A 235,941-nucleotide genomic window follows, 5' to 3' on the forward strand; every position below is an offset into this window, starting at 1 on the left:
GTAAATATTTATTCCTGGTTATTGTTTTACAGAGTTTTACTGGTGAATAGCTCCTATCTCCTTTACGCTCCGTGGACCAAAGTGTGTTATTGTTGAGCTGCTGTTTTAAAACTACAATCAAAATAAAGGTGAAAAACAGTTCTCACGTGTGATGTTCTGTGTTATAGCAGACGATAAAAGGTTTGTTGTGTGTTTTTCCCGATAGACGTGATACGTCATGCTCTCCCCCGTCCAATCAGAGCCTTCCCAACCACCAGACCTAAAACGGAATTACCTAAAGCCGAATAAACCGGTTTTCCATGTAAACCTTAGTTCGGGAATTACTATTTCCATGTAAACACGAAGCAGAACACTTTAATTTTGAATGATTTAATTCGGAATGACTAATTCTGAATTAAAACACATCATGTAGCCGAGGCCAGTGTGTAGCACCTTTTGGCAAAATGAAGAAAAACTTTATATAAATAGGAAAGATGGTCTCTGCACTCAGTGATGATTCTATTTCTGTATCAGGTCACAGGATATCATCAGACACCCTGTAGAGATCACCACCACCAGTCTGTGGCCAGACAAACACTAATTTTGCTTCGTCAGTTTACCAGAGTCAACGAGTCAAAGACTCGAGTGACGGCAGCACCATTTCAACAACCTCTTATTTCAACACACTGAAATAGCAGGACTTAATTTCCTCATAGAAATAAACTTCCAGACTCACCCTTTATCACATGTGACCCTGATGATGTCTCCAAACAGGGTCCCTGCACTGATGTTGAAGCTCATGTGGGGCTGAGGTCGAGGAGGACCACAGTCCTTCTCTGAAACACACAAATCATAATCAATTTATTGGCAGCGGACCAAATGACAATCTTTTTAATTTTTTTTGTCTACTGTAAGGTTGTCAAGGGGCGGAACATTTCTACGAGAAATTAAACATTTTTAAATTACTAATGCTGATATTTTTGGATCAGTTTTTCTCAAATAGAGGTACGCGATGGTACGACAGGGGGTACTTGAGAGGGTAAAAAAATTAACAAATTATTATTTTAAATGTTGGGCACACGGTGGGTTAGTAGTAAGCACGTTCTCCGGCTTCCCCCCACAATCTAAAAACATGACTGTTAGGTCGATTGGAGTCTCTAAATGACCAGTAGGAGTGAATGTGAGTGATTGTCCAGGGTGTACCCGTCTAACGCCCAGAGTGAGCCGAAGAAAGGCACCGGCAGACCTGCGACCATAAAAGCGGGTCAGAAAATGGATGGATATAGTTTTTATAATGTAAATTTTTAGTACTGATAGACCGATACATTTATACGTTTTTTACGTGTATCAGCATCGGCCAATGCGGGCTGCTACGTTTCCCGATCCGCATTAATTACAGAGAGCAGAAATATTTTTGACTTGTTCTTGTTCTACATCACCTGTTTTTAATATTTGTTAAATTTTTTTTACTGGTTGTCGTTCTACCTCACCTTTGTTCATTTCAATAAATATTCCTTTTTTATAAAAAAAAAAATTCAGACTCGTACCATTTGTTATCATCATTGTGTAATTTTTATGATGTAAATTGAGGGAGCAAAAGTAGTATCGGTTCAAGAATATCGGCCGTCCATATCGGTCATCGGCTAAGGCTGATGGAAAAATGGGATGCTAATATTAATGTTTGGGATATGTTAGTTATTTTAAAATTACTCCCAATTTTAGGTTAAGTCTAATAAATAATTTTCATATTATTTAAAAAGTTCAAGAATTCACAAGCTTATGTTCATGTGGATATTTTAGGGTAAATCTTCCACCTTTTTCAACCTTATAATCTGACTTTCTTGTACACACACACACACACACACACGACTTACTTTTGCACTGTAGATCTGGATGAGTCCAATTGTCATCAGTGCAAGTTATGACTCCAGAGCCACTTTCCAATAAATACCCATTGGCACATTCTAGAATGACTATAGTTCCCTCTGGAAAATCATTCATTAGAAGAGCTTCATAGGTTAGGACAATGTTTTCTAGTCCCTGAGGTTTGGGGCAGTCCGCTGGGATGGAAACACACACATCAGCAGCTATTATACACTTTAAAATACACGAAAAATAAAAGTAAAATTTGTACTTTACAATTCTTATAATTACTTTAATAAAGAAAACAAAACATTTACAAGTTGGATAATGAATACTGAATTATTTTATTTAAAAGTTGGGAAAAAAAGACGTGAAAACATCTATTTATAGAGCACTTTTGGGTTGATAACAGTTATCTTTCAGTGCAGACTGAGGCTGGATAGTTACTGACCTGATGCCTTCAACACCCACAGGGTCAATAAAAAGAAGAACGAAGGCATACTCCGAGTCCGCGCTCCACATGTTTCCTGTGAAACGTCCATAGCGGCTTCTTGAAATAAACACACACGGAGTTAAAACAAGTCCTCATCGGCTTCTGGTCCACACTGAGCTGGACTGGTTCACATAAACTCACTCCAGGCTGTTCCTGAGTGACTGACAGCGAGTCTGAGCCGTCCGTAGTGTCCATCACCACTCAAGTCAAGTGACATACAACAGGACGGACTGCAGTCTTTCAAAATAAAAGCACGCATTTCCGGTGAAATGCGCCATGCGTTTCCGCTGGTTATCTCAGGAAATTATATTTTATTAACCCAACCAAAAAAATTGAAAATAATAATAATAAACTCCTCCCAGGCCCTGAAAAATATTAAGCAAGCAGGTCAGAAAATGGAAGTATGGGATAATAGTAAACTGACGCATGAGAGTAAATTCTTTCCTAAAAAAAAGTTTAATACATAAACTAATTTTGTATTACTAGTACAGTGCCCGTTGGAAGTATGTATTCATATCGTGGAAGCTTAAGTAGAGTTGTCAGTTATGGCCAAATGAGTATGTGTTTAAAGGTTGGATGTACAAAAAGGTGTACATACTCAGTAGTGTTATAAAGGGGTATATTTGCAGGTGCAAAATAAAATAGCGTGTGCGATTTCCCTGGTTTAATTCTATGGTACATGCGCATGATAAATGTGTTTGTTTTTGTTTTTTTGCAGATTTTTATATATTTTTTTATTTGGTGTATTTTTCTGCAATGTATGTTTTTCTGAGTCATTATGTGTATTTTTGTATCTTTCGGTTTTCTTTTTGTGCATTTCTTTGTGTAATTATTGTTTTTTGTTGCCATTGTAGTGTAATACTGGAGTCATTTTGTGTATTTTTGTATAAATATTTAGTTTTGTGTATTTTGGGTCATTTTCAAATTTTTGTTGTCATTTGGTGTATTTTTCTGTAATGTATGTTCTTTGGAGAAAAGTGCAGTTCAAGGAACAGTAAAGATACTGGGCAGAACCCTCAAGCTCCCAGGCCTCTGGTAGAGGACCCAAGCTTGGAGGAAAAAAGAGACCGCCCGCGGAGGGTGAGGAAAAGTTTTTTTTTTTTTTTTTTTTTTTACAGTATATTCAGTATATTCTTAGTTTCCTGTAGGCATTTGGCAACACCCTTCCTGGTGTCTTGCGTCCCCAAGGTTGAGATCCCCTGCTCTATAGGTCTGGATTTGACCCCTGGGCTTTGAATTTGACACGTGTGCTTTACAGCAGTGGTTCTCAAACAATTTCATTTTTTAAATAAGTTGAATGAAACAGTATTTAGATTTAGTTCTATCATTTACGGTATAATTCCTGCATGGTTTGGAACCAAAGCTGACCCTTGTATTTTCAGTTCATGTTCTAATCAAAATAATTTGTGTGTTTTGTTTTCGTTTGTCTCTTCTTTTTATTATTCAGTATATTTTTCTCTAATTTTGTGTTTTATTCATAATATTTTGTGAGATGTCTCACTATGGGATGAAACCTCTGTTTGCATTCCTTAGAAACATTTATTTCAAGCGCGTCCGTCCACTAGGGGGTCACCCTCTTCCTACAAAAGCAGAACACTGACAGACGTGCACCATTCAAACACCTCTTCTCCTCTCAGCTATCTTGCATTTTATTGCCAGCTTAATTCAATTAAACTTTATTTATATAGTGCAAAACACAACAAATTCCTCTCAAAGCGCTGAGCAAAATATAAAGTCCATAGTAACTGTCCAAAGGCGGTTTCTGTTTATTCCAGTCGACGAATGCTGGCAGAACTAGCGCCTGCTCTAGACCACAACAGGTCAAGAAGTAGGTAGAATACAGCTCTTACTTTGCTTGGTAGGTGCTGTCCTTCACTGCCGAAAGGTCGTGAAGGACAGCTTCGGCTGACGGCTCCTTCTCACGCTGTTGTTCTGGCACACGTTGGTCCCCAGCGGCTTATTCACTCCGGTATTAGCTCCGCTGCAAGCTCCTTGCCACAAGGCCGGTGCGTTGACCTCAGCACATCTCGCTGTCGTCTCGGTTCCACTGCCCTCGGCGTCTATGGGCCCGTGCGCACGTCGGTTCTCCCTCTGGGCTCTCACTAAAGCGTGTAGCTCGGCTCCAGCTACTACGGTATCCGAGCTTTGGAAGAAAGCAAAAGCTGCCGTCTCAAAAACTGTGCTCGACGTCTTAGACGGTCCAGCACACGTTGGCCTGTATCCCTGCTAGCACCTGTGCTAGCTGCCTCATGGCATCTTAACCTAGCCATCTGTTCTCCTAAGTGCATCACGTGGTGATGGAAGCTAAGGCCTCTCTCACTGAGGGAGCGGAATCCTCTGGGGCTGTCCATGTGGAGGTAAAATCTACACTAAGGGCGGGCACAAAGTCTGCCCCAGCCTGCGTGGCAGTCAAAACTCTAGGTTCGTGTAAGCACCACGCCGTGTTTAACACACGGAGCCTCCACAGGAGACTGGCACACCTGTCTGAGCAGGACTCCTTCACCCCTCACTTTGTCCCAGTAGAGGTGGGTGAAGTGGAGACTCCGCTGATGGAAACTGCGGCTGCTCAGGGTTCCAGCTGATTGACTGTGGAGAATTTGATGAAAACTCCTCTGACCCTCTCGGCTCGGGTGTGGACGAGGTGGACAGACCTTTCCTCACCCAGGCTCAGGGCAGGCTTCATGCTGCCTTTGTAGCTTCCAAGGAGGAATTGGAGGGCCCCTTGCTCGTCTCCTATCCTCCCACCTTGGACACGATGGAATTGTGTAAACGTGCTGCGACTCTGCTGGCCATTCAGTGGCCCACCGTAGTGACGGAAGCCACCAGGTCCCACTCCAAAAGGAAGAAGCTCCCCTTTTCAAAGGGCGCTGCGAGACAAATCCTTCCCATCTCTCCTGAGCTGCTTGTGGAAGTAGCTCGTCCCTGGAAGGACCGTCCATTCACCGGGAAAACCCCTGTGTCAGGTGCCTCAACCGTGAGGCGATGGAGAGCCTTGGACTGCTTTGTATGCCGGTGGAGCCTCTCATTGTGGCTCACCTGCTCCCGCGACAGCCCGCTGTGTCCCCTCGGAGACCCGTGTTATCATCCAGAGTGGACCGTCTGCAGTCGGACCTGTCCGCTAAGACGTATGCGGCCACTGCCCTCTCAGTCAGGGCGCTGAATGTCCTCTCTTTCCTTACTGCCTATCAGGCTGAAATCTGTGAGGATTGCGCACTGTCTCAGGACCCTGTGACAATAGAGGAAATATCCACGGTTACCGACGTGTGTCTCCGCACCCAACGCTGCTCCATGCAGGCTATGGAAAAGGTGATGAGCAACATGGTTGTTCAGGAGCAAGCCCGTTGGCTCGACCTAGCTAAACTGTCTGACGCAGAAAAGAGCGACATCCTGAGTGTTCTTGTTATTCCCCAGAGAATTTTCGACTCCGCTTTGTCCTCCATGCAGCGGTGCTGCAAGGAGAGACAATGAGGCTCTCCGCCTCTGTCGCCCCAGGAAACTCACGCGACCAAGGGCTTTTCCTCAGACTCCACCCCAGAGACTTTCCGTTCCACAGCCTCGACGAGGCACGCCTACTTGACTCGGTATCCCTGCAGCTCCGGCGCCTGCTGCTGCTCCAGCACAGCCTGCTCAGCACGCGCAGACGAGGAGGAAGAAATAGACAGCTTTCTTCTCCTCTGATGACGAAACTGACGTTCCCTTGTTTTCCAGCTTCGTCCCCTTTGCTTTCACCCGTGCATTCTCGGGCTATTCTGCTGCCTTCTGCTGTTCAGGAGAGATGGACTGGTTCAACAGGACGTTTGGCTGTTGCTCCCTCCTGCATGTCCACAAGCACGTATTCACACACGTGTTCAAAACAGAGTGATGTGTCATCGCTCGCACCCCTAGGTCAAAGGCTAGGGGCGCATCATGTGAAAGCAATGTCTGCCACTATAAGCAGAGAGTTGACGGGTCTCGTTATGCCCACTCGCATGAAGGTTCCGGCCCTCTCCTGGTTGGGAATGGCGGTTTCCCCATCATCACCCTGTCCCCTGGTGCAAGCAGTGTGTGCTCGCCCTGGGAGGTGCTGCCCTGTTCCACAGGCAGGGGGCTTCTCTGCTGTGCACAACATCCCTCTGTTGGTCGGGCGGCCGCCGGCAGGGGGCTCCACCGCGCTGCAGACGAACCCTATTGTGACATACTGATCGCTGACGCGGTTGCGCAGGTGGCCTCTGAAAGGGGGTTCCGTCACCCCACTTTTGGGCTCTCTGGTCGCTTACGGTCTACCTCTGTGAGAGGGCAACATCGCTCTGTGTATGGCTCCTCTCTCAGTGGGTACACCAGAGTGCTTGACCTCTCTCTCCCTGAGGATAGAGGGATGGAGAGCGCCCGCGGCTCGGCCTTGGGTGTTATGAACCATATCGGGTTACAGGCTGCAGTTTGCGACAGGGCGATTGGTTCACATCTGTCGACCTCAAAAACACATTTTCACGATCCAATATATCCCCCTCACAGAAAGTACCTACGGTTGTGCACTGGCTGGCTGAGGTTTACCCGCTGCTGTGTGCAAGTCCCTGGCAGCTCCTGCTGCTCCTCTGCCGCTGTGGGCTTGGCCCCTTATTGGCTCATTCTGTTAGCCGTGGGATTATCACAGAGTGGGATCTCCATACAGAGTGCTCATGTGATCTCCACCATACAGAGTGCTCGAGCCCCCTCCACTAGGTCTTTTTATGATTCTAGGTGGAGGCTGTTTGATCAGTTTTCAGTGCCCGGTGGGAGTGACTTTGTCATTTCTGCAGGACCTGATTGGCAAAAACAAAGTATTTTCCTCTCACGTTGGCTTTGGGGATAAGTCGGCCAGCCATCACCCGCTGATCAGCCGGTTTATGAAGGGAGCAGGTAGGCTCCTCCATGTGTCCAGACCACTGGTACCACCAGGTACTGAAAAGCCTGTTACTAAGCAATGCCTGTCACACTGGGTGCTGGAGGCTATTGCTTTGGCTTACGCTTGACAGGGTCTGCAGCCGGCCTATGGGTCTGCGTGCACACTCAACTCGGGGTCTTGCCACATCCTGGGCTTTGTTCAGGAGAGTGTCTCTACAGGACATCTGTGCGGTGGCGAGTTGGACCTCTCCCCTCACGTTTGTCCACTTTTACATGCTGGACGTTTCTGCCCCGTGTGTGCCACGGGCGGTTTTGCTGTCCTGATGTGATCAGACTTCTGCCCTGGAGGCTGGTACCGCTTGATAAGTATGTCTGCACTATGGGAGTTTCCATATGCAGTAGTGGGACATCTCACAAAATATTATGAAATGGAACTTTAGGTTATATACAGAACCCCGGTTCGATGAGTAATATGAGTGTGATGGCTCACCAGACAACCCTTTTTGCTCGAACGAGGAAAAGAGGTGCTTATTTTGAATGGTGCACGTCTGTCCGTGTCCTCCTTTTATAGGAGGTGGGTGACCCCCTAGCGGATGAACGCGTTTCATCGGCCAATCAGGATTGGCAGATTGAAATAAATGCTTCTGAGGAATGCAGACAGAGGTTGGATCCCATAGTGAGACATCTCACTCATACTACTCATAGAACCGGGGTTATATACATGACCTAAAGTTTTCGTGTGTTGTTGGTATTATTTACATTATTCTCTGTGTGTGTTTTTAGTGTAGTTGGTTGTTTCTATGTTGTTTTGTATGTTTCTCTGTTATTTTTCTGTATTTTGTAGGTATCTTGTGAGTGTTTCTGTCATTTGTTGTTTGTGTGTTTTTGGTAATAGTATTTTTCTCTCTAAGTCTCGTTTTTGGTGTCATTTTGTGTATTTTGTTGTTTGTCTGTTCTTTTTATTATTCAGTATATTTAACTTATTTTGTGTGTTTTAGTTGTCGTTTTGTGACTTGCTGGTATTATTTAGTATTATCATTTTAAACTAAAAATAAACATTGAAAAACCACATATTTTTAATGCTTTCATTTGTTAATTTTCCACTGTCGCTTTCTCTCAAGTACCCCCTGTAGTGCCATCACATATACATACCATCATTTGAGAAACACTGCTTTACAGGATAAGCAGGTATGGAAGACAATAGGACAGGTGTTTTATTGATGAGTTAAATGTGTCAAATATTGTTGTCCTAAAAGCAGATTATGCTGGATTGTGAGCCCTTATATCCACTAAAAGCTTTACAATGGTTGGCCAAATGCATGATGGGCGCGTCAGTGGAAACTCATTAAATAAATGCATGCTTTCCTTCTTTGAGGCCTCAGAGAGGGGAACCCCTGTTTTGTTGAGTCCTAAGGACTATGAAGTAATGTTGTACTCCTTACTTCACTGTTTTTTTTAAAGTTCATACATAAAGTAAAAGAAGAATACATACAATGTGACATAATATTGCTCATAGTTGAGGATTTCTTCACAATAGTTTGCATAACAAGGCTCTGAGTCACATTTTTTTTTGGGGTGGGGGGGGGGGGAGTTATTGTCATGGATACTTTCCTCAGTTTTTCTTCAAGAGAGGGGTTGTCCCTCTTTTCCCTCAAACACATGCTGGGATAAATTCCAAGGAGATCACCACCCATTTTCAAACACGAGTGTGTTGACAGAGACCATGTCTCTTTTCTCCACCCAGAGTTTCCTAAAAAACACCAAGAAGCTCAACATAGAAACAGGCAACCCAAACCTGGCAACATTGCCACAGATAACCATGTCGGAAATAAACTGAATAAATAAATAAATAAAATAAATTGTATCTCAAGGCGGGATTGCTTGTCAAGTGTCCAACAATATAGAGAATTATGGACTATGGACAAGTCAGCATAATTTAAAAACAACTTAAGTACAACTTAATAGAAGTAATTACATGCTAAGAATGATAGAGTCCTGTTATTTCTGTTGTTTCAAATGGGGATTATTTAAAAATAAACTTAATTCATATAGCACTTTAAGTCATCCAACCTTTTAAGTTCTGGAAAATTTTGACTATTAAGTTTAATCAACTTAAAAAAAAATTTGTGGAAATAGATTGCCTAAATTTTTTTGAGTTCTGGCAACTTATTCGAGTTTACAGTGAAGAGACGGGTTACAGTATTATAAAGTGCGTTTACAGTAACTGAAGCTTATGCTGGTTTGAGAGAGGAAAGTGCTCCAACACACTCAAAATAACGAAAAGCCAATAAAATGTGGCCCATAAAAGCTGTACGGTGCTTCCTTCCCTGTTAAGGAATTCAAAGAAAGTGCCCTTATGTGGGTAACTTATTGCATTTTTCCAAGTAACCTCTATTCTGAGCCGCTCCAACGCCTGCTTTGCTTATCTCTTCAAACACGCTGTTCAAGTGAAAGATTAAGAAAACCTCCCCTCTCAAAGAGCCAACCTAAAAGAATGCATCTGCTTCTCCTCTGGTGCCATAAGAAAAAAACATTCTTGCAAAAAGGTCAATATTGACCCAAGTCTGCATAATTCACCTGCGTCCTATTTCATGCTCAGGCAATAATTCAAGAACAGGGAGGACTATGACACATTCATTTTTCTACATTCAGCATGCAGTTAGTGGGGGAACATGTTGTCATGGACAGAGGTTAAAGTTCAGTGAATATAAAAAGTCTACACACCCCTGTTCAAATGCCAGGTTTTTGTGATGTAAAAAAATGACACCAAGATATATAATTTCACAACTTTTTCCACCTTTACTGTAACCTATAACCTGTACAATGCAATGTAAAACAAACTGAAACCTTTCAGGGAGGTTAAGTAAAAATATAAAACATAGAATGAGGTTGCAAGTGTGCACACCCGCTTATATCTGGGGACGGGGCTGTGTTCAGATTTAACCAATTACATTCAAAAGTCATGTTAAATTGGAGTCAGCACACACCTGTCACCATTTAAAGTCGCTCTGATTAACCCCAAATAAAGTTCAGATGTTCTAGGAGCTTTTCCTCACATTTTTGTAGCCACATCTTCCAGCACAAGCCATGGTCCACAGAGAGCTTCCAAAGCATCAGAGGGATCTCATTGTATACAGATATCAGTCAGGTGAAGGGTACAAAAGAATTTCCAAGGAAATAAACATAACATGGAACACAGTGTAGACAGTCATCATCAAGTGGAGAAACTATGGCACAACTGGTCAGGGAGGCTGCCAAGAGGCCGACAGCAACATTGTAGGAGCTGCAGCAATTTCTGTCAACTACAGGCTGTGTAGTACATGTGACAACAATGTCTTCTTCATATGTCTGGGCTATGGGGTAGGGTGGGAAGACGGAAGCCTTATTTTACAAAGAAAAACATCTAAGCCAGGCTTCATTTTGCAAAACCAGATTAGAAGTCTCTCAAACACATGGGGGAAATTGTGTAATGGTCCGATGAAACCAAGGTTGAACTTTTTGGCCATAATTCCAAAAAGTAAATTTGGCGCAAAAACAACACTGCTCATCACCAAAAGAGCACCATACCTACAGTGAAGCATGGTAGTGGCAGCATCATGCTTTGGGGCTGTTTTTCTTCAGCTGGAACTGGGGCCTTAGTCAGGGTGGAGGGAATTCTGAACAGTTCCAAATACCAGGCAGTGTTGGCACAATACCTTCAGACTTCTGTTAGAAAGCTGAAGATGATGAGGAACTTTATCTTTCAACACAATAATGACTCTAAGCACACAGTCACATCAACTAAAGAAAGGCTTCACCAGAATAAGACTGAGGTTTTAGAATGGCCCAGCCAGAGTCCTATTGAACATCTGTGTGGTGATCTGAAGAGGGCTGTGCACAGGAGATGCCCTCGTAATCTGTCAGATTTGGAGCGGTTTTGTAAAGAAGAGTGGGTAAATATTACCTCATCAAGATGTTCCACACTGATAGACCCTTATCTAAAAAGACTGAGTGCTGTAAAAAAAAAAGCCAAAGGTGCTGCAACAAAGTATTAGTTTAAGGGTGATAGTGCAACCAGGTTATCTTAAGTTATTTATTTTTCCACTTTAAATGTTTCAGTTTGTTTTACATTGCATTATACAGGTTAAAAATCACATTAAAGGTGGAAAAAGTTGTGAAATTATATATGATGGTGTCATTTTTTTACATCACAAAAACCTGGCATTTGAACAGGGGTGTGTAGACTTCTTATATCCACTGTAACTGACGTTACTGTAACTGAGTTGTATTTATGGGTACTTGTACTTTTTAAAGTATATTTCTAAATCAGTAATTTTACTTGTACTTAAGTACATTTTAAAAGAAGTAAAGTAATTTGTTATATTTCTACACCCAACTGTTAGAGTAAATTATTATTTTTTTCTTTTAAAATGATCAACGCACATTGTGAAACGACAAATAATGAAATGTCCAGTAAACATGGCTTTTGGTCAATGTACAAAAATAAAAAAAAATAATCTTTTAAATATTTTAAAATGTGATTAAGTAGAAGTAAAATTATGAATTTAGAAAAGTACCAAAAAAAAACAGTTATTTGAGTACTTTTAATTACTTTCACCTCTGGATATAATGTGCATACATTGTAATAGTGGTACTTTATTAGGTGTCACTTTTGAAGATGTCAGAATGTCAATTGCCGTGACAAAAACAGCATAATCATGCATTTTATACAATACATTAAATAATTCAACACACTTTAATAAAATATCCAATTATTACATTGACTCTATTGCTCTTTTGCTTTGGAATGCTTGGGTAAAAACAAGATTTTCCCAGAGTAAACCCAAACAATAGTTTAGGTGTATAAATATTAAATGCAACAAGGGTTAGAAAAGTGGGACTTGGTTAGAAGGCGGTTCCTATCTATCTAGAAAATGAAGTTGCCTCATTTAGTGAGCTATAATAACTCAGTTCAGGTTTATTTATTCAGCACAAATTAAAACAAATCTGTGCAGGTTGGGAGTGAAGCCCATATGGCAGACATAGGCAACTGGCAGCCCGGGGGCCACATGAGCGGCCCCCAAAACAAATCTCCAAAAATTGTATTTCAAGAAGTTGGAAGGAATTTAAAGCCCAACGTAATACACAAAATAACGACAGACACAACAACCACTTAAAACAAACAAAATGACTACAACAAAAACAACCACACATTACAGAATAGCTCCAAAGACACACAAACTGTCAACACAATTACACAAAATGACAGGAAAATACAGAAAACAACAACTAAAGTACAGAAAAAACACACAAATCGACAAATGCAGAAAATGACAGACAAATACACAAAATTGCAACAAAAATGCACAAATGACTAAAACCACAGACAAGGTTTTATTTAGTAAATTTTCCTTTGACTGCTTTTTGAAGGCAGTAGAAGAAGACATTGGCCTGAAAGATGGTGTAAATCATTCCAAAGCTTAGGGCCTCTGAGGGTGATGTTAAATTGGTGTCAAGTTGGTATATGTGAATGTCTGAGGTAGAGATAAAGAGGTTATGGATGGTGTCTGGAAGATATTGTTTCCTATATGAACTTATGATAGACTGAGCTTGGTTGAGACAGTGAAAACTTTTTTTTTTTAGTGAAAAAAAAATAGTGAAAACTTCTAACATTGTAAGTCTTTAACATATACTTTTATAACAACACTTGAGAAAGTGTGTTATTCCTGTATTTAATGATTAGATTTGTTAAAAACACATTTGTGTTTCATAAATGTGTTTTTAACAAATCTAATCATTAAATCATTTGGTCAATGTCATTTTAAATGTATTATTATTATTATTATTATTATTATTATTATTTTTTGAACCAATGCTAAACTGTAAATGATAGGGATATTGATTTTTATAGGAATTTTAAACTCAACATTTCCTCATTTTTTGTGTTTGTTGCCATTACAATTGCACTAAACTCATAAAATGGCAGATGTTAAGTGAAACCTTTAGATTGTTTAAAAAATAATTTCATTAACAGAACAAATGGCAAAGTTTTACGAAAAAAAAATCAGTCACTTACTGATGAGTTGAGCTTTGAATTCAGGTCATTTTGCTAACTTTAGTCAAAGCTGTGTAAATAATGTCCCCTGACAATCAAATAAACTAGAAATGATTTGGTTCTCATCGTATAATAATCGATCATCATGCAAACCGGTGACCAAATCAAACCAAACACCTGTTTTGAATTCCTTTGATTGATTTTCCCGGAAGCTGTTGTTGAAAATTGTTGCTCTCAGGCGCCTCACAGTGGACATTTAGTGACACGACAGATTTTATACTCTTTATTATTCAATAACTTTTCAATAAAGAAAATAAAAAATAAATATTTTAAATCAAAGAAAAAAAAAAATAAAAAAAAAATATATATATATGAGACCCATATAATTGCATTTGAACGCTTTTTTATTTGATTGAATTTTTTTTTTTTTCTTTTTTTTTTTTTTTTTTTTTATTGAGGTAAACCTTTTTTTTGATTGAAAATGTTTTTTTTTTTTTTTTTTTTTTTATTATTGAACTTATGTTTTTTGTATTTGGCCCAGTACATTTGTGTGCCACAAAAAATGCATTTGAACACTTTTTTCTTAGTTAAGGTGAAAAATGCATTAAAGTTTACATTAATGCATTTATGTGGGTCTCAAATATATATATATATATATATATATATATATATATACATATATATATGTTAAATTGAACATGTTTTTTCTTTGATTTAAAATATTAAATTTTGATTGAAGTTTTTTTTTCATTGAATAATAAAGACACATCTACCTCAATAAAATAAGCACTATTGCTAAAAAATAAAGGGTTAAAAACTTGAAGTGTTTCCATCAAATGAATACTTTTTACCCTTATCAATACAAGCTTTGGAAACACTTAAACATTGCGTTACATACACAGGAGATAAATAACATAGGCTACATTTGGGCTCAAAAGTGAGCTTTTCCTGACAGAATTTGTGAATTGTGAACATTTGAAGCGAGAGTAAGCTGACGAATCAATTTCAATTTGAGATTCAGATTAATCTTAACAGATCTACTATATTTATACAAATCAAATAAATGGGTCAATATTTTTACAATTTTGCAATATGCAAACATATTGAGAACAACTATATATTCTCTGATTCACATCCCTCACAGAGAAGGAATTTAAAGCAGGATTTGTAATATATTCAATACATTTACTTGGTCTTTGCTCAGATTTAGTTTTTTTATTGCAGGAAAAGCTTTTTACAACACCTATTTTTGAACAGAATGGACATTTATGACAGATCATTTGCATGTATAGGACTCCTGTGAGGTTTCTTGTGTAATTAGAAACGTTCAGAGCACTCGAGTATAAAAATAAGTTTGCTGTCATGACAACAGAAAACCTGGCACAGAAACAGCAGATTGATTTGCAGCTTTATATCATCATGTATTATTTGAACCAAACACACGACTTTGGAACAATATTAACTTGTGATGGCAGCATGTCGTATAGGCCCGGGGGGGGGGTAATCTGGCCCTTTAGACCATCCAATTTGGCCAGGAAAAGGTTAAAAAGACAGGAAAAACCTCAATTATTGCATAAATACTCTTCTACACACACAAATTAAAGGAAACTCCACAATATTTAGAGGAACACAATTTTCCAATGCTTTTATCACATGGCTGCAATCATTTTAACTCTTAAGCTCCAGCCACTTATCACCGAAAATCACATGGCCACAACAAATAACGTTTTTCTAAGCTTCTACATGACCTGCATGGCTAATTTTTGTTCAAACTAAAGTAGGACCCTTTAGTGGTTACAGGTGGTGTGAAATTTTGGAAATATATGCTACTGAGTGACAATAAATCATGTTTTAAATACAGAAATTTGTAGTCTGTTGAGATTTACATCTGAGATTAAACCAATTCTCAGTAGGGAAGGCTATAAAAGCAGAAATTATTGAACTAATGAATGGACAACTGCAGCAAGTTTGGTGATAATAATAAACAATAGGCCAAAGATACTCATGTTTTTGTACAAAAAAAACTCAGGCTGAAGCCCGTGTGTTAAAGTTTTCCACAAGTTTATTACTGTAATATGTCAGTCAAATTGATTCCAGATATTGTTAGTCTTATTTTTGACCACTAGTTGTGACAGTTTGGCTAGAAATAAACACATATCCATTTTTATTCAGGTTTGTGCCATGCCATTCGTAACGCTATTTCTGGTTCCACTCTTTGATGCTGTTACGAATGGGTGTTGTTCAGCAATGCTTTGCCCAATCATGTTTGTAAAGTTGAGAGCCTGTAGAAATGGATATCAAACACTATGGGACCGTTCTGAATGTGGGTTGGCTACAGTTTTAGCTGAGTTTCTTAGGATTGCGGAGAGATATAGAATGTGTGATTTCATTCATCAGACCCAGGAGTGTTAGAGAAACTGGAGAAGCCCCCACGGGCGGGTCCATTGGGGCTGAAGAGGTTTACCTCAAATTGTTCAGAGAACTCAATTTTACTGAAATTATTTCAGATTATTTCCCTAAATTAAATAAAGATTAGTCATAAAATCAATGAAATTTAAAAGAGAAAATCCTGCAGGGACTGGTATCTGTCACTTATTGCCTGAATATTGTCTGTGGCTTACATACTTTATGTATAATTTATATGTTGTGTAAAGCGCAAACTTGGAAACATTAATGTTGAAATTGCTCATTTTCCAGCCTAAAATCTGGGGCCCACTTTCGATAAAACTGCTTTGTATTTGGCCCCTGATCTAAAATAAGTTTGACACCCCTCGGCTAAAAAAGCACAAAACCTGATTTTCACATCACATTTAACAGTATATACTGTGTCGTAGAAAGAAATTCCAGGAAACATTTTCAGCAAAATTTATTTTTCAGTGCATGAATGAAATACCATGTCAGGGTCATAGCTTCACCTCTTATGTATTTTTTTTTTTTTTTTTAATTATTTCTCTCACTTTTATTTTTATTCATTTTTTTTTTTTTTGCATTTTTACATAGAAAAATAATGGACTGATTTATTATACCTCTGTTTTTTTTTGTTTTTAGTTTTTTTTTTTTTTGGTTTTTTCCATCCCCAAAAAGCACTCACTAGGTATTTATAAAGGTGCTGTACAATGTACAAACATTTACATCTACTGCTCCTACAGAATGTAAAAGATAACCACAAGGATTGAGTTTTCTCATGAAAGCAATGAAAGGCCACAACATGATGCAGAGAAAAGATAAAAAAAATTAAAATTAAAATTAAAAAATGGGCAAAAAGCATGAAATACTAGAGCAGTGCAGGGGATTACCACAAAAAAATGGGTATTTTGTTGATTGTGAACCAGAGTGAACTGTTTGTATAACAATCTCAGGTTTGGAGTCATTAAATCATCCAAACAAACTATTGCACGAAATCGCACCACTATCGGCATCTTTCCCCACCTTGGCACCGCTTTGCTACAATGCTGTGTTCCCTGAGCTAATCTAAACCATACCAATAAATCTAAAGCCGATTTTAAAGCAGAAATAATATATATCTTTTAACATCTCTATCGCCATAAGCTGTAAATGTCTTAGGGAAGTGAATTGTATGTAAGAACCTTAAGGGTCCGTGTATACTTTGGTCATTTCATTTTCCGTTCTGAAAAGAAAATTGAAAAACAAAATAAAGGAGTAAACAAACATTTAAAAATTATTTGATTTTCAATTTTTGTTTCTAAAAACCAAAAAAAAAAAAACTACCTGTTTTCATTATGGTGAGACCGGAAGTTGTTCTTTTTAAAATAAGAGCACATATGAGGACGCTGCTGTTCTTCTGGCCCCAAACTATATGAATTATTTGCATATTTTCCCTGCTGTTTAAATTGTCTATAGAAGCGTACTCCAAAGTAATTTCTGAAATGGCAAAACAAGACTTGTCATCTGCAGAAATCGCTGCAAATATATTGCACCATAGTGGGAAAATATAGAGGTAATTCATATATTTTGGTGGCAGAAAAACACCAGCATCCTCATATACGTGCTCTTATTTTGAAAAGAACAACTTCCGGTCCCACCATATTTTTTTTATGTCCTCTGGTATTTCAGTTTTTTGGGTTTTAGAAACAAAAATTGAAAATCAACTGATTTTTAAATGTTTGTTTATATTTTCTTGACCCTGATGAAAAAATATGCCTTGAATTTTAATTTGGAAATGAAAATCAAATCACCAATTTGTTTTTTGTTTTTCGATTTCCTTTTGTGAACGGAAAATTCAATGACCAAAACATACACTGACCCTTAAGCAGCATGTTCAACATCTCACTAAGCAGGTACATCACTCTACTGTCCTTCAACCACCCTGGCAAACAATCACACAGCAGGTCTGACAAATATATATATATATAATTATATACAATTAAATTACTTTGTTTTCCTTTTTTTTTTTTTAGTTGCGAGGCAATAGTTAAAACAACAGAGGGCATCACTCACAACTTGCACAACTTTCTCCATAACGGCCTTTAACAGCACACCCTTAGGAATAAAAAATAAAATTGCTTTATCAAAAGACTAGTAATAATAAGAAGAAATGCATTAGTACCAAGTCGATATTACAACTTAAATACAACTCATGGTCATTTTGCTACGAGGGCAGATGCAGTGCAATGGAGTTTCAATAGATAGAATCTGTAAAACATCACACATTCAAATATATATTTATAACATAATTTCACATTGAGACACGTTTTTGAGCGATTGCAAACATCGGGTACAGCAGTTTGCACGTCACATGTAAAGAGTTCATGAACTACAAAGATTAATGGCAAATTCCTACCACCAAATGCACGCTGGAAATGAGGTGTGAGCTCTGAGAACATGAGACAAATGTTTCAGGTCTATATCAAAATGTGGAATGGCTTGATACAGCTACATATACACATATCCATTGTTTGACCTAAAAAAAAAACCCTACTGGTTAGGTTATAATACACATGGTAAACAGGATCTCAAACCACAAGTTTCCGGTCTTTTTTTAGTTTTGTGACTTTCAACCTCAGATCGTTCTGAAGTACCCGAAGCAGGTGGGGTGGACTGGCCATCTGGCATACCGGGCATCATTCGCTACGTTTTTTTGTTTCTTTTTTAGATGAGCGAGTGGAGGCAGACATGGTAACAGGTGGCCAAAAATGGTCCAAAAGTGGCAAAAACGTGACAAGAAAAGAGTGAAAAGTGACTAAAATGGGCCAAAAGCAGTCAAGAGTGGGCAAAAAATGGGCAAAATAAAGAGGAACCAGGTGGTATGTAATAAAAAAGGGTAGCTATAATGGGAAAAATGTGGCAAACATTAGTGAAAAAGGGCAAAAATGTGGAACAAATTGAGGAGAAATGTGTGTGTGTGTGTGTGTGTGTTGGGGATGGTATTCTTTGGGAAAAAGGTAGCTTATTTGGATGAAAAGTGGCCTAAAATGATAAGTGTTGAAAAGAACTTGCAAAAATTGACAAAAAGGAAAAAAGGGATATTTTTTTGGCAAAAGGTAGTTAAAATCTGAAAAAATAACTTTTTGAAAAGTGACTAAAATGGGCCACAAGAGGTCAAGAGTGGCCCAAAAATGGGCAAATAAAGAGGAATCAAGTGGTACGTAATGAAAAGGGGTAGCTATAACGGGAAACGTGGAATGAAGAGAGGCAAAATGTAGGGAAAAAACCCCAAGTGGTATTCATTGGGCAACAGTTAGCTTATTTGGATGAAAAGTGGGCAAAAAAATTTAAAGAAAGAACACAATTTTGATAAAAGTGTTGGAAAGAAATGCAAAAATTAACAAAATATAGAAAAAAATTGATATTTATTGGCAAAAGGTGGTTAAAGTCTGAAAAAAGCGGAAAAATTGGGTAAATGAAGTTGCAAAATGGCCAAAGGAAATCGATAGACAGGGGTTAAAAAGGTTTTCCCTTTTTAAGGTTTTCTAATAAATAAAGTTAAGACATAAAGAGCCACATGTTGAGTATCACTGACTTAATAACGTTGGTAATGTAGTGGGCTGGTCTGGACACTGGTCCTAGTCCACCCCTGACCCAAAGTGAACTTTTGCTGCATTGTATAAAAAAACTGGTGTTGAGAACGTGACGAGATGTCCTCAGTGAAAGCGTGCAGGAAAACAAACAGCAGTGCATGCAGTTGAACCAACCGTTGAGGAGAACAAAAGGATTTCTAGATTTGGCTGAAGGACTAAAAATCCAACCCAAGATTGGAGTGGAACAGATAAGTTCTAGACGTTCTCTTTGCATATGGGTCATCATTGCATTGTGATGGGTGAAATGTTGTTGGTGTTGTTGGTGGTGGTCACTGCTCCACAGGAGGCCCTTCTGGATTGGCACGTATTCATAAATATCTGTCAAACAAGTCTGGTCCCCCAGCGCACATGGAGAGGTCCCACATCAGAAGATGCTGAAGCAGCAGAGAAGGCAGAGGGGAGCTGCTACACACAGGCTAATAAAGATCATCATAAAGCGTAGCCATGACGACACACTTCTCTGTTTCATGGAGGAAGAAACCCCCACTAAAGACATGGTTCTATATTGAATGGCACAACTGGAGTCCTGGTGGTTTTAATATGTTATAAATAACACAGGGTTGGGGTCAAATTTAATTGTAATCACATAAAGATAATTAATTACAATTTAGGTGTAATTATGACTGTAATAAAATTAATAAAAAAAAAATCTGTAATAATCGTAATTAAATTGGAATTGAATTTAGATAATTGACTTTGTAATTGTGAAAATTCTATAAAAAAAATGTCAATTATAATTAAACACAAAACTAGGGAACCATGTCAAGGTTCTATGGAGAGTTCTACACATACTGTATGTAGTTAACAATTATTAAAATATGTTTCATATCATGCTTTCAATGTAACTGAACTTTAGTAATTAGTAACATCATTGCAATTGACTTTTGGAGGAAAAAAACAATTGCAATTTAATTGTAATTGGAAAAAATGCTGGTCACTGTAATCGTCATCGAAATGTCTTTGAACGTGGGTAATTGAAGATGTAATTGTAACAGAAAAATCAAATTGTAATCATATAGTTGATTATTCATTACAATTATGGTGTAATAATAATTGTAATTATAAATAAATCTGTTGCTATCATAATCGTAATTGTGAAAATTTGATAAAAATTGTCAATTATAATTTGAGGCAAAACAGACGATTATTAAAATATGTATCATATCAAGCTTTCCCACATTATACCATTTAAAAAAAATTGAATGGGCTCAGATGCCCACATCAAATATATTGAAACCTATATTTTCATTGATTATTTAATTCAGGCTCAGTAAATGTGATTAAATGTAATTGAACTTTAGTAATTGAGAATGTAAGTATAATTGACTTTCTGAGGATAAAAAATATTTGTAATTTAATTGTAATTGGGAAAAAATGCTGGTCACCGTAATCGTAATTGAATTGTAAGTGAAAAATGTAATTGACCCCAACCCTGGCTATAACACAGGGTTGCGGAGGACCTCCTCCTGGGTAAGGATTCTGGCAGAGCAGGGCACTTTCCAAGGACCAGGACTAATGGCTCCCTCAGGGCTCCGTGGGGACCCTGATATATTGTTCACAGAGGCTACATTGTCTTTATCATTTCTGGGATTGTGAAAGGTGTTTCTTCGTCCCGTCGCTCCTATCGGGGAACCTGCAGAACTTGTAGAACTTTGAACAGATGGCAACAAATCTCCTTTCCTCATAGCTCGTTTGCTTGAAGTGTCTTTTTCCGCATTCTTGGCCTTTCCGTTGACATTTCGTGACCCTAAGTCTTTACCCAGGCCTTTCTCAGTCCCTCGCACTCTGTTGGCTTGTGTCCCATGGCTGTGAGACTCTCCCGTCACCAAACTTTTCCTTTCTCCCCTCCCTTGCGTTTCCTTTCCCTGGCTATATTGTCGAACTTCAGCGTTCTTTACCTCACCGTTTTTCTCTTTATGACTCGCGCTCTGTCTGTGGGGCGGGCTCTGTAATCTCCGTTGAGGGCCTTGCTGATGCTCTGTGCGCTGTAGGTTTGGCATTGTTCTCTGCCCAGTTTGAGGTGGCTTCTCGAGGCTTTCGGTTTGTGTGTTTTTCGGAGCTTGAGTAATCCTAATCCTGCTTGGATTGGCTTTCTGGGCCTGGCTCTCAGTCTTTTTGGAACCAGGGTGTTGCTCTGCTTTCGTAAACGTCTCTCCATTTTTCTTTGGGCTGGTTCTCTCCCTGGGATGTTTGACAGCCCTGGTCCTCTTACAGAACTTTACATGCTCCAGGGAGACAGGAGGGATTTGTTCCGTCTTTATGTCCATCCATTCACTCCCCTCCTTCACCGAGGTCAAAACCCTTCTGTGGATTGGGTGATGGCCCGTTGGAGATAAGGTGCCCCAGTTGTAAGAATGCTTCAGGTGAGAGGAAACAAAGTTGGAAGCCCTGGGAGAATATGGAGAGGACAGAGGTGATGACGATGTGGAGGAGAAAGTCATTTCTCCATGGAATCTTGCGGGTGAAATCGGTTGCTGTTCATGTTGATCTGTAAAAGAAAAGAACCCATCTTACAGAGTCAAACAATCAATGAAACTGACTAGAAATGCTGTACAGCAGTGGTTCTCAAGTACCTCCTTTCTCTTATTTTTATAGAACACAATGATGGAATGAACAAGTGATAACACACATTTTAAAGACTAATTTTGTAAATAAGTGGAAAGAAACAGTATTTAGTGCAGGGGTTCCCAACCTTTTGACCCCACGGGCGACTGTGGCTTAGTGGTAGAGTGGGTCGTCCAATAACTGAAGGGTTAGGGGTTCAAATCCCGCTCTATCTGAGTCATTGTCTTTGGGCAAGGCACTTTACCCACATTGCCCTCGTATGAATGGGTAGCAATTGTGCATGAATGTTGGTTGTGGTCAGAGGCGCGAAATGGAAGCCACGCTTCGATCAGTCTGCCCCAGGGCAGCTGTGGCTACATTGTAGCTTACCACCACATGTATGACTGATGTGAGTGACTGGCGTTAATGAATACTGGTTTCTGTGCTCGCTAGGAATCTTCTTGAAAAAAGCGCTAGATAAATCTAAGCCATTATTACTTATTATTATTTCTGGTGACCCCAAAGAATTAGTTTTTGATCATGTTTGATCTCAGATTTACAATTTCAGTTGAACTAGATTTATATTAGGGCTGGGCGATATATCGAATATACTCGATATATCGCAGCTTGTAGTCTGTGCGGTGTTGAAAATGACCATACCGTTAAACTCGCGGACTTTTTTTTGAATGTTTTAATGTAGACATATAGAATCATCATACTGGTGTGATTTTGTGCATCAAAGTGTTAATTCAAGGGTAATGCAAAATATCGAGATATATATCGTGTATCGTGACATGGCCTAAAAATATTGCGGTATTTATAAAAGGCCATATCGCCCAGCCCTAATTTATATTTCACAAAGGGAAAATATAGAAACACAGCTGATTAAGATTGTGTGTTGTTTTGATAAAAAAAAAAAAGAATAATAATTAAAAAAATCTATTTAAATTTGTCAGAATTTTCATGCGACCCCATTTTAACTCCAGGCGTCCCTACAGGGGGTCAGGACCACAAGGTTGGCTCCTGAATAGATTTAGTTCTATAGTTTTTATCATTCCCGGTCATCTCACGCCTGGGGTGGGACCAACACTGACAGTGATGTTAAATTTCCACCCTCTCTCTCTCTCTCTCTCTCTCTCTCTCTCTATTAAGTACCCCTTGTAGTGCCATCGCATACCCCCATTTGAGAACCCGTGCTGTACAGTATGGCACATGGAATAGCAATGATATTAGTGTAGAAGGTAAAGAGTTACCAAGGTTAAAGAGAAGTGGCCAGTAGAAGCAGTGAGCAGTGTTAGTGTTGGTGCTCAGTGTAGTAACACAGAGAAGAAGAAGCTGTACTACCTGCAGCAGAGAGCAAGAAAGAAAAAGTTAGAGATATAAGGAAGAAATCACAAAAGCCCCAAAGCCCAATGAAGAAGAAGAATAATTAAAAAAATTACCAATAAGAACAATAATGAACATTAATAAATAATAATAATAATAATAATAATAATAATAACAAGTTTAGTCGAGGATGACAAGGTTGCAATGCCAAAAATCAATTATTGAGGATTATTAGAGAATGTGTGTACACTGAAGACACTAATGGCTTTTTTTTTCATGCATATGATATATAGGTTATGATAATGTCATTATTATATTTACAGTTGGTTACACTAGTGCAGAGCAATCCTCAAGGTCTGCAGTCCTGCATGTTTTCCCATTTCGGACCATTTTTTTCTACAGTTCCCTTAACTTACACAGTCAGGCCTCAATTATTATTATTATTATTATTATTTCATGTTACCATGACCATAACCTATTTAAATCAGTAATGAAAAATAAATGATCAATATTAAATATATTAACATGCTTGTGATTTTAAAATCCTTAAAGAAAGATCAAAATTGATAATCGAATGTGGAAATGAAGCAGAAACTTTTGACAGCTAATGTGTGTTATTGCCAGTGTAAAAGAGGGTTGTGCTTTCTTTAATGGTTGTATACTTGTACTTACTGGTATCTTGAGTCAGAGTAGCCACAGGCCTCAGCAGCAGCACCACTTTGCTCCCTCCAGCCTGGATCAGTTCAATAGCACGTGTGTGGGAAATGCCACGAGCCGGCTCACCGTTAATCTCCACTATCTCATCTCCAACCTGTCAATGATGCCCAGAATGCAATTACCTAACGGCACAGCAGGCTCATGTACTGCGAGCTCACTCTGCCGTGCAATCACACACACACACACACACACACACACACACACACACTTTACACACAGGGTTTGAGCTCACACATGCAGTGTCTATAAAAAGCCCAGTGATGGCCTATGGGGTGCTTTGATTATTTGATTATTAGACAAAAATATCTGAGGATAAACCTTGTAAACACGTTGGCCTGTCATGTCTGGGTTTGACTTTGCCAATCCACCCTTAGATATACTGTATAAGCAAAGTCATGCTCAGAGATCACATTCAGGAAAGATTCATCCCATCTGATTTTTCCATGTCTTTGCTTAAAGACTCTCTAGACAATTAGATTAAAACGTATAAGGGTCAAATACTGCAGAGGTTTCCAGATGTGGGGAGGATACGGTACTCTTTAATGATGCTAAGGATGGACAGAATCCTGCTGATGTAAAAACTGACCAACACACAGACAGAAGCTCAAAAATAATAAATCTCTGAAGACCAATCTCACATACAGCAGGGGTTCTCAACCTTGGGCTCAGGACCCCATTTTGGGTCACGAGACACTGGGAAGGGGTCACCAGATGCCTTCAAGAAACTAAGAATATCTGTTTTTTAACAATTTGAGCCCATTTTGGCTAATTTTTCTGCAACTCCAATAAACTTGCTCTATTTTAACCTGTTTTTATCACTTTTTCTTGCCATATTTTTTTTTTTGCTACTTTTAATGCATTTTTGCCACATCACTCACATTTCTGCCACTTCTCCATCAAATTTCAATGCCTTTTCTGCACATTTTTTTCTTTTCACTTTTAAGACATTTTTGGCACTTATAAACCCTTTCCCTTTCAATATGTTGACCCATTATTGTCACTTTTAACCGGTTTTCACCATATTTCATGCTTATTTTTTTTTTTTTGCTTTTTGATGAAAAACTTCAAAAGCAAACTGCCTTCTTAATGAATGCATCAACATTTCATTACATCCCCATATACCTTTAATGAGCAAGTCTTATTCTTCATACTCTCCAAATGTATTCTCCATAATTTCAATGCAATGCATCCATCCATCCATCCATCCATCCATCCATCCAATAATCATTTACATATCTCATACCTCACTCATAGGTTTATTTGATATTGTAAGAATATTTAGTAATTCATTTTGTTTTTGTTTTTTTTAATATATTTATTTTTTGTATATTGTTAAATTGATTTTGTGTGTTCCTTTCTGCATAGGGTGAAAATATGTATTTCCTTATTTGTTTTACCTCTTCACTGCTACAACGAGATAATTTTGTAATGTAATACAAACCAGGATCACCATTTTCAGGACATTCGAAAGATATAATAGAGATATAATAATAAGATATATAAAACAAGGTCCTTGACCTTTAAAGAAAGATGGCTGCAGTTACCAACCAGACACTGGCTCACTGTGCACCCTCACAATAACTTTGTGCAATTTGCATTGAAAATGTAATGACATATGTAAAGAACAATTAATATGCATTGGAGTCACTGTTTTTGCCACTTGCGTCGATGTCAAACCAGCATTACCTCTGAAAATGATAAAAAGCCTCACCCACCTTGTTTGGTGACTAACCGCAGACTAGTATATGACACTGTAATGCTGGACATGTTTCTCACTGTGCTGACTCTGTGCTTTTAAAGTAGTGTCCTCTATGATGTTACAGCTTACGTGGATCCTCCCATCCAGCTGAGCCGGTCCGTCCTCAGCTAGCCTCAGGATATACAAGCCCATGTTGTACTCTGTTCCCCCTCGCAGGCTAAAGCCAAAGCCCCGTGGACTTCTCTCCAACTCCACTGTCAGACAGCCCTGCACGACACGAGCATGAAGACGACCCTCAGTAAGAGTGTGATTGCGAAACGTAATTCTACAAATTCTACGCATTAGTCATTCCATGTCATTTCAACAAACGGCCCATGCACTTTGGTCTCACACATTTTTAACAATTGTTCTGGGATTAATAAATAGGGAGACTGTAAATTTTTAGTTCGATAGGATAAATACTTTTTGAAATATGGCAAATTAAGTGACAGACATATGCATAGATTTTTTGCACGTCTTTATTTTTCTTCCATTTTAAGCTTCCAATAGCTCACGTCCACCAGCTAGATGTATAGCAGATCTTTTTGTATACTATGGAAGAGTAAGTGGAGCTGTGTTACTGAACCAACTTTCACTTTCCTATGTGATGTAGTTCCTGAGATATTGGAATGTGAAAATGGAAGAAAAATAAGGACGCGCAAAAATCAACACATACTCCCTACACTAAATTGGCCATATCTCAAAAAGTGTTCATCCGATCAAACTAAAAAATGACTGTGCTTATTGAATAATCACTGAACAACTGGTAAAAAAAAAAAATCAGAATTTGTTTGAGACCAAAGTGTGTGCGTGGGATGCCCTGAAAACATGTTGAAATGACACGGAATGAATGTGTTTTCCTGTTAAAAAAAAAAAAAGGAGCTTCATATTATTTGTACCTGGTTGGGTCCGGTCACACACAGAGTTCCCGAGTCCCCCAGAGAAAGACTTTTGTGGTCAGACCAGTTGAATGTGTCTACTTTGTCCTCCAGCTCCAAGTTGTAACTAAATAAAAAAAGCAGAAGAAGAATGTTTTGAGTTTTTTTTGTGTTGCACTAAGCTCAAGACTCAAGTATCTCTTTCCTTTAATTCTGAATCCAAGTCCTTTGTCCGACTAGAGCATTTTGCTTAGAATACTATGAAAAAACATCTGTAGAGCATAACGATGGAATGATCGAGTGATAACACACATTTTAAAGAATATAATGTTGTAAATAATTGGAAAGAAACTGTATTTAGTGCCTTGAATAGAATTATTTCTACAGTTTTTATCATTTCGGTCATCTCCCGCCTGGTGTGGAATCCAGACTGACTATTATTTTCAGTTCATGTTCTAATCAAGGTAAAATTCCAACATCATTATTATGATTATCTTTTTAACTAAAAATAAACATGATAAAACCCCATATTTTTAATACTTTCATTTGTACATTTTACACACTCTCTCTCTCTTAAGTACTCCCTGTAGTGCCATCGCTAGGGTGGTTCACAAAATTAATTTCCACCAAATTTTGCCAGATTGCTTTTCACCTTGTTCACATTGATATTGTAAATCACCTGTTACCAAAAATGGAGTCAATCACTGCACATTTAGGGGTGGCACACTTTTTCTACAATGTTGACGTTTCTTCTATCGTCAGGAATAGTGTTTGGACTTCTTACTCATTTACTATAAATACAGGGAGAGACTTTTAATGACCATTCTTACATTTATTTTGTTACAGTTTGCAATATCTGTGAAAGTTGTGCTTTCTCTGATTGAGCAATAAAAATTGTGAAAAAGTGTTCCACCCTTCACGGACATTATATTGGCCTAATGTTTGTTACAGAAATTCAAAATGTCAATAGGAACGAAGCAAAATGCGATCTGGCAAAATTTGGAAAACCACCCTAGCCATCGCGTACCCTGTTTGGGAAACATCGCACTAAGCAATAAAGCAGCAATTTGACTGAAAAACCTACATTGAACGAATGTATGATTCTGTCATCATTGTTATGAAAGTTTTCTTTTTTTTCATTTAACTTGTACATTTAAATGTAGTCTGCCAGCTCCCATGCATTAAACATGCACTGTTGGTGTTCCGCTAAATGCAGCGGAGACTACATTGCTGCACTGACACTAAAGCTGATGTTAATTGATGTTGGCAGCACATTTAAAAAAAAAAAGAAGCTTTGCCCAAACCAGCTGCTGTAGTACACAAGCACGCTGTGAAGATGTCACAGCCTTGTGATAATAATTCTAGAATTTCCAGCTCCTCGTCTAAAGTTTAAGGATGGAGAAGAGTTAATACGAAGACAATTATGCACATCTGGCCACATCATATCTTTGCACATGTTTATTAATCTTTCAGAATGTTATGGCACTGCTCATGAATTAGAACCTGTGGGGATATGCATTTTTCACCTTTGTGGTCCAATTTTTCACTTGATGCTACAAAAACAAAAAATACACGATAGGCGGAGTTTGAGATTTTTACCAGGGGGGGCAAAAGAAAAAAAGAAAATTAAATATATAGACCGTCTCGAGATTCACGCCAACCACAATTTGTGTAAAATACATAAAAATGCAAAAATGATTAGTAACATAAATGATAATGTGTGTTGACGCTTCGTTTAATGTTGTAAATTCATGATAAAACCAGGCCGGCGGCGGCTTTCCGCTTACTTTTTCTGCAGTACCATAAATAATAATAATAATAATAATAATAATAATAATAATAATAATAATACCATACATGAATTGCTTCACCATTTATATTGTGAAGAGGATTGCGCAACAGAAGAAGAACCAACCTAAAGTCTCAAAAGTTTGGGACCATTTCACTGAAAACTTATACTGCACACCTGAACTAACATCTGTGACATGAAACTAACAGCAATATGTTAGAATCAAAGCAGAAGAAAACAATTTTAGAGTTTTTTGAATGAATTTGGGAAAACTGTAATGAAAAACTTTGACCACTGCTGGGGGGGGGGCAATGCTCCTGCAAACTCTGCTTATGGAATACATGTGTAACATAACCGTCTTGGCATCTGTGCATTATAAGTCGTTTTGCAAATTTCTTTCAGTAAATCCAGTAAATCAGATTTTCGTTGCATCCCTGACCTTTGTCCGAGGACTTTATGCTGAAGAGCCGGACTCTGTTTGGCCGAACTGGCTCCAGACGGTGGGCCCTTGTACTCTGCAACACAATAATGAATTATTTTTAACAACAACTTTATATATTAAAAAATAAATCAATAAATAAATCAAATCTATATCAAATATCAAATAGTTTAAAAAGCAATAATAATTCCTACTTTACAAACAGGTTAAACATTTATCAGAAGGCAGACTATCTGTGATAGTAAATGCACATCTATGTACAAAGGTGTGTTCACCATCTTCAGGAACCACAGTGAGGGTGACAACCAAGCCGGCCTCCTTGATGAGCAGAACAATGTCACTGTGACAGAGTTCAATAATAGAGCGTCCGTTGACTGCAGAGATACGATCCCCAACGTGCAGCAGGCCACAGCGGTCAGTGGGGCTGCCCTCAATGATTCGCCCAATTTTATGCGGGATAACTGAAAGAGCAGGTGGAGCAGAGAAATATTACAATGACTAATCTGGGGACTAAAGAATACACTGCAGCAAAACTAGACAGAACAAGTTTAAACATTGGCATTTCTGGCTATAGATGGATGGAGAACTCAACCTCATCTGAGAAAAATAAAATGTCAATGCCTTTATCCCTAATTTACGTAAAAATAAAATTAAGATTCAAAATTAGATAATAAATAAATAAAATAAGAGTTTTTGAGGCATAATTAGGTCAAAATTGATGGACTCCAAAGTTAGTCAGTGTATAATGTTTAAATGACAGGTATTATGGAATTGATTGACAGGTAAACGATCCTTTATCATTTATCCTTTGTTTCATAAAAGCAGAAACAAAGCTGCACATTATCAAAACCAAGTTAAACATGATTTTAAAATGTTAAAGGGATCCTCCACTGTTTTTACACATTTTGCCTAAAGTCATTGAAAGGTACTTATTAGAAGATCTATGCCAAACAAAACATACTATTATGCACCATATTCATGTTATCAACTTTAAAAAAAAATGAGACTTCTGTACAGTTTTAGAGCTTGTGTTCCGCCATTTTGAAATAACATGATTGATGATGTCACACGGCCCCACTGCCTGCAAACAGCCCATTGTTTGCTATTGAAGTGAAACATTCAGTCAGCTATTTAGATGATTTAACTACTGTAGCTTAGTCAGTGATGCTCTGATGACTAATGTTAGCGAGTAACAATAAACTTTAGGGTGGAAGTCCTTCTATCCTCAGGGTTTGTGCATCTTCAACTGTCCTTGATTTACTTGCGAAGCCACCACAGTGTCAGCCGCACTCTGTTTAAGGCAGAGTATAGGTACCTTAGGAGAGCTCTTCTTCTCTGCTTTATAGTCTACTACAAAAGTTGGAACTGTCGCCCTCTGCAGTCACAGATTTTTATGTTGTTATCCTCTTTCAGTAAACAAAACAGGGTTGCAATCGGTGTCTTTAACTTTTCCTGTTTTTTTTTTCGATGCAACAAAAAGCAGCATAAGTTGTTATTTTGACCAAAAAAGCTGATTAAATGCTTTTTAAAAAGCAGGCTGAATGTTTCACTCTAATAGAAAACAATGGGATGTTTACAGTTTCTTAGGCATTTATCTTCTAAAAAGTAGATTTAAAAGATTTTAGGCCAAATTTGTAGAAACAGTGGAGGATCCTGAAGCTAAGCTACCATTAGCACACATAGCAAACACACAAACTCACCTGAAAATTAGTTATTAATTTATCTTGTATGGTTTTGCTCATCCTGCATTTGACAGTATCTTGTTTTCATCCGGTGAAAAAATATTCTTGAGCAAAACTAGGAAGAATGTACATATGATTTGATATTGTTATTAGTTGACACTGTTCAACAGGTATTAGGTGACGGGTGATGCTGCTGAGGTTTGTTATTTTGGAGAAAGTCGCAGATGCAAGCTAAATTTCACGGCTGAGTTTGTTTCCTTAACTGCCTCGACCTCCGACTAAAGGTACGTCCCCTTCACGCAAGGGATGTTGTCTGCAAGGCAGAGGAGTTATACTGTGTTTTTGCTCCTTCCTAATTAGATGACTGTAGGATTTAATTACACGAGTGCAGCTGCAGTTAGTTTAACTTTCGTCATTGGAATCCAAACACAACAACTTTAATGTGTTTTTCCCTCATGTTGTATAGTGCAGGGGCATCAAACTCATCTGAGTCCAGGGGCCAAACACGGAGCACTAATTTCAATTTTATGCTGGAAAACAAGTCATTTCAACATTATTGTGTCATAAATTACACTTCTACGTCTACATAAAATACAAAATATGAAAGAAAAAGACAACATCCAAGCAATAAGTGATAGATATCAGTTCCAACATCACTTCTCTTTAAATACCCCAGATTTTGTACCAAGTTCTATTTAATAAAGGGAAATATTATGTCATAATTTGAGGAAAATGTAAGAATTTTGTAAGAAATTTGTAAGAATTTTGAGGTTTTTCAACAGTTTAACATAAAAAATTACTATAATCATGCGAATATTGTTGAGTTTCATTTACACAATGATTTATGTTTCCAATGGGCCGGATTTGGCCCCCGGGCCATGAGTTTGACACATATGTTGTAGTGTAAAAAAAAGCCCTCACCTCCATACGGAGGTTTGCTCTTTGATGTGAGGATAACAAAGCCGAAGCCTTCCGTCTCTTTGCGGTGGAGAGTGATGTCGAAGGACTCATGGTCAAGCGCGCTGGGCATGGGTAGACGAGGAAGCTTTGGGGAACCGTTCACCAGCACCGGTGTCATGTCCAGAATGTCTTCATCTGTGGCTTCTAGCATGAAAAGAGATGCATCTTTAGGATTCCCTGAAACAGAATTTTAATAGAACAGCACATTCTTTAAAGTCTAAATGATGATGAAACACATTGGCAATGGCTGACAGTGGCTGAGAAACAGGGTAATCCCCCACCGACACTCCCCATGAACCTATTCATCTGTTTTTTAGTCTTTGTTTTGTGAATTCCCCCTAAAAGACATTTTCTAATTGTTTTCCACAACCAGCACTGACTTTAACCATGTCTCAAAAAAATACAAACAGCTTATTTTGATATGAAACTATAAGACAGACCCAATAAGACCCAGTAGCTGCCTTTGATTCACCTCTGTAGATGACTTTTCTCCGAACAGTCAGCATAACTTGACCATTTCGGGCAGCATTTGTCATCAGATCCAAGACCTGCTTGTGTGAACGTCCTTTTACGATCACTCCATCGATGCCAATGAGCTCGTCTCCTGCTCTGAGACGACCGTCCTTCTCTGCCGCCCCGTTGGGCACAATGGCTCCAATGTAAACCTGGGGAAACACATTCTGACAGGGGATTACTAACAGAGAACTGGCCTTTGAGATAATAGAATTAGAATAATAGAATAATATTTGTCCCTTTGTTCTTTGTTTATCCTGTTTTAAAACCAAATAAAAAAACCAAATACACAGTGTGGTTGTTTTGTTTTTCTGTTTTAAAACTAAAATATGAATGACGAAATCTTGGTCTGATTTGTGAGAGATTTGGATATTTAAGACAAAATTACAGCGAGAACTTAAGTATGTCACATACTGTCAGAGCGAACAGGACGGCCCAAATAGTATCCAAATAAAGTTGTCACTGACTATCGACTGTGAGGCTGGTGTGAGGAATAGATGCACAAATAATTACAAAGCTTTTTTGAGGGGAGGAAAAATATGTACAGTATTTTGCACGTTATAATACCGCAAGCCACAAACAGCAACCGTCAACACACGCGAAAGTTGATCACAGGAAACGAGGAGCACCAGTAGATTCATTACACCACCTCTGGTTCCTTTAATCTCATATCGTGTGTGCTCTTCACAACATCCATTTTTTGTCTTGATTTATTATTGTATTAATAACATTTCAATTTACCAGTTCATCAGTAATGTGACTTATGCGTTTCACCTTTATTTTGTATGGTAGAGCTTAAAACATGGAGCTCTCGTCCATAGTGTCCCAATAAATATCCAAATATCACACAAATATCAGAGCAAGATCTAATTTTAAAACAGAAAAATGCTGCTTGTTTGATATTTGATTTTTCTGTATTTATGTTTTGGTTTTGAGTCAGTAAAACAAAAATGAACCACACCGTTTATTTGTTAATTTGATTAGGTTTTAAAACGGCTTAACCAAAAAACCAAGGGTACATAGATTTAGAATGAGCACGGTATATGACTTCTAGGTTTAGATGTAGTGATATAAACTTACTGGCTGTTGTGGTCCCTCTCCCCCCAAAACACGGAAGCCAAAGCCAGTTTCAATGTCTCGCTTCAGAAAAACATCGATATCTTTGGTATGAGGCTCTGGAAGAAAAAAATATTTCACTATTATAGAAAGCAATATTATGACATGCAGGTTTGATGTTAAGTGCGGTCAGTCTTGACTTACGCCTGCTCTCCAGCAGGGCTTTGGACTTTAGATACAGCTCTTTGGCATCTCGTTTGGGGGAGTCCATAGAGCGAAGGGTGCTGGAGTTGGAGTGGTAAGGCAAAGCCTGTGGCACGGAGTCTGTAATGGCATCCAAAGTCTCTGTGCTGGCCGTCATCTCCCGTCTCTGCCAACATGTAGACGGACAACCAGATTCAGATGCATCTCATAAAAGTTCAACAAACACAAAACGATTCTTTCATAATAGTTGGAGCTCACATTCTACAACGTTCACCATGAAAAACATTTCCCAAACAAGCTTTAAAGGCTAATCATTTGGGGTCTACCAATACAACTTGTTCACTTCTTTCACTTCTGATACAATACCGATATTGGATCTTTGTGCGTTGGCCAATACCAATATCTATCCTATATTATACTTGTATTACTTATTTTGTTAAAGGGGCAGAATTATGAACAATTTACTTCATAATGGTTTTGCAACAATGATATACATTCTTTTAGACTTATTCAAAGAGCCAAAGTTGAAAAAGTTCTGTTTCCTCCCTCACTTGCTATTCCATATTTTGTAAAAAGTCAGGTCTTCGAAATCTAATGTTAGCATCGGTTCCCTGACCCTTGGCCTGTATGTTTCATGATCCACGATACTGTTTCATTGTTCTAGCTTTCTTTTTATTTTCTGTCCTTTTGTGTTTTCAATGACATATTTTCTCTCTCTGTAATTACTCCTACTGTTCATACTGGCCATGAAGGCAAACTGTTTTACTTGTTGTTTATTGATTTTATTATCTTATGTCGTTGACATCAACCTGCCGAAGGGACTGAAGATGAAAATTAGCCGTTGGCTATAATCTTGCATATTTACATGTATATCTTAGTTAATATGTATTGTCCCTGTATTAAATTAAAAAAAAAATTCAAACTGAAACGGGCGAGTTGGATTTTTAAAACTCCTCCTCCAGACAATCCTGGCTCCTCCTACCCTACATAGGAATGTAAACTCCTCCCTCTCAAACTACCTCACAGGTAAAACAGACATAGCAAAGGCAGGTTGATATCACAGTTAATATCTTTACGTTCAGTATATAGATAATCCGAAGCCAAGCATGAGCGCTCACAATTAGTTTCACTTTTAGCAGCTGTTACATTGCGTATAGCATCGTATCGCCTTTGACACGATCTGGCTTGTTTGTGACCCAATGCAACGCAGCAGTAGGACAAAACAATGGTCCATCATCTTAAATAGACTCTTCCTGTGGTCAGAAGAGTTGAGGAGGACACGAAAGTGACTGTTAAGGATTTACTCCTACTGCTGCTGCTGGGATAAACACACACGCTGAAGCAGCGTTTGTCGGACTCACAATCACAATAGCCACTTAAATACAAGTGTTTTACTGTCATGTGCAAGTTTTTGGCTGAAAACAATAACAAGAGTGTATGGATACATTGGATAGGAAAAGTCGAGGGCTATCGTAATAAAGCTGTGGCGTAGAGTCGGCGTCAACAGACACGCCCCAAAACAACCTGTTTTTAGGCCTTAAAAAGACTTTTCAGAGAACTAAAACTCAGAAAAACAGGTTAGTTTGGGAAATTAAACCTCAAATACTATGTTGTTGCGATTCTTGGAACAATTAGAGATGGGTGAAAAATAGCACAATGCTGTACCTTTAAGCAGAAAATTAGAAAAGGCTTGATCAAGTGTTTTTTTTTTTTTTTACTCAAACAGAGAACAATAGTTAGCAACAGTAAGTATGAGGAAAAAACTGATCCATTTATTATGAACCAAAACAGTTACATACATTTGAACCTTAAACACAAGATAATTCTACTATAACCCAATATAGCAAACGAATGAGAAGACCCTGAAAAATAACCTGAATAAATCCAATAAAAACAATATACAGTATATCATTCATTTTAGATACAGGCCGATTTAATCCAATATTTGGGTTTTTGGGTGGTTTTTTTTGACATTGTCGGACCAATATTTGATATCAATATCAAATCAGGACACCCTTACTAACAATTCTGTTTGTACTGAATACTCTCAATTTATATTCCATCTATTGCTTGAATATTGACAATGAGAGTTGAATACTAAAAATCCAGGCAAAAGCAATCATTTCCCAATGGGTGTCGCAGGCCCCCTTTTGAACCGAAAGACCAGCTTCGTTATCTAAAAACGGCTGGATTAATAATAGCACTATATCTATAGAGGCTCAGCCAGGCTTCATCATTACCATTTCAATCCCCAATGAATAGCCCAAAGAATAAGAATGCAGAGAGGAAGTAATTAAGATCATTTTTCACAGCAAACAGAAAGAGCCGCCCAGAAACATAATCAATATTCAAATTCACCGCTATCATTTAATGTGATGTATTAGAGTCTTAATTGTTAAGCTGAAGGACAAAAAAAACAACTTTGAAAATAAATGGAGGAATGTGGCCCATCAGGGTTATTAACACAGGCATAAATATAAAAAAGCATGCATTTGTTTGTACTTACGGGTTTGAGACTCTTCACTGGGGACGTTTGACCTACGATGAGACAATGACAACATCAATTCATAGTGGAAGAACCACTGGACACCAGGTGGCACTGTTCCTCCAGGGGAAAAATCAGCAGACAGAAACCAGTGAGCTGGTACTAACTTAAGTGGTGTGCTCTGTAAAGAATGCTCCATTAGAGAACATATGCATCCATGTGCAATTAGAGGTAGTAGTGTGCTACAGAGCTTACACACGGTGTGGAAAGAGTGCTTTAGAAACTCATGCATATCATTCAGTGACTGATAATTCTTCTCTCGCTGCTATTCTGCCCACCCACGTATTTCATGTCAAGCCTTCCTATGGTTCCCTGCAGAGCATCCGCTTCTTCAACTTGCTGCATTAGCTGAGTTAAGAAGCACTTTTTGAAAGCCTGCTGCTCAGGTCGGGCCAGACTTACACTGGGAATGAGGAGGGGTTAATGGCAGGGATGGGCAACTCTATCACAGCGGGGCCCACAAACATCTGATCCAAGGGCCACATGATGAATATTCATGTCAGCTTTTAGAATTATGATATCAGAGCATTAATAAAAAAAAAGGGTTTTTGTCTTTGTGGTTTGATGTTTTGAGTATTTCTGTTGTCATTGTGTGTGTTTTTAGAGTCATTGTGTGTGTTTTTGCTGTTTTTTGTGTTCTTTCTTGGTGTATAATTGTGTGCATTTTGTCAATTTGTGTGTTTTTGGGGTCACTTTCTGTATTTTTTTTGTGGTTTTCTGTACTTTCCTGTCATTTTGTGAACAGTTTGTGTGTCTTTGGAGCTACTCCGTAATGTATTTTTGTTTTGTGTGTTTTGGAGTAATTTTGTGTGTTTTTAGAGTCATTGTGTGTGTTTTTGTTGTTTTTTGTGTTCTTTCTTGGTGCAATTATGTGTATTTTTCTGTCATTTTTTGCATTGTTGTTGTCTATTTGTGTGTTATTTGGGTCACTTTCTGTATTTTTGTTGTTTTCTGTATTTTCCTGTCATTTTGTGTAATTCTGGTAACAGTTTGTGTGTCTTTGGAACTATTCAGTAATATGTTGTCATTTTGTGTATTTTGGGACTTTTTTGTGTGTTTTTGTGTATTATCTTGGGCTTTATATTTCTTCTTAAATTACAATTTTTGGGGACTTGCAATTTTTTGTATTTCGATGGGGCTGAGATATTTTTTTACTTTCTTAAGCAGGCTGAATTTGATGCTCTAAAGCGGTGGTTCTCAAACTTTTTTGGCTCCAGTACCTCTTTATCTTATTTCTGAATCCAAGTACCCCCCTTTGTCCGACAGCAACATTTTTCTCAGAAAACTATGAAAAAACAATTTGAATCTAGTTTTGTAAATAAGGAATGAAACAGTAATTAGCGCCTCCTAAATAGATTTATTTCTTCAGTTTTTAACTTTTAGGATCATCTCCTGCCTGGTGGGGGATGTTATAATCAAGATCATTTATGTCATCATTTTGTGTTTCTTGTGTAATTTTGTGTATTTTGTTGTTGTTTGTCTGTTCTTTTTAATATTATTGTTATTTATATTATTATTCGTATATTTTTCTCATATTTTGTGTGTTTTTGTTGTCGTTTTTGTGTGTTGTTGGTATTATTTAAATTATTCTCTCTCAGTGTGTGTGTTTTTGGTGTTGTTTCTTATGTCGTTTTGTATGTTTCTCTGTCATTTTTGTGTATTTTGGAGTGATTTTGTGTATTTTTCTCCCATTTAGTGTGTCTTTGTTGTCATTTTGTGTGTTGCTGGTAATGGTATGTTTTTTTCTCCCTTAGTGTGTGTTTTTGGAGTCATTTTCTGAACTTTGTTGTTCTTTGTTGTTGTTATTCAGTATATTTTTCTCCTATTTTGTGTGTTTTTGTTGTCGTTTTATGAATTGATAGTAATATTTAGTATGATTGTCATTTTTAACCATAAGTAAACATTATAAACCCCCATATTTTTAATGCTTTCCTATGTTAATTTGCTCTAAAGGGCCGGATTTGGCCCCCGGGCCTTGAGTTTGACACGTGGGCTATTGTGTAATGATGTTAAAGCTGGCTTTAGCTCTTTGCTTTGGCAGTAACTGTAGGAATAGCCTTGCCATGGTTTAGGTACGGCTAATGGAGAAGACCCTTTAAGACCTGACCTCTATGACCATTTACCCAGGGTTCGTTAACAGGCCAGGGATCCACAAACTCCCTTTGCTCCACTGATGATCAAAGACGATTCGGGGTTCATTGACTTGCGTAGAGTGACTCCCCCGGCAGCTGGAAATGGATGCAGGAGACATTTGAAAAGTGCTTAAACCCGCCTCCTCCCTCTGCTTCTTGGAATAAAGCACATTCCCACTCTTACATAACGCCCACTCTGATCTGTAAGAGTAGGCATAGCATTAATTTAGAGTTGCTCTAAACCAGAGGTGGGCAACTTTTATCAGGACAGGGGTCACAAAAATGTGTTTGTTTGATCGTAGAGCCACATTATTGTTTATGTCAGCATTCATAATAATAATAATAATAATAATAAAGAAAAAATGGATTTTTAATCATTTTGCGTGTTTTTTTTCCCGTTATTCTTTGTATGTTTTTTATCATGTGCATTTTTGTTGTCCTTTTGTGTTTTTATGTCTTTTGGAGTCATATTGTGTATTTGTGCTGTGATTTTGCATTTTTTTTGGAGTCATTTTTGTGTATGTGTTTTGTTAGTTTTGTTAGTTTTTAGTACTGTGGGTTTGCTGAGTCCTTTTTTGTGCGTTATTCTTGTCTTTTAGTGTACTTTTGTTGAAATTTTCTGTAATTTTGTATGTTTTTTGAGTCAGTTTGTGCATTTTTGTTGTCGTTTTGTGTTATTTGGAGTCTTTTTCGTAGTATTTTTCTGTGTTTCTGGAGTATTTTCTGTGTTTTTCCTGTCTTTTTCTGTATTTTTATGTAATGTAGTTTTTTTAGTATATTTTAGTGTATTCTTACTGTTGTTTTGTGTATTTTTTCTGTCGTTTTTGTGGGTTTACTTTTGGAGGGCGCACAAAATTAGACCGGTGGCCCCCGGGCCACCATTTGCCCATGCCTACTCTAAACAGACGGGGGTTATACACACATTTCATGAGTAAAGGAGCAGAATGGTGAGAGCTCCTGAATGGTAACAGTCTTTACATTGGTGACTGCAGATACAGTGGCATCACTCAAACCTCTACATAACAAGAGTGCATGGTGAGTCAGTGCCCTCCAGCGTGCCCTCGCACCCCCTCACCTCCTGCCAGTATCAGCACGCTGACATCACCTCCCATGGGTACTATGGAAGTTGCATTGGCAGCAATAGCAGTAGCACACGTTAAAAAAACAAACAAATATGGAAGTAAACAATCTCTTCATTGGTAAAAGAAAAACTGACATGATGAAGACACAACCAAACAATGCACATGTGTCTAACTCAAGGTCCAGGGGCCGAAATCGTCCCTTTAGAGCAGTGGTTTGCAAACTTCTTTGGCTCAAGTACCGTTTTTCTCTTACTTTTGAATGCATGTACCCCCTAATGTCTGACTATTACATTTTGCTCAGAATTCTGTGAAGAAACCACTATAGAACATAATGATGTAATCAATGAGTGATAACACACATTTTAAAGAATCTCATTTTGTAAATAGGTGGAATGAAACTCCTGAATAGAATTATTTATTTAGTTTTTTATGTTTACGATCATATTTGCTCCTGATGTGGGACCAAAAACGACCTTTGTGTATTTTCAGTTCATGTTCTAATCAAAATAAAGTTCTGTCATCAATTTGTGTGCTTTTAGTGTAATTTTGTGTTTTTGGTGTCATTTTGTTGTTGTTTGTCTGTTCCTTTTTATTATTCAGTATATTTTTGTTGGTTTTTGTTGTCGTTTCTGTGTGTTTTTGGTGTTGTTTGGTTATTTTTCATGTTGTTTTGTATGTTTCTCAGTTATTTTTGATTATTTTGAAGTGATATTGTGTATTTTTCTCTTATTTAGTGTGTCTATGTTGTCGTTTTGTGTGTTGCTGGTAATAGTAAGTATTTTTCTCTCTTCGTGTGTGCCTTTTTGGTGTCATTTTGTTGTTTTTTGTCTGTCTTTTTTTATCATTCAGTATATGATCTCCTATTTTGTGTGTTTTTGCTGTCGTTTTGTGAGTTGCTGGTAATATTTAGTATTAATTACATTTTTTAACTAAAAGTAAAAATTATAAAACCCCATATTTTTAATGCTTTCATTTGTTAATTTCTCTCTTTCTCTCTCAAGTACCCCCTGTAGTTCCATCACATACAGGAAAAAGTAAAAATTATAGAGAAAACATTAATCATTGTGTAAATTACCAAAAAAATTCACTTGTGTGTCTTACAGTTTTCCCAAGGATATATCACTTTTTTTAATCACAAATTTTACAAAATCGTTTTTAATAAAATTTCCACAAAATTCCCCAAAAGATTATGCAAAATAAAAAATGCATTATTTTACTTTTTGCAAGAATAAACCACAACATCAGTGGTTCCAAATTTTTTTTTGTTCCGTGAACCCCCTTTGCATTTTTGTACCCTCTCCATAATTTCATATGATTTTTCATCTGTTGAACAACGGCTTCTCCCAAACCCTTAACGGAACATTGGTTCCCTTAACGCTTAATCTACGAATTAGAAAATAAGTGTACTTTATTTAAACTACAACTTTTGTGTGATTACTTCAATAGTAAGTAGTAATTAATTTCAGTCTCTTTTGTAAAATGTAGCGTTTATTATTGTCTCCTATTGTCAGAAGTGTAATAAAATGGCCTCTACAGAATAAAATAATCCTGTTTCAATAAATTACAAGGAAATCTAGTATTTTATTGAGCGGCAGTGCTGTTAGTTTGTAGTGAATTTGTCCAAAAAAAATAGCCTAAAAAGGAACTAGGAAGATTTCCTGATTATTTTCAAATTAATTGTTAAATCTTTCCGAGTACACCCTACAATGTGCTCCTCCTGTACCCCTGTTTGGGAATCACTGCACTGCATGTAGCGTTAACCTTTGATGACATAATGTATGCAGACATGGTAAGATAAATGGATGAATACATTTAAAAACCTACACAAAAATTGGTCTAAAAATCAAGGACTTTAGAAGTGCAGGGACTCAAATATGTCATTTATTGCTTGGATGGAGATATAATTTATAGGTGGAAGTGCCAACAATAACGTTGAAATCGCTTTTTTTTTCCCGCCATCTAAAATCTGTGGCCTACTCGTATTTGGCCCCTGAGTGAAAATGAGTTTGACACCCCTGAACCAATCAAACAAGCAATAGAAAATGATTTTACCTCCTCGTAGAACCAGCACGTTGACCTCGCTACCCACTGGCAGATCCTTCAGGATATCCACAACCTGTGCGTGACTGAGTGTTTGGACGTTCTGTCTGTTGATCTCTTTGATCACGTCTCCTTTCTGGAGGCCACGGCACCACTGGGCGTCCAGGATCATCTTCACCTTTTGACCCAGGGGACAGTCGGCGATGGCGAACCCAAACCCCCCTGGTCCCTTGACCAGTGGCACACTGACCAGCTCTGGCTGCAACATTCCTGTGACCAGCTCCCCTCGCTCTGCCTGCCTACCGTTGGGCAAGGCAGCCACCACAGGCCGCCCGCTAGCATCGGTGGTCACGTAATGGAGTTCCTGCGTGGAGCTGTGGAGAACATCCCCCTTCACCAGCAGTGGTTGTCCATTAATGAGGGGAACGGCTGTCACTACCTCTCTGCCGTGCAGGGCCGGCTGTGGTTGGGTGGCCGGGGGCAGGGGGGGCGGGGGGAGAGGGTCATCGCTGTCTAAATCCACATCGGGAGGGAGCGAGTAACCATGGCAAAGCACCATGTCTACATACTGGTTGATGGCAATGGACTGGAACATCTGCACCACCTCTGGATGAGTCTTCCCCAGCACACACAACCCATTGATCTCAACAATAACATCCCCTGAGATAAACAGAAGAAAGAACGTGACAGTCAGGATTTCCTTCTTAGAATCTAATCTACAGATCACATCTACATCACTCATTAGCTTTTAACATGTTTAATTCATACAAGCTTTGTTCAGTGCGTGTTGGAAAAACTCCTTTGATTAGAGCGTCAAGGGAAGAGAAATGGTGCTCCAGGTGTGAAGCACAATAACGTGTCAGTGATTACAGACAAATGTAACATAATATGAAATGTATTCTTTTTATTCAGGTGAAAATGTAATGTTTCTTTTAATGTTTTCTTAGATCAAGGTTCATCAAAATTTACAATCAATAGTTAAACATCAAAAGAGAGCAATACGCTATGTACATAATGCCAGACATTTAGATCACACAAACCCATTAGGGGTGGTGAAAAAAATCAATTCACATAAGAATCATGATTCTTATCATTCACGATTCTGATTCAATTCATGATCTTCAAAAATATTTTTTTTTTTTTTTTTTTTTAGGCCTTAAAAAGTATTAAATTGTCTTAGATTTAATCAGATAGGCCTTAAATGTGCTTTACCAGTTACCAATAAACTGTTTTCTATCATGTCTTAAAAATATATATTTCTGGTTATTGTTTATTTTTGTTCACCTTTGATCTTGCTAATAATATGAATATACTAATATAAAAGGTAGCTTTAATGTAAGTGTAAAATAATCAACCTAAGGGAACAGACAGAGGAACTAAGACTTTACTACAGTGGTTCCCAAACATTACCTGTTGCGTTCCCTTATTAAGAAGGACACATTTCCAGGGCCCCCCAAACGCAACAAAATGTAAGCAAAGCAGGTGAAAAAATAAGGTTATCAATATTCTGACTATTCTTCTTTAAAGGTGCAGTCCGCAACTCTCAGATCCCTCTGTCCCCCTCCCTCCCACTGCTCTCTTGCCAAGCCTTCAAACTTTCCAAAGTCCCTCATAAATAAACATAAAATGTGTAATCACATATTTTAAAACAGTAATAAAAAAGCTCTACAGTTCTCTGTCAACAATTTCCTCTCACTCCCAAAAGTGATTCTGAGGTCAAATATCTTAACTTGCCTTTATAGTGATATGATAATAATATAACAGAATTATGGTGAGATTTGAACTTGTGATTCTTCCTGCCAACGTGATGAGTTTTTAATGTAAGTTTATACCAGTAGTGAGAGCCCAGATATAGACACAGTTCATCTTACCGGACGCCATCTTGTTGTCGTTGGCAGCGGGGCCGTCGCTAAGCACGTTTTTCACCTGCAGAAACTCATCCGTACGGTCTCCTCCAATGATGGTGAAACCAAAGCCCTGGGGGCTTTTCTTCAGCGCCGTGTGGTACATCTCTCCTTTCAGCTGACCGGGGTCTGCAGTGAACCCCGATGAGCTTCCTTTACCTGGAACACAACCAGGGTGGGGGTCAATGACATTTTTCAGTTACAATTACTTTCTCAATTACCCACGTTCATTTGCAATTCAATTACGATTACAGTGACCAGCCTTTTTTTTTCGTTTACAATTAAATTACAATTGTTTTTTATCCTTAGAAAGTCAATTACAATTATGTTCTCAATTACTGAAGTTTATTCACAATTATTGAGTCTGAAATAAATAACCTAATAAACGTGAACCTTCCTCTTGTGTTAGCGTCTCTAATGATAACTGGTCTTAAATCAGCTGTAAAATACACTAAAAACTAATATCTATCATCTAATTTATTTCATATTTATTGGTTACATTGTTAGGCTTCCTAATCAATGAAAATATAGGTTTTCATATTTTTAGTATGGGTGTCTGAGCCTTTTATTGTGTCAATAAATCCTTCGATTTTAATTTTTTTAAATGGTTAAACATGGGAAAGCTTGATATGAAACATATTTTAATAATTGTTACTACATACTGTATGTGTAGAACTGTAACATGGTTCCCCAGTTTTGCATTAAATTATATTTGACAGTTTTTGTAGAATTTTCACGAGAATTACAATTACAAAGTCAATTATCTGAGCTCCATTACAATTTCATTTCGATTAATTTGTATGATTTGTACAATTTGAATTTAAATTTGTCACCCTTCTACGTAACACTTTAGTTTAGGGAAAAGTTATTAAACATGAATTAGTTGCTTATTAGCATGCAAATTAGTAACATATTGACTCTTAATCAATAATTATTGATGCCTTATTCTGCATGGCTTTGTTATACAACCAGTAGACCATTAACCAAGTGTTGTCCCTCAATAACCTCAGAATTATTACTTATTAGTAGTTAATCAGGAAGTCAATATGCTAGTATTAGGCTAACGCTAACGCTAACCCTGTTTGGACTACGAGACAAAGGCATTAATAAGTACTTAATAATGACTAACTAATATGTTACTAATGCTAATAAGCAACTAATTCATGGTTAATATGTGTTCCCTAATATAAGGTGTTACCATTTTCTAATATTTTACACCATGCACTTTTATTCAGATTAACTTTCATACTGAACTTTATAATGAACCTTATGTTGTTTTTATGGTAACTGTATCTGTTTTGACTTGACTTGAATTTTGTGGGAGGGGCATGTGCAAGTCCGTTGTACTTTGTGCAATGACAATAAAAGGATTCTATTCCATTCTATTATGACAGAAACATATTTTTAAAATGACAGTTACAATCATACTCATCTTAATCTTTAAAATGCAGTTAAAAAAACATTTCATCCATTCAATATTACACCAATTTACTTCTTGTGTTTCCTTTTTGATCTTCAATTAATAATTTATTCAATATTTTCATTTGTCTTTTGGTATTACTAATTGCGAAGCATGTTTATATATTAGTTTCCACTTATATCAAAGATTTATTGTGCATTTATTTTCCCTCATGATCTTCTAAGTGTCTATTAGTCTTTATTGAAAGGGGAGGAGCTTCACTCCCTCCTTGCACCTTAAATGTTTGTTTGTTATGTGTACTAAATCAATACATTTAAAGAAAATGAATTAAAATGACACTATAAGTGTAATTGATTATCGATTACCTGATTGTAATTATAATTGACCCCAACCCTGAACACATCCCACTTCATTAAACACAGGTCAAATCCCCAACCCAGTGGAATAAAAGCAAAAAGAGTTAAATAAATGAATATCTTATCTGTCTACAAACAATATGTGCTTGGGTAGAAGTAGGTAATATGTCATGAGTTTTGTCTAATTATTAGGTGTGATATACTGTAGGCATAGAGACCTTTTTGTAAAAGCCAACGCAGGAACACACACAAAACGCCTGAAATTAGAAGAAACACTTTGAGCAAATAATGACACGTTTCCATCCTTTACTCAACCATAGAGCAGAGATGGGCGACTATTATCACAGCAGGGGCCACAAAAATGTGATTGTCTGACCAGAAGGTCACATTATTAACATTCATGCCAGCGTTTAGAATAATGACTCCGAGCATTAAAAACAGAAAGAATAAGGGTTTGTGTGTCTTTCTGTTGTTGCTTGTTTTTGGAGTCATTTTTGTGCATTCCTGTCATGGTTTAATCTACTTTTCTGTTATTTTGGGAATCCTCGTGTGTCTTTGCAGTAATTTTGTGTATTTTTGTTGTCATTTTGTAAATGTTTCTGCTATTTCTGTTGTGGTTTCATTTATTTTTCTGTTATTTTGGGAATTCTCGTTTGTTTTTGCAGTGATTTTGTGTATTTTAGTTGTCACTTTGTAAATGTTTCTGCTATTTTTGTGTATTTCTGTTGTGGTTTCATTTATTTTTCTGTTATTTTGGGAATCCTCGTGTGTTTTTGCAGTAATTTTCTGTATTTTAGTTGTAATTTTGTAAATGTTTCTGCTGTTTCTGTGTATTTGTGCTGTGGTTTAATTTTCTTTCTGTTATTTTGGGAATCCTCATGTGTTTTTGTAGTAATTTTGTGTATTTTTGTTGTAATTTTGTAAATGTTTCTGCTATTTTGGTGTATTTGTGTTGTGGTTTCATTTACTCTTCTTTTATTTTTGGAATTCTGTTGTGTTCTTTTTTGTACATTTTCCAGTTATTTTTTTAGCTGCGCAACTTTTGGTTAATTTTGTGTATTTGTGTTTCATACATTTTTTGTGTATTTTTTTTTTGTAATTTTGTAAGTTTGAGTAGTTTTTGTACTTGTGTTGCCATTTTGTAAATTTTCTGTTACTTTTGTGTCATTTTAGTCATCTTGCGCAACTTGGGGTTCACTTTGTGTATTTCTCTTTTATTCATATTTGTTATATTTGCTGTACTTTTGTGTATTTTTCTGTAATTTTGTATGCTTGAGTTATTTTTGTACTTGTTTTCATTTTGTGAATCTTTCTGTCATTTTTGTGTATTTTTTAGTTGTCTGTTTTTGGGTTAACTTTGGGGATTTCTGTTGTCATTTTGTGTATTTTTGTTGTCGTTCTTCATGTTACTGATTGTTTTTATTGAGTATATTTCTGTAATTTTATAATTTTTTGAGTCATGTTTACTTTGGGGTTATTGTGTATTTATGTTGTGGTTTAATGAACTTTTCTGTTATTTTTGGAGTCCTTTTGTGTGTTTTCATCATCTTGTGCAACTTTTGGTTCATTATGAGTATTTCTGTTTCATATATTTTTGTTTTTCTTTTGTGCATTTTTCTGTAAGTTTGTAAGTATGAGCTGTGTTTGTATTTGTGTTGTTATTTTGTAAAATGTTGCTGTTATTTTTGTGTATTTTTTAGTTGACAGTTTTTTGGTTAATTTTGCATTTTCCTGTTGTTCGTCTATATATTTCCGATTTTGTATATTTCTGTACTTTTGTATGTTTGAATAATTTTTGTATTTGTATTTTCATTTTGTAAATCTTTCTGTAATTTTTGTTAATTTTGCGTATTTCTGTTGTCATTTAGGTAGTTTTTTTTGTTGTCGTTGTATATGTTTCTGATTGTTTTTAATTGAGTATATTTCTGTAATTTTATATGTTTTTTGAGTCATTTTGTTCGTTTACTTTGGGGGCTGCACAAATATGGCCGAGGGCCGCATGTAGCCCCCGAGCCACATGTTGCAGATGCCTGCAATAGAGCATGAAAATGACACAGCACTTCAGACAGTGTCCGAAATTAGCCTGTCCTCCCACATAGAGCCCCCAGTAACATCAGCCACTCAGAAAAAAAACACTTTGCTGCTGTCATTATTTTTAGAATGAAACTAAAGGACGACTTAAGGTCAGTGGCAACATTAATATAGACCAGCAAATAACCAAACCAACCGTTATGATCAAAAACTCCTTTAGCCCTGCAGCTTTTCTATCAGACATTAATGTGTTATCAGCACTTTATTAAACATAAATAACTGCCTTGACTCAGAAATGATAAAGAGACAAATTATGCACATAAAAGAAAAATGGTAGTGAGAAAATTAGACGACGACATCAGTCATTCAATGCAAATTAGGAAATAGTCTGTCATCTCTAATTTTAAGCAATGTATTTTAAATTGGTCCAAAAAAACAAAAAATTAATCACTTGGAAGTGTTTTACGAGTCATTAACACACACTGCAAACACGATTTCACTGGAACATTTATTAGGGACTTTAAATTTCCCGCACCTTGTGTTTGAGCTCATTTACTCTTTTATTGACGTCACATTTAACATGAAAAACCACAAACCTTGTTTAAATGTTTTAAGTCCTGTAGGCAAAACCAAGCTAAAAAAATGATCCTAGATATGTTGCTTTTGATATTAACATTTTAAAATATGTAGAAACGTCAAGATGAAACAAAAATCATTTCTAAACATGTTTCATTTTAAATTATTTGCAAAAATCACTTCAACCAAGACCACAAAAGGCTACATCAGTTGTGCAAAGACACACATGCACTAACAGGAAATCATATAACATTATTTATTTGTCTTTTATTATGTGATGTGACCAAAAATGTGTTTTCCTAATACGACATCCAACCTGCAAGACTGAGCGCTACCGCAAGTCATTTATTCCAGTGATCCTCAACTGGTAGGTCGGGACCCAAAAGTGGGTCGCGGACCAGTGCTGGGTGGGTCGCAGACAGGTCAAAAATAAATAAATACTTAATGTCTGTCAAAACTTTTTTTTGAGAGACATTAAGCATTCTGTGAAATGCATGTTGCGCATGAAAATATATAGATTTATGTAAATAAAAAAAGATTCTGTATATGTGATTTCAACAGCTATTTTTGAAAATTTTTATTTCGTCTGAAGAATTCGAAAAAATAAAAATCGCGAATTAATGACCGTGGCAAAATGTGGGTCCCAGGGTGAAACCAGGTGAGAACCCCTGATTTATTCCATCTGCAGTCAGAGTGTTCAACAGCATCACTGCTAAATAATTATCATGATCTCAATAATGCTGCTCACTTTGTGTGTTTCTTTCTGATCTGTGTTGTGTACATAGTAGTGTTGTGTTCAAGACCACACTATCCCAGACCAAGACTTGCCCGAGACCAGAATGCATCGACACAGAGTCAAGACCAAGACCATAAACATTTTTTTTTAATTTAAAAATATATATATAAATAAATAAAATCATGACAAGGTTCGACGGTTAAAATGTATTTAAAATGATTTTAAATACATTTGAAATTTACCAAAATATTAAAACTACTACTGCTACTGATAAATTCACAATTATTCTACATATTTGAAAACAAGATTTTTATGTCAGCTGAATGTACAGCAAGTGTTGAAAATCATTTCTGCCAAGAAAGAACATGGCTGGTCACCTACACACCACAGTTGTTTCCTCTTTGCTGTGATTTTACAAATGTATTCTTTGTGGTTCGCGAAACCAAATTTCACAACCAACAAGTTAGCGGACATGTTTAGCTCCGCCTCTCTCTCCTGCTTGTGTGTGTGTGTGTGAGTGTGTCACACACGTCACTCAGTCACATTAAGGAATATTGCGGTCATTATATGGGGTGGATTAACGAATGAATAAAGGATCGTTTTATCCCGTTCTTCTCCTTGTTATGATCACATTATAAAAAAGTTTAAAAATAGCAGGAATTAGTGCGAGACTGAGACCTTTAAAATTTGGTCTCAAGACCGGTCTCGACTACTACACTAGTACATAGTGCTTATATTTATGTCTAGTATGTGTGTGATCTACAAGTGAAAGTGTACAAAGTGTACATACTGCCTATGTCTTGTATTATTTAATTCTATTGTATTTTTTCTTCCCTTATTTAGTTATTGTTTGATGCTGTTATATTTCATGTTTCCCTGTTTTTTTTAAGCTGCTGCAACATCTAAATTTCCCCCATTGGGGATCAATAAAGTTTTATTTATCTTATCTTATTCCATAAGAAATGATTATCATCATAAAAGAAATAAAAGTTGCCTGATATAGCTTTACAGACGGCCTACAGAATTCCAGGAATGATTCAACCACTCTTTTGAATAATAAGGTAATTATTCCCCCATGTATGATTTCAAGACAACAATAAAACAACATATACGTGTTATAGTATGGCACTAATAACAGCTCATTAGCTCCACAACACCTACTGGGATAATTGTGGCCTGGAAGCTGATTAGCTGGTGGCTACCAGATATAGAAGGTAAGAAGATTAAAATGATGACGTTACTGGCACATATGACTATAGTCGCTACACTAGCATTAATGTTAGTGTCAATACTAACGTTAGATCTATGATTTATAACAATTTATCACTCTAAATACATCTGGACCTTTGGAAATAACGTCACAGACACTGATTACGCTAATGTTGGGGTTAAGAATCCAAATCTAGAATGAGCACCAGCCATTTGCACGTTAAAAACTACATTTTCATACATGCAGGTGTTGGTAACCAAGCAACGTTTAAAATCTTGGTTTGATACCCCCAAAAAAATGGTTCAAGAAGTAAATTGACACCAATTTTTATTTATTTAAAAATTTTTTTTTAAATAAGCACAGCCTGGGGAAAAGGGCTTTATTATAGTGCTCATACAAGGCCTGTGTAGTATAATGTATATACATACATATGGCTTTTGATTTCATCGTTTATCCATTTCCACGTCATGTTACATTTTTCCGTTTACGTTCCCTGTTTAGATAAATTTACTGGCTATTAAACTTCTCAAAAGCATACCAAACACGCCAAATAGGGTTAACAGAGTCAATTAATGGTATTAATTTAACTGTTATATGCTTTAGATCAGGGGTTCTCAACTGGTCTCACCCTGGAACCCACATTTTGCCACGGTCATTAAATCGCGACCCACTTTGTTTAAGAATTAACCAACCAAATTTGTGAAAAATGTTGTTTTATCAGAAACACAACAATTCTAGTTTATGATCAAGTAATAAATGCCCATCCTTAACTTTCATACAACATTATGTTTCTTTCAAAAATCAGTGAAAGGACTTAAAATAGACGCACTCTTCCAAAATCAAATGAATCAGACAGAAACAAATATTCATCCATTAAGTGCATCAAACTTAATACAGTCAGGACTGACTTGAGATGTTCACACTGTAGAATAAAGTAATTTACATAATCACAGACAGTTCTACGAAAAATCATCAAACTCATTTTTCCCCCTCCTCATGTGACTGAAATGACTGCTTGATAGGACACACACATATATACACACACACACACACGCGCACACACGCACAGCAGATTGGATAAAGCAGCAGAGATGGTGAGCGTGGAGCAGTCTGATGAAAAGTTGTCATTTTTAAAGTGACGATACAAACACTACTTTAAATGAATTGTGGTCAAAGACAAGAACGTGTATGTGACGTGTTCATTATATCCAGGAGTGAAGACTTTGTCCACATCTGTTGTAAGCGACTCAAATTTAATGAAGCACCTCACAACAACACACGTATCTAAAAAAATCTGAATTATTTTACATATAGTAATTTTTTTTTTTTTTTTTTAACAGTAACGCAAATAGTTGCTTTTCTTGGTAATGAGTTACTTTTATTATAGAGTAATTCAGTTACTTACTCAGTTACTTTTTTGGAACAAGTAGCGAGTAACGATAACTAATTACTTTTTAGACCAACACTGGTCCACAGACACTCCATTGACTCGTATTGAAGAGGAGTTAGTGTGGATGCAAAACCTTGAACGAGAGTGGACGGTAAAGATTTTTGCACCCTACACAGGAAACACCAATCAGACACAGATGAACAAAACAACTTTTGTAGTATTTTTAATTCATTTTATTTTTTTATTATTTTTGTCTCACTCAAACATGGTAAGTGGTGGGCGGCGCCCTTGCGCCCTCTATTGGCCAGCCGCCACTGCTAATAAACTCTACTAGTCAGTATTAAACTCAACTTCCAGTCCAGATTTTGCTCCGCGTCTGTGTCTTCTATCTTCTGATAATATTCTTGAAGAACTCTTTTATCCTCTTCCATCCCTTCATCAGAAAGTTGATGAGACGCCTAAACACAGATTTTTTTGTTGGAGAATCCTTCTCAGATTCACTCCTGTTCGTGCTGAGTTCTGTTTCTACTGAAGCAAAGACATTCTCCTCACTCAGTTTTTTGAGTTCAAATTGAAGGTTCTCCTGATATTTTATGGCCTGAAGGCATTGTTCTTGAAGTTCTCCTTCCTTTATCTTCAGCTGGGACTGAAGAAGGTGGATCAGCTCCTTGTTCTGTTTTTGAACGTCGTTCAGCTGTTTGCATTCTTCTCTTGTTTCTTCAAGCTTTTCCTGTGTAGTGGTGATAGAAACATTCAAGGTGGAAATTATATTTCCATTTTCAGCCTCCAGATGAACTTTATTTTCCAGTTCCAGGGCTTGGATGGAGACCGTACGCTTAGCCGCTTCCCATAAAACGCTGAGGCGGGAGATTTCCTCTTCTTTGACTTTAATCCTCAGATTGTTTTGATGTTGTTGAGCATCTTTTTCTGTCACCAGCTGCTCCTTCAGCACCTTAACGTCTTCTGTTGATTTCTCCAGCGTCTGTTTGAGGTGGTCAATCCTCTCTCGTTGTTGCTCATAGGTGGTCTCAATCTCCTTCTGTCTGTCCAATAATCTGGCCTTTTCCTTCTCCCACTGCTTCTGTTGGGCCTCTGATGCTTGTTGGGCCTTGATCAGAAACAGTTTAAGGTTGGCATTTTCCTTCCCCAACTGGTCAACCACAGAAGTGTCATTTTGGACCTGAGAACGTTGGAGGATGACCATCTGCTGAGAGTCGAGGAGTGAAGTGTTCTCCTTTTCAGGACTAAAACCATTTATTTCCTGATCCTGTGGGGTCTGTGTGTCCTTCAGATCTTCTGTTTCCCCAACCACTGAAGAATCAAGCTGTGTGAGCTCGTTGTTTATCAGCTCCAGATCTTCTAGTGTCTCATTTTCCACCGTGGAAAGGGTTTTGTCGTCATGATCCAAGCACAGACTCTTTTTAACAGACTTTGGGTTGTGAACTTTCTTGTCTGCTACTGTTTCTTTAACAGGCCCCTGGTCTTGAGTGGATTCATCAGAACAGGATGTAGATGGTGTTTCGATGAGGGCAAAAAGCCTTGTCCAGTCGAAGTCTGCAGTGGGAGCCATCACTGGATCATCTTTCTTAGGTTTCTCAAACTGGCGTTTACCCTGTCTGCGTGTGTTCTTCTTAGGCATTTTATAAGTTGTCGTCTGAGGTTTAACAATGATAATGTTGCTTCTCAGAGTGGTGAAATGCTTTATGTGGTGATCAAAGACTAAATGAGTTCTATATTAAAGTTGGAAAAGAATCAACAAAAAAAGTTCCAAAATCACCATAGCAACGATTTTAGAATTTATGCTAATGCTAAGCTAATTTTTTTAGCATCTTTTGAGTCCCGTTTTATTTGAAATAAAGTGTCACAATAAAACACATAAATACTATTGAGTTTTGAAGACTCTTTGTTCATTTCAAAGAACACAGATCATTTAATTTAGGCCATGGCTATGGATACGTTAAACATATCCATAAACTGCCACTCTAAGCATACGAAGCGCCCCTCATTGGCCAGTTTAGGTCACGTGATAGGTGCACCACGTGACTTAAAGTTCAGAAAAGGTCCGTCAACGTCATCGGTCGTACCCATAGTCCCGAGGGCTACGTTTGACGTATCTCTAGACACTTTCTTTAGATTATTAATAAGTAGTACAGTGCCAGTCGAAAGTATTTATTCATATAGTGGGCGCTTAAGTAGAGTTGTTAATTATGGGCATAATAATAACATACATAGTAGCATTATAAAGGGGTATATTTGCAGGTGCAAAGTAAAATACCATGTGCATATTTCCTGGTTTAATTCTATGAGACATGCGCATGATGAATGTGTTGTTTTTTTTTACTCATTTTTATATTTTTTTTGTTTGATGTATTTTTATGTAATGTATGTTTTTGGAGTCATTGTGTGTATTTTTGTATCTTTCTGTTGTCTTTTTGTGCATTTTTTGTATAGTTATTGTTTTTATTTGCCATTGTCGTGGTTCTGGAGTCATTTTGTGTATTTTTGTATCTTTTTTAGTGTAGTTTTGTGCATTTCTATTTTTCTTTTTTGTATTAGCCGTGTGTGTGTCTACATCCATCTACTCCAGTTAGGTAAAGTTAGAAAGATATTCACAGATTCAGCTTTCCCGGACCAATAACTCATCAACGAAACATTGCTTTTACAAAACCGATATCTCGTTGCAATCACAGCAAGGTGGACTGCAAGCTACAACCGGATTTTCCTCAAAACATGTGCTTTAATAAAATTTTTGTGATTTTTTTTCATGAAATAATTATTAAAATATGCAATGACTGTACTATAACAAGTTGTCGTGTCATCAAACTCACAGCACACATAGATTAACTCTTCATGATTATACTACAACACTTAGTTTTAATAAATGTGCCGTGAACGCGCATCAAATAAATAAATACCTTGTGTGTGTGTGTTCCCGTGAATGTTTGAGACGCTGATAACAAAACTCCATAGACATTGTAGCGCCAATATGTACAATTCGGCTGTCTTTTAAAAAAAAAAAAAAACCATTTTTTTACCTTTGAACCGAGTGGTCAGAGCATAGCTTCCATGCACGGCACCAAACAGAATCCGCAGTTTTCCAGATGGAGAATTGAACGGGTTGTGAAAGTTGTCTCTAAAAGACTCACCAGTGGCTGAATGGTGAGTCTTTGATTTATTCGGAGAGCTCCGTGTCTCGGTCTAAACTGTCTTCTTCTCTATCGCTCGTGTGTTTACAGCTGCTTGGCTGTGTGCGCAGCCATTGGCTCTGGCCACACACGTGACTCTTGCTCTGGTGAGGAGCTGTGCAGTGAAATAGATATAGATGGTGCGCTAGCGCCCCCTCAAACCCTGAGGTCAAAAGTTGAATAGGTTTCATTTTGGGGCCGTCCAGAAGTGAAATAAAATTAAAATGAACATTTTGAAAGGACCGAATTACTCTAAAATAACAGATACACACACTCGGGGTATTTGGAACTTGTTGACCAAGATTCAGGTCGAACTCGCACCGAGTCGGGCAGATATTTGCTCCACACGCCCACACCCACACACACACACACACACACACACACACACAATCATATCAATAATGGCTTTTCTGTCATAATTCAGTTGATCACAAGCTGTGTAATAACATGAAGAGATATTTTAGGTATAATATAATAATAAGGCATCTTTCTTATTGCATGGAATTGCAGATGTGACAGATATCAGGTGAACAGAGAACAGAACAGAAAGTAAAATGATTTTAATTTTTTAAATTTGTGGAGTAAGAAGATATGAAATGCACACAAGAAATCTGCACGTTGTAATTGGTCGGTTGCTATGTAACTGCAGAACAGGGTTTGCAGCACAAGTATTGCATAGAGAGAATTTGGACACTGGTATGTATTTCAACACTGTAGGGCTTTTTTTAAACTTTACATCATTCTGTGCACCGCAGCAAAAGGTTTGAAATGAGAAAATGAAGATGCACGATCACTTTTGTTTGAAATTGTTGCTAGAAAAAAAGAAGCCAGACAAGCTTTACCCACAGATTAATCATTGACCAAACCAAGGGCCTGGTTCACTAGTTATGAACAAATGTGAGCATTATTATTGCTATTTTATTTAAATAACGGGAAGACAAGATGCAAATAAATACATTTATCACATTTACTAAGAATGGAACTGATTTGCAGGGACTATTTTGCACATGTACTGTATGTATACTGCACAGGCAAAAGAGACTTTGTTTGCTTAATCAACATTTTTTTTTAATAAATTAATATATATTATATTATAAACGTATTTTGAACTGTAGCATAACATTACACTCTCAGCACAACCAAAATAGTTGACTCTTAACCACCTCCTTTCAGTGTCCCACCCTAACTCCCTCTCCCCTCTTACTTTGATTTGATTTCGATTTTTTTTAAATTTATTTCAACCATGTAAATGACAACTTCAAAACAGTTGAAAACAAAATAAAAATAGATTAACATCAAGAAATAACAACAAAACAGTATTGTGCATCTTCAGATTCTTGGCATCAGTTTACATGAACCAAAAAGATTTGGCAGAAGTATAAACTTATCTAATCCTACCCCTTTCATTTTTTTAGATTTATTTACTCACACAGACACAATGCAATAATTAACTATACTCCCTTTGCAAATAATGTACCATATCCCACAACTTTTTACTCCACATTAGAAACGAGCACCTTGTGCTAATTATTCATCAACATATCTCTAAAGAATAATTTAGTTATGCTTCTTTTTAAACAGAATTACCCCCTCACCATGGTGTAACACTGTCCTCTCTTTTTACATCTTCCCTCTAATAAAGTTTTTCTTGCTCTTCCTTTCTTCTTGCTAGTGATGATCACAATTATGCAATGAAATAACAATAACAATAAAACATGCTTAAGGCAGACATACGCTGTGCGATCTTTGGCCCATTTTGAGCCGATTTTCGACTCGTGCGACTATTTTGTGGGATCGTGCAAGTCTCTGCTAGGTCGTGTGTTGTGTATTGTGTAGTGTACATGGGGTCAGCAATCGTAGGTCGTAAGGATTTCAAACGTGTTTGAAATCCAGTCGCTCCTCGTGAGGGTATCGCACATTTGACCGGCTTATTGTAAACGCTCACTGAGCGTGCGCGAACACCGTAGGACTGCTGTAAAATTGACGGACTGTCGTGCCCACGTCTGTCCAGTCAGCTCCTGGTCATCACATCGCCATCTTTTCTTTTTAAAGCTCTTTTTGCTGAGATTTACGAGTGTCTCTCCACTTCCAGGTTTTTCTTCTTCGTCTGTTTTAATGGCAACGCTTCAGCGTTCTTCTTCTTCTTCTAATTTGTACGTTGCATTTCCGGAAACAAGAACCCGACGTGTCGTGTATGGACGTACAGTGTGAGCAGTCAGATCGTGTCAGAGTGTCGGTTCGTACAGTGTGAGAACATGAACCGTGAGCTGCGTACATTCGAGCTCTGCATCTGAGTCGCACAGTTTGAGCTGGAGCTGAGTGCAACGATTGAAAAAAATCGCACAATGTATCCCGGCCTTTAGCCGTCGTAAAAACATTGTACTTCTCTTGACCTTGGACAGCATGTGCAGAAGTTTTTTTCAATATCTATCCATCTTTTCTTGACTTCATCTGCTTTTTCTTTTTGCTTTCTTCCTATGATTTTCTCAAAGACAGCCTCCGATATTGTGTTTCTCTTTTTTGTATTCAGATATTTGTTTATGTTAAATTTACAAGGCATCACCATCTGTTTTTCACACTTAGTTAGAAGGACTTCATAAACAAACTGACTGACGTCATTACTAACCTTTGTCTCAAACAGCGTAGAAATCTGAGCAAAACCCAAATATGATCAAAATAAGACATATTTTCCCTAGACCTACATTTACTTCAGGCAAGTAAAATCTAAAGTCTGAATAATAACATGATGTGAAGTCTTGGTAGCAGCATTTGCTGTAATTCATGAATAATTGTTCATTTACTGTGTGTAGGATTGGTTCTCAGAGTGTCACAAAATGTACCAAAATAAAGAAGTAACCTTTGATCTAACTGCAGTTTCTTCTTGACAATCACAAAGTCGATGAATGCACAAGTCAGAAAGCTTTGGTGCCTAAAAAGATGAAACTTTTTTTCCAACGTTATGGTTATTTTTCAAATGGATTGTAAAGTTGAAGTGGAAAAAATGTTGCGCGGTGTCATCATTGTTACCTTGGGAAGTGGCGGCTGCCGCTTGGATTGCCGCCGTCTCCTGGTTCAACCTCTTCTTTGCCTCCAGCACTGGGTTTTCAAACTGGGTTTTCTGGTTGATGTGACTAAAGAACAAACAACTTCAGGTTAAAAAAGGAAAATTCTTAGATACAACAACAGCTCATGCACACTAATACATAACACAAATATAGATTTTTCAACTTATTGTGTTTCGCAATCATTTCTGCATCTTTCAATTTACACACTGGGTCATTCCCTGTCATTTCAACACGTTTTCAGGACATCCCACGCACTTTGGTCTAAAGATTTTTAATCAATTGTTCCTTAATAATTCAATAGGCACACTTGAAATTCTTAGCTCGATCGGACGAATACTTTTTGAGATATGGCCAAACTAGTGAAGGTGGTATATGTTGATTTTTGTGCGTCCTTATTTTTCTTCCATTTTCACCTTCCAATATCTCAGGAACTACATCCCATAGAAAACCCAAATTTGGTCTAGTAATACAGCTCCACCAACTCTCTCAGAATATACAAAAGTATGTGCTATACATCCTATGTGGTGGACATGTTTGCTCTTCAAAAGTGGAAAAAATGTTTGTCGGGTTTTTGTATGTCTCAGCTCCCTGTAATTTGATCAGCTTTGAGCTATGTACATAGACTGTTCACATCACTAATGATCAGTCAGATATATGCATTGGTTCTTGGGTGACAGACTCTTGAAATCCAAAAAATACTTTTTTTCCAACTATTTCAATGACCTGGAAATGAGTTAGAATGAAGTAAAAACACTTCTGTGAATTAACTACAAGACTCCACATCCCACAATGCAATGCACAAAACTTTCCAACAATGTATCTATAAGAGAGCGTTTACAGTGGAGATCAAAACAAACTTTCGAGCGGCAATTTCAACCTTTTACATCTTTTTGTCAAGCAAATGATCTTTGATTTATGGACCTGTGAGGCCTAGACTATGACTTTATCTGATAGTAAAATGATCGCGTCCAGCAGCATCAAGGTAGAGATACTATCACTGAATTATCTGCTGATTGGTTGTGAAGAAACTGAATTATGGACGTAGGTAAACATTACTAAAATTAAAATAAGGCTTTTATAGGCAGGGAAAACCCTTCACCTGCATTGCCATCTATACTCTTTCTTTATTTTTATTCTTTGCCTCAAACTTCACAACAGACTCAACATCAAAACAATAAAAACTAAATATTGAATACATACGTTGTCAACTCAAAGTGGTCAACTCAGGTCCATTTCAGCCAAATTCAATCCAACACATGCAGTGAACAATATTGTTATTGGTAAGAATGAACAATGGTATGTTAAGTTGAGGTTGAGTTTAAATGTCAACTTAACATACTGTTCAAAAAGAAGACAAAATGAATCTCGCTGCAACCATTACATGAATAATGGTAGATTTCCAAAGGAGGTTTACTAAAGAAAAGGGGTGTCTGAGTTCTGGACCAACAAACCTGAAATAAATGAATGTGTTGTGATGAACTTTGCAACAAAAAACATGACCTGAGTGGGGTTTTGTAGAGAGCATTGAAAACATGTTTGTCAGACATAAAAACAGCACATACACTACATCAGTGGGAGGCAAGTTTTATCACAGCGGGGCCACAAAAATGTGTTTGTTTGATCAGAGGGCCACATGATCAACATTCATGTCAGCATTTAGAATAATGAGCGATCTGAGCATTAACACAGGAAAGAACTAAAAGTTTTTACAGCAATTTTGTGTGTTTTTCTCTCATTCTGTGTATGTTTGTTGTTGTCTTGCTCGTTGTGAGGCATTTTGTGCATTTCTGTTGTCCTTTTGTGTATTTTTTTAGTCATCATTTTGCATTTTTTGGGGTAATTATTGTGTGTTTCTGTTGTCGTTTTGCTTGTTTGTTAGTACTGTCAGTTTGCAAAATTATTTTTCATGTTTTTCTTGTCTTTTGGTGTAATTTTGTATATTTTTCTGAGTAATTTTGTGTATTACTGTTTTTGTTTTTTTTTCTTCATTTTTTAGTATAGTTTTGTGTGTTTTGGAGTATGTTCTGTGTTTTCCTCTTGTATTTTCCTGCAATGTTGTAATTCTTTGTGTTTTTTTTTTTTGTCATTTTGTACATTTACTTTGGGGGCCGCATAAAATACGACTGAGGGCCGAATGTGGCCCCAATTGCCTATGTCTGCACTACATGCTGGCGAGCCTCTTTCTGTTTCTATACAGGGATCTATAGAGAATCTTTAGGCAGATTAATATTGTAAAAAATGACCCTTCAACTGGCAGAAACACCCTGTTCCTTTCCAACATTAAGGTAAACAGTCTGTTGTCCCCTGGGATAAACACCACAGCCATTGTTCCACAAAATCCATCTACAGTATATACAGTATGTCATTTACTTTCATTCTACAGGCCCAAGTCTCTCTCAAACAGCACCTCCCTACACCTTGGGGCGAATTCTCCAGCATACTGAGCAATAAAATAGGAGCTCCATCTTCCCCTCATCACAGCAGATTGCTCTACGCCCCCTTCCACGTCCCACTTTATTTCTTCCATGCATTCTAGATATTCCTATTCTTATCGTTTGCTGTTTTGACGTCTTTTGCACAATTTCTGCTGCGTTTGTGGGTATAAAAATCCCATTGTGCACACAGACCGATTCACGAACATTAAGCAATGAAAAACACACATTTTGTTCATGCACACACACACACACACACACACACTTGTTTACACAAACACTGGCAGAAAGCAGCAATAGTAATCAGAAGTGTTTTCACATGCAGGTCATTGCAAAGTTACCCACAGAGCCTCATCCAAAAAAACACAGATTGAAATCTTTAAACTCCAGGTATATTATTCTTCCTGTCAGCACATTCTTTAACTTGCAGCTTAATCACTTAAAATGGACAAAATGTGCTGAATGGGTTTGTTTATTTTTAGACCGTATTGACTTATGCCAGTCCACTGCTGATGTACACAAAACAGAGCAATGAGCACTTCTGTGTCCTTCTGTGACAGATAATGGTGTGTGTGTGTGTGTGTGTGTGTGTTTGTGTGTGGGTGTGGATGCGAGGACGGCAACAAAAGTGACTGAAAATGGATCAGTGACACTTACTCCACGTAGTACGTGCCGTACTGAGGGTCATCGATTTCCTCCCAACCGTACGGCAGCTCTGCAGAAGAAAAAACAAACAAAAACATTCTGTGATCGTTGGCATGCAAATCAATCGGACTCAAATGACCAAATCTGCATGTGGGTCATTTCAACCAATTTTCGAGATATCCCATGCATGGAGAGAAATGTGGGCCTTTTTTCATGCAATCAAACAAAACTTAATTTGCAAACAAAGCTATCATTACACTTTTTCAAAAAAAATGCTGGTTTTGTTTACAAATCAAAAATTAGTTCTCATGAAACAATACTTTTTTTTGTAACCTTCCTTGAAGTTTTGTTTGCTAAGTTTTCAAAGTTTTTGTTTGTGTTTCAACTTCAAGCTTGTGGGCGGGGCTTCCTCCGAATGATGTTGATGATGTCCTTTTCACACCATCATTCGTAACCGACCGATAAAAAGACTGCCCCGCCCACAAGCTTGAAGTTGAAACGTAATCAAATCTTTTGTTAAGTTTTAAATCCATTTTTTGTTCGATTGCATAATCAATTAGTATTCAATAGACACACTGTACATTTTTAGTTTGATCAAATGAATAATTTTTGAGGTTATGGAAAATTTACTGACGGGTGTATGTGTCGATTCTTTCGCACGTACTAATTTTTCTTCCATTTCAGCTTCCAATATCTCAAGAACTACATCACATAGGAAACGGAAATTTGGTATCGTAATATAGCTTCCTCGACGGAATGCATATATGTGACTAATCATTATTGATGTGAACAGTTTATGTACATACAGTAGCTAAAAGCTGATAATATTAAAGGGAGCTGAGGCATATGCAAAGTTGTTTATTGAAGGCCTAAACATGTTCCAGCCGCAAACGCAGACAAACCTTTTTCCAATTTTGAGGGGCTAACATGTCCACCAGATAGGATGTAGCAGATATTTTTCGATATTCTGATAGAGTAGGTGGAGTTGTATTACTATACCAAATTTCAGTTTCCTATGTGATGTAGTTCCTGAGATACTGGAAGCTGAAAATGGAAGTAAAATAAGAAGGCGCGAAAATCAACACATAAACACCTCACTAAATTGGCCATATCTCAAAAAGTATTCATAGGATCAAACAAACATTTACAGTGTGCCTATTATATAACCACGGAACAATTGGTGAACGTTTCTGAATTTTCTGAAACCAAAGTGCATGGGCCATTTATGAAATAACATGGAATGACCCATGTAGAATAAACCGAAGACACCTGGGAATGGTAGCTTATGCGAGGCTACAGCAGTAGTTACAAGTGTATTTTTCCCCTTGGCATGCAGGGACATTTAGCTCTAGAAAAAAGCCAGCCAGAGAAATACAACAATATAGTTGTTAGTGGTATTTTCCAACAAGCAGGAAGTGCTGATGTAAGTTACGTCCTGATGAACATATCAGGCTGGAGAGGAGAAAAAGGGGGGGTGAAAAATGAGTTTTTAACACAGGCTTTCGTATGCTATTTAGCTGCAACAGACCAACTAGCTTTCTGTTAGCATGTAAAACAAGTTCAGATGAACTACGGCTGGGCCCACGAAACGTCTCCGCGCCGAATAGCACGTACCATGTTCCAGAGAATTCAGTTCTACCGAGTAAAACAAATTACATTGTCTGAGGCATAATAAGTAATGTACGTTGAATTGTCTTTGAAACGATATATATCACACGACTATGTTCCCATAAATTTGGAAATTATTGGAAATGGGGGGTAGCAAGAAATTGCTATATCTTGATTTTATTTGTAATTAATCATTATTAGCCTCTGTAAAAAAATACAGTTTATTTCAATAGTTTTTTTTAAGCTGTAGGGAGTCATTGCATAAGAGTCAAAGGGCCACATTAGGCCTCAGAGCCTCAGGTTGCAGACCACTGCCCTAGCTGAACATCTATCCTGGCATCATAGTCCATCAGTTCTGGACCCTCCATGCTGATTCTGATGAGCGTGTATCGCTGAGCAAGGGACGTTTTTCCTTTTTACTGCTGCTCTCAATGTGAGCACGCACTCAGTGTAGGGCTCGTTATGCCTGGCTCCGTTCAAGGACCGCGCGCACTCCAAAGGAGCACATTGATGCTATACTTTGCGCATTCAACATTCCATTACCCGCAGCCAAGTTGCGTGAGTGCGCACCGTCTCCTCAACCACAGTGCGGAGCAAGAGAGAGAGAAGTGCACTCTGTGGGACGCGACGGAGCGCATATGCGACCAATTTGGTTGCAGTCTCGAGCCCTGTGAAGGTAGTAGTATAGTGCTTTTTATTCATTTGTAATTTCCAACAGTTATTTTTCATCCTGGGGGGTGTTTGGAAGAATTGTTCAAAAAAAGCAGCAAAGGGATGGATTCTGTTAAGTAGGACACACACAATGGAGGTAAGGCTTGTGTATAATAGGTACAGTACTTATTAGAACGACTAAATGCTGGAGCAGAAAATCCCACATACCTCCATCCTCACACTTTTCAGGGGGCTTCGCTTTTTTCGCCAATCGGGGGTCCAACCAGGTGGTCGTCTTGGTGTTGTGACTAGAACAAACAAAAGAAAAGGTAAGCAGAAATTATCCTCAATGATTTATTTTGCCAACAACAGACTTAGAAAAGCAACAAAAAAAGGGCATATCACTGCTGAAAAGCAACATATTCGGTTTGTAATCCCTTTTCAACAAGGGGTTACTGGATTATTCAACAAGCCTCTGATCCATCAAAAGGCTTACAGCTGTCATATTACTGTATTTATGCATAGGTAGCGCTTTGGATGCTAGAAAGTAACCGTCTGAATGTGACAAACTCGTTTCGCATCAAAACGTGCACGGAGTATGTCATCGGCAGGAAAATCACACAATGCTCCTCTGATACGTTCACAGAAAAGTGGCTCAGAGCAAAAAAACAAGAATAGCACACACACACACACGGTGCATAAATACAGCAAGTAAAGTACACCCACACATACAATAGACTCTAAGATTTTCACAGGCTCATTTCTAAGACTGCCATCATATCAACAAATATTTGTTTGTTTGGCTAGAGTAGCAAACACGTTTTAAAATGCGTGGGATAAAAAGCTTAGAGCTCAACTTTAATCTTGAAACTTCACATTAAGATTTTGATGCAGAATTTTTTCTTTTCTTATTACTATGATTATTCTTAGTTATTAAGATGTTTTCACTAAATCTTTTATTGTCATCAAGCAGGGAATTTCCAACTCTTACTGTGGCCTCTCATTACTACAAGTCAATGTTTTAATTATGCAAGATAAATCAACTAATTCTGATGATATACAACTTTAAGTATTACTATGACTCTTTATCTCAGGGTAAACCAACATTACACAGATTGATCAACAATTTTAGCAAAATCAGTGATAACTTTTATAAAGTTTGGAAGACTTAAATGATTAAAAATACATTTTTTCTCTTTTAATGCTTTTTTATTTAAGGGTTCACAAAAACACTCGGAGTGAGCAAACATAGATAGTTCTGTGCATTCTGCATAAATAAATAAATCACATTATTTTGGAAGAATACAGACAGACCAAGTATTATTTTTTGAATTAGACAATTTTTAACAGCTTTGCCTAAGGAAAAAAAATAACATAATTGCAAAGAGGGAAGTCAGACTTGTTTGATAAAGTTTAGTGACCATTCTTCTTGTTTATAAAATACTCTAATTTAATGGAAAAAGAGAACAGAGTGTTAATTTATGTAACCTCTCACAGTGGCTAATATTACATATACAACACAGAACAGTGAAGGACTTTAAATTTACAATGATTCTAAAAAGTTTTTATTTTATTTTATTTTTGTCTGAGAGCTTATATATATATATATATATATATATATATAGTGTCTATAAGTCATTTTTCTTCTTTTTTTGTGTTTTTTTTGTTCTACCAGAGGATCCTGAAATCCTGTAGCTGTTGCACTGACGTAATGTTTTTGGACTTGAAATGCTGCACTGAATGATACTGGTGATGTATATGTGGAAAATTTCAATAAAAACAATATTAAAAAAAGAAAGTAAAGAAAAGACAACATTTTTTTTTTTTTGAAAGAAGCCACTTTGCTACATCTACCATTTAGATCAGTGTGGATACATGATTTCAACCTGCTAATGGAATTCATGGTATTTTTTTCACCCACATTTAACATTCTGTAACAATATGTTTCTGAAATTGTGAGAATTTTATGATCTCTAACCTGACAGCTTTGTATATATTTGTATATTTGCATTATTGTTATTATTATTTTATCTATTTTATTAAAACGTTTTCTACCGTAATGTGTGTACTTGTATTTAATTCTTATTTAATTAACAGACTTTTACCTATTTATATGAATTCTATCTATTTATTCTTTCTTTAGTGTTTATTCTTTTTATTTGTAATATTTCTCGAGCCTCTGTAACACAAGTAGTTTCCCCCTGGGATACATTATATATTTCAGATTCTGATCTGCAGCTCACTGTTTGTTAATATTTTACAGCAGATGAAGTTAACAATATATAAAAATAGAAAAAAACAATTATAATTCATCTTGATTGAAATATAAATCAATTATTTAAAGTGTTACATTTCCTCACTTACTCTATGAAGTAGACCATGCCAGTCTCAGTGTAAGCCATCTCCCAGTTGAGCGGTAGAGGTTCCAGGCTGTCGTCACGGGGAAGAGAGCTCCATGTACGGAAATCCATGCTGCTGCTGGACTGGTTATAGCTGGGCACCGCTTTTCTCCAATCTGCTCCCTCTTTGTGATCTAGAGAGATAAACACGAAGGACGGGAAGGTTAAACGGGCAAAACAGAGCATACTGTGGAACAGAGCGAGCGCTAAAGCCTGCAGGAACACCTCAAACAGTCCCTGCCTACAGGAGGAAGGTATAAAAAAAAAAAAAAAAACAGGAGAGTCAGCGTCACATCTTGACAGTAGCTGTGCATGTGTTTGCCAAAAGGCTGCTTCATATTTGAATGAGTACACAGGAAGAGAACGCAGGTCTGTGTACATTCCCCTTCAGTTACAATTATGGAAATAGAGTTTGATGTTGAAAGGACACCTTCTTTGTATGATACCAATTCATTGTTACATTTAAAGAGTAACTAAACTACAAAACCACTTTTTTTCCTGTTGAGAACACAAATATTTGGTACAAAGTAGAGTTGTTGATTGATTCTTGTCCAACTTTTAACATTTTAGTCAAAGCATTTTAATTTGGCGTGTTTTGTTGTAAAAATGTAAGAGTGACTGCCCAATCGGTTAAATATATTGTGACATTTTGGGGGCTTCTTACATCACGAACCAGTGCTGTCAGCCACGCCCCTTCTATAAAAACTAGCACCTTTCGCAAAAGACGTCCGTCATGTTCCTGAGTTGGTTTCCATTATGGTAGTTTCGTGTTTCGTGCCATGATAGTTCAGTTAAACGTGGATTCTTTAGTAAGGGAAGTCAGATCAGTAACTTTGGGATAAGGATTGGCTCTCAGGACTGGGTCGGTCGGTCTCGAGTGCGAAGCGGAGCTGGGCTCGCGCCGCAGCTGGAGGAGCAACCGCCCTCCTCTCTCCGCTGCTGGAGAGAAGAAGGCGGGACATTACAACTATCGAAGCGAAAGCATAACGGACCAGTCACGCTCCTCAAGTGCTGGACTGAATATCTTTCTAACTTCACCGAAGTCACTGCTGGGAAAGTTTTCTTACATTATGTTGTTAGTATCCTGCTCAAGCTATAGGAGTGTTACCACAGCTATTGGGGAGCTTAATAAAACAAACTGTTACATGAGCTAGCGAGCTGAACCTACAGGTGACCTCGGGCTAATAAGATAGCAGCTACTAACTCTGCTAAGTGCTAACAAAGCCTGTTAATATAGATTGGGAGACTTATATGCTTCAGGAGGATGTTGACTGAAATATTGATAGTAATATGGTAATGTGATAGTTGCTAATAACTGTATACCCCAGTCGTCACCGTCATCATCCCCCCCTCCTTTTCACTAGGTACAATAATATATATGTCAAGGCACTGTAATATCTTCCAACATCTTAATTAATCAAAATCAAATCAAATCAAGCATTATTGTCATTTTGCTTAACATACGCATTAGTGTAGACAAGATAACGTTAAAAACATACACATCTCCCATACTACACATACTGACACACACATCAGTGAGATGTTTTTATAGTTTTATAGTCCATTGTAGACATCGCTCCAGTTGTGTTTTCAGTGTTGGGAAGAGAAAGAATACGACTCCCTCTGCCAAACTCTTGGGGTACCTGGTATCCGTCATGCACAAGCCATGAGCACACCGCTTTACTATTGTGTCTGCTCTGACCATCTGCTTACACATAGTAACGGTTGCTTGAACGTATGATTGGACACTGACTGTTTGTGGGTGGGGTTTTGCAAAAGGTCCATTCTGCAATCTGTGGCGAGTAGGTTGGATTGAGAGAAATATGAATAGAGAACCATATTCAAAATGTCATAGTAACAGACTACTCGTACTAAGTTTGAGATCAAAATCAGTATGTAGAGCGTTCACATACGATAGTATGTAAAGATTGAGTATGTGAGAAATACCCTGATGTATACTATAGAGGGACATTTTTTTAGTATGCACGGTGGGCACACTGCTCATACCCATGATGCATTGCGAGTGGAATGTAAAATCAGCATAAACTATGGTTGCATTCAAAATCGTATAATAACGTTCTACTCACACACAGTTTGACATTGAAATGAGTATGTAGTAATGTTTACATTACATAGAATGGAAAGATTGAGTATGCAAAAGATATCCGGATGTATACTATATGGGGACATTTTCTAAGTATGCACGGTGGGTACACTAGTCATACTCAACCGCCCCATGATGCATTGATAGCAGAACGTAAAATCGTCCTGGGACCGGGTTCAAGCTAAAAATCAAACACTCCCTTTTCAAAATAAAAGCATCTCTTCTTGTCTTCCATTAGTTTTTTAATGCTTCCGTATATAGGGCTCTTGTTTTGAGGTTAACCAGAAGTTTTGTCAGTTGTAAATGGCGGACAATATCGAAATTCCGAAAATGTCGGAATAAAATGTGTATAGATGAGTTTTATGGATGAAATGACCACATGTTGATATTCTAGAGTGCCATTTCAAACACAGCCGAGAGGTATAGTGAGTGTTAGTAGCTAGTTAGCATAGCATGGATTGTACTTTGGAGATTTTATATTATAGACGGCGTGACTTAAAGGCAGGGTAGGTAATTTTCAAAAGCTAGCATGATTTTGAATGTAGCACTCACATGCACGCGTAGAGTCCTCCAATAGTGGACCTCAGTTAATTGCTTGTATTGTGTAGAAACTTTGTTGTCTCATGTCTCATTCAGCAGTAAGTAAACACTAAAGTTTATCATTATATATGTTAAAAAACGTGACCAAGAACTCCGTTTTAACTCTGTCACCGGTGACGCGCCTTGAGTGTGGGCTCGTGCACGCGAGGAGTCGAGAACAAGCAGAGACATGTTTTTTTTTAATTTCCAGCCAAAACCTCTGGGTTTAGTTACTATTTAAAATAAATTCAAGAGCATTTCCAAAGACTCATTTTAAATGAGAACTTGCTTCATGTTCTATGGGAAGCAATAAAGTATCTCCCAATTCACTTCCCCCTTCATGCCTGGACTTCAAAGATGTCTAGAAGTGTTTTCCCTTCGTTATATGATACTCAAAGATGTTGCACAACACACAAAGCATTTCCAGGGCACGATATAACAAAAATAATAATTCTTTTTTGTTTGTCTTGAAACTATACTCTACTACTTCATTGTTCCCAACTGATTCCTAAAAAAGCGATGTTGGATATTAGTTTAAAAAAGCATCTTTTCTCCAGTCTCATCCTCCCACAGGCTGGAGCTTTGTTAATAATGAACACATATAGGGAAAAATAAAAGGACTTTTAAATGTTTGCTCAGTGGACCGTGTGCTTGAACAAGCTTGAAAAGCCAGTTGGAGGGCAGGGACGTACCACGGAGAGAGTTGGAGGTCACGAGTGTGGTTCAAAGAGGGGTGAGGATTTACTTGACAGTCAGAGCAGGATGGCCTCCAAAATTACTGCTGGAGTAAGTACAGTTTGAGCTAAAGTGGAGGAAGCTGCCGGGCAGAGCTCAAATTTTCCATTAACCTCTTTTTCATTCAACTGTAACTCTCCATCTAAGGCCGGTCCCAGAATAATTTGCTCAGCTGTGGGTTGTATAGTGGACAAGTCATTCATGGCTGGTTTGCTTCCATATAAAGACATCCTGGATGTCTTGACATTGGCTTTGTGGTATGCTTCAATATGACACAGCAGTTGGATAAATGGATTCTGTGATACTTTTTTTGTACAGCTGAGCAAACAATATTTTACACTGTAAACAATATTTTCAGCTTGGACGTGGCGTAACAGAAAAATGGAAAAGCACACACAGGACAAAGATCTCTACACTGATTCAATAACAGGGATCAGTCCTTAAAAAGAGTAAGTCTATAGCTGCGTTTCCAAACTTAATAAAAACTGGTAATTGAAATGCCTGAATTTGGAAAAAAAAAAAAACACTCAAATATCGCTAAAAAGTTGTTACGCTTTCATGAGGAGGAATTTCGTTTCGATATTGAAATGTGTCGCAAAAGCACCATCGAAACACTTTATCTGCAAATACACGTCTGAGAATATGACGTATATGATCACAGGACCATTTCTCTCTGCGAAAACATGGCGTGGTACGTGTAAACAGAAGAGGAGACCGAGACATTTCTTGGCATTTATACTTAAAAATGATTATTGCCACATTAGACGTGAAACAACAAAATAACAGTGTTATAAGGAGGTTTGGAGCGTCCGTGTTCCTGCGGTGAAGTCTTGCAGAATGAGATTTCACAGAAGTTACGAGGCTCCAGCCAGAAGCAACGTTCAATGGAAACACGTTCAAAGCACAATTAGACTTTGTCAGCATTTAGAAATATTGCTATGTTTTTTGTAAAAATCTGTAATGGAAACCCAGCTAGTTGTACTTAACATATGGCTCTTTAATTAATTATTATTCCCCCAGAAAATCTTAAAATGGGGAACAATTCTAACAGTTTTTTCTTTTTTTTTGTGGCTATTTTGCAACTTTCTTTATCCAATTTTTGTTGATATAATATGCTTATCTTTAAGTTAAACTAGTGGTTATTTTGCACTTACAGTATATATACATGTATATATATAGAGAGAGAGAGACTGCCAGATTTAGCTTGTTAAAAAGTTTGTTAAACATCTTATATTATCATTTCTACAGGTATATATATATATATATATATATATATATATATATATATATATATATATAAATGATAATATAAGATGTTTAACAAACTTTTTATAATATTGGATTTGTTGAAGTTATTTTTCAGGGTCTTCTAATTAATTTTTTTTTTTTACATTTATTTTATTCAGTTGTGGAGAATTAAAATGAATGTAACCCGTTGGTTATTAATTGAAGAAAAGGTTCCCATTATGAAAAGCAAAGCCTCACAAGGTCATGAGCGCAGTTTTATTTAATCAGTAGCATAAACAAACCCACAGTCAGAGAAAATGAAGAATGAAGAAAAAAAAGAAGAACAAAAAAGAAAAGACAATGAAAGCAGAACAAAATTAAACCTTTGTTTTGTACTAAATCAGTCTACTTTTTTTGTCTTTATTGGCTGATGTTATTTTTCAGGGTATTCTAATTTATTTTTTGTAGATAAAGCATTGGTGTAATAATAAAAGGGTCAGTTTCACATACTTGATCAAGGCTTTTCTAATATTCCACACTACAAAATAAGTAATACAAGTGCGTATGATTTGTGCTGATTCAGTATCATATCGGCCAACACTCAAGGCTGCAACATTGGTATCATATCTAAGTAAAAAAGTTACATCGGTACAGGTACGCCCCAATCCAAACACAAATTAAATTAGTCATGAAAGATAGAAAATAGAAAGTTAATTTGCAAAGTGTCCTGAGGAAAAACAACAAACCTTTTAATAATTTACTTGTGTTAGTTTAAAGGTTTGTTTAAGATCAGGATGAAAAGAAGTCCATCAAACCTTATGGCTACACCTTCATTATCACTAATAGCGTTGGCCTTAAAGGGTAATGAAATATATTCATTTATTATGACAAGCTGAGATGTTCTAAAAGACACAAACCAGATTAATGGTGTAATACAGACTAAATGTGTAATAATAATAACTATAAATTCCTGTCTAACCTGGAAGGCCATTGAGCAGAGGTGGCCTCTCATCATCGTCCTCTTCCTCAGGTAAGACGCTGTCCTTCCTGTCCATCTTACTGACTGAGGTGGTGCGTTTCCTGGGGACTTCGCCGCTGAAGTCTTCGTCAAACAGCACCTGATCCACTAAGTCGGGCTGCACCACGTTGGGTTCAGCAGGGGGCTTTGGGGTGCCATAGAAGTTACCTTAAAAAAAAAGCAGACTTATAAATGAACGTATTACATAACAAGAGTACTTAGAGAGCGTAATCCTCCAGTATGTGTCAAATCTCCTCTTTGCCAGATATTGTCAGTTATCTGGATCAGTGATCCTGATCATGGTATCATGATTATTAACACTTTAAAGGCTTGGAGACATTTCTATCCCTGTTTACTCATTGAGTGCCATTCACGTCTATAGACGTGAATTGTGTTTTTCGGCTGGGGTTGCTCGGAGACAGTGTGACGAAGCTCTCCTGTGAATATCTAACTTGTACCATGATGTAGTGACCAACTGGTGACATGTAGGTGGCAGCAGAGCACCTTTGGATGAGAGATCACTCGTGATGGGCAGAGCTCAGAGGGAAAGGAAAGGAGTCTACGAGACAGAAAATGATGCTGAAGCTCACAGCAGCTCATACTCGACCAGAGCATGTGTGGAGCTAAGTGGACTATAGAGAGTTTCGTGATGTGAGATAAAACGATAAAAAAAAAACGGAGCAAGCGGTAACACTCGGCATGATGAGGAAGAAGTTGTGTGTGTGGAAAATGACGGAGGAGAGACTTGGAGGAATGCCAAAATTCATTAAGAAATCCATTCAACTCTGACATAGATAGCAAAATAATAATAATATTGGCATCAAAAGCCCGGTCTCAGTGTTGTATTTGTTGTTTTATAGAAGGAAACCCTAAAGGTGAGGTGTCCCTAAAGAAAAAAAAATTGCTTCAAAGTCACTAACCGGTTGTTTCAGAAAAAGCCGTTTTTTTCTTAGTTTTATTCAACTGCTGATTACGGAAGAACAAAACAAGCTAGAAACAAAATTATTTTTCTGATGAAACTTCAGACTTTAATCTTTCAGAATCTGGTGTCAAAATTAGTCAAAATGCTCTAAGACGGCTGGCACTGAGGGGGTAGAAATTTGGAAAATGGCTGGCACTGAATGACTTAATAATGATACAAAAGGTCCAGATGTATGGATGTCACCATTTTTTCGAGAAATTGTGGTGAAATCCGGATCCAATGCGGAAAAAACTTGGTGGAGCAAAAGGGTTGCAGAAAAGATTTTTAGAGAGAGAAGGGAAATATAATTTAAGATATAATACGCTCAAACAACAATGAAAAACAATAGCAGGGGTTTAATTATGGAACTGCCTAAAGGATGAAATAAAACAAAGCACCAACATGAACCAGTTTAAAAAGCTTTTTAAATCATATATCATTAGTAAATATATGAAAGAAGAGCAACAGTTTTAATCTAGGACAGCAATAATATATAATATGTATATATTTGTTATACATATAATAATACTTAAACATAATAAAAGGGTTTTTTATTAATTTATATATTGACACTCTAAGATTCATTGATGAAGTTTATGTCGTAAATATGAAATTGTATATCCACACTTTGTGGAGGGGGATATTAATTAACTTTTAATACATCCACACAGCAACTCCCAAGGTTTAATGTTGTTTTAACACGTCCATTTTTAATTTTTTGTTTTTCCATATGCTCTTCACGCCATGAACTCACTTTGTCTGCTTGCACCGTACGTACGGATGTTATGACTCATGTAACATTAAAATTCCCCTCACCTGGAAATCACCAGCAACTAATTACACTGATCATTGAATACGTCTCTTATCCATCTCCCTGTCTTTTAATTGGATGACGACCTTGGGGGTGTGTGTGTGTGTGTGTGTGTGTGTTAAAGATTATATTTATTCTGTGATGAAACTGTTAAAAGAGAGAGAGGGGATTGCATTGGGGCGCCTAGGGTGATCCATCAATGAATAAAAACAGATTAACCAAGCTTTCACCATCAATCAATAAGAAGATAATTAATGTGTAGGATCAGCTATAGCCCTCTGATCAATAAATTAGGTATATTAGGTATAATCTGATCTGTTAACAAAGTCTTATTAAAAGATATTTTGGCAGTTTTCTTTAGTACGGTCGAATATGAATTTAGAAATTAGGCTTACACATCTTAACCGTGATTTATAATTAGATTAATTAAAGAAAACAGAAAAACACTGCTGGGAAATCAAGATCTTCAGCTTTTTAATTAGTCTTTCAACGCAGTAATCCTATTTTGATTATGGACCCAACTGTATGTGGGACAATGGTAAGTACTGCAAACATATCTGATGTGCTTAGGCATGAACATGATTCTTGTATATATCTGTATTATATTTATATATTGGTATATTCATATTATTTTTTATTATTTCTCTTATTTGATTTTTTCTACTGTAATGTGTACACTTGTATTTAATCCTTACTTTTGTACTTAATTATGTAAGTTTTATTTTTTTATTTTTCTTTCTTTATTTAATGTTTATTCTTTTCTGTTGTAATATTTCTCGAGCGTCTGTGACAAAAGTAATTTCCCCCCTTGGATAAATTCCAGAGGGATTCATTGTTCTGAGAAGGTAAACAAAGCGTTGACAGCGATGAGTAAAGTCTCAGTAAAGTGACAAAAAATGAGTAACAGGTGACAAAAAATTACCCAAAAGTGGCAAAAATGTGGCATGAAAAGAGTGAAAAGTGACTAAAATGGGCCAAAAGCAGTAAAAAACGTCACAAAAACAATGACAAAAAATAGGAAACAGGTGGTATGTAATGGAGAAAGGTACGTAGCTTAAATGAGCAAAATGTGACAAACAATAGTGAAAAAGGGCCAAAATGTGGAACAAAAAGAGGGAAAATGTAGGAAAAAAGTGATATTTATTGCGCAAAAGTTAGCTTATTTGGATGAAAAGTTGCCAAAAATGGTTAAAGAATCGACAAAAATTTAATAATTGTTAAAAATGTACTTGCAAAAATGGACAAAAATGAGGAAAACGAGATATTTCTTAGTAAAGTAAAGCTAAAATCAAGCAAAAAAGTGACAAATTTGTAAAAATGGGACAAAGGAAGTTGCAAAATGGCTAAACAAAAAAGGTAAAAAGGGGTTCAAATTGTTCCTTATATTAAGGATTTCTGGGGGAATAATAATTAATTAAACAGCCACATGTTAAGTACAACTAGCTGGGTTTCCATTACAGATTTTTGCAAAAAAAAAAAAAAAAAAAAAAAGCGATATTTCTAAATGTCGACAAAGTATAATTGTGCTTTGAACGTGTTTCCATTGAACGTTGCTTCTGGCTGGAGCCTCGTAACTTCTGTGAAATCTCATCTTGTGAGACTTCGCCACAGGAACACAGACGCTCCAAACCTCCTTATAACACTGTATTATTTTTGTTGTTTCACGTCTAATGTGGCAATGATGATTTTTAAGTATAATGCTAAGAAATGTTTTGGTCTCCTGTTCCGCGTCATGTTTTCTTGGAGAGAAGTGGTCATGTGACCAGGTATGTTATGTCCTGTGACGTGTATTTGCGGAAAATGTGTTTCCAAAGTGACACATTTCAACATCAAAACATCTGAAATTCCTCCTCGTGAAAGCGTAAAAACTTTTGAGTGATATTTGAGTGTTTTTTTCAAAATTCATTCCATTACCAGTTTTTATTGAGCTATTTAGATTTTGCGCATTTCCAAGGGTAATGGAGACACAGCTTCCGACTTAATAACAGCTTTATCTTGGTGTTAGTGAATTAATTTAATAAACTAAATTGGAAGTCAACGGTAGCTCTTCCCTTAGAACACCCTCACTTTTAAAATCGCTGCTCCACCCCTGTCTGATTGTGATTCTTAACATGCAGATGATATACAGCATTAATTCACTACATCTTTTTATAGCTTAGCATGCTACAGTGAAAGAAATGAGCACGCATGCCAGAAAGAACACAAAGCTCGGAGGAAAACATCACACACTCCTTTGCAGCACGATACACTAACACCACAGAGCTCCGTGTGATAAGTGAAGCATCTATAGCAATGTCTCACATCTTCATGCGTGCCAACAACAATACACAGCCAACTGAATTCATGCAACCAGGCTTGTGTGTGTGTGTGTGTGTGGTTATTTATTTATTTTATCAAAGCAGAGAGGTGTAGACGCACACTTGAGACGAGATGTAAAGGCTACACTTTCTGGCGTGAAGTGTTTACTAAGTGTCACACAGGCAGTTATTGGGTTGGCTCTCCCCGACACTGACATTCATCAACCAGGCACCAATCTTTTCCATTAATTATGTACAAACACGTCTCTCGGCCTCTGATAAAGGTGTGCGACAGATGCATAAAGGAATGCATTATTGGAAATGGTGAATTGGCTTTTTTTTTTTTTTTTTAAATGAAGGGACGCCTCGTATAAACCGACGAGCAAGGCAAGCATGTCCAACGTGATCACCGTTTCACACGTTTGATGAGCCTCTGCTTTCTAACAGTGTTTGCAAGCAATTTTATGGCGGTGGCTGCAGTTATTGGTGATAAAAAACAGTCCTATTATGAAGGTCATTGGCACTGTTTCATTTCATCAGTAGCCTAAACAATCACACAGTCAGGGAAAATGAAAGCACAACAAAAAAAGCATTGGTTTTGTACTAAATCCAGTCTAGTTTTGTGATTAAATTTAATTTTGTACAGCTGAGTAAGCACTATTTATGCCTTTAAAGCAATATTTTACACTGAAAAGCATATTTTCAGCTTGGACGTGGCTTAATAGAAAAAATAGGGCCTGCTGCCAGTATTGTAATCTAATTTTATATTAAGGTTGTCCCTCTTTAAGCATTTAAAAAGCTGAGGTGGGGTTTTTATTGATCACATTGTAACAACTTTTCAAGTATCGGAATATATCGATCTGCATCTAAAATATTAGACATAAAGCACTCTGAAACATACTTAGTTTTCTCTTAATTCATTTTCTTATTTATTGCATTCAGTCATTGAATATATGTTTCTCTTTAAGTTAAACTAGTGGTTATTTTGTACTTTACTGGATTTGTTGATGTTATTTTTCAGGGTCTTCTTATTCAGTTGTAGAGAATTCTTATGTTTAAGGTTAAAATGAATGTAACCCATTGGTTATTAATAATAATAAAGAAAAAAGGTTCCAATTATGGAGGGCAAAGCCTCACAAAGTTATGATCACTGTTTTATTTCATCAATAGCATAAACAATCACACAGGCAGAGAAAATGAAAGCAGAATGAAAACAAAAAAAAGGCATTTGTTTTGTTCTAAATTCAGTCTAGTTTTGTGATTAAATTTAATTTTGTACAGCTGAGTAAGCACTATTTATGCCTTTAAAGCAATATTTTACACTGAAAAGCATATTTTCAGCTTGGACGTGGCTTAATAGAAAAAATAGGGCCCGTTGCCAGTATTGTAATCTAATTTTATATTAAGGTTGTCCCTCTATAAGCATTTAAAAAGCAACTTTACAAGTATTGGAATTTATCAGTCTGCATCTAAAATATTAGACATAAAGCACTCTGAAACATACTTAGTTTTCTCTTAATTCATTTTCTCATTTATTAAATTCAGTCACAGAATATATGTTTATCTTTAAGTTAAACTAGTGGTTATTTTGTACTTTCAAAATATATATTTTTAGTTTTTTTTTATTGGATTTGTTATCCGAGAAAATGAAAGCAGAATACAAATTAAAAAAAAAGCATGTGTTTTGTACTACGACTTTAATTTAAAACAATCTGACTCATCACAACAAAGAATCCCAAAAGCAACTGGTTTGAAGTGGATTTGGACTTGGAAGCATTTCACATTCCCTGCGAACAGATTAGAGATCATTTTGTTCAGACACAAAACCTCTCCGTGTGCTGAATGTTGGTTTTCTTGGCTGCTGTCATATGACGAGTGCTTTTCTATGTTTTTTGCTCACCCATCTGCTCTGCTTTTAGAGACATAGAATGACAAACACAGTGTTTAAAATGCAGGACTCACAAAATTCTCTTCACCCTAATTTAAAAGACAGAGCGCTAACGACAAACTGGAGACATGTTTTTAAAAATGTTTTGATGTGTGGTTAGATCCAGACATGCTTTCCTTATTAAAATACAAGATAGACAAATGCAACATAGATAGACACACACTGTAGGTAATCTAATCCCAACATGAATTAATGGTTGTTTCTTGGGTAAATGTGGGACATACAGTAATACACAATAAACCAGGTATAATATACTATATGTAGCAGGGTTGGGGTCAATTACATTATTCAGTTACAATTACGTTCAATTGGAATTGAATTCCAATTACAATGACCAGAATTTTTTCCAATTACACTTAACTTACGATCATTTCTTATTATCAGAAAGTCAATAACAATTACATTCTCAATTACAATTAATCACAATTACTGAGCCTGAACCAAATAACCTAATAAAAGTTAACATTCCTCTTGTGTTAGCTTTCTGTTAGTATCTCTTATAATAACGGGTCCTAAACCAGCTGTAAAATACACTATAAACAAATATATATCATATAATTTATTTCCTATCTATTGGTTACCTTGTTAGTCTTCCTAATCAATAAAAAAATAGGTTTTATTGTTTTTGATGAGGGCATCTGAGCCTTTTTTGCATCAGTATACCCCTGAATTTTTTTAAATGAAATATGAATATGAAAGTTATTTCAATAATTGTTAACTACATAAGTGTAGAACTGTACATAGAAATGTAACATAGTTCCACAGTTTTGCGTTCAATTATAATTGACAATTTTTATAGAATTTTCAAGGCAATTACAATTACAAAGTCAATTATCTAAACTCAATTACATTTTAATTATGATTACGACAGCAACAGATTTTTTAAAATTACAATTACAATTAAAATTACACAACAATTGTAATTCATTATCAATTAGGCAATTACAATTATAATTGACCCCAACCCTGGTACTGTATGTAAGGATGAAAATTTATCAGCTACTAGGTTTTTTTTTTTTTTTTTTTGCACATTGTTGCAATTATCTCGCAGGCTAATTTGCTAGCATCCAGACAACAGACGCCTCTGAAGAAGACTGGCAGTTGACAGTGGAAACATTGCCAGGAGATCAAAGTAAATTTTCTGAAAAAAAAGTCTGAATAAACAAAACCGTAACGCATAATTAAAATAGAAGACAAAATTAACTTGCTGGAATTACTACACAGAAGTCAAGGACACATCAAAACGATGAGCAGACGCCTCTGAAGAAGACTGGCAGTTGACAATAGAAACATGTCAGAAGATCAAAGTAAATTTCCTGAAAAAAAAAGTTAAATGAAACCGTAACATAAGAGTAAACTCCAACAGCTACCAAATTGGAATAAAAAAAAAAAAAAAAAACAATACATACAAGCGGATAATTATCAAGATACAAGTTTACATGTTGAACGTCTTTAGGAAATAAAACAGAGATAATCACGCTCACTGACTCAAAGGTGATAGATTAAAGAGAAATTATTATTATGTAAACGATGCATTAAACAAGTCCCTCAATATATTCTTCAAGTGGATAAAAAATGTTCAACATGAATCATTAACATAATGAGCAAGGAGCAAGCCATTTGAGACTATTAGCGAGACCATTATGATTAGCTAAGAATCCTATTAGCGCAGCACCTTGAGCAACGCTCACTCACAGCAAACACCGACGGTAACTAAGGAGCTGCTCACACAGTAAGGAAAGGAAAACCAGGTGATCCCCACGGAGTCACATGACCTTGTTTTGGTTTTTTCCTACAAAATTCATAGAAAAAGTGGAAGCAAACGAAGCAGAACTAAAGCGAGTAAATCTTCCTTCATGATTCGATTACTGGTGGTTTCTCCTGGTGTTCACTGCTGCTGAGGGATCAGCTCTACCTCCAACAGTGGCTTCTGCTGACAGGGTTGAGACAAGTAGGACAAAGAGGGGGAGGGGGGGGGGGTTGTCACTATCACAGGGTATTCTCAGGGATAATGTATAAAAAGAAACCCCCCCCTACATTCTGCAGAAACTAATCCACACATCAGCACGCGGCAGAGCCAGTTTCAACAAGAGAAGTTTCCTCTGGATGTTCAGGAGCTCAGCATAAACTGTGGCTGTATTCGAAATGTCACACTAACGTACTACCCATACTAAGTCTGATGTCAAAATAAGTATGTAGTGCGTTCACATGAGATCGTATGGAAAAATTGAGTCCGCGAGAAATACTGGGATGTATACTATTTTAGGACATTTGTTAATGTCACTGGTCATACAGTTTCTAGCTAAAAGTCAAACATCCTCTTTTCAAAACAAAAGCATCTCTTTTTGTCTTCCATCACTTTTTTAACACTTTTGTAAATAGGGCTTTTGTTTTGAAATTAACCGGAAGTTTAGTCAGTAGCACAATGGTGGGTCTCCAAAAATGTCCGAAATGTCGGCATAAAATGTGTTTCCAAGACTTTTATGGATCATATGACCACATGTTGATTTTCTACTTGGTCACTTTCAAACTTTCAAAGATGGCAAATCAACGGAGATATTTAGCCTCAGTGTGCTTCAGGTTGTTTGTTGTTTGAAATGCATCTCGAGAAATTTGGAAGTATACTTCAGTGGGAATGCTTATCATCCTTATCCCCCTAACTATACTTTGTATAGCATATCTATACTCTCTGAGTTTGTAGTGCATAGTACGGAGCATGCCACTTCAAAAACAGCCGTGGTGTGTAGCCAGAAATGAAGGGATGTGGTACAGATGTGATATTGTTCAAAAACCATTAAGTGAAATCCATCAACATTTCAAAGAGGAAAGAAATATAGTTTAGGTTTATACAAAACTTTAATTTATTTCTTTTACATTTGTTCTCCATAAGCACAAATATTGATTTCTTCTTGTGCAAAATTTCATTTTCAGATGCTTTATTGCTTAAAATGTAAGGTTGGAATATGTTGGTCACATTTGCATGGGAATGGTCATCATCCTAATCATACTAATAGTATATAGTAGACAGTATACAGCGTATACCTATTGATAGCGTGTGTAGCGTGTAGTACGATAGTATGCAATTTCGGACACAGCCTATATCAATTTCCATTTTTACGCCACGTGACACCAAACTCTGCTTCCCATTTCATTATTTCACACACTCATCTCGTATTCTTCTAGGGTTGCTTAAGGTGCTCCACCTAGCTTGAACTCTCCTCTTCTTTTTTCTTTGAAGGTGCTAATCTTTACTAGCGTCAGCTCACTCATGTGCATAGCCAACATCCAAAGTATTCCTTCTGTGCAAACTTTTGGAGATTTTATAAACCAAAATATTTCATGCTGATTTCAGTTGAGGTGAGGATGTGCGTAGCAACAAAAAGACATGGGCTGTGTTCAAAATGGCATACTCCATACTGTACACTACAAACTCAATGAGTATATACGGTCTACTATAAGTATGATTAGGATGATGACCGTTCCCACAAAAGTATACTTCCAAATTTCCCAAGATGCATTTCAAACCTACAACGACAAAATCCTGAAGCACGCTGACGCTAAATATCTCCGTTGATTCTCCACCTTTGAAAATTCTGAAAACATTTTAAGTGAGAAAGTGACCAAGTAGAATATCAACATCTGGTCATTTCATCCACAAAACTCATGGAAACACATTTCATGCCAACATTATAGAGATTTTCGTAGATCTGCCATTGTGCTACTGGCAAAACTTCCGGTTAACTTCAAAACAAGAGCCCTATTGACAAAAGAGTTAAACAAAACTAATGGGAAACAAGAAGAAATGCTTTTGTTTTGAAAAGGGGATGTTTGAATATGATCCCAGCGGTTGAGTAGGACTAGTGTGCCCACCATGCATACTTAAAAATGAATATATATCTGGGTATTTCTTACGTACTCAATCTTTTCATACTAATGTGAACGCATTACATACTCATTGACGTCAGACTTAGTATGAGTAGTACGTTAGGATGTGATTTCAAACACAGCCATAGTTAGGGTGTCTTAGCCACGCACTGTTAAAGTAGTAGAAGTAAAGGTCTCTTAGGAGAGCTCTTCTTCTCTGCTTCAGTGTCTACTACGAAACCTCAGCTCCCAACTGTTTTTATCCTCTTTTGGTAAACAAAATAGAGTTACATCGGCATCTTTAACCAAAAAACAGCACAAGTTGTCGTTTTGACAGAAAAAGCTGCTAAATGATCTAAAAAGCAGGTTGAATGCTTCCCTCCAATAGAAAACAATGGGATGTTTACAGGCAGTGGGGGCCGTGTGACATCATCAATCATGTCATTTCAAGATGGCGGAACACAGGCTCTAAAACTGTAAAGAACACAAGGCAACAAAACAAATATGGGTTTTGTGATGCATAGATCTAATAACAAGTACATCTCAAAGATTTTAGGCTGAACTTAAATATATATTCTAGCACCTTTCACGCACACAGTCTTTCAAAGTTTATAAAGTTATATATAAAGAGTTTATAAAAGACACTCATGGCATGTGCACAACTTTTGGCTCGTTCTGTATATATACAGTACCATTGATCAGTTATGCATTTATACCAGTGCTTTATGCCAATGATGTCCATTGAAGGAACTAAATCCACTATGAAAACACTATGTTTCAAACACAAGGCAGAAATACAACCAAAATGTACTAGCTTTCAATTTTCCTCTCCCAAGATGAAGCTTCAATTTATCTTTGTATTCCACAAATGATGGGGTTGAAAATGCAGGTCAATTACAATAAAAGAAGAGAACACAGATGTTTGTTTTTTGTAACTAGACGTTGCCTCTTATACATCAGCGTAGTTACACAAATCCTCAGAGTAGAGCTGCTGTGAATTTCAGTAAGAAAGAATAATCCTAAAAGGAAACGGGAAGATTTTCATGTTATTGCCATAATCGTTGAGCACCGAAGGAAATAAAAATCCTCCATTCCAATCCTTTAATGACACACAATAGCTGTTTGGCTTTTGAAGAAGCCCTCTTAAAAACACATGCTGTGTCTTTAAGAGGCGAGAGAAGGGAAAATGGAGCGGGTTGATTTATCTAATAAATAAATCCTAACCTGTATGTGAGAACACAAGGTGGCCACCTGATGCGTGCCAGCTGGAGGGATCAGCAGGTTTCCTGCTTTACACGAGGTCAGTAGCAGGCACTGTAAATGCTTGTGATTGCACATTATTTGGGAAAATGTATAAAGAGCTTCCATATTGGTTTATTATCTGCAATAATAAAATTTGTATGTCTGCAGCGTAGTAGTGTAGTTTATTTCAGTGACTCAATTTCATAGTTTTTGACAAAAGCATATATTTACTTGACAACAACTTGCAAGACCACGACCAAACTGATTAACATTTTGTCTAAGAATATATACTGTACATATTTTCAAATGCTTCACTCTGTAATGACACTTACCATCATAGGTCCCACTTTCCAGCAGAAGTCCACTCTCCTCCAGGATCCTGAAGTCTCCAAGGCTGATAAAGTTGTAATCCACTCCTGGCACCTCCCCATCGCGAGGGAGCCGTGTTGTGCCTGAAAAAGACAAAAACATTAGCAAATATTGCCAACATTTTTGTAGACAGAAATAATTTTGCCAGAATGAAGAATATACATAAGCAAGACACTAGAGATGGGCGAAAATATTGGCCCACCAACATTTTCGGTTGACATTGTTATCGGTTTTTCCACCAATATTGAAAAAACGATACGTGCTAAACCGCTGCTCTTCCTCAAGCCTTGTGTTATTTAAAGGTACACCGCAGACTTTGTGACCTAAAGAGTTGACCCATATGAATTATTTTAAATGATTCCTCAGGCCAATATACAGAGCTTGACAGTATCAATGCTCTGAGCGGGACTTCCCTCTTGAAATACCGCCCATGTAAGTTTGGAGAAACGGACCGTCTTTGGCCAGGACATGTGACCTGGAGAATGCCTGGAGAACGTTTCACTATAAAGCAGCCACGTGAGCACAGGCTCGGATATACTCATTGGGCTAAGGCTTTTGCTAGTATTTTTCCGCCTGTTCGACTTCTGGTCATGGTCGAGGTAAGCAAAAAGTTTAAAACTGCTTCTGAGGAGGCTAAAAAGACGCCGCCAAGGCCCTCTCCGCCACCCCATGCACGCCAGGTCGCCCGTCCCCCGTCCGCCCCGATCCCCAGCGAAGGCGGCGGTGATGCCAGGAAGTAGGGGGGGGGGTGCCACCGACGCGCCGGGCCTCCGGCAGCGGAGAGAGGAGGTCGGTGGCGATGGCTGCTCCTCCAGCCGCGGCGCAAGCCCAACCACGCTTCGCACCCCAGCCCAACCAACACAGCCCTTAGAGCCAGTCCTTATCCCTAAGTTACAGGTCAACTACTGTCTGCACACACAATCAAAACACAAGAGAGGCTGGCCCGACTGACTGTTGATTTTTGCGACAGTGCTGCGGCGCTTGTGGCCAAAAGTTACCCAGTGTGTCTTTTAATTTACTTTGTAAAATTACAATAAGAATATTGTTTGGGTTTACCGCTTTGACCTTCAATAACGGGTCATTTTCCTGTCTGAAATGGAGGTACAGGATCATACTCCCGCTAGCTGCGATGGGTGGAGACCAATTAAAAATGACTTGTTAACCATTCTTTTTGCTGAAAGAATGTCTTATTGTGTGGAAATCTGGGGATACACATACAAAAGCAACCTACAAAAGTTATGTAGTTTGCAAAAAAGAATAATAAGTATCATAAATCATGCAGGATATCTGGTCCAGACTAACCCGCTTTTTCTAAAGTTGAAAGAAATTAGGTTTATGGATTTTTTTTCAAGCAGACAAGGGCAGTATGATTTGCAGGGGGAGGATTGAACTTTAGAAAGAGAACATTCGGTACTGCTTTGAAAAGCATCTCAGTTTGGAACAGTCTTAATATTTAACTTAAAAGTTGTAACAACATAAAGAAGGATAGAATTTGATGTGGATATGAGTATGAGTAGGCCTATGAATTATTGTTTTTGTTTATATTTGTGTGTACTTGTCTCAATAAATGTCAGATTTCTTTTATTTGTTCTTTTGTTCCGTTACCTGTGAAAAGCGCTCTAAATAAAGTTTACTTACTTCTTTGTGAAATAGCTTGGCAGTAGGTGCAGGACTAGATCAGCATTAAGCTTCCTTCTGCCCTTTTTCAAACATTGCTGGGGCTCTTTTTAAGTGAGCAATCATTGCTTTATATTGTTTGTTATATTTGAGATTAAAATCAAGTCAAATGACTTTAAGCATTTTCAGTTGGTAGACAGTGTTTCTGTTGTATCTTATTTTACATTATATAAACCCCTGTTTCATGCATTATTAACTATCTTGCCGGCTAACTGCTAAGCTAACGCTACTTTGCTAGCTCGCTAGCTTTCTTAACCGATCTGATACATTATAAAACAAATGCTATATATGTAAAGTTTGTTGCACATTAATTAAAGGAAAATTTATTCTTTATTGTTACAGTTTCACACTAAACATCATCAAAGACTCTTTGCTTGCTGTAGAATTCTTACAATAGTTCACCTGTTTGGATAATTAGTCCGGACGACCACTGAGGTGGAGACAGCTGTCGTTTGAGACAACATTTTTTTGTTAAAATGGCACTTTTTTCATTCATGGAAGTTGAATAAGTTTTCTTATTTCACACAGATGGTGATAAATAAGCAGGCTTAAAATGGCATTTCCATGATGTCACCTAAAATTAGGTTGGGGGTGGGGTGTTTATAGATCAGTATCGATAATATCAGAAATTTAATGTTGGACAATATCGGCATAATTATCAGATATTGCCAAAAAGCTAATATATGTGGAAAATCTCTACAAGAACCCTTTAATATTCTATCTTAGTGATTTAAAGAAACCAGTAAACCACTGTTGAGACGTTCCTTTTTTCCCTGTATAGGATGAATATTAAGAAGACACAGAGGGACACAAAATGATTACATTAGCATCAGCATTATGGAGACTCTATTTCATGAATAAATAAGTAGTAGACATGTGCCATAATTGCCCCCTGGGCCAATTGAGTGGTGTGTCAACCAACAAAAATAACAGCAATTGAACAGCAGGGTGTATAGGAATAATTTATGGCATTGGTAGCTTAACAAAGCGCTCAACATGAACCAATGTTTAATGCTGCATTTAATGGCAGCCTCTGCCACATACTTTCACCCACGCTTGTAAAGTAAGCACAGTCGTTTGTGAGACTTTGGGAATTCTCTTTTGTTGCAGTGAGAAATCAAGGGCCCCTTGATAAACGTTAGTCAAGGCATTATTAAATATTAACTAACAGTTTACTAATGTTATAATAATCATTATAATGTATTAAAGGGGCAGTAAAAAATGTAAAAAGTGTAAAAAATCACTTTATAATGGTATTGCTACAGTGATATACATCCCTTTAGCCTCATTCAGAGGGCCAAAGTTAAAAAAGTTCAGTTTCTTCCCTCCATTGTTATTCCACATTTTGTAAAAAGTCAGCTCCAAACGAACAAGTTGTATTTTTCTCACTACTTGACGTCACCTAGCGGAAACTCCTCCTCCTGACAATCCTGGCTCCTCCTACCCAATAAAAATATGAGCCCATCCCTCTCCACAAACATTGTGGTTTAATATAGAATATACATTATACTTTATTGTTATATATGTAAAGCTACATACACAAAATGTGTTCTCAGCATTTAACCCCTCCCTGAGTAGTAGTGGGCAGCCACGGTGTAGAATCCGGAGCAGTTACAATCTGTTCCATTTTTAGTAACCGTTAAACCGGCTTGTTTTGCCGGTATAACGGTATAAACAGACGTGTTTGTGACCCAATGTGACGCAGCGATTTTACAAAACAGTGAACTATCATCTTATGGACTATTCCTGTAATCAGTCATTGAGAGGATGGCAAGAAAGCGACGTAGCAGCTCCAGTAAGTGCTAATTGACTGCCGCGCAGCGTGCACACACTCTGAAACTCAATGACTCACACTAACAATAGCCGCTTAAATAGCCATGTGTTTTACCGTAATGTGCCTTTTTTGGCTGAAAACAATAACAACAGTGCGTGGACATTACATTTTACTATTATAGTAATAAGTGATACATCCATAAGGATAACTAATTACACGATAAAGCATAGTAATGTTTGAATAACTAAGCATTAACTACTTATCAATGCATTACTTGGTAGGTAATACGTTACAATGTCTATTATAACATTATTAAACTGTTAATAAATGATTAATAATGCCTTAAGCATCCATAAGGTCAACGAATTACATTATATAACATTTATAAATGCTTATTATTGTTTGAATAACTAAGCATTAATTAACTGCTTATTAATGCATTAACTGGTATGTTAGTTAATGTCAGTTAATACATTATAATGATTATTATATCATTATTAAAATGATTAATAATGCATTAACTAATGTTAACCAAGGGACTTTTATTGTACATTGTGTTACCCAAATCACTAACACTAACAGAAATTTGGATTTGTAACCAGAACATGCCATTTTCATTTTTTTTTTTTTTTTTTTGAATAATCAAAAAATGATGAAAGCCAATTTTATGTATTTGAATATTTCAGCAACATTTAAACAAATTACCTGGACACCAAATGAAAGAAGTCTTTCAGTTTTGTTTTTTGGCACATGTGGCCCAAAGCAGAGAGAAAAGCAGAGAGAGAGCTTTGTGGGTTGTTGCGGCCCAATAGCCTCCTGAATACCTTAATGCTGCACTTTCCTTTGTTTTCTCCCTAATTGGACGGTGACAGTTTCTGTGCACCCGAGCTGAAGAGTTCAGCAGCAGAGTTGGACAAAAATACAGAAAAACAGAAATGAGGGAACTGAGGGAGAAAACTTCCTGCCACCTCCAGACTTGATATGACAGTCTGTGTTATCAAAGGTAATTGACACAGCATTGTGTGCGAAAATGCCATCCTCTGATGCCTCTCATTACCAACTTGTCAGCTTGTTGCTGCTAGCTTTGGTCCCTCTGTGACACTATTACTTAAATGGTAAATGGACTTGATTTTATATAGCGTTTTATCCCCACAATGAAGCAGTCTCAAAGCGCTTTACATATCAGCGCATTCACCCATTCACTCTCACATTCACACACCAGTGGGACAGGACTGCCATGCTAGTCAACCACTGGGAGCAACTTAGGGTTCGGTGTCTTGCCCAAGGACACTTCGACACATAGTCAGGTACTGGGATCGAACCCCCAACCTCTCGATCAGAAGACGACCCACTACCACCTGAGCCACGGTCGCCCTAGGCAGTCACAGTAAGTCACAGTGTACCTGCCAGGAGTCCCTAAGCCGACCTTCTGGATGTCAAACCCATTTATACCATAACTGTACTTTTCCTTATCGGTCACTAGGACTATAATGAGTTTGCACAGAGCGTTTGAGGCTACTGCAGAGCAAGAGCAGTAAATCTTTAGGACAGAACATTCCAGGCTTTCCTCTTTTTGTGTAATTGATGACAGTCAGTGTCTACTGTAAAAAGACAAAGACTTAAGAACCAGGTTTTTTAAAAGAGTTAAAGTAAAGGCTAAAAATGTGTATTTTGTAAACTGCAGAGAGACTGTCTGACAAGTAAAGGTGTGGGGACATTTTTTAAATGAAATAATAACTAAACCCTGAGGCTCTAGTTGGATATTCAAAATAACATCTTGATTATGGGTGGGGCTGTTAAGACACGCCCAGTCTAGACTCTAAAATCTGCCATTGTTGTTTTATTTCTGTTTTGTTTCTTTCTTTCTTTCTTTTCTAATTTATGTCTGTCTGTTGGTATTTATTTAGGTTCTTACTGTCTATTCTGAGTTGCGGCATTAAATGAATTTTCCCTCGAGGGATCAATAAAGGTCTATTCTATTCTATTCTATTCTATTCTATTCTATTCTACTTCACACTTGCTGTGATTTATTGTTTCTTTGCCAGATAAGGAAGAGAGTGAATTGTTTGACACCCCTTTTTGTTTAATTTTTCTATGAGGCCTACAACACATTTTTACCTGTTCAAAAAGTATTGTCCTTTTGGAAATAATTTGAATACATTTCAAAACTATTTGTTCATGCTATTGTATAAATCTGCAGTTAGAAGAAAAACAAAGTCTTAATTTGAAACTCTGAAACACTTTGTTGTGAGGTGATGAGAGTAATGTGACAAAAATCATACAGCAAATAATCAAATGTAAAAATGACGAGAAAACCTCCAAGAAAACGTAGAATCAAGAACTACCACAGATTCCATTTCTGAGTTTTACGTCACATGCAGCTCAAAATGATAAAAAAAAAAAAAAGTATCATGAGTGGAGATAGTGTCAAGGTTGCATTCACACATCTTACCAAAGCCTCACTTTGCTCACAGTGCCCAGTACCTCACTGGGTGAAATAAACCACATGGGTCAGACTTCCGTCTCCACATGCATTATTCAGGTTTTAGTCTGGCCTGGTTCCTGTCTTATCTCTCCCTGGACCAGCACACAGGAGTAGCAGTAGCTCTAAACCTTTTATTATTATTATCACTATTAGTAGTAGTAGTAGACGTAACTCCTATTTTAGTGTTTTGGTTTTTTTTTTACTTTGTACTAAAAGTTCTTCTTTTCATTGTGAATAAAACCATGTGTAAAAAAAAAAAAGTTCAAATGCAGGGAGAGGCATAGGGACACAATGAGAGGCTCACAAGGGTAATTGAAACGTAGGCATGAGAATGAGTGAAAGAGAGTGTGAAGGGTAGAGGGACGAAGTGATAGAGGTGCCTTCACTGTGTGAGTCCTGCTCTTTTGTTCATTAAAACATTAATTCAAGCGAGAGATTAAAAAGTCACACTCGTGCTGTGAGTCCACTGACGACTAGTGCTGATCAGCACTTAAAGGATACACAGTCGAAACGATACAAGACCAAAAAACATAAATGAACTGTGTTTGAAATATTGGAAATTATGAAAACGTAACTTTGGTAATCAGATTACAAGTACTCACATTACTGTTACAGAGTTGCTTTTATGGGTCGTTGTACTTTTTTGAGTGTATTTCTAAATCAGTAATTTTACTTCTAATTAAGTATGTTTTAATAGAAGTAAAGTAATTTGTTACATTTCGACACCCAAACGTTCCTGAGTAAATACTTCATTGGTTGTTGTGAAACTCCAAATAATAAAATGACGAGACAACAATTGAATGCATTCCATCATAGCCGACCAATCAGATTAAACGTAATGCACGGCACCAAAACAGCATTAAATGCTGTATAGTTTCTCAATTTTAGAGTTCATAAATGTAGCTATACCTAGAGTCTGAGAGTTTAAAATAAACATTATGACAAACCTTTTATTTTATACAGATGCCTTTATGGAAAATAAATTAAGTTCCAAGTCAGCAAGATTTGGTCTCTTCCTTTTTAAGTTCATTGTGGAAAGATGTATTAATAGTGGGGGATGGTGAAAGTAACTCGTAACTTTGACTTTAAGTACAATTTAATTGAGCTTTTTTTACTTGTATTTGAGTATTTTATGTATAACTTACGGGAACTTGTATTTCAATCAAGTAACAGTACTTCTACTTAAAGCCACACCACGGACTTTATGACCTGAAGAGTTTACGCATATGGGTTATTTTAAACGATTCCTCAGGCCAATATACAGCGCTTGACAGTATCAATGTGTGTGCGTGCGTGTGTGTAGAAGCAGTGACAGAGGAGAGAGAAGTCTGATCAGTTATTTTCCTTCTTCTCAGGCCGTATGTTTAAAGCACTTATCATAGACAGCTCCGCTTTTACGGTTTAAATTATCAACTTACAGAGTTACTAAAGGATGAGCTCACTCAGAATGTAGGCTTATTCAAGGAGTTAACCGCTTTCATTTTGCCCGATAAATTGAGGAAGTGTAGTACAGCCCTCCGCTGAAGCCGTCTGCACTGTAGTGGGAGGGAGCAGGGAGGGTCTGCTGCCTCGGCTCTACAGACAGTGAAGGACGGGAGAGTTGTCACTTGAAGTCGCTGAAAAAGTTCACATTTTTCAACTTTGAGCGTCAACGTCGCGCTTGACGTAGTCGCTCAAATCATGCAAGTCACGCCGCTTGAGGGGGAATAACGAGGTCACGTCATTTACATTGATTTGAATGTAATCTAATCGCTTCAGTCGCGTTCGGTGTGAACGGACCTTCAGGCCTTTCCCGCAAGCAATAGATTCCTACTTACATAAAACTAACTTTACTTTTCTTTAATAGTGAGTTGATGATCTCTCTTCAACCAACAGGTCAATGACTGTCTGCATACACAATCAAAAGACAGGAAAAGCTGGCCCGACTGACTGTTCATTTTTGCGACAGTGCTGCAGCACTTGTGGCCACTAGGAGTGCTTAACGTCAAAGTTACAGGTCTAGCGCCCCTAGTGGCAATGAAGACAGACTTTCTCCCTGTTTTCAAGGTAAAACGAGGTAAGTCATGGTGAGGTAACGTTCAGGTGAGTATCTGTGTGAGTAGTTGGTTCAGACTCATTCCTCTCTGCTTTAAAAAGCTCTGCAAAGTCTCTGTAATCTTTGTGTGCGGTCATAATATTCTGATCATCAGAACAAGAGGTTTTCATGATTTAGTCAAATCAAAGTAAAGAGGTTGATATTCTCTCTTTGGTCGAAGCCACTCAACATTTTTATTTGACTCATATCACTTGAACTAAATCATTTAAAAAAACACATTTTATTAAAAACTGAGTTATCTTCTAATGCCATAGAACTCTTCGTATTCACTTCTACAATTGATTTAGAAACTGAAAATAATGGGAAAAAACCCCCATGCAGTTATGAGAAAGATGAAAATAAATCTTTATCTAATCCCACCACCATTAGGCTGCTAAATTACTTAATCATGTTTGCAGGCAAAGTGCTGCAGAACTACAGTGTTTCCCACGAGGTAACAAAAAAGTAGTCTGATTGCTGCTGACTTTGCCATATACAGTATATGCATGTATACTCTTTACAAAAGACGGGATACAGTCTTTTGAGCGACTGTGGATCAGGTGGTAGTGGGTCGTCTTCTGATCGAGAGGTTGGGGGTTCGATCCCAGTACCTGACTATGTGTCGAAGTGTCCTTGGGCAAGACACTGAACCCTAAGTTGCTCCCAGTGGTCGACTAGCGCCTTGCATGGCAGTCCTGTCCCACTGGTGTGTGAATGTGAGAGTGATTGGGTGAATGAGCTGATATGTAAAGCGCTTTGAGACTGCTTCAGTGGTGATAAAGCGCTATATAAATCAAGTTCATTTACCATTTTCATTGTTGTCAAGAAAATCAGTTGGCCACAGGTTACAGTGTTGCTTTAAGAGAACTTCTCGAAAACTATGCGCGTCAGTTTCTCCTTTAAATGGAAGCCCTGAGTGGTGAGGCTGCAAATGTTTGTTTGTTTTAAAAAGTGCGTTGCCTGAGGAAGAGTTCCCGCGCATGTGACAATGTGTTTGTGTACACTTAATATGGCAATGAAGACAGACTTTCTCCCTGTTTTCAAGGTAAAACGAGGTAAGTCATGGTGAGGTAACGTTCAGGTGAGCATCTGTGTGAGTAGTTGGTTCAGACTCATTCCTCTCTGCTTTAAAAAGCTCTGCAAAGTCTCTGTAATCTTTGTGTGAACCATAATCCACTATAGATGTTTTACACTTATAATTAAATGAAGTAGAAATTACCTTCCAGATATCTGTAATAGGATACGGTGGTTCTAGAGAGGCACAAAGGTCTCCAATTTGCCCCTGTGCTACTGTAATAATAGGTTTACAACTTTAACAAGCTTTTTAAACTTGTTTAAAAAGCTTGATAATCCCGTTTGTCCAACAAACAAGGAGCTAAGGAATGTAGAGCCGAGACCTAAATGGTTTATATCATACACTTACTGTTTAGGTATAATAGTACACACATACTGTACATATGAAGAGTTCATTGGCAAAAACTGATAAATCAGTTTTTAAAATTCAGTTTCAGTTTCTTTGTTCAAATTCAGACAAGAATCACAATTTAAAAATATATAACAAGACTGAAAATTAGAGACGCATAAACCATAACATTCAAGTTACCTTTTTCAATAATACACACAAAAGTACATTTAAGTTGCATTTATATATATATATATATATATACATACATGTACTTTCTTTTATATACAATATTTAACAAAGAACACAAACATATTTCTACTGCTTCACATAACTCTAAGATATATAGTGACATTTTTGTTTTGAAATTAAAATAGTGTGTTCCACAAATTAACCCCTAAAATAGACAGACAACATTGTTTTACTTCTAATCCTGCTTTTTTGTAAATTAAACATAAACTGATCACTTTTATAGCCTGTATTTGCTGCTCTGTAGATAGAAGTATTTTTGAACGGCTTCTGGAAGAGCATTTATTTTTGCTTTGAACATTATCTGTGTCATTTTAAACTAAACAATATCTTTACATTTCATAAGTTTTGATTGAACAAATAACGGATGTGTGCGGTCATAATATTCTGATAATCAGAACAAGAGGTTTTCATGATTTAGTCAAATCAAAGTAAAGAGGTTGATATTCTCTCTTTGGTCGAAGCCACTCAACATTTTTATTTGACTCATATCACTTGAACTAAATCATTTAAAAAAACACATTTTATTAAAAACTGAGTTATCTTCTAATGCCATAGAACTCTTCATATTCACTTCTACAATTGATTTAGAAACTGAAAATAATGGGAAAAACCCCCCCATGCAGTTATGAGAAAGATGAAAATAAATCTTTATCTAATCCCACCACCATTAGGCTGCTAAATTACTTAATCATGTTTGCAGGCAAAGTGCTGCAGAACTACAGTGTTTCCCACGAGGTAACAAAAAAGTAATCTGATTGCTGCTGACTTTGCCATATATATGCATGTATACTCTTTACAAAAGACGGGATACGGTCTTTTCATTGTTGTCAAGAAAATCAGTTGTGTTGCACACTCAAATCTAAACGTTAATAACATAGGAGTTGTAATGAAAATATATATCTCAGTTTGTAGCTTGCAGTGTCAACCTTTTTTATATGAATTATTTCAATAAATAATAAGGGCTGGTCACCACCCCTGCTGCTATACAGGATGTCCCTTAAGGAAGCAGAGGTGTGGGAAAAAAAAAACCTGTTATTTATGGGAAAAATAATGACTTTGATCACTGTGGTGATACCAAGCAGACGTAAATAATTTACAGATGGGTTACAGATAAAACCTAAGCCGAGTTGCTATGGTAACACAGGCATGTGTGTGTGTGCATGTGTGTGTGATCTTCGTAGAGCTTGTGAGTGTATGACATAGTAGTGTAGGTGCGTTTGTTAATGTGATTTGCTTATTAATGCTTTTGAAATGGAAATGTGTTTTTTTTAGTTATTCTTTCATTTCGAACGAATCAATAAAAAAATACATGAAAATGAAAACAGGTAAACAAATCTCAACAGAAATCTCTATGAAATAAAAATAGTCAAGTCAATTTCAGTACAATTCACATAAAGAGAAGGCAAGGCAAGGCAAATTTATTTGTATAGCGCATTTCATACACAAGGCAACTCAATGTGCTTTACATGATAAAACATTCAATTGTTTAAAATCAATAAGAACATTTCAAATCATCAGTAAAATCAATTAAAATCATCAACAAACACATGACATCAACAACATGAGCAAAAATCTCCCTCTCAATCATATTCAGTAGAGAAAAAAAGTGCATTTAACTTTGATTTAAAAATGTTCACATGTGATGCTGACTTCAGCTCTGCTGCAGTTTGTTCCACTTCTTTGCAGCATAACAACTAAACACAGCATCACCATGTTTGCTGTGAGCTCTGGGCTCCACTATCTGACCTGTGTCCATAGATCTGAGAGACCTGCTGGGTTCATACCTGACTAACATGTCACTGATGTATTCTGGACCAAAGACATTAATGCAAATGTACATCCAGGTACTCCATATAAAAGTAGACAGAGGTGAAAATAACAGATTACTCATGTGACTGTAATTGAGTTCCTTTTATGAGCACTTGTACTTTTTTTTAGTTTATTTCTGAATCAGTAATTTTACTTGTACTTAAGTAGATTTTAAAAGAAGTAATTAATTACATTTCTACATCCAACCGGTACTGAATAATTTTTTTTTAAATGATCAACGGACAGTGTGAAACTACAAATAATTATATAACCAATATAAACTATCATAGCCGAACAATCAGACTAAACGTAACGCTAAAATAGAACCGAATGCCAGTTATTTTCTCAGTTTTACCGTTCATAAATGTACTGTAGCTATAATTAGAGCCTGATAATGTATTTTTAATTTTTAATTGAATTCATTGGTGTTTTTTTTATACAGATTCCTTTGTGGAAAATAAATGAAGTCCCAATTGTGCAATATTTGATCTTTTCCTTTTTAAGTTTATACATGAGATGTTTACTCTGTGCAAGGGGACCGTAGCAAGATTTATTACCAAAAATAAACATGGGAGGTAAAAAAAAAAAAAAAAAAAAAGGAGATAGGAGGGACTATTCAGACGCACCCTTAACTCATTCAGTGCCACTGACGTAATATTACGTCTATTACATTTTATCACGGCGATTACTAGAATACACCCTGGTGGAGGTCCCTCATCAATATCTAAGCTGTAGTGTGATGTAGTGACCAACTGGTGCCCTGAAGGTGGCAGCAGAGAACCTTTAGATGTGAGATTAGCCACTGATGCTACCATTAGCTAAATAGGAAAGAGGGAGATTATGGCGCTACGGAGTGATATTGTGAAGCTCACAGCACCACATACTGACACAGAACATGTGTGGATTATTGATAATGCTGCTATAAATAGATGAGATAAAACCATCAACGAACCGGGACAAACGGGTCATCTCTGCGTGTCGGGAGGAAGAGGAAGTGACGTCTATGTGATTGACGGGGCGAGCAGATACAAAATACAGTAAATAAAACATTCAACTGTGATCCAGATAGCAAAATAATAATGATTTTGCCATCAAAAGCCTTGTCTCAGTGTTGCTGTTGTTTTTTTTTAGGAGGAAACCAACGTTCAGATGTTATAGTTTTCAATAAAGCAAAAAAAAAAAAAAAAATGACAGATTTTTTTAAAAAAAATTTCAAAAAAGCCTGTTTTCTCAGCTTTTTGCTCTGAAACTGGTGATTTGTGTAAAACTTGCTGATTACGGGAGAACGAAACAAGATACAGACATTTAAAAAAAATTTTTTTTTTTGGATGAAAGTAGAGACTTTAATTTTTCAGAATCTGGTGTCAAATTTCAGATCGTCATAGTCCAAAATAATTTGTTGGTCTTTAAAAATCAGTCAAAATGCTATGCAAAAATGGGTAGAAATTCTGAAAATGGCTGACACTGAATGAGTTTGTAATTTAGTTAACTAAAACGACTCGTCTATAACTGAAATAGTCCTGATTACTCAAAATTGACTAAAACTACAATGTATTTTAGTCAGAAGACTATAGCTAAAACTAAAACGGAATCAAAATTTGCTGTCAGAGTAAACACTGGTTTATCACAGAAAAAACTAACAAATGGACAATCTGGAGACTCCAGTTAACCTATCATATGTACTAGGGCTGGGCGATTTTTCCTAAAAAAAAAAAAAATTAATCAGATTTTTGAAAGAAAAATTTGGATTTTTTTTTTTCCCATGCACTTAAAAATGACTGCAGACATCAGATATATTGTCAAAAGTGCAACTTTATTGCTGTGATTGTCTTGAAGAGTTAAAATGCATAGAATAATCCCAAAATTAAAAGGTAAATGTCATTCAACAAGTACAACAGCAACTTCACAGTAGCTTAAGTTTTCTAATTAAGAAATCAGATAACTACATATTCTATAACATATAACATTACAATTAAACAAAATAATAAACTCTTCCCCTAGCATCTCAGCATAGTGTGAATAAAATAAACATTAAAACATTTAAATAATAATAATAATAACAATAATAATAATAATTGAACTCGAATTTGCAAAATAAAACATTTTTATCTACAAATTTGATAAATCGATTAAATTGATTTTTTTTTATTTTTTGTCCAGCCCTAGTGGGAGGTGAAAGTAATTAGTAACTTTTACTTTGAGTACTATTTAATTATGCTACTTTTTACTTGTACTTGAGTATTTTATGTATGACTTACTTGTACTTGTACTGGAGCACAATTTCAATCAAGTACTTCTACTTCAGTAGGATACATCAGTACTTTTTAAACCACTGGAAGTAGATGTATAGAAAGTAGATGATACTGGGAGTTGATGGTATGTTGGAAGCTTGCAGAGTGACTTGTATCAGAGCAATGTTTATGTTTCTATAATGTGATGCTGTGCTTCTACTTACAGGGGATGGTGCGCAGATAGAGGTTGTCTCTGATGATTTGCTGTAGCTTGTGATCCAGCGAGCCCTTTTGAAACTGAAGACTGAGATAGTGGCGCAGGTCTGTGTTCAATACTTTACCTGCAGCAACACAGAAAAACAGAAGCAGAGGGGAATGTTAAAAAAAAAAAAAAAAACATGGCCTACTTTACACTAGACTTCACTGCAGAGAAAGAAGATCTTCTGAGTGTGATTAAAACCGCCGGAGAAGATGGAAAAGTTTGACGACTAACAGCCACAGACACCACATCCTCATTATCACCATTAGTGGAAAAAAGAAAAAAAGATCATTGAGATTTGCCATCCTCATTGCGCATTAAAAATGATTAAAGTCATCATTATCAGCCTTATCAGTATCATTATCATCACTATCTTCATCGTCACCTTCACTGTTTTGAGCAGTCCATCAAAAAAAAATCCCCGAAATAACCTCATCATCACTGTCGTCATCATCTTCATCACTGGCATCATCATCGTTGATTTCTTTTTCTTTTTTTTTCATAGTCATCATTGCTATCACTATAATAGATCATCAGTTTCAGCTTTCAACACTCGTTACTTTAATCCTCATCCGGCATCACCATTCTCACATTTTATCATCCTATCTTCTCTTTGAAATCACAAATGTATGATCCTCATTCATGAACATCATTACATTATTACATATCCCAAATATAATATTACATCATACAATTGGTATTCAGATCCAAGATGCCTTCGTCCCACTTCTTTATCAGTATTCATACTACTCCTTATAATGATGAATGAAACAGATTTAAGATGCATGTGAAAAATAAACACAATTTAGCATCACTCACTGCAAAATTTCATTAGGAACATATATACAGTAAATACCTTCAAATTAATCATTAAAATTGGCAATATTCAGTCAAAAAACAATAATGAACAAAAAGCGAGTTAAGTCTAACCACAAATCTAAGCCAATACATACGATCAACTTAACTCAACACAAGTTAAGCTAATATTACCTTTAAAACATCACAAACTAGCATTATATTTCAGAACAAGTGTACTTAGAGAGCGCAAACCTCTGCCAAGCACCAGATATGATTTCTGCCAGATATTGGCAGTTATCTGGATTAGTGATTCTGATTTATTTTCTGTTTTTATTTGAAAGGGACTGTGCACATTGATGAACAATGTAAAAATGACATATTGTAAATGCGCCAGAGCTAGCAAAAATGCTAATTTGCATCTGTTGTCTCTTGGCAGGTCACAAAACAAATATTATTCACAAGGCTTAAAGTACATCAATACAACACAATCAGTCAATCAACAATACAAAGTACATGAATATAAAGTTAAAGTGCTTAAGTTAAGGTGTGTATTGCCAGTGTATGAGTTATTTGGGGTCGTGATCAATTGGTACCACGATCAATCACACTTTAAAGGCTTGGCAGAAATTTATATCCCCGTTAATAATGATAAAGTAGGTCTAAATGTATAGGCACGGCCATTTTTGGTGGGAATAATCGCAGATAAATGTGAAATCGAGATCTGATCTTAATGTAACCCGATCAGATATTTGAGGAACCAACCAAAGATAACTGAGTTCAATTTCATAAAGATCGTTCAATTATGAATAGAGATTTTTCTTTGGAAATTTTGCTATTGATCAAATTCTGTGAAAATGTATTAAGTATTTTTTAACATAATCATTGAACGAGTAGACAAACAAATAAAAAAAAAAAAATGCAGGTGAAAACATATCTAATAGCTTGGTTTCAAATGAGCCAAATGGGGACATCCACATAGTCCTATAAGTGCACATACAGTATTAAGTTTAATGAGGATTAACTCACAAAAGAATGAAATAAAAAATAAAAAAACATGCCAAATTTAACATATTTCTAAATATGTCTGCTAACAATTTGTGCTACGAACACATAACTCTCCAACTTAGTCTATATAAGACTATTTTAAACCAAAACAAAATGACAATGAGTTACCGTTGAGACCCTCTGTGATTAACAGAAATCAATTGTGTGGAATTAGAAGTGGGAGCAGAAGTGGGTTTTTTTTTTTAATGTTTATTGTGTACACGTTTGTGTTACATAAGTTTTGTATTAAGTTATGTACAATAAAGAGCTTACATGTGTATTATTGGGTCACTGGTTGATAATTCTAACTGGAAAAGCTTTTGCTCAAACATTTTTCTTTTCTTTTTCTATTTTATCTCGTCAATCTGTATTATATTTGTATGTTTGTATATTTGTCCGATAATTTTACTGGAATATGTGCATTTATATTTAATCTTCATTTAATAAACAGTTTTTTTTTCCTCTCTCTTTTTTTTTTTGTTCAGTGTTCGTTCTTTTCATCTGTAATATTTCTTGAGCCTCTGTGAGAATTAATTCCAGCTAAATGATCATTTCTATGGCTGATTTAGGCTGTACCAGAAGAAGAAGTGGGTAAAAAATGCCAATATGTATGTTAACAATTCTTGTAGAACAGTATATATGGGAAATGTGTCATGTTCTCTTGTTACAATATAAAAAAAAGCTGTACCGTGACAGCTTTTCAATGCATTCTCAATGTATTGACTTTTAACTTATTTTTGTACAGTTTTAACAACCTCTCACAAAAAAAAAACCCAAGAACTCCAATGTTCTCACCACCAAATGTGAGGCGACATAAATGTTTTTGAAGAAATCTGAAAAGTATTTCGCCTTTGCTCTCAAACCCCAGACGCCTTGCTAAAAACAAAGGCAGCTCACACAAAGTTTGAGGCAGTGTAAGACTTCACAGCTGTCATACGCTGGCATCGCAAAAACTTTTCTTTCTCTGAAGCTTGATGAGGAGTTTGGAAAACAGGAATAGACTGGTGGTGCCTCCCATCCCTCAGCCACCTCATCTTCTCACAGGAAAAAAAAGAAAGGAGAGCCAGCTTTGAAACTGGGAATTTATCGTTTAATTCCTGATTTCCCCTCTACTCTCTCTCTCTCTCGCACCAAACTCAGCTCAGCGTGACTTTTTTCTGCATTGCTGCGAATACGGATCAGTTGGATGAAACTCTTCTAACTATAGATGCACTCAATTGGAAAAGGAGGAGATGCGCCTCACTGTGTGGGGATGATAGAATAATGATGAGCCAAGGAATATCCATTAGTTTATTAAACCCTAAGATCCTCTTTCACTCCTCAAATCACCAAAGAGGCTAACACGAGCTATTATTGTGACAGCACATCTATTCTTTCTTCTCAAGCTTTTTATTACTTGGTGAACATTTTGTATTCTGCTGTGGTTTCACAATATAAACTTCCCCCATCTGAATTTAAGAGATGATGAAAAAATTATTCAAAAATATTCTGTGTGTACATAAATACAATATATTGTACATTCTGGGATGTCTGTGTTTACAAGTTATCAACTTTCCTGCTGCTTTAGGGCTTAAATACTGGGCCACGTAGTTCTAAAAAGGCTCAACTCTTCTTTTCTAGGCTTTCCACATCCCTTCATATTTGGGCATTGCCAGTTTGGAGATTTCAGCCAATCAGCAAACACACAAGTGTACTCTTTGTGTTTTCGCTCTATGCTGAAAGAGCATTTTAATCTGACATTTTAGCGCTGAGTTACATGTCATCCAGTTCCTTGAAAATTATAACATCCTACAAAGACCAGGAACATCATGGTACCCTCGAACGCCTTTAACGTCATCACACATGTTGAGTCTCAGTTCGTCAAACATGTCGACCTCCACAAGCGTGCGTTGAAAATGCTTTTTATTGCATGTGCAGCTTCTAAATCGCATCTCGTTCCTACTAGGAAAGGATACATGTCTCAGTCTTTCAGTTGAGCTTTCTTTGTCAGGACAGTCAAGATCTTCTGCATCAAACTTGCTCATATCTTTGCCTTTGAGGATTTTGTTTTGTGCACAGTTCTGCATTCATGCTGAATAAGGGCAATTCTCAAGCTTTTCCCTAACAAAGTTGTGAGTGTTAAAAATGACTAAAGGTGCATTCACATCAACGGATCCTAGAGCAGTTAAAATGCTCTCAGATAGTCCGCCTTGCTTGGGCGGTGTGAACACGCAAACGAAGTCTAGAGCGGATCAAACAGGCGAATTCTAGAGTGACTGTTTCTGTCTGTGTTGGAGCATTTCCAATCGAAGTGTAGAGAAATTAGGTTTGAACGCAACCGCTCTCGGAGCGAGTAAAACACAGGAAGTATTAAGATTCAGATTTAGCTGGGTGGTCAGTAGAACCAGTGCAAAACAGGGCATAAAACCATCCAAAACACGGCATGTTGAATGTTGTAAAAGGCAGACGTTTCTGCGCAATAAGAAATATCACACGAGAGGGTGTTGTGCTCAGCAGTGTGATATTGCTTTTATACAACAGTTCTACAAGCGCATTTTATCCATTAACAGTAATAAGTCATTTAATCCGCCAACAAAAATAGTTCCACAAGTAGAGAGCACGCATTGTACAGCGATGTTGCCAAAGATGTAATTAATCTAATTTGTTGTATAAAAGAAAATATTATTTTTACCTGAGAGGATAAAAAAAAAACTATATGCACCATCATTGAAAAATAAAAAAAAGCAAAGTCTTTTACTTCAAAAATATATCTTCTTTATCTTTAGTCTTTCTTCTAATTCTAACTAACAGGATAGTCAGTCATATTATATAAGCCTTTAATTGTGGACTAAATTTGAATTTCTGGAGCTCAAATTGTCTCTTTGATGATGAAAGGAAAGAGCTGAGGCATCCGCAGCAGTAGAAATCTCACACGCATACATCAAAACACAAGCAACAGTAAACAACAGTCCACGAGCAAAGGTTTGTGGACTAGACAGGACACGCACACGCACACACACACACACACACACACACACACACACACACACACACACACACACACACACACACACACACACACGCACACACAAAGCTCTCATCTGCAAAACTATGCAGTGCAGTCTTTGTGGCTTTGCAGGTCCTGTCAGAGATTGTTAGTGAGTCCATCACATCACGCAAGACCCTTATTCGCTCTCCCAGATAACGCTGCTTTTGTGGCAGGCCTGATTTTTCAGAGATAGGGGTTCAATGGGCTCTATTGTGCTCTGTCACTCATTCAATTTGTCGAGAGTTGTTTTCTTTTAAGGTAGCCTAGATAATGAACACACTGACAAAACAAAATCACATTTCAGTTTATCTTGTTTTGTTATTTCACAGCTTTTTTCATTACTAGTACTTCATGTTCTCTATTTTTATTGATTTGGGTGAATGTTTTCTGTTGCACTTTTTAATTCTAACCATAAAGCACATTAAATTGCTCTGTGTATAAAATGAGCTACACAAATAATCAGACATCAGAGAAAAGGATTCCTTTTACCATCTCGTATCTATTTCTCCCAAAGCCCTAGTAGCATTTAATTCCTTGTTTAAAAAGCTAAAGAGGCTCAGAGAAAATATCTGCGCTCCCTCCGTGGTGGCAGTGCCTGACACCCCCGAGTAACGCCCCAGACTGTTAACATCCAACACCTCACTCTGAAGTCATAGAATTACATTAACACTCAAAGCTCCAGACATAAGTCTCTTCCACACACAAATATGTCGAGCATCTGTTTGCTCAGCAAAATGCGAATTCAAGTGCTGCACACTCAAAATGCTCCATGAACAGGATTATGTAAGACAGACAAACCTTCATAAACACTCAAAATAACACAGGAAAAGATGAAAGGGGAACACTATATTAGCCACACTGGTGAGTTTATTTCTGTACTTTAATATATCTTATGAAAGGATACAGCAGTGGATTGCATGTTCTCGTAGCACATGCATGGCTTTTCTGCCACAAAAATGTAACTGGAAGAATAAGGATGGATGAATTCGGTTATGTACTCGCTATTTTCTCATTCTAGATTTTCTACATTATCATAATTTCATGTGTGTCTGCTGTCTGACAGAATTTGTGTCTATGGAAATGACTGGCAGCTGACACCGGGAGAGGTTCCAGTAGCCCTCAGGCATGAAGCAGCACTGTTTAAATGGCAGCCAATGGACCAACGGCTTTCCAGAAAAATCACACTCAACCAAGCTCCAGTTTTTTACATAAGAAAACTTAGAAAAATAATAGAAAGTTTTGGCATGAATTTCAACACTATTTAACTGCTACAATATGTGTATTTCCCGATTCAAAGCCGGACTCAAAACCCAGTGATTTACAACTATTTCACACCTGACCACCACTGCCTTGTCTGTGTTTAAGCTTAACTTTTATTATAGTTTTTATACTGTTTTAGCTTAACTTTTATTGCGGTTTGATATTATGCATTGTAAAGTGACCTTGGGTGACCAGAAAGGCGCTAGTTTCTGAATAAAACGTCATATAATAATAATAATAATAATAATAATAATAATAATAATAATAATAATAATGTTAGCATGTATATTCATACACAATGCAAACTCTCCGCTTTACTTTGAAAATTTTTTTTATCTAACACAGTCTGATGTTTAGTAAATGTTTTGCTCTTTTATTTAAAATAAAAATAAAACCCAACACCTTCATTGAGTAATCACCATTACTACCGGTTCCCAGTTTAAAGTGTAAGTACTGTACACCCTAAAACCACTTTTTTCCTGCTGAATATATACATATATGATTAGGTATGAGGTAATGCAGTTTATTGATCCTAGTCTCACTCTTCACATTTTAGTCAAAGTATTTAAATTCAGTGTTTTTAGTTGTAAACTGTCAGAGTGACTGCCCTTTATGAGTTGAACACCGGCTATAGTGGGCTTGGTCTTTTGTGTACTAATAATGAATTAATAGTATAATGTTTGAGTTAATAATGTTAGTTTTTATAATTGTGGCAATGCAATGATGATGAGTTCATGATGCTGGGAATAATGATGACAATGATGTAATACTACTAGAATGTGTTTGAAGCAGCTTACACTGCTGATTGACTCCGCCGCTGCTGCTGCTGCTGCTGCTGCCGCACACACACCCAGAAAAAGCGTTTGTCTGACTCACAATCACAATAGCCACTAAATAGCCATGTTTTTTACGGTAATGTGCAGTTTTCTGGCTGAAAACAATAACAAGAATGTGTGGATAGCAAAAGAAAATCGCTAGTGATCAGCTGTTGTGTGGATTTCAGCGTCTACAAACACGCCTACTCATGAATATGCATAAGTGGGCCCCAAAACAGCCTGTTTTTAGAAGTGTCATTAAGGTGACTTTTCAGAGGGCTAAAACTCTGGAAAACAGGCGAGTTTGGGAGAATAAACCTCACATACTATGTATTGGGGTTCTTAGATGAAAAATAGCATGATACTGGACCTTTAATCCCCCCCCCGACTATGTATGATCTGATCCTATGGAAAGCCATTATTGCACACACATGTAGTCTAAAGATATGTAACATGTTGTCACAAAGAACATGAGGTGTGAGATTAGACGGCAATATTCCCCAAAAGGCCATTAATGAAAGTGAAACTACACTTTAGTTCTCCTCTCTAATATAAACCCAAGGGACTTCCAGCCCTTTCTGTGATGCAACAGTCTTTGTTTTTCATCTCTGTCACTATTTTCTTTTTTTCCAAATCAAATAAGTAAAGAGAGCTTGGTTTATTTATTTTATTCATCTATTTTTATCTTTTCACAGCTTGAAACTTCAATGAAAAGTATCAAGTTGTTCAATAATTGTTGTAATTGTCATATTTAATATTATCTTAGTATCGCCAGGGTTGAAATAAACCCCATGTTGATTTAGAAGTTAAAAATGAATGTGTTCCCTTCACAAAGCATTGGAAACCTTTAATACTTTGTTTTGTGCTTTAAATCAGCACAAATTTCCTGTTTCATGTTAATTCATTTTTAACAGTGTGCCACCGCTAATGATATACTTCACTGCACATAGTTTTGTAACAACTCTCTGTTGTTTTGTGAGAGTCTAAGAAAATATCCACAGCAGGACTTTGAAATTTGAAATCCATGGGTTTGGAATATAGTTTTTTTTTTTTTTTTTATCATTCAAATAAACAAATAGTTCTAAAAAATTATTTATTTTTAGATCCAATGTTGAGAATATTAAACCAACTCATGAAAAGGAATATATAAAATAAATTACCAACATAAAAAATAAAACTAAAAAAATCTCAATAAACAGATGGATGCTAACTTAAGTTGTACTTTTACTAAGTATAGCTGAAAATAAAAAAAAGACAATGTTTGCAAATTTGTGACCCGAAAAAATCTGTGGCCGCTGCAGCTTCTCAGCAGTAGAGAAGAAGAGTGCTACGTCAACTGCGGAAACCTCTTCGTAGCTATAAAGGAGCTATTTACTCCCCCTTAACCATGACGCTCCGGTGGGTGAAGCAGACTGGAGAAGAATTACAAACTTGTTTAAGGGGGAGTAAATGTCCGCCGAGAAGCCGCAGGGGTTGGAACTGTCGCCACCTGCGATCAAATTTTTTCGGGTCACAGATTTTGGCACAACAGCAGCAGTCTTTTCCCGCTAACGGAGCCTTCGTCCTGTGCTGCTGATGTTTTCCGGATCTGCTTAATACACAGACACGTTACCACTACAGCTAACGTTAACATGTATATTAGCCGTAGTATCTGCCTACCAGCTGCAGTTTGAGCACAAACCAGGAAGGAGCGAGAAATGCTTGATGTTGCGCTGCCGTCATCTTGGGCAAAAGTCAGGTACCGCGACTGGTCAATGTCACGTGGACAGAGTCACGGAGACAACACTAAAGTCGACTAGTCTGCTCAACCCCTAATTAGTATTAGGTTAGGTTAGGTTAGGTAAAGTTAAGCAGATAAACACATGCACACACTAAAATACTAATTTCAATATGTCCTTTAGCAACATGAGCGCTTTCAGAGTAAAGACACACTGGTTTTTGTTGTAACATCATAAGAAAGCCTACACAAGGAAATAATATCAATATCAACAATACTAACACAGTTATTTTGAAACATTAATACATTATTGTCATAAAAACTACCACCTCGAACACTGGATCACCTCAGGGATGTGTGTTGTCGCCTCTCCTTTTTATCCTCTACACAGACAGCTGGAGCTCTTCAGAGGAAAACAGATTTTTGATTAAGTTCTCAGACGACACAGTTTTGGTGTTGCTGCTTTCAGGATCAGAGCCGAGACATGGCCCTGCGCTGGCACAATTTGTCACTTGGTGTGAGGATCACTATCTGGATCTGAACGTCGCTAAAACCAAGGATATGGCCATTGATTTCAGACGTGTTGTCCCAAACAGTGTTAGTGTCGTTCAGGCTGAGAATGTTGGGATTGTTGACAGCTATAAATAACTTAGAACAACAATCGACAGCAAATTGAAGTTTGACCTGAACACTGATTCGATTGTAAAACGAGTGCAGCAAAGAATATATATCTGCTGAGGAAATTGAACTCTTTCAACGTAAACGGAACGATTCTTTTATTGTTCTTTTTTTGAAAGCCTCATCACTTTTTCTTTTGTTTGTTGGTTCCAAGGCTTGTCAGTGAAGGACAAAAATAAGATCCAGAGCATTGTTAAAACATGCTCTAAAATGACTGGGGTCAAAATGAGGGACATCCATTCTTTGTGGGAGGAGCAGGTGCTGAAAAAAGTCAAATGCCTCTTGGCTCAAACCCAACATCCTGTTTTTGGAGTTTGTCTTGTTGCCTTCCAGGCGTCGTTTCAACACCCCGGCACGGAAAACAAAAACGGTTTTCCAATTATTTTGTGCCCTCCGTGATTAAATTGTTAAATTCAAATGGTGTAGTCTGAAGTGATATTGTATTCTGATGTTTTATTTTTTATTTTACTGTATATTGTATCCCGATGCTGCTCCGTAGACTGTGAATGTAATGTACTGACCACTGTGTGTGTTGTATGTATGTGACTGCTGTGCTGCTCTGAGAATAGCTACATAAAAAACCCTCAATATGAATAATAAATTAAAACAATAGCAAATAAAGAGGAAATTTTATTGTTATTTTTTATTAATTGTGACCATTGACGTGCAGTCAGGGTAGGCAAGGTAGGCAGTGCCACCCAAGGGTGAATTGATATTTTGATTATTTGTATGAATTATAAATGATTTATTTTGTCAATTTCCAATAGCCTACAGTACCTTTTAGTTTGAAAGTGTCAAGATTTTGTGCGTTTCATAGCCCTAATGACTAAACATCGCTATTTCCTGGTATGGTAGAGACGCTGCTGCACAGTCTCACTCCGCTGTAAGGCAGGAGGATGAGGCCACACCCCCTCCCAAAAGCACATTGCTGCTCTGCCTCTGTTCCCATAGCGTGTTTTTACAGTATGTGTTTGCGCATGTGCAGTCAGTTCCCCAAGATGAAAACCATTTACGTAAAAAGGCAGCTCTCTGCGCTGCCTTTGGACGTAACCACGCGATGCTAAATGCTATACGTAAGTTCACAGTGCATTAGTGAATTGATACAATGTGGCTACTGCTACGTTCTCTAGCTAGTGGGCTGGTTAACACTACAGACAGGATGACAGCGCTAGAGACGACAAAGAAACTTTCTTTTGAGGAAAAACAACAGCTTTTAAACGATGAGAGACCAACACCTGAGCTACCAGACATTCAGCAAAGGTAAGATCAGAACATTGTTGGTACTTTCCACAGTGAATGGTACAAAAGGAAGTATTGGCTTTGTGGATGTGTTCCGAGTTGTTGTTGTTGTTGTTGTCCGTGTTTCTGTGTTTCCAACACAAACAACGGATACGCTGCCGTGTCATGAGATAAATCTTGTTGGGAGAGTATGGAGACTATATTGAATTACTGTTTATGTTTCTTTAATGGTGTTTTACGATGTGGATTTTGTTTGATTAACACTTGCCAGAAAAAACATATGAAATTGTCATATTGATGCTCTCGATTTGCAACGTACCTACCCAACCATAGTGGTCATGGCACATCACTGATTGTGACACACAACTATTGGTCAGTTATGTGACTATATAAGCCAATGTCCAAATTTTTGCTATAGCAAAAATACGAGTTTTATTTGGTTTATAAGCTAATTAAACAGATGATGCATTACATTAAAATTTAAAAAGAACATCCTCCACTTTGGCTAAACTCAACCCTTTCCTGTCCATCTATGTGACGTTTCCCTGTAAATCACTGATTCACCAGTAGGCAGACCACCTCAGAGGCCCTTCAATCTCAGCCTGGATCCTCATCCATCATGTGATGTACGACAGTTCACCACCGTCCTCTTCATCAGCCTGTCTTCTTCCCTTGTGGCACTCTGTCAAATGAGCCCCCCCCCCCAACACTGGAACACTTGCAGTTCCCTTTGCTTGGACATTCTCATCACTCTCCTACTGCTAAGCTACTCTAACCTTACAGCTTCCTGTGGCCACTTAAATACTTTCCGTGTACCTGAGTGGCATCAGCTCAGTTTCCTGTTTCCAAACAGCTGTATGTGAGACTGGGATCAAGGGGGGGCAGCTCGCTGACTTTGCTTGGGGAACCAAAAGAGCAGTGTGCCATAAGCCTAACTTATAATCTCACACCTCACGCAGCCCTGTCAGATGGATTCTCTTCACTACTTATATAACGTGCATGTGCAGCATCACTACAGCTGGAGGTCTCCACAACAGTGGGTCGGGATGGGCCACGGTGTAGCGGGTGTCTCCAATCTGGCTGGAGTTATGCAAAGTTTAACAGACAGTGGTTTCACACGCTTAAAAAAACTCTCTGTACACTTCATTTCACCTTGTTTTAATGACGCACCCACACCAAGGCAGAGGGCTTACATAAGAAGCTTAACGGGATCAACTAAAAGAGCAGTGAGGAAAAAAGGTGATTAGGTGTTTAATTTATTGTGTCGTTATATAGGGCTGGGTGATATTTTATCTCAAAATGGCAATATATTATAAGAATCTCACTATTTATTTTTAACTCAATAAGGCCTTATTTGCTTAAAAATGCCATACAAGCACATTTATTAACAAACAGCTGCACAACATGTGCAACTTTTGGCTGTAGTGTGGCTTGTTTAAGGAAAATTCTGGGTTAGGTAGCACTCAGCAATTAATCTAACTGTGCTTTTCTGAGAAGTAGTGAAAACAGAAACTCCTAAAATGAGTATTTTAACACCAAATAGGCAATAAAAAACATTTTTAATTGATATATATATATATATATATATATATATATATATATGTTAGAGGCAATATTGTACCGTCATTTTCCATATTGCCAAAATAGAAATCTCGATATACAGACCCTTTCCAAAAAATTAGAATATCATGGAAAACTTGTTTAATTTCCAGCTCATAAAACCCACAAAAACAGGAATTCAAAAAAATTAGAATACTGTGAAGAAATCACCATTTACTTCTCAGTCTTTGCAGAAAAAAAGAGGAGAAGAAGGAATAGACAGTTGGCCAGTGGTCCAAGGTCCTCTTTTCAGATGAAAGTAAAGTGTGCCTTTCATTCGGGATTCAAGGTCCAAGGGTTTGGAGGAAGACGGGTGAGGAACAGAACCCAAGCTACTTGAGGTCCAGTGTGAAATATCCACAGTCAGTCATGATTGTGCAACGTTCTGTTCTGTTCTAGCTACATTATATGGTGATAGATTTCACTTTACTTATAGTTGCATAACTCCTTTCTGGTACCAGTAATAGTCACTTATGCGTAGCAACAGCTGCCCGACAACAAAGACCATAAGTATCTTCTTGTACGACTATAAAATGCATTTCCATCTGGATGATCTTCCATCTGTACAAAACGATGTGTGCCTCCACATTATCACTAATCAAACATGTGTTCTCTCTACTGCACAGCCCACGAAGCCCTTTCATCTCCCTCCTTCCAAAGAGAAAAAGCTGAACTAACCTTCCTTCTGTGATGTAAAAAGAAAGATCAGACCAAGTCAGCAAAAACATTTAAGGGTTGGAGAGAAGTTAGGATGTGGGAACAAACAGCAGCGGTACCGTGATAATGAGGTGAAGGAGGGGGAAAACAAAAATGAGACAGCGAGTTGATGAGAGGAAGGACGACTTTTCCCCCGCAGGTACTGAGTCACGATTTTCTGCATTTTTGCCAACTAAATCTTTTTAGTTTCCTTTCAGTTTTTTGCTGTGTCATGGTCCTCCACAGTCTGGCGACTTGCCATTTCTTCTTCTACTCTCTCTTTAATGAGCAGTGGAAGGTCCATGCCAATGTTCATCCATCATTAATGTGGTCTGTGTAGACTGAGACAGCTGGGGAATGAACTCCCACACAGACATTGTGCTTAGCATCACTCTATAAGACAACATGTTACAGACTTCCTCATCCGTCTGTCTTTATCTGCACCAATATATTCTTTCGAAGAATATTGGGTCATTCCATGTCATTTCAACAAATTTTCACGACATACCACACACTTAGGTCTCAAAGGTACACTGTAAAGTTGTAGTTTAATCGGAAGATCGTTTTTTGAGATATGGCCAATTTAGTGAGGGGGTGTGTGTCGCGTTTCATGCGTCCTTATTTTTCTTCCATTTTCAGCTTCTAATATCTCAAGAACTAAACAACATAGGATACTGAAATCTGTAACTTGGAAGTATACTTCAGCGGGAACGGTCATCATCTTAACCATACTTATAGTATATAGTAGACAGCATATCCTCATTGAGTATGTAGTGTGTAGTACGTTAGTGTGCCATTTCCAACACAGCCAATGTCTCTTACAGTTGGAAAGACACGCTGGCTTGGGACACATGTAGCAGGGATGGAAAGGTATGTGCTGCCATTGGTGCTTCTTCTCCTGACTCATCGTTTCTACAAAAGTGAGGTCATGTCCTTTGCAACCAAGTGCCCATTAAGGCTTAATCAATTATTAAAAACAAGAGGGAAAACTGTGAAGAAGAAGAAGAAGAAGAAGAAGAAGAAGAAGAAGAAGAAGAAGAAGAAGAAGAAGAAGAAGAAGAAGAAGAAGAAGAAGAAAAGAAGAGGAGAGGGGGGTTAACAGAATACTGAAATTAGATTAAAGCAAGCCAGCGTGTTCATGTAGTTGTTAATACCGAGCTCTCATCTCTCTGCACCACTTACGTCGTCCTCAGCACTCTTGGCACAGCCGGTTTCCTTTTTAAAATGTCACACCAAGGCATTATTAACACAAGTAGCGCCACAAAGTGCACCAAGAAAGCCACTTGCAGTCCAAGTGGAAACCCTGCTCCCAAACTGAACAACTTTTAACATTTACCTAACAGTGTCAATGAAGGACGTTCTGCACATACAAGCATCATTCATTATGTTTTTTTTTTTTTCCTTTCAATGCTTACTCGGCAAAAACAACTGAGTCATTTTTTTTTCTCTCAAGATGGCTGTCGAGTATCATGCATAATTCCTGCCAGCCACAATATTCCATCAAACTGTCATATTGCAGACATCATGCTCAGACACGCTTCAGAGCACGGAATGCAAAGCAGAAGATGACAGTCAGAGAAATATCTGTCATTGTTTCTGTCAGACATTTAAGCGACCGACATATTAACTCTTAAACAAACACTGAAGGCACAAAAATGAAGCCGTAAAATGTTTTCGGTAATGATATTTTGTCATACATTTTAGAAAGTAGAGTGTTTATCAAAAAAGAGTCTGTTTAATCTCTCAATGGGGTTATTCCATGTCATTTCAAAATATTGCACTTCGATCTAAAAAAAAAATTCAGATTTTTTTTTTATCAATTGTTTCATTATTAAATAGGCACAGTGTAAATTCTTAGTTTGATCAGATTAATCCCTTTTTGACATATGGACAATTTATTGAGTGGGGTATCTGTCAATTTTTGTGCATCTTTATTTTTCTTCCATTTTCAGCTTCTAATATCTTAAAAATTACACCATGTAGGACATTGAAATTTGGCATACTAATACAGCTCCACCTACTCTCTCAGAATATACAAAGGGATCTGCTATACATCCGATCTGGTAGAAATGTCAGCTCCTCAAAATTGGACAAAAGTTTGCCGGGGTTTGGGGCTTTCAGTAAACTACTTTACATATGCCTCAGCAACCTGTAATTTTATCAGCTTTGTGCTATGTACATAGACCGTTCACATCACTAATAGACCTTTTTCACAACTTCTGTATTTTGTACTGGAAATACGCAGTTGTTGTGGAAACCTACTTTCTGTAGCTGTCAGGGCAAGGAGTAAACATGCAATGAGCAACAGTTCTTGTAGCGTACCGGGCTGTTGTGGTAATGTCCAAAAGCAGCCTTATCTATTCAATCTATTCCAAAAACGGAAGCCGTTAACATTGGTATAGAGTCGAGGTAAAATAAATTGCAAAGAAAGCATTGAAACTGGACCATGATTATGCAACGCCGCCGCCCGTAGGTAAGAAATTCCACCTCATTTAACTTTAACGTTATGTCTTCATGGTAGAGTGGTTCGTCGTCTTCTTCAATCACTGAAACAGTTTGTCAGTATTTTGACAAACAGCATCCCTTGCCTCATATCGCTGTGCCTAATTCCCTAGCCATGTTGTTGTGCAGCGGACACACTGATGATCTGTAATTCTAGTTAACAGTTCAGTAACAGTTAGACTGATTGCTCTCTAATGTTACTTAACTTGATACTTATGGAGAAATTCTTTGTGGAAAAATTTGTATCCTTTATCCAGTTTCTTCTTCTTGGTGACAGAGTTTTCCTCCACGACTTTTGCCACATCGGCAAAGCTAATTTATGGCAAATCCATGCGGGAAGTTGTGTAGACTCTGATCCATTTTCTGATCTCGGATTTCTGCTGTGTTGACATTTGAACAGAAGTCTGCAAACACTACGATTATGTATTTGTGGTTATTGTGAGAAACGTCTATGATCAGTCAGATATATGCATTGGCTTTTGAGTGACAGTCTCTTGAAATCTGAAAAAAAAACACCTTTTTTTTTTACTATTTTCATATGTACATAACTGCATGTGGGAATGTGAGAAAAACAGTTGTATGTTTTATTGTATAGTATAAAGAATACTCTTTAAACTATTTTTCTTTATGCAACTTCTTCATTTTTATTTTCTTTGGGCTATTTCACCACTCGAGGATATTGAAATTCCTTTACATGAGGTCACTGTAGCTTGCCCCTGTGTCTTTACATTTATTGTTAATTAGTGTTAAACTATATCTGGCCATATTTCAAAAAGTATTCATTCGATGAAAGAAGAAATGTACAATGTGCCTATTAAATACTCACGCAACAAATGGTCAAAATGTCAGCAATTTTTTGAGAACGAAGTGCATGGGCCATTTGTGAAATGACATGGAATGACGCCATGTTATTATAGTAGTCTGTAGGTCTGGACTGACCAACCAAACAATTTCCATATGTTGTCACTTCAAACAGGACAAAAGCTGCCTATTTCTCTTCTCCAGGGCAATACATTTTCTACACATTCTTTTCATCGTCTTTGCTGTTCATAGAAGGATGAAGTTTTCATTTCTGTGCTGCAGTAAGTACCAGTTCATCACCTCCAATACGATGCATTTCATTGTTGAGCGAGCAAAGAGCATCCTGGGGGCAAGAGGGTATCTTGTGAGAGTGCATCGTGTTAAGAAAAAAATGCATAGAGTAAGCATACATTTCACTGCATGAACACAAAATATGCCCACAGCGTCGATTTCTTGAATCCAAATACAAGTGCTCAGCAGTGATGAGTGGCACCTGCCCCACACAGTGCTTATAAAGTCCAGCTGAGTGTGAGGGCGGAGCATCTACTTCCTTTAATATGTAGCCAACACAAAGGCATTATTACTATGGCATACATTCACACTGCAGGTCTTAATGCTCAAGTCAAATATTTTTGAAAAATTAGATATTTTTTGTGCTTGTTCATATATTACACGTTAATTGCGTCTTCTACCCTGAAGTGACTCGCAAAAGAGGTACTGAGGTACTACGTGCACACGTAGCACACACTGTTTACAGAAGTAAATATGGAGGCATCTTGTCTCAGTGTGTGTGCACCGATAATGTTTAATATAAAAAAAAAACTAGTTATTAATTTTAAGAACTCACTCTCCTTCCACTATACACTTTTCTACTTACGTCCTCCAGCGGGGTTTCCCTCCTCTACCACCACTCGGTCTCGGACGCAGAATTATGACGTTATGTAAAGGTCGGATAGAATGCGACCTGGCTGTTCAGAAAAGCAGTGGCATTGCAAAATATCAGATATGTATCGGATTCACGTCCATATATTAAAGTGGCCTGGGTCATATTTAAAAAAATCTGAATTGTCCTGTTCACATAGATGTGACAAAAATCAGATGCATGTCATATGTGGGCAAAAAAAAAATCAAAATTGACCTGCAGTGTAAACATAGCCTAAATGTCAATTATTGAGATGTTATGTATGTTGTAAGGTGTGTATCCAACACTGATAAAAAGATATAAATAATAATTTTATTCATGCTGAAACATTAATGAATAAGTGAAACCCTAGATTTATTTTTTCTTTCATTGTCAGTAATAAATATGACATGACAGACTACTACTCATACATTTTAAATGTTTTATAAATTCAGAATCTAAGAATAACTTTAAGTTCAATCAAGTTTGTGGATAAAGGTAGAGCAGCGCGGACACGGAAAAAGAGCCAATCCAAAGGCAGACCACGTTGGATTGTTTACAGAGAAATCGTCAAACTTTCAACAGCAATTGCTAAATGGGTGGCTACATCCTGCAGGCCGATTAGCATTGTGGAGGACGAAGGTCTGCTTGAAATAATTTGCATTGCATCAAATGACTACACATACGAGTTACCCCCAAGAACCACCACTGCAACCAATATACCCAACTTGTATAACGAGGAGAAAGCTAAAGTGGAGGACGCATTGAGACTGACAAGCACGGTTGTCCTAACTGGAGATTATTGGACGTCTCTTAGTGATCAGTTAAGTCGGAGTCACCGTGCATTACTTTGACACACAATGGTGTCTTCGACCCCATGCTTTCACTGTTATGAAGACTGAGGAGAGGCACTTTGCCAACGTGTGTGCTGAGCACTTTATGAAAGAAGCCAGAGAGTGAGACGTTGAAGGTAAAGTCAGCACACTGACCACTGGCACGCATCATGATTGCAGTGACCAGGCAGCTGTCGTTTGATCACATGCCTTGCGTCGCACATAGCCTTCATCGAGCCATCACTTCAGAGCAGTCTGTTTACCAGTGCATTAGCTAAATGCAGAAATGTTGTGGGGCATTTCAAGCATAGCCCGACAAACGCAGCGGAGCTCGAACAGCAGCAAATTGTGCAGCATTTAAAAAAGGAGTCGTGTTAACAAGCAGACTGGAAATGATCAAAAGCATTCTTAGAAATCAGGTTCCACTGAGAGATGCACTGGCCCTACATGCAACCAAGGTCACCATGCCAACAACAGCTGAGCTGGAGAAACTGAAGAACTTGGAGACAGTCTTGGAGCACTGCAGGTGTGTTGTTGTTATTGTTCAAAGTGTGTGTGTGTGTGTGTGTGTGTGTGTGTGTGTGTGTGTGTGTGTGTGTGCGCGCGCGCACTAATCTATTTGCTATCTGAACTGAAGTGAACTTTATTGTCCTTGCAGTTATGTTTCTGAACTTCCTGCTCTGTGGTGTTGCCGGCGATGTGTCATCTTTCACGAGTGATGTAGGTCTCTGAGGATGACCTGGCTTACATGGCTATATTCAAGGAGACCTTCTCAACGAACATGGAGAAACGCAAGGAAAAAACAAACATTACTTGGTTGAGGGTTGCGACAGCACTGGATCCTCGGTTTAAAGACCTTGAATGTATGAACCGACCAGAAAGGGCTGAGGTGTGGTGTGCTATCACTACTTTGCTCAGGGGGTTGGAAAGGCCTACACAGCCACAACAACCAGCAACGCCTGAGCCACTGAAGAAATGTTCAGCTCTGATGCTTGGCCCAGACACTTCATCTGAAGAGGAAGACACTATTGCCAGATGTGTGGAGCGCTACAATGCAGAGCCCACTATTGACATGGAAAACTGTCCCCAACAGTGGTGGGCCAAACATGAAGGGGCTCACAGCAAGATGGCCTGTCTTGCACACAAGTACTTGGCAACACCTGCTACATCTGTACGATGCGAGAGGTTATTTTCACTGTCTGGGCATGTTGTTCAGAAGAAGAGTTGCCCTGTCGCCTGAAAATGTAAACATGCTTGTGTGTTTGAGCAACTGGCACAGTGAAAAAAAACCAAAGTAATGTGGACAACCCACATATATAGTAGCTCCTTGGTTTTGTTCATTTAGTCAAGAATAGGATGGGAAAAGATAATTACAAACAGAATTACACAGACTTTGCTGAATAAAATATGAGAACTGTTAATGGCACAATTTCTTTGTTTTTTTTTTTTTTTTGTAACACCCTATGTTGAGCCTAATTTGGAGTAAAGGATGACTTTGTGTTTTGTGTTATGTTTTATTTCTACCCATGGGAGGTGGTTAGGCACAATCATATTGTGTGCTATTTGCTTAGATGACGAATTGAACATGTCTCTGCTGTGATGCAGAAGGATCAATTATTTATTTTAAGCTCTTTGAAAACTGGATGTTTAATAATTCTTTCCAAATGTTGAGTTGAACACTACATTTTCAGTTTTGAATTCATGTTAAGGTTCCCATTTGATGATTCCGGTTGGGCTGACTTTTAAATGTTGCAATAATAAATATTTGTGCATAATGTAAGCATATTGGTCCACTCCTATGTTTATAAAAAAAATAATATGTAATATATAAATATATTATAATATATGTATTCATATATATAATATTATATAAAATACATAAATAATAAAGTTGAAAAATATAATTTTAATGTACAATCAGAACAGATATAAAATATGCAATTAATTCGCGATTAATCATGAGTTATATATGGAAGTCGTGTGATTAATCGCGATTAAAAAAATTCATCATTTGACACCCCTAATTAAAATATAATCAATCAATCAATGAACCAATCAATAATGTACATTAAAAGTCCAACATAAATAGAGATAGGTTTGTGTATTTGTAAGCAAGTTTTGCATATAACAACCAAACTACCGGTAAGGATTATGAAGTAAAAAAATTAATCCTTTATGATTTAAAATCAGAAATATATTATAATGTACTGTAAGCTCCCCAATAAGTAACAATTTAAAGCAATAATTAAGGAGAGGTAAGAATGAGTTTTGGTTCTCTCCATACAGGACTAAATCAGGTGGGCCCTTGTCTGAGTCTCCAGGTTTGGAGGCCAACTTTTAACCTGACACAAGTGTGACAGAAAAGATTTCATGCGAAGGCATTGGATTGCTTTGGGTGTGGGGAAGGGGGGGTGGGGGGTGATGCAGGAGAGAAGGATCCTAATGGGCAAAGAGGAGGCTGTAGCACAGAAAAAGCCAAAGACTCCGTCAGGTGTGTGCTGACATTCAGTGGGCGTGAAGTCAATAGAAACAAGCGTGAAGGGATGCATTCAAGAAAAGGCAGCTTTGAGACACACACGCTGTCAAGGCAGAGGGACCATGACTAAGACTCGTCTGGGGTGGAAGAGAAATAAAAAAGCCGGGGAAAAATTGCCAGGTTTTTTTTTGTTTCCTGTAACATGTTAATAATCTTGGAACATTTTTATTCAACCTTTATTTGAACAGGTAAGTCACAAATGCCACCTGAGAGCATAGAGAGCTTGGGAGGAAGTTGTTGCGTTGGCACACTTTAAATGACAAAAAAAAAATTCACTGTTCTATGCACGATAAAGAGGAAAGGATCAAAACCATAGCACCTTGATCAAGCCTGATTTCATCAGCTCTCTGAGGTTAAGCAGGTAATAGTTCCTGGATGGGAGACCTTCAAATACCAGATGCTACCTTTGATTAAATGTCAATGAATTAAAGCAAGCACAACATAATACATGATGGAAAACATTAAAAGAAACCACCTTGAATATCAAATGTAGAAATGTATGTTTAAAATGTTTAAGTTTAACTGATGACAGCCTTGGTTTTCAAGGTCGAATCATTAGCATTAGCATTACTGTAAGTGGCCTAAATCACTTTTTCTGTATCACTTACATAAAAAACTATATCCATTTCTACAGAGAGTTTTTCAACTGGATGCAATGGCAAGGCCCCATGAATAACATCTACATGGATGAAGCTGGGTTTAATCTCACCAAAAGAAGGAGAGGCCGTAACGTGATTGGCAGACAAGCCATTGTTGGTGTCCCTGGGCAGCGTGGTGGCAATGTCACAATGTGTGGTGCCATCAGCAATCATAGGGTAGTCCACCATCATGCCAACCTGGGGCCCTACAACACTCATCAGCAGCTCATTTTCCTCAATCACATGCGAGATGCTCTGTTAGGGCAGCAGGATGACCATTCCATCTATGTTGTTGTTTGGGACAATGTGAGTTTTTCACAGAGCCCTCCAGGTTATAGAGTGGTTCAACCTGAACCAAGGTTTTATCAATCTTAGCCTTCCACCGTACTCCCCTTTCCTGAACCCCATTGAAGAATTCTTCTCCTTATGGTGGTGGAAGGTATAAGATCACCAACCTTACACCAGGGTAAATCTCCTGTGGTGACATACTGTAGGTGTGCCTATTATGTGGATGAAGTCCAGTGGCCTGACCAAGTATGAAGAAATGATGCTGTGGCTGAGTAATGCACGGTGTTGGGAACGTTACTTTAAAAAAGTAATTAGTTATAGTTACTCACTACTTGTTCAAAAAAGTAACTGCATTAGTAACTAAATTACTCTATAATAAAAGTAACTCATTACCAAGGAAAGTAACTATTTGCGTTACTATTAAAAAAAAAGAAAAAGTTGCTATATGTCAACGAATTCACATTTTTTAGATGCGCGTGTCGTTGTGAGGTGCTTCATTAAATTTGAGTTGCTTACAACGGATGTCGACAAATTCTTGTCTGGATATAATGAACACTTTACATACACGTTCTTAACTTTGACCACAATTAATTTAAAGTAGTGTTTGTATCGTCACCTTGAAAATGCCAACTTTTCATCAGACTGCTCCACGCTCACCATCACTGCTGCTTCATGCAATCTGCTCTGTGTGTGTGTGTGTGTGTGTGTGTGTGTGTCGCGTGTGCTGGCACGTCGCCTTAGCCAATCATAATCGCTCACCTTGTTTTTAACCCACCTCCTCACAACAGCTGTGTAAGAAGCTGAGGATGCTTTCGGATAAAAGTTTATTCAATCAATGCATGTAACGCACCGCATTTAACGTTCAGTAAGGATAACGGCGTTGTAACGGCGTCATAAGTAATTAGTCAGATTACCCCGTTACTGAAAAACAAACGCCGTTACATAGCGCCGTTATTTTAAACGTCGTTTTTCCAAACACTGGTAATGCACTCCTCATTTGTATATTTTTGTACTTTATTTTTACATAGACTTACATACAAGTGCTAAATGCACACGTTTTGTGTTCAGCAGCATGCATTTAGTGACAGTGTACATTTATTTCTACAGCTCCATGTCCTGAGGATTGTGTTTTTTATTTTTCCATGTCATGTTTAGTGACTGCTCAGTGGTGTTGTTAATTTTGATTGACTCGGGGGACGATGTGACAACATAGTTCAGTTTTGGTCACAGATTAAACTGTTAGGAGGTGAAAGTTTGGTTATGCAAAAAAAGGCCCAGAGGTTCTGAGAATGTGTAGCTTGAATATTGGGTTTTGTGTTCACAGTTTAGAAAAAAGCGGCTTTGGAGAATTGTGTCTTAGCGATCAAGCAAAATTTCTTTCAAGCCTTTAAAATGTGTGTGATCATGGTACCATGATCAGGGTCACTGATCCAGATAACTGCCAATATTCATTTAATGCCTTTTAAGACTTTTTAAGGATCCGTGGGAACCCTGTTGAAGTTGTTGGTATTCAACCATTTTTTCAAACACAAAATATCCAGATCAACCAAGTGAAGGGCAGTTAACAGCACTGGTATGAAGATGGACTAGTGATATATGTCTATAAAACTCATCAAACTAGTAGCACTCAAATACTCGGGTACGTCTAAAATGGACTGATCAAGAAGGACAGAGGTGAGGTATGTGTGCTGAGAGAGAGAGAGAGAGAGAGAGAGAGAGAGGTTAGAATTTATGAAACTACAAACACTGTTGTATCCAGAACTGAGCGGTTGGACCTGAAAGGCTTTCCAGGCTGAGCAAGTGAATCATGATGATGTGAGAGATTCTTTGAGAACATTTGATCAAGGCTGGTGTTTTTCAAACAGCAGTCAGAACTTTGCCTATGGGAAGATTCTCCTCTTGGATCTTCTTCCTAAAAGTAAACCCTGTCAGTGTGTGTACCACCTCCTCCTTATTGGACAACTTTATTTCATCTCAACATAATACATTGGTGGTAAACTTTTCCAGATAAAAGTGGAAGAGAATCGACCAATGACATGTGATCTTTATTGGTTAATACTAACATGTAAGGATGACTTAATTTATAGATAGATGGAAGGATAGATAGATAGATAGATAGATAGATGATAGATAGATAGATAGATAGATAGATAGATAGATGATAGATAGATAGATAGATAGATAGATAGATAGATAGATAGATAGATAGATGATAGATAGATAGATGATAGATAGATAGATAGATAGATAGATAGATAGATAGATAGATAGATATAGACAGACAGACAGACAGACAGACAGATATATTTTCAATAATAACTAAATTATGTGACAGAAGTTTATTGTACCTAATAATACTTTATAGTCAACAATTAAGAAAAAAGCTGTAAATGAAGAAAAAGAAAGAGGTCATCGGTCGGTGTCTGTTTGCTGTTTGACATCAAAGAGTTAATCAAGGCATTCCAACCAGAACTGAACTCAACACCCCAGTTGTTGTAATCCCCTTGTTTGGTTAGAGTTTCCACTTATTGCTGGAGAATAATTGCACTGCATTGTAATTATCTGTGATAAACATAGCTGTCACATGACCTCTTGAAAGCGGCTGTAATTACTGTCTTTGAAAGAATTTTTCATTCAGTTCATTGAAAGCATTTAGTAAATTGTTAGAAAGTGTTTTTATCTAAGGACAACATGGCAAGGGGAGATGGGGGAAGTTAATTTATATATCTCAAGGTTATGCACTCAACTGCAGAGCTTTGTTGACCATACTGCTTTTCATGAGCTATTAGCATCTAACTAACAATTACCTGTTGCGTGCACACGGTTCCTTTTGTCTGCTCGGCAAACACTCGTATTTACCCACTCATTCCAATTTCCAATATGCTCTGCTGACAATGTCCTCTGCGGCAGCTTAACGTGGACTCATACTTATTAAAGAATTCTAAAACAACTGACAAAATCTAGCTATTTTTTCTTTGTCTTGCACCAACAAAAGCACACTTGAGGCCAACTTCCAACCAACTAAAGGTGATTTTTAAACTGAAACTGGATCAAGCTGCATGTCAAAAAAAAAAAAAAAGAAGCAACCTAAAAATTGAGAGATCTTCACCAACATCCACAAGGAAAGACCATAAAGGGATTTAGGAGGACAATGATTAATTTAATCAAGTACGTGTGAACTTCCTCCAAAAACTCATGCAGCGCCGACAGATAATCCGCTTTCCTTGAAACGTTTCCAACAGGATTAGCCCCCGAGGGAAGCCTGGGTGCATTTTGCAGAAGGGAAGAAAAACAGAAATACACAGCAAGTGAGAGAGGAAATGGACGGAGAGAAATAGACAGCGAAGAAGATTTAAAGAGGTCCAAAAAAAAGATAATTGAGAAAGACATGTGTAGGGACACTGGGAGAGAGAATGAGTTTAAAAAGGTGAGATTGAAAAAGGATTGACAATATATGTTGAAATAGAAACAGCAGAAATAATTGTCTTTTTTTTTTTTTTTTTTTCTTTCTAGTGCAAATTAAACCACAGAAACTGATGTTTTTTTTTTCTTTCCTGACCAACAGTGAAGCTGCTCCTTATTCTTTCAGGGTTAAAGTAACCCATGTTCCCACTTGACTGAAAGAGGGGCTTAAGCACATATGAAGGGTGAAGGTGGTAATGGTCATTTTATGTGAAGGAGCAATAGGAAATACAACCTCGAGAAAGGTAAGAAAAGGTATGACTTGAAGTTACTTTCTTTTCTTTTTCTTAAAGTTATTATGGAAGCCCATTTTTGCAGTAAAAATGAAATAAAAAAATAAGGATGGTCAAATAAAACATTTTAAATCTTAGTTTCTCACAATTATGACTTAGTATCTCATATTTCTGATATAATATCTCAGAATTCTTCCTTAGTATCTCATATTTCTGAGCTAGTATCCTATAATTATGACTTAATATATCAGATTTATGAGATACCAAGTCATAATTATGACATAAGAATTTTTTCATTATTATTATTTCACTTTTCGTAGTTGTTTTTTTTACCAATGGAAATGAGACTCCATACAAATTTGAGTTTTTTTTAGTACACCAAAAAAGTTATTGATTATGATTATTATTATTGAATTTTTATAAAAACATATATAACTTTTGAAGTTACTCTAAACAGAGTTCGAGGAAAATACATTATAAAAAGTTGCTGAAAAACAAACACGATTACCCTATTTCACAATTAATTGCAGTTATTAGGAATTAGGAATTTATGATTAAGTAATCGTATAATATTTAGCAAAATATTTATATACTGTATTTACCTCCTTTAGCCGTTATATATGTTTTATTTGGGAGATATTAATATTTAGCATTTATTGATTATTTACAAGGATAATGCCATTTTTGAATGGGATTATTAGCATAACTTTTTGGTTACTTTACATGTTCTATATTTTCTTATGAGAGCATCCAGAGATGGACATAAATTAAAATTAAAAGACCCACAGTATAAGGAGTGTTCAAATGATATTTTACTTATTCATGGTACTGAATTAATTAATTAACGCAAAAATAATCATGAAATGTTTATATGACAATAATCAAACCAAGAAAATCTGTAATTGTGTCCCTATTTTTGATTCGAGAAACAATTAATTAATGAAAATGAGACTTAATCAAGATAATTTTAAGGCAATGGTCAGTGAAGTCATCCTAGTATATCTGGCGGAGGGCACCGGACTGTCGGAGCTGGGAAGGAGCAGTGGACCCGGTGGAAATGAACACATAGACTAAAGTGGAAACCTATCAGCTCCGGTGACACGGCGGTGACGTAGCGCAGCGGAGCCGCATCCAGTGGAAATTGGGGGTCAGAAACAACTAGGGATGGAATGGCCGTCAGGCATGCTGGGTATCGACCCAAGAGGGCCAGACCGGTCCACTACGTGTTTTTTTACAAGCGAATGGAGGCAGACATGGTAACAGGTGGTCAAAAATGGACCAAAAGTGGCAAGAAAAGAGTGAAAAGTGACTAAGATGGACCAAAAGAAGTCAGGAATGGCCAAAAAATGGGCAAATAAAGAAGAACCAGGTGGTATGTAATGGCAAAGGGTAGCTTAAATTGGTAAAATGTGGCAAACAATAATGCAAAAGGGCAAGAATGTGTAACAAAAAGAGGTAAAATGTAGGGGGGAAAATGAAACAAGTGGTATTTATTGGGCAAATGTTAGATCATTGAGATGAAAAGTGGTCAAAAGAATTAAAGAAAGGACAAAAATTGGATAAAAGTGTCAAAAAAAAACCTTGCAAAAATTGAGTTTCCCCTTTTTAAGACTTTCTAAGGTAATAATAAATTAAAATTAAGACATAAAAAGCCACATGTTGAGCATCAGTGACTTAATAATGGCTTCTACGTGGTGTCCACTGATAATGTGCTGTCAACGGTTTTACAAAGCTCACATAGGTTTTCGAAGACTGCCACTTGCTTAATAGTTCAACTTGCTCCTTTGAGGTTACAACTGCCAATGGGGCGGCGCCGAGCCCCTGTTTAAGCTCCTCTACTCCAAGCCTAATGCCCCAGAATTGAATTATTCACTGAATTGGTGGAGAGGGGCTGTGCATGTTACAAGCCTGCTAAGTGTGTTAGCCAACATCCCCCCATTCAAAAAAAATAAAAAATACAAAAACAAAACATAATGCAATCAAGCGTTCCCATGAATAATGGATGAAAGACTGGGGCTGGGTGCTTGCTGTCGTTGGACGAGATTTAGAGAGTGAGGGATCAGAAAGGCAGGCCGACGGTTCCAAATCACTGTCTCCCAGTGTCAGGCCAGTCTGCGGCCATAACCCTGTCTTTATATTCACCGCCCTCTGTATCCATGAGCTTTAAATCAACTTCTTTCAATTCTAATGGAGAATTAGATTTTGACCTAACTTTAGCTTTATTGATTCCTTTTGGCAGGACCCTTAGGGAAATTATTCAATTTGAAGCATGTTACTATAATAATAAATAATAATAAAAACCTTTACATTTAAAGATAAATACTACTGTAGATGAAGAATCGTGCTCACAATTTTGGCGATTTTTACATTTAAAATCTGCTGCAAATCTAATCAGGCACTAAAGTAGTCAGCCATCCACCAGGGGGCGAACACATGATTAAGATTTCATTAATCAACCTTAATAACAAGCATGTAATGCTTCAGCGGCTGTTTCTTCTTCTTAACCCAAAACCTGTAGGCCTAAGCCTAATGTTCTTTAACTATATATATATATATATATATATATATATATATATATATATATATATATATATATATATATATATATATATATATATATATATTGTTTTCAAGGTGTTGCAATCTGTAACAGTGTATTTATATAGTTACTGCAGCTCATAGTAAATTAAAAATTATCTGGTAAATTTTAGTATTAATCATTATTCTTGTTTAAAGCTTTTCTATTGCACTCTAAACTATTCACATATTGTTTGTTAAAAAATAATAGTAAAATAAAAATACAGATGTTTACTCTAACTGGATGACTAATCGTGATTACAATATTGATATTAATATATTGGCCATGACCATGCAGCCTTAATATAAAGTACACATTCTAATTTTACTAACAAAAATAAATTCAATAAATTTCACAATCATTGTGATCTCCTTAATTAACAGATGTCACATATTCTCTAATCAATAGGGGTCTCCCGATCCGATATTGATGTTGGATATTGGTCAGATATCAGCAAAAATAAAAATAAAAAAGTCCCTTCCAGACTCCACTCCTGCACTTCTCATAAATGGTCCAGTTTTTCTCATACGTAGCTACTGTTGCTGACTATTGTTCTCAGTTTGAGAAATGTCACTTGATCAAACCTTTTCTAACATTTCATACTACAAAATAAGAGCACTTAGAGATCAGCGATCCTGTTTATGGTACATAATCATTCACACTTTAAAGGCTTGGAAGACATGTCTAATAACCATACAACAGGTCCAAATGTATGTGCACCCCAATATTATTGAAAACTCAATGTAATAAGTAATAAAAGAATTAATTATCCACGCTGATATTGCACTGACATCGGTATCGGTCAACACGTATAAGAGCCGTATATCGGTATTATATCGGAAGTGAAAAAGTTGGGCACCCCTAGTAATCGACACCACTATCATACCAGCACAGTTCACGTAGCCATGTTTTAAAAGTCAAACTCCCTTCTTCAAAATCCATCACACCCACAAGCTTCTGCTTTTATTAGTAAAAACCTTTGCCTTTACCTCAAAACATCAAACCAACAACCTAACATTCTTGATCATTCCTTGATGTCAGCTTGTTCTTTTACTTCACAAGGATCATTCCAGAAGTAGACCGCAACCCATCTTATAAAGCAACGAGACTTTTATTGTGACAAATGTCACCTTGAAGAGTTTATTTTTACCCGCTGGTGTTTACTGCACAGCGGGATGGAAATGAAGAGAAATGAGAAGAAATCAAGTGTGCATTGTATATCAATGAGCTGAAGTGGAAAGGGAGTGGCATATAATGTTTGTAAAGTAGACAAAACACAGCACTGCTCAGAATGGTGTTTACTGTTAAATATTTGACATGACTTACAGCCTTGGCACAATCATAACGACGAATATTCTGTAGGGACACATTTGAAGAGAGGCTCAATGGACAATCTTAAAGTGTCCTGTAGGAGGTCTGTCAACGATGTATGATGCATACGTGGTTTTTCAGCTCTTCTTTTAAAACGTACACGTTGTTGAACTGTTGTGCATCGACTGATAGCTTCCACACATGTATGCGGGCACAGTGCGTGTAAATCAAGTGGTAAAACCGAGCAGAGTGGTGTTAATCATGCATAAACCCTTTGAATTAGTCTTTCTGATCTGCCTTGGATGACAGCCATGCGTGCAGGCAGAAAACTGCATGAGAGCATATCACCACAACACAGACACACTCTTATGTCAACCATTGCTTTCCACACACACAAAAACAAAACTACATTGTCATTTTGTTCTCTTGTATGATGGCTGTGCAATTTGAAAAACACTTTATAACGTGTGAAATTTGAATGATGTCCACTGTAATACAGGAAGTTTATTATTATTTGCACCCTAGTATATAGTCATAATCAGAAATAAAATGGGTTAAAATTGACCAAAAATGGTGAAAAATGTGGTGAAATGGGGGTTTAAAAATACACAGAAATTGGTTAAAAGTTGCAAATTAGAGTGGCCAAAAACTGACAGAAAAAGTGGTTAAAATGGGTTCAACGTGTCAATATTGGAACAATTAGTCAGAATAATTAATTAAAACTGGCAAATAATGGCCATGACAAACCATGTATTTGGATAAATTGGTGAAAAAAAACATCAATTATGGTGAAAAGACGTTAAAAGTAACAATAATGGCTCAACATATCCAACATTAGGTGGAAGAAGTAGTGGAAAGGGTTTATAAATGTTGAAAATGTGCAGAAAAGGCATTTTCGTCATAGATCCATTTAAGATCGCTCTCCTTTATACCTTTGCACCAAACAAACAAAAAAAAAAAGCAGTTATACAAAACATTTTCATTTGTCCTTCAATTGCTTAGAATTCTGTTAAGGTTCATGTTGTGCTGGAGCGATCCCAGCTGACTCACTATATATAGCAAGGTGGACCCTGGGTAGTTTTACTAGTCACACTGCGATGATCAACAAAAACTCAATCTAACACAATGCATGTTTTTAACTGCACAAAGAAAAAGAAAAAGGCTTCCTTCATGTGTCAAATATAGGGTTAGTTTTTTTTTCAACTTACATTATCAATTGTCTTTTCTTGCCAAGGGTGACCATATTTTGATTTCCAAAAAAAAAAAAAAAAAACAGCACACTTGGGCATATTCAAAGTACTCAATGTTTTCTTAAATCTATATAGCAACGACAAAATACAATATAATAAATAAAGTTGTTATTGTCAATAAGGTTTAAAAATGCATTTCTCTCATTATTATGATTTATAACAATCTGTCCTTGAAAAATATCATATGTACCGTCTTAAAATCTCTCAATCAGTGAAATAATATGATAAATATCTCCTCCTAGACATTAAAACCAAAAACCTAAAACTCAAGGCTTACAAAACAGTAAATCATTAAAATACACTTCAATATTATTACTATTTGGTCTCTTCTCATCCTCTTTCTCTTTTCCACGTGTGTAATGATTTTGTCAAAACAAAGCGGTGTCTTTAATGATTCTGTCACGTGTGACAAAATTACTGTAATGAGCCATTTTTGGCATTAAAGAGCCAGTCATAAGCTTTCAAAAACTTGTGGAATTTCTTAGATACAGCAAATATTAGCAGAGTTACGGTCTTTTAAATGAATGTGTTTCCCTAGATGCGTTCAGGGTCACTGGGAAACCAGGACAATTTCATTAATTTAAGAATGAATGCCATGCAAGAGTTCAAGTCGTCATTTGTAAAATATCCTCGAACAAGATGTGAAAAGAGGACATTTCGGGGGAAAACCGGACATATGCCATGAAGAACATCTAAACGTGAAGTAGAAACTCTTGAGCAGTGACGTGCAGTCAGGGTAAAAAAGCACATTGCTGCTCTGCCTCCATTCCCATAGTGTGTTTTATGTGTTTGCGCATACGCAGTCAGTTCCCCAAAATGAAAACCATTTACGTAAAAAGGCAGCTCTCTACGCTGCCTTTGGACATAACCGTGCTATGCTAAATGCTACACCTAAGTTCACAGTGCATTAGTGAATTGATATCTCGTGACCGCTCCTGCTACGCTCTCTAGCTAGTGGGCGGGATAACACTACAGGCAGGATGACAGCGTTAGAGACGATAAAGAAACTTTTTTTGAGGAAAAAACAACAGCTTTTAAAAGATGGGAGACCAACACCTGAGCTACCAGACCTTCAGCAAAGGTAAGTTCAAAACATTGTTGGTATTTTCTACAGTGAACGGTACAAAAAAAAGGATTGGCTTAGTGGATGCTCCTCACTGAGGCTGTTACGAGTTGTTGTTGTTGTCATTTTCTCCGTGTTTCTGTGCTTTTGTACAGTGAATGGTACAAAAGGAAGGATTGGCTTTGTGGATGTGTTCCGAGTTGTTGTTGTTGTTGTTGTTGTCCGTGTTTCTATGTTTCCAACACAAACAACGGATGTGCTGCCGTGTCATGAGATATATCTTGTTGGGAGAGTATGGAGGCTATATTAAATAATTGTTTATGTTTCTTTAATGGTGTATTAAGATGTTGATTTCGTTAGATGGATAAATACTTGGTAATGTGGATCTTGTTGGGTTTTTTCTTTCTTATTATGAATTTTATATTTTGATAAGCGCATTGAGATAACTTTGTTGTAAATTGCGCTATACAAATAAAGTTGAATTGAACTGAATTAACACTTGCCAGCAAAAACATATGGAATTGTCATTGGTGTTGACATTGGTTGTCTCGATTTGCAACGCCCTGCCTACCCAACCCTAGCGCTCACAGCACGTCACTGCTCTTGAGCCTGTCTGAAGCTAAATGAGATGCAACTAGTGGCTCAGTGTGAGACAATATTCTGTAATAGGAGCATGCTACTCCTTTATCCTTTGTTTATCTCTGCTATAACCGTAGATTTCCTTGGAGAACTCTTGTTGTGAGCTGGGAAGCTTCAGCGCTTGGTTCTGTTTCCACCTGACAGCATGTAAATGGTCTCAGCTTTCATTCTACACCATGCCTCATAAACAGGCCCTCTTTGTGTTTGTTTGTACAGTTGGTTTACCATTGACATTGCTGCCATATGATCCACTAAATCTCCTAACTGGTTCCAAGAGGGAAATTGGTAGATTGGTAAAAAAAAAAAAAAAAGACAATGAAGGTATGTTTAAACTTAAATAAGTAATCATTCTTCACTTGCACTCACAGGCTTTTAATTTAAGCAGACAAATGGCTCAACAATATAGTGATTATAACAGCATCTAAACACAAGGAGCTTTACAATGACACCAAATCAAATGAGTCAGCCAGTGCCGGTAAAAGGACACAGTTTTTGTCTTTTGTTAGGCTTAAACATTTTTTTTCTCAGTGCAAACAAAAGAGAATTGGGCAAGTTTTGTGAAAAGAAGACAGCTACCACGGTGCTGATGTTGGCAGAAAAGGGAAGTTGTTGTATTTGACAAAAAAGAGCTAAGAGGAGAAAAAAACTAACTAAATTACCTTCTTTTCAATAGGATCAATACTTTAGAAAATAAAATAAAATAAAAAGCATCTCATCTTTTGTGCAGCATTAACAAGCAAAGATTTGGAGGAGGTACCAGAGAGGAATAGTCCTGTTTTAAGCACCTTCTATAGGGTTGCAGAGGGGCGGAAAAAAAAAATCTGATACATTTGATACATAATATTGGAAATAATAAAAAGTAATTTACATTACCAGTTTAATTCCTATAATTTGCATGAAAAGTTTATATTTTTCAATATTCCCCAAATTCCTGAGCTTACAGTGTGTATAAAGGAGAAATACATTTGTGTTATGAGTTTGTCACACTACAGAAACATGTGTCATTGACCACTGAGCCATATTTGAAAGATGAAAAAAATCGCTATAGTATATAAACATTGGTCTCAGCATCAAAGAAAAACAAGCACTCTGAAACGCTGGGGGCGTGTCAGTTAGAGGTGATGGAACCACGCCCACGGAAGGTTGTGTACTGTGTCTATAGGAGAGAGCAGTGTGAAAGTAGCTCCAGCATCAATAGTGCTTACTCACATTGGCTTCCCAAAAGTGCTCGGATTGGGCCAAACTTGGGGTCAGTGGAAAGGTCTACTCCGCCCGAGTCCGAATATGTGCATCACTCCCGGGTAGAGTCAGAACTGCGCTAGAGGCGAAACACACCAGCGGACGCGTTTTATTCCCCCTGAGTCCGAATACAGTATGTGGTTTGTTTTTGGCAAGGGGCCACGGAAGTTTGGTGTGTTTCAGCAGCAGGATCGGGTTTATGCTAATGATTGCTCCGTTGCGTAGCGCGGCTATGGTTTCTGACCTGCCCATTAAGTCCTGAACACTGTTTGTGAAGCTAAGCTCCACAATTCCATTATAAATGCTTGAACGGCTTTTTACATATTTTAAGGAATACATTTATGACCTATTTAATGTGTTTAGAAGAAAATGGCTGATTTTGTTTTACACAGACTTTAAGTTCCAATAGAACATTTTTGCTCCTTTGCAACCCATTCATTGTGTGGATTACCCTTCTCTACCCAACAAGTAGCTATACCTTCCTTACAATGTTGTATGCAGTGTGTGTGTGTGTGTGTGTGTATTATTTAGCATTTTGGTCAGGTAGGAAATCATTTAACTTCCTCTTTCTTTATCCTGTACCCACTTAAAAAGCTTGACTTAACTTGTGTGTGTGTGTCAAAGGTCAGGTATGTGTGTCTTTGAGTGGTGATCCATTAAAAAGATAGCAGGCTTTTGTGCTAGCAGCTGCTGCTGCTTTTGATCAACGTTATTGACACACAGAACAGGTTGATGGCCTGCTGGGAAAAAAGACAAGGTCCACAGCAGAATGAGATTGTTTTTGTCTGTTAGTGTTTACTGTGGTGATAATGTAACACAGGTAAGTAACTATGTTGGAAGCCAGGGCAGGAGAAGATTGGAAGAAAAAGAGAAAGAGAAAGAGAAAGACCTTTTTTCTTTTTTTAGATTACATCATCATCATCCTCTGTTAAGATGATTTGTTGTAAAAAGAAAATCTGAGATTATAAAGGAGGACCCTGAAGTGAAACAGTGGTTTAGGACGGTAAAGATGATTGAAAGGAATAGAGTAAAATGAAATAAATGAAAAGTTGATTTCAGCAAAAAAAACAAACAAACAAAAAAATAAGCAAAACTTTCATAAGGGGCTCCTTTGGAAATTAAAGTATATTAATATATCAAGTATATATTGCTTAATAAAGCAGAGAAATCGCAGCTTTCTAGTTCTGTTACTATCTTGTAATGCCGGCTCGACTGACAATTTTCAGCAGTTTTCCTTTGCACTCTGTTACCATCAACCGTTTTCATGGAAACCCAAGAACAACTTTTTGATGTCCGTTTTTATAAAGGCAATAAAGCACATTAGGTATTACAACAGGAACCATTGAGATGTACCTCAGCGTGTGACGGCTGTGACCAGCTGTCATGTTTTCACTCCGTTAGCACAAAAAGGTAACGGAGTGGAAAGACCGTCATCATTCGACCCCATGTTAAACAAACATGAGGAAGAATTCAGCACTGCTGCTACGCTGCTCATACAGCACAGCTAACGTGGAACATTGCCATAAGTGAGCTACTGCAACCTTTAAAGTCCATCATTTTATGCGCCCATATTGGCCTGTATTTGAATGGATTCAAAAGGAAACCACTTTAACCTGGACTTTAACCTTGAAGAGGCAACCCTTAAAATATGAAGTGGGATTTACCTGTATTTAATCTGCTTGGTATTTGTGAGGTGTCTAATTAGGTTGAATTCTTGTTACTAGTGTTGACTAGTCTTGTCAAGTTTGTTCTTCTTTCTATATATATATTTATATATAATATGTACGTCTCATAGATCAAGGTATCAAACATTGTTTCCTCCTAAAAGAAAGGAAAAAAGGTTGAAATTGCCAGTTCCAAAGTGAATTGTCCAGTAAATGACGTCTTCTAACCGGCGATTCCCACAATACATCCCACTGATGGATAAACCTCTAGCGAAATGTTAGCCATACTCACTTCTTTGTCTTTACATTTGAAATACAATCTCTGGAACTGTTTACAAAGTTTGGTGGGCGTGCCTGTTGCTCATGCTGCCGGGGCTCTAGGGCTACGTCATAAAATGGGCGGCACTCACACAGGGAGAGGCGGCGTTCCGAGAAACCGTGTGTCTCAACTTCCGGATTGAAAGACAATAAGTCACACATCTTAATAAATTAGTTTGCAAAATGTAAATTATTACCCATATGTGGCTGTAGTTGCTTTTGGAAGGCATGATATTGGACCTTTAAAGTGTGTTATTATGATAAGAAATAAATATCATGAATTGGAACATTTTAAGATTTTATTATTTCCCATTTATTACCACACAAATGTAATGGAAAGCGGTACCGCTGAGTACAGATACCAATTCACATCTCCAGAGTATTGGTTCAAATGTGAAATGTACCCATCCATAATCGTGGTACATTTTTGGCAAATCTGTAGAGTGAGGTTGATATCGATAAGGAAACTAAATTTGCAAAAGACAATCCACTTTATGCCAGCAGCATACAGTAAATGCTTTTTGGTATTGTGCTCTATCAGTCAAATCATAAAACACACACACAGTAGCTAAGACCTCAACAGCACTGCTCACAATCACTCTAAAAATGGACGTATAGGGAGTGGAAGAAAAGACAAAAGACCAAAACAACGTCTTGTAAGAAGTCCATTTTGACCTCTTTCACATGTTTTACAAAGAAGCCCCGTTCTGTCCCCGTCGCCCCTGCTGTTCCACTGCCCCGTGGCCGTCTTCTCCCCAGAGGCACACATCTGGCTTCAGAGTCTCTGTCTGTGTTGGTGTAGCGTCTGGAAAGGCAGCATTATTAGGCTGCTCAGCTTTCTCCTTGTAACTGGAGCAGCCTAATGGAAATCACTCACGGTGGGATTGCCTGTCTCTGTGTGGCAGTAAATCACAATTATTGTCTACGTTCTCGTGCAGTAAATTAAGGAGGAAAGTCATATAGAAGAGTGGTCAGTCCCGTCATGAAACAGAAGAAACCAATCAGGCTCTAACCACCACTTTTTCTGACTTTCTTACTTAGTCAATCATAAATTCAAATGACCTTGGGCAGGGTTGAGGTCAATTACATTTTTCAATTACAATTACATCCTCAAATATCCAAGTTCAAGTTCCCTGGGAACATACAGTAGGGCATTGATGAAACTCCTCCCAACCAGCATATTTCCAAGTACAATTATTAATTTACCCATGAAAATCAATTACGATTATGTCCTCAATTACTAAGTTTAATTACAATGAATCCCTTTAATGAATAAATCCATAAAACGTAGCCTTCCTCTTGCGTTAGATTTTGCATTTTGTAGCACTATGAGATTGCTAAATGCTTCACAAATTACATTTATTATTATTGAGTTTTAAATCAGCTGTAAAACACACAAAAAAATATCATCTATCATCCAATGTGTTTTTTTTTTTATCTCTTGGTGACCTTGTTAGGCTTCCTTATCCATGAAAATATTGGTATGAATATTTCGGTTTTGATTTCAATCTTTAAACTTGATATGAAACAAATTTTAATACATTTTAACTACGTATGTGTAAGCCATTGAACTTCAACTTGTTTGGCGTTAATTAAATCGTAAATTACAGTTTTTATTGAATTTTAATGCCAATTACAATTACGGCATAGATTACCTGAACTCAATTACAATTAAATTACAATTGAAACAGCAACATATTTTTTCAATTACGATTACATTTGTAATTACGTCATAATTGTAATTTATTAACAATTACACAATTACAATTGACCACAAACCTGGCCTTGGGTAACGGTTCAATGTTTGCAAAGAAGGATTATGTTTTAAAAACACTTAATGCAATGACTGACCCTGGGAGTGACAAATGAGAATGAAGGATATCACAGTTTAAGATTGTATTAAGTTTTTTTATTAATAAATGATTTAAAGGGATCTCAATAGCGCCAGTGCAACATTTCACTGAGTTTTACTCTAATGATGTGCTGCCTTCTGTCTTTATGTTGCTCGCCGCTGACCTGTCACCTCATATTATGCTTCAACAGGCAGCTTCACAAACACCAGCAGGCATCTACAGCTCAGTGTTTATCAGTGATTGCTGCATAAATGATGCCAAATCCTCTCCATCTCTCCTTTAATATATATAAAAGAAACATTTCTACACTCTACGGCGGCACTTATCCTCTCAGACAAGACAATAAATCACAAAAGTAAGAAGGTATGCACTATGCAGTACAACAAAAGACTGCAGTGCTGCATTAAACCCAGCCCCGTCTCCCTAAATCGGCTCAAGTCGCTGCAGCCAAGCTCCGCCTTTTTCTGCTCCTGCCTCTCTTGTTGATTGAGGCAGAAAATCTTCTGTGCTAGAGGTTGATTATCATCTTCTGCAACAGTCTAACATCCTTCCCCCATCTCCTCTCCATCCTTTCCATCTTTAAAGCCTCTCTTACCCCTCTCCATTACACTAATAAGGCTAATCACCCCTTCAGCTGGTGCAGCCATCGGGCATGGGAGAACATGTCAGCACGGGGAGATCAATGGACTACATCAAAGGGCTCAAGCAGCCCAGAAAACACCACAACGCAGGGGCCTGAGAGATATAGGGCTTCATGCTCCCTTACATTTTTCATGAGATTATCCACTACTGTTCTTGCCTGTGGTTTTGAGCAGAGGAGGTTTCAAATGAACCGATCTTTACCAAACACTCACGGTAACGGCAGTAGTATCGACCCGACTACAGCACCGACATGCATCTGATGCAGGAAATGCACCATCAGCTACTTTGGCATGCAAAGTTCATACACACGTCCATATGCACACGCTAACACACAAATCCCAATACTCGTGTGTGTTTTTCTCTACAGCTCCATTAGACGCTCATCCATATTGCATAACTTGGTAATTAGGGAGTAGTTTGTGGTGCTAAAGAAATGTTAAGAGCACAGAAAGTTGAAGTGGATGCCTTTTCCTACTAGCTTCATATTCTGGTTGAGCTTAGATAAGAGTAGGAGGAAGAGCAGAACTACAGGAGGCATTTTTCTTGCTATTATCAGCATAAATTGTCATAAAAGTTTCCATGGAAACATTTTGTTTTACCTTGTGAGTTAGGTGATTATTAGTGAGGATGCCCATGCTTTTAATTCCCAAATTCTTTCATATTCTTGTTTTTTTTGTATTCTTCAGTACATTCTTTGACCTGCTATTATTCCGCCAATTTTTACCCGATCTACACCAATCAAATGTCAAAATGTTCTGCTGCTTAGTGCCAATGTCATGTCTAATCACATATTAGTGAAAAAGCTAACACTTTTAATTTGAATGTTATTGAATGTTTAAGTTTTATGCAAGTTTACTACTTTTAAGTTAAACGATATATCTCTGTCAATATTTGAAGCGTAAGTACACCCTAAATCAATTTTTTTCTGCTGAATACATACATACATATGATTAGGTATGAAGTCATGTAGTATTTAAAGTATTTAAATGTTGCGTTTTTAGTTGTAAAATGTGTAAATGCCCTCTATGGGTTGAACACCGACAACTACAATTGAATTAAATGCAGAGAACAAATAATGTGTATGCACCTATACATATATGACAATAAATAAAAAAGAATTCATTCATTTATACTTGTTACGGTTTGTTGACGCAGTAACACAAAGGTAGGAGGCGACATTGTCTTATAGGTGCACAAAGAATTTATTTCCCACAAACTCAGGGTTGAACACAAAGAAAAAGCAAGACTGAGAAATTAGCAAATGTAGGTAAAGGTGGTGTAGGCAGTGGTTGAGGATGAGCCGCTGAGGAGAGAGCAGCCACGCCGATGGACGGGATCCTTCAAACTGTCAAACAGCCGGTGGCGTGGTCAGAAATAGTGAAGGACGGCAGGCGGAGCCAAAACACAGCTAACCAGTACCTGTAAAAAGGAGGAACAAGGAGGAGCTACAGCCAGGACAAGCAGACCTACAATCTTCCGCTTTCTTAAAATTACACTTTTAGTGGTTTTGCTTTTTAAATAATAGTGTTATTTGAATTGTTTTATGGATCCCCGAACTATAGCTCAAGGGGACCTGATGGGAGAAAATCGGAGTACCCGGAGAAAACCCACGCGAGCAGAGAAAACATGAAAACTTCAGATCTTCCACGTTAAAACTCGCATGTCTGAGCAGACATTTCACAAAATGTGACGCAATCAGGAAGTGTAGGAATTATACATTTTCTCTTTTGGAGCCTCTTAATGAGGCTATGGAGATACATATTACCATTAAGTGAAATTTACATAATATGGGACATTTAAAGTGTAACAACATCCTAAAATCGCTTTTTTTTAGGTTTGAATGCCGATTATTGCAATTACGTTTTTCTATTGGCTGAGATCAGATCAGTGACGTCACTAACCGTCACTGTTGGCCCCACCCCTCCTATAAAACATGGGAGGAGGGACTAGGTTTCCTCCTCTCACAGCCTTCAGTGATCATTGATTGACAGCTCCATGCAGAACTGTGCAGCTCTGTAGGGGTGGAGCTGCTGTGACTTCTTATACTCAAGAAGCAATGCCCATAATCAAGGCATTTTTTTAAATTTCCCCCTAGTGGCAGGTCAGAAAAAAACAGGAGGTGTACTTATACTTTATTGAACACACAAATGGAGCTGTTTTGTAGCTGATGGAGGGATGGAGGGAGATCTTTCTTCATTTGACTTCTGTAGAGTTTGGATGGTGAGTGTCTGAGAACGCATCACCTCTTCACAATTTGTCACTTCCTGGTAGAGAAGGCTTTCTGTACCACATCTTCATGAACATCTTTGTCTGCCTCCAACTTGCTTATTTGAGCTTCACAATTACTTTGCATGTTCTTAAGTTGGGAATTACCCTCTCCTGGATCCTTAACCTCCATGAGCAAAGATGTGTTTATTCCACACACACTTCATCCTCGTTGTTACTGTTATTACCAGGCTGTGGTTTTTCAGGAGTTACAGGTCATTGCTCAGAATCTACATTAGATTCTAAAACAGTAGCAGCTTGCTGTTCACAGCAGCTGGCAGCAGACCATTGGAACTTAGGCTTTTGGTTGAAGGAGTTGTGCTCCTCCCTTCAGGACGCAGGTTACGCTGTCTAGCCTGTAAGACCCAGAGAACGAGGGCGACATTTGTCCCCAAAGCTGCTGTTCTCCTGAACAATAAAGGGTTACTATAATCACTATTTTTTTTTCACTGCTCAGGGTATCTGACAGCTGGTCTGCCGCTGTCCTTAAAGTAAAATCTGTTTGCACATGTAAATATACCTTACTTTCACTTTTACATGGGCATTTGGCACCTTGTCATTCATTTGCACCTTGTTCAGTTTGCTTACATCCTTGTTTTCTGTAAGGTGTGTATAATTATTGTGATTGGTGTTGTTTTCATTTGTGATTATTGTTATTGTTTCTTAGATTTTCTTTATATGCCACTCTTTGGCTGTCTTATTACTCCGTGGGGATAATTCAAGTTTTTTTCTGATCTAAAACAGGTGGTTTATGAGTGAAAGCATTCTCGTCATGTCGGCCTCCATTCTCAGTAAGCCTGTTGCGCATTAAAAGGCGCACGATTTCAGCGTCAGCTCCACATTACTAGCTAAAATAATGTTGCCTTTATTATTTAAATTTCGGCCATTACGTGAAAATACATCCAATCTATTGAAAAAGGCAGAAAAATTGTCAACAAACGGGATGGCATTGTAAAAACAAAAGCGTCTAAGCCACATATGGAGCTGTCGAAGACGGCTGAAGTCAACGTTGCTAAAGAACGGAGATGGTATGGGTCCAGACACAACGCACTGTATGCCACTGCCCAACGCAGTGTCCATAAGTTTAAGAAAATCTTCCTTAAATATTTCCGACTGCTGAGATTTGATGTCCTCGGATCCGACATGAATCACAAGAAAAGAGACAAGAGGGTGCCTTTTCAGCAGGTCAGGAAGTTTAGCGTGAATCTGTCGTACCTGAGCCTTGGGTTGACAAAAAGTTGTGGCTTTCTGGACCTCAATATTCCGAATCATTGATGAACCCACAATGAGGGTGTTCGGGGAGGATGCCACAGCCGGGCCTCGATTAGCATTTTTTCTTTTCCTAGCTCTCACTTTAGGCTTTGAGTATTTGTTGGGAGCCGAGTTAGCCGGGAAATCAGTGCGCACTTTAGTCCTCAAAGCCTGCTGTGAAGAAGTGTGGGGCTTGCTGGTGTACAGTGCCGCAGGTAGTTGTTGATGCGAGGGAAACTCCACTTCACGCCGAACACTGAAAAAGTTTGTCGGCAGAGAATGCGTGATCAGCGAGGGTTGAGGCACATGCCAGCGTTCATTGCCTACGGTCATCCAAGGCTTGCTCATAGACTGAGCGGAGACCCTAGGATAATTTTGTCTTATTTCCCCCTGAAGCATTGCCGGCATTGAATAGGAAATGAGAGGCACTTTATGCCTTGGATCTCGGTGGGGCCAGTTATCCATCTGCAGCGACTGGTTTCAGCTTCTGTTATCCTGTGTTTGGCCTGATGGATTTCAATGCTGTGAAATCTAGTCGTGTATTATTGGGATGACCAGAGTAAATATTACGACCTGTGGGCAGAATTAAAAGGCTCAAAGGTAGGGTTCCAAATATATATCAATGATGATGTAATTTGCCTTGGCAAGGTTTTAATAGAGTGTTCCAAATGATGACATCATAGGTCTGTGTGTCAGGGTGCCGGTAAGGGTGCTGTGGGGTTCGTCTGGGGGGCTGGCAGTGCTGTGGTGTCTAGGAGGAGGGCCTGCCAGGGGCTCGGGTCCTGATCTGGAGGTGGTTCTTGCATCCTGGGTCGCTGGGTGCTGGGGGATTGCTGTGGGCTGCTCCGCCGGCTTGTCTGGGTGCTCCGGCTTGGTTCCCTGGTATGCGCCTTCAGCAAGGCATTGCTCACGGTCGCAATGGGGCACACAATGGCACTGCAGCCATTTTTCTTATGCGAGAAGGCTGAATCAGCATTAACTATGTTCAACAACACCGGACTGACTGCCTTTCTCACTCTCCACTCAGGCACGTATATCTAACTGAACCATGAATAACTCTGAATAATTTTGATCCAGTTGCATTAGGTGGGCACACAGGGACCAGGAGCGGATCCCGATAATTTTCAGGTTTGGGCCACAGGGACTAACCTCCTTCAGCGTTTGTCCAATTTAAACAAATAAGGTATCAAAGAATGCAGAAAATTCACCAAACGTGTGCTTTAATAACAGGATGTTGTGCCTCGTATGTAGGACGGTGTCCAAGTAGAGGAAAATTGCGTGGAGGCTAGGGACTGCAGAAGTCATATACTGTATCTGTTAAATATTTGTTTTTTTATGCCTAAAATATGGTGTTTATTTAAGTAAAAAGCAAGTTTCTGGACTGGGGAGCGGAGCTGGCTCATATGTATTCACGGTTGGAAAAGCTAATAAAAAAACACAATAGGTTTAAAATGTAAGATATCTCAATTACTCATAGTAGGAGATACTAAACAGCATAAAGTTGCAAAACCACCACATTAGGTTTGTTCAGGAGCTTCAGACTCTGAGGCTGATGACGGAGCTCACATAAGGGGAACTCACAGAGAGAGAGAAAGAGATAGCGCTGCAACAGCGTGGATACAGTAAAAAACAACAGTGAAGAGATTGAGTTCATGTGGAGATAGAAACTCATCAGTTGAAACTGATCAGAATATACGGAAATACACGGAAATCTCCGTTAAACCAAACAGGAGTATAGCAGCCACCCCGCCTACCTGCCCGTTCTGATTGGCAGAATAATATGAGGGGCACCCTCATCAGCCAATAGAGTGCCACCAGAGTGGAATTTACACTGATTTTTCTTGGAAAATTGCAAAATTCTTAAAACGCGGCCAATACAGCGGTGCATTCTTTAGCCCGGAAAATATGGTAGTTATCTACAGTATGTTGATTAGTATAAAGCGGTGTTTCTCAAATGAGGGTACGTGTACCCCGAGTGGTACACAATGGCACTACAGGGAGTACTTGAGAGAGAGTAGAAAATTGATAAATTAAAGCATGAAAAATAGAGGGATTTTATGATAATGATGATAATCATGAACATGAACTGAAAATACAAGGGTCAGACTAATTTCTGGTCATCTACTATCAGAAATAATAAATAAATATATTTGGGAGGCACTAAATACTGTTTAATTTTGTTATATTCTTTAAAAATTTGTGTTAACATTTATTCCATCAATATGCTTTATTTAAAAATACTCTTCTCGACAAAGGGGATACTTTGATTCAGGAATAAGAGGTATGAAGTGTTCTTTGGGAGTTAGAGTTAGGGTTACTTCAATATCGTGGTGTGTTAAAACAATCAATACATTGTTGGTGTTCCTGTTCACCAATGTCACTAGAATTTTGTGCCTTTTTGTGTGTTTTTCGAATCATTATGTGTGCTTTTGGTATATTTTTTGCGTTATTGTTGTTTTTTGTATATTTTTCTGTCATTTTGTGCAATTTAGTTGGCATTGTGTGTGTCTTTGAAGTCATTTTGTGTTTAAATGGTTTCTTTAGTGTGTCTTTGTTATGATTTTGTGTATTTTTGTTGACATTTTGCTGTCATTTTCTGTGTTTCTAGAGTTTTGTGTGCTATGTTGGGCTTCATAGAGTATAACTTCCAACTTCATGAACTGCAATTTTGTTTTGTGGGCCACACCAAATTTGACCAAGTTCCGCATGTGGCCCCCAGGCCATAGTCGCCTATGTCTGCTGTACTTGAACAGAAATACTTAGAATACCCAAAATATTCAAGACAAAGAAGTAGAACACGACTAAATGAAAATTAGGAACTTTAACTCATGACACTGTCAACATAAGGACAGTAAACCCCCTGATAAATAAGGAAAAGCTAAATTGTGCAAACTGTAGTAACCGATTTAGTAGTCGATTAATCAGTGCATTAAATGTGACGTTAACTTACCAAAAAACATTTTGTTGAATTGCATGAGTGGATTAACAATTTCAGAGCAAATATTTGACACAATGCAACAAGGAGGGATCAACTGTGAGTGTACAGTTCAAGTCTCCGTTAGCTGTCTCTCTGTGCACGGTTTGCATGTTGTTGATTGTGTGGGTTTCCACCTACAAACTAAAAAAAGAACAGTATCTTTAACTCAGTGTGTTACCGTGGTTATCCGTTTCTGTGTTTGCACTGTGATGGACCTGGTAACCGACTGCCATGGGTGTTCTTCACTTACTGCCTGTTTGTTAGTACAGGCATTAGTGTCCAGCACCTACAAAAGGGACATGTTGATGGTAATTCTCTCTCTATTATTAGGTTGAGGAATAAAATGTACAATTTGGAAGGTTGATTAGTTGTAATAGTTGATTAAGAACTCTTTTTTGTAGTTATGCTAGCATAGGTTCTTGACCGCTATATTTCTCTTGACACTAACAGACATGTTGAATTTGCTTGTATATTTCTGTTTTTACTTCCTATTCTCACTAATTGTGCTTTTCTAGTAGTATTCTTGATGCTTGGTGTACCTCATCCCAGGGGTGGAGCAGCGATTTTAAAAGAGGGTGTTCTAAGGGTAGGATAACCGTCGACTCCAAATTTAGTTTATTGTGTGTGTGGGGGGCGGTGGCTGCCTCTCAGCCTGGGATCTTGGGGGCGTCTGGGGGGTTGCTCGGCCGTGGGGGGGGTGGCCTGGGGCTCCCTGGCCCCCACTCTTTCTGCTGACCTGGCTGCATCTGTGGGCCCGGGGCAGTTCCTGGGTTTGCGGTAGCGGTTTTTTGCACATATACTGGTATACAATGCACTGGCACACCTTGGAATGTGGGATAAAACTCATACTGGGCTAAACTTTAGACACGTTAATCCCAAATACCTGCTTTCGGTACTACCAGTCATTCATTCCCCCTGTTCACAGCCACCACCATTATAGCTAAGCTTCACACCTGTCACTATACTGGCTTGATTACACAACATAATAAGCACAATATGTTCTACAACTTCACATCTCACCCTCACTGTAAAACAATCTATTCTTCCCCACCCTTTCTATTTCCTACCTTGAGTCTCTCCTCCCTGCTCCCTTTCCCCTCCCCTTCCCCCTCCCTCTCCACTTAGGTGTAACACTGCTCTCCCTTTTTATATCCTCCCTCTAATAAAAGATTTCTTACCCTTCCTTAGGGAGGGCTGGTGATGGTCACAATTAAGCAATAAAATAAATCAATTTATTTTATTGCAATAACAAAACATGCATTGCTGTCTCATAATGATTGCACTTCTTGTAGTGTTGACCTTTGACAGCATGTGCAGACAAGAAGAAGAAGAAAAAAAAAAAAATTTAGTTTATTAAATGAATTTACTAAAACCATGATAAGTCAGTGATGTGGCTCTTTGTCTTCATTTTAATTATTATTCTCCCAGAAAACCTTAAAAGGGGGAAACTTTTGAACCCCTTTTTACCTTTTTCTTTGACCATTTTGCCAATTTCTCTGTCCCACTTTTACCCCTTTTTCCCTTTTTTTTGATTTTTGCAAGTTCTTTTTGACACTTTTATTCAATTTTTGTCAATCCTTTAACTATTTTTTTCCCACTTTTCATCCCAGTTACCTTTTGGCCAATAAATATCACTTGTTTTATTCTGTGGGTCTTTAAAAATCAGTGAAAAGTGTCTAAAACGCCTGGCAATATGGGGTTGGCTGCTCTGAAATGGGCAGGCAATGAATGAGTTAAATCCAGTCTTGCCAGATTATCTATTTAAAAATGCAAACCCTGCGTTGGTGAAATAACTATGATTAAAACTACTATCATTAAAATTACTATCAAGACTGTAAAGCCATTTACAATAAACACAAAATCACATTAAGATTAGTCAGGTGAAGTTCCTTTTTCGTTTTTTTAAGAGTACAACTGCGCCCACACATCTGCTGCGTCCCGTTAGGCTGGATTTACTGCTCAGTGAAGTTGAATGAGAAACTGCATTAAAAGTTTAAAACACCAGTCTTAAGGCATTTTCTAACATCATCACGAAATGCACTGACAGAGAAAATGTACCCAATACTGAACCATCATTGCTCATAGAATGCCAGTTTTTTTTTATACTGTTTTAAGTGCTAAAGTGTTTTTCCATAATACTGGTCTATGCTGTATTTAATGATACATCACTTTATGAACCAGGAGAGCTCCTTAGTGCTTGTTAATATGTATATAGTGCAGCATAAAACTGAAGCGAAGCCAGTGTCTTAATATTAAAGCCAGTTTCTCCTATAGTCTCCTATAGAATATATTGATGCTATTTACAGAGTTAAACTGCTTGTTCTGCCACTCACGGATCATTGTTATTTCCAGATTTCTCATGATGTGATGTTTCCTGCAGCAGCAATGAAACAGTTTCATAAATGGATTGGATCACATGAAAAAACAGCATTGCATACAGAATTTATGTTTGAGCACTACTGACAACAACATACTGTATGTTATTTAACTTAATAAAAGAAAGCTGCTTCGCCATTGTTTGGTGTGAACATTGGCAGAGGTGAAAGCAATGGATTACAAGTACTCACGTTACTGTCATTGAGTTGCTTTTATGTGTACTTGTACTCTTTTTGAGTATATTTGTAAATCAGTAATTTAACTTTTACTTAAGTACGCTTTAAAATAAGTAAAGTAATTCATTACATTTCTACACCCAACCGTTACTGAGTAAATTATAATTTTTTTTATTTTAAAATGATCAACGAACATTGTGAAACTACAAAAGAATTAAATAACTAGACAACAATCAAATGCATCACGTCATAGCTGACCAATCAGATTAAACGTAATGCACGGCACCAAAACAGTATTGAAAAGAGGTTATTTTCTCAGGTTTAGACTTCATAAATGTAGCTATACATAAAGCCTGATATTTTTTTTATATTGAATTGAATTAATTGGTGTCATTTTATTTAAAAAAAACAAAAAAACAAAACAAAACAATTGTACATTTTGACAAACCGTTCATTTTATAAAGACTAGTACAGTGCCAGTTGGAAGTATGTATTCATGTGGGAGCATAAGTACAGTTGTCAATTATGGTTTAAAGCTGATGAACAACTTTATTTATAAAGTCATTGATTTATACAATAAGCAGAACTTTGGAGTCAAATCTGAGGCTGACTGGGAGCCAATGGAAATACTTGCAAACTGGAGTAATGTGCTCTGACCTGTTTGTTCTGGTTAAGACTTGAGATGCAGCGTTCTGAACCAGCTGTAGCTGTTTGAACCATTACAATAGTCCAGTCTACTGGTGATAAAACCAGTTTTCAGTTCTCTAAGAATATTATAAGGTCATATTTCTTTGTTACCTCATAAACTGATCCACAGTAACATTTAAAGGAGAGCTTTGTCGTTTTATGAAATGAGTCAGAACTCGTCAGACATGTGGTGCTTTGCTGGAGCACATTGACAATATCAATGTAGTTTATCGCCTAATTAACATTTCAAAGCTTTACCTCAGCTTTGAGTTAAAGTTTTGTTCCCACATCAACTATCAAAGACGGCACGAGTTCACCCAATAAATATTTTAGTAAATGACAAACAGGAGCAGGTTTTATGTTAAAAGAAATGTATTCCCTGATCTGATGATTAAACAATCTATGCATCACCATTTAATAATGGAACCTGTTGGCACTGTAAACTCATAAAAACTATCGCTTAGGAGAACTGTGACTGTAGATATGTTTTTTAGTTATTTTCTGAAGGATATTGCATCACACCAGACTAAACATCACGACATAGTACATTTATATATACATGCATAAGAAATAAATGGCACAGCAGTGAGCGTATATAAAGCTAGCAAGTTAGCATTATATGCTAATAAGGAACAAGGAAAAGCAAATTAAAGTGCAACTAAACCCCCATTTTTTATGCTGACCTGTCATTATGGGGAAATACAACAAAAAAAAAAAAAAATACATATATATATATACATATATTAACTTTTCTGCAGTTAAAAAAAAAATCTTAATTATGGGCGGGGCTCCTGAAGCAGTTAAGACACACCCAGTCTCTACTATAAAATCTCAAAAGAACAATATATGCTATGCTAACTAGCTACTCAATACTCACTATACCTCTCTATTCAACCGACTCACCACAGATTGTACAGTCAACATGTGATAGTTTTTATAAAAGGGGCGGGGCGAACAGTGCTTGTTTGTGACGCAAGATGGCCCCAAAATGTCACATGATCTTGTTCTCAGCCAATAGCAAAAAACAATTGTAATTTACAGGTTTCAACCCATAAAAGGCAGTCATTTTACAACAAAACATGCCAAATTCAAATACTTTGACAAAAATGTTGAGAGTTGGACCAGGATCAATCAACAACACAACTTCATACCCAAATACATACGTTTCCAGTGGAAAAAAGTGGTTTGGGGGGGGGTTAGTTACTCTTTAAGGTTTGCCTTTGATTTCTGAAAATACACAAGTAAACCTAAATAGAAAATCTAAATTGTCAACTAGTGCACAATTTTGTGTTACAAGTAGACAATTTTACGTTACCCACACCTACATAACCCAGAGTGTAAAATAGAACACTGAATACTGCCACCAAAGCTTTTCTGCTCGTCAGCCACATTTGTCTTGCCATGAAAATAATTGGTGACTCCTTTTTTTTCCCAAGAGGTTGCTAGAAATAATACAGAGAAGTAGGCAGTTGATCGGCATAAATAAGCAGCTTTAATCAGAATCAGAAGCGATTGTAACAGGCAGTATGCACGGTAGTGCACGCGCACCATTAATGTAACTAATACTGTTTGTTTTTAAAGGAAAAGCTATAGCTAAAAAAGAAATACTACAAAAATTAATACATTTAAACCTGGTTTGTCCAAACCAGGAGAGTAAAAATATATCTTAATTCATAATTATTGAGGAAAAAGCAGATTGCTTCCTGAATATATTGTACATCTATAATAGGTGACAGGAGTTTAAGTACAGTAAAGCTTTGAGGAAGTGTAAATGTATGAATATAGGAGTAAATAAAATGATATAAAAAAAAAAAAAAAAACTTAACTTGCTATGAAATAGAGCAAATCAATGGTCAACACAACGATTAGGATTTATTTGTGACTACACAACAACTATTTGATTTATTCTTTAGTATTATTTAATTGAGTGACTGTAACTTGCAATCCCCCTTGTTTTAGTCCCTTTCATATTGTTCCAATGGCATCACAAGCTCTCAATGCCCCCTCCTCCCTTTCCTTTAAGCGTTGGTCCTTGACATTATCCACCGAGCTCAACTCTCCACAGGTATTTTCCATCAGACGCCTGTGTCAGCGGGGGCTTGATTTTCTTATTTGGCTGAAGAACTCATTGCAAAGGGAAATTGACTAAAACTAAATGTGTGGCGTTTATTATCTAAGAAGAAATCAGTGGTCATGGTTTACAAGAGTCTAACAGTACCTAGCACATTCAGGCCTTAAATAACATGAAGTGAACCCACTATTATCACAATTTTACCAGTGAACATGAACACAATTCTCTGCCTACTTGAACTATTTTTGGCAGCACCACCAGAGGGAATAACAAGGGTACTATAGGGAGCTTAAGATCAACCAACATCTGGCCTCAGGTGATTCTCTCTGAATAAACTACACACGCTCAGAGCTAAAAATCAGTGTAAAAAAAAAAGGTTACAAAAGCGTAAATTTTTAAGTAAAGACCTTTATTAATTTTAAATAGGTACCTGGAACAGAATTGGAAATAAAACTCACTTTCATGCATTTTTTTTTACAATTTTTAAAGACTTTTCCAATATAAGTCGATCCCTATATTGTTTTTCTACATTTAACAAATTGCAAATGCGAAATGTAAAAAAAAACATGATTATTTATTACAATATGTTACCTAATATAAAAAAAAAGTATTGTCTTCATACTGTAGCTGGCCCCTATGATGGTATTTATGATGACTATGTGGACTAACCTGCTGTAAAGTTTGAAAGTGTCAAAAAGCTCTGGTAAACATGAGGATTATCAGGACTAGAACTTTCCCTGCATTCTCTTTCAGAAACACATTTTGTAGACGTTCTCCTTTAGCTCTTTCATCAAAGCACACCCACTGGGCCCAGTAACCTCCTGGGAATAGTCATGTACATGCTTGCACTGAACTGGGAGTACTTGCACTCGATTTATCATACCCACGATCTTGATTTATTCAAAACATTGCAATCAAACCCTGAAGTCTCAAATAACATTGCAACTACCTGTGCTATTTATTGCTAACAGCTAGCATGGAGCTTAAAACACTGAAACATTGTTTTTAATACATGGAACTAAAAGGAAATCTACAAAAGAATTTGAAGATTATGCAAACTTGGTCGTTTAAAGCTAGGGTAGGCAATTTTCTCCAGATACACTTTTTAAGTTTTAGGTTGAAATTTTCTTTATGCCCTTACAGAAATGAATGTGCTCTGAAAAAGGAACAAAATAAAAATCTGTCATCTGTAGCAGCTGTAAACCTGTAATAATTTTGACTAGCGGAAAAAAACTAACTGTTTTTTTTTTTTTTTTTAAACCAATCACATCTCCCTGCTCGTTCTCGATCCCTCGCATCTACGAGCTCACACTGAAAGCGCGTCACCGCTGACAGAGTTAAAACAGAGTTTTTAAGTCACATTTTTTTATTATACATAACGGTAAAGTTTATTGATTACATACTGCTGAATGAAACATGAGACAACAGAGTTTCTACACAATACAACAATACAAGCGATGAGCTGAGCTCCTCTTCTACAGCAGCTGTGCGCATGCATGTGGGTGAGACGGAGCACAGAGGGGAGGGGCGAGGGGGGGTTAAAGGCGGAGCCGTTGGGGAGGCTACATTCAAAATCATGCTAGCTTTTGAAAATCGCCCATCCTACCTTTAAAACTATTTTTTTCCAAACTCAATTACACTGTTTCTAGTGGTCAACTGATGATGATAATAAATGCATATTATATAAAGCATCATAATGTCCAATCTTTAAAGTTGTTGGCCATTAAATATGTTTAAACCGTCAGTGTAAAAATATATGTGTGTATATATATATATATATATATATATATACAGTACATTTGTCTCGAATGTAAAAGACATTGGAGACTAAAACAACTGGCACTTCCATTTTTGAAAGGGATCCTCCATTGATTTTACAAATGTGGCCTAAAATCTTTGAAATTTCCTTTTTAGAAGATCTATTTATTCTATTGTTTTATTAACGTTTAAAAAAAAAAATGGGACTACTTTACCATTTAAAAACCTGTATTCCACCATCTTAAAATTGAATTCATTTTTTTTTTTTTTTTGAATGAAAGCTCAAGCTGGAGAAAAGCCGGCAGCATTAATTCTCAGAATCTGCAGTTTACTGGAGGTCTCCCTGTGGTATTTGTGTTGCAGGGCAAGGATCAAACCATTCTTCTTCGTTTGATTCATCACAGCCAGGGGATGGAGCAGTGCACACATCTTCTACTGCAGCAAAATGACTATGAAGAAAACTACTCTCCATTCACCAATCATGGATTAAGAATTGTGTGTAATTAAAAACCGTTTATCAGACTAAGCATGATTGAAATCTTGAATCGCAAAAATTCAAATTAAATTATAGTTTTTGTTTAATATTCTTCATTTTTATTCTTTATCTTTATTTGCAATTTTCATTTGAGTCAGGATAAAAATGCTAAGTGGAATCATAAATATTTAAAATTGCATAATTGTGTTACAATTGAATATTTAGGAGACACACAACTTTGACAGCCTCATAGCTTTAAACTTGCCCACCTAGGTTAGGGACCACTTATCAAGCTGTGGTCAGAAAGCACTAAAGCCACTAAAATTGCCACGTGTGATGAGCATTAGGTGATACTGATAAAAGTAAAGGTGTCCCAAACCGATTTGATGATGACAATGGTTCAATATCAGTACATAAAAAATTAAACAAATTAAAGTATCAGATTATATTGGCCTGCATCTAAAATCTCTGATATAGGAACTCTCACATTTCTGCTCTGCAGTTCGTTAGTGGTTTGTGCTGTGGTTGTGTTTCTGCTTCAGGGTTCGCTTGCGGTTCGTTTCTGCTTCAGGATTCATTTGTGCTTTGTTTATGCTTGCAGGGTTCGTTTGTGCTTCGTTTGTTCTTAGGGGTTTGTTAGTGCTTCATGCTTTGTTTGTGCTCCAGGGTTGATTTGTTCTTCGTTTCTGCTTTGGGGTTCGTTTGTGCTTCGTTTCTGCTTCAGGGTTTGTTAATAAGTCGTTTGTGCTTCGTTTCTGCTTCAGGGTTTGTTAATAAGTCGTTTCTGCTTTGGGGTTTGTTTGTTTGTGCTTCGTTTCAGCTCTGGGGTTCGTTCGTGCTTCGTTTCTGCTTTGTGTTTCACTTCTGCTTCAGGGTTTGTCAGTGATTCGTTTGTGCTTTGGGGTTTGTTAGTGCTTCATGCTTTGTTTATGCTTGCAGGGTTCGTTTGTGCTTCGTTTGTTCTTAGGGGTTTGTTTGTGCTCCAGGGTTGATTTGTTCTTCGTTTCTGCTTTGGGGTTCGATTGTGCTTTGTTTCTGCTTCAGGGTTTGTTAATAAGTCGTTTGTGCTTTGTTTGTGCTTCGGGGTTTGTTTGTGCTACATTTCTGCTTTGGGGTTTGTTTGTGCTTCGTTTCTGCTTCAGGGTTTGTTAATAAGTCGTTTGTGCTTTGTTTGTGCTTCGGGGTTTGTTTGTGCTACATTTCTGCTTTGGGGTTCGTTTGTGCTTCGTTTCTGCTTCAGGGTTTGTTAATAAGTCGTTTGTGCTTCGGGGTTTGTTTGTGCTACATTTCTGCTTTGGGGTTTGTTCGTTTGTGCTTCGTTTCAGCTCTGGGGTTCGTTCATGCTTCGTTTCTGCTTTGTGTTTCACTTCTGCTTCAGGGTTTGTCAGTGATTCGTTTGTGCTTTGGGGTTAATTTGTGCTTCGCTTCTGCTTGGGAGTTTGTGCTTTGTGCTTCGGGGTTCATTAGTGCTTCGTGCTTTGTTTCTGCTCTGGGGTTGGTTTGTGTATCTTTTCTGCACCGGTGTTCGTTTGTGGTTTATTTATGCTCCGCTGTAGTGAACTCTACATGCAAACTCTATTAAAAGATCATATGTATTAGGTTTAATCTTCTTTAGCTGTAGTAAACTTTAAGTACAAGAAATTGTCAAAACAGTTTGTTTGTTATAATCGGTGTGAACCAACTACCAAAAAATATACACAAAACAATCTAAACAAAGGTATTACGAGTTTCGTTTAATTCTAAACCAAAACTAATTAGAGCTGAATATCACAGCCTAAACTTGGTTTCATGTAACATTGTAGTAAATATATCTTACATATACATCTTACAAAATAATGTAAAATAAAACTAGACAAAATGGAAACGAGATTACAAACATTCTGGATTTCCAATCACTGTGCTACACTACACTACTGTAACGAGATACAGTATCCACAGAGCCATGACACAATTGGACAGAATGTGTTGTCAATTTCTGGCAATGGTTGGTTTAGACACTGCTAGGTAGGTTTCTACAAAAGTGACAACTGACAATGTATTTAAAAACAACATGTCAAAGTGGGAAGGTGGTAAAAAGTAAAAACTCAGATATTAGTTACAGTATACTTTATTCAATGGCAAAGAAAAATAACTCCCATAGCTGGAATTGACCTAAAACAACTGTCCAACTAGGATAAGTGTGCCGCAGGACATTTTTTTAAGCATGACATGTTCTGAAGCTTAAAAGGGATTGAAAAGGTGAGGTGGAGGGTCACATGGCTTCTACACAATGTGCCAGTTACACATTTTCCATGCAAGACAAATACATAGGAGATTAGCTGTGCAGATGCCAACCCCTACATCCCTCATGCACAGGACAAGTGGGAGAATACAATAAGTAGGTCATATTTTTATGAAGATTTATGAGTGATGAACTTGCAAAAGTCTGTGTTGTGAATCTGTTTGGGAAGATGACAGAAAATCTGTAGTGATAACTCTAGGTACCACTTTTAATGTATTCACCTGAGGAAGAGGCAGAGGGGATGATATTATTTTTAGTAACCAGGTTTTTTCTAATGACTGTTGAACACAGGTGGGAACCACAGAGAAGCCCCATAGCTGAGAAATTGCTTTCCTCTCACCACCTGTCCTCACCCTCTGTTGGAGGAAGGTACCCAAGGATCTTCTTGACAAAGGGTCCCTCTAACTGGGTTAATGGTGCCCTGACTGATGCTAGCAATTAAAGCTCCGTCCAGCACTTATGATGGTACAGTGGAGACCTCTCAATTGCCCTCTCCATGTCGCATCTGTGGTGCAGCTTCGTTGGACAGAAGTAACTGATGTAGAATGACTGTTATCTATCTGGACAACTAGCACATTAGGGCCAGCGAGGTCACCGGCATCCATCGAAGCTGTATCTGCACCACGAACCCTTGGGGGAGCGCTGCAACTGAGCTCAGTCTGAAGTCAGATCGGCTCGCTGTGAGATGGTAATCTGTTTTATTTGCTGTAGCTGATGGTAAATTGTTGTGTGTGTAATATGAGTGAACTGCTGTCACAGAACAACTGCTGGTGTTGAGTTTGACTTCCAAGGTATAAAGAAATCACTTTATTTTTGGTCAAATAAATTTTCTAGGGGTGTCCCGAAAAAGTTTTTCACGTCCATTGCGATACCGATGATGCGACCTTAAGTACTGGCTGATACCAGTTTTAATTCGCTACAATATCAGCAGGAATCATGCATACTTTTGTTACTTATTTTGTAGTGTTTAATGTTATAAAAGGGTTGATCAAGTGATTTTAATCAAACAGAAAACAATAGTCAGCAACGGTAGGTAGGAGAAAAACTGACCCATTTATTATCAACCAAGAGGTTACATAAATGTTAACCTTAAAAATAAAAATATATTAAAAAAACTGAATAAAAGAAATGAGAATGCAATAATGCATAGCTTTCGTAAAAATGTTGCACTATATGTGGTGTTGACCTTCGACAGTGTGCAGACAAAATAAAATGAAAATAAATAAATAACAATACATTGAAAATGAACTTAATAAATTTATTAAAAACAAAAAAATATATATCTTTAAAGAGCAAAGTAATAAATAAAGTGCATATTCTACAGTTGATTATAATACTTAAAAAATAATAAAAAAAATAATAATACCCTGAAAAAACCCCTCAATAAATCCAATAAAATCAACTGATGTTCTTATATCAGAGATTTTAGATGTGGGGCGACATAATCCCATACTCATTTTTTTGCCGATATCAGATATCAATAATGAATCGGGACATGCTTATTTTTTTTATTAGTATTAGTAAATATACTACATAAAGCCATTTACTCTTTTCTTATGTAAAAAAAAAACGAACAAAAAAAGCTTAGGTTCTTTTCAAAGGTTCAAATAATGTATATACCTGTATATTGGTTGTTGGATTGTTTTAAAAAATATAGTTTTGTGCATCATCAATCAATATGATCATACAGTTTTGATATATACAAGAAATTACTGATTAGAAGCATCCATAATACAAATTTAAACAACTCACAGCTCAGCATGTTTTAAATCAGTGGTTCCCAGTAACACAACTGAATATTCAATGCAAGTCATTTTATTTAACTCAAATTAAACTTTATCATTTTAAATGCCTTGAAGGCAACATAATTTTAATATAAAAAATAATATTATAGTAAATGTATTATTAATACTGTATCATTAATACGAATATATTATGTTTTATTGTTATTAAAGAAACATGGTCAAGTTGAAATTAGAACGAAATAATAAATAAAAATAAGTAATATAAATGAATAAATAAAAAAATAAAAAAATTAACCTGCCTGTGTTATATATAAGTTTTATGACATTTACCACAAAAGGAGCTTCTTTGAATATGTCCCCTTTAAACAGGCATTTAAACTTTAAACCATTTTATTTTGCGGACTTGTGAAATGACTGAGAATATTTTATTATCTTGGAAATAAATTCTTAATTTTTCACACGTACCCCCTGCGATATGCTCACGTACCCCGAGGGGTACGCGCACCCCTCGTTGGGAAACACTGTTTTAGATGCTTCCAAACACATGTCTTATGTATAATTGTGTAATCGCGCCGCTCTGGAAAAAAGGTAATGAATAAAATGACATGAAATCTTTTTTCAACAGATCTCATATCTAAATAATGTAACTCAAAAACTGCTATTCTATACAAAACCATTTCTCAGGATTCTATCTCTAAATCCAGTGACTGATAGACATATAGAATATACACTAAAACATGCAGCACAGCAGCTCGATGTGGATGAACCTACTACTCCTGTTATGCACGCTACACTTATTTATTATTGCCATTCCAAGCCAGAGTCTTTCTTTTCATTATTTCTTCTCCCCACCAGTCCCTAAACACCAAAACAATCTGACAGAAGACAACACGGCAAAGCTTGACTGTTGGTAATCGCTGCTATTGACGGTGAGTGGGTGAGAATCTGGAAGCGAGTGCATTTATTGAGCACCTGCAAGCATCAGCACAAAGAAAGTATAAAGCAGAGAGATGAGAGGTATACAGCTGAGACATACTTGCAGTTCCTCTCTCAGTCGATGCATCCATCGCAGGCTGGAGTATGACAGACATCTCAACAGCGACTGACGAAATAGTTTCTATACATCTGTGATCATTCACTCTAGACATATGTTTGGATACTTTAATACCTTTTGTCCCTAGAAGTAAGCACATACAGCTGGTTTATTCAAAAGCCAGCAAAGGAAATCCACATCATCCATATATATTTTAACTTTAACTTGACAGTAAAGTGGGTTTGACATTTAAAAGCACAATGTGTTAAATGATAAAGGACCATTTTCAGAGCATGATTCCTTTACTCATCACGTGGATCTAACTCCAACTTAGTCACCAATCTTTCTACAACAAACATTTACAAATGTCTGTCTTTTTTAGAGCTTTTAACCTATGGAACAAATTGCCAAAGGAGCTGAAAGACATGCTTTAAAATCACATTTTTAATCTTAATGTATATATCATATATTTTTTAATTTAGTTGTTGGTGTAATGAAAATGTGTCTTGATGTATAGTACATTTGTATGTAATGTTTCTGTAGATTATGGGGATCCAATGAATAAATAAACAGGTTTAGTATTCTTTGTTCAATAGCATTTTTAGTTCTTGGGGTAGAGACCAGAGAACTTTCAATAGTTGTGTTTCCATGACAGTTTTTCTCAAAATAAAAGCGATATTTCCAAAGTTTCGACAAAGTATGATTCCGCTTTGAACGCATTTCCAATAAAGGTTGTTTTGTGCCGGAGCCTCATAATTCCCGTGAAATGTCATCCCGCTAGACTTTGCCGCAGAAAGGTGAACGCTCAAAACCTCCTTTTAATACTTCGTATTCCTTTGTATTCCTTTGTTGTTTGCTGTGTAATGTGGCAGTAATAATTTCAAAGTACTCGTCACGTTCTGTGACATGAAATTGCACAAAGTATTTCCATTGCACTTTTGCAATACATTTCAATATCAAAACATCTGAAAATTCTCCTCATGAAAGCATAAAAAATATTTTGAGCAATATTTGAGTGTTTTATTGAAATTCAGTTGTTTCCATTACCAGATTTTATTTAGATTTTGCGCATTTCCAAGGGTAATGAAAACAGCTATGTGTTCTCTCTCTTCACTCCAGAAACATCCACAGTTCACAGACATGTCGGTTTAGGTTAATTGGTGTTTCTGAAACATGTTTTCCGAATGACTGACACCAGCAAAAAAGACCTCTGGGCATAAACTCAACCGTCTCCAGATGGATGGTGCATCCTAAGCCAATGCCAAGCGTGTTCTTTTATGAAGCATATGCAGGTGGTAACTTCAAAATGGAAACCCTTTCTGTAAGCAGCTCGGCCTTTATGCCCAGTCTTGTGTGAAACGCATCAACAAATGGAGAAGTTAGCGAGCTGCACAACTTTAGATCACAACAGCACGTGCGTCGGGGGGATAGTTGATGGTTGCTCAGTTGGCATCGAGCAGTCATTGTTTGAGTCAATCACTCTTCTGGCTCTGAGGCATCTGGAGCCTCCAAAATAGATGCAAATGCAAAGCAGTGAGGCTCTTTGTGTGGCACAGAGGTACGCGGTTGTTAAATGTATTCACACAGAAGCATATACTTTGGAGGTATAGAGACGACAGAAGCCAGAAATCAACCACCCTTCTTGAAAGTCAAAGGATTTAAACCTACAACTTATTGATCACAAGCTTGCGTCTTTAACGGAACCACTTCTGCCCTTCGTGACTATAGGCTACGAAACAAAAACTCACCACAACCTAATGCAATATGTAAAAAAAAAACACATTTGAGTCAATTTAAATATTGATGCTCAGCTTCAGGATCAATTTCCACCTAGTAGCAGGTCAGCCAATGAAAGGTGGTTTAGTTACACATATGACAAAATATGAAACACAATTGAAGATAGGAACAGAGTTATTGTGTTTTAGGGAGATGTGATGTGAAAACATCTGGCAGAGTAGCTACCTCTGTTTGTTACTATAAATCAGCAATCTGTAAAGGAAGCAAGCATCCAGCCTTTGAGGTGAGCCAGGAGAATCCTAAACTTAATCAAGTCCCTTCTTACAAGGTGTGCATGTAGTGGGAGGCCTGTAATGAAAGCCTAACGCTGGGCACATATTGGTCCAACAAGCAGCTCAAACACAGAGAGCTGCCAAGGCACACACACATTCCCAGATGGGAGAGCAGAAGATCTGGTGGCTAATAAACAGAGAGACGACAAAAGCGACACACACCAATTCATCTATTTAAAACTACTGCTGCGAAGCTATGATTGGATGCATGATTAATAATGTAGATGTAGATCATTCTATGGAGTAAAAACAACATTAGGATCATGGTTGTATGCTGAATATATGCATGCAAAGTTTAATAAAATGCTTTTAGATGCATATGACAATTGAATGACCGGGTTTATAACATTTTATACAAAAATGCCTGACAAACAAAGCGACAGGATTCACACATTATTTCAAGACAATTTAGAGCATGAAATTTGCTTACAGAATAGAAGATGCTCGACAGTTTATACAATTTTACCAGAAAGTTTCTATATCACAAAACCTTTATTTATCCTTTTAGCTCACTGTGTCAAACTCAAGGCCCTGGGGCCAAATCCAGCCATTTAAAGCAGGGGTTCTCAACCTGTCTCACCATGGGACCCACATTTTACCACGGTCATTAAATCATGACCCGCTTTTTTTTTTTTTTTTTTAGAATTCAATCAACCAAATTTAGTTTTTCAAAAAGAGCTGTTGAAAACACACATGTGTAATCATTTTTAAAGTAGAAATCCATATATTTTCCAGTGCAACATGCATTTTATAGCCTGCCTGTCAAAAGAAAAGTTTCTTTCAAAATAAAAGACAAGTCCAACATGAGACATTAAGTATTTATTTATTTTTGACCAGCTGTCCAGTAACAGGTCTGCGACCCACTTTTGGGTCCCGACCCACCAGTTGAGAATCGCTGCTTTACAGCATCCACTTCGGCCAGCAGGAAATATAAAAACTGACAGAAAAACAATAAAATAATTCAGTTTTAGACATCCAAAAAAAAAAAAAAAAAATCATGTTTAGGGAGGGAACATATAGTATATTTTAAAAAAGAACTATAATTTCAAACAGCCTGCCATCCATTCAACTTTAAAAATATGTGCATCTCTGCTTATGGTGTTAAATTATGGAATTAACTAGGTTAGGACATCAAAATGTGCACGACATTAAAACAATTTAAAAGCAATTATAAATAAACTTAAATACACAAATTCAATGAAAATCCACAATATTTGCAGGGCTCATATAGTCATTTTAATCTCAAATTTTGAAAGAACTCTGAATTTCTTTCCAAAATCCTGCAATTTCTTCTCAAATTATTTCATAAATTTTACCAAATTAGATAAACTTTGGTCAGATAACCAAATACATAAGTAAAAATCCCACAGTGACTAATATTTGTCCCTTATTGCTTGGATTTTGTTGATGTTTTTTTTTTTTTTTACAAACTAGAGCACACGGATGTTGAAATAACTCATTTTCTGCCATCCACTTGAGATCAAACTGCTTTGTATTTGGCCCCTGAACTAAAATAAGTTTGACAGCCCTGCTTTAACTTTCATTTTCCCTATTATTAGGAATCAACTGTCAGCTTAGGACAGTAATGAAACAGCTGTCTCATATCTAATGGACTTTTTTACAAACAGCCTAATAGAACTGATGCTTTTGTTAGTAAAAGAGTATGTATGGAACTAACACTTACCACATGAAGAACATATTATCGTCCCTTTTAAAAACTGAGGGGGGAGAGGACTGTCCCTGCGCACCTGACCCTCAAACCCCCTTTTTACGAACCCCTCTAACAAAAGAGCAGAACAACTAAGTAATAGTTTGTTTCCTGTTATCACTCTCCTCATCTAAGCCAAAGAGCAAGATCTTGGCTTGACAATGGAGTCAACTTTAACTTTACCATCGTTTACAACCCCCACAGAGATGGGGCAGAATTTTCCCTCAGACCAAAGAGGAACTTTTGCTCCACTGTTTAGATTCACAGGCCTCAAACTTGAACTACGACCCACTTTTGATCCCCGCAGAGAGGTGTCACCTTAACACTCCCCAGGCCTCTTCAAGGGCTGTGGAAAAAGCCCAGCTCTCTCGTCCCCTCAAAAACTGAGAACAAAGAGAATGTGTAACCATGCCTGAAAATCACTAAAGAAAACAAAATTGTAATGATCTATGCAAAAATTGAAGATGCACACATTGTCTGGACATTTGTGGTTTGTTTCAGGTAATTTTTTCTACCCAACAGAAAACTATGAGCCGTTATCTGGTGTAAAAGTGCCCACAAATGTCTAAGAAACATCACAAATGTAGCTTAAGGTATTTACTGTTTCTTGTACGGAGTAAAAAGAAGTATCACATGATTTTAGACATTTATATTTCACCTGTAAAATTCACCAACCGCTTTCTGAAGTAAGTATATTTCCTGTTGGAAATATGCTGGAGTTACTATCATTGTTTTGTGTTAATTTAGGATTCCCTCCGTCTGTTTGTTCCCTCTCAATACGCATTTACATGCACTCATACACGCCCACAACAGTTGAGCAAGCCGACACCCCGTAACCTAGGTCACCAAATCAAAACCGTGATTTAAAGAATTAAAACAAAGCCCATCCTCTAAGAAGCGTTCTCCAAAGTTACTTTTAAAGAAGGTTTCTTAGAAAAACTCCAGATGGGTGCGCGCATCCTGAACTCGCACCACGTTCCATCCATCCAGTTCTTTCTTTCCATTTCATTTTTAGCTGCAAGTTAAGAGTTTGAACCAACAACTCGCTCGGTTCAGACAAACCCAGCCTGCGACCAGAGCCACAGACGGTCGTTGATGTGCCTAACAGTCGACACAAAGGCCCGGCCCTCGGCCCACTGCGGCACGCCATGCACCAGTTCTCCAAACCGGCTGCGGAAGGTCAAAGACGCCTTCCGCTCTGCTGAAGGGAACACAACAGAACCACGGTCGCACCTACGACCTGCTGCGCTTCGTCAGAGAACCTCACCGCAAGCATTATCCCAGGCACAGAGGTATCTGAACAGTCATCTAATTATATTCAACCAAAACTAATTACAACACATCATTTCACATTTATGTAAACACATTCAACACCAGCAAACTCGTTCCACGTATACAGTTCCACATCATATATGTTCGTCCGTCTGTCAGTGTCTGTCCGTGTCTGTCCGTCCAATCTTGTTCGTCCTTCTCTATAGCTTTTTATGATTTTTATTTGAATATGTATTCTGCATTATTATCCCATATTTAGTCGAGATTAGATCTTTTTAGAGTAGCGATTTCACTGTATTACGTATAATCATCACCATAACTCATTGAGTGCCATTCACGTCTATAGACGTGAATTGTTTTAGTAAAGTGGAGTTTTTTGGCTGGGGTTGCTAGGAGACAGTGTGACAAAGCTCTCTGTTGAATATCTAACTTGTACCATGATGTAGTGACCAACTGGTGACATGTAGGTGGCAGCAGCGCACCTTTGGATGAGAGATCATCAGCGATGGGCAGAGCTCAGAGGGAGAGGAAAGGAGTTTACAAGACAGAAAATGGAGAGTTGATGCGATCAAAAAAACAGGGCAAGCGGTGAGACTCGGTATGTCCGGGGGAAGGAGGAAGTTACGTGTGTGGAAAATGACGGGGGGAGAGACTTGGAGGAATGCCAAAATACAGTAAGAAATCCATTCAACTCTGACATAGATAATAAATGATAATAATGTTGTCATCAAAAGCCCGGTCTCAGTCTTGTTTTTGTAGTTTTATAGAAGCTAACCAATGTTGAGGTGTCCCTAAAGCTAATAAAAAAAATTGCTTCAAAGTCACTCGTAGGTTTTTTCAGAAAAAGTCGTTTTTTTCAGCTTTTTGTCACAAACTGGCGATTTGTGTGAAACTTGCTGCTGATTACAGAAGAACGAAACAAGCTAGAGAGAAAATAGTTTTTTCTGATGTAAGTAGAGAGTCTAATCTTTCAGATGTCAGATTGTCATAGGACAAAATATCCTGTGGGTCTTGAAAAATCAGTGAAAATCATCTAAAACGCCTGGCAATATGGGGTTGGCTGCTCTGAAAATGGCTGGCAGTTAATTAGCTTACAACTGCATTTTATCATGATATAATTACCACTTTGTTTTTGTTTATTATTGAATTATGAAAAATAAAAGGTTAAATTGCAATATTTGATTCCTTTGAATTATTAAAGCTGTGTTTATTAGGTGTAGAGTTGGTAGTGCGAAACCATGGTTCAACATTATTGGGTTTAGTCTACAGAATATTAGACATATTTCCTCTTTCAGAGGTGGCACCCTGACATAACCCACTGTTCATTTCCCTACAATTACCTGGAAATGATAAATACAAGTCTATCCAGCCAAATGCAACATGTAATACTTCATTCCAAAGCTTTATTTCTTAGGAGAATCCTGTCAAGGTGATAATCCGAGGTGATGGAGCTTTTCCGTCGAGCTTTTGTCTGACTTTGACAGCAAGTCTTTGATGAACAGCCACAAGCCAAAAAAATAAATAAAAACACCATTCAGTTCACCTCAGTGTGTGCGAGATGATGAACCGGCTGCAACCGCAGAGATACTTGATCAACTTGGTACTGAAGCCAGAAAACTCAAGCCATTTTATACGCTTTAACTTCAGTGGAATACAAGCTGACATGTCAAGTCACACGGCCATCAGGTTCATTAAAAACAGAAAAATTATATACAGTTCTCCTGTCTAGTTCACATGTTTCATTATCTTTAAAATAATGATAATCCATCATTTCTGCAACCTATTGACCTTTCAATTGTGGGTGTACTAATGTATCAGAGGTGTGTAAGGCTTGTTAGAGCATGCATATCCTAATTCTTTACGTACTGAAAAGGTGGCACAATCATAGTAATTAGGGTTATTATGGCAAACTACCCATTCAAATGTAGAAATATGCAGTGGCTCTTACAGAGAAATTACACGGAACTACTAGTTTTCAAGTTGATCTGTGTGCAACAATTATCGGAGTCAAAAAATTCTGGTTCTAAAGAGAGAAACTGCTTAAATAACAGCAGTTTCTCACACAAGCACATGCTGAGGCATTACTACTGTCATATGAAATAGTTATGAAGCAATACGTTTTCTTCACAGAGCTAGCATGGACATTGAATCAGTGTGGTAACAGAATTCTTTTTTTTTTAATTAAATGTAAATACATAAGAATAACAACTTAATACCTTAAAAAATAACTTGAGTGTTCTTTTTTTTAAATATAGCATAGTGTTTTTCTCATTGAAAAAAAATCAGGGGGTTGAAATATATCAAAATATAATGAAAAACTTTAGATCTATGGTTAGGTCTGAAGTTCTGACATCAAAAAAGTGAAAAAAATATTTCTATATGACATTTCTATTACACTTTTATGAAGGGTACCGTGGTGGTACCTACGGTCAAACTGTGTAGGTTTTTTTTTCTTCTTTTTTAAATGCTCATTGCTGTAAAAGTAATAATGCCTCAAAATCAATATTCAATTATTGATCTACTCAATGCTGTAATAACTGCATACCAAATACTTCATTTTGCACCTTATTTTTTTAAAAAGCTCTACTTATTTGTTTTCCTCATTGAAAAAAATGTGTTTTTATGACAAAAAGAGCCTAAAAATATAAAATGTATAAAATATAATTAAAAAAAAAACAAAAAAACATTTAAATGTATGGTTAGGTCACTAGTTGTTGAAAAGATCTGATGTTAAAAAAGTGGGAAAAAAATATTTATATGTGACATTTCGAAGACACTTTTATGAAGGGTATTGTCTTGGTACCTAAGCTTAGAGTGTTTTTTTTTTGTTGTTTTTTGCTCTTATCTTTAAAAGTAATAATTTTTCAAAATCAATGTTCCTATCAATTATTGACCGACTCAAGGCTGTAATAACTTCATATCAAATGTTCCACTTTGCACCTTATTTTTGAAAAAAAACGCATTTGTGTTTTTCTGATTGTTTTTTTTTTTTTTACGAGAGAAAGATCGGATGTGAAAAAATAGGGGGGAGGGGGATTATGTACAACAGTTTCATGAAGGGCACCATTTTGGTGCCTAAGCTCAAAGAGTGTTGGTTTTTCAAAGGTGTCGTGAGGGTTAAATGGTTATGCTTTTCTTTACAAAGCTAACATGGGCACTGAATCAGTGTGGTAACAGAAAAAAATACATTGAATGTAAAAACAGAATAACAACTGAATATCTGAAAAAAAATTACTTGTGTCCTTTTTGCAAATTCAAATGAAATAAATCTGAGGGCGTGCGCGAGTTGAAAACAATACGGAAAGCATGCTGAGTTCACTTAATCTTATTACCGTGCAGGGAAAAAGCTTCAGCAGATTAACATTAAACTCAGATGTACGACGCTGCGTGGGGACCTAGATTTTTGTCTTAAGGTGGTTCAGGTCTTGCAGTACTTGAAGCTGCGTGCGACGTGTAATGGTTTTGCCCTTTGTAGACAGAGCTGGTGAAGCAACAATAGGAGGATGAAGCTGTAGCCAGAGGATAGTTACACCGAAGCAAATGAGAGCAGTTTATCTTTCAGCCTGATCTGAGCCCTTTGGGATGTGGAAACAGTGATGATAGCAAGGATTTAGCATCGACGACGTATCAAAAAAGCATTCATGGACCACGGCAGTCATTTAGATCAGCGGCTTTTCGGCTCAAGTACCCCCTTTCTCTTATTTTTGAATCCAAGTACCCCCTTTGTCTGACTACATTTTGCTTAGACAACTATTGAAAACAACTATAGAGCATAATGACGAGTGATAACACACATTTTAAAGAATCTCATTTGGTAAAAAGAAACATTTTTGGTGCAGTGGTTCCCAACCTTTTTTGGTTTGTGACCTCATTTTGACATCAAGAATTTCTGGTGACACAAAGACACTTTTTTCCGAGAAATTGAGCATCGCGTTAGTTCAGGCAGGCACGAAAAGTCAACATAGACAACCCCATCAGCTGACAGTAGCCATTCCCTAATTCAGCTTCCCATTGGTTAGTTAGTCACGGCGCTGTATTCAAACCACTGCAAACACGCCTACTTCCGCACGCATTGTTCGCAAATGCCTCACAACCCAACCCCACCCCAGCTCCTCCTCTTCTGTCTGTCTAATTAAACAGTGTCTTCTGTTGCCATCTAACGTCTGTGCTTCTGTTCCAGGGGATCCTGCTGACCGCTCTCTCTGCTTATACCTTTCCATGTAGCTCATAGAAGAGCTGCTGGAATGGCAGAGAGGTCCCAGAACAGAGCTATACCGCCAAATCTAAAATGCATACTGAATAAAACTATTTGACTAAAGTGACCCTGAATTAGTTTTTGATCATGTTCAAGCTCATAATAACATATATATATATATATATATATGAGCTTGAACATGATCAAAAACTAATTCATATATATATTTTTATTTATTTATTTTTTTTACTGCATTTTAGTTGAACTAGATTCATATTTCACAAATTGAAAGTATAGAAATACAGTTGTTTAAAATTGTGTTGTTTTAGTAAAAAAAAAAAAAGAAAAGAATAATAATAATAACATTTCAAAAATCTATTTTAGTTTTTCAGAAATTTCAGGAGACCCCATTTTCCGAACCCCATTTAAACTCTAGACGACTCCACATGGGGTCCCGAACGCAAGGTTGAAAAACACTGATGTAGTGGCATTTTATTTTTATTATTACTGACATTTTATTTGTTAATTTTCCACTTTCTCTCTCTTATTATTAATTTAAAAAAAAAAAAAAAACAATAATAATAATAATAATAATAATAATAATAATAATAATAATAATAATAATAACTAATTTAAACTAAATTTGTTGTTAACAATGTCTTTTTAAATGTTTTTACTAAGGATCCCCATTAGCTGGTACCTTAGTAAACAGCTCATCTATTTGGGGTCCACAGAGACAACAATACAATACAAATACAGAAAACACAATCACATAAACTAGAATATGTCAAATTACAAATACAATTAATAATATACCCGATGTAAAAATAAGAAATATTAAGACACACAATTAACAATCTTCGTAAATGAAATGAAATAAATACAAATTGATTTCTGAAAACAAAACGGTACAACTCAACATACAGCCATTCTAAAATTAGATTTAAGTTTATTTTTAAATTCCTGTTTACCTTCAATACGATGCATATAGTAAAGCAGACCATTCCAATTAGTTATTAGCTCGAGATAAGGCACTTGTTCTTGGGTGAGATACTTTCAGCTGACCATTGTTAGACCCTCTTTAGGCCATAGTCACTCGATGAGGGAAAACACATGCTGCAAGTGAAGAGGACAAACACAGAACAAAGAAACGTTCACACCTAACAGCCAAATTAGAGAACCAAAGTATTTTTATCAAACCCGCGCATACAGGGGAGAACATGTCTACTGTATAAACCACAGCCCTGCCCACAGTCAGGTCTGAACAGAGAGTCAGCCTCAGTGTTTTTTTTATGTAGAAAGGAGCCTTTAATAAAAACATCAAATGCTGTCCTACATGTCAGAATGCAAACAACATAATATGTTGTGGCAATGTAGTCATGAATGTATTCTGATCTATTCTAGGGCACAACTTCCTGTGGGACATCAGAAATGACATGGTAAAAAGTGGTTTAACATTATTTCCTATGTATTATGTAAGGGATTTTTTTTTTTAGCATAAAGCTTTTTTTTTATTTCAAAAGAACATTATCATATTACTGTGCAGTATATCATGCTGCTACACTGACCTTTTGCACAATGTGTCATGCTGTTTTGCACAACCTACAGTCACAAAAAACATCTACATATACTTTAACCTTTTCACTTCTACCAGTAGAAAATGTCATATTTGTTGTGCACTTTTTTGTTTATACGTTAGTGTAGGACATGCATTTTTATGTCTCTATCTTTATACTGTCACAGTGGGATAGTCATTTTTGCATTTCTGTAATGGTTCATTTATAACTCTACTGCAAAGTCATTTAAGTCAAATAAACATTTCCGTTGTTTTTTATACTTATTTTTATCCATTCACTGTAAGCAGCTGTTAAATCTCCATGTTTAACTGCCTATCCTTCACCTTTACTGATAATTCTCTAATAAACGCAGGCACTTGTTTAATTTGAGCAATTACAGATTAGGCAATTGGCACAGCAACGCGTATGTCTGATTACATTCATATATCACTTTTAGGAGACGTATCATGGTGGTTTAGTGGTGCGCGCAGACACAATTATGACGACTAATTAACACATGAGAAAAGTGTGAAGAAGGCGTCTAAAAGGGAAGCTATACTGTCTTACGTTTGCACTTTTAAACTCTGTATTTTTCTGATAAGTGTTGGTGGATAAAATCAAGTGTGATAAGTCTGTGGTTTCCATGGTAACAACACACTTCTTCAGATGTGAAGCAGGAGGAAGAAGTAAGTCCCAGTGCCCAGTGGTATAACCTCCATGATTTAAAAGCAGTGGAGCTAATATGAAAAGGCTTTTCTATTTTTATTTATTTATTTTTTAATAATGACATGTTGATTATCACGTGTGCGTAATGTGGGAGACCCAAAGCTGGGCGTATTAAGAATACTGTGAGTGAAAAGTTAATTTATATGATCATTTCAGGCATGGTAAAGTATTAATTTCATGATTCTTCTCAGGACAAAAAATGATGATGATGATGATAAAGCTAAATATACTGTATATCTCCATCATGGGTTTGCATAATATTGTACAAACAGAAATAGATAAACAATATCCATGGGCTTAACTTCATTTTTCAATTATGTGTTTTTAGCATGCATGCTAACACGTATACGGCATCCTCGGAGGGACAAAATTCCTTTTGTCTATGCAAACATCCAACGTAAATACTAACCAATGGCCTTGTTAAAGTGTAATACTTGACAGTATTTAATAAAAACTACACAAATAGGTTTACTACTGAGTAAAAAAGTAAATTTAATTCCTAAAAATAGTAAAAATCACCTATTTAAAAGCAACAGTTGTGAAAGTTCTTTTTTTTTTAGTGTGTTTTGTAATAAATTAAAGACCAAACTGTTCAGGCAACTTTACTTGAACCTTATGTATAGAAGTAAATGCACAAAATAGCATTATCAAAACATTATAGAGCATTTACGTTGCTTTAGTATAAAAATCTGCTTATGGTTCTACTACATTGCATTTAATCAGCAATGGAAGCAACAAATTTGGTAAAAATTGGGAAATAAGCCTCAGTGACTGAATCCTCAGCCATGTTAATGTCTATAAGCTCATTTTTAGGACTTTGTAGTTGAGCCCAGGTTTTTGCATTGTCGAGGTTGAGGAAGGGTGAGGTGTGTGGAGGATACATTTGCAAAAAACAAAAAAAAAGGTGGTCTTCAAAAATAATGCCTATTTAATAAAAGCTGGAAGAAGAAAAACAACTTATAAAACAAACAGGCAGTGAGAGGTGCTTTGAGGTCATAATCAAGTATCCATTCAATTCAACTTTATTTATATAGCGCAAATTAAAACAAAGTCATCTCAAAGCGCTTAACAAAATATAAAATACATAGTAATAAAAAAAGAACCCAACAAGATCCATTATATATTATAAACTCAACCAACGGAAATTTACAGTGAAAGAGCACATTGTAAGAAAAAAACATAAATACTAAAGGTGGGACTATATATCACAAAATTACAAAAGTGGCATCACAAGGTGGGGAAATAAATAAATAAATAAAAAAATAATAATAATAATAATCTACAGGATCTACTACACACCAGATTGTTATGGCTTGTTTTAAGTTTCTTAGATTTGTATTGATTTAAAAGGTCAAACACAGTAAGTATTGAAGTATGTCAAATGAAAGCATAGTTATTTTTCTAAAAGCAATTATTATTATTATTATTATTATTATTATTATTATTTATTATTATTGTAATAATTTTGTTTTTTTATTGTCGCAAACCCATTAGTGACTACCAACCCAAAAAAGTGAAAATTATGTATTTGTTTCAATGAATAATTGTGATTTTTACAATAATTTGTGTGTAGTTGTTTTAACTGTAAAGTGTCTTTTAGGGTTTTTTTTTTTTTTTTTTTTTTTTTTTTTAAAAAAAAGCACTTATAAATAAAATGAATTATTATTGTTGTTATTATTTGGAATCTGCATTTCATTCTCTTGGAGAAGCTGAAATATTTATTTGTGGATTATATCTATTATAAGGACAATATTATTTTACCTCTAAGTCTATATTCAAACAACAACAACAGATGTGACAACAAACTAAAAACCAAACAAAATACAGAGCAACTGTTTATACGAATGAAAAGTCAAACAATACATGAATGACTTGTAAGAGCCTTTTTCTGCTACAAGGAGAGAAATCTGTGAGAAAAGCCACAAATAAATATTGGTCTGAGCGCAGGATCCTCTGCCAGTTACCATTATCTTTGTGCAGGCGTATCTCTGCTCCATTTCCTGGCGATTTCCCTTAAGTGTTTTCCACCAAACTGCATCCATCCATCCATCATCCATAATCCAACCATGGCTCAGTCTGCACTCACCTCTACTACTGGAGCTAAATCAATAAACAGTTATTTACAACAAAACTCAATATGGCAGCTGGATTTCAGCTCGGCACACAAATAACACACTGACAAAAAAAAACCTAAAAAGTAACAAAAAATGTGGAGAAAGTATTTTGTTTGTTTTTTTGTTTTTTTTTGAAGCGATCTCTGATATTATGGTTTTTCAATGGCAGTAGAGCGACTAAGGCACAACTCAAGACCTGGGGGCCAAATCCGGCCGTTTAGAGCATCAAACTTGGCCCACGGGAGAAAGTAAAAATTAATCATTGTGTGAATAAAACAGTATTTGCAGGAGCTTATATCGCATGATTGCAGTCATTTTTAATATTTTTGCACCTTATCTTTCATTTGCACATTTTCTTTGTTCCTTCTTTCTGCATGTGTGTATAATAACTATTATTAGTGTTGTTTTTTTAATATGCCACTCTTTACCATTCTATAAAGAATTTTCTGATTCTGATTTTTAATGAAATCCTTTAATTTTCCTCAAATCACGACATATTTGCCTTAATTAAATAGAAATTGGTCACAAATGTATTTTATGTATATGTAGACATAGAAGTGCAAACTATAGCACAATAATGTTGAAATTACTTGTTTTCCAGCATAAAATGTGTGGCCCTCTTGAGATCAAACTGCTCTGTATTTGGCCCCTGAACTAAAATGAGTTTGACACCCCCGCCGTAGAGCGACTAAGACACGTGTCAAATTCAAGTCGTTTAGAGCATCAAATTCAGCCCACAGCATGAAGTCGAAATTAGGAAAAACATGAATCATTGTTTAAAAAAATACCAAGTAATTCAGTTGTAGGTATCTCAGCCCTTCCAAATACATACATTCAATGAATATCCATAATTATTGCCAGGGTGCAATGTTTTCCCACGCTTATATCACATGATAACAGTCATTTTTAATCGGAAATCTTCATATTTTCCAAAATCCTGCAATTTTATTGCACAAAATTTTCCCAAATTGCATAAAAATTGCTGACAAACTCAAGGAAATGAAAATATTGGATATTGTCTGTAACTTCCGTTACTTTATATATGTTTAAAGGGCAGTATAATGTTGAAATTCCTCTTTTTTCGCCAAAAATGTGTGGCCCACTTCAGTAAGTAAGTAAACTTTTCACAGGTAAAAACCACAAAGTACTGTACAAACATTTAGATCAAACTGGTCCATATTTGGCCCTTGAATTCAGGGTCGGCCATCCTGTCAGGCAACCCAGGCGGCCGCCTAGGACGCCATCTGCTGGAGAGGCACCAATTTGTTTTTTGTTCTTTGCACCAATTACCAAGTCAAATTCCTTGTACTGTTTTTAAACTGTACTTGGCGAATAAAAACCTTTCTGATTCTGATTCATTGTCTTTTTGCACATGTAGTAATTCTTGTTCTATTCTTTATAATTCTATTGTTTTTTTTTGCACATTGTGTTCTTTGGTTTTAAGTCCCACTCTTGCCTAGGGCGCCGAATGACCTAAAGCTGTCCCTGCTTGAACTAAAATATGTTCGACACCCCTGGAATAAGGACTAAAGAAGACGAAGAACAAGTGCTGCACAGAACCTGAATGCTAAGTGAACAACGCTAGCTCTGAGACAGTGATGCACTAAGACTCCATTGCTGCAGCGTGAGCTCAGAAAATGAGAAAAACACTGCAAAATATTCTGTTTGTAATTCAACGCATGTGGCTTTGTTTTTTTTTTCATCTTTGCAGAGAGAGAGAGAGAGAGAGAGAGAAATAAACAGGAAGCTGACCAATATTTATCCCTGGCTAGAAATCTAATAATGTCTTTGCTTTCTTTAATGGAACTAAGGGATCTGGAGTTTATTAGAGCTTGAGTTGCAACGGTAGTAGATTATTAACGACCCCTTTTAATGTAGGAACTCAATCAAGTAAAACAAGGTTAAAAGAAAAGAGAATTTCAGCCCCAGCTGTTTAGGTGTGAGGACAAGCGGGCTTTGGTTGTCTGTGTGTGATAAAGCAGAGGTGAAGGGAAGCAATCCTCCTCGGTGACGGCAGGCTCCTTTCAGGCCTGATTAGATTAAAGCCAAAGGCTGCACGCTCTGGAAAGTGCTGTTGACAAGTGCTTTAATAGCTTTAACAGAGTACTTAGACCTGTTGGCTTGCAGAATGACTAGTGATGATGATAATGTTCTGCTTTCACCAGCACGGCAATAACGCCACATGAGGGTGAAGGATGCTTTATTACTAAAGGGAGATGGAGACAGCGCCACATCAACCAGTGATCTGTGGCCATAGCTCTACAGTGTGGGAATTCAATTATATGTGACTATTTACTGACTAAAATAACAACAAATGTGTTTATGAAAGGTAAAATATACAACGACATGCAAAAAACAAACAAAGAGGAAAACAAATCATGACATAGGCAAAAGTACAATCATAAGAAACAAAACACACAAAATTACAGAGAAAAACACAAAATGACAACACAAGCACACAGGATACAACAAAATTACTCCAAAACACACAATATGACAATGAAAATAAACAAAATAACAGAAAAATACACAAATTAGCAGAACATTATACGAAATACCAACCAAAATACACAAAATAATTAACTATGCAAAACAGCATGCACAAAATGACACAAAATAACACAGATACAAATGACAAACACGCATAAAATGAGAAATAACATGCAAGACAACAACAACAACAATGCACTAAACAAGATGAAAAACAAACAACAACTGAAATAAACACAATTACTCCAAAACACACAATATGACAATGAAAAATAAACAAAATAACATACAAATATACTAAATACACAAAATAAATAAATTATGCAAAACAGCATACACAAAATGACACATAAACATAGATAAAAATAACAAACACGCATAAAAAGAGAACTAATATACAAAACAACAACATTAGCACAGAAAAACAACATGAAAATCTGCACAAAGCATTTGTTTTTCCTTGTATTCATGCCCCGATTGGTCAGTATTTTAAATGCTGACATGAACGCTGAGCTTTACAAATGTTAGTCCAACAGGGAGACACGTCAGTCACCATTATTTACTTGTAGTTCTTTTTAACAGGTAAAATGTCACTAGCTCTGTAAATGCAGCATTCTAAATCAGGCACTGCCAATTTTTCTGCTCGCTCAGCTAATCAGGATACTGAAGTCTGATTCTGGGTAAAAGGTCCCCACAGAAAAAAAAAAAGCTAGTGGCTAACGGGGATGGTTTAGGATAACTTTTCTGTGTCTAACCACGTTAAGTTTTACCAAAGAAAACTAGCACAGTGACATTTAAATAGCACAGGTATTCTTTATATGAAAAAAACAACAACAGGATAAATTCAGCTTTCTAGAGTCTGGGGCTGCAGTAAACCATTTATTTAGTCTTTTTTAAACAATTAATCGATTATTCATAAAACAAAAAGCAAATTATTTAATTACACAACAGATTTATGTGACATGAAAATCCATTTAAGCTCATTTTATTGCACAAAATGTGTAAAAAAAATATGTTTTCCTATGTTGCTATAGTCATGTCACTGCAACTGGTTTTTCCTTGTTTCATATTTTCTTTAAATAAATTTTGGCTCTCGTTTTATTAAAGTATTGTTTGATAGACAGGAAAGGAACAGAATGGACGTAAATGTTTTAACAGTTACTGGTGTTGTGATGTTTTCGCTGACAAAGAAAGAAAATTGTTGCTGTTTCAGATGAATCAAACCAGTTTGGTGAAGATTAGCACCAGCTCTAGCATTAACAACCTAGACACAATACAAGAAGCGAGCTGACTGAGGGACACGTAATGCTGCGTTCAAGGCAATTCGGAACTCCGAGTTTAAAATTACGACCTCCAAGTTCAACCGAGTTCAGCACGATCAAATATCTGACACATGGCTCAGTGACCACTATCATATTACATTTTTCTCCCAAATTTACCGAGTAAGAGCTTCGACTTCAGGTGACGTTCCAAGTCACTTCTTCCAAGTAGGAGGTCGGAAAAACCTGAGTTGCGAGTTTCTTTGATTGCAGCATTAGATCAAGTTGTTAGATCTCGTATTATCACGTAAGACTCCGGGCTTGGAGGAGGATCTTTGATGTGTGTAGTGTTGACAAAATCAGAGCCCACACGCACGCACGCACACAGTAAAAAAAAAATGTGTCAAAACTATTCTATGCCTGATTTTTTTTATTTTCATGTGTGAGTCTGTAACATATTTAGATTAAATTCCTTGTGTGTGTACCACACTTAAGTGTGGTCTACTTAATGAGTCAGAAACCTGTTTTAAACATAATCATCATTAGAATTGTCTTACACATTTCATGTATGTGAATGTATCTATAAGTAGCTTATAGAGACATTTGTTATATTGGTTATCAGGGGGCGAGGACTAAATAAGTCAGACTTCTTCCAACTCCTTTTTTGAACGTGTAAATGTTTTATTGAAATTGTTTCGTGACATTCCTTTTGTTTTCTATGTGTTGTTCAAAAATGACCAAAATCAAATCAAATCAAACATCACCGGGAGAAAAGTGAAAGCTGGAATACAGAACAATACTCACCATTAATTGGTAACATACAGTAAAACCATTGATTGCATTGGATCGTTCATGCATTTGATATCGATGATGTGAAAGTTTGAGAACGATATTCTTTTAATTCTGCTTTTGACTTTGAAAAGAGGAATTTTCAGGACACAGTTACTCACTCGCTCTTTATCTAGTTTGTTTCTCTGCAGACTGTCTTTATGTCTTTGGTCTCTTTGCTGTTTACAGCTCTGGCTTTGGTGAATGCCTAATATGCCTCATAGTGTGTGGGTGTGTGTGTGTGTGTGTGTGTGTGTGTGTGCGCATGTAGGTGTGTGTGTTTGTGTGTGGCTTAAGGAGGGATAGCTGTGCTTGCTCTTCATTGACCACAAACAGCATGGACGGCCTCAGCAGACCAGCTGCTCTATTCTAAGCCACACATGGATAGTCTGACACACACTACAACACTACCACACAGGGTGAGTGTGTATTTAACCGTGGTTTACTGACTCACACTGTGCCTATATGTGACATTAAAGGTTAAGCACTGCATTATACTATTTTTCACCCATCTCCATTTGTTCCAAGAACCACAACAACTTAGTATTTGAAGTTAATTTTCCAATGCTTTAGCCCTCTGAAAAGTCACTTTAATGACGCTTCTAAAAACAGGTTGTTTTTGGGGCCTTCAAGCATATACAGTACACGAGTGGGCGTGTCTGTAGACTCGCGCCGAGAGAATGATCACCATCGCAATTTTCTTTTGCCATCCACACATTTGTTATTGTTTTCAGCCAAAATACTGCACATTACAGTAAAACACATGGCTATTTAAGCAGCTCCAGGTGCATGTTTGGTTGCAGTAGGATTCATCGCTGATTCACTGTTGATTCTTGCCTTTATTTCCATGCACACGGAGCTCTTCTTCTCTCCTTAATGACGTCTACGAAACAGCAGAGAGGCAACTGTCGCCCCCTGTGGCCACAGATTGTTTCTGGTCAGTTTTAATTTATCATCTCTCAGGAAACAAAAAAGGTTTACTGTACACCAACTTTTTTTAAGTTTCACCCACGTTGTGGCATCATTTTTGAAGGTCTTAAAAGTAAGAAACAATTTTTTTAATGATAAGGAGTAGAAAGTATATATATATTTTTTTTTTTTTTTTTTTTAAAAGTAAGGAATAAAAGTATTAAGTCGCCAAAAGAATGAATACTCAAGTAAAGTACAGATAAAAACATACTTAAGTACAGTACCAAACCCGGATTTTTTGTCACTGTATGTGTATGCGGTAATATATAAAATGTTTTTTTTTGTTTTTTTTTTTTTCAGAAGGAAAATCTTTTGTTTATTGTAATATTGTTTTTTTTTTTTTTTTTGTTTTTTTTTACATAATTGCATTTGTTTGAAATAAAACAGCATATTGTCATTCATTATTTATTCCAGCATTTCAGTTTTGCATATCAGATTAAACAGAGCACATTCTCTACGTGGAAATTAATGCCATTTTTTTATCCCCAGTCTCTGCCAACTAGCTTCTATCATCCAGAATAGCTATTTAGTGCATTAGCTGTAAAACCGTGCTCGTGTGCAGCTGAGCCTCTGACTGAACTCAGACCTCAAGAGAAATACTTTTCCCTTTTCTTTCTCTTTTTTAAAAAATATGCAAGTCAAGTAGATGCAGGAAACCCCTTAGGGTGAGTTCAAAAACAGTATTTTTATTTATTTATTTTTTCGTACTGATCAAGGCACATCTGTTTACTCAGAATTTTTTTTTTACTTTTCCATCGAAGCATGTGTTGATTAAGATTCATTGCTGGGTCAGCGCCTTTTGTACACGGAGTGTAGGTGTTCTCCTGTGCAAGTGTGTGCACGTTGAGAACTGCCCTGCGACGCACATAGAAGCCGGTACAGTGACGTTAAAATCTATTAGGGCTGGGCGATATGCCTGAAAAATGTAGCACGATTTAAGTGTATACGTGTTTCATATCAGTCGATATAGATAATTATTATATATACTAGTTTGTTTTTTTTTACCTATTCAAAATAAGGACTGGAAAAGAAAGGGAAAGGGTTATCCTTTCAGGTGGCAAAGCCTACATCCCCCAGAATGCCTTGCGGTTCTGGGTCAGAACGGAAGATATATCTCAATATAGGCGATATTGTCATTTTCTATATCGCCAAAATAGAAAACTCGATATACCTTGAATCTCAATATATTGCCCAGCCCTAATATTTATTAGGGGTGCACCAATCACCAATTTTTTTAAAAGCCTGACCGGCCGATTTTTTTTCATTACTGACATCATACACTTATAATTGTAAAATATTCAACAATTCCTGTGAAACAATACAAACGTGTTGTTTTAACTGCACATGAGCTCGTTATTTCAAATATAAATTAAAAGTTTAGAACATTGCTGTCCAAAATACTCAACTATATCACTTCCTGTAGTCTTTTAATTTTTCACATTTTAAAAACTAAATAAATGTGTCCTACAGGTTCCACTGCAGACCTGTATGGAGCTCTTTGACTAAAATAAAGTGCACAGCAGTATTATATTTTACAAATAAAGAAAATCACAGGGTTTGGAGTAGATTATAAAATAATAATCTACAGGACAAAACTAAAAAACGACCAATAAAGTGTCCTGAGTTTGAAGTTTACTTGTAGTGCAAAAATAAAAAATGTCCAAATGAAGCAGCTTTGTGGATATTTAAATGTAAAAATATTATTCTAAAAATAACGTCAAACATTCTACAGAAATAATAAAGTGCAGCATGTGTAACATTTTCATAAGTTAAAGGGTAATGACAGAATGAACATGACACAGGTTAGTTGTTCTCACACTTATTACAGTCACTTATACATTAGTGGAAGGTTTTTATTCAAATCTAAAGCCATGAACTCAATCATTTTCCTCGTAGTAGCTTTGCTCTTTTCACTGATAAGTGCTCTCAGCGGACCCCTGGCTCTGTTTACCGCTAGCTGTAGCTTTAGCATTAGCTTGATTACTAGCTTCAAATGCTGCATACTGAGCGGTGTGGTGTTTTATTAAATGTTGAATGACGTAACATTTTCTTTGCAGCTCCACCAAGGCTTATTTCTGTGTTACAGGAATTACAAATTGTGATCCTTTGCTCTCTTTTTTTGTGTAAAACTGTCAAACTGCGAACATGCTAAGCTAACCTTGGTGTTGTTGTTACCCTGTGTAGCAGAGGTATGCGCATGCACGCACATGCATACATGGGCTGGTGGGTTAGGGTCTGTCAGTCATCTCACAGCAGAAGACGACCATGGCTGGATTTATGAATGACTTTAAGACGTTTGCGGAAGTAGAAAAGATTGGTTTCATATGCAAAGATTGGCCGATCGATCGATGTATCCTTAAAATCTATTAATATAACTTCTAAATCAAAGCAAAAACGTCTATGTTTTCTGTCTTTCCAAAGTTCTCCCGTCACAGCTTTGTTCAGCGTGACTGGATTTTAATATAACACAGCAATGCTACCCACAAACTGAACGAGAGGTGGATTTATGAAGCTTTTATGAAACATTTAGAATCAGAATCAGAAATGTTTTATTGGCCAAGTAGAGTTTAAAACAATACGATGAATGTGACTTGGTGGATGGTGCAAAAAAACAAACCAAAAACAGTGTAAAAATAATAATTATTTTTAATATTATATTATCATATATATTATTATGATAATTACAAGTGGTACATGTAATACTGTCTTTATGGTGGAGCTGATTGCCAACAACCATGTATCCATATTCATCTGAAACCTGATTGGTTTTAACTAGGGCTGGGACTTTATTGCGTTAATCGCGATGAATTATTTACAGAAAAATAACGGGGGGAAAAAACAACGCAGTGTCACTTTTTTTTTTTTTTTTTTTTGCACTTCAAACAGTGCGGAACCTTTCTCATTGCAAGAGTTCCCGGTATACCCATAATACTGATGCACAGAACACAACACGAGAAACAGGAGAACCCGAGGAGAACCCGAGGAGAAGTCGTTGCTGTTTATTTCATGCCACAAATATTTTAACTGTTTTGCACTGTTTAGTTTCCACTTCTCTGGAATGTTCTGTATTACGTAGGGGTTTTTTTTTATTTTATTTTAATACACAACAAATTTGTAAAAGTGTAAATGTGTACAATATTCTTAGCACTCAGTGATGAAAATAATGAACTATTTTGTTGTTGTAGCTCATTTATTGTTTTCATTGATTAAGTCATATACCAAAATCCATTTAAACTGAAAAATGTTGCTTCTCATGTCAAATTAATTTAGATTAATCAAGATTAATTAATTACAAAGCCTTTAATTAATAAAAAAAATAAAATTAAATAAAAAAATCGAGTCCCACCTCTAGCTTTAACCTAAAAAATGAGATATTAAAGGTATTAGACAACATATGCAATGAAGAATCAAACAAAGTTGTTTCCCTGGCTAATAAACACTGCAGCTGGTGCAGAGATTGTCAAAGTAAATGTTGGCTGCTGTAATTAGAGCAGCAAATCTCCTCTTCTTACAACATTAGCAACACAACTTAGGTTTGAAGCCAGCTACTCTGGGGTGTTATAACAGAGTTAGCACAAATACCCTAATGTTCAGTGCAGCGGGCGCCCTCAGCACAGCTGTGATAAGCTCACAGCTCAGTGTTGATGAGGGTATGATTGTGTTCAATTATTAGTAAAGAGGATAGCATCTTTAATCACAAATCACTTAAGAAATCAAAAATTAGGGATTTTTGAGTGTGTGTACTGAGAGATTATGGATTAAAGTGCAAACATCTCTTAAAGGGTACCTGTAGTGAAAATGTGTATTACAAAAAAAGTGTTTAATATATTACCAATAACCAAATTATGTGCACCTATATATATATATATATGAACTCTTGCTTTAAATAAAGACCGTGGCTATCCGTACAGTTGCCGTATCAATATACCGACATTCTATCCGTACACATCGCCCCTATTTGGCCAGTTTAGGTCATGTGATAGGTCAGTCATTGGTCAGTTTAGGTTGCGTGACTAATACTAACCCTAACCCTAAGACGCTACGGTGCATTGTGGGAGGTAGAGGGCAGCGCTACAGGTATGTTTACACTATGGGATGTGTAATTTTTTTGTTGGCTCTCGGGAGGATTAAATGTCACCTTTGTCACCAACTACTAGCCTCTTGTATGCGGCCCTACGCCGACTCAGCATGCAGAATTAGCCTTACGGACAGAGCTGTTGTTAGCAGCAGAAACGAGCCATGGCTGAGTAGTTAGGTGTTGGAAATGCACAAATATGGCTAGCAACTGTGATGCAAGCTGCGTGAAAGGACATCTGTTTATTGACAGGATGATGCAATGAGGATCAGCACTGACGACGCCTTAATGAATAGGTAAGTCCTACGGGGAGAGCTCATCATTTATCCACAAGTAAATAAGAGGGAATAAACTGGTGGGGGTGGCGTTAGTGGCATGGCAGCCGCCCCTCAAAGCAGAAACGTTTACAAACTGCACTGAGACTTTCTGTGAAGGAATTCTGTCGCGACCGTGTCTGATTTCAGGCATAACTTTGGCTTCGTACCCATTAGCTTATCGCAGATCCCTCTTATCAGCTCAGCTGATATGCTAGCATATCACAGAATTTTGTCCGAACTGAAACGTTTTAAGTGTGTATCCCGTTCCGATATTATTTAGCCAAAGACTTATTGTCGTTATTTGGCTTAGACACGCAAAAGAAATGTTTCTGCAATGTTTTTCTCTTGTTGTTATAGCAACCATTCGCTTTAAACCCCCCATTGTTCAAAAACTGTAGACCAACGGAACACTGTTGCCTAGCAACAGCTAATCACAATCAACCAAAGCGCATAACATCCCAAAAAAGTCTTTTTAATGTGTTTTTTTTTTTTTTTTTAATAAAAGGTGCACATATTTTGTTTATTGGTAATACAATAAACACGTTTTTTGCTATATACATTTTCACTATAGGTACCCTTTAAGGTGCAAACATCTGGTCTTCTTACCTCACTTCTTTTACCATGCGGGGAAAACCAGTTTGAGGAAGAATCTCTCATTTTATATAGTTTGACATTAACTGACAGGGACAAAGTCCATCAAAGCCCACCATGCTGCTGGTGACAGGGGAAGGGAAGCTGACCATGGACGTGACGGGTGTTTAGCTTTGACTAGTGAGGCTACGAAGCTTGACAGCGCCTCAGGACACATACAAGCATCCTCGACAACATCAAGACAGGTGTGACACGGAGATAATGAGAAACGTTAACTCCCGGAGTGTGAATTAAAAATTAAAAAAAATCAGAAGTTTGATAAAAGTCGTCCACTTAGTACTTTTTGACAATAACTTTTGACTTTTGCATTTAAATGAATATTTTAATAGAATATATCCCATGTATTTACGATCAATGTCTTTTACTCACTTAACCTGTTTGGAGTTGTGCTACCAACACGTAGCTAGTGCATCACAGCGTGCAGCAGCCACTTGTAACACTTTGCACTTAGTTGGCCATAGTATCATATCCATCAAACTATAATAGCACCAGTTCTAAACGCACACACAGACAATTCAATACACACATATTTCAAAGCTATAATTGTTGTTTTAAAGATTTCCCAAAAAACAATAAAAGCTTGAATTCTGTGGACTAAACTATGGAGTTACGTGAATAAGATGAAGGTCTGTCTCCCCAACATTAGAAATGTGTTTTTGGAGTCATTTTTGTGTATTATCGATGCCCATTTGTGTATTTCTTTGTCATTTTGTGTGTTTTTAAGATTCATTTTTGTGTATTTTTCTGTCATTGTGTTTGTTTTTAAAGTCATTTCTGCATGTGTGCTAGTCATTTTGTGTGTTTTTGGAGTCATTTTTGTTATCTTTTGGGGTATTTTAGTTATTTTGTGTGTTACTGAACTATTTTTTGTCGTCCTTTGGGGTTTTTGTAGTCATTGTTAAACTTTCTCTCATTTTGTGATATTTTGGAGTCATTTTTGTTGCCCATTTGTGTATTTTTTTTCATTTTGTGTGTTTTTAGAGCCATTTTTGTTATCCTTTTTGGATTTTTTGAGTCATTTCTGTGTATTTTTGTTGTTTTTTTGGTGATTTCTGAGTTATTTTTGGGTGTACTTGTAGTCATTTTGTGTGCTTTTTCTTTGGTGGCGCCACTAAATTAGACCGGCCACCACTTACCCATGTCTGGTTTATCGGATATTGAGACTGGGGCTACAGTGGTATAATATAATGTGTCCTCAGCATGCAAAGAGAGAAATCTAAAGCATTTATTTTGTAACAAAGCTTAACCTAGCGTTTCGTCTAAAGGCCAGATGTTTACAAGACCATATAAAGTCCCTTTTCCCACATGCATTTGTCCCAAATCATCTGTACTCCAAGATCCTCCCTCATTACGACTGTAGGTCTAAGGCATCCTCCTCCATTACCGTGTGGCTGGTCTTTGTGAGAGGAAAATGGTTCAGTTTGATTAATTAGTATTACTTGACAATTTAGTGTATAAAAATAGCTCTGCCGAGACAGAAAAATGACTCACTTTTACAGAAGGTACATCACATCACAGTTATTCGGTAAATAATGGTTAATTCCAGAAAAAGGCATTTCAAAGGCAAGTGTAAGAGAATTCAAAGTCAGAGAAACAGAAGATATCCTGCATCTGGTGCAGAAACAATACACAAAATGCTAAATCAAGTTACCTTGGTTTAATGCTGACATAAAAGGACACAAAGGGATGAATAAACTCCAGTTGTTGTTGTACCATGGCGGACTTTTAATAATTAATAAATTGTTTGTTTGTTAGCGCAATTATGTCAAAAGTACTTTTACAGATTTGGACAACATTTTAACTTAACATAGACTTTAACCCATATTCCATGGACTTTTGAAGGGGATCCGGATCAATATACTGATTTTGGATCAGTTTCAGAAAATCAAGAAATCCCTAATTTTCATCATTGGCGGAATTTCAAAAATTCACATCTCGGCTCGTCATTGTCCAATCTTTGCTAAATTTGACTCAGTTGTGTCTAGTTGCTTTCTCAATTACTGCAATGAGTTTCATCTGGATCAAATCCGGATTGAGCATTTAATCGCTATTCTTCCAAAGAAATGAGGGCGCGTCCATAGATTTAGAACTACTGCTTCCCTTGTCTCCTTTTTCGGCATTTACAAAAAAAAAAAAAAAAAAAAATGTAAAAAAAAAAGTGAATGTAACCATGTCGGAAATAAACTGAATAAATAAAATAAATAAATAAATAAATATTAATAATGTTTGTACTAAAGAGGAGAGTTGGCACTTGGCAAAGGTTTGGTTCTCTGAATACTTGTTTTTTCAAATAATAATGCTAAAGATTTCTTATGAATTAGTCTCAGGGTCTTCAGCACATGTTGGTGCAGTATTTAACTAAACCTCCACGTCAATAGTTTGTTGTATGTAGTGTTAATCCTTGCAATGTGATGACTAATGGGTTTTAGAGACGGCATAAGTGTTAAATGAATGAACTAATGTATTCATTGTATACAGTCATAAAAGGTCTTTTAGCATAGCTTAAATGACCTTGTAAACACTTAATCACTTAATCAGAATCAGAAAAGTTTTATTACCAAGTAGAGTTTTCATGAAACAATGAATTTGACTTGGTGGATGGTGCAAAAAAAACAAAAACAGTAAACAATAATAATAATAATAATAATAATAATAATAATAATAATAATAATAATAATAAATTGAAATGCACAACAACAATCTATCAATCTACCGGTACCTATCAATAAAAGCAGTTCGAGCAGAGTACATAATTATAGTTAAATTAAAATTAAACCCTAATCTAGTGGATAGAATGATGAATGTGAGATGAAATGAAATCAAGAATAAAGTTGAAATGTGGAAAATAAACTCAAAATACAATTTTGCACATTTTCACTGTAAAAAAGAGAAAATGCAGCGCCATCATAAAACAAAGTGCAACAAGTTTATTTTCACTGAAACTACTGTGTAGAAGTCTCAAAGTAATTATTGATTAAAAATCAGAAAGAAAAATAAAATAAATATATATATATATATATATATATATTACAGGTGTTGAAAAAATTTGATTCGGCAATATATCGCAATATTACGTTGCACAATTCTTGGATCGATTCCAAATGCATCCATATTAATTTTTAGTATTATTTAGTATTTTCCACTGCAGGAGACATTGTAACGACACAAAGAAGTGCACTGAAACCTGGGCATTGACCAGCTTGTGTTTTAAAAAAAAAAAAACTAAAAGAAAAGTAATAACTTTCTGCATTTACTAAAGTCAAAGTTGGTTTAAAAGCCACAGGCAGATTCTAGGTTATTTTTGTACTTTAAGTTGTTGGCACATGGCATGTTAAAGGCAATGCTTTGAGTGTAAAATATGCCAATAAATTATATTTCATACATAATGTTCTCATGAAGGTGTACACATTATAGATTAGTTGTTTCTTAAGTCATATATTAATAAAACATATATATTGTATTGTGACATATATATATATATATACAGTATATATATTTAAATTGATTTAAAATCGGCACCCAAAAAATTGCGATATATCGTGAAATTAATTTTTTTTCACACTCCCTAGTAACAACTTTATTCTTGACATTTCGACTTTATTCTTGATTTGCCCAAAAAGGTTTTCTCGATCAAAATGGTCTCTTCTACATGTCACTGAGCAGTGTTTAACTCACTTATTGGAGGAAGATACATTTTTAAGATGAATTCTCATCATGAAACAGCAATTTATTTTAAACTAAATTCAGCCAGTTTTCATGTTACGCTCCAGCTTTAAAGGCAGTGTGGGCCTGTGACTGAATCCTTATGAGACGCGTTAGTGATATTTTGCCATTCCCAGTGACAGCTGGTGACAAGCAGCAGCGCACGAGCTTTGGTGAGAGGGTGAAGACGTTGTTTCTTCTTCCTCAAGGCACATACATGAAATAGGTACAGGTGAGCGCAGAGGAGGAAATGGAAAGTTTGGCAGCTGGGGTCCTTCCAGTCTTTTCAGGCATTCATTATTCAGCCCGTCTAAAAATACATCAGAGAGGCCGCATCCCTCCTACCACATGGTACATCTGATTTTCACAGCATCCGGCTCTCAGCTGCTCAGCCTGATCTGAGGAGGTGCTTGATCCAACGTACATCAAGGTGATGCATGTACGCATCACGCATGACACACACACACACACACCGACAAAGTGTCACAGCTGCACCGCAGCAGATGAAAACGAATCAAAGCCACATTCAGAAGAAGAAAAAAAAAAAAGGTGCATATTGTTTTTTAATTATCGCAATATTTCACAGGCTCACCCTGATTGAAAAACAGTTGTCCCCATTTTACAAGAAAAAAATGATACCATTAAAAGGAGAAAAAAAAATCAATTCTTTAAACACGCTATTTCCTATGCAGAGTGCAGCAATGTGACAGCAATTTGTACACAGGCAAGCTGAGCTCTCCACACCTCAAGGAAATTAGCTTGGTGAACCAGATACAGAGGCATCGCCCTCCCACTCCACATATCCCTGATGAGTTTCACATCCTGCCTCCTGTTAGAGAGTGTGGCGTTTCCGGCTTGTAATGTTAGATGTGGTCCATGAAATCAAACATCTACCAGGTCACAGATTGGACACCGCTCACTGTTAATTGCATCGGGGAGAGAATGTCAACCTAATTATTTCAGCCAGAGCCTGAAATGACGGCCTTGCAAATCTATTAGACACGTATGCAATGCAAGTCATGTACTAGTCAATGTGCAGTGTCCAGCACAATGGACAGGAAGTCCTAATGAGTCTATAGTGGAGCGTTATAGAACTCAGACTAGAGCGGCAATAGCTATTGGTTAGGTTTGATTTTTGAGTTGAAACTACACCTGTAAAGTAAAGAAAATATAAGAAAATGGAGACACTGAGTACATTTACTTTACGGATGTGTCTAGGGCTGCTTCTTGTTGCAGCACATAAAATATATGCAACAGGAAGAGCTTTAAAGTAATGCAATAAAACATGTACAGTAGCTGGAGATATGCACCTATTTAAGTTTGTTGCAACAGGCCAATAACCAAGAAAGAACAAGAACAACAAGAGGAAGAACAAGGGGAAGAAGAACAAGAACAAGAACAAGGGGAAGAAGAACAAGAACAAGAACAAGGGGAAGAACAAGAAGAACAAGAACAAGAACAAGGGGAAGAAGAACAAGAACAAGAACAAGAAGAACAAGAAGAAGAACAAGAAGAAGAACAAGAAGAAGAACAAGAACAAGAACAAGAACAAGAACAAGAACAAGAACAAGAACAAGAAGAAGAAGAAGAAGAAATGGAACACTTCATCGATTATCACTTAAAGCTGCAGTATGTAAGTTTTTTGGCTTAATTTAGTCAAAATTCCAATTTTAACCTTTGATCATATTGTAATCCAAAGCGTTCTGAGAAGACTGTCCTATCAGATCTTTTTACAAGAGTGTTCTATGAGCTATTTTGGGATGTTGCTATTGGCTGTCCAACAAAAGTCAATGCACGTTCAAGTTTTATCTGTCGTAAAAGTAGAATAGCGAACAATCCAGCAGGAAAAGTCCCCATCATGGCGTTAGGCACAACGGTTACACGGCAAAGCAAGCGGGAGAGTGATAACAGACGGGATAAACCACGTGTAAACCTAAGAAAATCATTTCCAAGGTGGAGAGAACATGCGCAATTCATTTTCAGTCTGGATGCAGAGTGGTGTGGGTCTGCTCTGACCATTTAGTTGGGAGCTTTGTGACGGGGGTGGGGCTGACAGCAGTAGCCACTACTCGAGACAGTAACTACAGAGTGACATGTGCATTCATGTCAGAGTCACTAAAACATCAGAAACCTCTCCAATAACACAAGATAAAGTCCCTACATTTGTGACTAGTCTCTATTGAGGAAAAAGTTGCTAATAGTTGTGCGTGTTGACGAGGCTACGCGTGAATTCAAAACAGGGAGAGAAGGGGGGAACATGGTTGATTCCATACAAGTCTAAATATTATACATACTGCAGCTTTAACCATGTCCTTCTCTTTTCATTCAGTGTTTTCTCTCTTGTCCTCTCATCTTCCTATCTACTCTTTTTTTCTGTAAATGTCCTGATTTTGGAACATTTTTCCTCTTCATCATCACCCTTGTGAGGTTGTTTTAAAATGTTTGCTTTATTGTTCAATGACGTATAACTCTTTAAATCAGTGTTTCTCAAACCTGTTCTGCTGTTAAACATTTTCAGGCCCCCACCTCCCACCACTGAATCAACATATCAACAAAAGGAGTAAAAAAAAAATGTAACCTTTATTGAAAAAGGTAAAGATTGTAACTATTCTTCTTCAAAACTCAAAAAACTGCATAAAATGTGCAATCATATGCAAGTACGGAAATAATAAAGTTCTCCGAGCACACAGAAAAAATATATTCTCGTTATCTCGCAACGCCCCCTGCGCCCCCATTATGAAAATTTGAGAACCACTGCTTTAAATTGTGTGATGAATGGAAATACTTGGCTGCTATTGCCATTTTTTGGCTACGGTTTGTATCAAACCGGGTCATCTTTGGCCACTTCCCCTGACTCTTTCACTGAGATTGCAAAGCGTAACCCCACATGAAGGTGTTCACAAAAGTTCCTATTCCCAGATCGCTTCAATAAAAGCAATTGGAAAAGGGCGATGCCCTGTCAAACACATGCTACAGATGAGTAACACAGTAAAGTGGAAGTAACGTCATGCTTCTAGTTACAAGTTTAAAGAGGCAACAGGAACACTAAATGGAAAAGCCTTGTCTGTTAGTATGTTAGCATATTTCTCTCTCTCTCTCTCTCTCTCTCTCTCTCTCTCTCTCTCTCTCTCTCTCTCTCTCTCTCTTCTCTCTCTCTCTCTCTCTCTTCTCATCACTCTCTTCTCTCTCTCTCTCTCTCTCTCTTCTCTCCTCACTCTCTCTCTCTCCTCTCTTCCTCTCTCCCTCTTCTCCTCTCTCTCTCTCTCTCTCTCTCTCTCTCTCTCTCTCATCATATGAGTTTAATCCTAATACATATCCAAATATTTCCTAATATATTGAGTTTAATCCTAATATATATCTAAATATTTCTAAATATATTTAGTTTAATCCTAATATATATCCTAATATTTCCTACTATATTGAGTTTAATCCTAATATATATTCAAATATTTCCTACTATATTGAGTTTAATCCTAATATATATTCAAATATTTCATAATATATTGAGTTTAATCCTAATATATATTCAAATATTTCATAATATATTGAGTTTAATCCTAATATATATTCAAATATTTCATAATATATTGAGTTTAATCCTAATACATATTCAAATATTTCATAATATATTGAGTTTAATCCTAATATATATCCTAATATTTCCTAATATATTGAGTTTAATCCTAATATATATCCTAATATTTCCTAATATATTGAGTTTAATCCTAATATATATCCTAATATTTCCTAATATATTGAGTTTAATCCTAATATATATTCAAATATTTCCTAATATATTGAGTTTAATCCTAATATATATCCTAATATTTCCTAATATATTGAGTTTAATCCTAATATATATTCAAATATTTCCTAATATATTGAGTTTAATCCTAATATATATCCTAATATTTCTAAATATATTTAGTTTAATCCTAATATATATCCTAATATTTCTAAATATATTTAGTTTAATCCTAATATATATCCAGCCTTATGTAAAAACCAGTAATGCACAATGTTTTACAATGGTTTGAAACAAGACTGAGATTTACATTTCGGGCCTTTTATTAGCTTAGAGTAACTTTTTGATAAATGATGGCACTTTTGTCCAAGAGGAAACAAACCAATGATAAATTACTTTACAAAGGCAACACATTTTTGGCAGCAATGATCCGATCATTAGGGAGAGAGCGAATGGTTAGTGATTTTCTTTCTCCTCTGACTGAACCCACTCAATGTTTGAGGACCAACTAAACGGATCAATTTCACATTTAGGAAGCAATAACAATCCAGCGCCTATGTATGAATTTATCAACTGTATCATCAGCAGCACAACAGTTGCAGACGTGTCCCAGTTAGAAGCAGTGGATGTGGGGAAAGGGAGGTGAGAAACTGGCACGGGGAGAAGGGACGAGGGGAAAGTGAAAATTGGACCACTTCAAAGAGGGGCGGGGATGTGGCGGGGGGTGGAGGGGGTGGGGGGTGGATATGAGCTGGCGTCTCAACACACGCTGACTGTACGTGATGTGAAATCTACTGCAGTATCACAGAAGCAGAACGAGATAAGAAATGATAGCTGTCAAACTTTGATGACAATGTCTCATTGTTCAGAAACACGCCCCATGTTGTGACATTTCAGAAGACGATGACACATAATTAGATTCATTCACAACAAATCCACTCATTTAGCTTGGCCACGATAATAAGAATGAAAAAAAAACACTGCAATCTGTTTCTTTCATCTGCTTTCATGCCCAGAAGTTTATGAAATGCCAGATACATCATCATGTGGCGGCACAATTAGTTATTGCTTTGCCAGACAAATAAATTACAAAGTCACAACAATCTGCTGGATTTTAGAAGCACAAACAAGTTAAAAACGTGCCAAGATTCAACGAAACTGCATTATTTGATGTTGTGCAGGAGGCAATATATTATAGTTATGGAAACAGTGCTGTAACAGGATAGTAATAACGTATTTTTGAGGTCCCACAAGGCTTCACATTAGGCCCTGTTCAATTCACTTACACAGTTAGGGATTCATGCAAAATTTGTATCAGTATAAGTTTTTAGTTCAGGGGCCACAGGTTTTAGGCAGGAAAAATAACAAATTCAACATTAATGTGCCATGATTTGCACTTCCACGTATAAATGATAAAGTATCTGATTGTGGTTATTTGGGGAAGTTTTGTGAAAAAATTTGAGGAAAATGTGCCAGATTTCAGAAAAATTTAAAGTTCTTTCCACAATATGGGATTAAAAATGACTGAGTTCATGAGATATAAGAACTGGAAAAACTGAGCTCTGCAAATAATGTGGATTTTAATTTAATTTACAAAACTTTCATGTTTTTTTTCTAGCATTTTCACTTTAACGAGCAGGCCAAATTTTAAGCTCTAAAGGGCTGGATTTGTCCCCCGGGCCTTGAGTTTGACACATGTGGTGTCAGAGCTAAACTCTTAGCGAGACTAATCTCACCCGTGTTGACAAACTGAAGCTAGGCAGCAGAGAATCACATTCATTTCAATGAGAAGAGTTGAAAGAGGAGTTATTGTCGATACTGCTTAACATAATCAGATGTGTCATTTATTAATGCAGTTATGTTGCACTCACAAAAAAACAGGTAAATAATGAACAATACTCCTCCATGTCAGTAGGTGGCAGTACTTAGCTGATTCAGACCTAAGACAAAAACAATCCAATCAAATTGATGGATACTCAACTAATTGATCCACATAGTCAGTGATTATAAATAATCATTTTTGTTTAAATAGCTGAAAAGTTGCAGCAATAAAATTGTCAAAATATCAACATTCCTTGGTTTTTTTTCTTCTTCTAGCTTTAGGTTAAAAGTAACCGATTGTGTTAAGTGGGTATATATAATAATTTGAATTGATCAAATGCCCCTGAATCAAATAAAAAATGTAATCATGACAGACTTTGTGATATCGGTAAAAATCATACCATTGTCTAAATAATTAATATCGTATTGTGTCGTCATGAAACCTGTGGTTTACAACCATAATTAAGTAAGTAATTAATAATAACGATAGTCATATCTGGATTGCAAATTGGTCAATGAAGGCAGAAATTGTAAAATTTGGATTTACTTTGTTACAGGAACTCATTTATATGTGGCTTAAAGTAAGTAAGCAAGCAATAGGGATGTCTTGATGCAACTTTTTCATTTCCGATATGATACCGATATTGCAGCCTTGAGTATCAGCTGAGAGCGATCCGATATCAACATGAATCATACATGCTTTTTTTTTCTTTATTAAAAATGAATAATTACTTATTTTGTAGTGTGGCTTGATCAAGTGATGTTACTCAAACAGAGAACAATAATCAGCAACAGTAGGTATGAGAAAAACTGACCAATTTATTATTAATCAATTGGTTACATAAATGTTAACCTTCAACATAATATCTACAGTGTTCTACAATTGAATACAATTCATAAAAAATGAATTGGAGGGGAAAAATAAATAAATAAAAAAATCTTACAATCCAGAATTTTGAATCCGATATCCGATATTAGTCTTCAGGCTACTATCGGACCAATATCCGATATCGGATCAGGACACCCCTAGTAAGTAAGTAAAATGTATTTGTATCTTATCACAGATCAGTCATGAAATGCTTCACAGTAGTAAAATAAATAAAGTAAATAAGTATAAGAGCATGTGATCAAGTAAATAGTATAAAGTACAACAAAACACAACGCTAGGTCAGGTTGGACTAGAAAACCTGCTGAAACAAGTACGTTTTTAGGTGCTTTTTGAAGCTGTGCTATAGTCCCAAGCAAAGTAAAATACAAACTCACAAGAAAACATGGACACAAAAAAAAAGAAAGAAAGAAAAAGGAAAAATAGCAGAAGCTTTCCTTTGGTTACATTATCATTCAGGAGAAGTAATTTGTTGGAGGGAAAGCTGTTAAAAGTTTCAAAGCGAGCTCACAGAACTTGCCACGCGATAACAAAGCTAGACTGAAATGTGTTGTGTGACCCTGATCAGGATATGCAAGTATAGAATATAGATTGTTAACCCATCAGTCATACCAATAAAAACTAAGGCTGTCAATCGATCGAAAAAAATGACTAAATAATTGCACAATTTTCTGTTAATGTAGAATTAATACACAGAAAGTACATTTACATTTAAAAACCATTTGAACAACTTTCTTTCAGCTATTAACAAACTATTTCTTATATATTAAATGGCAGAATCACCTCTTTAGGAGTAAATATTTCAAGAAAATAAGTTTTAAGCTTCTTTAATGAACAGTAATATCCACTGACATTACTTATGGGTTTTGATATTTGCCCTTGAGTTGCTCACTCCTGTAGTGTAGCCTAGCGAGCCCAGAAGAAATAGTCTGAGTCAGGTGTTAATGACTTACGTGGTAGTTCAATTCAGCATTGCAAAAATGCAAAGTGCAAATGACTTTCGGTATGTCAGTGACAGAGGAGGACATGGGCAGGACAAGACATCAAGGCATCTGATTGGTTCTTTCCATAAGGACCGAAAGGCAGGGATTGGTCAGAGGCTGTGTCTGATATCAGTATAATATATCGGGATATATTTTAAGTATGCACGATGGGAACACTACTAATACTTAACTTCCCCAAGATGCATTGCGAGCGGAACGTAAAATAGGACCGGCTTCAAGCTAAAAATCAAACGTCCACTTTTCAAAACAAAATGGGCTCTTGTTTTGAAGTTAACCAGAGGTTTTGTCAGTAGCACAATGGTGGGGCTCCGAAAATCTCCGAAATGTCGGAATAAAATATTTATACGTGAGTATTGTGGATCAAAGACCACATGTTGATATTCTACTTGGTCACGTTATCGCTTGAAACGCTTTTAGAACTTTCAAAGGTGGCGAATCAACAGATATTTAGCCTCAGTGTGCTTCAGGTTTTTGTCATTGTAGGTCTTGAGAAACTTGGAAGTACAGTATATACTTCAGTGGGAACGGTCACCATAGTAGACAGTATATAGTCATTGAGTGTGCAGTATATAGTACGCTACGATGCAATTTCGAACACAGCCAGATGTCCATTCCTTTTTCTGAATCCATAATGTATTGACAACTCTCAGGATGAAGGGACCAATTCACCCAGAATAACTAAATGTGTTTCTGAACAGGATTGTGGATTCCACCTTACAATCCTTCTATCCAATCAGACGTACAAAACATTACATAAAAATGGTATGTAAGAAAACGTTGGGTCTGTGGAATACTGGCTGCGACATAAAGTACCAACTAGCCAGAGGTGTATGTAGAGACATATGCAGTAATTCTCTACACCTCTCTGTGAACTCTCTGTAGCAGACAATGCTCGATTCATCACCACCATCTCTTCCTATCAGCTTCCAGTAGGACACATGTGGGCATGTTTATTCACCCACCCACACACACAAAGACAGCACACACTTCTATTGATGCAAGCACAATGCAAGTATGCATTAGTGCAATCGAAAAAGGAGCTTCTATACAGGCAATGCTTAAGTAATCTAGTATTTGAGCCTGGGGCAAATTGCTCGACAGTGGCACATGCCAAAGCACTGCTCACTATGGAATGATAGTGTGTACGTGTGTGTCTAGATAAGTGGTTCTCAACCTTTTCAGCCCACGACCCAGAGACCAGGGACCCCCACTGTACCTGAAGGTGGTTGAACACAGACATGAACATTGAAGAACAGTCATGTAGAAACAGGGCCATCTATAAGGGGGAATAAAGGGGAGAGATTTTTGGGGTCCATCCATAAAGTCAGCAAAATGATGGTCCATTGTTCTGTGAATCTGTGATAACCACATGTTTCTATTGATCTGAATAATATCCACTGTTATCCAGGAAGTTTATTATTATTGTGCCATAGTATATATAGTCATTTTAAAGATGTAAATCCTTGTTTTAATCAGAAATTAAAAAATAAAATAAAAAAGGGTGGGGAAAAAGTTTTAAATTAGAGTGACCAAAAATGGACAGAAAAAGTGGTAAAAAGGGTTCAAAGTGTCAATATTGGCTTACAAATGGCAGAAGTGGGGAGGAAAGTGGAAAAAATTATTTTAACTGGCAAATAATGGGCATTACAAATGAGCATTATATATGGTGAAAAGAGGGTAAAAGTGACAATACTGAATATTCAAATGTGATAGAGATGTGGCAGAAATGACAGTAATGTAGCAAAAATGCATTAAAAGGAGTAAATACATGATGAAAAAAGGGTCAAATATGGCAAGTTTGGTGTAGCTGCAGAAAAAGGGTAAAAATAAGCTAAAGTGGGGTTCAAATTGTTCAGAAAATATTCTTAGTTTCTTGAAGGCATCTGGTGACCCCCTCCTAGTGTCTCGTGACCCCAAGGTTGAGAACCCCTGGTCTAGCATATCAGCAAAAAGTCACAACATATAAAATTATGCAAAAATAATGCACTTTTGTATGAATACACTGTTAGTGAGAGAGTCAGATGATGTACCCAAAGACATGAAAGGAAGAGGATGAAAAGGATGATGGCAAAAAAATGAGGGCAAAGAAAAGGAGTAAAAAAACAAAAAGAGGAAGAACAAGAGAGGGTACTTGGAGTGGAAATGTTTCTGTGGCTCTGTGAACTGCCACCTCACATCACCGAGCATCCACTGACAGATGAATGCAGGACAGCCCACGGAAAAACCTTGGAAATGAATGCCTCAATAAACAGGGAGGAGCTTATTTTCAGGAGGTGATGCGTAAAGAGGAAGTGGAGGCCTGAGGCCGCTACTCTGAACCCAGCACACCTGAATGAAGGATTAATCCAGCAAGGTTTATTTAAAACTCACGTTAACTCAGTGTTTTTCAACCATGAGGTCGTGACCCCATGTGGGGTCGCCTGAAATGTCTGGTAATTGAATTATTCTTTACCAAATACAATCTCACACAAGTATTCTATACTTTCTCAAATATAAATCTAGTTAAAATAAAACGCAGTATAGACATATCTCTGAGCTGGCACATCTTGTCACTTAGTGCACTATTCCTGGCTACGCTGTATTTGTAACACAGTATAACAAACATAATCAAAAATGAATTCTATAAAGAAAAAAATTGTCACTGGAGTCGCCAGAAATGTGTGATACAAAAAGGGGGTCATGACCTCTAAAAAATTGGGAACCTTTGCATTTAATAGAAGATATGTGTTTTATTTACATTTGTATCCCAACAATATCACTTACTTTTGCTCTTTTTCTATAAATATTAATATTGTACAAATAAAAACCAAATAAAATTAACATTAAATGTATACATATCTTAACTAGAATATTTGCATTTCCTGAAGAAAATTCAAGTGAGGAGCAGATGCTGGCTTGTACCGCACTGCATTAGCTTAGCATTAGCATTAACTAACATAAACATTAGCTAGCGTTAGCATTTGTATAAATTAGCATTAACTAGCATTAGCTAACATAAACATTAGCTAGCATTAACATTTGTATAAATTAACATTAGCATTAGCTAGAATTTGCATTAGCTAGTGTTAATATTAGCTAGTAGTAGCATTAGTATTAACATTAGCATTAGCCTAACATTAACATTAGCCTCGCAATAAAATTAGCCTAGCAATACCATTAGCCTAGCATTAGAATTCGCTTAGCAATAACATTAGCCTAGCTTTAGCATGTACCTAGCATTAGCACTAACCTATCTTTAGCAGTAACCAAGCATTAGCACTAATTTAACATTAGCCTAATAATAGTATTAACCTAGCATTAGCTAAACATTAACATAGTATTAATATTAGCTTAGCAATAACACTAACTTAGCATTAGCATTAATTTAACATTAGCCTATCAATAGCATTAGCCTAATAAAAACATTACCATAGCAATAGCATTGGCCTAACATTAGCATTAACCTATCATTAGCACTAACCTAACATTAACATTAGCCTAGCATTAACATTAGCCTAACAATAGTATTAGCCTAGCAATAACATTAACCTAATAAAAACATGACCCTAGCAATAGCATTGACATAACATTAGCTTAGCACTAGCACTAACCTAACATTAACATTAGCCTAGCAATAACATTAGCCTAATAAAAACATTACCCTAGCAATAACATTGACCTGACATTAGCATTAGCCCAGCAATAACATTAGCCTAATAAAAACATTACTCTAGCAATAGCATTGACCTAACATTAGCATTAGCATTAGCCTAGCATTAACATTAACCTCCTGCATCCTCACTAATAAAGACTTATTGTTAAATTACACGTATACCAGTTAAAATTTACAAACTATTTTGTTGCCATAAGGTTAACAGCATAACACATTAAATCTGTCACAAAAAACAACTTGTCTTCCTTAATTGTTCTTGTATTGTTTCTCCAAAATCAATTGTATTTCACTTCAAAGGCAAAGTTTTCTTCCTTTCATGTCATTGCAGTGCTGTGCATAATTAGGCGCCATCAAAATTAGTGAAGTTCTTTAAATCAGTTTGAAAAGCAGATTGGCTTTCGTTTTAATGCTGCTCTGGGGATTTCTGGAGTAAACAAACGTTCATTCAGCGTAAATATGAGTCACCAAAGCATATCTTGTTGATAGCAGCCAAAAAAAATCTACTTCACTCCCTTCACAATACAAAAGACAATGAGTCGCTCGCTACTAAATGTTTCAAACATCTGTGTTATAGTGAGCAAAAGTTTACTTTTCATGCCTTTCTCCACTTTTTGAGTTCAACCTTAAGAATAACCATTTTACACAGATTTGGATCTGCTTATTCAGCATTAACAAAGGATTTAAAACTGGATTACATTTGATCAATTTATCTATTTGTTATTTGATCATGTTTGTTATAATGCGATACAAATCCAAAAGTAGCCAGTATTAGAGCACAAAGTGACAGTATGCACCAGCTCAAGTTCATACTTTTATTTGAACTAGATTAATATTTGAGAAAGTGAAAATATAGAAGGAATACAATCGTTTGAGATTGTGTGTGGTGTTTATTATTAATATTTAAGCTCTATGAGCTTTCTTCCTCTTCCTGCACAGTATATCTATTTCTGACGATATGTTTTGTTTTTTAATCGTGCAAAATAGATAAATAAATTAAAATATATTCATATACATATTTTTTAAATACAATTTTAATAAGTGATTTATTTTATTTTATTATTTCAGGCGACCTCAAGATTGAAAAACCCTGGTTTACAGCAGCATATTTAAAGAGAATGCTAATTTTATCTTGGCCGTTTTTAATGCTCATTGTTCTTGTTATTATTTAGAAAACATGTTTTTTAAATGGCCTTTGCAGACAGATTAAAATATAAATACATATTATTGCAATGAATAATTACAATGAATACACTGAACATAGATCATTGACTTTCCAAACTAGATGATCTATGTTCAGTGAGTCTTAATGAGACGATCCGTCAGACTGACCCGCATAGAGCTGACAGCTCAGGGAATGTGTCACAGTTACATTAAATAATACTGCAATGTGCAATATAATTAATGAATCAAAAGACGGCCTTTTTTAACCCTGCGTGCTATTTAGAGCTTCTCAGTTAAACAGTGTTTATTCATGGAGTTATGGGTTTGAATCAGCCAAGTCTGCTTATATTTCTTGTACTTTGCTTTCCTGAAAAATTATTTGAATTATGTAGGGCAGAAATGAGCAACTGGCGGCCCGGGGGCCACATGCGGCCGTCCGTCTGATTTTATGCGGCCCCCAAACTAAACGTACAAAATGACAGAATACGATACATATATACACAAAACAAAAGCAAGAATAGATTTAAAAAAAACAAAATGAACAAAACGACAACAGTATTGCACTAAATTACTCCAAATAACACAGAACGACAACAAAGACACACACAATGACTCATGAAATAGACAACATTAAGAGAAAAATTACAACGAAAGTACACAAAAAGACAAGAAAAACCCCAAAAAATGACTTCGCGAACCCACAGTGCTAACAAACAAGCAGAAGGACAACAGAAATACACAAAGCTTACTCCAAAAAAACGCTAAATGACAGCATGAATACCTCATATCACTCCAAAAACATATATTTTACAAAAAAATACACAAAAATCATAAAAACCAGCTACCTAATTCAGCATTAAGTTTAATTCGGAATTAAATTAGCATTAGGAATTAAGTGTTCACAAGGTCAGGTTAAACAGGAATTAACTTTCATTCCGCTTTAAAGAGGAATTATAGCTCCCATGTAAACAAATTTCGCCTATTTTTTGGAGAATTTGGTTAATTTTGAAACAGAAAATCAGAGGTAGGGGTGAGCATTGCCAAGAATCCGACGATACGATACGATTCATGATTTGCATGTCACGATGCGATATATCCTAATATATTGTAATGCAAAAACATACGACATACATCGCGATCTATCACGGTATCAATAATTACAAATTTCACCTTTACAAGTACAATATGGTATGAAACAAAAATTTTTTTTTACTTGCGAGAACAAGTTCTTTGTAACCAACTGTAATTCAAGCACTAATATAAAAAAACAAGTGGAATGTTCATCAAATTGTCAAATTACATTTTTCTTCTACATCAGATTCTGATTCCGTTAAGTTCTTAAATTATTTGTATCTATGAAAGTGACCAGTATGTTTTATGAAAATAAAGTTCCATCAACTTCCAAGTTAAAATGCATTGAGAGAGGTAGTTTAACAAGGTCTGAGGTGGTTCACTGACACCTAGTGAACGGGAGTTTACGTGCTATTCATATGTTAGCGCAATTCATTTTTTATTGATTCAAATGTGATTGAAAAATATCGATTTGGACATTTATTGGATCGATACGATGATCACGCAGTGAAATATCACAATATATCGCTGTATCGATTTTTAGAAGCTACTCATTACAATGGTTTATCTCAGTCATTATACAGTAATAATGCAGTTTTCCGCTAGCAATAGCATATAGGTTGTTGTTCAATGATCAATAGGGCACAAAAATGCCACTATTGTAATTTAAATGATCTGCCAAACTTATTAGTTATTTGTAAAATTCTAATAATTTGCATGACCGCCATGATTTATTTACTATCCTTTACCCTGTGTGCTGTGACAGCGGCCAGCGTTTCTCGCTGAGCTTACGTAAAATTGAATGAAGGTTGGGGTAATGGGCTGCTGGGATTCTTCCAATGTCTGTGTAAAGCTATTATAATAGGCGTCAAAGTGAAAGGAGTGATAAGAGGGCATTGGCTGCGGCTGCTGCTGGAAAATGAAATCCAGGCTATTGCGGCTACAATTGCTTTGCAGACATAAACTGGAAGAAGCCAGGGTGAAATCCAGTGCCACAATATGAGTGTAAAATTAGCTTTGCAAATTCCCATCCCACTAAACAGCCCACCAAAATATATCAAAGTCGTGTTGGTTTTGGATATCAAGTTTTAACACGTAGACGGTTAATGGGTATTATGACTGTGGAGGGATTTAGTTTTGAGGGTTTGTGTTGAATTAGAGAAAAGCATGAATGGTGTAGCTCAGCAGATCTGTGTAGCAACGTTTTCATCCATCGCTGATGTTACAAAACAGGTTGATCCCACGTGTTCTACACACAGAGGCAGATTGTTGCAGTCCACACCTGTGGTTCAGACATGTTCAAACACCCAGCAACCAGAATGTCAAGAAAAGTCCACATTTTCTCCCAGTCCCAGTTTAGAAAAAGATTATTTTCTCAATATTCACATCGATTAGTCAAACTTACTGGGACGTAATGGGACCGACTAGGTGTTGACGATGTACTTGTAACTTCCACATATATATAAAAAAAAAAGAGGCGCCCTTGAACATATGAACATTAGAATTGACAAACATCCTCAAGGCTCCCTCTGTCCGAGATTTAAACGTTAGTGTCAGGGATGCTTTTTATGTTCCCAAGGCAAGATGAAACACGTTATCATTCAGAGCCGTAGACCCGACTAATGTGATCATACATCCACGATTTGGTCAAAGAAGGACTTGACCTCTGTTTTTATGACTGTCAAAACAATGGAAATCTCACTATTTTAGGACAAATGTCTAAAACACACACACACAAAAAAAAAATATGAAGCATAGGGCATTGTATTGTGAGAATACTGAAACATTTGCATCTCTTGTGCCGGAGTTGATTATTGCAAGCCTTGGGAATGAAAGAAGGAACTGGTCTCGGTGATTTACAGGTTCGACAAAAACCTAAAAATTGCTGTAAACATATTGTCCTTATATAAAATGTTAAGGTTCCATTTATTCATACAACTGTTCCTTTGGAAATCCACTTTGTTCTCCTGAATGTCGACTGACAACTGCCAGTCTTCATCAGAGGTTTCTGCTGATAGGCTTTGATGTTTCCTTTGAAGTTTCCTTGACTTCCGTGTAGGAATTCCAGCAAGACTCTTTTTGTTTCATTTATTCAGACAACCTTAACGTATTATTCAAAAAGAAGACAAAAAGAATCCTGCTGGAATTATGCTGTCGTCAGTCTGACCTGAGAACATGAGGTTTACATGTAAAATTGTCCCATTACTCAGTTGTTCATAGATTTGTTTTGTTTTTTTTCCTTTTCTTTCTGCCGGTTTTTACCATTAATCATTGTCAGTCTTTTCTCTAAAATACAGTTTAGAACACAACCGATATCTTCCATATAGTCTAAATTTCCCCTCAGTGGTTAACCAGCTAGAGCATGAAATAAATTAATTCAGTAGCCTCTTTTGTTGCTTCTAAAGGTCAGTAAAGCAATTAAATCAACAAGAAACGCATCCACTAAAACCTTGAATGAAAACATAAACAAAGCCGTAACTAAGAGCTACCCGACATGTCGAGAGTTGCTACTCGTTTAACTGGTTTCAGTCTGAAAAAGCCTTCTTTCATCGACTTATAACCACATGGATTCCATGCATGCCACAGAGGTGTGTTCAACTGGTTGACAGCATGTAAGCATTGACCTCCATATAAGCCTGACAAGCACTCATGTCGTCCTCTGCTCCCATGATCCTTAGCTCCCCTCCGACCTGTCAATATGCCCATCACCGTGAGTTACATCAGGAAAACCTATGTCTGTCTGGGTGGGTGAGTGGACACATGGGTGGATGGACAAATGGAGGGATAAGTGCTTATACCGTGTTTCTGAGGCCCCTTCAGTGCAGCAGCCATTCACTCCATTTACAGAGATCAATATTGCTGTCTGTCTTTAAGAAACACGGTGTGCTTAATGTGCGAAGGCGAGTGTGGGACGTAGCAATGAGACTTCTGGAACATCCATTTAAAGTTGTTTTTGTCTACTTAGGCTCTATTTTTGACTCTTAACACCAAAAAACACACACTCAAAGTATATATTCATCACAGTCCTAAACAATATAAAATATAAACCTTTTTTTTTCTTTTATTTAATCAGTTTGTAGTAGGGATGTAACGATTAATCATAGGGTAGTTAAAAATTGATTCATAGGTATCACGGTTCACATCGATGCTCTGAAAATTGAATCGCAGTACTAACAGCAGAAGGCGCTATATATCCTTCTCGTCTAAAAGTGTAGGCAGCGGGCGGAATCTGCTACTACTGTCTTTCTGGCCGCCTTCGACTCTTAAACATGTTCATAAATGATTCCTTACCCCTTTAGCACCGAAAAAATATCTGTAATATTACGTGAATATCTTTAAAAGTCACGTTTTTCTATTAGCTCTGTCTGCTAGCATAGCATCTCTTCTTCACTGCAAGGATATCTGCATGCCAACTGACCACTGGGTCACCAGCGTCCTCTGCTAGTTCAAACAAATATCTGACGTAAATACAGTGCAGACCGTCTTTTTTTTTTTTTTATAAAGTCCAATTGTTAAGGCACAAAATACATTTTCAGTTGCACTTTTAAAAAGAAAAATAATTATTATGTAGTTTTGCATTGTTTACTATAGAACCAGAAATTAAATGAATAGCCTTCTTCTTCATTTGTATTATTCCTTTATTTATTTCATTCAAAATTTATTTTTAGTTAAATTGCATTGTATTGAATAGTTTATCAGGGATTCTTTTGACAATGAAATATAAAAGGAAAATAGTACAGTATTTTTTCTTTTTTTCCCCCCCCAAAAATAAAGGAAAATTTGTCTACAGTCCCATTTTGTAAAATAAATCGTGAGAGAATCGTATCGTGAACCCAGTATCGTGAATCGAATTGTATCTGGAGTTGAGTGAATCGTTACAGCCCTCACGTTACTCACGTTACTGTAAATGAGTTGCTTTAATGGGTATATTTTTTAGCATATTTTTAAATCAGTAATCTTACTTGTACTTAAATATGTTTTCAAATAAGTAATTAATTTGTTACAATTGTACATCCAACCGTTATTGAGTTAATTATTATTTTTTTGTTTTGAAATTGACAATCAACTGCATCACATCATAGCCGACCAATCAGATTAAACTAGGGATGTAACGATTCACTCAACTCCCGATACGATTTGATTCACGATACTGGGTTCACGATACGATTTTCTCACGATTTATTTTACAAAATGGGAATGTTGACAAATGACTGAAAAATATTCCTTTATTTTTTTGGGGAAAATACTATACTATTTTCCTTTTATTTTTCATTGTCAAAAGAATCCCTTGATAAACTATTCAAAATGAAAATAAAAATAAATAATAAATAAAATAAAAATAAATAAAGTAATAATACAAATGAAGAAGGAACCTATTAATTTAAATTCTGGTTCTATAGTAAACAATTCAAAACTGCATAATAGTTCTTTTTCTTTTTAAAAGTGCAACTGAAAATGTATTTTGTGCCTTAACAATTGGACTTTAAAAAAAAAAAAACAGTCATTTTACTGTATTTACGTCAAATATTTGTTTAGACCAGCAGAGGGCGCTGGTAACCCAGTAGTCGGTTGGCATGCAGTTATTCCACCAGTGACGAAGAAAAGCTATGCTAGCAGACAGAGCTAATAGAAAAACGTGACTTTTACAGATATTCACGTAATATTACAGATATCCTTTTGGTGCTAAAGGAGTAAAGAATCATTTATGAGCATGTTTAACAGTAAATGGCGGCCAGAAAGAAAATAGTAGCAGATTCCGCCCGTCACGTCCGCTTCTGGAAGGATGAATATATAGCGCCCTCTGCTGTTTAAAAAAAAGTACTGCGATTCAATTTTCAGAGCATCGATGTGAACCGTGGTACCTATGAATCGATTTTTAACTGCCTTACGATTAATCGTTACATCCCTAGATTAAACGTAATGCACAATGCCAAAAACAGCCTTAAATGGCTAATTTCAGTTTTATAGTTCATAAATGTAGCTATACTTAGAGCCTGATAATGATTTTTTTTTTTATTATTTTGAATTGAATTAATTAGTGTTATTTTATTTAAAAAGTAATCGTACATTTTGACAAACCTTTTATTTTCTACAGATGCCTTTGTGGAAAATAAATTAAGTTCCAAATGTGCAAAAATTGATCTCTTCCTTTTTAAGTTTATACATGAGATGTTGACTGTATGCCAGGGAACTGTGGCAAGATTTATTACCAAAAAAATGGCAGATGATGAAATTTTGGATTTTCCATGGAAACACCCGAATACAGCCAAAATCTGAGTTAAGTCGTACAATGGGAAACACCATAAACAAACTTGCTTGAGAATACCAAGTCGACAATGTATCTCTCAGGTATCTAGATTTTATATCGGGGATGGGCAACTATCACAATGAGGGCCACAAAAATGTGATTGTATCTGATCCGAGGGCCACATGATCAACATTCATGTCGGCATTTACAATAATGACCAATCAGAACATTAATGTGTAGTTTTGATGATTTCTCAGTTTTTAGTCATTTGTGTCTTTTAGGGGTCGTTGTGTGTTTTTGTTATTTTTAATTAATGTGTTTTTTTCTGTCATGTTCTGCATTTTTATTGTTGTTTTGTGTGTTTTTGGGGTCACTTTCTGGGTTTTTTTATATTTATTTTTTTATGTATTTTCCTGTCATTTTGTGTAATTTTCTTAACTGTTTGTGTGTCTTTAAAGCAATTCTGTTACGTGTTGTTGTTTTGTGCTTTTTTGTACTCATTTTGTTTGTTTAAGTGGTTGTTTTGTCGGTCTTTGTTGTCATTTTATGAGTCACTTTGTGTGTACTTTGTCCATTTTCTGCCATGTTATTTTGTGTATTATGCTGGGCTTCATAGTCGTTCCCACTTCTTGAATTACAATTTGCTTTGGGGGCTGCAAAAACTTTGACTGAGGGCCACATGTGGCCCCCAGGCTGCCAGTGGCCTATGTCTGCTACATGTATTTATAATTTAAAAAAAAAAAACAAAAAAAAACTCCAAAACTAAACCACACTCATACTTGTAAATGAGGACATGGATGTGCACTTTGATGCGGACATTCGCAGCTTCTGACATATTTAACAAACGACGTTTTGAATGAGACGCTTTTATAATTCATCAAGTCGAGGCAGACAACGATGCTTCAATTTTAAGTACATTTATGAGAACTGCAGCGTGACATTAAAGGCTGAGAGAGAGAAAACACAGCCTTTCTATTTCTATCCCTCCTCTTTATCCACATCCAATAAAGTTTGGATTCACCAGCAAGTAAAACTAGGGTTCATTCAATTAAATAATGCACAAAAATAAATACTCAGAAGAAAGGTTGAGCAGGAAATTGACATAGCAGGAAAGAGTGAGAATGAACATTAATTTCACAAGATCACAGGGAGCTAGAAATGTCATTTCACCATCTATTTTTCTTAATTAAGTTTCAGATAGACGAGCAGCGCTGGCCTCGACATTAGCCTTCTGATCCCAAGGATTATTAACTGTTCAAATGTCATTATTGCATTGATTATCATCCTCATCTTCATAAAGTTTTATTAAAGTCAACTTCTGCTACAGCTGCCAGGGCGTAATCCCCACCTCAACCACATCCAATAGAACCATGGTTGAGGGAGTAATTCTGTGCAACAAGAAAACATGCATTTATGGCCATGTGAGCAAGTCATTTGGTATTTGTTGGTCAGCACGTTCACATGTGGCTAAATGCTAATGGCAGACCTGTTCAGCCAGGTATAAAGAGCGCCGTGCAGACAGAGCAGGGCTGCAGGTCAGAGTCAGCCTTGTCAAAACCAGCTCAGTCTCTATAGTGAATCGGAGGAGGAGAGATCATGATGCCATGCTGCCTCATCTGACCTCAAGCACAATGCCATAAAGTAAACCCTCCCTCCCCAAACCCTACACTACATAAAGGACAAACATTTCAAAACAAAAGCATCCAAATGCACAAAGACAAATATAAACAGAAATCATGAAACATGTAGCGCTGGAATGACGACAAATTACTTCCATGTAGAATGTTAGCTAGACGTCTAATACAGTGGTTCTCAACTGGTCTCACCCTGGGGCCCACATTTTGCCACAATCATTAAATCACGACCCACATTTTGTTAGAAGTCAACCAATCAAAATTAGTTGAAAACACACATATCTTTTTTTAAAAACAATCTATATATTTTCCTGTGTGCAACATGCATTTCACAGTATTAAACTTCCTGAAACTGGACCAAACTAAGCTAATTAGGGTTAATAGAGTCAACGATTGTTACTAATTTAATTTTACATTTAAAATGCTTCAGATGAAACTGACATTACACAAGATTGCATTGAGTTTGCTCCACTTCTGACCTTTTTATGGGAATAAAAATACAACAGAAATGTGTGACATGGTCCCAAAACATTTTTTTTTTTTTAACTAATTAGCACCAACCGACAAAACACCTTCACATTTTGCACGAAATCTGTGCACTTTGAGGTGTTTCCGCTGTGACGAATCACCAGGTAAAATGACCACCAGTTCAGCGAATACACCAATGGCTGAACCTGAATGTCTTTGCATTCAAACCTGCAAAAGCCCTGGTACAGTCATAATAATCTGGACCACATGTTAATCACAACATGTTCAACACACACTTCAGTTAAAATGATCAGATGACAACATGATCACTACTCAAACCTTAACACGAAGCGATAGATTTTGAACAGGATTAACAATGGTATATCACATATTTGTTCATTTGTCACACTTTCTAGATATTCAATCACCTGTTTCATGGTGGAAAACAGTGAAAATGCATGAATTCTCCCACAACATTCAACGTTAATTTTAAAGTTTTTTTAATGCTAATGGGGGATGAAGCGCTCTCAACCAAAAAGAATGAGCCCACACAATTTCCCGCGCAGTTCTGCGGACGTGACGTCAAATGACGCTGGTACACGTTTTCGATGGCTTGAAGAGGCAGCCCAATACCGGAAATAAAAAACAATGAGAAGAAGACGGCTTGGACACTGAAAGAAGACGAGCGCGGTGGACTGAACTACTGTTTCCACAGATGAATGCACAGACATGTGCACAGGTCTTGCAATAAACAGTCAAATGAATGGCAAGTAAACAATGGGGCCGCATTTTCTCATCTGAGTCCGACACAACAGTGAAAACTTTTTTTTTTCTCTCAAAGAAATGACATATTTTTTAGGGGTAAGCACTGATTTTATTAACAACTGTTAATGTCAACATCAGATGAGCGCACGAGTAACAAGCAAAAGTGAAACACAAACAGGAGCGCAGTGCACACAACACGCAACCATCGGATCTATTTACATACTCTACGTATCAAAGATACGGATAATCCATGTTACTGTGCAGAAAAAGAAATGTGTATTCCTTTATAATAACAGCTCTCACTGTTACAGACAAAAGCTGCATTCTTCAGGTTCTACAGCTGCTGCAGCAGGAAAGCAAGAACGCTGCGTGCAAACAACACTATGTGACCGAACCCAAACAAACAACCCAATATCTGTCTGAACCCGACCCATCCGGTGCCGTCGGGTCCCATCAGGGTTCAGTCGGGTGTCCATCCTCTATCCACAGAGCTTGAGACTGCGACCAAATTGGTTGCATGTGCCTTATTTTGAAAATCCAAAAGGAAAACAGGGAAGAGCGCGCCGAGCGGAGTGATAAAGCATACACGCGCAGCGCATACACCATTTCACACCAAAGCGGCTGGCTGCTTCCTGTAGGACAGAGAGAAAGAGAGGGGCTGTCTGTCTGTCTCACACTCACGTGCACGCACACGCACAGTGGAGGAGGAAGAGCAGAGATGATCTAAATCGAAGTACTCTACTAGTCTCACCCTCACATTTTTTCAGAATCCAACCAACCAAATTTAGTTTTTCAAACATAGCTGTTAAAAACACACATGTATAAACCATAAAAACATTTTGCAAACATATCCCGAGTCACTGTCAGTCTATACTCCATACAAAACTATACGGTATGCCAGTTAAGTCAACTATTCATCCCCATGCATGGCTATGCTGTATTTCTAGATCCTGCCCTATGCTCCTTTAAATAAAAAGACAGAAACAAGGAAACGAGTCAGATTGATTTTTCCATTTCAGAGCGTGAATTCTGTTTTTTTTCTGTCTGTTTTCCACGATCACAGAAAATCAAAGACACTATAAACAGCTTTGTACTGTTAAAAGACTTGGGTAACATTTATTTTCTATCCTGGAGATGTTTATGTGTATCCAAAGAAAATACGGTATTTCATTCTGAAACGTAAACAAAAAAATTAATATATATTTATATATTAAAAAAAAAGTCATATTTTATAAAATGTCAGTTATGCTTTACATTTCAAACTCATGCGTTATACAGTGTCTTTTCTCTCTATGTAGGGACCTGGCCTGAAAATTAGCTTTGAATGATAAGACCGTATGACAAAGTAATGACAAACTGGGCCCCTAATAACAGCCTGTGCCACACAAACAGGTCAGAGCTTGTACAGACGATATGAGGTTGGACAGAAAAAAAAGAAAAAGAGAGGAAGTCCACAAAGTCTGCATCAAAATTTCAGAAGTAAAACCATAATTTGTGACGCACCACTGAGCTTGTGCATGGAATTGCAGAGGCAGAGTATAACGCAGCCTTAGGGGAGGTGATGGTTGAAAGCAGAGGCTGTTTGATTCTTACGTTTTATTCAGGATCTGGATGGTGAATAAGGTTGGCACATAGTGTCAAAAAAAGACAATATTTTAGTGACATTTCAAATTTGGTGAAAAAGCAACCCACATGATCCAAGCGTGTTTGAATCAAAAGAAAATCAAAGAAGTTTTTTTTTTTTCCGTGTAAAAAACAAACCTTCAAAGCTTTCCCCATATTGTAAAGCACACGAAAAGAAAAGAAGAGGCAGACACAAGTCCTTAAGTTTTAATTAATGGCTCTTCTTTCAATTCACACCTCTACAAGTTTTCCAAAAGCTGATTGAAAGTTATGTATTTGAAAAACAATGTCTGTGTTGCTTGCTGTCATGTTCGTATGAAGAAAAGAACAAACACTCTGTGTTTTTTAAAACCAGTGTGACTTCTTTGTGGTCGTCAGAATTAGGAATTGAATACCTGACATATTGCAGTTCCTTGGTCTTCTTGTCCCGACATGTTTGGAGGCTTTGTCATTGCACTCGTATTTATAAAAGCCAGTGTGGGAAAACTTCTTCAATAATGAATAACCTGAATTAGTCAGAAACATGGTGCTCACAGCCATTCACAGTGAGAATATTATCCAAATAAGTTGTAAGACACACAAGATGCCCGAGATGTGATGCCTGTACTGTACCCAGGGCCGGCTTTAAGTCATTCTGTGCCCTATAGGCAAGAGTGGTGACTTTTTTGCCCCCCTCCCCCACCACCTCCTCTAAATTAATAAAAAAATATTACTATTTCAAAAATTAGAATATAAAATATAACACCAACAGGTAAAGTGCAAATGTACTGAGTGAACAACAACATTGGTGCTAAAAAGCAATGCAAAACAGTGCCATCAAAAGTTCAAATAAAATATAAAAGTTTCAGTGCAGGGCAATTTCTACTTTCCTGTTTGGTTTTATTAGTTAGTAACAAAAATCTTAAAACCAAAGAACTGAGTGTGCAAACAACACAATAGAATTATGTAATACAACAAGTATTAAAATAAAATAAATATAAATATGCATAAATATAAGCAGTAGGTCAGCAGGTATAGTAACACATTTATAATATTAATATTTCATGAAAAGATAACATGTACAGTGATTGTAAAGGGTGTGTTTCACTTTTACTATACTTTTTTATTTTTATTTTTATTTTTTTTGGGGGGTTGCAATTCGGTGCCCCTCCAGCATATGACCCCATAGGTGGCCACCTGTGTTGCCTCGTGGGAAGGCCGGCCCTGCTTACACTTTTCTTATGCTTGAAACTGCTATTTTCTGACAAGCACAACATGATGTTATGTAATCTTTGATCTCCTGGCATGTTTTGACTCAAGTCTAGTCTACCGGAAATTCAAAAGAAGAAGAACTGCCAGTATTCTTCAGAGGCATCTGCTTATCGCTTTTATGTGTCCTTGACTTCCGCGTAGTAATTCCAGAAAGTTAATTCTGTCTTTTTTTTTTAATAATATGTCAAGGTTTAATTTATTCGTATTTAATTTAACTTTTTTTTTTCAGTAAATGATAACAGCATATGAGTGATGTATGTGGTGATGTTCCATCTACAAACAAGCTGTTTTAAAAGCCAATCCTGTGCAGTTAATAATAAAGGCCCACTGCCCGCTCTCTCTACACTGTTACAAAAGTTAACGGCTTCTTTGATAAACGTTCAAATGTTACAGGTTGTGCAGCGACGGGTTCGAGCAGGAAAAAGTTCACGCCTGCTGAACTCTAAACAAACCCTGCAGGTTTACAACTGTCAGGCTGGAGCCCAGAACAGGGACAATAGACACTTGGTATGGCCCAAAAAGTCATTATAAAAAATTGCCAAGCTGTAGCACTAACTTCTATGTAATTTCCCAAAATAAAAGCCATTTGGTTATGCCTTCAATGTTGAATAGGTTGTTTTGTGTTCCACTTAAATTTCAATAAAACTGTTAAACAAATGACTTTTAATGTAGACATTTTTTTACAGATGCCAATCTGTGATGTTGCATAACGGTGACCTGGCTGTTTAAAAAAGTCATTTTTACTGTGGAGCAGGTGTTAAAATTCAGTTATATATATATATATATATTAAAATATATACATTTTATTGTGTTCATTGTCATTTTCTTCAATAGTAAATTAGGACCACTGAAATTTTCATTGAATATAATATAAATGAAGAGGGTTCACATGTTACAAAAGCAACAGATGAGCCTAATCTATAAATGCTCTACTACAGTGTTTCCCAAACTTTATAGCCCCATATACCCTTAAGCATACATGGGCTGGTGGGTTAGGGTCTGTCAGTCATCTCACAGCAGAAGACGACCATGGCTGGATTTATGAATGACTTTAAGACGTTTGAGGAAGTAGAAAAGATTGGTTTCATATGCAAGGGTCGGCCGATCGCCAATCCTCCAAAATCAGGGAAATCGGCACCAATCGAAAAAAAACCTTTATGCTCAAAATTTAAAATTTCCATGTGCAACACATGACGGATAGATGGCTGGATGGATGGATGGCTGGATGGACGGATGGATGGATGGATGGTGCAGAATTACTTTACAAAATTCATGTTTTTTAACCAAGTTTGTGCTCAACCTCCTGGCACAGCAATTGAAAACTAGGTCAGATCACTGCAGAGAAGTCATTCATAATTACAAATAATCACACATGGCAGGCAGCAGCATCAGAATTAAAACGAGTAAAATGAATGACATCTTCCACACACAAAAAAAAAATGTGTTTGACAGCAACAATAACAAGCCAGATTCTAGCTCAAAACGCCATCAAACTCATATTACCAAGAACACACAACAAAGCCAGGACATCAGCATGCATTAAACATATTTGTATGTGCAGCACATTATTTGAAACTGATTTGATTTGAAGTGCAGCAGTAATTCCCTGCCTTTCCTCTATCAAGGGAACAAAGCCTTGGGGAGGCGAAACTCACGTCCTCAGCTGCACGCAGGCTTCAAGAGGAAGCCCGAGACCCCAAACTGAAAAAGAAATAGAGCAAAAAAAAAAGTCCCTTACATACACCACTGTACCACGAGCCGTGCTGTGAAGTTCTAGGAGTAAAGTAAGGACACACATAACCATTCATTTCCTGCACATGTCGACTAGGCAGTTCAAATCTGTATATGAACAATTTGGTTTCACATTTAATTACCATGTAAATACGTGTTATCTTATTGAGAATGCAATGGTCCAATTGAACGGAGCTCTACTTCAGCACCAGCTGCCACACTCATCATAAGCTGCTACAGATGACAGAGGCCACGTAGTTAATGCTAATCAGAATTACTACTATTGTGTACTCGTCTTGTTAAATCATATACTACAATGTGACGAGACAATATTTGGTTTTGTAGTAATTGAAAAGGACGTTTGGATGATTCCAAAGGTTTGGGATATAATTTTGCCTTTTATTTATTTTCATTTTTACCATTAAGTGCAGATGTGATTGGATGTAATGGATTACAAGTACTCATGTTTCTATAATTGAGTTGTTTTTATGGGTACTTGTACATTTTTGAGTATATTTCTAAATCAGTAGTTTTACAAGAAGGAAAATAATTTGTTACATATATTAAGGTTTCATTTAGACAACAACAAGGGGCAGTAATATGAAAAAATCTCTTTCTAATAGTTTTGCTACAGTGATATACATCCCTTTAGTCTCATTCAGAGGGCCAAAGTTGAACAAGTTCTGTTTCCTCCCTCCCTTGTTATTCCACATTTTGTTAAAAGTCAAAATTCCAAACGGGCAAGTTGGGCTTATCTCGCTACTTGACGTCACCTAGCGGAACTCCTCCTCCTGACAATCCTGTCTCCTCCTACCCTATATAAGAATGTGAGCTTCTCCCTCTCAAATATACCTCACAGCTAAAACAAACACTGCGGTTTAATATTAGATATAAACATACTTTATTGTTGTATATGTAAAGCTACATACACAAAATGTGTTCTCTGCATTTAACACCTCCCTGAGGAGCAGTGGGCAGTCATGGTGTAGCACATAGAGCAGTTCCATTTTTAGTACCTGTTATATCGCCTCGTATCTCTTTTGACATGATCTGACGTGTTTGCGACCCAATGCAATGCAGTGGTTGGACAAAACAGTGGACTATCATCTTGAAAGCGACGTAGTAGCTCCGGCAAGTGTTTGAAGCAGCTGACTCAGCTGATTGACTTCACTGCTGCTGCCGAATGGTGCAAACAAACCCTGAAACAGCGTTTGTCTGACTCACAATCACAAGAGCCGCTTAAATAGCCATGTGTTTTACTGTAATGTGCAGTTTTTTGGCTGAAAACAATAACAAAAGTGTGTGGATAGCAAAATATAATCGCTAATGATCAGCTGTTGTGTGGAGTCAGTCTACAGACACGCCTACTCATGAATATGCATAAGTAGGCCCCAAAACAGCCCGTTTTTAGAACTGCTCAGAAAGTTACTTTTCAGAGAACTAAAACTCTGGAAAACAGACGAGTTTGGGAAATTAAATCTCAAATAATATGTTGTTAGGGTTCTTAGAACAAATGGAGATGGGTGAAAAATAGCAAAATACTGGACCTTTAACATGAAATTATTACGCGGAAGTCAAGGAAACATCAAAGCGATCAGCAGACGCCTCTGAAGAAGACTGGCAGTTGACGGTTGAAACATGTCAGTAATTCAAAGTAGAACTTGCTGGAATTAGTCATTTGTTACATTTCTACACCCAACTGTTGCACTATTACCTATTAACTATTTAGCTTGATAAGTTTGCCGGCAAGTTGATTGCATTTGAAAGGGTGTACTTGCATTTTTAAGATATGTTATCATTACATTAGTGGTTAATTTGGTCTAAAAAAAAATGTCGACAATAATATTGATTATCGGCAATAATTTGTGGGACAATATATCGTCCAGCAAAATCTGTTATCGACCCAGGCCTACTTCTACTTGAGTAGGATACATCAGTACTCTCGACACCTCTGGTGAAGATGGACTTTATGTTTATCTTCTGTTCCATGTTCGTCTGTAGCTTTTACATGTTTTGCTGCTAACACTAGCCTTCAGCTGTTAAATGTAGTAAAGGCAGCAAGAGGTACTGTAGCTTTATGCAGAAAAAAAATCCTCGACAGATGAAAAGATAGAAGTCCTGTCATCTGGTTGTGTGACTGATAATCTCTACTGACACTTCCTTTATCTGAACTATATAAATATGTAATTTATTGGATTTTTTTTTTGGTAGTATATTCAAATTGGCATATTATTTGATTTTGCAGCTCTGACGTGCACAAAGATTACACAGAAAGGCTACCGCTACGTCAGAACTGGTCTGTTTACAGTTTTTTTTTGGCAAATTATGAAAAACAAAGATTTGGAAATGACAATATATTCATTCTCTGTGGTTTATTTTACACATTTTATCCTATTTTATCTTCTGGAACCAAAGTCTTGCTCCATGTGAATGTTGCAAACACACGTAATAATGGAGCTATATTAGTATAATCCATCACCTCACACTGCTGGGAATGAAACGTATAATGGTGGAGAGAGGAGCGTAGTTAGCTTAGTTATTAAATACTTACACTGATTAATAATCCTGTCTGGGTCATAATGGGACATAATGTCATTAATGTAATCTGCTGTCATTATATCATACGGAGACAATCACAGACTTTACAGACACTTTCACTCCAATGTTCAATTCAGATTATTTTATTTACCTTATCATTGGAATATTGGGGTTTAAGTTAAGAAGCATTAATAGTGGATCCTACGGCTTTGTAGCTTTACTGCAGCTATAGTTTTTATTTTAAAGGGTAACCATCCATTTTCATAAACACAATATATCTATATTTAATCAAATAAAGGTTGAAAGAGGATGCAAATCACTTATATTTATGATTATTGTTCCTCTAATGCTCCATCCGACAGATCCAGTCAAATTCATCCTTTCTTGGTTTTCATTCTTGAATTTAAATCCCTAAAAAAAACAAACTCAGGCTTGTTTTCTCATCAGCTGCATTTGATTGCATAACTGTCCAGCCCTTAAGTTGAACAAAACAAAAAAACAAAAATAGATAAAATGTATGCCCATTATTCGACATTCACTCAATAGCAGTGATGTCACATTAAAATCACTTCCTGAAGGTATTCTCTGCACTAAGTATTAAAGCTAATATGAAGCAACACAAATAAAATAACGTATTATTGCAACTTATATAATATGATTTGTATTGAATAGCAATTGACATTTCATTATTTTTTCAAGGGTTGCATTGTGTAAGTTTTGGATCGTGGCCAAGTACAGCTTAAAGAGATACTCAACCCAAGGACAACTCATCTGATTGACAATTATATGTACCCATACCCAGCAGGAATGAGAGGACAAAACACTTTAAATGAACACTTGTAGCGGTCCACATGTTTAAAAAACTGTGACGCAGTGATTATTTAATGAAGTTCTTTGTTCACGTAATTCCAACTGGTTTGATGAGGTTAAAGGCATGCAATGGTTGCCGTGGTAACAAAGACTTTTCTGTTTTAAGGTGTCTTTCTTTTTCAGCCAGAAGTGGATCTGTAGTAAGATGGATGGATGATAGTGGCATCAAAATGCTCTATCCACAGCCACTGTTTCCTGGTTCCTGTTTCCATTGGGTTAATTGGTTCCATTGGTTCCATTGGGTTCATTGGTTCCTGGGTCCTGATTCCACTGGTTCCATTGGGTTCATTGGTTCCATTGGTTCCATTGGGTTCATTGGTTCCTGGGTCCTGATTCCACTGGTTCCATTGGGTTCATTGGTTCCATTGGGTTCATTGGTTCCATTGGGTTCATTGGTTCCAATGGGTTCATTGGTTCCTGGGTCCTGATTCAATTGGTTCCATTGGGTTCACTGGTTCCATTGGGTTCATTGGTTCCATTGTGTTCACTGGTTCCATTGGGTTCATTGGTTCCTGGGCCCTGATTCAATTGGTTCCATTGGGTTCATTGGTTCCATTGGGTTCATTGGTTCCATTCTGTTCACTGGTTCCATTGGGTTCCATTGAGTTCCATTGGGGTCATTGGGTCCTGGTTCCATTGGTTTCATTGGTTCCTGCTTCCATTGATTCCTGGTAAGTGCAACGGTAAAATGTTCTTGGTTTTCTTAGGAATCGTAGGAAGCACCAAAACGTTGAATTTGAAATGTGATTTTATTATAGCTTGTGCCCACCAAATGTGGGATATTCCATGTATTTAAAGCTATGATTTGATAGAAAATAGAATTTCTTGCACAAATTACGGTAGTAAAAACATTTCATTATTTAGCTCAAAATCAATAATTTTAAGTGCATTCTGGTGATGTGTATCACTGTATTTAATTTATTTTGTTTAAGGTTGTCAAATGTCTTCATTATGGATTCTTCTTAAGTGATTTTGTAAACCTTTTTCTTATTGTGATGGAATTTTTTTGCTGTCTTCAGAAAATCATCTGCCATTATCTCCTCCTATAGGAGATGAATTATTAAAGCCACTCCCTTCCGCACATGTCAGAGCCTCTCTGACCTTACCTGAAGTGTTTACAGTGGAGATCAAGACAAACTTTGGAACCTTCTACATCTTTTCTTTAAGTGAATCATCTTTGATTTATTGATCCATGAGGCCTACACTCTGTCTTTTTATCTGATAAAAATAAGTTACCTCCAGCAACTTTAAACTTTAATGACATATTCTTGTATTCTTGAGGGAAATTGTATCCTGGAAAAATCTAAAGTGATGGACGAAAACAAAAACAAAAATAATGGATGAGCAATTTTAATTTTAAGCAAAAGTTCAAAAGTGGTGCTTTAAAAAAAAAAAAATTGCTATTACAAAAGTTCAAGGAAAAATGTATTTTCATCTTTTATAGCACATTTATCTGTTGATAACTCAATCACATTAAAAATGTTTTTTTTTTTTTTTTTTTTTTATCTATTAAGACATTACAGAGAAGAAAACTCTTCTATTCTATCACGGCCAAATGTCAGTAACACCATTATACATTTTCAAGTGTTTCAATTCCAGTGTTGACTTTTACGCGACTAGTTTTTCAGTAGAAGTCAGCTTTTCTGAAACTATTTAAATTTCTCTCTCAACATAACGTCTTCAATCTGAAAGAGTACTTCTGCTCATTTTATTTTAATTTTTTCACCACTCTTAGGCAAGCTTTATTTCAATGAATTCAAACAAACTCTACTGTTTTATTTTGAAATGGATGGGACCAAATGTTTTACAACTGCAAATTAGGAACAGTGACTTCTTAGCATTACTAAGTAATGTGTCAGAAATACACATTTTTTTTTCTCTCTTTGTGGACATTACAGCGTTTCATTATACAACAGTGTTACCCACAGCTGTTAACTAACACAGCTCGTCCATCTGTTCCCTCCCTCATGCCTGCCCTTCATCAGTCAGGACGACTGTGTGAATCTGTCTCTAATCAGATTAGGCAGCGACTGGGTAACTGGGTCCTTTCGCACCCACCCGTCATCCCATCCAACATCTGCGTCATGTGGAGAACCATGTGCATGCTGAGAGACAGATTAATACTTCCAATGTACGAGTGTGTATGTGAGCTTCATAGGCAGCGTTATAATAACCAGAGGTTTTAAATATGAGATAACATTTACACCTTTTCAGACACATTTCATCAGATATACAGATTAAATGTTTGGAAAACCACCAACAGAGCCCAAAGAAACAAATAAACAGAACCCAATGTAAAAAATAAAGTGTGTGTGTGTGTGATTATCATTATTATTTTGTCAAAGCTAAATGTGACTTTTCTGTCTCAATGAAATCTAAAACTGCATGAATGAAACCAATCTTTATTTTGGTAAATTAAGCCTCATCTGGAGAGTTTTGTTTATCATATAAGATAATTCAGTATCCAATGAACAACTCGTCAATATTCTTCGTTCCCACAACTTGAATAAGTGAAAAGACTTTCGTCAATGACTGTAGAGCTAAAAGGATAATACAAGAAAATATTTTAATTCATTATGACATAATATGATAATTATTCGTTTTAAATTGTTTGTATTTAACAGTAAGCCAATAGCATAAGAGATGGGGATAAAAGTCAACAAATAAAACCCTTTTTTAAGATGATGAACAAAGAGCAGTCACACATGGGAATTACAAGTTCTGATAAACTACGGCCGGGCCCGCGGAACGTCTACGCGCCAAACAGCACGTACCACATTCCCGAGAATTCAGTGAAATTACTCATTTCCCCCGAGTAAAACAAATGAAAATGTGCGACGTAAAATCTTAATCTACGTCGAATTGCCTTTGAAGCGATTAATCACACGACTATGTTCCGATAAATTTTGAAATTACTGGAAAAGGGGGTGGTCCCCCCTTTTCAAAAGGTCTTTGAGAGGCTCTTGACATCCGCTCATAGAATATCTATCTCAAATTACAGCCCAATTCAACGAGCATTAACGGAGGGGTAGTCATTTGAAAAATGGGGCCTCTGTGACACGTACAGAGTAATGGGCTGCATTCATATATTGGTATGTGTCAATGATTAGGTCCCACCAACTGTTGCAATATTTGACTCACAAATAAATGAGAAAACAACTTTAATGGAAATTGCCTAAAAAAGGGGAGTGGGCCCTGAGGACCCTAATTAAATTGTGCAAGGCATAATCGTAATCTACGTTGAATTACCTTTGAAACGATACATCACACAACTATGTTCCCATAAATTTGGAAATTACCGGAAATGGGGGGTGGGCCCCCGGGTCCCCTACACTATTTCAGAAAAAGGAATCATATTCATTCATAGAGTACGCATTCTGATCTAATGAGAACTAACGGAGGCGTACCCATTTGAAAAATAGGGCACCGTGAGACGTACGGTGTAATGGACCCCATTTGTTTATCACAAATAAATGAGAAAACGACTTTAATGGAAATTGCCGAAAAAAGGGGGATGGGCGCACAGGCCCCTAATCGAATTGTGCTAGGCATAATCATAATCTACGTTGAATTACCTTTGAAACGATGCATCACACGACTGTGTTCCAATATATTTGGAAATTACCGGAAATGGGGGGTTGGCCCCGGGGCCCCATTTTAAAAAAAAATGGCTGAGGGTCTCATCATATTCATTTATAGAGTATTCATTCATTCATTTTTTTTTTCTTTTGGGGTCCCAAATCAAAAATCGGGCTCCGAGCATCGATGCATACACATCCATACATTATACCGACCAAATTTCAGCCGATCCGTTCACGAATAACAGAGGAGTAGCGATTTTAACTAGTGTACACAACAACAACAACAACAACAACAACAAAGTGAGTGGCGTATTGAGTTCGGTAGCCCAGCCTAAAAAGAACATAACCTATTTAAAGTTAGGAGTATCTTCCTCCTGACTGAGCCTTATTATAATATACACAGTGCTAACAAGCACACACTCTTACTATGCCAGGAGACGACATCTCTGATAAAGGGCTCTCCAAGTCACTCTGATTCCACCTGCCGTGGCCGGTCCTGATCCATCCTGTTTTAGCTCTAATATCTCATTGGCATTCAGCTGCACGCTTTCAGCGAGCAGCACATTGAAAGCTTGGTACCAGCTCTCCACTATTAAGATTCCACAAAGCATGCCATTCCCCTGCCGCTGCAAGAACACAGAGTCAGACAGCCCAAGAATAATAAAAGAAACTGGAGAAAAAGGGACGCACGTAACAGCTGGATCAGACAGTTGCACGGCTGGTGTAGTAAAAAAAACAAAAAATCTTGAATACAAATGTTCCCACATAGGTTTACGAGGATAACATGTTGGGTTTTAATTTGTTTAGGGAAAAGCTAAACCTAAATTCCTAACCCAGATCTTCTTCTAAACAAGCCACACTATAGAACCCACTCACACGTGCTGTCATTTATAGGAGGCACATGTTCTGCAGGTTAATAAATGTGCCTGTGTGGCATTTTGCATAAGCAAGTTTAATGCAGAATTTTCTTTCTGGTATCAAGATTTATATTGTATATTGTCATTTTAAGAACTAACATATCGAGAGCATACCTGAGTTCGCCTAGGCCTAGTAAGGAGTATTCTGATCTACTATAAATTCATTTTTGAAATTATTGAAGACTTGGAGTTAGCGGTGGGCAAAATAGAAAAAAATTATATCACCTTTTTTTCTTAGTAAAATCACAATCACAATTAATTTTTTTTTTTAAATTAAAAAAATGTTGTTACAGTATTTACCAATATAAACAATCCAATTCACCTACTTAAAATCATCGCCCGAAATGGAAAAAAGTAATAAAAGATCATTTAAGTCAGGGTAATTTAAAAACATTTTTTTAAAGTATGTACGCCTCATTTCACACAGTTTGGACAATTATATCCTTTACAAAATAAAACGTTACTGCTGTGTTTACATTAGGCCTGGGTGATAAGGACCAATATTCATATCTCAATTTTCCTCAAAATGGTGATAGGTGATATATTAAAAAAAAATTCAATATAGTTTTACAAGAAAAACAATAATTGTCAAAGTCAGTGGATAAAAAAAATGCCACAAAGTCCCTTTTACTCATCACTAGCAGCTCAATTCTGTCAGGAATTCAGTTCTCCTGCCTATAACTGTTATTCAGAAGGCATTTGACAAACATATTCAAATCTTAACCAGTGTCAGTTTAATTGAGTTTAAAGGTTTATTACTAGGGATGAAATGATTCACTCAACTCCCGATTGGATTCGATTCATGATACGATTCTCTCACGATTTATTTTACAAAATGAGACAAATGACTGAAAAATATTCCTTTATTTTTTTGGAGAAAAAAAAAATAAAAAAAAACAGAAAATATGGTACTATTTTCCTTTATCTTTCAAAATAATCCTATAATAAACTATTCAAAACAATGCAATTTAATTAAAAATAAATCCTGAATGAAATATATTAAGGAATTGTACAAATTACGAAAAAGCCTATTAATTTAAATTCTGGCTCTACAGTAAACAATGCAAAAATGAATAATAGTTCCTTTTCTTTTTAAAGTGCAAATGACAATGTATTTTGTGCCTTAACAATTGGACTGATGTAAAAACAGTCAGTGTACTGTATTTACATCAGATATTTGTTTCGGCTAGCAGAGAGCGCTGGTAACTCAGTGGTCGGTTGGCATGCAGCTATTCTAGCAGTGAAGAAGAGATGCTATGCGATAGCAGACAGAGCTAATAGAAAAATGTGACATTTACAGATATTCACGTAAAATTACAGATATTCTTACAGTGCTAAAGGGGTAAAGAATCATTTATGAACATGTTTAGATGTAGTAGGCGATTCCGTCTGCCATCTACGCTTCTGGACGGATAAATTATCTTTGACATGACGAGTGCTGTTGTTTGTATCAGGCATTTTCTTCCACGCTACTTGCTTACAATGAGCTGGCAAGGTCAGGTCCAAAGTCACTCTCTTGGTTACCAGTTTGTACGTTAATACGTACAAATGCATGCTGAATAGGCATGAATAGATTACTGGAAATGTGTCCTGCAATTTTGATGCACGCAGTACCAGGAACATGCTAGTGGGGTTGCCAGGTTTGGGGCCCTCTAGTGGCCAGGGGGCCCTAAGCACCCGCTTCGTCTGCGTATAGGCTGGGCCGGCCATGTCTGGCACCGACGCTCACGTCACATGTGAGTAATGTAGTTCAAACAAGAGAAGGATAAATAGATAAGACTTTAGATTAAATAATAGATTTTAAAAAAGTACTGCGATTCAATTTTCAGAGTATCGATATGAACCGAGATACATATGAATCAATTTTTAACTGCCATACAATTAATCTTTACATCCCTATTTATCACCAGTTTGGATACATGATGGTTTAGTTCAAGTCACAGAGCTGCGGCCCCCTCCTCACAGGAAAAGAGACCGAATTTCACACAACAAACACTTAAACAGCGGGAGGGCGGTCCTCCGTCGCTCTCACATGGCATCACAGTTTGGTGACAAGGCAGATCTAAAACATCTCTGTCAATATCAACATTTTGAGGCACTTTGAGTTTTTCCTTCATTAAAGCTGAAATCTGTCATTAAATTTAGTAGTGTTGCTAAACCACATTTAGGACGTTGTCCCTTTAAGAAGTGTGTAAATGTGAGTAATGACCGTGAGCGCCAAATTGCTCCCCCCCCAAAATATAAATAATAATAATAATAATAATAATATGAAAAGGTATAATAAATGTAAAACGCACCCTTTTCAATCACTGTACATGTTTTCTCTGAATTAAATATTCATATTAACTATATCTGCTGAGAAAGAGCCATGAAGGGTGCAGCATAAAAAATGATTCTTGAATACAAATGTTCCCAGAGAGGTTTACAAAGATAATGACTTGGTTTTAATTAGTTTAGGAAAAACCAGAGTTTTAAACATAGCCGAGTCTCCCTCACAGTCTGACCATCAATCATCAGCAAAACCATAACGTGAACATTTCACAATGAGGGAGCGTTACCTCATTAGCCAGTGGAATAGCACCCCACTGCTCCATGCCACTGCTCGTTCATACGTGCCTATCAGAAAGCTAAGCTGCTTACTAATCACCCTTTGAAAGAGAAGGCTAATTCAGATGTCAGGCCCCATTACGTTTCAGCAATCTGGAGGTGACCCTGCGCCCCAATCTCGAAGTGACAAACATTGGTTCTCTGGATCAACAGGGTGATGGGAGGTGATACACAGGCCAATAGTGCAATGGCGGCACGCTGCTGCAGAATGAGAGGTGTGTTTGGAGTGATGTATGTAGCAGTCAGTGTTGCATAAAGATAACGTCCTTCATGGAGGGGGTCAGTCTGCCGCCGTATGGCCGCTATGCCTCTGGGTAAAAAAAACAGCTTTCAGACAGAGGAGCGAGTCCTCACCAGCACGTCCACTACAATCTGTTCACATACATACACTGACAAAGGAAAGGATCGTCCAAATGTTGTTGGTGAGGCTCAAAACAAAATCCTTATCTTTCACTTTGAAAACTTGATTTTCGATTGCGATTTCTATTATTTTCCCCGTCTGGACACTGGATTTAATGATTGGAAATATTTGGTTTTCATTGAAAAAGTGAAAAAAAATGTTCGTATTGGGAATAAAGTGCAATTGCAAAGCTTCAACAAAGAATACTAAATCCCCTGTGGGTTTGATAAAATAACAACCTGCCCAACCAAAAATTAATTCCTCGGCATTTTTAAAAAGAGAACCTTCTTGCATTAGGAAAAAACCTCACACAAAATTCATATTTAAAAAAAACAAGGTTGTTGGGGGTCTATCACATTAAACATGTGTTGGAAACTCGTTTTTCAACAGTTTGTAAATGGGGGAGAGACTCTCGCTGTGATTACACCATTAAACAGGAAAATTTCTTTTCCGATTTTGACTTTTTAAAATTCCCCCTCAATAAATAATCCGATTTTGATTTAATATCGATTTATCGTGCAGCCTTAGTCATTGTTTTGTTTTTTTTTCTTCTTCTATCAGAGACATTTTAACAGTACCAGGATGGGACTGATGCAAACAAGACGGCGATTTAGGCTTTGGGCTCTATTAGCAAATCTGGTATACTTTGTAAAACCACCATTGACTAACATTCAGGTTTTACAGCCTAAAATGACAACAAGCAATAACATTATTTGTCAAATATTTGTCAAATATTTTGCATATTTTTTATTTTAATTTTGAATTTATTTCACATGGAAAACACATCTGCAGTCAGTGATGACGAAACGGGAGCAGGAAAAAGCATTGTGCACAAAGCAAACGGTGGGTAATGAAGGCGAACAAGACGAAGGTCAAAGCGAAAATAACCCCCCCACCCCCCCACCCTGCACTACTTTAGCATAGAGCACAAATAAAAAGGTAACAAATTAATAATATGATCAAATATCTTTTTAATAAATACAAGTTTACATGACATGGATTAGAATATGTTATTTGGGCTCAGCCATCTTTTGCTTTAGGGTCAATACAATACAGACCAACTGAGCATGCTCCAGAATTGGCAGTGAAAAGGTCTCAGTAACCAAACTCATCCCTCAGTGCCGTATTTCACATTAGTAATATATAAAGCTGTTTTTAGGCTGGGATACTGGACTCAAAACGCCACTTTGTTCTTCTTCTTGTTGTGTACACTAGTTAAAATCACTACTCCCCTGTTATTCGTGAACGGAATCAGGCTGTAATTTGGTAGCTATAATCTATGGATATGTACGCATCAACGCTCAGAGCATGATTTTTGATTTGGACCCCAAAACAAAAAAGAAAAAAAACACGGAAGTCAATTTCTCATTTATTTGCCAGTCAAATATTACGACGGTTGGTGGTACCAAATCATTGGCACATGCCAATAACTCATGTCATGGGGGACACAAAAGACTACTCCTCCATTAGTTCTCATCAGATCGGTATGCAGTTTGGTATGAATACTCTATGAATGAATATGAAGAGGCGGTCAGAGCCCTTTTTTTTATTTTTGTTTTTTAAAGGGGCCCAGGGGCCCCCCCATCTGGCGTTTTTAAAAGCCAAAATTAACACAAATGTAGCTGAGCCGCTCGTTTGTCTCTCGTCTTGTATTGTAGTCTGTGCATCAGTATTATGGGTATACCGGGAACTCTTGAATATAAAAGGTTTCACGCTGTTTGGAATGCAAAAATAAAAATAAAATGCAATTAACAGCATTATTTTTTTCGCACGTTATTTTTTTTAGCGCGTTATTTTTTTCCTGGAATTAATTCATCACAATTAGCGTGTTAAAGTGACAGCCCTAACTAGGGATGTCTTATATAATAAAAATATTATTTGAATCTGATTGGACTGATTTCAATTGGTTCTTTTTTGGCAAAATCCAAACACAATAAAAATTGTGTACTAAACTTAGACTAGAAATCAGTAGAGAATGCAGTTTATCTTTTTAAAATCTGGGAAATGCTGCCCTATTGAACATTGGATGGATATCCTATGCTGAGATGTTAAAAACATCTTTTTTAAGCACATTTGTATTCTAAAGACTTGTTATTTATTACGTAATAAGATCACTATGCGTGTTTGTATGGAACATCAATTTTAATAATGCTCACCATGGGCTTCTGACATGAATTACAGCTGTTGACAGAGAAAATGTGATTAGGTTTGATTAGATTCCAAGGCAGAATATAGGTAGGTATGACATTACATTTGGTAAAATTGAGTTTCTTTGAATGCTCTGAAAGACTTTTTTTTTTCCACTCCCTCTCTCCTTCCCGTTCCCATTGCGTTCGTGTGCAGGTCATTCTGTACAAGTGATTTGAGTGTGTTGAAAAGGGTAAGAGAGCAGCACTTCAGTATGAGGTTGACTCTGCCTCAGGGACACACGACACAGGAGCTGCATGAATGAGAGCCAGGAAGGACGAACAAGCTTTTTATGGACGACAGTGACGCACATATCAGCATCATTACAAGAATAAAAGACACAGTTGGTTGTTATATATATATATATATATATATTAGGCATGCAACAAATCTCAATAACATATTGAACCAGTCAAAAAAACAGTTGCCTGGAGTGCTGCATGGATTTCCTGAAGTTAAAAGTTGCTCGAAAAATGTTCGGTGACGCCACTTATTCAAAGAAACACAGAAAATAACAAAGGCAGTGGGTATTCATCGCCAGGGATTTGCAGCCATTTTCGGTGCATCCATGTTACAAAATAAATGGCTGGTTAAAGTTTACTGATGGACAGGTTTATTTATTAAAAGCAATGATTTTTTTTTTGGTTTATTTATTTTATTTTTGAATTAATGTTTCCCAAGTTTGTATATGAGCTGCCAAAGTTAAGCACTTGCCCTTTTGTGTTATTTTCATTCATGTGCATTTTATTAAGTTTTGGTTTATTTTATATCATACAATACCCCATACACAGGAATGTGCATGAATTTTGTTTTGCTTCCAAGTAAAAAAATAAAAAAAATATGAAAAAAGTATCTCTCTTTCCTTAATCCTTTGCTGTTCATTAAAATTGACTTAAAACACTAAACCGTAAACCAAAAATAACTGTAATATATTAGGTTTCCTACAGCTTTAGTCAAATTCAATTCAAGACTCTTAAGACATTTTATTGTCATTTGATTTTAAATTTAAGACCAACTTCACAGTAAACATATTTGGGGTCAAAAAAATGCCAATTACACAGGGTTAGGGTCATTTTTTTCTAGTGTCCAGTGCAGACGTGCAACTTGCGCCCCCCAAAAGTAAACACACAAAAATAACACAAAATGACAGTAAAATACACAAAAAAACAAACTAAAATAATCCAAATAACCCCAAAAACACAAGATGATTACAAAATACCTAGAAATCTATAAAGCAATAATAAATTTACATTTTCCCATGTTGTTCATACATTTTGTTCAGACTAAATGTGTTGATTTAATGACAATTACGGCCTTATTTTTAGAACATGAATTCAATGCCTTTTAAGACTTTCTAAGGATCCGCGAGAACCCTGTATATATATATATATATATGTTTAATTACAATGTATTTATATTGTTTCTTCTATTGTTGTGAAATGATTCATTTAATATCAAACACTTTTTATTCAGCTATAATATATATATATATATATTTTATTTATTTATTTCTTCTGTTGTTTCTCATCTTTTTTCTCTGATTCCAAACAAAAAGGTGAATGACCTAATCAAGTGAAAACAGGAGGATGAACAAAATCCATGAACCATCGTACTAGGGCAGAGCCCAGTAACCCAGTGCAGCCCAAACAGCCCCACATGGCCTATGAACGGGTCAGTCCGACCCTATGGCCGGGTTGTGTGTCTGCTTTGCTTTGATGCCTTTAATCTCATTGGCAGTAGATGGAGTATTACACCTGTCACGCTGCCGTCACCTGGCAATTTCAAGCAATCAACCACAATCTTTTTTGGTTTCTATCCGTGTATGACAACCACCTGTCACAACATGAATGCCTTCATTTGAAAGGCTTTCAGCCTTGTTGTTAGAGAGCATGGAGGAAGGAGGAGTTAAATGTGACCTGCATTGTTACTGCAGATGTGAGCTTGTGGAAATGACTTTTTTTGTGAGCCGTCATCTAGAGACAATTTTCACAATTTAAGCTGCGGGGTGGATTAGCACAGAGTTCTTTATACATGCTCCTGATGTTGAATATACTGACCATCCATTAGCATGTAGATTGTGATAGGGATAGACTGATAGGGATTTTTTAGGGCCGAAACCAATTTTTTTTCCCATCAGGCTCAGCCGATGAACGATACGGCCTGCCGTCTTTCTTGAGCCGATATTTAAAGCCGATATTACTTTTGCTCCTTCAATTTACATCATAAGAATTACACAATGATGACAACAAATGGTAAAAGTCTCATTTTTAAAAAAAAAAAAAAAAAAAGGAACAGTCATTGAAAATAATGTGGATCGGCGAACGCAGCAGTCCGCCTCGGCCGATACTGATACACGTAAAAAACGTAAAACGATGTATCGGTCTAGCACTAATTGTGACTAGGGCTGGGCGATATGGACCTAAAATGTATATCTCAATATTTTTTCTCGAAATGGCAATATACAGTATAAATCTTAAAAAAGTCTTACGTGAAAGGCATTTCACAGTTGCACAATATGTGCCACCCTTGGCTTTTCCTCTCTAAGGGACAGCACGTATGAGTGAGTTCTGTAGATTTTCGCTCATCCTTATTTTTCTTCCATTTTCAGCATCCAATATCTCAGGAACGACATCACATAGGAAACTGAAATTTGGTAATTAGTAATATGGCTCCACCTACTCTCTCAGAATGTACAAAAAGATCTGCTATGCATCCTGTCTGGTGGACATGGAAGCCCCTCAAAATTGCAAAAAGGTTTGTTGGGGTTTTGGTCTGCAACATGTTTAGGTCTTCAGTAAACTACTTTGCATATGTCTCAGCTCCCTGTAATGTGATCAGCTCTGAGCTATGTACATAGACTGTTCACATCACCAATGATTAGTCACATATATGCATTAGTTATTGGGTGACAGACTCTTGAAATCAGAGAAAATATTAGGGTATAAAACCTTTTTTCCTCATACAACTTTTTCATTTTTATTTTGGACTCCAACTTCTGGTTATTTCACCACTCATGGACATTGAAAATCCTTTACATGAGGCCAGTGTACAGTAGCTAATAATCATTTATTGTTTATTAGTCATTGGTCCACTCCAGGCTCCGCTCTCCTGCAATGAGGGGGGCACAGAATGTATGTTTTTGGACCAACCTCCGCCATTCAAAGCAACAATGCGAAACTCCAAGACAACACTAGCGAAGAAAACAATACACGCTTATTACCAAGACGTTTAAGAGAGGCTACATAAGACCACAAACTCAAGAAGATCATAGCAAGACAACGATGTTTTAATCTGCTGGAGGATGTATAAGGCTAAGAATTAGTCTGTGTCAAGGGAGCCTGGAAGCTCCGCATCTTCACTGTGATTGTCGGAAACATCTCTGCTGTAGGAACAGATGTGTCAGGGTTTTTTTTTTTGGTTTTAGACCGGCCAGGCCTGCACCACTCCCACTCCCTCACTCTCAATCCACATTTGTTTTTCAGCCAACTGCAAATCTCCTCGTAGCAACAAAGCTTCTCCTGTCAAGAGGATGATTCCATTGAAAAGCACTTTCTGATATGAGAGGTGCATTAATGTGATTAACCCCCCTTCTATATTGCTGTTTGATACAGGGGCTTAGGGGCTCACGTCAATTCACATTCTATATTGGCATGATCAGCCGGTAATAGAAAATGTGCTGAACAGAAACATGTAGATCAAACTGTAATCAGGAGTAGGGATAAAAATGTTCATTCATAGCCAAGAAACGCTGATTCATTCAAATCCAATTATGCATTTTGAGTAGAAGTTTTACCGATTAGTCTTTAAATATTCAAATTTCTTTAAAATATCAAACTGGTTTGAGACAAAACAGTGTTTTTACATGTGTTTAAGCAAATATTAGTTGTTCCAAAATCAGAAAGGAGCAGTTTTTCCTTTAACGCAATGCGAAATGATTTATTTAATGTCACACTTATTATTCATTCAGCTGCATGTAAATGAGTTCAGGTCGGATGTACGTTTTGATTGCACGTCAAGTGGAGCTGCAAATATACAGGAGACACCCAGGTGAAATACGTGCATGGCAGAAAAGAGATTCTTGGATGCTATTCATGGAATTTTGAATCAAACATGTTTCCTTCCACTTGGCTGGGTTAAAAGTAGAACTAGAAATCTGCAATCAGTGCATGAGATTTTAATTGAGGCGTCTTGTGTCTTTGAAAGAGAAACGAGCAACTCTAAAACATGTATGTTCCAGAAGTGGGCTGTATAGGGCTTCCGATTTTCAGCAATAGAGGAAAACGAATGCGAATGAAAATTTCCGTCTTTCTATTTGGCCTCAACATGGAAATGCATCACATGCATGTTTTGGGAGAATCTCTATTTTTCACCAGAAAACAAGTGACCAAATGTCTAGAACACATATGTCAAACTCAAGGCAAGGGGGCCAAATCCGGCCATTCAGAGCATCCGATTCGGATCAGAGAAAACATGAATCATTAAAATAATCATAAAAAATAATGTTGTTGTAAATTGTTGTTGAAAGAACTACACTTATCCAAAAAACCTGAAATCTTTCTCAAATTATTCCACAAAATCTCACCAAATTGAATAAAAATTGGTTGAAAAATAAATAAATCAAAGAACATTTAAGTATCTGTCACTTATTGCTTATATATTTTTGATGCCGAACATACTTTAGGTCTAATTTATAACTGGAAGATCAAACTTTGGCACATAAACATGAAAATTGTTAATTTTCCTGTTCACTTGTGATTGAAATGGTACATGTTTGTCCCTTAAACTTAAATTAGTATGACACCCCTGGTCTACAAAGAGTTTAATATATTGTCAAATCCACCAATATTCCTGATCAAAATCTCTCGTTACATGTAACGGTTTGTCTTGTAATCAAAAATGCATGTAGAGCTTCATCTAAGTGTGTTTTTAATTTAAAAAAATTCAGAAAAGGCTCTGGTACAAACTAGGTTTAGGTGATGGTGTATTAGTTAAACTGGTGGTCATTTTACCTGGTGATACAAGACAGCATGCAGAAGCGATTCACTGGTTGGTGGGAATTAAAAGGTTTCACAAATAACGTTTTGCATCAAACATCAGAATATTAAATTACTAACTATCTTAAACGGTTTCTAAGAAAAGCTGTGCCCTTTGAAGATACCTCGAACAGAGAAAAAAAAAAACAGAACGAGGGCAATAACTCTGGAAAAAAATAATTTTGCACTTCTCATTTTCGAACTCCATCAAGGTATTGATACCCTGAAGCCACACACTGATTTTGGTTATCTTATCTTAAACAGTTTCTGAGATAAGCTGTCCCTTTAACTCGGACGGACGGACACACGGATGGACGGAGCTCAAACCTACATCCCACTTCCACACTTTGTGGGGGATAATAACAGTAGTTGACTCTATTAACCCTAGTTAGGATGGTTGTTACGATTTCGGGAAGTTTAATAGCCAGTAAAATCAAACAGGGAAAGACCTGGAAATGGAAACAAAACAGAAAGTGTCATGTGATGCAAAAAAGAGGAAACCCTGAAACAGAATTTGAGTTTCTTTAGTGATGCACCGAAATTCCGGCCGCCAAATATTTTTGAACGAAAACAAACTTTTGGGTCATTTTTGGCCGAAAAAACATTTCTAACCAAAACAAGCTGAGCAAAACAGGATGTTGTAAAGATGGAAGAAAACTAGGGTTGTCCCGATCCGATATCGGTCCGATATTAGCCTGAAAACAAATATCAGATTGAAATTTCTGAATTTTCCGATTTACTTTTGTTTTTTTTAATTCATTTTTTATTTATTTTATTCAATTGTAGAATACTGTAGATATTATGTTGAAGGTATAAAATGTATGTAACCAATTGGTTAATTAATAAATGTGTCTTTCTCATACCTACTGTTGCTGACTATTGTTCTCTGTTTGAGTGACATCACATGATCAAGCCTTTTCTAACATTCCACACTAGAAAATGAGTAATTATTATTATTATTTTTATTAAAGAAAAGAGAGAAGAGAAAAAAAATAAATAAAATAAATCTATAAATAAAAAGTATGTATGATTCATGCTGATATCTGAGCAATATCGGTATCATATCAGAAATGAAAAGGTTGTATCGGGACATCTCGAGAGGAAACACCGCAGTCAGCGAGCGCACTTGTCTGGAAATGGGCCAACTTGTCCGCGGACTCTCGGAGCAACATCTGAGCACTGAAGTGTCTTCTGAGAAAAGTTTGAGACGGGGGACGTACTGTAGGTGTGATTTATGTTTCTGTGTCATGTCAACACTGTAGTTACATAAAGATTGATTTAATATATTTATTCTTTGAAGCATTCAGAGCCGTAAATGCAATGGGAGTAATAACTGATTTTTGTGTTTCAGTTTTTGATTTTTGCTCATGGTTTTCCCACTTTTGGTTAAGAATTTTCATTTTGGTCCCTAGAAATTTTGCGACAGAAAATAGCTACGTATATCTCCAAGCAGTGAAAGGATGAATATGTGATCAGCATAAATGTGAGAGGAAGATCTTGGCAGCTAGTGGAGGAAAAAAAATGGATGCAGCAGAAGAAGCTCATAGGGAGAGTTCTAGCGAAAGGCGGTGTGCGGCTCAGACTAGCCATCGATCAATAGCTCAGACACATAATGACCCCCACAGAGCCTCGCATCCTGCATTTTAGATCCATTTCGTCACTCTGTCTGTCCATCTTTCCGTTGGAGAATTGCAGCGTTCTGCCTGCGTTAGCATTGGAATCAGCAGCTCTGCAAAGCGCTGCTGGCACAACACACAGAAACGTATCAGGAGGAGCAGAGAGAAGAACATCTGGTGGAGCCTGAGACTCCGTCCCATTCTTCCATAGCTGCCATTATGTCAGAGCAGCTTTTGGGGCTTCCTGGTAACAGCTGATGCTCTAGGCCCACTGCCTCCATCTGAGTGGAGTAAATCCACTCACTAACTCAATTATGCAAGAGGTGTGAATTATACATGAGGCTTCCACAGAGGAATGTATACACACTGTACTGATGTGCACATGCACAACGCGTAATCATACAATATATCACTCTATCCGTATGGTGACGCCTTGGGGGGCTTTGTGAACATAACTGAGGATGTGAGTGAATGTGAGAATTAGCATTGACTAAGGATAACAGAGGTGGAGCTTCTTTCTTTTTTTTTTTTTTTTTACATTTTTGCCACCTATATTACTTCCTTTTATGCTTTAGAAAGCAAAAACAGCCACAGGCAGGACTGGTTCTCTCCCAGTCCTTTTCCCCATGTCTCTTCCCTCCTTCCTTCATGGCCTTTATTAATCATACTTGGTTAGTGGAGCAGTGAGCATGGTGTTAGGAGCTCTGCAGAGGCATACGCTGCTGAATGCACTCTTTATAAACACCATTTTCTCCCATTTTTCTTGCATTTGTACAAAGCTAAAATCGGCTCTCACATTCAGCCACAGTTATGGTGCATGTTATGCAAACACTCAGCTGATCTGTAGAGATTCTGGCCTGAGGTTTGGAAACCCAGCTGCTGTAGATGTAACCTTCAGGATAGTCTTGGTAACTACACATTAAAAAACAAACCCATAACAACACAACGTTACATTTGTATTTTGACATCACTGCCCTTCAAGAATAGAAGAGAAGTGGCTGAACACGGCTAACCAGCCTTTGTGCCTGAACAATGCAATTACCGGTACGTAGGATTTTAGTCTATAATGTAGGTGCACTTAGCTTAAAAAGCTTCAACTGAGCCACATGCTGTTTTTAGCCATTATCACTACTTAAGTTCCTTTGGAGAGTAATGACCGAGTTGGCAACAAAATGTCACGTTCAGGTAACGATTATGGTAGAAGTGTGGGCAGAATTAAAGTGACATTTTTAGTTTGCATTAGTGTGTCAGATCAATTATAGGACATGCAGGAAATAGAATTGAGCACAATGGTTAGCAGAGGTGTCAATGCGTTAGCTCGTGAATCACAAACAGTCCAAATTGATCCATTATCATAACAAGACAGAATCGAAATAGAAAAATGTTTTAACGTACATAACAAATAATCAAGAAAGTAAAAGAGCGTGGAAGTAAAGACTTGATAGTATAATGAAGTATTAGGGTGGAACAATAGTGTGACAAGATATCGCGAACTATGTCGGGGTGAAGCTCATCTTTCCATCCATGATACATCTTTCTCAAGGACACATAAGCTGTATTTCCATTATAGTTTTTTGCAATATCTCTAAAATTTCAACATTTCCATTGAAGGTTGTTTTAGAAAGGAGTCTTGTAACTCGTGAAATCTCATCCTGTGATGAGAATAACATTATTCATGCCTGTAATGATACAATCATTTCCTTTGTTAAGATAAATTGTAAGTGAAATATGAAAATTCTGCACAAACTGAGTCAAGATGCTACGGAAGCTGATTAGGGCCAATTTTGATAGTGAAACTTATTTTGGGCAAATCAAGAATAAAGTTTAAATATAATGTGGACATTAAAGTAGAATAAACTCAAAACACAATATTGTGATCAAAGTTGAAGGCTTGCTAATGAAGTCAAATATACGGAAGCTGACGAGGGTCAATTCACCGTATATGACAATAATCCATCAAAACTGTCCCTAATCTGTTTCCGTAGCTCCTCAATAGCCACAGACGGGACTGACATTAGTAGCAGCTGTTCTTAAAGAGCCGGTACGACGCTGCATGTGTTTATGAGCTAAAAAAGAAAGAATCTCTTTCTTATTAAACCCAACTTTGAGCTATAGTTTAACGCATTCATCAATACATTTTCGTAGACGGCCATGATCTGCTGTTTCCTGTCATGGTGAATTAGCCCTCGTCAGCTTCCGTAGATTTATTGACTTTATTAGCAAACCATTGACTTTCATCACAACATCATATTTTGAGTTCATTTTCAATTAAGCTTGACACTTTGACTTTATTCTGACATATTTTGACATTTTAACTTATTTTTTTATTTTCTCCATCAAAATTGACCCTAATCCTCTTCTGTACGATGATCAATCAACAACAATTACACCGAAAAGACAAGAAACCTTTGGTCATGGCTATCAAGGAGTGATGAAAAAACAACTGTTTGAGCTTCTTTAGTCCCAAAGCAAAACCGCAGGCTTTATGTTGGACACCTTTGAGTGGACAGGCCTAATGTGACCCAAAGTCAGAAACAGAAACAGGGTGTGTGGATGCAGAAAAACTAAAATCACGTAAAATAACAATATTCATGCCTTGATTGACTTTACGTTTATGATAATCATTTCCTTTGTTAAGATTAGCTGTAATTCATCTGTTGCTTCTATTTTAGCTCAGGCTGTGGTTGTTTGTCACATTTTAACCCTCGTGGAATATGAAAAGCGAATGAATCACGATAATCAAACAACAATCCAACAATTGCACTGAAAACACAAGAAATCTTTGGTCATGGCTATCAAGGCGTGATAAAAAACAACTGTTTCAGTTCAGTCAGGCATTGAGTATCGAGTAGTCCTGGGACTAACTTTACAATTCTCCTGGAATTGTTCATTTTTTAAAATTTTGATTCCAACATTCAATGCCCAGTTTTGCCGACCAGAGGAAAAAGTCGCCAAACGCCAACGAAGAAGAAGTGATTCTGATCAGGCTAGCACATCAGTGGGAGCACAGTAACATGTTTAAGTATCTGCAGCATCACACTCAGGACGTGTGTAAATGTGCTTTCAAAAATAAAGCTCTTGTGAAAAGACCATTTATAATTGTATTCAAATTCATAGATTTGATATTTATACGAGTTGAAAACAGCCTGTGAGAAAAAGTTCATCGAAAGGTTAAGACCATTTCATCCAGAAAGACCTCTGGCTAGCTAGCTCGTTTAAAACATGTACACTTTTTTTCAACCACGCCTCTTAAAAGAATTTGAATCGAGAGGAATCGGAATCAAAACCGGAATCGTTCAAACAATCTTTTTCACACTCTGGAAGTGCGTATTCACCGATATAAACGTAAACAAGCTCGTTCACTCAGCTGATATTTCCAAGCTAACAGCGTTTGTAATTTTATTCCAGATATCGTGAGTGTTTTAATCGTGTTTATATTATTAATATTACACATATTCAGACTCGAGGAGGGACAAGGGTTTTCTGCTGATGCTACTTTCTGCCGATCGAGCACTTTTAAAAACCGATGGAAGCAGCTCAGCAGCAGTGTGGAAGCGAGGGCAGTCCTCTCGCTTCCACACAGGTGCCCCCGAGTGGATGAAAACACAGACTAGCTGGGTCTCCAGCGGGCGGAGTTCGGACTCTACCTGGGAATGATGCACATATCTGAACCCTTTTGTAAAACAGATGAGAGAAGCAGTGACAAAGACCTCCTCTGTTTCCACACTCCTTTTTTTTCTGTATTTACCTTGATTTTTGTTTGTTTCTTTTTTTTGATTTGTGTAAATCTTTTAACAACTGTAAGGTATCTTTGAGTTTTTGAAAAGAGCTTAGAAATAAAATGTATTATTATTATTATTATTATTATTATTGATGGGACAAGCGAGATTTCCGTGTGTGAAAAGCACAGTATGGGTTCTCACTTTGAAAAGGTACATTTACGAGGTCCACCATTCACCAACCAGGTCCATGATTATTTCTTATTAAGCAATTATTTTTAATTAAATGTACAAATTTAAAGAAAGTGCACAAGATGGACACTAAACAGGCCGATAAGTGAAACCGCGCTGTTTAGCTGTTTAAAAAGGCAGGAAAAACTTCAATTCTAAGCTTGTGTGCAGCATTAGCTTTGGCAGCTGACTCAGCATTTCTGCCTTGGAGGCCGATACCACGTTTCCGCAAAAATTTTTTTTCAAAGAATCAATGCTTTAACGGTAAAAATAAGAAAGTGTCTATTCGTACAGTTGCCGTACGGACAACCCCTGATGCTACAGACGTTTACCGAAGTACATGAAGCGTCTTAGAGTTCGGTTTACGGTTAGGTTTAGTCTTAGTCACGTGACCCAATGAGGGTTGCTGCGTACTGATAGAATGTCTGTACAACCGTACGAATAGCCACTGCCTGTAAATAATCTAAATCTCTGTCAGACTTGTTGACAGCCAAGGCGAGTTCATCCCTCTAGAGAACGAGATTCCCGAGAGTGTGAAAAGGCTTATTCAAACGATGCCCAACCCTAATCGCAAGTGTCCCAAAGGAAGTCCGCGGGCTTCATGTTGGACACCATTGAGTGAGGAGGCCTAATGCGATCCAAAGTCAGAAAAAGAAACAAGGTGTGTGGATGTTTGAAGGTGTGTTGGGGGTAGACATGTAGTAACAGGTAAGGATCCCTGACTCAGACAGCTCTCAGGTAACACCACCATCATCATCATCATCATCACCACCACCATCACCATCATCACCACCATCATCACCATCATCATCATCATCATCATCATCACCACCATCATCACCATCATCATCATCACCATCATCACTACCAGCATGTGTCAACACTCCCCTCCACAGCACGACGCACCTGGTTTGACTGTTTTCAGGCGGATGGGTTCTCTAAAGTGTCTGATGACAGCCAGGGTGTCCCGGTTAGTAAGTCCACTGACGGGCGTCCCGTTCACCTCCAGCAGCACGTCCCCGTAGTACGGCAGCTTCCCTACGTGGCACACCAGCACGTCCAGTTTCATCTGGCCCAGGTACGGGAACTGTCCCACCTCGGCTCCACCCAACACCTCCACCACGGAGCCGAAGTCCCCCAGGTTCCCCCAGGACACGGCGCATTCCACCACCTTGTTGGACCAGTGCTTCTTCTTCTTCAGCGTCCTGGACATGTTGGCGTCGTAGATCTAGAACCACAGTCTGGATGGAACGTTAGGTCTGGTTGTTCTCTCCGCGCGCTGGAGGTTTCATCTTCTTCACGTTGATGAAGCGGATTTATTTATTTACTCCGTTTGCAGCGTGAATCAGCGGCTGATGTCCGTCATGCCACACGCACGGTGCGCGGCGCAGGGTGCACGCGGGCGCACGGTGAGCGCAGACGCATCCAGAGAGCTCGCCGCGGTGCTGTGCGTAAAAGCAGGAGGACAGGTCACCAACCGTATTCAATCACGGCTCCATCTGCTCCATTGTCACCCCTTCCCACCCCCCTCCTCCTCCACCTCCTCCCACGACTGATCACCAACAACAGGGCGCAGAACGCGGACAGTCTGGCGCTAAACAGAAGTGCGTCAGTGAGAAATCCTTCATTGCTGGATGTAGACAGACAGCAGCAGTTTGTCAACAGTTGAGCTCCAGCACACACACACACACACCCCCAGGAGGAGTCGTTCTGCTACAGGTTTGACTGTGAACACACCTGGTAGCTCTGAGGGAGATGTTGATCAGTGTGAATCCGCCTCTTTTTACGCTCACGGCGTCTCCAAGACTCTACAAACAGCGTCACTCTGTGGTGTGATTTGGTATTACACCGAGAAGATCACACTATCAAACATATATTAACACTTTTGTTTCCCTATTCATATATCTAGTAGGGCTGGGCGATTTTGACTTTTTTAAAGAAAATCTTAAGGAAAAATTCGACTTTCAATTTTATTTTATTTTTATTTTTTTAATGCATTTAAAAATGACTGCAGACGTCAGATATATTATCAAAAGTGCAACTTTATAGCTGTGATTGTCCTGAAGAGTTAAAATGCATAGAAAAATATAAAATGAAAAGTAAATGAGGCTCTGTCATTCAACAATTTCAAGCTTTAACCCAGGTTTAAGCAAAAGTGCAACAGTAACTTCACAGTAGCTTAAAATTAAAAAAAATAAAAAATAAACTCTTCCCTTAGCATCTCAGCATAGTGCGAATGAAAAATTAAACATGCAAAATGTAAACAAAGAGAGGGCTGGCTCACATCACGCTACGGTAACCCACAAGGATGGAACGCGAAAAAGTCTGAAGAAACTGTGGTGGGAAGAAATTGTTGAAAATTCTAACATTTTTTTAAAAAATATATCAGAATCAGAATCAGAAATGTTTTTAATGGCCATGTACAGTTTTAAGGACAGTACAAGGAATTTGTCTTGGTAGTTGGTGCACAAAAACAAACAACAAAAAAATAAATAAAAAAACATGTGGATGGTGGTGGAGGGAAAGAAGCTGTTTTTGTGTCTGGAGGTTCTGGTCCTGATGGACTGAAACCTTCTTCCAGAAGGGAGAGATTGAAACAGTTTATGACCGGGGTGGGAGGGGTCGGCCACAATCTTTCCTGCACGCCTCAAAATCCTGGAGGCGTACAGGTCCTGGAGGGAGGGCAGATTGCAGCCGATGACCTTCTCTGCAGAGTGGATGATACGCTGCAGTCTGGCCTTGTCCTTGGCCGTAGCTGCAGCGTACCAGATGGTGATGGAGGAGCAGAGGATGGACTGGATGATGGAGCTGTAGAAGTTCACCATCATCTTTGTTGGCAGACTGAACTTCTTCAGCTGCCGCAAAAAGTACATCCTCTGCTGAGCTTTTTTGATAAGGGAGCTGATGTTCAGCTCCCACTTGAGGTCCTGAGTGATGATGGTCCCCAGGAAGCAGAAGTACTCCACAGAGCTCACTGTAGAGTCTCCCAGGGTGAGGGGGGTGAGGGGGGCTGGGTTCTTCCTGAAGTCTGCCATCATCTCCACTGTCTTTAAAGCGTTGAGCTCCAGGTTGTTCTGGCTGCACCAGGACACCAGCCGGTCTGTCTCCCACCTGTAGTCAGACTCGTCTCCATCAGAGATGAGACCGATGATGGTCGTGTCGTCTGCAAACTTCAGGAGTTTGACCGACTGGTGAGAGGAGGTGCAGCTGTTGGTGTACAGGGAGAAGAGCAGAGGAGAAAGAACACAGCCCTGAGGAGATCCAGTGCTGATGGTCCGGGGAGCAGAGATAGTTTTTCCCAGCTTCACGTGCTGCTTCCTGTCAGACAGGAAGTCTGTGATCCACTTGCAGGTGGAGTCTGGCACGTTCAGCTGGGAAAGCTTGTCCTGAAGGAGAGCTGGGATTATAGTGTTGAAAGCAGAGCTGAAGTCCACAAACAGGATCCTGGCGTAGGAGCCTGGGGAGTCCAGGTGCTGGAGGATGAAGTGGAGAGCCAGGTTTACAGCATCGTCTACAGACCTGCTGGATCTATAAGCAAACTGCAGGGGGTCCAGGTGGGGGTCGGTGATGTCCTTGATGTGGGAGAGCATGAGGCGTTCATATATATAGATTCATGTTTTGTTTTTTATTTTGTTTTGTTTAAATACTATACACTGTATGTGTGTTTTCAATGGTTATTTTTGGAAAAACTACATTTTGTGGCTTGAATTCTACAATAAAAAGTGGGTCCCAGGGTGACCATTTGAGAACCCCTGCTCTAAAGTATACACAAGAAGGTTTTTTTTTTGGGTTTTTTTGCAAGAAGCACATCACACCTACAGTATCTAGACGGTCAAAATATGTTATATTAATGCACACAATTATAAATAAATGAAATTTTTTTTTTAAATTGATTAGATAGATTAAAAATGTCCAGTGTGACCTAAAAATTACAAATATTGAGGCCTATACAAGAAAATATTTGTTTTTGTTTGTTTATTTATGTCCTATTTTACATTTTGCACTACTATGTTAGTATCTATTTTAGTTCTGCTCATACTGTGTTGCTGCAAATGTGAATTTCCCCTCTGGGGATCAATACGTTGTATTCTCTTCTATTCAAAAATAAATGCTAAAAATTTCTCATTTAAAATATTGTGTGATTTCTTGAAGATAAAAATTTAAATTTGACCTTCACCCAAGGTTTTTCAACCATTGGGTTGTGACTCCATGTGGGGTCGTCTAGAATTTAAATGGAGTCTCCTGAAATATCTAGTAATTGATTTGAAAAAAACACTGTAAAAATTATACTGATTAAAATACATTCTATTAAAAATTAAATTATACACACAATCTTAATCAATTATATTCTATATTTCACTTTCTCTCACTCATCTTTTCGTGGGTTTTTTTTTTTCTTGCAAAGTATAGCCTAAATAGGTGTTTGTGCTAGAATTGAAAACGTTATTTATTTATTTTTTAAATTTTTTTTTTTTTTTTTTAATTACCCATATTGTATGTGCTCCCACCTAGTGTACAGTGGCACCAGCAGAGCCTGAAAAGGAGAAAACAGGTTGGAAAAAGGATGGATGGATACAATGACATGGGGAAATATCACAGTAAATAATTTAATCAGGTAAAAAAAAAAACTGTGAAATTTGTAAATACATGCAACTATCAAAGAATGCAGTAAAACTAGTTTTTTTTTTTTTTTTTTGTGTCCAATGGGTGTGTGTACAGTAACTCCTTGTTTGTGCCTTAGTTGTTTCAGTCAGAAAAGGTTTTTTTTAAATATGTTTTGACTTAATTGTTACCACTATGAAAGCTTTGTAAATGTATATTTTGTGTTCATTTTCCAAATAAACTTGGTAGGAAATGATGAGGATCTTGAAAATCAGGTTAGCAGAAATAACTCCCTCATCCATTGGTTAAATGACACGACTTCCTCCCTCAAGTCACAACATGTGAGATCCTCATCCTCACGCCCGACTGCAGCAGTCATCCACGCTGACTCTCCATGCGTTACTGAAAAGATAATGACTGACTGGACTGCTTTAATTACAGCTGCACTTTACATCTTTACCTGTTTACTCTGCAGCAATGTGGATTTTTTTATTATTATTGTTTTTGGTGAATTGCTTTGTTTTTTTTTTGGATACATCAACATGTTTCTGAAGAGAGAGTCAAAGAGTCATCAGTAAGAGGCCAAAAGCCTCAATGTAGCTGCCGTTGTGCCTGTAAAAGAAATATCTGAGGGTTTTTTTTCTGATTATTTAATCTGAATGTAGTCTGTAATGACAAAACAAACAAAAACGTAATTCTAATCACTCAAATTTAAAAAATACAATACAATTGTATAGTAGCATCCATACACTGGACCTTATATATAAGGTGAATAGTGTTGGAATGGTAAGAAACCAGTTTAATCTGTCTAAATTTACTACTTTCTATAAGTTTGTCTGTAATATTTTGTATTTTCTTGAATAAAACATGTGCTGATGCCTTCACCCATCACAAGAAGAAAAAAATTATCACAAAAATCACGTTTCTGAAGACCGAACAAAGTATAAGCATTGCAAAAGTAAGTTTTAAAAGTCTTATTTAACTCTAAACTTTGACGTGATGAAAGGATCTCCTCTTTAGAAAGCTTCATTTCAAAGTTCATTACCAGACGCAGTCATCACTTCATCTCCAGGGCCGACTCGGCTGTTTAACAATACATCATAAACGCTCCACTGTCTTGCTTTTTTTCCTTTTTTTTTTTTTGCAAAAATGATTTGCCGAACTTCATGATGGATCCTGACAAATTGGATGCATTGAGTTGCTTGACATTAATATGCCATCCATGCAGCGATGTCAGCAGATGTAATTAACACTGTAACGGTCTACTGTGTGCACTAACTGGGCTGTATTT

At 37.0% G+C, this 235,941-nt stretch overlaps 2 protein-coding genes across 10 annotated transcripts in view; both read right to left on the reverse strand.

The window, feature by feature from the left end:
• Positions 1-2,551, reverse strand: part of LOC114463810 (complement receptor type 2) — a 13,757-nt gene extending 11,206 nt beyond the window's left edge. For 4 of the 5 annotated variants that reach the window (XM_028447618.1, XM_028447617.1, XM_028447615.1 and 1 more), the window contains exons 1-3: positions 2,294-2,545; positions 1,854-2,039; positions 716-815 (exon numbers count right to left, since the gene is read on the reverse strand). In XM_028447618.1, the coding sequence (XP_028303419.1) occupies positions 716-815; positions 1,854-2,039; positions 2,294-2,384 (377 nt within the window). In that variant the 5' untranslated portion in view covers positions 2,385-2,545. Of the gene's footprint in view, positions 1-715; positions 816-1,853; positions 2,040-2,293 lie in introns of all 5 variants that reach the window. The other variant, XM_028447613.1, reaches the window with a different exon arrangement.
• A 16,164-nt stretch (positions 2,552-18,715) lies between these two features.
• magi3b (membrane associated guanylate kinase, WW and PDZ domain containing 3b) lies at positions 18,716-231,701 on the reverse strand. Of its 5 annotated transcripts, none has more exons than XM_028446430.1 (22): positions 230,955-231,694; positions 95,604-95,720; positions 81,639-81,758; positions 70,145-70,351; positions 64,486-64,654; positions 62,350-62,429; positions 59,875-59,932; positions 56,748-56,851; positions 42,784-42,975; positions 40,925-41,572; positions 35,620-35,651; positions 33,114-33,279; positions 32,934-33,028; positions 31,813-32,020; positions 31,302-31,484; positions 28,974-29,159; positions 28,699-28,774; positions 26,492-26,597; positions 25,683-25,820; positions 23,810-23,948; positions 20,720-21,755; positions 18,716-19,830 (listed from the first exon to the last, which is right to left on the reverse strand). In XM_028446430.1, exons 1-22 carry the CDS (start codon positions 231,259-231,261, stop codon positions 19,803-19,805), a joined length of 4,395 nt encoding a protein of 1,464 aa, XP_028302231.1. In that variant the 5' UTR covers positions 231,262-231,694; the 3' UTR covers positions 18,716-19,802. The 5 variants fall into 5 exon arrangements, with proteins under 5 accessions (XP_028302231.1, XP_028302229.1, XP_028302230.1 ...); XM_028446428.1 differs by having other exon boundaries at positions 31,302-31,517; XM_028446431.1 differs by lacking the exon at positions 18,716-19,830 and adding an exon at positions 23,065-23,155 and having other exon boundaries at positions 21,622-21,755; positions 31,302-31,517; positions 230,955-231,701.
• Positions 231,702-235,941: the final 4,240 nt, after the last annotated feature.

Source organism: Gouania willdenowi, chromosome 5 (genome assembly GCF_900634775.1).
Source record: "Gouania willdenowi chromosome 5, fGouWil2.1, whole genome shotgun sequence".
NCBI classification, from domain to species: Eukaryota; Metazoa; Chordata; class Actinopteri; order Blenniiformes; family Gobiesocidae; genus Gouania; species Gouania willdenowi.

What these genes read in the sequence shown, in the direction of transcription:
- magi3b (XM_028446428.1), bottom strand. Translation starts at nt 231,261, where the DNA reads ATGTCCAGGACGCTGAAGAAGAAGAAGCACTGGTCCAACAAGGTGGTG. An exon ending in TCTGCTCAATGGCCTTCCAG is followed by an intron (nt 64,655 to 70,144) that starts GTTAGACAGGAA and finishes TTATCTCTCTAG; the next exon opens with ATCACAAAGAGGGAGCAGAT. An exon ending in GAGAGGGACCACAACAGCCA is followed by an intron (nt 32,021 to 32,933) that starts GTAAGTTTATAT and finishes ATCCCCTGTCAG; the next exon opens with AATGTGTTTCCCCAGGTTTA.